The 288358-nt window shown below is 46.5% G+C and overlaps 8 protein-coding genes across 11 annotated transcripts in view; 5 read left to right on the top strand and 3 right to left on the bottom strand.

Annotated features, from left to right (window-relative positions):
- Positions 1–4319, top strand: part of LOC122946244 (kynurenine--oxoglutarate transaminase 1-like) — a 15117-nt gene extending 10798 nt beyond the window's left edge. For both annotated transcript variants that reach the window (XM_044305722.1, XM_044305721.1), the window contains exons 8-12: positions 24–113; positions 1497–1683; positions 1793–1869; positions 2576–2662; positions 4187–4319. In XM_044305722.1, the coding sequence (XP_044161657.1) occupies positions 24–113; positions 1497–1683; positions 1793–1869; positions 2576–2662; positions 4187–4258 (513 nt within the window). In that variant the 3' untranslated portion in view covers positions 4259–4319. The remainder of the gene's footprint in view (positions 1–23; positions 114–1496; positions 1684–1792; positions 1870–2575; positions 2663–4186) is intronic.
- A 17129-nt stretch (positions 4320–21448) lies between these two features.
- ITIH6 (inter-alpha-trypsin inhibitor heavy chain family member 6) lies at positions 21449–55314 on the top strand. The gene is given in 16 exon segments (XM_044268734.1): positions 21449–21478; positions 27650–27685; positions 35985–36139; positions 40343–40373; positions 40375–40454; positions 43363–43610; positions 43697–43866; positions 43954–44070; positions 45267–45438; positions 46424–46740; positions 46742–47981; positions 48967–49059; positions 50714–50758; positions 50882–50995; positions 51591–51971; positions 53990–55314. Coding segments are annotated over 16 exon segments (3453 nt in total). The 5' UTR covers positions 21449–21466; the 3' UTR covers positions 54232–55314.
- Positions 55315–62627: 7313 nt separating this feature from the next.
- On the top strand, positions 62628–67422 carry LOC122946010. Its single transcript, XM_044305287.1, has 7 exons — positions 62628–62820; positions 64144–64342; positions 64422–64518; positions 64601–64772; positions 65537–65689; positions 65897–66015; positions 67248–67422. The coding sequence occupies exons 1-7, from the start codon at positions 62649–62651 to the stop codon at positions 67299–67301; spliced, it is 966 nt and encodes a 321-aa protein (XP_044161222.1). The 5' UTR covers positions 62628–62648; the 3' UTR covers positions 67302–67422.
- Positions 67423–75355: 7933 nt separating this feature from the next.
- On the bottom strand, positions 75356–98223 carry GNL3L (G protein nucleolar 3 like). Its single transcript, XM_044306175.1, has 15 exons — positions 98151–98223; positions 98036–98073; positions 97194–97304; positions 94383–94499; positions 93461–93544; positions 92260–92395; positions 91510–91613; positions 90196–90340; positions 88683–88770; positions 86018–86195; positions 82597–82739; positions 81858–81994; positions 79908–80056; positions 78266–78437; positions 75356–75522 (listed from the first exon to the last, which is right to left on the bottom strand). Exons 1-15 carry the CDS (start codon positions 98161–98163, stop codon positions 75455–75457), a joined length of 1683 nt encoding a protein of 560 aa, XP_044162110.1. The 5' UTR covers positions 98164–98223; the 3' UTR covers positions 75356–75454.
- A 10943-nt stretch (positions 98224–109166) lies between these two features.
- Positions 109167–112359, top strand: LOC122919845 (guanine nucleotide-binding protein-like 3-like protein). Its single transcript, XM_044269034.1, has 5 exons — positions 109167–109229; positions 109798–109914; positions 110753–110836; positions 111901–112035; positions 112186–112359. The coding sequence occupies exons 1-5, from the start codon at positions 109167–109169 to the stop codon at positions 112357–112359; spliced, it is 573 nt and encodes a 190-aa protein (XP_044124969.1).
- A 33914-nt stretch (positions 112360–146273) lies between these two features.
- Positions 146274–248746, top strand: FGD1 (FYVE, RhoGEF and PH domain containing 1). Of its 3 annotated transcripts, XM_044305627.1 has the most exons (18): positions 146275–147041; positions 214490–214681; positions 216542–216719; positions 222105–222555; positions 230141–230230; positions 231582–231730; positions 231842–231998; positions 236148–236286; positions 237962–238020; positions 238352–238498; positions 238657–238749; positions 238831–238910; positions 239517–239547; positions 240471–240572; positions 240675–240800; positions 243442–243600; positions 245159–245302; positions 246056–248746. In XM_044305627.1, exons 1-18 carry the CDS (start codon positions 146774–146776, stop codon positions 246320–246322), a joined length of 2832 nt encoding a protein of 943 aa, XP_044161562.1. In that variant the 5' UTR covers positions 146275–146773; the 3' UTR covers positions 246323–248746. The 3 variants fall into 3 exon arrangements, with proteins under 3 accessions (XP_044161561.1, XP_044161562.1, XP_044161563.1); XM_044305626.1 differs by having other exon boundaries at positions 146274–147041; positions 240471–240800; XM_044305628.1 differs by lacking the exon at positions 146275–147041 and adding an exon at positions 179988–180780 and having other exon boundaries at positions 240471–240800.
- ITGAV (integrin subunit alpha V) lies at positions 194447–198562 on the bottom strand. The gene has a single exon (XM_044305625.1). It carries the CDS (start codon positions 198476–198478, stop codon positions 195356–195358), a length of 3123 nt encoding a protein of 1040 aa, XP_044161560.1. The 5' UTR covers positions 198479–198562; the 3' UTR covers positions 194447–195355.
- Positions 248747–254458: 5712 nt separating the features above from the next.
- On the bottom strand, positions 254459–275002 carry TSR2 (TSR2 ribosome maturation factor). Its single transcript, XM_044305974.1, has 5 exons — positions 274864–275002; positions 269321–269411; positions 268720–268811; positions 256861–257022; positions 254459–255264 (listed from the first exon to the last, which is right to left on the bottom strand). Exons 1-5 carry the CDS (start codon positions 274942–274944, stop codon positions 255127–255129), a joined length of 564 nt encoding a protein of 187 aa, XP_044161909.1. The 5' UTR covers positions 274945–275002; the 3' UTR covers positions 254459–255126.
- Between the last annotated feature and the right edge of the window lie 13356 nt (positions 275003–288358).

Below are 288358 nucleotides of genomic sequence, written 5' to 3'. Positions count from 1 at the left end.
TCAGAGCATATTCTCTGTTACAGGTTGGTTGGGCCTTTGGGCCGGATTCTCTTCTTAAACACCTGAGGACTGTGCATCAGAATTCTGTCTATCACTGTGCAACCGGCGCCCAGGTAAGAGGGAGAGCGGCTCTTCACAGGGGTTGTCCACTTTGGCTAGTCGAGGAAGGACAGGACCGACCTTCATACTTTCATACACACTAAAGCCTCATTCACACGTCAGTGATTTCCATCAGTCATTGTGAGGCAAAACCAGGACTGGAGCCTCCACAGACAGGAAGAGATCTGCGCCTGTTCTGTATTTAGAGACGCACCTGGTTTTGGCTCAAAATCACTGATGGAAATCACTGACCGAACACTGACGTGTGAATGAGCCATAGGCCACACGACCAAAACCATTCTGCGATTCACAGATCTGCAAAAACGGATACCAGCCGTGTGCGTTCCGCATGTCCCACCCTATGTTAAAAATGTCTATTTTTAGCTGCAAAACGGACAAGAACAGGAATTTATATTTTTTTTTTTATTTTTTTTTTTTGCGGGACAGTGGAACGGTCATACTGATGCGGACAGCACACAAATGTGCTGTCCCCATTTTTTGCAGCCCCATTGAAATGATGGGGTCCACATCCGATCTGCAAAAGATACTGATTGGATGCAGACCAAAAATACGGTCGTGTGCATGCGTCCTAAAGACGTTTATGGAAAGAAGTTTTTAAGTGAACAAGCCCTTTAAAGGGAACCTGTCATCATCTTTATGCTGCCCATACTAACGGCAGTGCCCATACTAACGGCAGTATAAACTAGACACAGGTGAGTTGATTTCAGCGGTCTGTCATTTATAAGTTAAAAGTTAGTGGTTGCCGAGAACCAACATCACAATCGTTGCAGACGGGGCCTGGAGAAGAGTCCCGGCCACCTGAGAAGAGTCCTGGTCATTCCTGCCCACCTGCTGATTACTGACCGGCTTCTACCTAATTTTCTCCCTTTCTCTGTAGGAGAGAACTGCGAGTCATCAGCAGATGGGCGAGAGAGCAGGAGATTATAATAACCAGGACTCTTCTCAGGTAGACTGGACTCTTTTCAAGGCCCATCCTGCAATGATTATGATTCTGGTTCTCAGCAACCACTTACTTTTAGCTGATGAGTGACACACCGCTGAAATCGGCATTTCTGTCACTAATTTATGCTGCCCACAGTGAGATCAGCATAAAGTTGATGACAGGTTCCCTTTAAGAAAAGTCAGGCAACGGCAGCACAGCTCTTGACTATGTCTGTGCAGAGGATATCTTCCTTTTCCTTATCGATAAAGGCTCCTATAACAGCTGGGGACACCCTTGGTTTTCATGGTATTAAGGGATAAAAAGCATATTTGCAATGGTTTTATATTTTTGCCCCATTTATCTTCTTACTGCTCAAAAGGGATGTCCGCCTTATGAGAGTGAAAGCTGAACAGTCCACGTCGAAACGATGCAGTAACCTGAATTCATCCCATAGGAAGCAGTGGCCCAAGGATTTCAGAAGGAACTGGAGAGGCTAGGAAAGCCTGAGTGTTACTTTGTACAGTTGCGGGATGACCTGCAGAAGAAGCGGGACCGGCTTTACCGCTGCCTTACAGAGGTGGGGATGAAACCCGTGATGTCCCAAGGCTCTTACTTTATGATCGCTGACATCTCTGTCTTCAGTAAGTTTGCCTGCATCAGTCTAATAGGTTTCTTGTCAAGGTATCCGTCCATTCCTGGGGTTTGGGGACCACAGGAAATATTTTGGTTTTCATTCTCTTTTTTTTGCAGAATCTGAGGTTCCCCCTCCCACAGATCCAAACGTACCTTACGATCACTACTTTACAAAATGGATGATGAAACATAAAGTAAGTCATATGCAGACTTGGATGGGGACTCTGTTTTAAAGAGTAAATCCTCAAAAAGTACCTAAAAAAAAAATATACCCCATGAAAACACAAGTTATAAGGTTTGGGGGTGGTGTGACACATTTGGGGCCCGTGCTTTTTTTTTACAAAAAATAAATAGATGGCCCTTCCTGTTGCGAAGCAGTGGGTGACCCTGGCTTCATTCAGCAAAGGCTATAAGGATAGAAATAATGAGGCATGAATATAGTAAAGAAGGCGACAAAAAATGTATTTACATCCCGAAAGCAAAAATATATTTTCATATTGAAGGCAGCCGGTGATCAGATGATCGCTGTGGGTCTGACCTCAGAAACCCGGAACTTCTGCTGGCCATGTAGTTTCACTACAGCGGCCACTGCAGGTGAAATTTAGTATTACATGCTGGTTGGCCATTCAGAGCAGTAGCTCCGGGTAGTAGAGTGGGGTCCTGAGCAGATCTGTTTGGATGAGACATCGCCTTTGCTTTTCTGACTTTTGCACAGAGAAGACTGCTCAGAAGTGTGTCATAGTGTTTTCTTTTACGCTCCTACAGTAGATCCTAAAATTAGGTGTTTTTATGTGGGATACAGACAAAATGCCCTAGCTGCTAATTAGCCTTATTACAGTCTGGAATTCTTGATGTTGGACCTGTTACAAGTGGCGTGTTTCTTGCTTTTCCTCATTGCAGCAATTGGCCGCTATCCCGATGTCTGCCTTTTACAGCGGCCCACATAAGAAGCAGTTTGAGAACTACCTGAGGTTTTGCTTCGTAAAGGTAAGGTTTTTGCAATTTAAAGTGTTCTTCATCAATAAGATTAGGTTATTGGGTCTGGATTCTGGAATGCACACACTCCCCAAGGTGGCCAAACTCTTTAAAGGGGTTGTCCGGGTTCATACCCTTATTTTCACCCAGACAGAACCCCTGAGGCTAGCATTGGAGCATCTCATGCTCCGATGCGCTCCCTTGCCCTGCGCTAAATCGCGCAGGGCAAGGGCTCTTTTGTTTATCATAACACACTGCCGGGCGGAAACCTCCGCCCAGCAGTGTGTTCAGTGACGTCACCGGCTCTGATGGGCAGGCTTTAGCGCTGCCCTAGCAGTTTTACTGGCTAGAGCAGCGCTAAATTCCGCCCATCAGTGCCAGTGACGTCACAGGGCTTCCTGGCAGCCCCATGGAGAGCCCCGGTACGTCACCAGATCTAAAAAAAAATGCCTTTGCCCTGCGCGATTTAGCGCATAGCAAAGGAGAGCATCGGAGCATGAACTGCCCCGATGCTCAAGTCAGGGGGGCTGCCAGGGGAAAAAAATGGAGGTATGTCCAACCCCTTTTAAAGGCGGTTGCTGAGATTTTGATATTGATGGCTAACCTCCGGCACTCCAGCTGTGGTGGAACTACGACTCCCAGGATGCTCCATTCATTTCTTTGGAGTTCTGAGAACAGCCAAGCAAGTGTGCATCTTGGGAGTTGTAGTTTTACCACAGCTTAGAGTGCCGGAGGTTATCCATCACAGGCCTAGCTGATCATTGGAGGGTCTGACTTCCGGCACCCTCGCCGATCAGCCGTTTCAGGAGGCCACAGTGCTCCAGTGAACACTTCGGCTTCTTCCTAGGCCAGTGACGTCATGTACATCGGTCACATGGCCTAGGCGCAGCTCAGTCCCATTCAAGCGAGTGGGTCTGCCCTGCAATACCAAGCACAGCCACTATGCAATGGAGGGCGCTGTGCTTCTTTAAACAGTCTATCAGCGGGAGTGTCGAGAGTTGGACCCAAACTGATCAGCTATTGATGACCTATCCTGAGGATAGGCCGTCAATATCAAAATCTCAGACAACCCCTTTAATATAGCATATATTTACTCTAGAGAAGGCGTGCCCAGCCATTCCCAAGGGCTAAAAAAAAAAATGCAGATTCCACTTCCAGGAGAATGGGGAGTGCCCACCTCCAAATCTGATCTACTCCTTCTTGGAGTGTCAGGAGACCACCATTTCTGTCTATCTATGGGGCTACCAGAGAGGACCTCACAGTGACCATTAGTACTTACCTGTCTACTCCCCAACAACGCCACTCGCCTCTGACATATAAAATGCATGGAAGCAGCCACTAGACAGACCAGATGGTTAGGGCCACACAGAATGGCATGTGGCCCCCAAGGTGCATGTTGTGCTTTCATGCTCTACAGCTGTCCTAAAGAATACTACCTAAAGTAGCACAAGCTCCTAGATACTTTGCTTGCAGAGTGCGTACACTAGGGGGCAGTGTACACAGAGTACTGATGGGCGCTGTGCGTTTTCTCCTCAGGAGGATGCTACACTGGAAGCTGCAGAAAAGATTCTACAGAAGTGGAGCCGCGAGTCTTCTGGACGCCACTGACGAGTCCTGTATGAAATGATAGTGACGCTGATGTGCACATAAATTACACTACTAGAATGTTTTTTAGCTGCAGTTTGGTTGTGATTTCTACAAAAACGTAATTTAATTTCACTTCAACTTCTTTAAAAAACATCAATTCGAAGAATCGTTTTTTAGATGAGCAGCGTACAGGTGCGGATGGGCCCAGGATCTCGTCAGGGACTGAAGGACTCCACAATCCAGCCAGGTTTAAGCCTCTTCTGGCCGTACAGGATAAGGGGCCGTTCACATGACCGTATCCGTTTTGAGGTCCGCAAAACACGGATAGCGACCGTGTGCTTCCCGCACTTTCTGTCCTGTGCTAGAAATGCCTAATCATTGTGGGACAAAAATGGGACATAATCTTTTTTTGCGGAACTGACGTACGGATGCGGACCAAAAATACGGTCATGTGAATGGACCCTTTAGAAAACGTGGCAGTTTTTTCTCCCAGAGAAAGCGCCACGGTCGCAGGTTGTGTTGGGTATTGCAGCTCAGCCGCAATAAAGTGAATGGAGTGGAGCTGCTATACCATACACAACCTGTTCACAGGAGGGGGCGCTGTTTTTGGAAGAAAGCAGCCATGATTTTCTTAATCCTGTATCCAGAGATATTAAAAAAAAATCCAAAATGCGTAAACTGTTGTGTTCAGACAGAACCAAACATAAATACCCCCTATAGGACTTCAAGATGGCGGTGGTCACGCAGTTTGAGCAGGCACTAAACCAAGGATCAGCAACCTTGGCTGTTCTTAGAACACCCATAGAAGTGACTGTAGCATACTGGGAGTTGTAGTTTCACAAAAGCTGGAGTGCTTGAGGTTGCTAAACAATAGCTGAACACATTCAGCATATGCACAGATGTTGAAGCTTATACTGCCTGCATCTCCGCATCTGTCCCCTGCTGTCTTGAGTCCAGTCCACAGGGACACTGCCGTCATCCACAGCCGATCCTTGCGCAGCAGGGAGCCTTTGAATGCAGCTCTGGGATAGGAAGCGGAGGTGTTTATGATTGGCGATGTCAGAACACAACAGCTTAGGGCATTTGGAAATTTGACTACAAAGTGGACATCCCCTTTAAGCTCTCAGGCCCCATTGCACGCGTCTCTGGGCTTACCACTAATGATCTGCTACAGGGGGTCAGCTGCAATTGCGAACTTTAAGGCCCCTTTCACACGGGCGAGAATTCCGCGCCAGTGCAATGTGTGGGGTGAACGCATTGCACCCGCACTGAATCCGGACCCATTCACTTCAATGGGGCTGTGTACATGAGCGGTGATTTTCACGCATCATTTGTGCGTTGCATGAAAATCGCAGCATGCTCTATATTGTGTGTTTTTCACATAACGCAGAAGTGAATGGGGCTGCGTGAAAATCTCAAGCATCCGCAAGCAAGTGCGGATGCGGTGTGATTTTCACGCGTAGTTGCTAGGTGACGATCAGGATGGGGAACGGATCTTTATTATTTTCCCTTATAACATGGGTATAAGGGAAAATAATAGCATTCTTAATACAGAATGCTAAGTAAATTAGGGATGGAGGGGTTAAAAAAACTAAATTAAACTCACCTCATCCACTTGTTCGCGCAGCCCGGCTTGTCTTCTTTCTTCTTCTTTGAGGGCCTGGGAGAAAAGGACCTTTGGTGACGTCACTGCGCTTATCACATGGTCCATCACCATGGTGATGGACCATGTGATGAGCGCAGTGACGTCACCAAAGGTCCTTTTCCATTGGAGTGAATGGGAGCGCACCGTGCATGCGCGGCCACCGCTCCCATTCATTTCTATGGGGCCGACAGAAATAGCCGAGTCAGCGCTCGGCTATTTTCGGCGGCTCCATAGAAATTAATGAATGGAGGGCGGTTGCGCATGCGCGGTGCGCCCTCCTCAACTTTCTCTGCTCCGTTCTCCTGCTCCACCTCTGGGACCCGCACCTATCAGACAATGGGGGCATATACTAGTGATGGGATAACCCCTTTAAGGTGTGTTCATACGTAGCAGTTGAGGGGCGTTCAAAACTGCATCAAAACCAGTCTGTCTGCTCTCCTGTCCTGTCTGTTTTAGTTGCCCCGAAATACCTATTCAGTAGCCTTTTTTTTTCTAAGAAATATGAATAGTGCCGTTCCTCTGTTATTCCTCTTGAAAATGTATAAACAGATTAACAACTAGGCATCACGAACTTGTGCGTCCCGTGGCCGTGCTGCGGCCCGCAATTCACGAACACCCACCGTGGGGCAGCGGATCGCGGACCTATTCACTTTAATGGGTCCGCGATCCAGCCGTTCTGCAAAAAGATAGGACATGTTCTATCTTTTTGCGGAACGGAAGTACGGGACGAAACCCCGCAGAAGCACTCCGTTCCGTGCTTCCATTCCGCATCTCTGGATTTGCGGACCCATTGAAGGGAATGGGTCCGCATCAGTGATGCGGAATGCACACGGAACGGTGCCCGTGTTTGCGGATCCGCAATATGGCAACGCAAAGCACACGTTCGTGTGCAAGAGGCCTTACTGTCTTGTACGTGACATGTCGTCGAATCCCTCGACATTTTATGGTGTCCAATCTCTAGGACCCCACCAGTCTCTAAAACTACAGGCCTGCTGGGCTCTTCCCGGTCGGCCGCCTTTTGCATTGCTGCGATTCCTTGAATTTTCTCGGTTCGACTAAAACCTTTCATGACTTGTCTGTAATTAAAATCACGTTCTAATAACAGAACCTTCCAATTATACAGAGAAGAGCAGCGCTAAATAGACGCTGATCATCTCATCCTGCCTAAGCAGTGTGTCGGAGAACACTTGTAGAAGGTTTCCTTTCCTGGACCACCTCTGATAGGCTGACATGTAATGCTGCCTTTGTCCTTTAAAGGGGTTCTCCCAGGACTGATGTAAAAAATGAAAACCAGACATCATATAGTACATGACAAACTCTTTCTAACAAAACTAGAACCAGCCCTGTACCTCACATGGACCCAGATATCTAATCATTCGTTGCTCCAATGGCTAAGCTAAATTTAAATCAAGCTAGCAGCTTAAGAGATGTGTCCTTTCTGCTGCAGCTCAGGACACATGTTCTTTCTGCTGCACCTCTCTCCCTATCACAGCTCAGGAGGCAGTTAAAGGATGAACCTGAGCATGTGCGGCCTTCTCAGTGAGTCGGACAAAGAAGTCAGAAAAAAAACAGACAGCAGGTGGCGCTATACAGACAGATTTTATTGAATAACTCAGTGACTGTGCAAAATTTTTAATGACATCTAATTACAAAAGTATTCAGATCCAGGTGTTGCTTTTCAAAACTGAAGAATATTTGTCGTGCGATAACCCCTTTAAGAGGTTCCTCAGCAGCTGCAGTAGTGATCGCCAGCTCGGAATTCCTCAGTGGCTGTGAATATTTAGATACTTTATAGTAGGTGATGCGTTATCTTATAAATTATATCATATAGATACTGTACATTATATATTCAACTGTCATTGCCTCTATTTTAATTGAAGCCCATGACACAATGCCCAACTTCAGAGACCATGTAAATGCATACTGGCTAAATCTCCCAAAAAGGGGAGACCTCCCAGACTCCCGTAGGTGTTGGCAGATCTCCCGGGGGGTGCGGACCTCTCCCAGGACATCTGAGATCGGCTCCTAACCATATGTGGTATTAGGGCTGCGTCATCGGGCACAGCCCCAGGGGCTGAATACACAATAAGGGGAGAAGGGGTCGTGGCTTGTCAAAATTTGGGGCAACACTGATTGCAGACCATTGCCTCCCAGGTGTTATGCCAAAATGTTGGCATGTATGTGTAAATGCAGTGGGGTATATACAGCGTAGCTCATTCCATGATTCTTTCTCGGCACAAGTCACGTGACCTCATCCCCTTGGTTCTAGTCACGTGATTTATTACCTCTCCATTCAGTCACATGTCTTCATCAGCTCAGATCCAATCACATCGCTTCATTCATTCGGTCTACTGCAGTCACATGATCTTTTCGCCATCACATGATCTCTAGTAGGCACCAGTCAAAACAGGGTCTGTGGAAAGATGGCGGCTGAAGTTCGGTTCTGCAGTCAGTAACCGTAGTTGACAACAGTTCCCAAATTTGCAGGGACTGTCCATAATTTTCATAGCTAGTCATGGCAAAGGTGGGCTGTCCTAGGCTGAAAATGAGTGGGGCTTATATAGGCCTCACCCATAAATGTGGGTTCCAACATATTTGGTGGGTAGGGCTTACATGCCCCTAATTTAGCAACTACAACATTGGTAAGTATGAGTAGCTGTCTTCTGTGTGTCCCTATCAAATATGCAGCAGTGTACTAACCGTGATAAGCCAGTGGTAGGTATATGTGTAAGAGCCCAGGTCCTGGCAACACAGGGGTGTAGAGCAGTGTTCCTGAAAGTACCCCAGTACCCCACTATGCTGCACCTATTATAAGCACAGCATGAGGACAATGTTAGTATCCCCTAGAGACACGGCAGAAAGTAGCCATTAGACGTACAAAGTGCGCGATCTGGGTGTTGGGGGTGGGTCAGCGGTGACAGATCCAGAGGCTCCAACAGGTTAAAAGTCCAAAACTGTTTATATTTCCTCCGACATCCAAGTGGCATCCAAGTTCAACAATCACTTGTATAGTTCCACAGCAAAATCTACACCAACAGCAACAAGAAATCCTTGCCCGGCTGGGCGCTAACTAAAAATTATTATTTTTTTTCTCACCTAGACACTTTCAGCAAACACAGTGAGATCCACTTTACACAGCCAACAGGTCAACCACTTTCCTGGCTCTGACCTTGAATGAGGCACTTAGCCCTGTATTTATTTCCCCAGTAATGATCCCAGCAGCTACACGTTGGTTTGCCTCGAGCTACGAGAAATTATTGTACTGGAGTGGGGAGGGAATGGCAAGTCCCACATACCATCTGCCATTCCATAAAAAATCCTGCCCATAATACACTTTAAAGAAAAGTGCCTGAGCAAACTACCCTTTACTAAAACAACCCAGCTTTTTGGGAATCTTTTTACTTCATCAATCTGAGGACTCTGGGTGAGATATACACCCCCCCCCCCCCCCTTGAGTACTTTACCAGCCACCATACAAAAGGTAGCAGTTGCACAAGTACCCTGTTGCCTAGAGGGGCCCAAAGGCCTCTAGGCCAGACACTAATATTATAAATTGCACTTAGTAGGTTGACATACTGTTACAGATTTCCCATTGGGGTCCAAGAGCTTCTACTTATACCTCTGCCCCACATGGTACACATACCACGGGCTGAGAACCTAGAATGTAGAGTCCTCCATCTAGTAAATGGTAACTTGAGTGTTTGGGCCCTGGTGGCCTAGAGTTGGTTGTCTATGTTGAAGCTGCTTTTAACCCAAGGGGTTAATATCCACACGTGGCAGAGACATGCGCTGACACAAAGAGACATACGGTGACACAAAGGCAGGTCAAAGACAGTCTCTCTGTTTATTACAATAAGTAAAGCAGTTTATACATCTTCAGGGGGGGGGGGGCCCTCTGAGGCTCATGCCATTATTTCATTGGCTAAGAAGGAAAAGGAGATAAGAAAAGAGATAATACTTGGCATCTACGCATTGTGCACTATCTTACAAACTTTGGTATGTGAACTTAATGTAAACATCTGTGTGCTAGCGCCATCTTGTAATGGCGTCTCACTAACATTAATACTGCATACGTCATATGTGACACCTTCAAGGAGGTGCTTTTTTATAGGCAATGAGTATACATGGGTATCCTCCAACTACATCTACTCAGGTGGCAGCTAATTCTAAATGATGAGACACGCCATAATATGCATATATCTAAATCAGGGTTTGGGTGGAAGTTATTGCCATCTTCAACCCAGTCTGTCGAAACACATGTCTACAGAACCTGCCCTCCTCCATGTAACCCAATCGCATGCATTATGGCCGCAGTACAGTAGCACAGGGCATCACTCCATGTGTTGCCGCAACCCACAATTATATGGAGTCCAATGACAATCCCCATATTTTCATGTCCAAGATCCTAATAAGTCCCTACTATGAGCTCACTTTACTCTCCTCGTTTGGGTTGTTTTCATTGTAGAAAGTATTTTGTCACCTTCGGCCTCGGCCAGAACATCTGGAAGGGTTTGCGTGATGAAGGATTTTTAAAAGAGATGAGGCAAGAACTGAAACCAATAAAGCGTGGGCAGGAGGCTTTTTATGTGGAACATCTGCAAAGATCTTGCTATTTCAGCTCCAAAACAACATGTGATACTGAACACGTTTTGATGAAAGCGAAGAGCACAAGGGAGACATTTAATTCATACCTGTTTCCAAAATATTAAGTAAATTCTATTGTAGGAATGAGTCTATACCTTGAAGACCAAGACTTTGGGGGGGGGGGGGGTTAAAATAAGGAAATGGGCAAAGAAAAGACAAAAATTGACCTCTCCCATTATCCTGCCATGTTTTGCCACTCAGGACAGAAGGTCCTTGGTCTCGATCTTCCTACCAGAACCTTTTGGGTCTGCCTGTTTCTCACCCCCTTATTTGCTAATAATTCAATTCTCCTGGAGAGGCGAGTCCTGCACAGGTTCTCACCACCCAATAGCAAAGTGGATGAGACCAACTGAGGATTAGGCACCTACCCTCAGGGGGTCAAATGCAATGACATTGGGAGCATTTTTGGTATGTAGACCTTGGGACTTTGCCATCTTCACCATACTAAATGCATCTTCATTGGACATAAATTGTAGAACAGCGGTCCCCAACCGCCAGGACCGGGCCGTGGCAATACAGAGGAGTGGAGAAGCCAGGCGCATGCGCGCCTGATACACACAGCGGGCAGCCGTACAACAGGAAGGAAGGAGAGCGTTCCAGAGGACCTTTCATGGGTCCGGACTTTACCAGAGGACCTTTCATGGGTCCGGACTTTATTAACTAAGTAGCAGGACATGAAGAGCGGCGTGCAGGGATCTCCCTGCACTTACTATTATTCCTGGACACTGCTCCGTTCGCCCGCTGTGTGGCCCCCGTTACCGTCTCCCGCGCTGTATGCTAATTACTACTATGGGAACACCAGGGAGGAGATATCAGCTTCTCTTCCTGGCCTGTAGCGCTGTCCGATCACTGCGCAGAGCGTCACAGCCAGGGAGAAAAAAAACCTCACCTTCTCCCTGTCTGTGACGCTCTGCGCTGCGATTGAACAGCGCTACAGCCAGGGAGAAGGAACGCCCAGGGAGAGAAGCTGCTGTCTCCTCCCTAGTGTTCCCATAGTAGGGAGATGGTAATGAAGGCCACAGCGGGCGAACGGAGCAGCTCCCAGATATAATAGTAAGTGCAGGCAGATCCCTGGGCGCCGCTCTGCATGTCCTGCTACTTAGTTAATAAAGTCCGGACCCATGAAAGGTCCTCTTACAGATACAGGAGGAGGGTGCGGCACCTGAGGGGTTAACTGCCGCTGATCGTAGCTCCCTGTCAGAGGTCGGGTGCCGGCTATGTGATTCTGCCGCGCCCAACTCCTGTATCTGTATTAAAGGTTAATTATCATTGGTGGCGCAGTTCCCCCAGTATTAAAAACATTGAAGGCGCAGTGTGCCCCCCCCCCCCCCCAGTATTAAAATCATTGGTGGCAGTGGCCACAGGGTCCCCTCTCCTCATTGGTGGCAGTGGCAGCTTCTAATCGGAACCCCAGCAGTGTAATCCCGGGGCTTTGATCGGTTACCATGGCAGCCAGGACACTACTGAAGCCCTGGCTGCCATGGTAACCTCCCTGCTGCTGTGTGCACAAGGGAGAGTGTGAGGTCCTATTAACCCTAATAGAGCTCTATCAGGGTGAATAGGACAAGGGATGAAAAGATCCCAGGTTCTAGCCTCTAAGGGGGGAAATAGTTATTAAGTAAAAAAAAAAAAACACCAAAATATTAAGTATAAATCACCCCCTTTCCCAATTTTACATATGACATATATAAATAATAAATAAACATATTACATATCACCACATCTGAAAAGTCCTAACTATTAAAATATTTAAAAAAAAATCCGATGTGGTGAGTGCCGTAACAAAAAATAAAACCCTAAACTCCCCCCCCCCCCCCCCCCCCCGCCGATCCCTAGGAAAATTGTCTTGCATGAAACTGGTCCTTAGTGCAAAAAAGGTTGGGGACCACTGTTGTAGAAGACTTACAGTAGTTCATTGAAGGGGATGTACAGGAAAAACATGGCTGCTTTCTTCCAAAAACAGTGCCATACCTAACCGCAGGTTGTATGTGGTATTGAAGCTCAGCAATATTGAAGGGCTAGTCACACCATAAGAACTTAGCAACTATCTGACTGCTGGGGCCACCACCAATCATGAGAAGAGGTTCCTCCGTAAGTGGAGCGGAGGTCGCACATGAACAGTTATTTCTGCCAGTCCCATAGAGACTAATGGAGTGGCAGGGCGCTTGCGCAAACATTGCTCCATTTACTCCGGGGAGTCCAGGATCCTGTTCTCATAATCGGTGGGAGTCCCAGTGGCCGGCCCTTTGGTTAGGGGATACACTCTTATGGTGGGACAACAACCCTTTGGACTTGAATAGTGCTGAGGCGCAATACCACATGCAACCCATGGTCAGGTGTGGTGCTCTTTTAGAAAGACTCCCTCTATCCTAGAGGACCCCTTTAAAGGGGTTATCTAGGTTGTGCCCCAATCCTCCCCCGCGGCCACCACCGGGAGCATGTGATGTACATTGGTCTTGTGATCCTAGCCTGGTGTTAGTATCCGCAGCGTATGTGTGAATCTCCAGCAAGCAGCGTTTTTTCTGTCCGCAATGTGGTGCGGAGCAAGACGGATCCATCCTGACACACAATGTAAGTCAATGGGGACGGATCAGTTTTCTCTGATACAATATAAAACGGATCCGTCCCCCATTGACTTTCAGTGGAGTTCATGACGGATCCGTCATGGCTGTAGAAGACATAATACAACCGGATCCATTCATGACGGATGCATGCGGTTGTATTATGGTAACGGAAGCAGTTTTGTAGATCCATGACGGAAAAACGCTAATGTGAAAGTAGCCTAAGTGCAAGACGACAGGACTTTGTTTTCAGTCTTGCAAAACGGGAACCAAACGGATCCGTTATGATTGCAAATAGACTTCTATTATGATGGATCAAAACGGAATGCCTCTTAAAGGCTTCCGTTTTGACTTCCGTCTTATGGATTCCGTTATTTTCCGTTATAACGGAAAACAATGACGGAATCCATAATGGGGATGTGAACCCGCCTTAACCCTATTTTCCTGAGATCAGTAATGAGATTGCCTTGGATTCTGACACTGCATAGCACTCTGATTTTTTTTTTTTTTTAAGACAAATGGGGAAAAAAATATAAAAGCATACAAATAATTGCAAAATAAAGTCATAAAAAATAATAGCAAACTAAAAGCATAACAAAATAATAGCAAAATAAAAGCATAAAAATAATAGCAAAATAAAAGCATAAAAATAATGGCAAAATAAAAGCATAAACAATAATAGCAAAATAAAAGCATAAAAATAATAGCAAAATAAAGTCATAAAAAATAATAGCAAACTAAAAGCATAACAAAATAATAGCAAAATAAAAGCATAAAAATAATAGCAAAATAAAGTCATAAAAAAATAGCAAACTAAAAGCATAAAAATAATAGCAAAATAAAGTCATAAAAAATAATAGCAAAATAAAAGCATAAAAATAATAGCAAACTAAAAGCATAAAAATAATAGCAAAATAAAAGCATAAAAAATAATAGCAAACTAAAAGCATTAAAAAAATGTATTATTTGACCGCACATCGCCCGCATTCTCATAGAAAATGCCTTGTGGACAAGGATAGGACATGTTCTATTTTTTCGGGATCAGAATTGCGGACCCGGAAGTGCAGATCCGCAATTCCGGATCCAGGCAGCACATCGTGCTGCCCCATAGAAATGAACGGGTCTGCAATTTTGCGGAACGAAATTGCGGATGTGTGAATGGACCCTAATGGTCACATCGCTGGGGGTGCAGGTGCTTAAAATTCAACCGGTTTCCAGAAAGAGCGAGTGTAGCTCTGATTGAGAGTCAACATACTAGTGTAATATGTTATCCATGTATATGAACTCAGTTTCTAATGAACGTATTTGCCAAATCAGTGGAAAGATGAAATTATAGTTTCCAACTTCTGCCGGTTTTATGGTCCCGAAACGCGCTGTAAAATTACTTTTTTTCATATAAAACCTCTACACAGATCTCCTCAACCACCACAACAATGGCGTGCGGAGGCCCCAGATTCTCCTTCCCGATGTCATGTAGAGCCCTAAAAATTAAAACTCCCGGAACATAACATAACTCAGGAAACTCAATCGTGGGTGTGGAGCCGGGAAGTTGCAAATTCACATTATCACTCGAAATGACTTCATTTTAAAGAATTTACCGTTCCTAAGAGGGTGATCTCACCCCCAGGCCAATTATATGAAATTAAATTTTCTACTTCTTTACGTATTTTTCCATGATAATCAAGGCAGGGGGGTATTGGAAAACACAACAGGCAAGGAACGTAAAGTTTCAAAAAAAAAATCTCTCCATCTATATGAATAAAAACGACCCTCATAGTAATTTTGTATGTATATATACATACAGGGGTGCACCTAGCCTTTCTGCTGCCTGAGGCGAAAACTTAAATGGCGCCCCCCCCATGCCAATTTCTTAACCTAATCCCTTTACCACAATGAAAGCGCTCATTGCCCATGGCCCTTCAGCTGCCCCCCTCTTGGACCTTCCTGGTGCTGCCTGAGGCGATCGCCTCACCTGGCCTCATTGGTGGTGCACCCCTGTATATATATTGCAATTTTGGTTGAGGTATAGGTATACGGAGATATACTATTTTACATGGCCAGTCTTATGTTAAATGGTGGCCCTATGGTGTCTGCTCCCCATATGGTGTACAGTCATACAGTACACAAATAACCATACCAAGAAATACCTAATTTTAAAGGGTTTTCCCAGAGTACGACCTATTCTCAGGATAGCTCATCAGTATCAGATCAGTGAGGGTCCAACACCCGGCACCGCTACCAATCACCAGTGAGCACCTCCTCACATCTTTCCAAGCACAGCGCCGTTCATTGTGTAGTGGCTGTGCTTGGTATTGCAGCCCAGGGCCATTCACTTGAATAGAACTGAGCGTCGCCTAGGCCACGTTGCCGACAAAAACGTGACATCACTGGCCTTTCAAGAGTCCGCAGCGCCCTGGCCTCTTCAAGTAGCTAATCAGATGGGGTGCTAGGAGTCAGACCCCACCAATTAGATATTGATGACCCATGCACAGAAAAAGACATCAGTGTTCTAGTCCCGCAAAACCTGCAAAATATAGAAAATATAGTGCTCAAATAACACTTCCATACAGTTGTTGCCACCATCCAGTACAGTAAAAACCACCAAATGGTACCAACATATGGTGACCAAATAACAGCTTCCTATATAATGTAATAACAAAAACTCTACTATACAGAGTGTCTAAATAATACTGCTATAATGGTGAATTAAAAGGGGTTATCCGATATCTAAAAAGATCCCCCCCCCCCTTCCTTCAATGCCCGGGCCCCTTGTATGGATTATACTTGCCTGCTCCCCGGCACCTGCGACGCTCTGGATACTTGCACGGCCGCCACTGCTTGAGGCTGGTCACCGCTGCAGCGATCAACGCAGGTGCCAGGAGCAGGTAAGTCTAATCCATACAAGGGGTCCAGGCATTTGGGGGGGGGGGGGTCTTTTAGATATCGGCCATCAGTGAAGTAGGAGACGGATGTATTAACAAATCAGATTTAAATCAGAGTTTGTGGAGGCACATATGCAGCGGGCGCCTCCCCCCACGGCCCTCTATATAACGCGTCCCAGGTGTAGGAAATGCCGAGTGGTATGTTGAGGCCTAAAATGTCTCTTTATTGTGTGTCACGCTGCTCCTACCTGTGTACGGCTAGACCCCAGGCTTTGGCTCTGAAGCAATAAATAGGGGAAATAATTGAGGGATAAAAGAATAACTTGAGTCCAGACCTTTGAGATGAAGTTCAATGGCAGCTTTACTTGAGTAAACGTTTTTCCAAAACAGATATCTTTGTTCCAGCAGGCTTTAGCCTTAACACTGGCAGGCAAACTCCACTCCGCTATATCTGTTTCTCTCTGAACCTGCTGTACTGACAGGCTGGCTGTATAACTCAGCTTCTTCTGTATGCTGCACTTCACTTTGTAGTCTGACTCTAGGTTATGCCAGGGAACTTTTCTCCTGGCTCCTGAGGGAGAGAAGTGCCCCTGCACATCCTTCCCCTAGCTGGGGGTAAGCTAGACTGACTCTAACTGGTCCCCACCCTTCCTGAAGGAAGTAGGACAAGCCCACTTCTCTCCAGAGAGGAGGGGGGGGGGGTTAGAATGGAATGGAAGGTTCCATTCTATCTAAGTATAGCTCTGCTAGGTTTGTTGCCATCTGCTGGTGAACCAGGCACATTACATGAACAGTTACATAATATTAGAAATGCACAGTGTGGAGGACCTGGAATAAATGCATAAGATGACATAAGGTTAGACCTGGGGTGTTGCACATAGGTCTGCCTAGGAGCTGTATACATTAAACGGTAAGCCTGGTTTACCTGTATATGATATCCACGTCTGTTTCTGTGCTTCTCTTCATGTTAAAAAGGGCATCTGTCAGCAGTTTTGTACTTATGACACTGGCTGACCTGTTACACGTGCACTTGGCAGCTAAAGACATCCGTGTTGGTGCCATGTTCATATGTGTCCGCATTGCTGAGAAAAATGCTGTTTTACTATATGCAAATGAGCCTCTAGGAGCAACGGGGGCGTTGTCATTACACCTAGAGGCTCTGCTCTCTCTGCAACTGAAAAAAAACAAATATGACCATGGGTATCCCTGCCGAAAAAGTACCAATAAGTATTGCGGCTACATATAGGGACCGTCCACACAAAAATAACTTGGTAAGGCTCACTGAATCTATGACTGAAAACTAAAAAAAACTAGAGCTCATAAACAACCAATTGAGAAAAATACTTTATTGTTACATAATAAATATAGTATATGTTGCCATTAAAAAAGAGCGAAGGGGACAGAAAAAAAACACCATCCCGGCATAGTCAGACCACTGGAATAAAGGTAGAATACATATAGTCAAAAATCCTTGAGTCAAGTGCATAGCATACTCCTAAATAATAAGGTGAGCCCACAGCATAAATAACATGGATAGGACAGAAATGGACCAGCAATTGGCGGAAAAAGCCAAAAATACAAAGGTCCTCACACAAAAAGCATTGTGGATGACATGTGCACAGTCCCCGGACAAAGGCACGCCGAAACGCGCTTCGGGGTAACGCCATCCCGTCAACATTTTTTTAGTTTTCAGTCTCTCTGCAACTGCCACGTCCTCTGTACTTTAATTGACAGGGCCAGACAGTGAAAGCGTCTTCATGCCTGGCCCTGTCAACCTAAGTACAGAGGGCAAGGGTCAGTAGACCATTATTAATGCGCTTTTGGCCCCAGACGGTATTGGCGCTGTCACTATGATTATTTTTTCCTAATTTTACAACATTTTCAATGTTTTGAAAAGACTTCCATTCACAGTTCATGGACAAATGACATCATTATTTTCCTAGCAGGGCCGCTATGTGACAGAGCTATAGCGGAGGATGAGCCAGAGGGGGAATGTCCATAACTCACAGGCAGCTGACCGTAAAATGTACGCAGTGGGTCCGTATAACATAGAGGGGGCTCACAAAGTGAACGCAACATTTAACTATAAAATGGACCATGAGAGTTAGTTTTGATAATCGGATTGTACATACACCGCCATTAAAGGGCTGGTCTGCATTGGGTAGTCCCTTTTTATTAGAATGGTCTCTGGACACTAGACTAATCACTGGGTGTTCTTTCAGTCCCTCTAGCGATCAGCTATAATCGATGTTCATTTACCCTGCAGCGAGTGTGTATTTTTCCTGCAGTGCCACCACTGGTGAAATGAAGTATTACTAAATTTTCTTTTAAATCAGTGGGCTGACCATTCAAAGCATGGACAAGCTGGGTCCTCCAAAGCAAGAGACACTCTTTGCAACCTCTCTTTGCTCTGGCTTATAGATAAGGGTCTTAAACAAGCCCCCCTATTAACTTAGAAGTACAAGTATAGTAGAACGGGTTTTTCTGGGACTTAGATATTGATCAATATCAGAATATCTGGCACCACCACCAGGGGCGTAGCTAAAGGCTCATGGGCCCTGGTGCAAGAGTTAGGCTTGGGCCCCCCTTCCCTCAGTGCTTTGTGTGTCTTCTTATGCAGTACAAGGGTCTTTGGGCCCCTCAGGCTCCTGGGCCCGGTAGCGACTGCTACCTCTGCACCCCCTATAGCTACGCCCCTGACCACCACAGATAAACTGTTTCCGGAAACTATACATTGGACGGACGATTGAGGGGGTTCTCCAGTTTAGAGATATTGATGACCTATTCTCCGGATAAGTCGTCAATATCAGATCGGTGAGGATTCGACACCTGGTACTCCCACCGATCTGTAGTTTCAGGCTTCCGCGGTGCCGGAGGCTTTACAGCGTGTGGAGCTGGAGGCAGACAGCGCCATACACTGTGTAGTGGCCGTGCCAGGGTACTGCAGCTCAGCTTACATTCAAGTGAACGGCAACTGAGCTTTAATTAAAGGGGTTTTCTCATCTCAGACAATGGGGGCATATCACATATGCCCCCATTGTCTTATAGGTGCGGATCCCACCATTGGGACCCGCACCTATATCGAGAACGGAGCCCCGAAAGTTAAGGAGAGCGCACTGTGCATCCATTCATTTCTATGGGGCCACCGAAAATAGCCGAGTGCTGGCTCGGCTATTGCCGTCTGCCCCATAGAAATGAATGGGATGCATGGGCCGCACATGCACGGCACGCTCCCATTCACTTCTATTGGAGAGGCGGGGATTAGCGCTTGGTGGTGGATGGACCCCGAGAAATCTGGGGTCCTCCAGCCACAGCGCTCCCCGCTCCGTTCTCGATATAGGTGCGGGTCCCAGCGGTGGGACCCGCCATATCAGAAAATGGGGGCATATCCTAGCGATATGCCCCTATTGTCTAAGATGGGAATACCCCTTTAAACAGTGTATGGAGTCTTCTCCTTCCGCTCTGCACCCTGGCAGCCCTCGGCGCGGCGGCAGCCCAAAAACAGCTGATCAATGCAATCCTTTTTTAATGAATACTCTACAATAACTTTATTCTGCACCGCTTCCCCTTGTGCCCATCAAGAAGAGACATATTCCCACTGATTCACTTAGAGCTGAGGGTACGGAGGGCTATTCATTGACATGACGGCTGAAGGGCTGAGGACAACATCTGAATGAATGAACCGCACTCATTAACCTCTTTACAATATATAGCATTATTGTCCCATCATCCCGGATGAGCTCCTCTAATTATAACATTTGGGCAATGAACAAAAGAGCTTTAAGTAAATGGAAGCTGAACTTCTACGGGTGATTAACGCCCATGGGCAGCGAGCAGCTCATAGGCCCACGCTGTCTGGCGAGTAGAGATGATGAGAGTGATTGGCAGGGAAGCAGAGGTGGAAAAATGTCTCATAAGATTCTTCTGTAGACGAGTCTACTGTAGACATGCACACTTGGCTCAGCTGAGGGTGCATGTTTCTTTTAAAGGCCTTTTCTGAGACTTTTATACTGATGACCTATGATCAGTATCTGATCGGAAGGGGTCCGACACCCATGACCCCCGCCGCTCATCTGTTTGTGAAGGCACCAGCGCCCTCGTAGCATGGCAGCCTTCTCTCAGCTTACTAACAGGGTTGCCATGAAATTTCTGGCCAGTCCGTAAAATAGTTTTTCTGTGTCCGTGAACCAAATTGGATGTGTTCGTGATTTTTTTTTTTTTTTTTTTTTTTTTTTTTTTTTTTTTTTTTTAGGCTGGAAGTACTGGACTAGATTATTTCGGTGGTAATTATCATCATTTTACAGCTCACAGTAAATGCAGGTAAGGAGTTCTTATAAGTATATGGATTGCTTATAAACTTGATCACTAATTATGGTTTTCCAGTTTGTCCATAAAAAATGTTGGCTGTCCGTGATTTTGTGATAAGTTGTCCAGAAAAAAAAAAAATTCTGGTTGGCAACACTACTCATCAAGCACGGCGCCATACCGTGTATAGTGGCCGTGCTTGGTATCGCAGCTCAGCCCCATTCACTCCGATGAACGTGGCATTTACATGGCCTAGGCTAAGCTGGAGAAGGCCGCAGTGCACAGGAGCGCCGTTGCCTTCTAAAGCATCTCCTCCACTTGTTCCCGCAGCCGGCATCGTCTTCTTTCTTCTTCTTTCAGGACCTGCAAAAGGACCTTTTTTTTTTTTTTTTAAATCAGATCATTTTTATTGTAGAAATGTACAACAATAAAGCATTGTTTGCAAAAGGACCTTTGATGACGTAAGCGCAGGTCCTGCTGTATAAAAATAGAAGATCCTTCTATCTTCATTTAGCAGGACCTGCGCTGACGTCACTACACTCACCAGGTGGTGAGCGCGATTACGTAATCAAAAGGTCCCTTTGCAGGTCCTGAAAGAAGAAGAAAGAAGACGATGCCGGCTGCGCGAACAAGAGGATGAGGTGAGTTAATAATTTTTTTATTTTTTAACCCCTCAAGCCACATTTTAGTAAGCATTCTGTATTAAGAATGCTATTATTTTCCCTTATAACCATGTTATATTATAAGTACACCTAACCCAAACCCGAACTTCAGTGAAGAGGTCCGGGTACCACATTCCGATTTTTCTCACGCGCGTGCAAAACGCATTGCACTTGCGTGGAAAAAACTGAACATCGGAACGCAATCGCAGTCAAAACTGACTGCAACTGCGTGCTTCCCCCCGCGGGTTTCCCGCAATGCGCGCGCAACGCATCCGGAGCAAATCCGGGACGCCCGTGTGAAAGAGGCCTAAGAGGGAATGCCAGGTCCTACTATAAAGTCCTGAAAATGTCCTAAAACCGACAGACCAAGCCTTTCCTCTTGGGTTTCTAAATGTGAAAAACGTCTTTATTAATAGCATTGGTCAACATCTGAGTCACTGAACTTCCTACTCTGGAGGCTACGCGGTAAACAGCCTTGTGCAATAAATGAAAGACCTTGTAATTTACAAAGAAGCCCGTTTCCAAGGATAATGATCCTGAAGGTACATTAACACTTATTATGGAGGATTTAAAGGGAACCTGTCACCATGAGCATCCAGTATGTTATAGAGAAGGAGGAGCTGAGCAGATTGATGTATGGATTTGTAGGAAAATGTTCAGTAGAACTTGTAATTTACCCATTGAAATCCCCTTCTTTTTATGCTTAGGAGTCCAGTGGGCGGTGCTAAAAGTGATTGAGTCATCTCTGTACATAGTCCTCACTAATAGGACCGCCCACTGGACTCCTAAACATGGAAAGAGCAGAGATGTCACTGCATAGATATAAGTTTTACTGAATCTTTTCACACAAAACTGTAACATACTGCCTGTAGATTGGGCTGCATGTTTATGATGACAGATTCTCCTTAAAGGGGTTTTCCAGTTTGGATCAACATCCTTTAAAGTAATCCTTTATGGAGGTCGCTGTCATTTTGTAATGTATTTCTTCTCATTCTGGGCCGTGGTCACATGACCATGTCCATGCAGCTCTTTCCTATTTCCTGTGATGTCCTGTCCACGTGGGTGTGTCAGTGATAGGGGAGTGCCTATGTAAATAGCTCAGTGGGAGGAGCTAGAAACTAGCTGGGCATGGTTAGGGGCTGTGACAGAGGAAGGAGAAGTGCATCATGGGTTTGGTTGGATACAGCAACAGGAAGTGCTACATACAGAAGGGAAACAAACCACCATGATTGGTTTACATGCTGAAAACAGGTCAGGAGAGTACATGAACATATCTGTTAAAAACCAGAGTCATCCTGGTAAGCCCCTTTAAATCAATAAAGCAAGTTTCTGGTTGTTAAAGAGACGGCACCACTTTTGTCCATACTTCATGTCTGGTTTATCCCGATTCTGGACTAAGCTGCAATACCAAACATAGACCATGTACAGTAGTGGCGCTGTTTCTGGAAGAAAGCAGCCCTGTTTTTCTCATCTCAACTTTTTTCAAACCTTTGCTTTTATTGCCTCTGCAGTAGCGTCGGATGCACGGCAAGGGGTCCCTTAAAGTACATGTTTGTCGTGATGCCAGTTGCAGCGAAGCAACAAGGGCACAGGGCCCCTTTTAGTGATGTAGTAGGTGGTACCCAGGTGTAGGAATGCCAGAGTGGTGTAGGGCAGCCTAAATGTCCCTTAATGTTTTGTGCACGTGTCACGGTGCTCCTACCTGGATATGCTGGTACCCCAGGCGTTGTCGTCTGAAGCAGAGCAAGGGGGTAGGGGATGAAGGGGATGAAGAAATAAATTGAGTCCAGACTTTGTGATGAAGTTGATAACAGCTTTACTTGAATAAACGTTTCTCCAAACAATGTGCAGACTTTATCTTGGTTCCAGCAGGCTTTGGCATTAACTGTGGCAGGTAAACTCCTCTCTGCTACATCTGTTGCTCTCTGGCTCTGCTGTGCTTGCAGGCTGGTTGTATAACTTAGCTTTAGCTGTGGGCTGCAACTCCTTTCTGTAATCTGTCTCTAAACTGGTCCAGGAAACTTCACTCCTGGCTTCAGAGGCTTCCATCTTCTGCCTCCATATCCAGCTGAGCTGAAGGCGCTCCAGCTGGCCTATACAGGGCTCGTCCAACAGGGACGTGCACCTGCTGCCTTCCCCTAGCAGGGGGTAAACGAGACCTTCCCCTAGCAGGGGGTAAGCTAGACCTTCCCCTAGCAGGGGGTAAGCTAGACCTTCCCCTAGCAAGGGGTATGCTAGAACTTTACCCTAGCAGGGGGTAAGATAGACCTTCCCCTAGCAGGGGGTAAGCTAGACTGACTAGGACTGGTCTCCACCCTTCCTGCAGGCAGTGGGACACGCCCACCACACCACAGAGGGGGGTGTTAGAATGGAAGAGAAGGCTCCATTCTATGTACCTGTAGCTCTGTCATATTTGCTGCCACCTGCTGTTGATCCAGGCACATTACATGTAAACAGTTACATAATAAGAAATATGAATACACATTTTTCAGGACCTAGAAATTAATACATAGGCTGACACGTGGTTAACCATAGGAGACAGTAGCAGGGTGCATAAGTGGTAATGCACCTCTGGGGTGTTACACCTCTGGTGAGTGGGTTGAAGCCACACCTCCAGAGGGCTCTTGCAAAGCACATCTATATTTGTAGTGTGTGGGATAACCCAATAAAACCTGTCAGAAGGGGTTTTGGTTTTTTTTGTTGTTTTTTATGGCTTAAACAGCCTTTTTCCACAGGAACAAACGTATCTAAAAATACTAAAGAAAGTTTTAGAAGATTTCCGGAGAGTATGGAGGTGGATGAGGGTGGTTTGGATAGGTCACCTTGTGAAGAGGTTGCGACCACTAATCTCCTGAATATTAGCTAGGGCAGTTGTCAGCTTTGACCCAGCAGTAAATGGGTAAATACATCTTTTAGCTGTCTACCTCCCCTCTGACTCTTTGATGTCCGGGGCTGCATTCGACTTTATTTAAAGAGCTATTGACACACTTCTGAAACTGGGCTAAACTTCAGAATATTTTGGTTTCATTTAGTGCAGGGGGGGGGGGAGGTTTTGGAAGAAGTTGGCCTGTCTCCAATTAAGCGTCCCAAGTCTAACTCATCTGGACAATCATGGCTTGTAAAGGAATGAATGCATCTTTTATAGACCTTAACACCCAAAAGAAAAAATGCTCTAGGTTTAAAAGTGCAAAGGAAAGTCCATCCGTACGGAGTGAAGTCAACGAGCAGAGTCTTCCTAGTGATGCTCCTTAGATGTTTCACCAGCAATTTTTCAATGTCTGCTATGGGAAACTTATCAAGAACTTATTTTCTACTGATGGTGCTCCTGTTCCTGATGGACCTGTCATTCACTGATCAGAGGAGCCCAACGAGTCCCTACGTGAAGGTAAGTCAACCTGGAACTCTCTGTCATGACCTTCTGCTGGGTACAACAGATATACTGAACTGCAATCATGTGGGGAATGGGGTTTTTTTTCACAATTTTTGGGGTTGTGTTGCAAAAATGCAATTTGGGATTATGGATTTTTTTTTTTAAGGTTTTATGATAGCAGTTGAGAGATGACAGCCATTGGTGTGTCTTCACCATAATTTTCTATAGCCATAATAGTATAAGATGAACTGTATACATATCCATGTCTCCTGGCAACTTCTCTGATATCCTACAGCAGTAATGCCAAACTCATGGCCCTCCAGCTGTTGCAAAACTACAACTCCCAGCATGCCCTTATAGCTGTAGGCTGTCTGGGCAGGGTGGAAGTTGTAATTTTGCAACAGCCGGAGAGCCACGCGTTTCACATCCCTGTCCTACAGTGTAGCTAGTGTCATAAACAGTAATGGTCTGGTCCATTTTGGATTAGTTTTTGGAATATTTCTTTGCTGGATACTGTTATTTTTGCAGTGGGTCAAAATGTTGCATTATTTATATCTAGTATTAAAGAGGGTTGTCTGTTTTTTCAGTTCCTTTTTATTCTATGGATGGAGGTCCCCTTGTGTCAGGACCCACATTAGAAGCTACAAGAGCCTACAAGAGTTATCTTGCCCTGTAGGACCTGTCATGTCTACATTACACAGTCAGCCCATTGGTTTTAAGGGAGATCTGTGTAATGTTTCATTTCTCCTAAGGTGGCGCTGCAGGGAACTTAAACACATTCTGCTTGGTTCACCCAAGGACTACAGTGGATAGCCGGGGGTTGCAGCAGTGGGGCCCTACAAACAAAAGGGGGTTGTCCAAAGCGAACCACCAACGATATGAAATGCCCACTATGCTTATGAGCACAAGGAGGCATAAGAGTTATGTAATACAGTAGGGGGCTTTTACTATATGACCTTTACATTGATGGGGGAGTAGTACATGGCATTATTAATAGATTTAGCAATCCAGCCAGTGAATCAGTGAACATGAAGCCTTGTGAATATCTGAACCCCTTAGGTGCCCTCTTAGATTACCATCAGTATTTACCTTGGACTCAGCTTTCAGGGCAAAGTGCCACGGTGTCCACTTCAATTATTAGAATTATAGTAATACCAATATAGTTGGTTATGAGCCTGACCCAAGTATGATTGTACCTGGCATCAACTGGCAATCACATTACTGTTATTATGTGCCAAATTTATTGGTGCACAGTAGGCTCTGCAGCTGCCATCAGTTCCAAGCCACATGAAGGTCACCCCTATGGCCACAGCTCTTACCTGTGCACATATTTTGGCCCATTCCCAGCTTTATGTGACATTCAGCTCTTGCAGAAAAATTTATAAAAGAGAAGATTCACATCAGTCACTATTGAGAAGAAACATTTAGACAGGAGCAGAATAGAAGGATAAAATTGGCAGAAGAAGGAGGACAGGAAAGGTGGAGGAGAAAAGAAGCAACTAGGAAGGAGCAGGTTGGTACAAGTAGAAGATAAAAGGCAGCAGGAAAGGTGAAGGAGCAACTAGGCAGGAGCACAAACGAAGGAGCAGTTCGGTAGAAGAAGCAGGAGATAAAAGGCAGCAGGAAAGGTGGAGATGAGAAGGAGCAACTAGGCATGAGGACAAGAGAAGGAGTAGGTTGGTACAAGTAGGAGATAAAGAGCAGCAGGAAAGGTGGACGAGAGAAGGAGCAACTAGGCAAGAGGTGGAGCAGGTTGGTAGAAGAAGTAGGAGATAAAAGGCAGCTGGAAAGGTGGAAAGGAGAAGGAGCAACTAGACAGGAGGGCAAGAGAAGAAAAAACTAGGCAGGAGGGCAAGAGAAGTAACTAGGCAAGAGAAGGAGCAACTAGTCAGAAGGGCAAGAGAAGGAGCAACTAGTCAGGAGGGCAAGAGAAGAAAAAACTAGGCAGGAGGGCAAGAGAAGAAGTAACTAGGCAAGAGGGCAAGAGAAGGAGCAACTAGTAAGGAGGGCAAGAGAAGGAGCAGGTTGGTAGAAGACAGAGATAAAAGCAGGAGGAAAGGTGGAGGAGGAGCAACCAGCCAGGAGGGCAAGAGAAGTAGCAACTAGGCAGGAGGCCAAGAGAAGGAGCAGGTTGGTAGAAGATGGAGATAAAAGGCAGGAGAAAAGGTGGAGAAGAGGAGGAGCAACTAGGTAGGAGACAAGAGAAGGAGCAGGTTGGTAGAAGGAAGAGTGGAGAAGTAGTAGCTATGCAGGAGGAGTAAACAAAGTAGCTGCCAGGAATTAGAGACAGATATTGTTTTAGGAAGCATTTATAAAGCACAGAGCCACCACCAGAGCAGTGCAGGAGAGACAGTCAGGGTCCTGCCTGCCAGTCTACCTCTAGGAAAGCAGCCCCAAAGCTGGAGTGAAAAAATAAAATTCTGCCTGACAGTAGACGCCACTAGAGGTTGCTCACTGCAAACAGATTTATAAAGCTCTCATTCAGTTTATTTTAGAAATTATTAAAGGGATGTGCCATGCAACCTCTTCTTTGGGCCTGTGACCTGTGATATTACATTTATTAATCACTTGGTCTTTCTGCAGCTGTTCCATTCAATTTAGTGCTGTGGTTGGTATACAGTGAAGTGGCCGCAGTGTCGGATCTTGAAGATAGGTCATCAATATTTAACTCCGGGAAAACCCCTTTAATAAGAGGTTGTAAAAGGCAAATTGCTTATCTGAGGTATCGCAGAGAGTCCATACCATTTAGCTTTGAGGGGCCCTGGGAATTCTAATGGTTGTCCTTTGGGGTTAGACATAGTCTACTCTTAGGTAATACAGTGTATTATCTACTAACACAACTAGCACAAGTTACATGATATATTCCTGTGGTTAGAAGATACGAAAAGTTTGAACATTTGGGTCGGTTTAAAATTTTTGAAAATATAAAACAAAATTCCACTTTCTCCTAGGTCTTTTAGGCAGCTTTGTCGGCAGAGGAGTTTGTAACTGGAGCTTTTACTTCTCTATCTCTTGAGTATTGCAAATTATTTTCTGGCAGATTCCCAAGCTTTGCAAAGTTGTGTTTACAAGTAACAACTTCTGAGCGGCCGCAAGGGGCTTTAAAAAAAAAAAAAAGAGAAAAAAAGGAAATAGATGAGATTTGGGCTCGCAGTTGATATTTATGGGTACGAACTATGGCACCAAAATTGGGACAAATAAGACAAACCAGCTGTCATGTGTGTCCACAAAAATACTGGCATAAAAGAATGTAATTCCCGTTAAAATGTTAATGTAATACTAATACTCATGATGAAAAATTTTACAAAAATTTTAAAAATGTTGCCTCTTTTTTTTCCAATAGAGATTCAAGCGTCAGATCCGAGCAACCAAGACTGAGGTAAGAGAGAAAAAAGAAGAAGAATCTTCTTCAGTAGACGTATGACTTCATACTGATCTCTTAAGATCCTGGGAGAAAGAACATATGTTGTCCCTATGTAAGAAGGTCAGAAATATGGGGGTAGCCCATGACCTCTACACGGTATCCCACTCAAGGATGGCGCAGTGACTCACACAGACTCGGCCCAGATCCAGATGGAGGCAACAAGGCAACAAGCTTATGGTTGTGAACTCTTCCAGAGGTCACAAACTTCATGGTTACACATAGTATTGTGGCACAGAGCTTGGCAGTTGCTAACAGTTTTGGGACAGTCTCTAAACTCCAAAGTCATTTTCTGCTGGGAACAGGACAGCTTCTAGAACCAGGCATCTTATTAACAGGGCTACCATTCAGGGGCGGACTGGGAACTTAAGGTGGCCCTGAAAAAAATACTAAAAGTCTTGTAGTAGGGTCCAAATTGATGGAAGGCAGGGCTAACACAAGTAGGCAGGGCCAGCAATACCATATTGTGGCACATTATACCACCCCAACAGAGCCATATACCACAGTCCATCACAAAATACCCCAGCAGTGCAAAAAAAATACATACCCAAAAACTTCCACTGGCCAGCTGTGAGGAGGACTCAGGGGGCCCCCTTGGCATCAGCCCACCGGGAATTTTCCCTGTAAGGTCTATGGCCAATCCGCCCCGCCACCATGCACAGTCCTGAATTTACTTACAGCGGGCGGTTGCAGGGCCTGGCAGGCTGGTTGGTCACAATATCTGGCTACCATTTACTCCAGAGTATCAGGTCTGGTGGAACCACTCTACCGTCTCCAGGCCAAAAGTAGCCTCAATCCACTTGCGTTATCTGCACCAGTCTCCTCTCCTGGAGCAGGTGCTTACTCCAGAGGCCCAATCAGAGGCATCGGTCCAGAGCAGGCCCACAACAAAGGCAGAGGTCTGCAACTCCATCTCTTCCTTTATCACTGGCCCAACTCCAACCCTCGATCCTCCTCACTGCTGGCTAACTAGTGACAGGTGCACTTAGGCTCAACAGCTGTACGCTGACCATGAGGATCTCTGAGCTCCTCTGATTGATAACCTGAGCTTGCCTAAGACTTAACTTGTGTAGAGCAATGTTACAGCATCCACACGTATGACCACCGCTATGGTCTTAAGGGCACAATACACCCAAAAACACAGTGCCCACAATAAAATGCACTTTCATCTTCACACATAAATCTCTGCCCAGCACAATAGGTGGCATATTTCAGCACACGTAACATAACATACTGGTGGTCACCAGTTACTCCACTGGCAGTTTGTTTGAAAGGAGTAGTTATGTGCTCCACAAGTCCTCACCGGGGCACCCCTTTACACTCTACACCCTTTCCAGAGGTGTAAATCTGTAACAGTCAACATTTATAATGTGGCAGGAGAGCTTTTGGACCCCCTTAGGTACCAGGGTCTGGTTGCAACTGCTATTTCTGCACTTCCTATAGCTGCGCCCCTGAGCATCCCTTATGTCATGGATGCAGTGTGGGTGGAAAACTCCACACCGAGCACAGGAGGGAAGGGGATAAGAACGAGTCCTGGAAACTAGGGTAAAGGAGAAGGTCACCTCCTAGAATAACCCTAATCAAAGTCCTGACTAACTATCAGTATGAACTGACCTTGATGGTAGGAAAGTTCATACACAGGAACCTAGAGCCCTAACACACCCTGTAGGGCCCTGGTATAGTGACAGGACTTAAGACACCCTATTCCTCCACCAGAAGGATGAACAGGCGTCTCCCACAGGCCTGGATACAACAGACAGGGGAATACAACAAACAAAATACAAATAGGAAAGACGACACTTAACTTCACGTGGAGCAAAGGCAGTGCCAAGAGCTCAACCGAGAACCAACAACCAGCTAGCCCAGAGTCCAGAAACTGATGCAATAAACCGCACCCCTTAAAGGGGTAAGCAGTAATAAATAGTGGAAGTTAAATGACCAAACCAACAACACCTGCCAGAGGTGTGGTCATTACCAAAACAACACAGACACAAATGATCCACAAGGAAGCATTCAGATTAACCCACTTGTTGCCAGTCTCTCTGATCTCCTTGTCCCTGTCACGGGAGTGTCCATGACACCTACAGTAGTTGTTTCCTCAAGCCTCCCAATAAGTTTAAAGTTAACCCTTAAGGCTTTCTTGGACTTATGTTCCTTGTCTCATCTTGACGTTTTATGATGTGTTCCTCCCGTGCTTCCTGTTGCCTGAAGCATTCCTCTGTATTATGTTGGCTTCTCAGGTCCGCCACAGACATGGGTGCTGTTCCACTCGCCCTTTGTCTGTTGCAATTCCAGCACTCCAGCAGTGACCTGGGCTTCGGTGTCCTATGGGAATATTAGAAACTTTCTTCATCGATTCTCCCCTCATGCTGCAGTACTGCAAGGGTTAATCCTCATTTTGCTCTGTTCAGCTGCTGTTCCAATTGCTAATCAGCTGCTGGTATACTGGTATATATGCCTAGCTGTTTGTCTCATTCCTTGCTTGAACAATAATGTTCCTAGTTTGCTAGTCCCTTGCTAAGGTGTTTGTACCTGTTGTCTGCCCATGTACTGACCCCTGCCTGTTTACTGGTTTCTGACCCTCCGCTGTCTGACCTGTGCCTCTTTACCGTAGTGACCCTCTGCTGCCAGCCGTGACCTCAGACTTGTTTCACATATACGCATGTACTCTAGTTCTGTCCCTGACTCTTGTGGGTCAGCTGTCAACCACACTGGGACTATTCCAGGAGGTAGAGGCCTGGTGGCACCCCTTTAGTGAAGTCCAGATCTCTGTACAGCGGTTGGTTGACACAGTGGTTACATACCCACTGCTGTAACATCTTGTAGTATGGAGAGGCAGACTTTTGTACATCAGACAGAACATATAGACAGAATTACTGTGACTATTTCTGCGCATGTACTCAAACTGTGGTCACCCAAACAGGGATTACGATGGCTACTAGGAAACATAAAATCCACCGAAAAAAGTGGAGCTGCGAGAATACCATAGACTCTCCTTATACTGGAACTTTTTGAGTTTAAAGGGGGTGCTGTCCATATTGAAATTTTATGACTTGTGTAATAGGTCTGACCTTTGGGACTCCTAACCATTACTGAGAACACTGAGCTCCCGAAAATAAAGGGCATGTTCCTTATTTGGGGATTCTGGTCTTTTTCCAGTGTGAATTTTTTTTTTCTACAATTTTTGACGTGCAAGAAGAGATGTTATCGGGAACATATTATAAGAACCCCTTGCAAATGGGATGTGGCCTTTGCAGAAGAGGGATGCAAGCTCAATTTCTAAGGAATGGAGATGGGATTAACTATCCACATGCACCAGAGATGACCTGACCATTTCGGCAATGCTCTAAGACCCAAGGTCCGTGGGGATCCTCAGACAAATATGGAACTTATTACCGGGTGAATGAGGGGGTATGGTGATGCAATTTAATTCAGGATAGGGTATGGGGTTGATGTTATGGTCTTCCTCTAGAATATGTATGTTCCTGATGAATGCAATCTTTACAAACCAGCAAAGAACTTATAATCAGCTTTGATTAAAGTGACATCAGCGCTGAAATATGTTTTTTCCCTAAGCATCTCAACATGTATCGGCGGACATATTATTACTGCTTTTACTCTTGCCATCTTGCATGCATATACGGTACTGACTCTCATACTGATTATATAGTACCTCTTGCAAAGATCTGTGCGCCCTTCAACTAAGAGAAACATTTCAAGAATGTGAGGTGGACAGGATGTTTACACGACAACCTTGCGGTCCTCGCCTGATGGAAGTATAAAAGTCCCAATCACTGAAGTCTCCCACTGTCCCAGTCCTCTATGAATAGACATGCAGAACGTGGTCAGCTAACCTTTGATAATTTTGAAGCCGCTTATCATCCAAGCATCCCATGGCTGTAAAATAATCAATCGATCCTTGCCATTTCGATACCTGGATGGTGAATATATTCAATAGCTTATGACTTTATAGCCAAAGGAACCTTGTATATATCCATTGAAGGCATTAGCAGACATGGTTCCATAGTTCAAGACTTGCTCGATTGGAGATTGGTTCCAAAGCGCATATCTTACTCTGGGAGACCCAGCACATCGGAACGTTACATGACCAGCCTATTAATTAATTGTGTGATACTTAATTTCCCCTGTGGGGGTGCTGCAGGAAAACAGTTTCTGTTGGTCTCCTCCCCAAGCTCGTTTCTCATGGTCCAAGCCGCAGGATTCCATGTGATCAATGTATCTCTTGACTATCTTTCTAAAAAGAAAGGATGGTCCAAAGTACAGTACTCCATAAGGTCATGTTGAACTTACCCATTGGTACCCATAAAATACTTACTGCCAGGGAGTCACATGAGTCCCGAGGGATCACTGATATAAAATAATTCCAAGCAACGGGTCAAATGGGCCCATTGTCCATCACTAACTGTGATCAGTAAGGTTTCTCCACCGATGAGAAATGTATGCTCTTTCCTTCAAGGGGTTTTCCAGCAATATACTTTGGTAGCCTATTCTGTTTGACTTGAATGAGGTTGTACCGCCACGTGGCACAGTCACAGTCTATGAATATGGTGATGTATCAGGAAAAACTTTGTTCAGGATTGTAAGGCTTCGAGCAAGCTTAGCATCCCTTTTGTCCTGCCGATCGTTTAGGACCTAGGCTGTTAGATGTCCATTGATCACACAGTGATGTTCTATCCTGTGGATAGGCCATCGATGTGTATCCCTGTGTCTCATCCATTAGTTTTGCCTGGTATGGAAGGACTAATGTCCAGAGTCCACACTTATGAAAGGCCTAGTAATATCCTAATGTGTCATATCAGGAAGGTAGAGAAGCACACAACATGATGGGGTCACATTTACAGTCAGCTGCTATACGTTTAGCTGAGTATATACTGTACATATTCCTGCATTCCCAGAATGTATATGTTGAAGAGTGACTAAGAAACATAGACATTCTTACCGATTCCTTGTTGCTACCATTTCGAAGTTGCCTATGTGGGTCCATGCTGCCCTTCATTTCCTGCTCCCGTTTCAGCAGACAGGAAATGCTCACTCAGCCAATCACCGACTGAGGTAGGCAGGGCAGTATTTAATATTGATTGGACCCTGGGCAAAAATTTACTTGGGCCCCCTGGATCCCGCCTTCCCACACCTTAGCAGGCAATCACGCCCTCCACCATAACACACACACACACACACACAAAAAAAATCCACACATCTGGTAGAGTACAGGGAATTACTGTAAATACTTCCAGTTCTGAAGACTCCAGCGGCTCAGGATCAGTGCTCTGGGCAGCTGGGCTCAGGCTGGAAGTGGGCACCGCTCTGCAGGAAGGAGACCAGGGCTCGGCTCACCCTAGTGTTACAGTGCACCCCAGCACCCCATAGTATGCAGTATAGAACCTTATAGTATACAGCAACCCACAGTATGCAGTATAGCACCCTATAGTATACAGCACCCCACAGTATGCAGTATAGCACCCCGCACTATACAGTACCCCACAGTATACAGCACCCCACAGTATACAACACCTCACAGTATACAGTAGAGCAGTATAGCTCCTCACCGTATACAGCACCCCAAACTATACACAATACAGCACCCCACACTATACAGCCCCCCACACTATACAGTACAGCAGTATAGCACTCCACAATATACAGCACCCACAGTATACAGCCCCCCACTATATACAGTCTAGCACTCCACAATATACAGCACCCACAGTATACAGTATACCACCCCACACAGTATACAGCCCCCCACACTATACAGTAGTTTACAGTATATTAGCATAACAGCGCCGTCACCTTTTTCTGATGTAATCTTCACAAAAAAAGCTCCACAGTTAAGGCAAACTTCTACAGCAACACTCCTGGTAGGACCTTTGATGACCTCATAGCCATGTGACCAGTAATATTGCTAGGTTACTGGTCACATGGTGATGATGTCATCTAAGGTCCTAGAGAATCAAAGCTCTCACAGTACGCTGCCTGGAGTGCCGGCAGGCATGGCTTGGCAGCACCCCCTGTGTAGCTGACAGCCTGACACCCGGGGCAGTGGCTAGCAGGGTTTAAGAGGCAGCTGCCTTGGGCCCCCCAGGAGCAACTGGGCCCAGGGCAGCTGCCCCTTTTGCCCCTTGTTAAAGACGGCCCTGGAGGTGGGTCACTGCTGTGACCAGTGATTGGCTGAGAGGGCATTTCCAAGCATTTCCTGTTTGTCGAGACGGGAGATCAGTGAAGTATTGGTTCCTTTATGTTCTTAAGCCACTCTGAGACCATTGCCACAAATTTTTTGCTGGAAAACTCCTTTAACCACCATCGTGGTCAAGTGCCAGGCCATATGTGCAACTGCACAGGTTGTACACCCCTATGGCCAGCGCTTGTCGTCAGCGAACAGTAACAGTCCCTCTGTTCTCAACATTTACAGATTATAGCCTGGTGCAGGATTCTAATAACAGTGTGCCAGTGAGGACTGGCAGTTACATAGGAGTAAGTGAAATCAAATATTCCCTTGTTCCCTGGAGAGCCTGAGGGAACAGCAGGTCAGAATCCTCAGTCTTTAGGACCTTGGACAAGCAGATGATTTTCCAGTGGCTGTGTGTAATGAAGTCACGGTGGAGGAAGCAGGTGTTTAATGCTTCCTCTGCCGCCGGAGAGTGGAGGCTGCAGGACTCTCATGCGTTTCTCCATAGACAGCTGTCTGACAGGTTAAACATATGGATACCGAAGAAAAGGCTGATTCTAGGAGGCAAAGGGGCAGCACTTTCTATGGCACTTTGTGCTAAGGAGGCTCGTAAGACATTATAGGACAAAAATAGGCAAAGATTCAGGGGAACAGTCACTGCAGAAAGTGGAAGGAATGAACATTTTCTCTAGCCATGCCCTCCAGAACGCCTACAACAGAGATGCCCCTTACAGTGCCAGATGTTTTGACTCAGCAGAGGGACCTAGCTTTCTTCTCTTGAGCTTTTTAGTTAGTATTGCATCAGCCACTTCAGTTTAGCTCTGCCTGTCATTCAGGGCAGATGCCAGTTCAGCTCCAGGAGAAACATCATTCCTGTTGAGAGAACAATCCATGAGGGAAAGCTGGAGAAGACGTTCATAGACTGTACATGATCACAAGGCTGTTCATGCTAGCAACGCATTCAGTGTTTACGGCTATAGACTTTGCAGCTTGTGGAAGGATTAACAGTTAACTTCACAGTTCACACTTATATAACAGGTTGGCTGACTGTTTGTAGGATTTGCACCCCGCCGTGGGAACTGCAATACCTATTTTTGAGAATTTTGCACACATGTGATCATCTTGGAAAGGTTGTAAAGTGTTTAGAAGGAACTCAGGGACTACTACTCCTATTATCATCATTGCAGTTTGCCTATATGCAGACATAGCACTGTGACTTGCCTTGGAACTGTGTTTTGATACCGTTGGATGTACTACACCTCCCATTGTGTACTGTATTAAAAAGAGACATTTATTTTTTACAACTACTCTGGTTACTAAATCCAGCATCTGCAGCAAGCACCTAAAGAGTCAGAACGGAGGATCGGAGTGGTAGTGGCCCCGATTAGAGGATGTGTCACAGTGGTCTCCCCCATGCCATCACTCCCTAGGTCCAGTGCAGTGAAAAGGAGGGTGCACCTTTTCTTCCCTCTCGGCACTCCTAATAGTTGGGGCTCCTGCCTGAAGGTGGTTTGGGGTGACCTTGATGTTGGTGGTTGTATGTGGGCCTGGCAGAAGGTGTGGTAGGCGCTATGCGACACAATGGCTAGCGAATGGTGTAGTAGGAATCAGTAACCAGGCCCAGTTCAACAAATAAAATCTCCTTCTTTACTTGAATGCAAATTAGGAGTTGTAGTACATCCAACAACAGTCTGTACACAGTGCAAATCCTTTTTCCTAGATGACTGTGCATGAGTTAGGCAGTGCTAGACGCAATGGCCTTCTGATTACACTCTCTTGCTAAACTCTCTCTCTCTCTCGAATCTCTGGCTGGCAACTGTAGTCTATCAATAATACCTGCAATTCGCACAGTGGCACGCAGGTTCAATGATACGACTGGCCAAGTCATTCCTGAGCTGTGTAGGGTGTCTTAACTTGTTACCTCTCCAAGCAGCAGGGTCTGAAAAGCTCCTTCCTGTTCCCTATTATAGTAAGAAGGTACAGCTCTGGAGAACACACTGCTGCTCTAAAAACTAAATTATGTATTAATATATGTGCATAATTATAACTAATATATTTGTTGTCTCCTAGTTGACGATCAGCAGTCTCCACATCCAATCTACCATAGTGTCCCGCTATGCTTTTACCAAGGTGCAGACTGTTATGGTCAACCCTCATGATGAATCTAAGGAGGCCATCTTTGATTTGGAGTTACCCAGCTCGGCATTCGTATCTAATTTCACGCTGTAAGTAGTGGGAATCTTCTTTGATATATTCTAGATTTCTGTAAATCGGGTCACCAAATTCTCCAAAAATTGCATGATTTTCCTCCCAGGCTGCAACCTCTACTGAAGTGAATGGAAACCTTAGGCCTCTTTCACACGGGCGTCGCGTGTGAGGGCCGGACAAGATGCGGGTGCGTTGCGGGAAAATAAATTCAGTAAATTAATTCATAAAATAATTAAACTCACCTCATCCACTTGTTCGCGCAGCCCGGCTTGTCTTTTTTCTTCTTCTTTGAGGACCTGGGAGGAAAAGGACCTTTGGTGACGTCACTGCGCTCATCACATGGTCCGTCACATGGTCCATAACCTACAGATCCTGTAGAAAATACATGTCGTATTTGCATTATGTGAACATACCCAAAGAAGTGGACCTTTCTACATACTTAGGCTCTTCTGACATATCTGTTTTAGTAAATGCCTGTATTCCTTTTCTTAGATCTCTGCATAGTGTGGTTCCTCTATTATTCCTCCTTGAAATCTATGACTACATTTGCCTCTGGGTGTTATATATTCTACTTTCCAACAGAGTGTGTCTTTACACAGTATGCAGGGACCAAACCCATTGGCTAGGAGAATGAGACCACCCAGCAGTTAATTTAGTCATACATTTCCAGGACGAATAACAGAGGAACAACACAATACGGAGTTCATAGAAAAGATATTGTTATTTCCTATTAATGCTACTAAAACAGACAGAAGAGCTGAAGAGCTTCTCTATCACCTAAAGCAGACTCAGAAGACACAAGGTAAGGGTTGGTAAAAATATGGATGACGAACAGAGAGAGGCGAAAAGGAGGGAGGAGGGAATACTTGTTTACTGGTTGATTGCAGAACCAGAAGATTCAGTTCCATTAGTTCAAAATGAAATTAGTTCAAGTAGGAAGATCAGCTCTGGAGCACATAGTGCTGCTCATAAAATGTGAACTTCTGTGCACTTAGGAGCATATGAGATTGATGCATTGTATACCTGAGGAATTTACTCATGCCTGGCATTAATAAAGTGTAAGTAGGCCTGTTGCTGTATAATCCTCACACGGAGAAGCTTGCTGTGGTTTTGGAAGAGCAGCTCTGAAGCACAAACTGCTGCTCTAACAAGTGACCTTCTGTTGATTTAGGAGCATATGAGATTGATACATTGCATCCCCTAAGGAATTCATCCTTGCATGGCAATAATAAACCTTCTAGATCTGCTGGTGAGAGTGTAAGCAGGCCTGTCGCTGTATAATCCTTATGTGGAGAGGGTTTCTGTTTTGTAGGAAGAGCAGCTCTTGAGCACAAACTAATGCCCTAATAAGTGAACTTCTGTGCATTTAGGAGCATATGAGACAGGTGCACTTTATCCCCCAGGAATTTATTCATGCCTGAAAGGCCTCATGCACACGGCCGTTGTTTTGGTCCGCATCCGAGCCGCAGTTTTGGCGGCTCGGATGCGGACCCATTCACTTCAATGGTGTGCTGTCCGCATCCGTTGCTCCTTTCCGTGGTCCGCAAAAAAAAATATAACCTGTCCTATTCTTGTCCGCGTTTTGCGGACAAGAATAGGCAGTTATATTAATGGCTGTCCGTGCCATTCCGCAAATTGCGCAACGCACACGGACGCCATCCGTGTTTTGCGGATTCGCGAACCGCAAAACACAGAATGGTCGCGTGCATGAGGCCAAAGTAATAAAACATTTAGATCTGCTGATTAGAGTGTAAGTAGGCCTGTCTCTGTATATCCTCACACGGAGAGGCTTGCTGCCATGTAGGAAGAGCAGCTCTGAAGCACAAACTGCTTCTCTAACAAGTGAACTTCTGTGCATTTAGGAGCATATGAGACAGGTGCACTTTATCCCCAAGAATGTATTCATGCCTGACAGTAATAAACCATTTAGATCTTCTGGTGAGAGTGTAAGCAGGCCTGTCGCTGTATATCCTCATCTGGAGAGGGTTGCTGCTGTGTAGGAAGAGCAGCTCTGGAGCACAAACTGCTGCTCTAACTAAGTGAATTTTTGTGTACATTTAGGAGCCTATGAGATTGATACATTGTGTCCCCTGAGAATTCACTCATGCCTGGCAATAATAAACCGTCTAGATCTGCTGGTGAGAGTGTAAGTAGGCCTGTCGCTGTAAGATCCTCACGCGGAGAGGGTTGCTGCCGTTTTCTTACCGCTTTGCTGATTTTGGCCGCAAAATAATAATTCAAAAAATAACCTTGTGCTTTGAAGCACAGCTTGGAAAGTGACCAAGAACAAACAGAAAAGAGGAAAGAAACGGTGCAAGCCACCCTCGCACACAGCCCCCCGTCACAAGGGAAGGTTTTGTCACTGCAGCCAAGTTAATCTTGGCCGGCCCCTGTCCTCCTTGGGTTTACGCTGGCCGGCCGTCTATGCATGTCTCTCGGAGACTTCAGCTTGCCTGGAGACCCAGATACAGAGGAGCCGCTGTCTTCAGCCTCCTGATTCTTCTCTACAGAAGAAGAAGGAATCAACAAGGACTGCAAGATCAGTGACAAGCGATGACCAATCTGTGTCCTAATGTCCATCTCTAATGAATCCTAGCGACGCCTGAGATCAGGACACAGTGTGCTGCATAGTAAATCACCGCTGGGAAGAAAGATCATTCCTTTTATTCAGATGGAGCTCGCCCAGCAACAAAAGTGCTCTCCGAGGTATAATAATGGACATCCTGAATGGTGCGGCTATTGCAGTCTGTCCTAATTTTGCTTGAAAGAAAGGTGGTCTGTTCACTTAAAGAGGAGCTGTCAACTCTCCTGACACGTCTGTCTCAGTAAATACTTGGATTCCCCATGAAAAAAACTATTCTGGAGCATCTTTTCTGGTGCAGTTCCTCTATTATTCCTCCATGAAATGCATGAATACATTAAAAACTAAGTATTACCATTCCTCCTTTGTTCGAGGGGTGTGTCAGCAGAGTCAGCACTCATTGGACAGTGTGCAGGGACCCCCCCCCCCCAAGCGGTTAATATTTTCATAAAAGTATTAATAAATTCCTAGGAGGAATAACAGAGGAACAGCGCAATACAGAGGGACATCAATCATTATTTCACGAGGAATGCAATCAGGGGAAGTGGCAGGACCTCTTTCAAGCATACGTAATGTTATAAAGCAACTTTCCATAAATGAATAGTACAGGTGACTATAAGAAACTTTGTAATATACCTTGTTAAAGAAGAATGCTTGTATCTGCTTTTATCAGGCTGCTTTTCTCTTTCCTAGTTTTAACACTGATGTCTATGGAGTGAGCAGGGTAAGGAGGAGGCTGCTGGATTAGAGACACACAAACTGCAGTTTCCAAACTCAGCTACACTTAGCACATTTGACTCTACTATATCTAGTAGTAGCAGCCTCCTTTCTCCATAGACTTGTATGTGAGTCTGCAGACTGAGAGCTACTAGAGATAAGAGTCTAAGAAACGTGAAAGAGGAGGGAAAGCACCCTAAAAAGCCTAGGGGAGCATAATTCTTTAATAAGATATATTACAAACTTTCTTATATTCTGTATTATTAATTTCTGAAAACGCGTTTATGACTGGAGGTACACTTTATAGGGATTATTAGGTTTGGTGGTTACATAGGTTAGACCCAGGGGTGGGATTCAAATTTTTAACAGGTTCCCTAATCAACGGTGGACATGCGGTGTTAGGACACATGTTCACATATACATACACCATATATATGCAACACACATACACATAAATACACCATATATACACACTACACACATACCACCCAACTTTTAAAAAACCTAAAGGAGCCAAACTATGGAATGGAAGCGCTCATCTCCAGCTGCCGCTGTAATTTTAACAACCGGATCTGGTGAACCTGATGGAACTGGCTGAATCCCATGGCTGGTTAGACCTCCAGTGATCATTGGTGGAATATCATATACCTAGACATGTGGAGTCCTCCAAAAGAAAATACACTCTTTATAGGCACTTTTCATTCAGGCAGTGTTTTGATGGAAATTCAAAAAATTGAGAATAAATAGGCTTAAACAGGCTAAGTGATAAAAATATTTAAAACGCAGGCAGATAGATGAATTTGGGGTGGAGGACCCACCTCTATTACCTCAGAATGCCTAAATATGGTGATGAGTGTTTGAGAATGGATTTAGTTAATCAGACAAGTTCTTTAAGTGTCATGTTTGAATCCTGTACTTACAGCACAGTTAATGGTAAGACCCATGTAGCGGAAGGTCAAGGAAAAGCACCAGGCCAAGAAGATGTACGATGAAGCGAGACGTCAGGGAAAGACTACAGCTCATGTTGGCACAAGGTAAGAACATCAGTAGTAAGATAATAATATGTCTCACAGACTCAACTTCTCTTTTCTGTATGTCTGAGGACATGATTGTATCTAGACATCTAGAGGAAGGAAGGTTCATAAGCCAGCATAGAAAAGGATTCTTGACTGTAAGAGCAGTGAGACTATGGAACTTTCTGATGGAGGAGGTTGTGATGGTGAACTCACTAAAAGAGCTCAAGAGGGGCCTGGTTACCTTTCTTAAAGGGGTTATCCCATAATTGATGTAAAAATGAAAATCCGACATCTGTTACTAACAAAGCTAGAACCAGCCCTGTACCTCACATGGATCCAGAGATCTCCCCATTCATTGCTCCAGTTGTTCTGCTAGATTTATTTCAGGCTAACAGCTTAAGGGGCATGTCCTTTCTCAGGGGGGTGTCCTTTCTGCTGTAGCCGTTTCCCTGTAAAAGACACATCTTCTAACAGAGGATATAGCTGGTGACAGTTGAAGTTTTAAACTGAGCACGTGCGACCACCTCAGTGAGGTGGACAAGAAATTACAAACCGGATTCCAAATAAGTTGGGACACTAAACAAATTGTGAATAAAAACTGAATGCAATGATGTGGAGATGGCAAATGGCAATATTTTATTTGTAATAGAACGTAGATGACGGATCAAACGTTTAATCCGAGTAAATGTATCATTTTAAAGGAAAAATACGTTGATTCAAATTTTCACGGTGTCAACAAATCCCCAAAAAGTTGGGACAAGTAGCAATAAGAGGCTGGAAAAAGTAAATTTGAGCATAACGAAGAGCTGGAAAACCAATTAACACTAATTAGGTCAATTGGCAACATGATTGGGTATAAAAAGAGCTTCTCAGAGCGGCAGTGTCTCTCAGAAGCCAAGATGGGTAGAGGATCACCAATTCCCACAATGTTGCGCAGAAAGATAGTGGAGCAATATCAGAAAGGTGTTACCCAGCGAAAAATTGCAAAGACTTTGGATCTATCATCATCAACTGTGCATAACATCATCCGAAGAGTCAGAGAATCTGGAACAATCTCTGTGCGTAAGGGTCAAGGCCGTAAAACCATACTGGATGCCCGTGATCTCCGGGCCCTTAAACGACACTGCACCACAAACAGGAATGCTACTGTAAAGGAAATAACAGAATGGGCTCAGGAATACTTCCAGAAACCATTGTCAGTGAACACAATCCACCGTGCCATCCGCCGTTGCCAGCTGAAACTCTACAGTGCAAAGAAGAAGCCATTTCTAAGCAAGATCCACAAGCTCAGGCATTTTCACTGGGCCTGGGATCATTTAAAATGGAGTGTGGCAAAATAGAAGACTGTTCTGTGGTCAGACGAGTCACGATTCAAAGTTCTTTTTGGAAATCTGGGACGCCATGTCATCCGGACCAAAGAGGACAAGGACAACCCAAGTTGTTATCAACGCCCAGTTCAGAAGCCTGCATCTCTGATGGTATGGGGTTGCATGAGTGCGTGTGGCATGGGCAGCTTGCATGTCTGGAAAGGCACAATCAATGAAGAAAAATATATTCAGGTTCTAGAACAACATCTGCTCCCATCCAGACGTCATCTCTTTCAGGAAAGACCCTGCATTTTTCAACAAGATAATGCCAGACCACATTCTGCATCAATCACAACATCATGGCTGCGTAGGAGAAGGATCCGGGTACTGAAATGGCCAGTCTGCAGTCCAGATCTTTCACCTATAGAGAACATTTGGCGCATCATAAAGAGGAAGGTGCAGCAAAGAAGGCCCAAGACGATTGAACAGTTAGAGGCCTGTATTAGACAAGAATGGGAGAGCATTTCTATTTCTAAACTTAAGAAACTGGTCTCCTCGGTCCCCAGACGTCTGTTGAGTGTTGTAAGAAGAAGGGGAGATGCCACACAGTGGTGAAAATGGCCTTGTCCCAACTTTTTGGGGATTTGTTGACACCATGAAATTCTGATTCAACATATTTTTCCCTTAAAATGGTACATTTTCTCAGTTTAAACTTTTGTTCCGTGATTTATGTTCTATTCTGAATAAAATATTAGAAGTTGGCACCTCCACATCATTGCATTCAGTTTTTATTCACGATTTGTATAGTGTCCCAACTTTTTTGGAATCCGGTTTGTAGAAAAATACCAAACAGCAGGTGACACTATTAGTATTCAGATCCAGGTGCTGATTTAAAAAATGTAGACTATTTTTCATGGTACAACCTCTTTAAGGTTAACAGTTTTACAAGTTATGGTTACTAGATTTCTGGAGAAGGGCGGTTGATGTCAGATTTAGAGTCAGGAAGAATTTTTTTTAGCCCAAGATGAGGAAAATTGGCTTCAACCTCATGGGGGTTTTTCCCTTCCTCTGGATCAACATGGCAGGATAATAGGTTGAACTGGGTGGATGGATGCCTTTTTTCCCATCTAAACATTCCCTTTCAATATGACTTATTAAGGCATATGGACATCATAAAAGGAGGTCCTACCCTGGTAGACCCAACACCACCATCTATTATATGGACACCCATTCATTTGATGCAGAAATGAGCAACCACACAGATGATCTTCAGGGGTTAGAGAATATGGACTTGCATCATTCAGTTAATCACTAGGAGGGACTGTTTCATTCTAAGTATAGGCTTTAAAGATGGGACAATCCCTTTAAGGATTCTGACCACCCAATGAATAATTTTCTGATCCCTCTAAGCAGCTGTCCAAAAACTTTCAGCAAGTGACATTTCCAAATGTATGACATATGTTTGTTTACACCACCAGTAGTTCCACACCAGACCCTAGGAGGCAAGATGGTCACTGCTCCCCAGTACTAGAGCAATAATAAGAGAGCACTAGGGGGCAGGACTTCATGTCCCTACACTGAAGTTCCATAGTAATGTGTTTAGCCCTCCATACTCACAGGGATCGAGAGACCGAGAAGTTCCGCGTTTCTGTGAACGTCGAGGCTGGTGGAGAAATTACCTTCACATTGACCTATGAAGAACTGCTGAAAAGGCAACTGGGGAAGTATGAGCACTCTGTTAGTGTGAGGCCTGGTCAGATAGTCCAGAACCTCACCGTGCAGGTGACAATCTCGGAAAGGACAGGGATAGAGTACGTTCGAGTTCTACCTCTACGGTCCAGTCGTCTGCTTACTAATAATGTACGAGGTGGGTATAAATAACTGAACGGAAAGCGAAGTTAACACCAAATCCACTGATTTTGGTTGCAAAATATCTATGATTCGTTCTTGCAGGTGAAGCAGCAGCACCCCCATCTACTGAGATAGAGAAGAGTCCACACTGTGCCCGAATCACCTTCCAGCCAACACCCGAGGAACAGGCTGCCCAGTCCAACACCGGGATCGCTGCCGATTTTGTGACCCAGTATGATGTGACCTTGAAAGACCTTGCAGGTGATGTTCAGGTAAGTAATGTGATATCGAGACTCCTAGACCTACAGTACATGACTTAACGTGAAGCCATTCAGCATATTTCATCTTGATCACCTTAGATCTACAATGGTTATTTCGTTCACTACTTCGCTCCACGTGGACTTCCTACAATCCAGAAGAACGTGATCTTTGTTATAGACGTCAGTGGGTCAATGTTTGGCACCAAAATGAAACAGGTGAATTTTTGGGTGAACTTGTTTAAAGTGCTATCAATGTCTGCTCCGTTGACCAGACCAAACAGTGCCAAATGGACCCCATTGACTATAATGGTGTTCATTCAGTTTCTGGACAAAAAAAGTCCACTTGTTGAATCAGCAGTGCCTTCAACACGGATGTGAAAGTATGGTTAATTTGGCTATTACTTCTCAATTTTTAGTGACATTTCCATCTTGAGTCAGGACTTGAGTAAACCAATATGAATCACTTTAACACTGTGCGTCACATTACTGTTTGCTATTTTTGCTAGTTATGTTGGAAATGGTACTATTTATGGTGGTGGTGGTGGTACTGTATATCCACATGACACTCTTATTTTGGAAACCATACTGCATGGAGCCTATAATTACGTCCCATAAATTAAACCCAGTCTTGGGGCTGTCAGACACACTGTCACGGATGTTGTAGGGGAGAACACCAAAAGACAACAAGACGGAAGGGAAAAGACACTAGGCCTCACCGCTAGGGAAGGAAAAGGGTCACCACCTATAAAACCCTGCTCCTGGCCCTAACTCCTATCCGTATGGGCACCTCTCGATGGTAGAGATGCCCATTACACAGGAACCTAGAAAACCCTGGTGGCCCTCGGATGCCCTAGACTTAATGACAGGGCAGAGACAACCTGTTCCTTCCCTAGTGAAGGAACCATCGTCTCACTGAGGCCTAGTAAACAACAGGGGGGGGGGGGAATACAAAACACAACAAGCGGAACACTTAACTTCTAAGGATGATGGATGATCAGGACTTCAACTAGAACCACACTCCAGCTCTTCCAACACCAAATTAAGCTATCCAGAGCAAGGAGTGATAAGTGAAGTCAAACTAAATAGGGGGAGGCAAAGGTCACATGATCCACACCTGAACAGGAGGTGTGGACATACAAGCAACACAGACAAAGTAAAACCAAAAGAGGCTGTCAGAACACTAATGAGCAGATAATCTTTCAGACCTTCTCAAACCTGTCACCGGTGTGACACAAACCCATTGAAAAGACTGAGGTTGCTAGGCAGTTTTCTGTAGCAACCACATGACTCAGCTACTCATCCCAATGTTGGCTTGGCACTGGCTTCTATTTGTAAAGCATGTACCACCTTTCTGTAGACCGCCATGTATACCAACACTGTTCTCATCATTTTTCTTATTTTTGCTCCCTCAGACAAAAAGTGCAATGCATGTCATCTTAAGTGACCTCCACCGAGATGACTCCTTCAATATTATCACCTTCTCAGATGTGGTAAAAGTTTGGAAACCTGCCACATCCCTCCAGGCAACACACCAGAACGTCAAGAGTGCTAAGGAGTATGTGAATAAAATTGAAGCTGATGGATGTAAGTAAGATGACTTCACCGAGCTTCGGAGACGCTAAGGTTAAGACTTAAAAATGTAATTAGTAAAAAAAAATCCCTGGAAAAAGTAGACAGGAGGATATTGGGGCTATTTATTCTGGAAGGGAGTAGAACAAACTCCACATGTTCCTGGAAGTTTCTGCTTTCATGTCTGTAACGAGAGGGCGAAGTAGCTTCTATGGTGAACTGGGAATCTTCAATGTTTGTAGGTGGAAGCAGCTGTGAAAGTTTACTGACTTCTACCTGGTGATCTTTAACCAGGTGCAGGGAGTTGTCACATGTACATAGCAACCAAAAATAGGCTCTTGGCCTAGTTCCCAGACAACCAAGATGGACAAGTGTACGGTTGCTTTGCCTTTCTAATTTCTAAGTTTGGGTTTGTCCCTCAAAAATATGATGAGACCTCCAGTGATCAGTTGCGATTTGCAGGAAACCTAGCAGCAAGGGATAATTTTCTCTGCAGTACCACCCAGGATAAATGAAGCATTACATGGTGTCCATGTAATCTGTGGATATGCTGGGTCCTCCAGATATGCTCTTAAAAGGCTTATCCCATGATTAATGTAAACAATAAAAATCTAACATTATATAGACCATGACAGTCTCTTTCTAACAAAGCTAGAACCAGCCCTGTACCTCACATGGATCCAGAGATCTCCCCATTCATTGCTCCAGTTGCTCTACTAGGTTTATAAATAGCCGGCTACACAGGGAGCGTATCCTCTCAGTTGCAGTTCAGGAGGAATGATCTTTCGCTGCAGCAGTTGTATGATGGAACTGAGCAGGTCCTATCAATTATGACTGGAGTTTTCCTTTAAATATGCGGGATAAGCAGCCACCATGTTGTACAATGATACAAGTACATGGTTCTAGCAAGGCCTTGTCTGGTCCAGTGGGTAGAAAAAAAGTTAATGATAAGTTTGTGATGAATCGTCAAAAATAAAACTAACATTGCATGTCTCTTCAGGGACTGATATCAATGGCGCAATCCTGGCTGCTGCTTCCATCCTCAACCAGACATCATCTAAACCGGAGAAAGGTGGAACAAAGCAGAAGATTCCTCTCATCATATTCCTGACTGATGGCGAGGCAACCTCCGGTGTTACAGCTTCCACCCGAATACTGGAAAATGCAAAAAAGGCCCTCAAGGGGACCATCTCACTGTTTTGTCTGGCATTTGGCGATGATGCTGACTACAACCTCATGCGTAGACTGTCTCTAGAGAACCGCGGTATAGCACGACGCATCTATGAGTACTCTGATGCCACACTGCAGCTGAAGGGACTTTTACGACGAGATTGCAAGTCCTCTCCTCTTCGATATCGAGTTGGCTTACCTTGGAGAAACAGCTCAAAACGTAACGCAGACCCTTTTCCCCAATTACTTTGAAGGCTCGGAGTTAATAGTCACCGGGAAGGTAAAATCTGGTTCCAAGAACCTTCAGGTTAGGATGACTGCTCATGACCAGAAAGAGAAGATCAGCTTAGAAAATGACATCACAGTGGAGGACAATGACACGCAATCCAGTTTTGGATGTTCAGGCAGTGTGGATGAAGTTCAGTGGTTTGTTCAAAGGCTTTGGGCCTATTTCACCATTCAGGACTTACTACAGGCAAAGTTCAAGACAAACGATACTATCGCTCGGAAGATCCTAACTGAAAAAGCCACCAATTTGTCCCTCAAATATAACTTTGTGACACCAGTCACTTCCCTGATTGTAGTAAAGCCTGATGATCCAGAGGAACCCAAAACAACTCCAGCGACCACTACTTCTACTACATCACTGCCTAGCACTACAGCTCAACCTATGCCAGTGACCTCCCCTACTACAGTATCTATCACTACTCCAACTATTCCTCCTGTAAAAGCCAAGACCACCACCATTTCCAGACTTATAAGGCCAGCCAATAAAACATCCAGAACATCAAATACGGCAAACATAAGCACAACAAGACCAACCACTTCAAGACCATCAACCATCTCTCAAGTTACAGGAACTAGAGGTCAAGCTACTGTAACTCCAGGAATTACCACGACTGGTATCCTAGGTAGGATGACTGCGATAGCTTCTGCTAATAGTCCATTTCCAACTACTCACACAAATTACCACCACAATACCCCTCTGCTTCCCACCAGAACACCTCAACCGAGCAGTTTTATACCCACAGTGACAGCTGTCTCCAAGACAGAAAAAACGTCTTCTACTTTCTTGAATTCTAACCTGCCAAAGATCTCAGTGGCTCCAAGCAGAGGGCCTATCATCTCAACGACAGAACCCACCCCAGAGACACCGACTGGGAATCTCTCGACCTCTTCTGTAGGTACAGTTATGCCGGAAGAACAGGATCAAGATGAAGTACAAGAGACCACAGTATTTCCGACTTCTGTCCCTGTGAACCCTACTTCCCTGAGGCTTCTTATTCTTCCTGATGATACTGAACTTCTACCTGGGACCTTCTCATATTCATCCTTTGTGGAGTCCTTGAATCCTCCCCCGGTTTACAGCTATTTTGAGGAGATTGCAGGTAAATTTTGTAGGAAAGGCATGAATTAACTTGTAGAAACTAAATGCTATAAGGTGTTATGGGTCGGAGTGGCCCGCCAGGGTGCCAGCGAATCCTCCAGTGGGCCTAGGTTTTAACGGGCTAACTGGCACCAAAGGTCTAGCAGAAGACAACTCAACTGTGAGCCAAACACCTTCCAATATTTCTTGGAGGAGGAGTAACAAATGACCTATTAGACCTCATCAATCATAGGGATTGTGGCGCTGCGGCCTCTTCATAGTATACCAAGCACAGCGCCATACACTGTATAGTGGCTGTGCTTGGTATTGCAGGTCAGTCCTATTTGCTCGAATGGGACTGAGCTGCAGAAATGCAATGTGATTGATGGACGCGATGTGGCCCATTCCAGCAGCTGATTGACAGGCTGCCGGTAGTCAGACCCCCACCAATCAGATTTGCTTAGGACAGGTCATCAATATTTAAGTTCTGGAAAAACCTGAAATAAAATAGCTGTTGTAACTGATAAATGGTCACGCAGAGTCGCTGTTCTGTCCATATCCTGTATAGTGGGTAGCATTAATCAGCGGCGCCCACAGGAGGATTCTGCCCAGTCCTGCCAGACTGCACATCATTGGCATTGGCATCCCACTGACAGATTGTGGGGCTGTGGACGATTACAGAAATAACAAGCAGCCGTCATAGCCCTGAGGTAGCAGATATTAAATGACCCTCCGAGATGTTTATTTGCAAGCCACAAATCGGCGCTGTGTGTTTGCACATGGCGCCCATTGCCAGCTAAACACATTCTGTAGGGCAGGCTCTCCCACCCTGCCTGCGGATTCTGCGGCTACTGGTGCTGACCCAGTAAACACACTACTTCAATCCAAAATCGGAGACTATAAAAAGCTGTTCTGGTTTTTTTTTCTCTTGCAAACAGCGCCACCCTTGACCTTAGGCTGTATCTGGTATTGCAGCCCATTTTTTACAGTGTATTTTGATTTTGCAGGTTCCATTTTCAACAGTGAAAATATAGGAGAAGATGAGGACATGGACTATAACATAGACTATTTAGTCGGGGAACCAGATACAGACCATGTCAGTGAGTATTGTAAAGGTCTGCCGATATAGGACGAATCTCAGCAGCTGAGTACAGAGACGGGATAATGAAGAGGACCCATCCCCTCTCCTGACATGCCTAATTTAGGAACTACTTGCAACCCTCTTGTAAAAATATTCTGAATCATTTCTGCTGTGCTATTCCTCTATTAATCCCAGGGACAGACTGGGAAATTTAAGTGGCCCTGAAATTAAAAGGGTCCAAATTGACGGAAGGTGAGGCAACACAATAGATGGGGCCAATACAAGGTGGCAGGGTCAGTAATACCATAGTGCAGCACAGAGTGCCATCCCAAGCTGTCCCTCTGTGGTGGCCATGTTCTGTTCTCCTCCATTGTTCGCTAATATGGATATAGAGCAGGGGCTTCGAAGATGAGATGTGGGCCAGAACACTAAGCCTCCAGCATGCTTCCTGGACTTCCTCTAATAATGACCCCCTATTGTTCCCCCAGTGGCAGGGGTGCACCACCAATGAGGCCAGGTGAGGCGATTGCCTCAGGCGGCAAGACCTAGAGACAAGTGAGGGCGGTGGCAGGGCTGTGGAAATATCTCTCTGTATCACAGAATGCTTAAACAGTAGGGCTGGAGGGGTTGGGCGCCGTTTCAATTTTCAGCCTCAGGACAGAAGAAAGACTAGGCGGACCCCTTGCCCACTAGTAGGTACCTGGTCAGCGTCAGTGAGGAGGGCTCGAGCGGCCCTATGGGCATAGGCCCACCTGGAAAATTCCCTGTAGGGTCTTTGACAATCCGCCCCTGATTAATCCTACTAGATCGGGGATGTCAAACTCGTGGCCCTCCAGCTGTTGCACAACTACAACTCCCACCATGCCCTGATAGCTGTAGGCTGTCTGAGCATGATGGAAGTTGTAGGCTTGCAACAAATGGAGGGCCACAAGCTTGACATATGTGTAATAGATGAATGAATTACTAGCAGTCTGCAATAAAGGTCCAGACGGGAGTTACCAATTGCCTTTTCATAACTACTTGCTTTCCCCACATAATACCAGTTCTGTAGCATCTATTCTTATGACTCTGTGTTGAGCAATTCCTCTATTATTTTTTACTCGAAGTTATGAAGAATTGCCAGCAGTCTGCAGTGGAGTTCCAGATGGGTGTTACCAGACAGGGGCGTGTCCCTGCACAGTCTTACACTATCCAATCAGTGCTGTCAGTGTCACACTGTGTGGGGACAACCCGTTCCCTCAAGTGGTAACACCCATCTGGAACTTCATTGCAGACTGCTGGCCATTAATTTATCATTTCTAGTGTGAATAATAGAGGAACGGCACAACATAGAGTCCTAAGAACAGATGCTGCAGAATTGTTATTACATGGGGAATGCAAGTAGTTACGAAAACAGACATGTCAGGAGGGATCTTTAAATTGGGGCCACCATGAGGCATTGCAGGTCCTCAAGGCCAGATCAAAGTGGGTGGAGACTGGTGGGAAAACAAATGGGGGCTGCTTTTTAGGAGCAAGCTAAGGGGCAGGGTGCTACTTGGGCAAACTTAAAGAGCCCACTCTTGTGCTCGGGCCATATCCGGTATTGCGGCTGAGCTCCAGTCACTCAGTGCTAGATGATGTTATAAACTTTGCTTTCCATTTCTGAACTAACATATTTTCCTTCTGCAAAACAGGCGCTTCTGGGGGTGTTCCTGGACTTCAGACCTTCATGTCTTCTGGTGAGAACTTCCTGCTAATGTATAGAATTACAAATGAATTGATTGAATTTTGTTAACAATTTTATCATCTGTGGATTTAAGATGTTACAGAAAATTTTCTTAAATGGCGTTCTGTTGTCACAGTTGATGGTGATCCTCACTTTGTGGTCAACCTGCCTCAAATCCGGGAGAAGTTGTGTTTCACTCTAGATGGACGTCCGGGAGATATTCTGAAGCTGCTCTCCGATCCAGTTACAGGTATCTCTCTTGAACCTCTACCTACTTTTGACCAGATACACTGTGTCCTCTGAGTTTGGACTAAGTTCCCGTAAGCCACTAAATGTAATGAAGGGACCTTAAACAAGGTGAAGAACATTGGGAATGGTCACCAGTAACTCAGAACCTATAGACGTGTCCTACTGGTGAGAGGCGTAGGGACCAGAAGTATGGACTGAAGGCTGTATGGACTGAAGAAGACATTGTCAGGGACAGGTGGGGTCAAGAACAAAAATGTAACCAAGAATCGGCACTGGTGAGCTACAACCACCCCTGAGAAACCACTCTAAATTCGTGTATCAGGCCATGATATTCTACAGATGAGAGCCCTGAGCTGAATTCATAATTCTGCTGGTTAGCTTGTCGTTAGACACTCCCATGACATCTCCTAGAATGCAGTTTGTTTTCCACACATTACTACATGGGTCCATACCTCTCAGAATACAAATCACCAGCATAACCTCCATATAAGCAAATCATTCAGGAAGATTTCAGCTCTGAAGCTTGCAGAATTGTAAATGCAGCTCTAAACTATGATACATGATACAGGGTGTAACTGTTGTATTTGTTTCTCTAGGAATCACCGTAAATGGACATTTAATGAAGGCTCCTGTGAGAATTGGCCATGAAAACCGCCTGCGGACTTACCTAGACGTCATTACGATCACCGTTAACCAGCCGCGGTTCGGCTACGTGATCAATGTCTCCCTGGACAGTTTGATGTTGAAGGGAGAAAAACTGATGGTTCTCCCCTTAAACCGAGCTGCTCTGCTGAGGAAGCCCAGACTGACCATCAAGATCGCTCCGTCCTCCAATATCACTGTGTGGATCGGTCGTCATGTGGAGCTGCTGATCCTGTTTCATCGCTACCAACATCCAACCTATCTGCAGATAAACCACCTGGGCTTTTACATTGTGAGAGGAGACGGGCTGTCTTCCAGCTCTGGAGGACTGCTAGGTAAGTGCACACAACAAGTGTCACTGGTGTAGCAGAATACTAGAGATTAGAGTGCTGTAGCAGTGTTGATACACTGTACCAGAGTGGAATAGCTGAGTGCTGTAGCAGAGTTGATGTGCTGTACTAGTGTGGTTTAGTTAGTGATGTAGCAGTGCTGATGCAGTGGAATAGTGTGGAATAGCTGAGTGATAAAGTAGGGTTGATGCAGCGTAAGGAGACTGGAATAGATAAATGATGTAGCAAAATTGATTGAACATAATGGAAACTGGAATAGCTGACTGATGTGGCAGAGTTGATGCAGAGTAATGGAGACTGGAATAACTTAGTGATGCAGCAGAGTAGATACAGCGTACTAGAGGTCAGAGTTGTAGTAGTGTATTAGAGAGTGGAACGGTTCAGTGATGTAGCAGAATTGATGTACTGTACTAGAGACCAAAATAGATGAGTGATGAAGCAGGGTTGATGCAGAGTACTAGAGATCGAAGTAGTTGAGTGATTTTGTAGAGTTGTAGTAGTGTACTAAAAACCAGATTAGCCGAGAGATATATCAGTGTTAATTGAACATAATGGAGACAGGAATATCTGAGTTATGTAGCAGACTTGATTGAACATACTGAAAATTTGAATAGTTGAGTGATTCAGCATATTAGAGACTGTAGAAGCTGAAAGAACTAGCAGAGTTGATGCAGACTAGCAAAGCAGAGTAACTGGAGATAAGAAAAAGATTGATGATTACCAGGTAATTTCTTCATATAAGTTGAGGAGAATAAGCCTTAGTAGGGGTATATATTGTAGCTAAACTGAGATCTGATGCGGCAGAGTGGAATAGAAGAGCCGTATAGTAGAGTTGATGCAGTGTACTAGGATACACTCAGAGTAACAAACTGATGTGGTAGAGTTCTAGAGACTGGAATAACTAAGTGCTGAATGGGAATAACTAAGTGATGTAGCAGGGGTGATGCAACATACTAGGGATCGCAGTAGCTGAGTGGTGTTGTAGAGTTATAGTAGTGTACTAGAGACTGGAATGCCTGAGTGATGTGGCAGGGTTGATGCAGTGTACTGGAGACCAGAATAGCAAAGTGATGTAGCAGTGTTGATGCAGCATACTGGAGACTGTAATAACTGAGTGATGTAGAAGGCTTGATGCAGCGTAATAGTCATGTTGTAGAGCTGTAGAAGTGTACTAAAGACTGGAATGGCTCAGTGATGTAGCATAGTTGATGTACTGTACTAGAGGCCGTAACAGCTGGGTAATGCAGCATACTAGAGATTGAAGTACTAGCTGTGTGATGTAGTAGAGTTGCAGTAGAGACCATAATAGCTGAGTGATGCAGCGTACTAGAGATTGGAGTAGCTGAGTGATGTTGTAGAGTTGTAGTAGTGTACTAGAGACTGGTGATGGCTTAGTGATGTAGCAGAGTTGATGCACTGTACTAGAGACCGGAATAGCTGGGGTGGTAGAGTTGGTGAAGCATAGAGATCAAAGTAGCTGAGTGATGTTGTAAAGTTGAAGTAGTGTACTAGAGACTGGAATAGCTGAGTGATGTGGCAGGGTTGATGCAGTGTACTGGAGACCAGAATAGCAAAGTGATGTAGCAGTGTTGATGCACTGTACTAGAGAACATAATAGCTGAGTGGAGTTGCTGAGTAATGTAGAGTTGTCTTCAATTGTGAGTAATGTAGAGTTGTAGTGTACTAGAGACTAGAATGGTTCAGTGATGTAGCAGAGTTTATGCACTGTACTAGAGCCCGGAATAGTTGATTTATGTAGCAGAGTTGATACAGCACACTAGATATCGAAGTAGCTGAGTGATGTAGAGTTGAAGTGGTGTAGTAGAGACCAGAATAGCGGACTGATGTAGCAGGGTTGATTGAACATACTTGAGACTGGAATACCTGAGTAATGTGGCAGAGTTGATGCAGCATACTGGAGACCAGAATAGCAGTAGCAGAGTTGATGAAGGCTAAATGGGGATGACAGAGTCTAACTCCAAAAAATGGTTCTTGTGTTTCAGGACAGTTCCAAAACGCCCGCATAGAAGTGACTGATCGAAAACAGGGCAATGATGTGACCTTCTCCGGAACTCTGACAAGAGGCAATCACACAGCCCCGGCGACTCTCGTGGTAAAATCCTTGAAGGACTCGTCCTCGCAGACGCACATGTCCAAATGTTGGCTGGTGAAACACACAGATGTGGAGGATATTCTCAGCGGAAACTACCTCTCCTATGTGGTATCAGACCTCCAAGACATGTAAAACCTCCTGCTGCTGGACACATACAGATGTAGCAGAGCTGAATTTATTACTGACCCGTCCGTTTTGTGCAACTAATTAATTGTCATGACCCTTGACCCTAGTGTCTTAAAGCTGTAGATTGTGATAAAACAACTTATCAGCTCTTCAATGACACACTCAGCACTGCTACATCTGTAGTCAAATGGTTTTAATCTGGCGTCCGATAACCCATAAAGTCCGATAATCCGGCACTTGTTTCAAGCACAGAACTGTAATAGGCTGTACGTACGTGAAAGGACTGGGACGTCGCGGGATTTGGTTTACGTCTTTGTATATTTATATGAGAGAAATGTTAATTAATATGTATAAAATGTAAAAAGGCAAAGTATAATGAAAATGAATAAGGTTCTGTATAATAGAGCGGTATTGTCCGATCTGTGGGTCTCCAGGGGCTGCAAAACTACAACTCCCAGCATGCGCCGACAGCCGAAGTCATGCTGGGAGTTGTAGTTTTGCCACCACTGGAGAGGCACGGGTTGGTTACCACTGCCATACATGAAATCATGTTCTTTTTTGCTGCCACCACTGGTTTGCTCCCTATAAAGCAGCAAGTCTTTTTTTATAATTTTTTTGGAAACAACGCCACCCTTGTCTGTTGGCGGTATTGCAGCCCATTAAATTCAATACTATCTTTATAAATTCATGTCATTAGCTCCCCCTAGTGGTGGCTACATGCAGCCCATTCAATTCAATACTATCTTTATAAATTCATATATCGTTAGCTCCCCCTAGTGGTGGCCACGTGCAGACATATATTTGAATGCATTCCCGGAGTAACCCTCATATCATAACCTGCTAAAAATTTAAGTCAAAGGATTTCAGGGGCCATGTCTGCAGAAGCGGACACTTATTATATATATATATATATATATATTTTTTTATTTATTTATTTATTTTTTTTTTACTAATTTCTGATTCATTAGGCCGCCCTAAAAGTGGAATATCCATAGGAAGAATTGTATCATAAATGTAGCAAGTATGTAACAGAGATTTTTTAGATTATTGTACAGAGAGAAATTCACCCGAAATATGTGATATATTTCAATAAACCGAGTGTTGTGACATAATGTGGGTCTATAGAGTGCTGCTTTCTATACAGGGCTGTAATGACAACAGCGACACCTGCTGGTCACAAGGAAGTATAACCCATTCCATGCCATATATGCAATAATTATTTACAAAAAAAAAACAACTAATCTCTAAATAATTTTAAAAATGTGAAAAAAATATTATACATTTTATATTCCTTTTTTTATCTTTTTAAGCATTAATGTGTAATTTATATATAATATATATATATATATATATATATATATAATATTTTTTTTTTAAGCAGGAACACGTCATAGAAACACACATTATCGGAAATTAAACTCCTGTTCACATTAGGATGTTAGGAAGTGACGGCACTGTCCATAGAAACCAATTACATTGCCCTTTTGGCACATTTTGTTAAATAAGATCATTTTCTTTCTTTTTATACATTTTACATTAAAACTGAGGCACACATTTATAATAAAGGTTAGTTCCATTTGCAAACATGCCAGTGACCTTGGGGCCCACGTTGTGAAAGGCATACCTACCTATAAGCAGGGAGCACAACTGCTATGGGGTTGGGAGATCAGCGCTGACTGAACTGCTTGCTTTGGAAATATCATAGCAGATGCATGCAGCCTCCACTAGAGGGAGCTCAATGCCTAGAGATGTATGCAGCTCCCATCTGTATATATTCATATGTCGTTAGCTCCCCCTAGTGGTGGCTGCGTGCAGACAGAATTATAACAAGCACTAATAAAACTAAAATACTTAGTGATGCATCCATGCCACCATAGTTATATGGAGTCTAGCATCATAGTACTGTTAAATAAGCCTCTGTTAAAGGGGCTTATAGTGATCACTGTGTTACTGCCAAAGGAAAAGTACTGGATGATCAGGGTGTAGCTATAGGCGGTGCAGAGGTAGCAGTTGCACCAGATCATGGTGCCTTAGAAGGCCCAGTGTCATGTGATGCTTAGGGGCCCAGAAGCGTCAAGTTACTCCTCTATGGTAAGTACGATAGTGTCAGGAGTAGTCCCAACTAATTCCGTACTAACTTTACTATGTTTAGGCCTTACAGGGGTTGTGCACCAGTGATGGCCAGTTCGCAGTGTTCGCCAGCGAACATATGCGGGCTGCCATCTTGACTCACCCGTCCGGCGATGCACAGGTAAGCCCTTACCTGTGCCGGGAGCCGGTCTGAAACAATGCGGTCACCGGGAGCAGGCAGTTCTGAGAACAGCCCGATGAAGGCCCCCGGCGGCTGTTCTCGGAACTGCCTGCTCCCGGTGACCGCATTTGATTTCAGACCGGCTCCCGGCACAGGTAAGGGTGAGTCAAGATGGCAGCCCGCATACGGTCGTGTGCATGAGCCCTAAGGCTGGGTTTACACCTTCAGGGTTTTTTATGCAGTTTTTCAAGCCAAAACCAAGAGTGGATAAAAAAAATTAAATAAAAGAAGATAAGTGTTCTAAGTTTATGATCCGTTTTTTTTGTTTTTTTCCTGCTTTATCATCAGATTAGCTCAATATACAAAGTTTTGCTGCAATTTGGTCAAAATCACTTCAAAAACCGCATGGTGTGAACACGCCCCAGCTTTTTCTTGTTGCCCCCTGCACATCTCTCACTTACACTGTGAACGCTTTAGCTTCCTGCGTTGTAACCTGAGGACCCGGGCGCTCAGCTGACACAGAGAAATCATTGAGGACTGTGCGGGTGTCAGGTACCGGGGGGGGGGGGGGGCACCAATAAATAAACATCCTACAATGGGGCCACTATGCTGAAAAATGCAGCTTCGTCACACTGTCGCGTTCTTCTCTGGGGTCGGCGGCCATTCTGGATGAGCCCCATAGAAAAGCTGTCTCCATGTTTTCTCGTATGAGGAGCTAGAGGGTTACAAAGGACAGTACCACAAGGGAAAGGTAGCACTGCTGATCCTGATCCATGAACGGAATCCAGAACTGCAGTAAAGACTGACACCAAAAGGCAATGGAGTGAAGTGACAAAAGACTATGAATAACCCCAGGCTGAAATTGTTCTGGATTGAAATTAGAATAAATGGTCTATGTGTCAGAAACAGCGCCACTCCCGTCTATAGGCTGGGGCTGGTATTGCAGCACAGCTCCATAGAAGTGAACGAGGGTAAGCTGCAATACCCGACACAGCCTACAGAGGAGCGTGGCGCTGTTGGAGACAATTTCACACCCATGATTTTTTTCTAAGCTCTGGTGACCTGTTTAACTATTTCCTTTCCGGCATTATTTGTGGATGAGGCAATCAGGCTGCTGGGTGGGGCTGGAGATGTATTAATTGATGAGATGGGAGCAGGTGCTGGTGTGGTGGGGACCTGGCGCCTGTGTGGAGCTGTACAGAGGAGGTAATACAGGGCCAGATGGGATTGAAATGCATTTTACACTTTTTTTTTCATATGTGTTTTATATTTTATTTTTTTTGCATTTCTTAGGTTTTGTGCTTGATGCCCCACAGTCCCGTACTTAGTATTAAGTAGAGTAGGTGTATTGGTTTAGGGGGTCTGGTCTGGATGGGAGGTCTCTGCTTTGGCTTAGGGGCTCTGGAGGGGAGGGGGGGGGGGGGTCTCTGCTTTGGCTTAGGGGCTCTGGACTGGAGAGAGGGGGACTGCCTTGGCTTAGGGGCTCTGGACTGGAGAGAGGGGGACTGCCTTGGCTTAGGGGCTCTGGTCTGGAGAGAGGGGGTCTGCCTTGGCTTAGGGGCTCTGGTCTGGAGAGAGGGGGTCTGCCTTGGCTTAGGGGCTCTGGTCTGGAGAGAGGGGGTCTGCCTTGGCTTAGGGGCTCTGGTCTGGAGAGAGGGGGTCTGCCTTGGCTTAGGGGCTCTGGTCTGGAGAGAGGGGGTCTGCCTTGGCTTAGGGGCTCTGGTCTGGAGAGAGGGGGTCTGCCTTGGCTTAGGGGCTCTGGTCTGGAGAGAGAGGGGGTCTGCCTTGGCTTAGGGGCTCTGGTCTGGAGGGGGGGGGGGGTCTGCCTTGGCTTAGGGGCTCTGGTCTGGAGAGAGAGGGGGACTGCCTTGGCTTAGGGGCTCTGGTCTGGAGAGAGGGGGTCTGCCTTGGCTTAGGGGCTCTGGTCTGGAGAGAGGGGGTCTGCCTTGGCTTAGGGGCTCTGGTCTGGAGAGAGGGGGTCTGCCTTGGCTTAGGGGCTCTGGTCTGGAGAGAGGGGGTCTGCCTTGGCTTAGGGGCTCTGGTCTGGAGAGAGGGGGTCTGCCTTGGCTTAGGGGCTCTGGTCTGGAGAGAGAGGGGGTCTGCCTTGGCTTAGGGGCTCTGGTCTGGAGGGGGGGGGGGGTCTGCCTTGGCTTAGGGGCTCTGGTCTGGAGGGGGGGGGGGGTCTGCCTTGGCTTAGGGGCTCTGGTCTGGAGGGGGGGGGGGGTCTGCCTTGGCTTAGGGGCTCTGGTCTGGAGGGGGGGGGGGTCTGCCTTGGCTTAGGGGCTCTGGTCTGGAGGGGGGGGGGGTCTGCCTTGGCTTAGGGGCTCTGGTCTGGAGGGGGGGGGGGTCTGCCTTGGCTTAGGGGCTCTGGTCTGGAGAGAGGGGGTCTGCCTTGGCTTAGGGGCTCTGGTCTGGAGGGGGGGGGGTCTGCCTTGGCTTAGGGGCTCTGGTCTGGAGAGAGGGGGTCTGCCTTGGCTTAGGGGCTCTGGTCTGGAGAGGGGGGGGTCTGCCTTGGCTTAGGGGCTCTGGTCTGGAGAGAGGGGGTCTGCCTTGGCTTAGGGGCTCTGGTCTGGAGAGAGGGGGTCTGCCTTGGCTTAGGGGCTCTGGTCTGGAGAGAGGGGGTCTGCCTTGGCTTAGGGGCTCTGGTCTGGAGAGAGGGGGTCTGCCTTGGCTTAGGGGCTCTGGTCTGGAGAGAGGGGGTCTGCCTTGGCTTAGGGGCTCTGGTCTGGAGAGAGGGGGTCTGCCTTGGCTTAGGGGCTCTGGTCTGGAGAGAGGGGGTCTGCCTTGGCTTAGGGGCTCTGGTCTGGAGAGAGGGGTCTGCCTTGGCTTAGGGGCTCTGGTCTGGAGAGAGGGGGTCTGCCTTGGCTTAGGGGCTCTGGTCTGGAGAGAGGGGGTCTGCCTTGGCTTAGGGGCTCTGGTCTGGAGAGAGGGGGTCTGCCTTGGCTTAGGGGCTCTGGTCTGGAGAGAGGGGGTCTGCCTTGGCTTAGGGGCTCTGGTCTGGAGAGAGGGGGTCTGCCTTGGCTTAGGGGCTCTGGTCTGGAGAGAGGGGGTCTGCCTTGGCTTAGGGGCTCTGGTCTGGAGAGAGGGGGTCTGCCTTGGCTTAGGGGCTCTGGTCTGGAGAGAGGGGGTCTGCCTTGGCTTAGGGGCTCTGGTCTGGAGAGAGGGGGTCTGCCTTGGCTTAGGGGCTCTGGTCTGGAGAGAGGGGGTCTGCCTTGGCTTAGGGGCTCTGGTCTGGAGAGAGGGGGTCTGCCTTGGCTTAGGGGCTCTGGTCTGGAGAGAGGGGGTCTGCCTTGGCTTAGGGGCTCTGGTCTGGAGAGAGGGGGTCTGCCTTGGCTTAGGGGCTCTGGTCTGGAGAGAGGGGGTCTGCCTTGGCTTAGGGGCTCTGGTCTGGAGAGAGGGGGTCTGCCTTGGCTTAGGGGCTCTGGTCTGGAGAGAGGGGGTCTGCCTTGGCTTAGGGGCTCTGGTCTGGAGAGAGGGGGTCTGCCTTGGCTTAGGGGCTCTGGTCTGGAGGGGGGGGGGTCTGCCTTGGCTTAGGGGCTCTGGTCTGGAGGGGGGGGGTCTGCCTTGGCTTAGGGGCTCTGGTCTGGAGGGGGGGGGGTCTGCCTTGGCTTAGGGGCTCTGGTCTGGAGGGGGAGGGGGGGTCTGCCTTGGCTTAGGGGCTCTGGTCTGGAGGGGGGGGGGGGGTCTGCCTTGGCTTAGGGGCTTCGGTCTGGAGGGGGTGATTCCAATGCCGCAGATTGAGGACCTACATAAACTGGTGTGTTTTACGTTGGAAGATCTAGGACCTTTTTAGGGAAACCGTAGACAAAACAGGAGTATGATGGCGGGATTTTTTTATTTTTGTTCCCTGTCTTTTTTGCGGTGACATGGCTGCAGGAATCAAAGTAGATTTATTGCAAAGGTTGAAAAAGCCGTGGGTATAAATCCGCAGCACAAATCCGTTTATGGTGCTGTTTTTTAAATGTCTTCTGCGGCACATGGCAGCGACTATACAACACTGCGCAGATTACAGCAAAATCGGCAGCACTCTTTGCTCCTTCTGCATTAGACGTGGACATGTCGACACCAGTCCTGTTTCCACGTAGAAAATTTACGCAGCATGTGAATGAGATTTGTTAAAATTTCATCCACTTACCTGACCAATGTGGATTTTCCATACGTGTGTGAACAGATCCTAAGCAGAACTTCTCGCAGAAGACGTTCCACCCACCAACCATTCTTGGCCTTGCATATGGCTCCTACAAGGTGCACCCCCGGGGGATAGTGCGCTGCCAGTCTCCGAAAACCTCGGCACTTGCTACCTCTATAGGAGGCGTTTATAGTGACCTCTCCCCCTCCTCCTATATTTTTTTCGATAGCCGCTGGGATCCTGAGAGCCAATGGCCCGCAGTGCTCCCATCTCGTTCCTGCTCCTGTTCACCCTCTGTCTGTGGAGAGCCAGATCTGATACAGACCCCAGTAAGGTAGAGAAGGGAAGGACGCAGTTACAGCTGCTGCAGAACTTCGCTAAACATCCTCGCTATGGAGACTGCTGGAGAAGAGCTCTGCAGAGAGTGGACGTGGGGTGCAAGCAGCTCAACGAGGAGGAGCAAAGCAGAATATCTCTGGCCTTCACCCACTGTCACTTGGAGAGGTTAGTTCATTTTCTTATCACACCAGTATGAAATAATCTGATGCCCTAAAGTAGTTGGAATATCTTTTTAAAAGAAAAGGTTAAAAAAAAAAGCCATCAATCGGAGTACTGACTGCTGTAATTGGAGCTGACCTGTTGTATGTATCCTCTACAGATCAGGGCGAGACTTCCCGGTCTGTACGGAGCAGAGCACGGTGCGGGAGTGCACACACAGCATGGACCCTGTGGCATTTAATGCGTACACCGAGTTCTTCACCCATGCACATAGTATCTGCTACTACCTGCAGAACGAGCTGTGGCAGGAGGAGGCCCAGGACATCATCCTCAGGTAAGTGGCACTGATGTGGTGACACCTACCTAAATGGGTCTGCATTGGCACGTTCAGACTATGGCCTTTTGCAGTTTTTGTGAATTCTCCTCTGCAGCCGTCGTCTGGCCTTTTCTCGTCAGGTGCATGTGTATTCATGGTTCGCCATGCCGGAGGGTGGCACCAATGATAGTCTGGCACCAAAAGCTTGTTGTGACCACAACATTATCAGATTACTTTATTACGGAGCTATTATTTGGTCACTGTATGTTGGTATTATTTAAAGTGATTTTTTTTTTTTTAGCATAGGTCATCAATCAGATCAGTGGGGCTCTGACCCTTCGTACGGCCTCCTCACAGCGCCATCCATTGTATAGTGGCTATGCTTGGTATTGAAGCTAATCCCATTCACATGTTACCGATGACATCACTGGCCTAGGAAGAGGCTTTTTGAAACCGCTAATCGGTGGGTGTGCCAAGAGTTGAGCTCCCACCGATTTTAGATATTGATAACCTATCTTGAAGATAGTCGGTATATGAATCCTGAAAACCCCTTTTACCACCTTGCTGTTTGAAACAGACACCGAGAGTTAATGTCTGCAATCGGCGATAACGACAATCGTAGACATTACACCCCTTCAGATGCCGTGGTCAATTGTAATAATGGCATCTGACATGAACGACTCCCTTGCCTGGCAATCGGGGGAAGCTTTTGGTTGTCTGTGAATGCCCTGGTCTCTCTGAAGGTTTAAAAATAAATAAATAAAAAAATATATAAATTATATATTAAAAAATTAATATAAATTCAAATCGTCAATTATCCTAAAAAATCAGGCATCCATGCACCCCAAAATGCCATATATATATCTATATATATATATATCTATATATATATATAATATATATATAATATATATATATATATATATATATATATATATATATTATAAAATTCTAATCGTCCACCATCCTAAAAAATCATAGGCATCCCTGCATCCCAAAATGCCCAAAACTATTAAATATAAAGGTATTTATCCCATACAGTGAATGCCATAATGGGGAAAAAAATATCTAAATGGCCACCATACAAAGTAAGACTGGGTCGGAGTGTTACAGAAAAATGAGGTGTCTCAGCAGCGCCTTCTAGTGGTCTACTACGGTATTGAATCAGGGACATTTACAAAACTTTCCTGGTAAGAACTTATCCAAAACTTTTTGGGCTCTGATTGTCCATGATTCCCTGTAGGCTGACCGTGAATTCTGACAGCGTCGCCAAACAACTGGAAGCGACAAACCTCATGGCGGGAGAAATGATGGAAGCTCAGAATGCCACACTCCAGTCGCAGGAGGAGATCCTACGCAACGGGCACCTGCTGAAGGAGACCCTCCAGGAGTCCACGATGGGTGCGTAGTTTACATTGGTCACAATAGTCGGTGACACTGACACCTAATCTGTCACAGGCCACCACACTGCCTCTATCTCTGAGTCATGCTATTCCTATGGCAATATATACATTGTGGGCGGCTGTAGCCACCACTAGGGTTGTTTATACCTAGCTGTATATGGAAGTGAGCTCCCCCTAGTGGTGGCTGTAGGCAAATACATTGGAGCTTTGTATCCTAAAAATGGAGCTATAACCATAATCCCTTGAGGACGATTTTTGCGAATTTTTTTTTTATTTTTTTTACTCCCTTCACCCAAACCATAACAACATTTTAATTTTTTCATAGCCTTATGAGGGCTTGTTTTTTTGCTTGTACCTTCTAATGGCACCATTTTAATGTTGCATATAATGTAGTGGGAAGCTGGAAAATACATTTTAAATGGGGTGGACTTGGAAACCACCCCCTATACAATTCTGCCATAGTTTTTATGGTTTTTGTTTTTATTAGGGGACTGGAACATGCAATTATTAGATCGCGTCTACCATAGACTGCAATGTATTACCATTGCAGTCTATGGGAGATGCAATACATTCCTATGGAGCCCTGTCACAGGCAGGGCTCCATAGTAATGTATTGCTGTGGTAGCCTCAAGCCTTCCTAAGGCTCGAGTCGTTCAGGTCCCTGGAGTGCAGTGCTTCCGGGGTAAATTCTCCTCCAGATGCCATGGTAATTTGTAACCCCTCATTTCTGAGGGGTTACATGTACCGAGTATGTCCTTAAGGGGTTAAGAGGGTTGTCCACCTTTTTAGATAACAGAACAGTGGGGGTCTGGCATCTAAAACTCCCACCATTCACACTTGTCTGCCAGGAACAGGGCCATCAGTGCTGGAATAGAGCTGCTTTCAAGACAACCCCTTTAAGGCTGTTTTATCACTGTAAATGGAAATCATGAAGCAGCTCCAGATCAAATGACCCAAAGACACCTGAAGGACCCCACTAACTTAAAATAGAGCCATGGTGTATGACGTTCTGATTGGAACGATGGACGCCATGACAGAAACCTGACAGACCCCATTATAGTCGGTGGGGTTTGTTGGAAGTTGTTGGTCTTCATACTAGGACAAATTTGTGGCTTTCGTTATTTCTGTCTTCTGATTCTTACACCACAGCAGATGTGAATCTAGTCTTAAAGGGTTTGAGAAGGGGCAAGTGATAACCATGGCTCACCTAAGATCTAACCTATTTGCCTACTTTCTGCCACCACTTCTGGTCAATGAGTCCTATGACCTTCATAGCCCTCCCCATGGTTTAGGATTTCTCCGGGAATTCTCTGTATTCTAGGAGTGAGACAAGCTTTCCATGAAATGCAGCAGTCGGCCAGCGAGCAGCGCCTGCTCTTCTCCGAAATCTTTAACAGAATCACCTACCTGCACCAGTTTGTGGTGGGAGAGTCGAATACCCTCTACTCCTTCCTGTACAACCTCATGGGCTGTGGTGCAGTGTTCCTGGTGACCTCCACTCAGCGCACAGCTGGCGCCAGGTAATCCAGACCTCCGAGATACTCTGACACCAGGTATGTATAGGTAGCGTGGTCATCTAGACCTGACGTCTCTCCACAGGCTGGTTCTGTTTGGTCTGGTGGCTGCCAACATCTATACAGAGAGGATGATCTGCTCCTATATCTTGGGAGGCTCTCGGCCCAGCTATGACCAGACGGTGAGGGAACTTATTGGATTATGTACAAATAAAAATTGGTGTTTGAGTATATCTGACCTGCCGCATTGTGATTTGTGCTCAGGAGAGCGTCGCCTTCTGGATTGGGATAGCAAGAAAGATCTCCATTTCCCTTGGGTTACTGGTTCTTCTTTATGTCTTCGTAACACATCGGGATATTCAGAAGCAGAGCTTGGAGGTGCTCCATGGACTTCAGGAGACTAAAGCTGAGCTGCAGAGCATTATACGGGAAGCCGGTAGTATACGCCTCGTCATCTTTCCTAATGTAATCTGTCTGTTCATCTTAAAGGGGTTGACCAAGATTAGGAAAAGTGTCTGCTTTCTTCCAGAAGCAGCTCCACCCTCTACATGGGTTGTTTCTTGTATTGTAACTCGGCTCTACTGAAACCAAAGAGGCTGAGTTGCAATACCACTTACAACCTGTGGACAGGTGTGGCACTGTGTTTGGATGAGGGCAGTCATGTCTTCTAATCTTAGAAAATGGCTCTGGATTTAAAAAAACAAAAACAAACCTGCTTATTTTCCAGAAACGGTTATCCTCTCCTTTCAAGTTAACTGGACGAGCTGCACTTGACACAGTGCTGGGAGTGGCACTATTTCAGGCAGAACTGTAAAAATACCAATGGCCTGCATGAAATATTTATGTACCAATGTGGCAGATGTCTATGGCCATAAAGTATCCCATAATCAAGGATCTGTGGCATCCAACTGAAATAGACAGTTGGGAGGTGGAGTCTCAGGTGACCAATCAGTGTTTAGAACAAATTTTGATTATACTGATTGGCTGAAATCATGCTCCTCCCCCAAATCCATTTCAGCTGGATTCCATGCAGAATACAACGCGCCCCAAAAATGGTAATTGGTGTCTACATCTGTTAACTAGTCTAATTTTAAGTTGTCCTCCATCTCATGACATAATCTGTGGCATAGTTTGAGTTGTAAAAACTACAAAATTCTCTCTGGCATGAGGCTAACTCTACCTATGATCCTTCGTCTATAGAAAAGCTGCTCAACAAACCCGAGAGTTCCCAAGAGAAGTTTCTACTGAAGGAAGACTTGATCTTTGGAGATTCTGGGATTCCCGATCCTTCCTTTATTCAGGAACTTCCCCAGGGTGACAGCCTGAGGGACTCCATGTATAGCGTACAACTGGGTGAGATGTAATATATCATATTTTCACATCTGATAAATCGAGCTGAATATGACTTGGGAGGGAGGGAAAGGCCGGAAAAATGAGGCATTGGGGTATGACCACCTGTGTGGTGGATAGGCTAAGTATTCTCCGCAGTGGAACTGTGTGCAGAAGACCTCCAGCAAAGTGGACGAAATGTACAAAAATATATATTTCTCTCTTCCGAAGCACAAATTACAAGCACGCCAAGAAGAAGAGTTCGCTCCCGTTCACGCAGCAGCAGCCGCAGAAGGAGCTCTAGACCGTCGGAGCCGGCGGTATACAATGTCCCGGTAACACAGCCAATGGTGAGCGTGAATCGTATTACATGATAACTCTAGTAAGCAATGTTGGATATAACAAAGTGCGAGGACTGATTTCCTATTATATCTCTATAGGGGAGAGATCAGAGTTTGCGTCTGATGCATAACTTCCCATTATACAGTCAGAATTAAAGGAGTGGTCCACAGAATACTTACCTGGTCACCGACGACTGTGTCCTCCCGGATCCCTCCACGGCTGTCACCGTATCTCCCAGATCACAGTATCACACAACGGGGAGGGGGACATGCAGACCACGATGGTGACCTGCCCCCTTGCCATCATGTGTGGTCACCGTCACGGCCTGCTATTGGCTGCGCCCCCTGTTGCCGGATGTTGTGATCTGCACGACTGGGAGATGTTGAGACGGACACAGGTGTCGGGTACCAGGTAAGTATTCTCTGTATGAGGGACCCAGACATTGTGTGGAGGGGGATTTACAGGTTTGGATAAGTCTCAGAAAATCCCTTTAGATGCTAAAATGTATCTGCTTGTAGGGGAAATTTACTGCAGACTGTTAGGGATGAGCAAATCGATTAGTTTCATGGGCTTTCTGCACCATTGAAGAATTGTCCACCTGCCTGTTGATAGGATGAAACTTCTAGCCTAGCCTTGTCCATCTGGGCCCTGCATAGAAACCCAAATTAGGTAGGTAGGTGGGTGCTTATTCTCCTGTGGGGACAGCCCCTCACAGATGACAAGCTTTTGCTAATGAGACAAATCGATACGCTCATTCCTAAACCGTATGAGGGCTCATGCACATGGCCGTTCCGTGCATTAGGGACTGCAATTTGCGGTCCCCAATGCACGGGCAACATCCAGGACGGATCGAGACCCTTTCAACTTGCATGGGTCCATGATCTGGCCGCACCCTAAAAAAATAAATAAAAAAATAGAACATGTTCTATTTTGTTGCGCTGCGGAGGCACGGACAAACGCCATGGAAGCACTCCGTAGTGCTTCTGTGGGCTTCCGTTCCACACTGCATCTCCCGGATTGTGGACCCATTCAAGTGAATGGGTCCACATCCGTGATGCAGGGTGCACACGGCTGGTGCCCGTGTATTGCAGACTGCAATACGGCCACGGCTGTGCCCTAACTCTGCATACAATGAGCTCCCCCTAGTGGTGGCAGCAGACGGCCAGAATTTCTGTGTGAAGCGGTGAGTTGGAGCCGAATTAGAGGAGTGCTTACTATAACTCCTTTCTTGCCTTTTTAGACTCCACGTTACAACCTGCGCAGCGGAGCTTCGATGAACCATTCTGAAATGTAAACTGCGTGGCCCCTGGCCTGTCTGATTCCCACCCAGCACTTAGTGTGACGATTTCCGCTTCCAATGTGCAAGACGTCTTGAACCATTTTAAACTTTCATATTAAATAAATTTATATTTATACTTCTATGAATTCTGTTTTCTCCAAAGCAATTCTTAAGTGACGGCACACTGCTGCTTTTTAGGCCCCATCTGATTATGTTCTTATGGGGGAAAGCTGAAGTTTTTGTTAAAGGGTGTCTCCCATTCGGATAACTTCTCCTAACCAGAGGATAAGGCGGGAAGTGGCTGATCTGTTTGAATGAAGCATATGTGTCCACCACTCCATTCATCTCTATAGGGACTACTGGAGATGGTGGTGTAACAAGTACTCTGCTATCTGCAGCAGCGCCATTCAAACAGGGGAGCACTGGGACAAACCCTTTAAATGTGACGTGTTGTGTTAAACCCATCATTCAGCAGGATAAAAAACATTAGGCCTCTTTCACACGAGCGAGTTTTCTGTCCCAGTGTGATGCATGTTGTGGATGGAGAGCATCCGCACCGAATCCTGACCCATTCATTTCAATGGGTCTGTGTTTACGCATCATCTCTGCGTTCAGAAAAAGTTGCAGCATGTTCTACAGGTCCTTCTCAAAAAATTAGCATATTGTGATAAAGTTCATTATTTTCTGTAATGTACTGATAAACATTAGACTTTCATATATTTTGGATTCATTACACACAACTGAAGTAGTTCAAGCCTTTTATTGTTTTAATATTGATGATTTTGGCATACAGCTCATGAAAACCCAAATTTCCTATCTCAAAAAATTAGCATATTTCATCCGACCAATAAAAGAAAAGTGTTTTTAATACAAAAAAAGTCAACCTTCAAATAATTATGTTCAGTTCTGCACTCAATACTTGGTCGGGAATCCTTTTGCAGAAATGACTGCTTCAATGCGGCGTGGCATGGAGGCAATCAGCCTGTGGCACTGCTGAGGTGTTATGGAGGCCCAGGAGGCTTCAATGCGGCGTGGCATGGAGGCAATCAGCCTGTGGCACTGCTGAGGTGTTATGGAGGCCCAGGATGCTTAGATAGCGGCCTTAAGCTCATCCAGAGTGTTGGGTCTTGCGTCTCTCAAGTTTCTCTTCCCAATATCCCACAGATTCTCTATGGGGTTCAGGTCAGGAGAGTTGGCAGGCCAATTGAGCCCAGTAATACCATGGTCAGTAAACCATTTACCAGTGGTGTTGGCACTGTGAGCAGGTGCCAGGTCGTGCTGAAAAATGAAATCTTCATCTCCATAAAGCTTTTCAGCAGATGGAAGCATGAAGTGCTCCACAATCTCCTGATAGCGGCTGCATTGACCCTGCCCTTGATAAAATACAGTGGACCAACACCAGCAGCTGACATGGCACCCCAGACCATCACTGACTGTGGGTACTTGACACTGGACTTCAGGCATTTTGGCATTTCCCTCTCCCCAGTCTTCCTCCAGACTCTGGCACCTTGATTTCCGAATGACATGCAACAGTCCAGTGCTGCTTCTCTGTAGCCCAGGTCAGGCGCTTCTGCCGCTGTTTCTGGGGAATGCGGCACCTGTAGCCCATTTCCTGCACACGGGGGCTCTGGATGTTTCTACTCCAGACTCAGTCCACTGCTTCCGCAGGTCCCCCAAGGTCTGGAATCGGTCCTTCTCCACAATCTTCCTCAGGGTCCGGTCACCTCTTCTCGTTGTGCAGCGTTTTCTGCCACACTTTTTCCTTCCCACAGACTTCCCACTGAGGTGCCTTGATACAGCACTCTGGGAACAGCCTATTCCTTCAGAAATTTCTTTCTGTGTCTTACCCTCTTGCTTGAGGGTGTCAATGATGGCCTTCTGGACAGCAGTCAGGTCGGCAGTCTTACCCATGATTGCCGTTTTGAGTAATGAACCAAGCTGGGAGTTTTTAAAAGCCTCAGGAATCTTTTGCAGGTGTTTAGAGTTAATTAGTTGATTCAGATGATTAGGTTAATAGCTCGTTTAGAGAACCTTTTCAGGATATGCTAATTTTTTTAGATAGGAAATTTGGGTTTTCATGGGTTTTCATGAGCTGTATGCCAAAATCATCAATATTAAAACAATAAAAGGCTTGAACTACTTCAGTTTGTGTGTAATGAATCTAAAATATATGAAAGTCTAATGTTTATCAGTACATTACAGAAAATAATGAACTTTATCACAATATGCTAATTTTTTGAGAAGGACCTGTATATTGTGCATTTTCCATGCAGCCCTGGCCCCACCGAAGTGAATGGGACTGTGTGAAAAACGGAAGGAATCTGGATGCAATGCATTTTTCACTGATGTTGCTATGCGACGTGATCTCTCCCACGGAAAGAGCACCATCTTGCTAGCGCCACCTTGTGGAAGTGTCTCCCTTTGAGTCAAAATATTACTTAAAGGGGTTGTCCAGGTTCAGAGCTGAACCTGGACATCCCTCCATTTTCACCCCGGCAGCCCCCCTGACATGAGCATCGGAGCAGTTCATGCTCCGATGCTCTCCTTTGCCCTGCGCTAAATCGCGCAGGGCAAAGGCATTTTTCTGAGTTCCGGTGACATACCGGGCTCTCTATGGGGCTGACAGGCAGCCCGGTGACGTCACCGGCACTGATGGGCGGGATTTGGCTCTGCCCTAGCCAGTAAAACGGCTAGGGCAGAGCTAAAGCCCGCCCCTCAGAGCCGGTGACGTCACCGAACACACTGCTGGGCGGAAGTTACCGCCCGGCAGTGTGTTATTGAAAACAAAAGAGCCCGTGCCCTGCGCGATCTAGCGCAGGGCACGGGAGCGCATCGGAGCATGAGATGCTCCGATGCCAGGCTCAGGAGGGCTGCCGGGGTGAAAATAAGGGTATGTCCGGGTTCAACTCTGAACCCGGACAACCCCTTTAACAAGCCTTGAAAAGGGAAGATGCCATATATCCATCCGTAGACAGCCGTTTTGGGGTGCTTGCTCTTCATCGGTATAGAGAAGGACCTTTGGCTGGGTGCAATGTATTGGACTCTTCTTAAGAAGGGCACACAAGGTGGCGCTAGCGAGATGGTTCTCTTTTCCTGGGAGACACCTCATAGAGCTCTTCCAGTAAGGCTCTGTACCAGGCTGGTCTCTAAGGACAGCTAGTACCCTGCTTCGGGGATGTTGAGTGTTAGGGCTCATGCACACGACAGTATGTATTTTGCGATCCGCAAAAAATACAGAATGCACACGGACGTCATCCGTATTTTTTGTGGAATGAAACAGCTGGCCGCTGATAGAACAGTCCTATCCTTGTCCGTAATGCGGACAATAATAGATATTTTTAATACACACAGTGTACGTGAAGCGTAGAAAATCTCCTCTACTTGGCTAGTCATTTATTACTTTAGATTTTCTATTTGAAAATCAACACTTAACCCCTTCTACCCTGGGCCAGTTTTCACCTTCCTGCCCAGGCCATTTTTTTGCATATCTGATGTTTCACTTTGTGGCAATAACTTTGGAACACTTTTACTTATCCAAGCCTTTCTGAGATTTTCTCGTGACAAATTGTATTGTTCATGACGGTCTTAAATTTGAGTCAATAGATTTCGCCTTTATTTATGGAAAAATCCCAAATGGACCAAAATGATTTTGTAAATATCATTTTATGTTTTGGGGATGTTAGAATTTTAGAAGCAATTCTAAATAAAGAATTTCCAAAACCCACTTTTTAAGGACCAGTTCAGGTCTGAAGTCACTTTGAGGGGCTTACATAGTGGAAACCACCCAAAAATGACCCCCATTGTAGAAACTACATCCCTCAAGGTATTCAAAACTGATTTTACAAACTTCGTTAACCCTTTGTGTTCCACAAGAATTCAAGGAAAATGGAGATGACATTTCTAAATGTCACTTTTGGCAGATTTTATTTTTTTTCTTAACACAGACTGTTAACAGCCAAACAATATTTATTACCCCAATTCTGAGGTTTACAGAAACACCCCACATGTGGTCGTAAACTGATATAAGGGCACAGGGCAGGGCGCATAAGAAAAGGACTGCTGCATGGTTTTTGGAAGGCATATTTTGCTGGACTGGTTTTTAGACACCATGTCCCATTTGAAGCCCCCCTGATGCACCATTACAGTAGAAACTCCCAAAAGTGACCCCATTTTGGAAACAAGGGGATAAAGGTGACAGTTTTATTGGTACTATTTTGGGGTACATATGATTTTGGATCGCTCTATATTAAAGTTTTTTGTGAGGCAAGGTAACAAAAAAAAATGGCTGTTTTGGCACGGTTTTTATTTTTTACAACGTTCATCTGACAGGTTAGATCATGCGCTATTTTTATAGAGCAGGTTGTTACGGACACTGATATCAAATGTCTACTTTATTTGTTTCAGTTTTAAATAAAGTATTTTTGAAAAAAAATTGTTTGTCCATTTTCTGAACGCTTTTTTTCTTTCTGCTGATTCGTCTTGTGCAGGGGCTAATTTTTTGCAGGAAGAGTTGATGGTTTTTATTGGTACCATTTTTGGGTACATATTTTTTTTTTTGATTAATTACATTTTGAGGCAAGGTGACCCCAAAAAATTGGTTGTTTTGGCACAGTTTTTATTTTATTTTTACAGCATTCACCTGAGGGGTTAGGTCACGTGATATTTTTATAGAGCAGGTCGTTACGGACATGGCAATACATAGTATGTATACTTAATGAAGTTTTACACAATAGCATTTTTTTTAAAAGCTCCATAGGTATTTTTAATTGGGTAGGGGCTCTTTTTTTGCGGGATGAGATGACTGCTTGGTTCTATTTTAGGGGGTATACACCTTTTTGATCACTTGGTGTTGCACTTTAAATGATGGCTTTTTTGGCACTTTATTATTTTTTTATGGTGTTCACCTGAGGGGTTTAGTCATGTGATATTTTTATAGAGCTGGTTGTTATGGACGCGGTGATACCTAATATGTATACTTTTTTTTATTTATTTCACTTTAGCACAATAATTGCATAAAAAATTTTTTTTTTTTGTGTATCCATGTTCTGAGAGCTATAGTTTATTTTTGGGCGATTGTCTTATGTAGGAGTTTGTGTTTTTTTTTTTTTTTGCGGGATGAGGTGACTTATTGGTACCATTTTGGGGGGCATACGCCTTTTTGATCGCTTGCTATTGCATTTTTGTGATGTGAGGTGACATGGCTTTTTTTACGGCGTTTATTGGACTGGGTGGATCACATGATATATTTATAGAGCCGGTCGTTACGGATGCGTCGATACCTAATATATATTTTTTTTATAATATAAAATAAGGGGAAAGGGACTTTTTTTAATAATAAAAAAAAAACTTTTTGACTTTATAAACTTTTTCTGTCCCACTCTGGGATTTAACTTTTGGGGGTCTGATCCCCTGTGCAATGCATTACAATACATCTGTATTGTAATGCATTGCCTGTTAGTGTATTACACTAACAGGTTACCTAGGAGACCAGGCTTGGATCTCCTAGGCACCGGTAGAAGGCCGGTCCCGAGGCCATGCAAGGCATCGGGCTGCCTTCTGTCACGAGTCTCCCGCCACAGCAGCATGGTGACTCAATGCGCTCCCTCACCCGACACAAACCCCTTCTATGTCGCGGACCACAGTATAGAAGGGGTTAATCCACCGGCATCAGCTTGTACAGCGATGCCGGCAGACACAGCAGGGGCCCGGCTACCAGGGACTGTGCGCCCGATCACCATAACGTACTATTACATATGTCGGAAAGGGGTTATCCATTACTATGAACTGCTCCCCCCATACTGCATAAGTAAAAGCATTTTAAAAAGTTATTACCACATAGTGACACATCAGATTTGCTAAAAATGTCTGGGTCCTTAAGGGGTTAATATGCCTATAACCTTAAAGGGGTTGTCCCATCTGGGACATCAATGGCATGTCTCCAGAACGGAGCCCCAGAAGTGGACAGGGCAGCCACCCTCCAAGTTCCGAAAGCAAAACTCCCACAGTGATTAATGGAGAGCATGTGTGGTGTGCCGTCCCTCAAGGCCCAGTTCTAGATATAGGAGTGGGTCCCAGAGGTAGGACCTGCACCTACCTGACATTAATGTCCCCGGTGGACCACCCCCTATAACCCGAAACGTTATACCCTTACTTTACACAAATTGCAGCATCAGTGAGAACATGTGAATTTTAAAGGGGATTTCTAGAAGTGAAATACTGACAACCCTTAGGACAGGCTGCGGCCTCTTCCTATGCCAGTGACATAACTTTCACTGGTCCCATAGCCTAGGCACAGCTCAATCCCATTCAAGTAAATGGGGCTGAGCTGCGATACCACACACAGCCACTATACGAGGGATGGCGCTGTGCTTGGTATACTGTGAGGAGGCCGGAGCCTCTTCACACAGCGCCATGGTTCGGGTGTCGGAAGTTGGATTCCAACCAATCAGATATTAATCACCTATCCTGAGGATAGCCCATCAATACTGAACTGGAAGACCCCTTTTTAAAGGGGTTTTCCAGGCTTTTAATATTGATTACGTCAATAGGTCATTAATATCAGATCGGAGGGGTCTGACACCCAATGAAAAGCCCTTTTAAGTGGAAGCTACTTTGGGGCCACAGTCACAGATTCCATCTTGCATACAGCTCAGTCCTAATTAGTGGGTCCAGACCAGTGATACCCAACCTGCGGCTCTCTGGCTGTTGATAGCTGTAGGCTGTCTGAGCATGATGGGAGTTGTAGTTTTGCAACAGCTGCAGGACCACAGGTTGGGCATCCCTGGCCCAGTCCATGTGACCGATGAACGAGACATCACTGGCCTAGGAAGAGGTTGTGACGCTTATGGAGGTCGGTGCAACGGTGGCGGTCTCGGGTGTCGGACCCCCCCCCCGCAGATCTGATATTGATGACCTACAATATTAATTACCAGGTAACCCCTTTGATGTGACTGGATTTTCAGAAGAGCAGCGTCCCGTAACCGATCCGTACATTGGGACAGTGACTATATTACATACTTTCTGCTCCAGGTGCGTTATTCCTTGCTGGATCCCTGAAAACACGTCTAAAAGGGACCTCTGCCTACATTTATACTGATTTTTTTTTAATTTTTATCTTGGTTACAACTTCCTTAAAAGGGGTCGTCTCACTTCAGCAGATGCCATTTATAACGAAGAGAAAGTTAATACAAGCCACTTACTAATGTATTATGATTGTCCATATTGCCTCCTTTGCTGGCTGGATTCATTTTTTCATCACATTATACACTGCTTGTTTCCATGGTTACGACCACACTGGATTGCAGCAGGTGGGGTCGTGCTTGCACACTATAGGAAAAAGCGCAGGTCTGTTGGATGGGACTGCAGGAGTGTCCACAGTCCAGCACTTTTTTCTTTAGTGTGAAAGCACGACCACCGCTGATGGATTACAGGGTGGTCGTAACTCCAGGATATGACAAGTGTATAATGGGATGGAAAAATGAATCCAGCCAGCAAAGGAGGCAATATGGACAATCACAATACATTGGTAAGAGCCTTGTATTAACTTTCTCTACATGATAAATGCTATTTGCCAAAATGACACAACCCCTTTAAAGGGAGTCACCGCCAATACACGTTTTTATGGTCAGGCAGGTGATCTTCCTGGAAGTTGTATCTATATGTTGTGCTGTTATTTCTGAATAAACCCTGCTGTTCCTCCTGCTGCGCCTGATTAATCCGCTGCCAACAAGGGGGCTGCAGAAATCCCTCCACCTGCAGCAGAAACAACCCCATTCACAGGAATACATTTACTGCTTTTTTTGTGGGAGGCCTCTGCCCTGAAGAACAGTTCCTGCTTTTCTATACAGTAAAGTACACTGACATTTACCGACCTGACTTAGGAATTGAGCTGTGTGAATATATTTGACATTCAGTGGGAATGTTACTGCCAAATTTAAGAGCTCCAACTCCTTGTTCTCAGGGTTTGGAGACTGGACTGTGACGCAAATCGCCCCTGTAGCTTTATAAAGCAGAATGGGAGACTTGTAGTTTCCATCTGAGCAGTCAGACACCATCACTCATACACCCTCTGCAGGAGAATCGGATTTTAATGGTCTTGGTGTCCTCATCACATGATCACATAGTGTTAATCTGCTGGGTGTCAGGGCGGCCAATTAACCCCTGGAGATTCAGTCATCGCCAAATCCGAAATTCATTGCTTGTGTTAATGTGTCCGACAACTTGATGGCGATTTTATCTGCAAGAAAACAGAGCAATGTTAGGTTTACCCCCAGTCATCCATCATGTCATAGCTACTGGTTACAGTGGGAATTACTATCCAGTAACGTCTTACCGCAGTGTGAGGGCTCATGCACATAGCGGCCGGGCCTTGTGCTGCAGACTACAAATTGCAGTCCGCAATGCACAGGCACTGATCGTGGGACCGCCAGTATACGGACGCAGGACCCATTCACTTGAATAGGGTTCGCAATCCGCATCAGACAGTCCACACAAAACAGTTATGTATGCACTAATTTTTTTGCGGTGTGGAGGAACAGACCGAAAACCCACCGCACCTTCTGGATTGCAGACCCATTCACGTGCACAATCGGCCGGTCCCCGTAAATTGCGGAACCGCTGTTTGCAGGCTGCAATACGGGCACTGGCCGACAACAGCCGTGTGTATAAGCCCTGTTAAAGATTTTTACGTTCCTTGACCCTGTGACCATAGAACTAAACTTAATGCTACATGAAGAGGTTTTCCAGGAATCGGCAGGTCCCACAAATCCACCTTGGGGCTTGTTCACATCTGCGTTGGAGGCTCAGTTACAGATTCCGTCTAAAACAGAGGACCGATCCGTACAACATCGGGACAGTAACTATATTACATACTTTATTCTACAGGTCAGTGATTTCTTTTTGGATCTCAGAAAATCCCTCTAAAGGAGACCTCTGCCTAAATTTATCCTGGGTGCATTTTCCTTAAAGGGAGTCACCACCGATGCACATTTTTAAAGGGGTTGTCCAAGTTATATTTATTGATCAGCTATCCTCAGGATAGGTCATCAATATCAGATAGACACCCGGCACCCCCGCCGATCAGCTGTTTTAAGAGAAGGCGCGCGGTGTCAGCGCTGCCTCCTCTTCACTGTTTACCTTGTCGCCGTAGCATCTGCAGCAGTGAGCAGGTGTAATTACACCCAAGCCGTCCCTTTCATTTAAATGGTACGGATCGCTCCTATACAAGTGTATGGGAACTATCAGTCCCATTGAAATTAATGGGACGGTTAGGTGTAATTACACCTGCTCACTGCTGCAGATGCAACGGCGACAAGGTAAACAGTGTAGAGGAGGAGGCGCTGGCACGGCGCACGCCTTCTCTTCAAACAGCTGATCGGCGGGGGTTCCGGGTGTCGGACCCCAGCCGATCTGATATTGATGACCTATCCTGAGGATAGGTCATCAATAAATATAACTTGGGCAACCCCTTTAAGCGTAGCTCACCGCTATGTTGGCGCCTGCGCCTTTCTGTGGGCAGTATCGTCATCACCTGCGCTGCACAGCCTTTCAGCTCATTGGAAGACACTGCCCATAGAAAGGCCCAGGACGGCACCACAGCGATGATGTGCGCCTGCGTGAGCTTTCCAGCAGCTGCATGGGGAATCTGGGGGAGGAGCGGGACTCCATTGGGAATAGGCCCTGCCTCTTGGACTCATATTGGTATGAAAATAAAGCATAAAAGGATGGTTTTCAAGGGCAATAAAGAACTTAAAAAAAGGAACATAAAAGTCTGTCTGTTATACGGTGTGTGAGCTGGAGGGCACCGGGAACAGTTTATAACGTGTATTGGTGATGACAGACTACGTTTAAAGAACATAAATTAAAGGGGTTGTTTCACCTGAGACATAGGTGGTATATTGCGATATATCAGATAAATGCAGGTCCCACCTCCAGGACCCTCACTTCTACAATGGCGTTCCCAAAGTGAAGGAGAGAGCACCGTGATATGACACTAACGTCTCAGCTGAGACAAATGAGACAACCCCTTTAATGTTACAGTATAATACTCTACATTTCCAGTTCTGGGGTCTGACTCCTCTCGGTGGTCTCACAGATGTAATGTAATGCAATGGATTCATGGAATAAATTAAACAAGGTGATGGTAACAACTGCGGTATTATGGAGGCGTTATCCTCGAGAGAACACAGTGTGCTGCCAGAGCACCTTAGGGTGGCACAACGAGCATAATGGGGAACCATAGGGAAGTAACATGGTGCTGTACAGGCTCCGGGCACAGGAGGCCTTGACGCCCCACACACATTGGGATGTTCTAGTCTAAACCCAGAAACACTATGTGAATAGGGAGCTCCCTACTCTCCACTGACTGATTTTGGGGGACAGCAGGATGGGGCTAAAAAAAAAAAAATACTGTTCGATCCTTTTGTTCTTCCAGGAGATAAGCCGCCCCCAAAGACGGGGGTGGGGGGGGGATGGGGGGTAGCTGTACGTATATGAGGTGGGGGGGTGGGTGTAGCTGTCGGCTGATTGATAGTTTGCCCAAGTTACTAAATGTATGGCCAGCTGTAGGTCCCATGTATACGACCGCATCCTGGCCATGTGCATGCCACCTCTTTTTAATTCTGTAGAAATCTCATATCCTGTAAAACGGGGAGCCGTGGAATAGACATACGGATACGGACAACGCACGGTGTGCTGTCTGCACACTGAAATGAATAGGTCCACATCTGATCCACAAAAAAATGTGCAAAAGTTGTGTGGATGAGGCCTTAGTCTGAGCGTCTATGGATAAGGACCATGTAGACCAGGGATCTCAAACTGCGGCCCTCCAGCTGTTGCAAAACTACAGCAGGGCATTGTGGGAGTTGTAGTCTTGCAACAGCTGGAGGGCCGCAGTTTGAGATGCCTGATGTAGACGGTCAGCCTCAGTTACCGCCGTACACATCACCATAGGCGCAGTCCTGCAGCGGCCGGCCACTCACTTGCTCTTTTCTGCAGCTTCTTCCTCCTCTTGCTCGCCGCCTGTAGCGCCTGTCCTTGTTGCAGTGGATCCACCGACTGGATTTCCATCAAGCTGGGGGCTTTGGGGACTCGCTCCGTTTTCTCCTGGGTCTTGCTTTTGGCGGCTTTAATCTCCACAGTCATAGGTCCAAACTATAAAATAAGTGAGAAGTGTGGGCTCATTGATACACGGCCGCGTGTCCTGCGATCGGGCAGTGAATGGAGCCGAGCTGCAACACCGAACACATCAGTTATACCATGTACAGCGCTGTGCTTGGTAAGCTCCAGCTGATTGTCAGAAGTGCCAGGACTCAGACCCCCACTGATGTAAGGGTGGGTCATCAATATTATTTCCCGGATAACCCCTTTAAAGTATAACTCCAAGCAAAATGGATCCTGTATGATGCCTTGTTCTAACACTCCGGCACGCACCGATAAGTCCTGATATTCATGAGCCCCAGCGTTCTCCGCCCCCTGCCAGCGTTTATTCCAACTGAATTTACAGAAGGGGGCGGAGAAAGCCAGAAGCTCATGAATATTTAGGACTCATCAGCATGCGCTGGAACTGTTCAATACAAGTTTTTAGCAAAACGGCTGAGCCAATTACAGAAAGTGACCCTGCATTCAGCCACCGAGATCTGTCAGTAGTTTATGGTGCCCTTAGTTAGGAGACCATAATACTGGAGACAGATTCCCTTTAAAGGGGGAGCACATGACCTCTCTGAATCCCTCTGTCATGGCCGCCTCCTGCCCCCCACTTGACATGACACTGTCTGCTCCGCCTGGAATGCTGCCATGTCCTTCTATGCTTTGCTAAGCCCACTCCTCCAGAGTGGGGAAAGGGGAGTCTACTGCCCCCCACATAACAAATGATCATTTAGCCCATCAGCAGGATCAACCCTATTATACCAGGCATCCTGCCTGCTATGCATCCTGCTGATTTAAATGATACCCGCCTTGTGAAAATAGTCTGTGGTGTTCCAGACAGGGGGGTGGGGGACCATTTATGCAGGTAAGGTCTCTGATGCACTGAAGGGGCACGCCCAGCACTGGACTGCTGAGGTGCACTGAAGGGCTAGGCCCCACCCCTCAGTGCACTTAAGCTCTCATTTGCATAAACAATAAAGTATTATTTCTTTGGACCATGGCCACTGATGTTCACAAGACATTGTGATAAATGTTATCATTTTAATTAGCAGAATCAACCCTACCTACCTGGTTTGATCCTGCTGACAGGTGCTCTTCCCAGTAATTATTTTTTTTTTTATCAAATGCCCGAAGCCTGCCTCTTGAAACCGAGATTCCTACTTACCTGCTCCACTCCGTCCTCTGTCCTGGCCCCGCTGTCTCCATCTTCCAGTCCCCACGCTGTTTACATCTGGCTGGGGGCGTGTCACATGCAGCACTCCAGCTGTAATGTGGCCACAAGCGGCACGCCCCCTTGAAGCCAGGTCATTGGCTAGAGCGATGCCCAGCCGTATGTAAATCCGCGCAGGGACTGGAAGATGGGGTCAGGACGGAGGAGCAGCACGGAGCAGGTAAGTAGGAATCTTCTGTTCCAGGGGGCGTACTGCAGGAAAAAACTATTATTGGAAAACCCCTTTAAGATTTTTTGGGACCTACCTCGTCATCGTTGTCCTCTTCCATTGCAACGGGCGCTGCCTCGATATTTTCTGCAGAATACCGCCATTCTGTGTCCTCTGCCTCCCGCCCGGCCCCGGATGTCAAATCTGAACTCTCCATCGCAATACCCTGAGGAGCAGACTGGACTTCTGCACGGGGAGAAGGAGCGGACATGAGATGTAGAATTGTACGACTATTAGGCTACTTTCAGACTAGTGTTTTTACTGGATCCGGCAGGGTTCAGCAAAAACGCTTCCGTTACTGATAATACAACCGTCTGCATCTATCCGGTTGCATTATCCTTAACATTGCCAAGACAGATCCGTCATGAACTCCGTTAAAAGTCAATGGGGGACTGTCGGGACTTAGGAACTGGGAGTCTAGGGAAGTCATGAGGATAGGTCAATTACTTGATGGCACGGTATTCAAATCTTTTCAGGGTCTGCAACAAGAGTTTGATGTCCCCAAGAATTGGTTCTATCAGTATCTGCAATTGCGGCATGCATATGAGGTCACGGTGAGAAAAGGGTGTCGTATAGCTACAATGGATGTGGTGCAGAAACTTATCCTTCCGAAGGGCGGGAAGAGAGGACTGATTTCTCAGGTGTATACGGTGTTATTGGATAGCTTTCTGGAGGGATTCCCCCGGTCAAGGATGATGAAGTGGGAAGGGGACTTAGGTGCAGTTTCGAAGGATCAGTGGGATGATATATTGGAGGCGGTTCCCAGAGTGTCTCTCAGCGAGCAGGCAAAATTATCACAACTTTTTATCATTCACAGAGTGTATAAGACACCAGTGTTTTTACGGAAAATTGGGGTCAGGACCGATGATAGGTGTCCGAAATGTATGGTGGAAGGAGCGGATCTGGTGCATATGTTGTGGTCGTGCTCGGTTATAAGTGGATATTGGGAAAGGGTGATGAATAGGATTAACCGGAACATGGGGCTGAGATTGCAAAGAGATCCTAAGATGTGTGTGCTGGGATATGTAGCTGAGATTGGAGAGAGTGAGTTGGTTAAGGTGGCGGTGGGAAGACTGCTTTATGTGGCTAGGAAACTGGTGGCGCAGAGGTGGATCCAGGGGAGTCCGCCAACTATAGAAGAGTTTGAAAGGAAGGTGAATGACATGTTGATCTTGGAAAAGAGTGTGTTTGTAAAGCGTGGCTGCCCTCAGAAGTTTGAAAAACTGTGGAATGAATGGTTGTCTCATACTCATCTCATGTTATAAAATGGGTTTGAAGGTTTAATACTCCTTTTTCTTTGTTGGGGGGGGGGACGAGGGGGGAGGGGGGGGGGGGGGGGGGGAGATGTCCTGTTGGTCAAGGGAACGTTGACCTGTTTAGGGATATGGTAGATTTTGGGGGATGTTTACTCTCTGCGATTTCATGTACTCAAGTGTGAGTATGCTGTGCTATGGTAATAATTATTATGCTTGTTGCTGTGAGCCATGATGGAATTTTATTCTGTTATTCATTTTGTCATATTGTGATTGTGAACCCTGAAAATGTCTTTTTTGGAAAAAAGAAAACAGAAATTTCAATTTCAATAAAAATGATTTGATTTAAAAAAAAAAGTCAATGGGGGACGGATCCGTTTTCTATTGTGGCAGAGAAAATGGATCCGTTCCCATTGACATGCATTGCGAATCATGCAGAATCCATCTTGCGCCGCATCCCAGGACGGAAAGCAAATTACAACAAGTTGCGGTTTGCTCTCCGGTCTGGGAACGCAACTAAACAGAACGGAATGCATTTTGGAGCACTCCCTTCTGTTCAGTTTTATCCCCATTGACAATGAATTAGGACAAAACTGAAGTTTTTTTTTCCCGGTATTGAGCCCCTATGACGGATCTCAATACCGGAAAACTAAAACACTAGTGTAAAGTAGCCTTACAGGAAGGATCTAATGATGGAGGACGCAGAGCGGCGGGGCCTCAGGCCTCGTACTTACGTGACAAAGACTCATTATTATCCATCTCCAAAGCTTCGAAATCAAACGCCTTCCCCATTTCTGTGACGATCTCCGCACTGATGTGAGTTGGTAACGTGTGCGTCTCAGGAGGGTGCGTGAAGTAGCTGATTCTACCACTGCGGGTGAGACGGGCATTCATCATACAAGATGGCCGAACACTCGAGATGCCAGTCTACCCCTGGGTCTAGAGGAATAAGCAGTCTCCTATGTAAAGGCCCTTCTGAATCGGCCGATAATGGACTGAACGAGTGTCATAAGAGGCCGTGCTCCTGGGAACCCCAACAATCGGTGGTTTAGGGTGGGTGCTGCGGCCCCTTCCTTGTCCTGTGACATCACATACATCGGTCAACGAGGCCTTTCTATGCTTTAGTCACATTCAAGTGAATAGGATTGGGCTGCAGTACCAAGCACGACCCCTATGCAATGTGTGACGCTGTGCTGGGTACACTATGTAGAGACCACATTGCTCGTTTGAACTCGACAGCCCCTTCAAATAGGTGATCAGCAGGGGTGCCGGAGTAATCAGATAATCCTAGAAAACTCCTTTTATGCCTTTCCTTCCCTTGTTGGCCACAAGTGTCAGGAGATAATGGGAGTTGTGGTTTTGCAGCAGCAGGAGAGCCACCGATTGGGGAAGACTGCTATAGGCCACGACCTGTAAACCGCTGCTCCCTGTTCTCCAGGACTGTGAATGGGATCTCAGGATTAAGGCGCTCACCTGACCCAATCCGTTAGAACAGACTTGGCGGCTTTCTCGTGGTCCGGCATCCCGCCCTTCTTCAGCTTCCCTTGCCTTTTTGCCAACATGGCCAAGAACTCGGAGGTGTCTCTGAAATCTGTCACCTTGTAGTGCTGCAGGATCTGCGAGACAGGAAAGTCCTACATTAGTCTATTCACCCCGCAGACCTATGGACCTTATAAGGGTATGACCACATGGCGCCATCGTTTGGCATTGGGGCGCGGCTGCACTGCGATCAAGAACCGCGCAGCAGCTCTTGCCTAATTAAGCCGATGAGACTGTAATGTTAAAGCCGCTCTGCATTGTTAACGGCCGTGCGGTATTACCAGTAACAATGCAGACCGGCTACATACCGCAGCCTCGTTAGTATAATTAGGCCCTGCGCGGCTGCGCGGTTCCCTAAGGGTACGACCACATGGAGCAGCTCTGCTGTGCTTGGGAAGCAGCAGAGATTTGTGCGGCCATACGAGCCGCATCTATTAACCAATTACGGCCGCAGCGTTTCCACGGTCTTCAGTAGTAATGGTGGTTTTGCGGATAGAAGAAACCATGTGGTTGTAACTGGTTAATAGGATGCAGCTAAGGGCTCCTATCTTTTGCGGTGCGGAGGAACGGACCCGAAAGCGTTTCAGAGCGTTTCCGTGTGCTTCCGATCCGTGACTCTGCTCCGCAAAAGATCTTTTGCTGTATCATGGATTCATTCAAGTCAATGGGTTCGCATCCGCAGTATGGAGGGCACACGGCTGGCTGCCAGTGTATTCCGGACCCGCTGTATATAGTCCGCAATACAGGCACGGAGGCCTTGTGTTCTGTGAATAAGACGGAGGAGGGCACAGAAGGACCCTGTGAGGATATACTGTGCCAGCGGTGAGGGTGCGGGGGGTAGTCCCGGAGGAGGACACTCATTTCCTGCTGCTCTGCCCCAAATACTCAGCAGTGAGGACGACTTCAGACACTTTCTAAACTCATCCCAGACTTCAGCCGCTGGGGAAGAAGAAACCAGTGCGGGGGCAGCCGCGGGATAGAGTCACTAAGACACGCGGCGCCCTTCATTGTGCCCTCCATCATGAACACTGTTTGACTCTTGTTCAGTTTTACCACAGCCAACTAAGGATGTGACACATGGGGCGGGGCTTATCTCCCAGGAGACTGGGGGAGGAGCTATGTGCACTGTATAAAAGTGATGTGTGTGTGTCAATAAAGTTCAGTTCATGGTTTACCCAGCAATAGGCCTCAGCTGATGTGTGGGAGGATTTCATGCCTGACAGGATTATTTACGATCCGGGCAGGAAAAGGGGGACCCGTGAAGGGTTAATAAGTCTGGCGTCTCTTCTGCCGACTTGTGTGCAAAAAACTGAAATTTACACCAGTTTTTCTAACAAATTATAGTAAATCTGTAGGGCCACGGGAAGCCCAGCCCCTCACTGTTTTATCTACACTTTTAAAATGTTAAGAAGATGAAAAACTTACAAATTATTATAGAAAAGTGTAATGGACAAAGCTGCCCCAATATACCTGACATCATGCCACCGAGTGAGAGGGACTGAGCCTCATGGGCTTCATCCCCCCATTACCGTGATGTTCCTCTAGACCAGTGATGGCTAACCTTGGCACTCCAGCTGTGGTAAAACTACAACTCCCAAGATGCCCCGCTTGCTTGGCTGCTCTCAGAACTCTATAGAAATAAATGGAGCATGCTGGGAGTCGTAGTTTCACCACAGCTGGAGTGTCAAGGTTAGCCATCACTGCTCTAGACTCATCCTCTATACTACCGTCCACCCCCCATCAATACCCTGTGTTCTGGTAATGCTGTAAGGTTTTGCTCCTGCCAATAAAGTTTATTCCAATGAATGCGCCTGTTTATCATGGACACATTGATGTCAGGCTATGATGTCATAATGGCTCCTAGGACAACGCACTTCTAGAACCTCGCTGGCTGGACGGCTCAGCGGCCATTGCTGGTCTGCTTTTCGCACGATCAGTGCTACTGCCATATTTTGGTGTAATTTGGATATTTTTCTTGGAATTACCAGGATTTCTCTCTAGTCTTTCCTCATCCGAGGACCAAGACTTATCGGGCCCTCCTCAATGGAGGTGCCGGAGCCCCTCAGGAGCTCCACTCCCTGCAGCAGAAACGGTCCGCGCTGCAGGAGAGCCTGTCTACTGGACATGGCAGAAAATAGCAAAAAAGATCTGCAAGAAAAAGTGAACGCCCACATGACGGTGATCGCCCACTACGGCCCAGAGAGCCTCGGCGCCCTCCTGCAAGATATAAGCAGAAGTCTCCAGAACCTGGAAGATTATATGGGCCCAAAGGAAAGTGAAATGGAAGCTACAATAAAGTGGCTGAAAGTGAGCGGCGATAAGATGATCAAGATGGGCAAAAACCTCAGAAACATGGACATCAGCGACTATGACATCGATATAGAGCAATACATCGCTGCTAAAGAGGAAGAGGAGGCTGAAAGGGCGATGGAGGCCAAACGTCTGATGGAGGAGGCCAAGGAGAAAGATCAGAACCTAAAGAGACACAGACGCAACATCATCTCCTCCATGCGGCAGAGGATTGGAGCCGCCGTGAGAGCCGTGACCCAAAGGTTTACAAGCCGCATGCAAAAAAGCGCCCACTAGAGGTGAAGATCGATCCCCCCGGTTGTGACTGGCGCCCCCGGCCTCCATCTAGAGACATCACTCATCTGACTACTAATGGTTAATAAATATACCATTTACATTTCTGTTTTGCTGCTTCTGCTCTGATCATTTTTTATAGATTTGGGTCTGCCGTTATTATGTAAATTAGGAGGAAGCATACCCCGCCTACAAGGGGTGTGGCTAAGCTGCAGGAATTTGGGGGGTGTGAATGACCTGTACTAGGTGTAAGGGTATAATAAAGGGGCACTCCGACTATGGACACTTATGGAACAGCCACAGGATCTGCTGTATATGGCTGATAGGTGGGAGCTCCATCTGTGCGGCTGTACTCGCTGCTCCCTGGTCTTCTCTAGGTGTTGCATAGTGCCGACTGTGTACATGTGCTGTGCAATGTCCGGTCACAATGCAGTGCGGCCCCAGAGAAGGACAGGGAGCGGTGAGTGGAGGGGGAGCGCCGTCCAAAGAGGCAAGCTCATTTAGTCATTATGGACTGGTCTGAGGTCAGACGTGGGAGGTCCGATGAAAAAAATAAATACCATTTTTTCAGATTTTCCTCCTCTGAACCCTAAGTGCGTCTTCTAAAGCGTAGAATAAGGTGCATGTTGGATTCTCCTAACATGTAAGTTCCCCTGTATCATCTATTAACTCTGAAATATGCTTCACTTGTTCAAAACAAAATCCATAAAATAAATGAAAAAAAATAAGAAATCTTCTATTCCTCTACCCGACACCCTCTCCCATCAACTACCTGATCTTTATTGCAGCGTCTCAGGATGGCCTCCACCGGTCCTACTGGGTCAATCAACTGCTCAATTTTCACACAGTTCCGCAAAATCATGGCGGCATCGGATGTAGACGTTGCCATGACGATACCCGGACAGTCCAGAAGTTTGATGTGCTTGTCCAGGTGAACCTCTTGCAGGCATCTGGTTGGAAAACAGGTTGGGGTTTAGAAAGAAATAATAATTTCAAATAAAATGCTAAAAAATAATATAAAATTAATCCCTTAAGTACAGCGCCCATTTTTGGTTTTGATTTTTCGTTTCTCTCCACGTTGTTATTTTCTTTTTAAGCCGTCCATTCATATTCAGTGATTCACCACGTTCCAATAGCCATAACTTTTTTTTTTTCCCCTGTTCATATAGCCAAATTAGGGCTTTTTTTTTTCTACAGGACAAACTGTAGTTTTATTGGTACAATGTTTGTGGTATGTACAACTTGATCACAGTTTTCTTGAGAAAAATGGCACAATCTGTAAGTTTTTCCTGCTCACACCAGGTCTAACAAAGTGGGCACGGTGTCGGCATGTCTCATTCATCATTTTCTACGCCTGTTTTAGGCGTAAAAAAAAATGATCTAAATTAAGACCACATGGAAACTGGCCTACATTTATACTGGAGGAGGATGCACTGAAGTTACAGATGCAAGAAAAAGTATGTGAACCCTTGGGAATGATATGGATTTCTGCACAAATTGGTCATAAAATGTGATCTGATCTTCATCTAAGTCACAACAATAGACAATCACCGTCTGCTTAACTAATAACACACAAAGAATTATATGTTACCATGTTTTTATTGAACACACCGTGTAAACATTCGCAGTGCAGGTGGAAATAACTGGTTGAACCTCCTTTGGCAGCAATAACTTCCACCAAACGTTTCCTGTAGTTGCAGATCAGACGGGCACAGCGGTCAGGAGTAATTCTTGACCATTCCTCTTTACAGAACTGTTTCAGTTCAGCAATATTCTTGGGATGTCTGGTGCGAATCGCTTTCTTGAGGTCAGGGCACAGCGTCTCCATCGGGTTGAGGTCAGGACTCTGACTGGGCCACTCCAGAAGGTGTATTTTCTTCTGTTTAAGCCATTCTGTTGTTGATTTACTTCTATGCTTTGGGTCGTTGTCCTGTTGCAACACCCATCTTCTGTTGAGCTTCAGCTGGTGGACAGATGGCCTTAAGTTCATCTGCAAAATGTCTTGATAAACTTGGGAATTCATTTTTCCTTCGATGATAGCAATCCGTCCAGGCCCTGACGCAGCAAAGCAGCCCCAAACCATGATGCCCCCACCACCATACTTCACAGTTGGGATGAGGTTTTGATGTTGGTGTGCTGTGCCTCTTTTTCTCCACACATAGTGTTGTGTGTTTCTTCCAAACAACTCAACTTTGGTTTCATCTGTCCACAGAATATTTTGCCAGTACTGCTGTGGAACATCTAGATGCTCTTGTGCAAACTGTAAACGTGCATCAATGGTTTTTTTTGGACAGCAGTGGCTTCCTCTGTGGTATCCTCCCTTGAAATCCATTCTTGTTTAGTGTTTTACGTATCGTAGATTCGCTAACAGGCATGTTAGCATATGCCAGAGACTTTTGTAAGTCTTTAGCTGACACTCTAGGATTCTTCTTCACCTCATTGAGCAGTCTGCGCTGTGCTCTTGCAGTCATCTTTACAGGACGGCCACTCCTAGGGAGAGTAGCAGCAGTGCTGAACTTTCTCCATTTATAGACCATTTGTCTTACCGTGGACTGATGAACAGCAAGGCTTTTGGAGATACTTTTATAACCCTTTCCAGCTTTATGCAAGTCAACAATTCTTAATCGTAGGTCTTCTGAGAGCTCTTTTGTGCGAGGCATCATTCACATCAGGCAATGCTTCTTGTGAAAAGCAAACCCAGAACTGGTGTGTGTTTTTTATAGGGCAGCTGTAACCAACACCTCCAATCTCATCTCATTGATTGGACTCCAGTTGGCTGACACCTCACTCCAATTAGCTCTTGGAGATGTCATTAGTCTAGGGGTTCACATACTTTTTTTCACCAGCACTGTGAATGTTTACATGGTGTGTTCAATAAAAACATGGTAACATTTAATTCTTTGTGTGTTATTAGGTTAAGCAGACTGTGATTGTCTATTGTTGTGACTTAGATGAAGATCAGATCACATTTTATGACCAATTTGTGCAGAAATCCATATAATTCCAAAGGGTTCACATACTTTTTCTTGCAACTGTAGATCTGCGGCAGATCCATCACCAGATATAGGGGTTCATTTATTAACTATTAGCCCCTTAGGAGGCCAGCACCTGGGATCTTTTGATCCCTTGTCATATTCAACCCATTAGAGATCTATTAGGGGGAATAGGATTTTTACACTGTCCCTGCTGATCTGTGCTTTGTGCACAGCGCAGCAGGGAGGTTACCATGGCAGCCATCACAAGCGTCCAGGCTGCCATGGTAATCGATCAGGGCCCCACGAGGTCACTGCTGGGGCTCTGATCGGAAGGCAGAGGGAGCCGCATTCCTCTGCCTAACTCCACACGTGCCGTGATCGGCATTGATCGCCGCACCTGAGGATTTAAAGGACGTGGTTCCCCATAATTGTGGCCAGGTACAGTACATTTGGTATCCTTACTTGGTGACTCCGGGCGTTGCTCCAACACTGCACGCTCGCGCCCTCTTCAGGCTGTTAATTAAACTGCTCTTTCCCACATTAGGAAAACCTGGAGAGAAGCGAATAGTTTGGGATTAAGAGACATTTTCTTTCAGAGACCCCTCCTTGCCCCCCAATGAAAAAGCAGGTACGTGCTCCTCATGAGACTCCTAAAGATTTTTTACTTAGGCAGGTCACCTTTCTTGGACCCACTAGTTATAGCAAGAGAGGTCCCATACAAGCAGCAGATGGCGGACGATCAGCGACACCATATTTACCTCTGCCATATGTCATAGGTCTGCACATTAGACTACTTTCACACTAGCGTTCGTCGGTCCGCTCGTGAGCTCCGTTTGAAGGGGCTCACGAGCGGACCCGAACGCAGCCGTCCAGCCCTGATGCAGTCTGAATGGAGCGGATCCGCTCAGACTGCATCAGTCTGGCGGCGTTCAGCCTCCGCTCCGCTCGCCTCCGCACGGACAGGCGGACAGCTGAACGCTGCTTGCAGCGTTCGGGTGTCCGCCTGGCCGTGCGGAGGCGTGCGGATCCGTCCAGACTTACAATGTAAGTCAATGGGGACGGATCCGTTTGAAGATGCCACAATATGGCTCAATCTTCAGGCGGATCCGTCCCCCATTGACTTTACATTGAAAGTCTGGACGGATCCGTACGAGGCTATTTTCACACTTAGCTGTTATATGCGAAAATAATGCAGACGGATCCGTTCTGAACGGAGCCTCCGTCTGCATTATTATGATCGGATCCGTTCGAACGCTAGTGTGAAAGTAGCCTTAGTCTAATGCATGAAGATAATGACGAGCGAACCGCCATAGACAGTCCACCACTCTTCTATACCTAGACATGTATGTTAAACGGGTTTTCCCCAATGATGGCGTGTCACTAGGATTAGGTCCGAGTAGGGGGGTGCAACCATTGTAACCCCTGCCGATCACTAGATCAATGGGCATTAAGAAAGTGTTGTGCCCCTTTGACTCTTCTAACTTGACCATAATGGGACAGCCGTGGGGTTCCTTCACAAGTGATTGGCAAGGGTCTCCTTGTTAATAGGTTCTAATGTTTTGGAGTCTGCCAGAAAGAAGCGGGCACCCCTTTAAGGGGTAGTTGCAAAAATATTGGGGATGGTCGGGCATGCTAAAAGAATAAAAATCCCCATTAACCTGCTGGTGCTGTCCAGGTTCCTGCAGGATGGCTCCAGGCCCCACCAGACTGGAAGTGTGATGTGTCAACCAGAGTTTATCCATAAGGAAAACTTTCCAAAACCTAACAAATAATTTCCCAGCTTTGCTGTCTGTAAGCGACTGCCCGGGGCACTGCTTAGCTAAAGATGTACCCCATGGAAGATAACACTGGATGTTAATGTGCCACCTTATGGCCCCAGAGGGCAGGGAAAGAAAGATGGCAGCCAGGACCCAGTGCCGATTTCTGCAGGGCTAAGGGTTTATGACATCAGATCACAGAAGATCACACCACGCACCTACAACCCCGACGGTTATGGACGTCTTGATGTCCTGATTTCTGCAGTAGTTTCCAAGAAGTTTCATAAGACAATCAGCTCCTATGCAGGCGCCTGAGCTGAGCAGGTCCTCCGAAGCTTGGGTGACCGGTACTCTGCTTTGTTGCTACAATGTACAGAGAGAAAATGACTAGAACACTGCAGTATCATATACTACACTTCATCTAAAACTATGCAGTAAATATAATCTGTACCTCTCATGATGTCATCGGCCGTATAAGTACAAGTATAAAAGTGGCGGCAGGTAACATGGCAGAGGGGGTGAGAGGTCCAGTTACTAAGGCAATGGTACAATGCCAGCTGCTCAGTCTCCGGGGTTGCGTTTCCTACCATCACTATATACAGGAGACAACGCAAGCAGTAGCACTGTACTCATAGGTACAAAACTGCTGACAGATGCCATTTAAAGAGGGGAGTCCTGTACAGGTACTTGTCACTCAATTGCAAATAGGATGGAAGCAAGCTGGGCCCCTCTCTTCAAGGGCCCCATAGCAACTGCATTCCTAAGAAAGCGAGAGAGTACAACCTGGCGCGGCCACTACACAATGATCGGAGCCTTCCGCTTCTAGCTCCGTCCGCTGTATAGTTTGCCGCACTGGTTGGTCAGTGGGGGTGTCAGGTCACTACTAATCTAATATTGATGACCTCTCCTGAGGATAGGTCATCAGTATCTAAAGTCACCCCCCAGAAAAGACTTTTAAATCAGTGGTACCCAAGAGCTGTGGACCCCTGTGAATGACCGACAAGGAGAAAGCTACCAATCAGTGGCAGGGGAGCCACAGCTCATGAATACGAGGAGTCCGGAGCGTGTGCATTACAGTGAGCAGAGTCCAGAGCGCCGGGTCCGCTGGAGCTGCTCACCAGTCATCTGAAGAAAAGGACTGGGCAAAAAATACTACGTGACCCGGCGTTGTAAACAGGGTCTCTGTCACTAGTTTATTCCGCTGTCAGATAGTATGGCTTAACACTGGTGACAGGTTCCCTTTAAAGGGGCGTCCACTGTAGCTTTGGCACCATAACTACACGGCTCCGTCTATTGTGCAGTGGATGGGAGGTGGTTTCTACAGCACGACTTGCATTTACTTCAGTGCAATAACCGCTACACAATGGACAGAGCCGTGTAGTTCTGGTGCCGGAGCTACCGCAGAAAAGACGACCGACGAGGGTGCGCAGCGTCAGAGCTCCTGCCGATCATGTCATGGCAAAGTACTTATAAAAGAGTGAACAGCCCCTTTAAGTATGGAGGAAAGCCTAACATTGCAGAAAGCCAAGTACCAGGTTCTTATTCTGCTGCTGTGTAGACGCCTTGAACGCCACCGTAGGAAACTCATTCCGCAGGTACTTCAGCCATTTCTCCACTATAGGTTTGGACACAAGATCTGGAAAGAAATTAATGTATTTTTATAAATTGTCGATTAAACCCAGGGAACACACAGAATGCCCCCTTGTCCATAATACTAACATCCATGATATATTAGAAGTTTATCTATATGTTGGGGTCCTGATGCCCGTCCCAGTGCAGTGTACATAAAATCGCGTTGGGCTGTGCACTCGTCTTACACCCATCAGCACATTGCAGGCAACGGTAGACAGCAGCCCGTCATCTGTTAAAGGGGTTTTCTAAGTGTTTTTTTTACTGACGACCTTCCCCCTGAATAAGGAATCAGTATCTGATCGGTGGGGGTCCGACACCCAGGACCCCTGCCGATGAGCTGTTTGAGAAGACACTGACCCTCGCAGTAGCGCCATAGCCTCCTCACAGCTTAGTCATGTGATGTCACGTTCATCGGTCACAAGGCCGAGGCGCAACTCAGTCCCTTTCACTATAATAAAGCTGAGCTGCGCCTAGGCCTTGTGACCGATGAACGTGACGTTGCGTGACTTAGACTAAGCTGTGTGGAGGCCATGGAGCTGCTGCGAGCTCAGCTTCATTGAAGTGAAAGGGGCTGAGCTGCGATACAAAGCACAACCACTAGAAAATAGATGGCGCTGTGCTTGGTGGGTACATTTTCATATGACACATACCTATTTTGTTAAGAACTAAGACCAGCTTTTTGTGTGTACCGCTCTGCACCACAGCCTGCTCCACCTGTGGGCAGCGACAACCCAGTGGATCCCGGGCATCCAGGACTTCAAGGATAACGTCAGCTGCTTCCACCACCTACATGACAAGAGGGTAGAGGACGTCAGGTAGAGCCTCAGGTGGTCACATCAGAATTTCTAGATGACTGGATGCTAGATTAAAAGCATGTCATTGTCTTAAAGGGGTATCCTGTGACGGCTATGGTATGCAATCACTTTATGATTGACACGGTTCTGACCACAAGTATCCCCATGGATCCTGTGAATGAAGGGGTATCCTGTGACGATATGGTATGTCATCACTTGGCATGGTTCTGACCTCTCGTATCCCCCGGATCTTGAGAATGAAGGGGTTGCAGCACTGATTCTGGGCTTTCCCTGTCCAGCTGCTGTGCTAGGAAACTGAGCTCAGCTCCATTCACATGAATGGGACCTGCTGTAATTCCCGCCACAGCCGGAGAGGCGCTGTGCTAGAAATTATCAGGATCAATGGGGAACCTCCGGTCGGACCTCCGCTTATCATAAAGGGATGCACCATCACTTTACAAGATGGGAATACCCATGAATGTGCCCCATCTTGACATTTATGGCATATTGTTCAGCTATGTCCGATAGCAGTGAATGAACAGCAAACATGCGCATGCTCGGCCACCTCTCCAAACACCGATGTTCAACTTCTGGAAATTGCAGAATCAGGAGCTCTGATATTATACACAGTCCCATAGTGGTGAATGGAGGGGGAGCTGCGTATGGGCAGCTTGCTCTCCATTCACTTTGGGGCCCCATTCTTCAGATAGAGAGGTAGGACCCGCACCCGTCAGACATTTATAGCACATCCTAGCAATGTCCAGATACAACAACTCCTTTAAAGACATACTATATACAGTCAGCTTCATGTATTTAAACACACAGGTCACTCTACACGGATACAAGCCAATCAGCCGTGCAAGCAGATGAGTTTTCGGCCACTAAAAGCGTGCTTTATAGTCACTGTCAGCAAGCAGTGATCTTGAAAACAGTGAAGAATTGAACCAAAAAGAACATAATAAAGTTGCAGACTATAAAACCAAGAGTCGGGCGGCTGGACGTGAGGCAGGGATGCATCCCTGTAGGTGCTGGCACATCCCGGCAGACGGGCACTGACCTTTTTGAATTCCCGATAATAGGCTTTCCTGGAGTTCTCATTCTCTAGCTGCTCGTGTTTCTCCAAGCTCCGCAGATCTGCCTCCTGCACACAGGAAAGGGTTAACGTCAACTTGTCAGTGGATCAGTCATACAGTGATATCTCCTGACAATACACTACTGCAGGGATGCTCAACCTGCGGCCCTCCAGATGTTGCAAAACTACAACTCCCAGCATGCCCTAAAAGCTGTAGGCTATCCAGGCATGCTGGGAGTTGTAGTTTTGCAACAGCTGGAAAGCCGCAGGTTGGGCATCCCTGCACTACTGCATACAGGTTGCAGCTTGTACTCCGCAGATCACCGCACTGCACTTTATTACAGGGGTAAGGAAAGAGTAAGGCTACTTTCACACTTGCGTTCTTGCCCGATCCGGCAGGGATAAGCAAAAACTCTTCCGTCATGATAATACAACCGGCTGCATCCGTTATATCATCTTTACATGAAGGATCCCTCAGCTGCGCGCTCCACTTCTTGGTCACTACGCGGCGTCTCGTCTCCAGTGGAGCGGTGGCATAGTGTAATTACAAGCACTCGCTCCGTTCATTTGTACGGATGGAGCACTTGTATTATACCGCGCTTCCGAAACTAAGTGCAGTGTAATGAAGAGGAAGCGGCTCTCGCATGTAGCACCGCCGTCTCTTCAAACAGCTGATCTGCGGGGGTCCTGACGATGGGTCATCAATATTAACGGCCGCACAACCCCTTTAAGTGCCTCTGTGTGGAGGACCAACATTCATGGACATCCCATTGATTTCAATGATGATGAATAGGTGGCATCTGCCATGGACTGCTGGGATGGATCCTAAGGATATCAGTACGGGACCAGCTGATGCCACAAGGGCTACGTTCTACTAAAATCTCCAAAATGTCGGCGCTCTACACACCTTCTGCTCAAACTCCCTCTGCCGCCTCAGTGCATCGTTCTGAAACGTGTCCAAGCTCCTTCTCTTCGCCAGTTCTTTCTGCCGGGCATCTTTTTGCTTTGCTTTCATCTCTTCTACCTGTGATGAAGAGAGAGAGTCTATCAGCGCAGAATCTGCACCCCGGGTGCTACACTTTCACCTTTGAAGGGGTTGTCTCATCTTGGACATCGGGGTCATATTGGTAGGATATGCCCCCAATGTCTGATAAGTGCTGGTCTCATACCTAAGCTTAAAACGGAGCCCGCAAAGTGACAGAGGGCGCACCATGTATGCGCGGGCGCCATCCATTGATTTCTGTGGGGGTGCTGAAAATAGCCCATATTCTCCACCACTCTATTGATTTCTATAGGGCTTATGGCCGGCTCTGCCATAAAAGAGAACGGAGAGCACCCTCCGTCACTTTGTGGGCTCCATTCTAAGGATAGGTGGGACCTGCACCTATCAGACACTGGGGGCATTTCCTAGCGATATGACCCCAATGTCCAAGACGGGACAACCCCTTTAAAATAGGCCAGTGAATGGAAAGCAAGCCTTGCCTGCACGGCCACCTCTCTGTTCTCCGCTATAAGACTGCCGGAAATAGCCGAGCCAGCGATCAGTTACTTTTGGAATTCACATAGCGGTGGATGGAGGGTGGGCGCTCTACCTTCACTTCAGAGGCCCCATTCTGGAGACAGGAGCGGGTCCCGCCATCTGATATTGATGGCATATTCTATTGCAGCGATGTCCAACCTGCAGCAGTCCAGCTGTTGTAAAGCTACAACTCTCACTATGTCCTGCTGTAGCCAGTCTGGGCATGCTGGGAGTTGTAGTTTTGCAACAGCTGGAGTGCCGCAGGTTGTGCATCCCTGTCCTAGCGAATTGCTGAGATAAGACGACCCCGGGTGATGAGATCCCCATCATCTGGCACATAATACATCCGCACGGTGCTCTGCTATAACTGCCCTTATAGAGTAACTGAGCTCCCATTATACGATGTCAGAATCTCCCCAGGAGCCAATGATAATAATAATACATTATTATTTATATAGCGCCAACGTATTCCGCAGCGCTTTACAATTCCGGGGTTCATATACAAACAGTCATAAATAACATAGCAACAGACAAGTCAATAATTAGAACAAGAGGAATGAGGGTCCTGCTCCCAAGAGCTTACAATCTATGAGGGAAAAGGGGAGACACAAAAGGTGAAAGTGCTTGTTTTGTGCAATGGATCTTTGGAAAACAGGGGAGTATATATAAAGCCGCACGAGCCGTCACCAGCCGATATCTGTAGTGCTTCTGGGTGCGGGGGAGAGTTTGGTGGAGGATCAGGTTTAGGAAATGGTTATAAATGGTCAATATATGGAGAGGAGTAAGATCAGGGGATGTGATAGGCCACCCTAAAAAGAGGTGTTTTTAGGGAGCGCCTTAAACTGTCTATATTGTGATTTAACCTAATTGCTTGGGGGTAGGGCATTCCAGAGAAATGAAGCAGCTCTGGAGAAGTCCTGGAGCCGGGAGTGAGAAGTTCGGATTAAGGTGGATGTCAGTCGTAAGTCGTTTGCAGAGTGTAGAGCGCGGGTAGGGTGGTAGACAGAAAAGGAGGAGGAGATGTAGGGGGGCAGCACTGTGGAGAGCTTTGTGGGTAAGGACTGTATGGGCAGCCAGTGCAATGACTGGCACAGGGCGGAGGCATCTGAGTAGTGGTTGGATACATAGGTGGCCCTGGCTGCTGCATTGAGGATAGATTGGAGAGGGGAAAGTCTGGTGACGGGGAGGCCAATTAATAGTGAGTTCCAGTAATCGAGGCGGGAATGGATCAGGGCAACAATGAGAGTTTTAGATGTTTCCATAGTGAGGAAGGGGCGGATTCTAGAGATGGTTTTAAGGAGCGGGTGACACAAACGGGCGAGAGATTGATATAGGTGATAAAGGAAATATCAGTGTCAAACGTCACCCCGAGACAGCAGGCGTGCTGCCCATGAGTGATGGTAGTGTCGCACGCTGAGATGGAGATAGCAGGTTTGGGTAGGTTAGTAGATGGAGAGAACAGAAGGAGTTCAGTTGCAGACAGAGAGAGGACATGAAGTTAGAGAAGGCGGACAGACAGTCACTGGTGTTCTGTAATACAGCAGGGGTGATGTCGGGGGAGGACATGTATAGTTGTGCGTCATCAGCATAGAGATAGTCCTGGAAATCAAATCTGCTGATGGTCTGTCCAATTAGGGCTATGTAGAGAGAGCAGAGGACCAAGGACTGAACCCTGAGGAACCCCAACTGCAAGAGGGCGAGGAGAAGAAGTGGAGCCAGCGAATGATACACTGAAAGAGCGGTCAGAGAGATATGAAGAAAACATGGAGAGGGCAGTGTCCTTTAGGCTGATAGATTGGAGCAGGTGAGTAGGAGATGGTGGCCCACAGTGTCAAAAGCTGCAGAGAGGTGAAGGAGAATGAGCAGAGAGTAGTCACCGTTGTATTTTGCTGTCAGGAGGTCGTCACTTTGGGGAGGGCAGTTTCTGTAGAATGTAGGATGTGAAAACCTTATTGTAATGGGTCAAGGAGAGAGTGAGCAGAGAGATAGCGGATGAGGCGAGAGTAGAGCAGACGCTCCGGGAGTTTTGAGATAAAGGGAAGATTGGAGACTGGTCTGTAGTTAGTTCTGCAGGACGGGTCAGTGGAGTAATGACAGAGTGTTTGACACCCCCCGGACCACCCCAAGTCCCTGTATACATGGTATGATAAGCGGCACACCGGACGGGAGTATCGCCCACATACAAAGCCTTAGACTCACCCTCTTCTTCTTCCGCTCGGCCTCCCTTTTGGCCTGCTCTTTGAAGTGGGAGAGGTTCGGGACGCCGGGATCTTTCTTGACATTTTTCCCAGCATTCAGTGGGTTCTTCCCCTGTCAAACCAAAACAACCAGTGAGAAGTTAAAGGGGGTTTCCAACCTATCATACTGATGGCCTACCCTCAGGACTGATGGGGGGGGGAGGGGTCCAACCCCTGGCACCACCACTGGACGTACTGGGCTGTCCATTTGGATGACAGGTCACATGACCAGAGACAAATCACTGCAGGGTACAACATCAGGGTGGACAGCGACTGCCCGCCGTGATCATGTGACAGGTGGTCCTGGCACACGTCTAATCATCATATATGCTTCTAAACATGGAGCGGTGGGTACAGGTAACAGTGGTAGGTCGCTAAGGTAAGTATCAAAAACTTGCCATTTTACACCCATAGGGCACTTTTAAATTATAGAAACCCCCTTTAAGGAATAGCCAGCTTTCATACATCTTAAATTGGTCGCACACGGTTTACGGTAGTCGTGTGATGTCACTTTACTGTATTTCTAGGGGGGCAATTTTACTGTAACTAACAGCAACCCAAATGTGACCTTAGACCCTAGCCTAAAGAGCTTCCCCTTTAAGACAGTAGGATGTTAGGAGTTGTAGTCTCAGAGCAGGCAGAGCTCTTCACACACAGCACACGTGCTTCCTTCCTCATGCCGGGATTTGTAGTTCCTGCTGCACTCTAAACACTTGAGCGAGCGGCTGGATAAACTACATCTCCCGTCGTGCCTCACTCCGCCACAGCGTCAGGTCCTAAAGCCGTCCGGTGCGGTCGTTATACCTGCTGTTTGCCGGCCCGTTTCTCCGGTCTTCGATGTTCTGCAGAGGGAAACACAGTGAGAGGTGTAAGTGACAGCCCGGACCGGGACACCGTGAGAAGTAACACAAGAACTTACTGCGCCGGGACATGGAGGACTGCGAGTGCCTGACCGCGGCCGTAAAGGGAAGTGTCGTAAAGCGAAGGGCCGCTCGTCCGGGAGGCGGGGCTAGTGGGAGAGCGGTCACGTGCCGGGCATGTTAGAAGCTGCACGTGCAGGGGATGTGTAGTGGTGGACGCTGTAGTGTACCGCACCGAATACAGTGTGAACGGCGGAGCAGGAGTATGCGATATTAGTGCAGCTGCGTCCGCCTCGGTGTGAACGGTCTCCATCAACGGTGTAAGAGTGCCCCTATATACAGTGCCCGACATGGTGCCCCCATATACAGTGTAAGAGTGCCTCTATATACAGTGCTAGACATGGTGCCCCTATATACAGTGTAAGAGTGCCCCTATATACAGTGCTAGACATGGTGCCCCTATATACAGTGTAAGAGTGCCCCTATATACAGTGCTAGACATGGTGCCCCTATATACAGTGTAAGAGTGCCCCTATATACAGTGCTAGACATGGTGCCCCCATATACAGTGTAAGAGTGCCCTCTATGTACAGTGCTAGACATAGTGCCCCCATATACAGTGAAAGAGTGCCCCTATATACAGTGTAAGAGTGCCCTCTATGTACAGTGCCAGCCATGGTGCCCCATATATAGTGTAAGAGTGCCCTCTTTGTACAGTGCCAGCAATGGTGCCCCCATATACAGTGTAAGAGTGCCCCTATACACAGTGCTTGACATGGTGCCCCTATATACAGTGTAAGAGTGCCCCTATACACAGTGCTAGACATGGTGCCCCTATATACAGTGTAAGAGTGCCCTCTATGTACAATGCCAGCAATGGTGCCCCCATATACAGTGTAAGAGTGCCCCTTTATGCAGTGCCCGACATGGTGCCCCTATATACAGTGTAAGAGTGCCCCTATACACAGTGCTAGACATGGTGCCCCTATATACAGTGTAAGAGTGCCCCTATATACAGTGCCATCCATGGTACCCCCATATACAGTGTAAGAGTGCCCCTATATACAGTGCCAGCCATAGTGCCTCCATATACAGTGTAAGAGTGCCCCTATATACAGTGCCAGCCATGGTGCCCCCATATACAGTGTAAGGCTCCATTCACACGTCCACAATTTGCGGAACGGAATTGCGGACCCATTCATTCCTATGGGACAGCCCGATGTGCTGCCCGGATCCTGAATTGTGGATCCGCACTTCCGGGTCCGCAATTCCGATCCCCAAAAATATAGAACATGTCCTATTCTTGTCCGCAATTTCGGACAAGATTAGGCATTTTCTATTAAGTGCCGGTGATGTGCGGTCCGCAAAATGCGGAACGCTTATCGCTGATGTCCGTGTTTTGTGGATCCGCAAAACACACACGGACGTGTGAATGGACCCTAAGAGTGCCCCTATATACAGTGTGAGTGCCCAATGTACAGTGCCAGCCATGGTGCTCCCATATACAATGTAAAAATGCCCCTAGATACAATGCCTGACATGGTGCCCCAATGGACAGTGTGAGAGTGCCCCTATATACAGTGCCAGCCATGTTGCTCCCATATACAGTGTAAGGCCTCGTTCACACTTCAGTGTTTGGTCAGTGATTTCCATCAGTGATTTGTGAGCCAAAACCAGGTGCAACTCTAAACACAGAACAGGAGCAGATCTTTCCCTTCTACCTCATGTCTGTGGAGGCTCCACTTCTGGTTTTGGCTCACAAATCACTGATGGAAATCACTGACCAAACACTGAAGTGTGAACGAGGCCTAAGAGTGCCCATATACAGTGCCAACCATGTTGCTCCCATATACAGTGTAAGAGTGCCCCTAGATAGTGCCAGACATGGTGCCCTTATATACAGTTGAGAGTGCCCCTATATACAGTGTCAGCCATGGTGCCCCTATATACAGTGTAAGAGTGCCCCTATATACAGTGCCCGAAATGGTGCCCCCATGGACAGTGTAAGAGTGCCCCTATATACAGTGTCAGCCATGGTGCCCCTATATACAGTGTAAGAGTGCCCCTAGATAGTGCCAGACATGGTGCCCCCATGGACAGTGTAAGAGTGCCCCTATATACAGTGTAAGAGTGCCCCTATATACAGTGCCAGCCACGGTTTGATTTAGCAGTATTGGATTCAGCCCAGTTCCAGTCGGAGAAGGCGTCGAGGCTTGCAGTAGAGCTGCGACCTTCACTCTGCATGCCAAGCACAGCACCATCCATTGGTGGTGCTCAGTATTGCACCTCAGCCCCATGCCTGCAAGAGGTTCACCCAGAGAAGCAACTTGTCGTCATGGCGACGTCTGCCTCCGATGTCGCCATGGCTTCGCTGACCTGCGTAAAAATTGAGCGGTTGATTGACCCAGTAGGACCAAGGAGGCCGCCCTGAGACTCTGCGGTAAAGATCAGGTGGTCGATGCGGAGGGTGCGTCCGGTAGAGGAATAGAAGATTTCTTCATTTTGTACTTATTTTATGGGTTGATGATGCGTCGTTTTCAGTGATACGACTTTTTGATCACTTTTTATTCAATTGCTTTTGGGGAAGGAGGACGGGACGGGACGGGGGGGGGGGGGTGAAGTGACGGAAAAAAAACTGTGAATCGAATATTTTTCTGTATTTTTTCCCCCATTACAGTGTTTACCGTACGGGATAAATACATTTATATTTTAATAGTTCAGGCATTTTCGGACATAGCGGTGCGAATCTTTACTTTTCTATTCAAATTTTTTATGGAGAAAGGAGGGCAATTTGGATTTTTTGAAAAACCCTTTTAACTTTTTTTTTTTTTTTTTTTACTTTGCCCTAGAGGACCCGAACATAGGATTTTCAGATTGCTTCTCGGATTTAATACAGTGGTGTATTGGAAATTTACTGTATCCCTATGAAGCACTGTGACCTGCAGGCATCCATAAGAATATACCCGTGATAGGCCTGGTAGCCTCCTCCAGCAGGCTCCAGACTAACACCTCCAAAAAGAGGCCTCCCCAATCTCAGCCATGGTATCTGAAGGGTTAAATGTCTGCGATCGGCGCTATCGCCAACCGCAGACATTAGCCACAGGTATCTGCGATGTGACGCAGCAGAATCTCTGCGGCTATGGCGTCTGCTCCGCTTTTACAGCGCAGAAATCCGCCGTACATGTAGGTGTAGAAGAAACAGACATGCACTTGCTGTGGAATCCGTGGCAGAAATCCTAAGCTGACCCTTGGATTTGCAGTTTGTCAGAGTCAGTGGGGCAGATCTGTATGTGACTACCTGGCCGTGGACGTTGTGGAAACAGCCGAACCATTGTCTCCATTCATCCGCCACCTGGCTATGGCGGCCGCACAGATGGAGCTCCCACCTCGGGGTCACACACCTATCAGCCATATACAGCAGATCCTGTGGCTGTTCCATAAGTGTCCATAGTCGGAGTGCCCCTTTATTATACCCTTACACCTAGTACATATCATTCACACACCCCTTGTAGGCGGGGTTTACATCCCCTCAATTTGCATATTAATGGCAGAAACAAATCTACAAATAATTATCAGAGCAGAAGCAGAAAATCAGAAAAGTAAATTATATATTTATTAATCATCACTAGATGGAGGCCGGGGGGCGCCGGTGACAACCAGGAGGACTAATCCTGACCACTAGTGGGCGCTACGATGGATGCTGATGATGGAAGCAGCTCGTAAACCTCTGGGTCACGGCTCTCGCCTCTGCCGCATGGAGGAGATGATGTTACGTTGGGGTTTCTCTGGGTTTAGATGTTTCACCTTGGCCTCCTCCATCAAACGTTCGACCTCCATTGCTCTTTCGGCCTCCTCCATCACACGTTCGACCTCCATTGCTCTTTCGGCCTCCTCCTTCAAACGTTTGGCCTCCATTGCTCTTTCGGCCTCCTCCTTCAAACGTTTGGTCTCCATTGCTCTTTCGTCCTCCTCCTTCAAACGTTTGGCCTCCATTGCTCTTTCGGCCTCCTCTTTCTCTTTGGCAGCGATGTATTGCTCTATGTCTAGTTCGTATTCTCCGATGTCCATGTGGCGGAGGTTTTCGGCCATCTTGAACATATTGTCTCCGCTCACTTTCAGCCAGTCGATCGTGGCCTCCACTTGAGTTTCCTTCCGGCCCATATAATTGTCCAGGTTCTGTAAACTGTTGTGTAGATCTAGAAGGAGGGCGCCGAGGCTCTCTGGGCCGTAGTGGGCGATCACCGTCTGGTGTTTATTCACCTTTTCTGTCAGGTCTTTTTTGCAGTTTTGCCCCATATCCAGTAGACTGGCTCTCCTGCAGCGTGGAGTGGAGTGGAGCTCCTAAGAGGCTCCGGCACCCCCATTGAGGAGGGCCCGATGGGTCTTGGACCTCAGTTGAGGCAAGACAAGAAAAGTCCAAAACTTCTTTCTATAAAAACTGGTAATACCAGGAAAAATATCCCCCAAAAACGCCAAAATGTGGCAGTAGCACTGATCGTGCAGAAGAGCAGACCAGCAATGGCCGCAGAGCCGTCCAGCCAGCGAGGGTCTAGAAGTGCGTTGTCCTAGGAGCCATTAAGACATCAATGTGACCGTGATAAACAGGCGCATTCATTGGAATAAACTTTATTGGCAGGAGCAAAACCTTACAGCATTAGCAGAACACAGGGTATTGATGGGGGGGTGGACGGTAGTATAGAGGATGAGTCTAGAGGAACATCAGGGTAATGGGGGGATGAAGCCCATGAGGCTCAGTCCCTCTCAGTCGGTGGCATGATGTCAAGTATACACATGGACAAAATTGTTGGTGCTCTTCTATTAACCCCTTCAAGACCAAACTACTTTTTACCTTCAGGACCAGGCTATTTTGAGCAAATCTGACACGTGTCACTTTATGTGGTAATAACTTTAAAAAGCTTTTACTCATCCAGGCCATTCTGAGATTGTTTTCTCGTCACATATTGTACTTCATGACAGTGGTAAAATTGAGTCAAAAAATTCATTTTTATTTATAAAAAAAAAATCAAATTTACCAAAAATATGGAAAAATTAGCAAATTTCCAAATTTCAATTTCTCTACTTTTATAATAGACATTAATACCTCCTAAAATAGTTATTACTTTACATTATCCATATGTCTACTTCATGTTTGTATCATTTTGTGAATGCCATTTTATTTGGGGACGTTAGAAGACTTAGAAGTTTAGAAGTAAATCGTGAAATTTTTCAGAAAATTTCTAAAACCCACTTTTTAAGGACCAGTTCAGGTCTGAAGTCACTTTGTGAGGCCTACATAATAGAAACCACCCAAAAATGACCCCATTTTAGAAACTACACCCCTCAAGGTATTCAAAACTGATTTTACAACATTTGTTAACCCTTTAGGTGTTCCACAAGAATTAAAAGGAAAATGGAGATAAGATTTCAGAATTTCAATTTTTTGGCAGATTTTTCATTTTGATCCATTTTTTCCAGTAACAAAGAAAGGGTAAACAGCCAAACAAAATTCAATATTTATTACCCTGATTCTGTAGATTACAGAAACACCCCATTTGTGATCGTAAACTGCTGTACGGGCACACAGCAGGGCGCAGAAGGAAAGGAACGCCATATGGTTTTTGGAGGGCCATGTCACGTTTGAAGACCCCCTGATGCACCCCTAGAGTATAAACTCCCAAAAATTACCGCATTTTGGAAACTACGGGATAAGGTGGCAGTTTTGTTGGTACTATTTTAGGGTACATATGATTTTTGGTTGCTCTATATTACACTTTTTGTAAAGCAAGGTAACAAAAATAGATGTTTTTGCACCATTTTTCTTTTTTTGTTATTTACAATGTTTATCTGACAGGTTAGCTCATAAGCTATTTTTATAGAGCAGGTTGTTACGGATGCGACAATACCAGATATGACAACCTTTTTTTGGTTTGTTTCAGTTTTACATAATAAAGCATTAAAAGAAAAAAAATGTTTTAGTGTCTCCATATTCTGAAAGCCATAGTTTTTTAAATCTTTGGGCGACTGTCTTATGTAGGGTCTCATTTTTTGCGGGTTGAGATGACGGTTTTATTGGTGCAATTTTGGAGTGTGTATGACTTCTTGATCGCTTGGTATTACACTTTTTGTGATGTAAGGTTTTTTTAAACCGTTTTTATTTTAGTTTTTTTACGGTGTTCACCTGAGGGGTTAGGTCATGTGATATACATTATTATATGTATACTTTTTTATTTATTTATTAAAGTTTTAACCTCCTTAAGGACCGGGCTCATTTTCACCTTAAGGACCAGGCCATTTTTTGCAAATCTGACCAGTGTCACTTTATGTGTGAATAACTTTAAAACACTTTTACTTATCCAGGCCATTCTGAGATGGTTTTTTCGTCACATATTGTACTTCATGACAGTGGTAAAATGGAGTAAAAAAATTTCATTTTTATTTATAAAAAAATACCAAATTTACAAAAAATTTGGAAAAATTAGCAAATTTCCAAGTTTTAATTACTCTACTTTTATAATACATAGTAATACCTCCAAAAATAGTTATTACTTTACATTCCCCATATGTCTACTTCATGTTAGGATCATTTTGGGAATGACAAATTTTATTTTTTGGGGATGTTACAAGGCTTAGAAATTTAGAAGCAAATCTTCATATTTTTTAGAAATTTTCAAAAACCCACCTTTTAAGGACCAGTTCAGGTCTGAAGTCATTTTGTGAGGCTTACACAATAGAAACCACCCAAAAATGACCCCATTCTAGAAACTACACCCCTCTTTAGGTGTTCCACAAGAGTTAATGGCATATGGAGAGAAAATTTAAGAATTAAAATTTTGGGGCAAATTTTGCATTTTAATCCATTTTTTTCCAGTAACAAAGAAAGGGTTAACAGCCAAACAAAACTCAATATTTATTGCCCTGATTCTGTAGTTGGCAGAAACACCCCATATGTGGTCGTAAACTACTGTACGGGCACACGGTAGGGCGTAGAGGTAAAGGAGCGCAGTGTTGGTTTTTGGAAGGCAGATTTTGCTGGACTGGTTTATTTACACCATGTCCCATTTGAAGCCCCCATGATGCACCCCATAGAGTAGAAACTCCATAAAAGTGACCCCATTTTGGAAACTACAGGATAAGGTGGCAGTTTTGTTGGGACTATTTTTGGGGTACATATGATTTTTGGTTGCTCTATATTACATTTTTGTGAGGCAAGGTTACCAAAAATAGAAATTCTGAAATTTTGTCTCCATTTGCCATAAACTGTTGAGGAACACCTAAAGGGTTAATAAAGTTTGTAAAATCAGTTTTGAATACCTTAAGGGGTGTAGTTTCTTAGATGGGGTAACTTTTATGCAGTTTCTACTCTAGGTGTGCATCAGGGGTTTTTCAAATGGGACATGGTGTCAAAAAAAAGGCCACCAAAATCTGCCTTCCAGAAACCTTATGGCGTTCCTTTCCTTCTGCGCCCTGTTTGGTCATACAGCAGTTTACGACCACATATGGGGTGTTTCTGTAAACTGCAGAATCAGGGTAATTAATATTAAGTTTTGTTTGGCTGTTAACCCTTGCTATGTTACTGGAAAAAACGGATTAAAATGGAATATTGTTTTGACAGTGTTCATCTGAGGGGTTAGGTCATGAGGTATTTTTATAGAGCAGATTCTTACAGACGCGGCGATACCTAATATGTCCACTTTTTCTTTTTATTATTTAGGTTTTACACTATATTTTCCTTTTTTAAACAAAAAAAAAAACATTTTAGTATCTCCATAGTCTAAGAGTCAGGTTTTTGTTAGTTTTTAGCCGATTAGCTTAGGTAGGGGCTAATTTTTTGTGGTATGAGAGGACGGTTTTATTGGCACTATTTTGGGGGGCATATGACTTTTTGATTGATTGCTATTACACTTTTTGTGATGTAAGGTTACAAAAAAAACACCTTTTTTTGCACCGTTTTAATTATTTTTTTTTGACCGTGTTCAGCTGAGGGGTTAGGTCATGGGGTATTTTTATAGAGCAGATTCTTATGGACGCGGCGATACCTTTTTTTAAATTTATTTTAGTTTTACAAAATAATATTTGTTTTAGTGTCTCAAGTCTGAGAACCATAGTTTTTTTTTCGATTGTCAGTGGCTAAATATAATTAAAATTGGGGAAGGGGATAAAAATGTAGTACTCCATGGAAGTGTGGTACTCCCTAAAGCAACAAATAATGCAGAGGCCCGGATGATCGGGGCACGTGTCACACTGAGTAGTGGTGTCCTTTCGTATCCCCCTCCTGTGACACACTCTGCACCATTTCCCTACCCTCGTCACTTCCGGTCGCCACTGACGGGCCAGTGCGCAGGCGCAGTGATCGGATGGATGTTCTCAGCTGGACACCGGCCGACACTGCGCATGCGCCGGGAGCCTCACCAGCGGTTAGGGAAGGGAAAAATTACGGGCCAGTGCTTTTTCCCTACCCCCCTAACCGCTAGTGAGGCTCCCAGCGCATGCGCAGTGTCGGCCGGTGTCCAGCTGAGAACATCCATCCGATTACCGCGCCTGCGTACTGGCCTGTAATTTTTCCCTACCCTAACCGCTGGCGAGGCTCCTGACGCATGTGCACTCTGCTGTTTAGAAGCATATATGATGATTAGACGTGTGCCAGGACCACCTGTCACATGATCACGGCGGGCAGTCGCTGTCCAACCTGATGATGTTGTACCCTGCAGTGATTGGTCTCAGTGGTCATGTGGCCTGTCATCCAAATGGACAGCCCAGTACGTCTAGTGGGGGTGCCGGGTGTTGGACCCCCCCTCCATCAGTCCTGAGGGTAGGCCATCAGTATCATGGGTTGGAAACCCTCTTTAACTTCTCACTGGTTGTTTTGGTTTGACAGGGGTAGAACCCACTGAATGCTGGGAAAAATGTCAAGAAAGATCCCGGCGTCCCGAACCTCTCCCACTTCAAAGAGCAGGCCAAAAGGGAGGCCGAGCAGAAGAAAAAGAGGGTGAGTCTAAGGCTTTGTATGTGGGCGATACTCCCGTCCGGTGTGCCGCTTATCATACCATGTATACAGGGACTTGGGGTGGTCCGGGGGGTGTCAAACACTCAATCATTACTCCACTGTTAAAAAAACCTTCTCTTGACCTGTCCTGCAGAACTAACTACAGACCAGTCTCCAATCTTCCCTTCATCTCAAAACTCCCGGAGCGTCTGCTCTACTCTCGCCTCATCCGCTATCTCTCTGCTCCCTCTCTCCTTGATCCATTACAATAAGGTTTTCAGACCCTACATTCTACAGAAACTGCCCTCACCAAAGTGACGACCTTCTGACAGCAAAATACAACGGTGACTACTCTCTGCTCATTCTCCTTGACCTCTCTGCAGCTTTTGACATTGTAGTCCACCATCTCCTACTCACCTGCTCCAATCTATCAGCCTAAAGGACACTGCCCTCTCCATGTTTTCTTCATATCTCTCTGACCGATCTTTCAGTGTACCATTTGCTGGCTCCACTTCTTCTCCTCGCCTCTTGCAGTTGGGGTTCCTCAGGGTTCAGTCCTTGGTCCTCTGCTCTTCTCTCTCTACATAGCCCCAATTTGGACAGACCATCAGCAGATTTGATTTCCAGGACTATCTCTATGCTGATGACGCACAACTATACATGTCCTCCCCCGACATCACCCCTGCTGTATTACAGAACACCAGTGACTGTCTGTCCGCCTTCTCTAACTTCATGTCCTCTCTCTGTCTGCAACTGAACTTCTTCTGTTCTCTCCATCTACTAACCTACCCAAACCTGCTATCTCCATCTCAGCATGCGACACTACCATCACTCATGGGCAGCACGCCTGCTGTCTCGGGGTGACGTTTGACACTGATCTTTCCTTCACCCACCTATATCAATCTCTCGCCCGTTTGTGTCGCCGGCTCCTTAAAAACATCTCTAGAATCCGCCCCTTCCTCACTATGGAAACATCTAAAACTCTCATTGTTGCCCTGATCCATTCCCGCCTCGATTACTGTAACTCACTATTAATTGGCCTCCCCGTCACCAGACTTTCCCCTCTCCAATCTATCCTCAATGCAGCAGCCAGGGCCACCTATCTGTCCAACCACTACTCCGATGCCTCCGCCCTGTGCCAGTCATTGCACTGGTTGCCCATACAGTCCTTACCCACAAAGCTCTCCATAGTGCTGCCCCCCTACATCTCCTCCTCCTTTTCTGTCTACCACCCTACCCGCGCTCTTCGCTCTGCAAACGACTTACGACTGACATCCACCTTAATCAGAACCTCTCACTCCCGGCTCCAGGACTTCTCCAGAGCTGCTCCATTTCTCTGGAATGCCCTACCCCCAAGCAATTAGGTTAAATAACAATATATACAGTTTAAGGCGCTCCCTAAAAACACCTCTTTTTAGGGTGGCCTATCACATCCCCTGATCTTACTCCTCTCCATGTATTGACCATTTATAACCATTTCCTAAACCTGATCCTCCAGCAAACTCTCCCCCGCACCCAGAAGCACTACAGATATCGGCGGGTGACGGCTCGTGCGGCTTTATATAGACTCCCCTGTTTTCCAAAGATCCATTGCACAAAACAAGCACTTTTACCTTTTGTGTCTCCCCCTTTCCCCTCATAGATTGTAAGCTCTTGCGAGCAGGACCCTCATTCCTCTTGTTCTAATTATTGACTTGTCTGTTGCTATGTTATTTATGACTGTTTGTACATGAACCCCGGAATTGTAAAGCGCTGCGGAATACGTTGGCGCTATATAAATAATAATGTATTATTATTATCATTGGCTCCTGGGGAGATTCTGACATCGTATAATGGGAGCTCAGTTGTTCTATAAGGGCAGTTATAGCAGAGCACCGTGCGGATGTATTATGTGCCAGATGATGGGGATCTCATCACCCGGGGTCGTCTTATCTCAGCAATTTGCTAGGACAGGGAAGCCCAACCTGCGGCACTCCGGCTGTTGCAAAACTACAACTCCCAGCATGCCCAGACTGGCTACAGCAGGACATGGTGAGAGTTGTAGCTTTACAACAGCTGGACTGCTGCAGGTTGGACATCCCTGCAATAGAATATGCCATCAATATCAGATGGCGGGACCCGCTCCTCTCTCCAGAATTGGGCCTCTGAAGTGAAGGTAGAGCGCCCACCCTCCATCCACCGCTATGTGAATTCCAAAAGTAACCGATCGCTGGCTCGGCTATTTCCGGCAGTCCCATAGCGGAGAACAGAGAGGTGGCCGTGCAGGCAAGGCTTGCTTTCCATTCACTGGCCTATTTTAAAGGGGTTGTCCCGTCTTGGACATTGGGGTCATATCGCTAGGAAATGCCTCCAGTGTCTGATAGGTGCGGGTCCCATCTATCCTTAGAATGGAGCCCACAAAGTGACGGAGGGCGCCCTCCATTCATTTTTATGGGAGAGCCGGCCATAAACCCTATAGAAATCAATAGAGTGGTGGAGAATATGGGCCATTTTCAGCACCCCCATAGAAATCAATGGATGGCGCCCGCGCATGCATGGTGCGCCCTCTGTCACTTTGCGGGCTGCGTTTTAAGCTTAGGTATGAGACCAGCACTTATCAGACATTGGGGGCATATCCTACCAATATGACCCCAATGTCCAAGATGAGACAACCCCTTCAAAGGTGATAGTGTAGCACCCGGGGTGCAGATTCTGCGCTGATAGACTTTCTTTCTTCATCACAGGTAGAAGAGATGAAAGCAAAGCAAAAAGATGCCCGGCAGAAAGAACTGGCGAAGAGAAGGAGCTTGGACACGTTTCAGAACGATGCACTGAGGCGGCAGAGGGAGTTTGAGCAGAAGGTGTGTAGAGCGCCGACATTTTGGAGATTTTAGTAGAACGTAGCCCTTGTGGCATCAGCTGGTCCCGTACTGATATCCTTAGGATCCATCCCAGCAGTCCATGGCAGATGCCACCTATTCATCATCATTGAAATCAATGGGATGTCCATGAATGTTGGTCCTCCACACAGAGGCACTTAAAGGGGTGGTGCGGCCGTTATTATTGATGACCCATCGTCAGGACCCCCGCAGATCAGCTGTTTGAAGAGACGGCGGTGCTACATGCGAGAGCCGCTTCCTCTTCATTACACTGCACTTCGTTTCGGAAGCGCGGTATAATACAAGTGCTCCATCCGTACAAATGAATGGAGCGAGTGCTTGTAATTACACTACGCCACCGCTCCACTGGAGACGAGACGCCGCGTAGTGACCAAGAAGTGGAGTGCGCAGCAGAGGGAGCCTTCATGTAAAGATGATATAACGGATGCAGCCGGTTGTATTATCATGACGGAAGCGTTTTTGCTTATCCCTGCCGGATCGGGCAAGAACGCAAGTGTGAAAGTAGCCTTACTCTTTCCTTACCCCTGTAATAAAGTGCAGTGCGGTGATCTGCGGAGTACAAGCTGCAACCTGTATGCAGTAGTGCAGGCATGCCCAACCTGCGGCTTTCCAGCTGTTGCAAAACTACAACTCCCAGCATGCCTGGATAGCCTACATCTATTAGGACATGCTGGGAGTTGTAGTTTTGCAACATCTGGAGGGCCGCAGGTTGAGCATCCCTGCAGTAGTGTATTGTCAGGAGATATCACTGTATGACTGATCCACTGACAAGTTGACGTTAACCCTTTCCTGTGTGCAGGAGGCAGATCTGCGGAGCTTGGAGAAACACGAGCAGCTAGAGAATGAGAACTCCAGGAAAGCCTATTATCGGGAATTCAAAAAGGTCAGTGCCCGTCTGCCGGGATGTGCCAGCACCTACAGGGATGCATCCCTGCCTCACGTCCAGCTGCCCGCCGCCCGACTCTTGGTTTCATAATCTGCAACTTTATTATGTTCTTTTTGGTTCAATTCTTCACTGTTTTCAAGATCACTGCTTGCTGACAGTGACTATAAAGCACGCATTTAGTGGCCGAAAACTCATTTGCTTGCACGGCTGATTGGCTTGTATCCGTGTAGAGTGACCTGTGTGTTTAGATACACGAAGCGGACTGTACATACTATGTCTTTAAAGGAGTTGTTGTATCTGGACATTGCTAGGATGTGCTATAAATGTCTGACTGGTGCGGGTCCTACACCTCTAGCTCAAGAATGGGGCCACAAAGTAAATGGAGAGCAAGCTGCCCATACGCAGCTCCCCCTCCATTCACCACTATGGGACTGTGTATAATATCAGAGCTCCTGATTCTGCAATTTTTAGAAGTCGAACATCGTGTTTGGAGGGGTGGCCGAGCATGCGCATGTTTGCTGTCCATTCACTGCTATCGGACATAGCTGAACAATATGCCATAAATGTCAAGATGGGGCACATTCATGGGTATTCCCATCTTGTAAAGTGATGGTGCATCCCTTTATGATAAGCGGAGGTCCGACCGGAGGTTCCCCATTGATCCTGATAATTTCTAGCACAGCGCCTCTCCGGCTGTGGCGGGACCTACAGCAGGTCCCATTCATGTGACTGGAGCTGAGCTCAGTTTCCTAGCACAGCAGCTGGACAGGGAAAGCCCAGAATCAGTGCTGCAACCCCTTCATTCTCAAGATCCGGGGGATACCAGAGGTCAGAACCGTGCCAAGTGATGACATACCATATCGTCACAGGATACCCCTTCAGTCACAGGATTCATGGGGATACCAGAGGTCAGAACCGTGCCGAGTGATGACATACCATGTCCATCACAGGATTCCCCTTTAAGACAATGACATGCTTTTAATCTAGCATCCAGTCATCTGGAAATTCTGAAGTGACGACCTGAGGCTCTACCTGACGTCCTCTACCCTCTTGTCATGTAGGTGGTGGAAGCATCTGACGTTATCCTTGAAGTCCTGGATGCCCGGGATCCACTGGGTTGTCGCTGCCCACAGGTGGAGCAGGCTGTGGTGCAGAGCGGTACACACAAAAAGCTGGTCTTAGTTCTTACCCACCAAGCACAGCGCCATCCATTTTCTAGTGGTTGTGCTTGGTATCACAGCTCAGCCCCTTTCACTTCAATGAAGCTGAGCTCGCAGCAGCGCCATGGCCTCCGCACAGCTTAGTCTAAGTCACGCAACGTAACGTTCATTGGTCACAAGGCCTAGGCGCAGCTCAGCTTTATTAAAGGGTCTACGTCTACATCCGATGCCGCCATGATTTTGCGGAACTGTGTGAAAATTGAGCAGTTGATTGACCCAGTAGGACCGGTGGAGGCCATCCTGAGACGCTGCAATAAAGATCAGGTAGTTGATGGGAGAGGGTGTCGGGTAGAGGAATAGAAGAGTTAATAGATGATACAGGGGAACTTACATGTTAGGAGAATCCAACATGCACCTTATTCTACGCTTTAGAAGACGCACTTAGGGTTTAGAGGAGAAAAATCTCAAAAAATATATTATTTTATTCATCGGACCTCCCACGTCTGACCTCAGACCAGTCCAAAAATAACTAAATGAGCTTGCCCCTTTGGACGGCGCTGGCCCTTAGCATATCCAGGCGCTCCCCCTCCACTCACCGCTCCCTGTCCTTCTCTGGGCCCGCACTGCATTGTGACCGGACATTGCACAGCACATGTACACAGTCAGCACTATGCAACACCTAGAGAAGACCAGGGAGCAGCGAGTACAGCCGCACAGATGGAGCTCCCACCTATCAGCCCTATACAGCAGATCCTGTGGCTGTTCCATAAGTGTCCATAGTCGGAGTGCCCCTTTATTATACCCTTACACCTAGTACAGGTCATTCACACCCCCCAAATTCCTGCAGCTTAGCCACACCCCTTGTAGGCGGGATTTGCATCCCCCTAATTTACATATTAACGGCAGACACAAATCTATAAAAAATGATCAGAGCAGAAGCAGCAAAACAGAAATGTAAATGGTATATTTATTAACCATTAGTAGTCAATTGGTGATGTCTCTAGATGGAGGCCGGGGGGCGCCAGTCACAACCGGGGGATCGATCTTCACCTCTAGTGGGCGCTTTTTTGGATGCAGCTTGTAAACCTTTGGGTCACGGCTCTCACGGCGGCTCCAATCCTCTGCCGCATGGAGGAGATGATGTTGCGTCGGTGTCTCTTTAGGTTCTGATCTTTCTCCTTGGCCTCCTCCATCAGACGTTTGGCCTCCATCGCCCTTTCAGCCTCCTCTTCCTCTTTGGCAGCGATGTATTGCTCTATATCGATGTCATAGTCGCTGATGTCCATGTTTCTGAGGTTTTTGCCCATCTTGATCATCTTATCGCCGCTCACTTTCATCCACTTTATTGTAGCTTCCATTTCACTTTCCTTTGGGCCCATATAATCTTCCAGGTTCTGGAGACTTTTACTTATATCTTGCAGGAGGGCGCCGAGGCTCTCTGGGCCGTAGTGGGCGATCACCGTCATGTGGGCGTTCACCTTTTCTTGCAGATCTTTTTTGCTATTTTCTGCCATGTCCAGTAGACAGGCTCTCCTGCAGCGCGGATGGTTTCTGCTGCAGGGAGTGGAGCTCCTGAGGGGCTCCGGCACCTCCATTGAGGAGGGCCCGATAAGTCTTGGTCCTCGGATGAGGAAAGACTAAAGAGAAATCCTGGAAATACCAAGAAAAATATCCAAAACACACCAAATTGTGGCAGTAGCACTGATCGTGCGAAAAGCAGACCAGCAATGGCCGCAGAGCCGTCCAGCCAGCGAGGTTCTAGAAGTGCGTTGTCCTAGGAGCCATTATGACATCATAGCCTGACATCAATGTGACCATGATAAACAGGCGCATTCATTGGAATAAACTTTATTGGCAGGAGCAAAACCTTACAGCATTACCAGAACACAGGGTATTGATGGGGGGTGGACGGTAGTATAGAGGATGAGTCTAGAGGAACATCAGGGTAATGGGGGAATCAAGCCCATGATTCTCAGGAGGACGGCTGCACATCTTCGGGACTACCGGCTCTGTTTACGAGATAAGTTTGGATCCCAGCGATATGCCCCCATTGTCTGAGATGGAAATACCCCTTTAACTTATTATTTTGTTGCACAACCTTTTGAGGCAATCACTTCAATCAAGTGATTTCTGTAAGGCCTCATGGAGTCCATGTGTCCATGGAGAACCGTCTGTTAGTCCCTGATGTGAATGAGGCCTAAGGCTACATGAAGACGACAGTGAAAAGAAAAATAAATGCTGTTAAAAACGGACAGTTAGTTTTTCGTGGGCATTCTGCATCCGTGTGTGTATCCATTTTCTGGCAATTTGTCAATTTTTAATGGCCATGTGACATCCGTTTTTCATGGTCGTGTTAAAACATGTTTGATTGGTTTATTTTATTTTTGCATTCAAACCCCCGCTGTCCCCTCAGTATTTATAATATTTCTGATAAGTAATATATGTTTTTGCTTATTTATTTTAACCACTGAAAGGCATTTTAACAGCCGGTAGACGGGTGCACTGCTGTCCACATGGCCATTAAAAACAGGGCGTTTTACCTGCTCCATTGGTCTTAATAAACATTTGAATAAGAAAAAAGCAACAACAAAAAAAAAAAACCTGAGCGATTGATTTCAATGGGGTCCGTCTGGCCTTCAAAACAGCCAAAAATAGGACATTTGATAGCCGGTATTCATTGGCCGTTAAAAAAAACAGCCATGTGAATAGCGCCCTAAACGGCAAGGCTTCTAAAAACGGTTGTTGAGTCACTGTTGTGTAGATGGAGCCTCTCAGTGAGACTTCTGCACCTGTCCACAAGTGTTTTGACCCAGTCCCCATGAGCACACTGCTCCAGCTGTCTCAGGTTGTGAAGGTGCCTTCTCCAGGCTGCACGTTTCAGCTCCTTGCTTTAGCTGTGTTTTGCGTCATTATCTTGTTGGAGAAGCCGTGACCTGCGACTGAGACCAAGCTTTCTGACACTGGGCAGAACATTTGGCTCCAGAATGCCTTATGGTCTTGAGATTTCATTGTACCCTGCACAGATTGAAGACACCCTGTGCCAGATGCAGCAAAGCAGCCCCAAAACATAACCGAGCCTCCTCCATGTTTCACAGTGGGTAACATGGGGGTCATTTATTATACTGAAATACGCCTAAAATTGGGCGTATTTCAGGTGCAGATGGCGGTGCATCAGTTAGTAGCGCCGCTTTCTGCGACTTCTCCCCACACACGCGAGGTCGATAATTGTCCGCGTGGCATGGGCGGGGACGGGCCCGTCTCATTTACCATTTTCTATGCTAAGAAACTGCCTTACATTTAGAACTGAAGTTATGGATTTAAATATATATATATATATTTATTTTTTAAGCTGCCCTAGGGGACTAAACACGAGATCTTTAGATTCCTTCTCCCACACACTGTTGTGATTTATTACAATAATGTATCAGAAATTTAGTATATCCATATGGTGCGCTGTCATCTGCAGGCGTCCATGAAATGACCTGGCAGCCTCCAGCATGCTCAAATCTATTGGCCACCAATGAACAGCTTCCCCGATCTCAGCACAGGGAAGCTGTTCAGGCTCTAGGAGTACAGTGGTCCTGGGGGATGCCTTCTCAGTTGCTGTGGCTACAATTGACCATGGCAGCTGAAGAGTTAAATGTCTGCAATCGCCATTTTTGCCAATCACAGACATTAGCCCCAGGTGTCTGCCATGTGAAACAGCAAAGAGCCGGTGGCTATGGTGCCTGCTCCGCTTTTTAAGTACGGACACCCACCGTTCATGTAGGTATGCTGTGATTTCCGTGGCAGAAATCCTAAGCTGACCCTTGGATTTGCAGTTTGTCACGCTGCGGATTCCACCATGGAGTCAGTGGGGCTGATCTGTATGTGACTACCTGGCCGTGGACGTTGTGGAAACAGCCGAACCATTGTCTCCATTCATCCTCCACCTGGCTATGGCGGCCGCACAGATGGAGCTCCCACCTCGGGGTCACACACCTATCAGCCATATACAGCAGATCCTGTGGCTGTTTCATAAGTGTCCATAGTCGGAGTGCCCCTTTATTATACCCTTACACCTAGTACATGTCATTCACACACCCCAAATTCCTGCAGCTTAGCCACACCCATTGTAGGCGGGGTTTATATCACCTTAATTTACATATTAACTGCATATACAAATCTACAAAAAAAATATCAAAAGCAGCAAATTAGAAATGTAAATGATATATTTATTAATCATCAATACAGAGATAAAATCAGAGGAGTGATGTCACTAGATGGAGGCCGGGGGGTGCCGGTGACAACCAGGAGGACTAATCCTCACCACTAGTGGGCGCTATAATGGATGCTGATGATGGAAGCAGCTTGTAAACCTCCGGGGTCACGGCTTTCTACCGTGTATAGTGTAGGAGTTTGTCTACCCTGCTTACGGCTATCCTTTTAAGTTGGGCTCGGGTATCCACAATACTTTTAAGGATTTGACGGGAAGGATGGGCAGCCATCAGCTGTTCTAGTATTTTCAGGTGTTTACCCAGGTCCCTTGTGGTGGCTTCTGAGTCTTTCTTAAGTCTGGTGTCCATATCAATTCAATGTCCCCTCATCATTGCTTTGTGCGCCTCCCATAAACACCTCACATCAGAAACCGACCCCCTATTGAATTAAAGATCGGCCTGTAGGCGGGAGCGCCGTTCTTCTCCGCGCACAGGCCTTTTGAGAAGAGTATCATTAGAACGCCAATGACGTTAACAAGTGTGACTAACATTGAGGTCTAGAAGGACTTCAATTGGGCATGGTCAGACCACGTGATGGGTCCCAGAGTGTCGCCGCTCACTTTCATCCAGTTGATTGTAGCCTCCATTTGACTTTCCTTTTGGCCCATATAATTGTCCAGGTTCTGGAGACTTTTGCTTAGATCTAGAAGGAGGGCGCCGAGGCTCTCTGGGCCCTAGTGGGCGACCACAGTCATGTGTTTATTCACCTTTTCTGTCAGGTCTTTCTTGTAATTTTCCGCCATATCCAGTAGACTGGCACTACTGCAGTGTGGATGGTGTGCACTGCACGGAGTGGAGCTCCTAAGAGGCTCCAGCGCCTCCATTGAGGAGGACCTGATAGGTCTTGGACCTCAGATGAGGCAAGACTAGAGAAGTCTAAAAACTTTCTAGAAAAACGGGTAATCCCAGAAAAAATGCCAAAAAAAAAATAATGCCAAAATGCGGTAGTAGCACTGATCGAGCAGACCAGCAATGGCCGCAGAGGCAAGGCAAGTAGCTCTGCAAAATCATGGCTGCATCGGAGGTGGACTATACCCGGGCAGTCCAGCTGTTTGATGTGCTTGTAGGCATCTGGTTGGAAAACAGTTTGAGGTTTAGCAATAAATAATGTCAAATAATAGGCAAAAAAAAACCCTGAGTGCTGGATATTGGGCGATTTATGTCTGGTAAATTGCCATAAGTATCAGAAGATCCTTTTGGTCAAAATTATGTTTTTAGCCAGACTCTTAACTACTCGAGTCTGGATCTCTCATATCACTCCAAAGTCAAATGAGTGGATATACTAGGTAAACAAGGTTAAGAGATATGAGAAAGTTTTATATAACCAAGAGAAAAATGGTCTAGGATATGGGGAGATTGGAAGTGGTAGATTCCTTTCAGTGGTTCCCCCCCATTTTATAGTTTTTTTTTTTTTTTTCGTTTTTTTTCTTTCTTCTTCCATTTTTGTAGGGATTAGAGACGCATCGCTAGTGGAGAAGGGTAAGAATTTATGATGTTATTGATTAATTATGTATTTGTTCTATTGACTTTTTGAATAAAAAAAAAAAATATAAAAATAAATAAATAAAATATATTACATAGTACATTTGTATCCAACACTGCACGCTCGCGCCCTCTTCAGGCTGTGGATTAAACTTCTCTTCCCGACATTAGTAAAAGGGTCCTCTGCACTTTGCTTGACAGGACCAGGCAATGTAAAACATCACACCAGGCCCTGTCAATAAAAGTGCAGAGAGTGCAGCAGTTGCAGAGAGAGCAGAGCCTCTAGGTGTAATGGCAACGCCCCCGTTGCTCCTAGAGGCTCATTTGCATATATTAAAACATAATTTTTCTCAGCAATGTGGACACATGAACATGGGACCAACACAGATGCCTTCAGCTGCCAAGCGCACATGCAACAGGAACAAAACTGCTGACAGATGCCCTTTAAAGAGGGGAGTCCTGCACAAGGTACTTGCCGCTCTATTGCAAGTAGGATGGAAGCAGGCTGGGTCCTTTTTTTTTTTAAGGGCCCCATAGCAGCTGCATTCCCTTAGTTTGATGATATTGAGGCAAACACAAAAAAAAACTGGAAGGCGAGAGTGTACAACCCGGCACGGACACTACACAATGATTGGAGCCTTCCGCTGTGTAGTTTGCCTGAAACAGTTGGTCAGTGGGGTGTCAGGTCACTACTAATCTGATATTGATGACCTCTCCTGGAGACAGGCCATCAGTATCTAAGCCTAAAAAGAGAATACCGTTAATTGGATTTTCTATATAGCCTCCACCGCGGCATTCAGCAGGAGGTTATCCGGCCTCCCAGGGACAGGGAACAACATGGAGATCGTTCACTTAAAGGGTTTCTGTCATGAGAAATAACGTTCTGTAGCTGACTGACGTTAGCGATGTGCTAATAGTACATAACAGTATGATTTATAACTCCCTGCCTGCCGCCGCTCCCTCAAAATAAAGACTTTTATAATAAGCTAATGAGCCTCTAGGTGCTAGTGGGGCGTAGCTGCAGCATCTAGAGGCCCCGTCTTCTCACCCTTTGGCACACCCATGTACAGCTGATTGACGTCCGAGTTCTCCTCAGTGTCCCGTAAATCCCGCGCCTGCGTCGTCCAGTTTAGTATTTGGCGCAGGCAGGAAGCCGGCATCAGAAGCGCGTCCTTCACTCACTGCGCCGAATACTTAACGGGACGACGCTGGCTGCGGGATTTACAAGACACTGAGGAGAACTCGGAGGACGTCAATCTCGATTTTTCTCACAACAGAAACCCTTTAAAAGCCTCCTCCCCTTTTACCTTCTCCAGTAAGTATCCGAGAAACTCAGGATGATGCTGAACAGGCAAATTTATTTATTCTTCCTTTAACAAGAGAAGAAAAGGCAAAAAGAACATAGCAACAAAAAAAAAAAAACGGGATTATTAATAATTCAACTTAAGGGCGGGAAATGCCAGTGCCGTTGTGGAGGCTAAATGGAAAATCCAATTACCGGTAAGTGTAATTATTATCTTTTCCATACGCCTCCCCAACGGCACTAAGCAGGAGGACTAACAGAGTAATCAAAATATATTAGGGAGGGACCAAGGCAGACAAAACTTTACGACCAAAGGAAAGGTCCCTATTGGAGAGAACATCCAGTCTAATGTTTGAAGAAGGTACTTCGACTGGACCAGGTGGCAGCCTGACATATCTGGGCCAGAGAGACAGAGGAACCTTCCGCCCAGGAGGTAGAAATAGCCCTGGTCAACTGGGCCTTCAACTACAAGGGAAGAGTAACACCCCTCTCCCTATATGCTTTGGCAACGGTCATCTTAATCCAGCGGGCAATAGTTTTTTCCTGCATACTGGACTAGTAGGCGATTCGATTTTATGTCCTTGGTGGCTTCTAGGTAAGCCAAGACGCATCTTCGGACATCAAGATTATGGTATTTTATTTCCCTGTTGGACCTGGTCTGTGGACAGAAGGTAGGTAATGACATTTCTTATTCACAATGGAATTTAGTAAATACCTTTAGGCAGGAAGGTTTATGTCTCAAAACTATACTGTCACCCAGAATCGTTAAATATGGCGGACGGCAAGACAAGGCTTGGATCTCTCCCACTCTCCTCGCTGAGGTGATCACAATTAAGAAGGCTGTTTTCAGGGAGAGTAAACTAAGAGGGATCTCAAAAGGAGGATCCATCAGTACCGAAAGAACTAGATTAAGGACCCAGGGAGGCACAGTAGATCTAACTGCTGGGTTTAATCTATGGGCACCCTTAAAGAAACGTCTGACTTTCACACTTGCGGCAGAGCGATCCGGCAAAACGTATGCCAACTGATGTCATATGTAAGACTGATCAGGATCGTAATCAGTCTGAAAAATGCCTGATCAGTTAGAAAAATGCATTGAAATGCCAGATCCATCGTTCCGGTGTCATCCGGAAAAACTGGATGTGTGAATGGAGCCTTATCCCCCGACCAGGACCTCATTCAAACGGACCTCCTGGCCGAGTTTGACAGGGCCGCCGATCTGGCGGAAAGCTTGACTAGGTCAGCCGAGGCATAGCTTGCTTTAATACTGGAAGGGAGGCCAGGATATCTTCACTAGGAGTACCTGCAAGTAGATGCTCCTCTAACTGAGATAGCCATAGCAACAGGGTTCTGGATTGAAGGTGGAAGTCTTAACATGGAAAAGTGCATGTTTCCCAAGATTTTTTTCAGAATAGACTCGCATTTTTTATCCATTGGGTCCCGTAAGAGGCCTACATCCTCAAAGGGGAGGGAGGACTTCTTAGAAATTCTGGCTACTAGGCGGTCCACCCTTGGGGTCTTATCCCAATGGGTCGAATCCATCTCGCTAAACGGGTATTTACGTTTGAACACCCTAGAGACTCCTGATCTTTTCTCAGGGTCCTTCCATTTATCTGCAATTAATTTTTTTTTATGCTTTCATGGACCGGGAAAACATCAGCCAGGCCCCTGAATATCTGAGCTAGAATTGACTGCGGTTCTTTGGACTGCTCAATGTTCATAGTAGCCCTGATAGTTCTGAGAAGCAAAATCAGTGTCCTCAATTGAATAAAGGGGTCTACCCGATTCATCGTCTGAGGAAACAGAGTCGGAGTCAGGGGAGACCTCTCCTTCATAAAAGTCAAACTCAAAATCCCCAGGAGCGTCATGAATAGACCTGGAGGTAGAGGGTGCCTGAAGAAGTGCCGCCATTTTGGCCTCAATGGTGGAGCCGACTTCTTCTTTAATGATAGATTTTAGGCTGTCCACTAAAGATGGGGTCTCTTCAGCCATAATCTTATCAGTACCTCTCTGGCAAAGAGGTTTCGTTATGCGGCCGGCCGGCTGTTTCTTACATATGGCACATTTTTTCTTTATTGAAGGTGCCCCAATTTTGCTGGGTCTGCCCTGCAATAAAAAAAAGATTCCTTCAGGGGAAGCACTGAAGTAATTAATATTTGAGGGAACCTTCACCAAGAAGACAGACCCCAGGGTGTACAATAGGCAAAATTTCAGACAGGGAACAATAACCCAAAAGGAGGAGGCTTACTGGGCTAAGGGCCTTCGGAGGGTCTGCGGACATATCAGCAGGCAGGGACATGGCTGCACCACGCACTGATGCTACCCAAACCGATAAGGAACGCCATTGATTTGTCCATCCGGCATTTTAAGCAGTACTTCCGGGTCACGTGGTACAGCACGTACGCCTCCCGCGTCCACGTGACCAAATCTTGCGAGACTCTGGCCCCACGAGTCTCGCAATGCCAGCTTCCTCTATAGCTGCCCCACATGGAGGTGCCATATCGCCCGGGGTTGCCTACGACTCGTTGGACTTCTACCTAGACGCCGGCGTCCTGCTGCAGCCCTCCTGACCCATTAGTCAGGGGAACGGATAGACCCAGAGAAAAAAGGCTGCGTGATGTGTCCGAGCAGGAGAGGACCCCCGGTCCGTTCTCCACTTCATCCCGAGGGACAGGAAACAACTGGAGAAGGAAAAGGGGAGAAGGGGAGAAGGCTTTTAAATGAATGTTCTCCACGTTGTTTCCTGTCCCTGGGAGGCGAGTAACCTGCTTAGTGCCGTTGGGCAGGCGTATGAAAAAAAACCTCTTTTAAATCAGTGGTACCCGAGTACTGCAGTCCCCATGTGGAAGAGCAGACTGCAGGATACTGTTTACAGCAGCCTGTATTCTGTTAAATGTGCTTCAATGGACTTTGCAGGAAATAAAAAAATCTATGTGAACCCAGTATGTAATTATGGGAACATATCCTAGCGATATTCCATCAATGTCTGAGGTGAGAGTGCCCCTTTAAGGTGCCAATACACACAAGATGTAAAGAGGCCATACACATGAGAAAACTGTCAGCTGACCGCTGTCTCGTACACATACACGGCTGAGCATGCAGGTGCTGTGAATGGGAGACGTCTGACAGTGACTCGGGCTACTTTCACATCTGCGTTGTGCTGTCCTGCACAGGATCTCAAACCCACAGCACAACGCATCAGTTTTGTCCCCATTCATTGTCAATGGGGACAAACGGTAACGGCGTGCACCAGAATGCCTTCCGCTGCGATTTGTGTGCGGCATGGGAAACTGAACATGCTGGATCCGGCACCAAAAATCACGCAAGTCAATGGTGTCAAATCAGTTTTTTCCGGACACAAAAAAAATTAAAAAAATTGATTTGGCGCCTAATCACTTACAATGGTTTCTTCATTTTCCATATAATACAACCGGATCCATTCTGAACACATGCAGACGGTTGGATTATTAGGACGGAGGCGTTTTGCTGTGGTTTTGAGATCCCCTTCCGGACCTCAAAACCGTATAGCAATAACGTCAATGTGGAAGTAGCCTTATCTCCACAGGAACAAAAGGATCCGAACATGCCGATCCTCTTCTTCCCTGACAACTGCCGTCGGGGGGGGGCCCTCCTCCCGTACACATTATTTGGCTGGCCGATGCGGTAAACTTGATTTCTGCAGGATGTGGTGACTATCCTAAAACGTATAGGGTGTTCCAGACCCTCTCCTGATGGCAGATATTGAATACTTCTACATGCCCAGTGTCTGGCAGTGGCTCATCCGCCGCTCCCTATTGAAAACACATGCAGGCTTGGCTGAGCCGAGTGTGCATGTGTACAGGAAAGGTCAGAAGGAAGAGCTTCTGCTGAAAGAGTTATCACCTAAGGCAGTGGTGGAGAACCTATGGCATGCGTGCCAGTGGGGGCACTCAGAGCCCTCTCTGTGGGCATGCACGCCCTAAGGCGTACCAATACACCATAGACTTTTCCTGCCATTCATCAGCGCAGCGCTGCTGACAATGCTCCGGCTGCTGGAGAATTCGGCGCACCGCTTTCAAGATGTGGAGGGGGAAGCTTCTGCAGAGGCGCCCAACAGGGTAAGCGGCCTTGCTGGGCAGTGGGGTTTAGAGGGGGTCCCAGCTGTGAGACCCCCGCTAATCCCTGTAACGAGCAGTCTGAAGTGCGCTGCTTCTCCACACTGCTGAGCAGGATGGTGAAGACAGTCTCAATATAAGGTCTACGCCACGTCTTCACCATCCTGCTCAGCAGTGAGGAGAAGCAGCGCTCTCGTTACAGAGGTCAGCAGGGGTCTCACCTTAGACCCTAGCCTAAAGGACTTCCCCTTTAAGACAGTAGGATGTTAGGAGTTGTAGTCTCAGAGCAGGCAGAGCTCTCCACACACAGCACACGTGCTTTTGTAGTTCCTGCTGCACTCTAAACACTTGAGCGAGCGGCTGGAGAAACTACATCTCCCGTGATCTACTAGTTGAGGAAATAGCTAAAATGAGATTGAAGGGGGAAGTTATCATTATGGGAGACTTCAATCTTCCAGATGTAAACTGGAAAACCAAAATAGCTAGTTCTGCCAGGAGTACAGATATTCTAAATTCCCTACTGGGATTATCTCTACAGCAAGTAGTGGAGGAGCCAACCCGGAGGGAGGCCATTTCAGATTTAGTATTCACAAATGGGAATTTGGTATCTGATATTACTGTAGGGGAAAGCTTGGGATCTAGTGATCACCAGTCAGTGTGGTTTACTATAAGTACAGTGACTGAGTCACACCACACAAAAACAAAAGTTTTAGATTTTAGAAAAACTGACTTTTCTAAAATTAGATTAGTGGTACACGAGTCCCTATCAGACTGGAACAGTTTCATTGGAGTCCAGGAGAAATGGGACTACTTAAAAGTGGCACTATTGAAGGGAACAGAAAATTTGCATTAGGCTTGTCAGTAAAAGCAAAAAAAGGAAGAGACCACTGTGGTACTCAGCAGAAGTGGCCAAAATCATTAAAAACTAAAAGATAGCATTTAGGAATTATAAAAAAAATAAAAACGAGGATGACAGGCTAATTTACAAGATTAGGCAGAGAGAGGCCAAACAAGTTATAAGAGCTTCTAAAGCACAGGCAGAAGAGAAATTAGCTCAGTCAGGGGAAAAAGGCGATAAGGCATTCTTCAGATACATAAATGAAAAAAGGAAACTGAAACAAGGAATTACCAAATTAAAAACTAAAGAAGGAAGGTATATAGAAGAAGATAAAGAACTAGCTGACTGCCTCAATGAATACTTCTGTTCAGTTTTTACAAAGGAAAATGAAGGAGAAGGACCTCAGTTAGGAAGGAAGACTAATGAATCTTTTGATTCATGTGTCTTTACAGAGGAAGAGGTTCTAAGTCACCCAAAGCTATTAAAAGAGCTCAGCGGTGAACTAGCAAAACCATTAACAGATTTATTTAACCAATCACTGGCAACAGTCGTCCCAGAAGATTGGAAATTAGCAAATGTTGTGCCCATTCACAAGAAAGGTAGTAGGGAGGAATCGGGCAACTATAGGCCAGTAAGCCTGACATCAATAGTGGGGAAATTAATGGAAACCATACTTAAGGAGAGGATTGTGGAACATCTAAAATCCCATGGATTGAAAGATGAAAAACAGCATGGGTTTACTTCAGGGAGATCATGTCAAACTAATCTTATTGATTTTTTTTAATTGGGTGACTAAAATAATAGATGGCGGAGTTGCAGTAGACATCGCTTATCTGGACTTTAGTAAGGCTTTTGATACTGTCCCACATAGAAGGCTTATCAATAAAGTGCAGTCTTTGGGCTTGGACTCCCATATTGTTGAATGGCATAGGCAGTGGCTGAGGGAGAGACAACAGAGGGTTGTAGTCAATGGAGTATATTCAGACCAAGGTCTTGTTACCAGTGGGGTACCTCAGGGATCTGTTCTGGGACCCATATTGTTTAATATCTTTATCAGCGAAATTGCAGAAGGCCTCGATGGTAAGGTGTGTCTTTTTGCTGATGACACAAAGATTTGTAACAGGGTTGATGTTCCTGGAGGGATACACCAAATGGAAAAGGACTTAGGAAAACTAGAGGAATGGTCAAAAATCTGGCAACTAAAATTCAATGTTGATAAGTGCAAGATAATGCACCTGGGACGTAAAAACCCAAGAGCAGAATATAAAATCAGTGATACAGTCCTAACCCCAGTATCTGAGGAAAGGGATTTAGGGGTCATTATTTCAGAAGACTTAAAGGTAGGCAGACCATGTCATAGAGCAGCAGGAGATGCTAGCAGAATGCTGGGGTGTATAGGGAGAGGCATTACCAGTAGAAAGAGGGAGGCGCTCATGCTGCTCTACAGAGCACTAGTGAGACCTCATGTGGAGTATTGTGCGCAGTACTGGAGACCATATCTCCAGAAGGATATTGATACTTTGGAGAGAGTTCAGAGAAGAGCTACTAAACTGGTACATGGATTGCAGGATAAAACTTACCAGGAAAGATTAAAGGACCTTAATATGTATAGCTTGGAAGAAAGACGAGACAGAGGGGATATGATAGAAACTGCTAAATACATAAAGGGAATCAACTCGGTAAAAGAGGAGAGAATATTTAAAAGAAGAAAAACTGCTACAAGAGGACATAGTTTTAAATTAGAGGGGCAAAGGTTTAAAAGTAATATCAGGAAGTATTACTTTACTGAGAGAGTAGTGGATGCATGGAATAGCCTTCCTGCAGAAGTGGTAGCTGCAAATACAGTAGCATGCATGGGATAGGCATAAGGCCATCCTTCATATAAGATAGGGCCAGGGGCTATCCATAGTATCAGTATATTGGGCAGACTAGATGGGCCAAACGGTTCTTATCTGCCGACACATTCTATGTTTCTATGCCTCACTCCGCCACAGCGTCAGGTCCTAAAGCCGTCCGGTGCGGTCGTTATACCTGCTGTTTGCCGGCCCGTTTCTCCGGTCTTCGATGTTCTGCAGAGGGAAACACAGCGAGAGGTGTAAGTGACAGCCCGGACCGGGACACCGTGAGAAGTAACACAAGGACTTACTGCGCCGGGACATGGAGGACTGCGAGTGCCTGACCGCGGCCCTAAAGGGAACTGTAGTAATCGTAAAGCGGAGAAGGGCCGCTCCTCCGGGAGGCGGGGCTAGTGGGAGAGCGGTCACGTGCCGGACATGTTAGAAGCTGGACGTGCAGGGGATGTGTAGTGGTGGAAGCTGTAGTGTACCGCACGTCATACAGTGTGAACGGCGGAGCAGGAGTATGCGATATTAGTGCAGCTGCGTCAGCCGCGGTGTGAACGGTCTCCATCAACGGTATAAGGGTCAGTTCACACTGAGTTTTTTGGCGCTGATTTTGGAGCGTTTCTGCCTCCAAATCTGCTCCATAAACGCCTCAAAAACTCCCATTCGTTTCAATGAGAAACATCATGTCCTCTTTTGGGGCAGAATCAGCGCTGATTTTCCCATGGGAAGCAGAAAAAAACGCAACATTTTAATGACACCCCCCCCACCCAGACATGGTGGTCCCATATACAGTGTAAGAGTGCCCCTATATACCGTGCCAGTCATGGTGCCCCCATAAACAGTGTAAGAGTGCCCATATTTCCTCAGCTCACATTTCCGTACACCCCCCCCCCCGCCCCTTCTTCCACGGCTCCTCCAGTAGATCAAGTCTAGCGGTGATCCCCAAGGCTCCGGATTGGCCATGGACCTCCCTTTTACCAAAATTTACCTTCACTGCGTTTTAATGGCACGGCTGTTGAAGCCGCAGTTCTCGGGTTTTTTGGAATCTGTCATTCAGACCTTCATCCTCCTACAGGTGACAAAAGTAGATTTTTGTACTTACCGTAAAATCTTTTTCTCTTCCGCCCCCACCCAGTTACTTTTCTGTCCCAGTTTGAGGATTGCTTGGTTCTGGTTTCTTGCATGGTCCTTGAGGTTTTTGCTTCTCCTACTTAGGGCTCATTCACACGACCGTATGTATTTTGCGGTCCGCCAAAAATACGGATGATGTCCTTTACCTGTAACATATGGTTGAGATGTAAAATCTTCTATGATCTCCTTTCTGTATAATCCACTATTTCCGTTGGGAATGCACACAGCCTTTCTTAAAACATGGTTTCCTAAGAAACTGTTTAGATTTGCGGATGTTGTAAACTATAGGTCTCTGGGTCTTTTATCGTTTGATGAGGTACGATCCTTGCATCAAATGCCGGAGTCCTCTAGGTTTCAATATGTGCAGATATGCCATTTTTCTTCGGACCGCTTTCGCTCAATGAAGGTGTCAACCCCTTCACCATTTGAGAAACTATGTAAGATGCAGGTTACAACGCGGGGTCTCATCTCAGATATTTATCTTCTCCTATCATCCTCCTCTGTTACTCACTCCTATATGACTAAATGGGAAGCAATTCTAGGCCATCCTATAACATATGCAGAATGGAAACAGATATGGGAGCGAGCAGCGAAGTCGTCTTCGTGTGTTACATATAGGGAAAACACATATAAAGTGCTTATGTTTTGGTATCATACACCACAGCTATTAAAACACTTTGGCCGAGATACCCCTGATAGATGTTGGAGGTGTATGATAGGTGAGGGGACTCACCTTCACATTTTTTGGGAATGCCCTGTGATTGTGCCCTTTTGGAGGATGGTGGAATCGGTTCTCTTTCAACTCCTCGCAATTCATTTTCCTTTTACACCTCTTTTTTACTTATTGAATATGCCAAAAATGACATTAAAGAGACAGTTCCTGCTTTTAGTCCTTCAGGTGTTAACGGCGGCTAGGCGCCTAATTGCGGGGTTTTGGTTGAGGACAGATGCACCTACCCGACTGGACCTCATACGCAGTGTGGGGGAAGTTAGGAAAATGGAATATTTAACTGCGTGCATTACTAACTCAGTTGATAGATTTACAAAGATCTGGCAGACATGGGATGACGCTTTTGACCACTTACAATGAGAGGTCTCTGAACATCAGTTTATCTTTTTTCCCCTTTTTTATTTACCCTTATGTGTCGTGTCGTTGTAATTGTCTTATGGCCTTTCGTGATATCGGCTTTCAAAGTGCCTATTGGCTTCTGATGCAAAGTATATGTTTGGTATACCAATGTATATTTTTGATATTGATGTTCTGCGATATGACATTGTACTTGTATTGCTTCTCACAGATATGCAATGTGACAGTGTATCTGTATTACTGTTTCATTGACAAAAATTAATAAAAATAAACAATTAAAAAAAAAATAATACGCCTGACGTCCGTGTGCATTCCGTATTTTGCGGAACGGAACAGCTGGCCCCTAATAGAACAGTCCTATCCCTGTCCGTAATGTGGACAATATAGGACATGTTCTATTTTTTGCTGAAACGGAACGCACACGGAGTAACTTCCGTTTTTTTTTTGCGGACCCCTTGAAGTGAATGGTTACGCATACAGTCCGCAAAAAAAAAAAAAACAGAACGGACACGGAAAGAAAATACGTTTGTTTGCATGAGCCCTTAGGGTCCATTCACATAACCGCAGATCCGCAAGACACGGACATTGGCCATGTGCACCCTGCATCACGGTGCGGCCTCATTGACTTCAGTGGGTCCGTGATCCACAAGATGCGGCAAAGAATAGGACATGTCTTATCTTTTGTGGCTAGGAGGCACGTGGACGGGCTTCTGTGTGCTTCCAGATCCGCAAAAGATAAGATAGGTCCTATTCTATGCCGCATCTGCGATCCGGGGTGCGCACGGGCAGTGTCCATGTTTTGCGGATATGCGGTTTGCGGTCTGCAAAACGGACACTGTTGCGTGAATGGACCCTAATCTTCTACAAACTGCCTTAGCTTAGGGTACTTTCACACTAGCGGCAGGACGGATCCGACAGGCTGTTCACCCTGTCGGATCCGCCCTGCCGCTATTTCGCCGGACTGCCACTCCGTCCCCATTGACTATAATGGGGGCGGAGCTCCGGCGCAGCACGGCGAAAGGCCGCTGGACTAAAAGTACTGCATGTCCGACTTTTTAGTCCAGCGGCCTAAAAATGGCGCGGCGAAATAGCGGCAGGACGGATCCGACAGGTTGAACAGCCTGTCGGATCCGTCCTGCCGCTAGTGTGAAAGTAGCCTTAGTCCCTGTAGGAAAGGTATAGCTGCTGGAAGGAGTTCTTACTTTTTGCGTAGTGTCTTCCTCCTTGTAGCAACAGCGAAACCCCGTGGTCTTGTCCGTGTCTCCCCTCCTCCCCAATCAACGGAAGAGAAAATGATTTTACAGTAAGTGAAAAAATCTACTTTTTGCAACTTTTTTTTTTTTTACCCCCAAAGCCTTTGTAAATGATCCCCAATCTATCTAGACAAGCAAAGCTTCACCTATACCTGCAGATGCTTATTATGGCCACAAGATGGCAGCACTCATTTACACAAAAACTGCTTCGAGGGGTTCTGCGGTGACAGCCCGTCGCACTTGGCAGCCGTTCAGTGGCAGTTGGCAAATCAAAACAAATAAAAATCTGGATTTTACGTCGGTTTGTTTTTACCGTTTGCGCTCACACCGAGGGGAGAAAGGTGAAGCATTTTTCTCATTTTTATTTTTTTATTTTACCATTCATTTGAATAGGGAAGGGTCTACCTTAAAGGGGTGGGAGTACTGTAACAAAAAGATAAGTATCTGATCGGTGGTGGTTTAACCCACTGGACACCCCCCCCCAGTGAATGGAGCAGCGGTAGCGCCCATAGGACTGCCGGAGATAGGTGAGTGCGGCGCTCAGCTGTGTCTGGCAGCACAATTAGGGACTACCACTCTCATGATTGGTGGAGGTCTCAGCAGTCGGACCCCGCTGATCAGATCCTTATTACCTCTCCTGTGTATTGGATGAGTTATTATGTCGGACAACCCCTTTAAAGGGTTTTCCAAGACCAGGACAAATCTTGAAACACTGCGGCGAATGGATGGTTGCTGTCATACGGCGTCACGTCTGTGGTGGTGGACAGGGGGCTTAGTTACTATGCCCATACAGGAGGAGACCCCTCTGCTTTTTTCCATAGGCTACTATGTACCTGGAGTATATGGAGTTGCCTTAGGCCTCATGCAGACGCACATATTTGTTTTTGCGGACCGCAGATTGCCCAATTTGGCTGTGACACCCAACATGGTGCATGACCAATCAGGCCAGGGGCAGCATGCACAGGACCCACCGTCTTTGACCCCCTTGGCTGAATAGATAGTGAAGCCACGCAGAGAGAGTTCCGTTTTCCAGGCAAGGCATCCGCTAAACTGATATTGCACCCTTGATCCAAATCCTAATTCCTTCCCCCATAACCGCACCATTTGCCAATAGTCGCCATGCGCCCTGTACGTGAATTTGTTTTCTTGGTCAGAGCAAATTCCAGCCAGACCTATTATAACGCAACCGCATCCGATGTGTTTGGACGGGTTTGGTTCACGCTGCCATTTAATCTTCTTCACAGCTGGATAGGAGCGGTGCAGACACACAGTCTGCCCCGGCCTCCGCCGTCAGCTCATCTGGAGGACAGAAGTGTCGGAGAGAAGCTGCAGGGTCTCATCACTACTGCTCCCATCATTGCTGAGCAGAAGGATTAGCTTCTCTTTATTTACCCGTTTTGGGTTCAGTCTTGTTCTCGTCCTTTCAATTTGGAGCAGCAGAATAATTATCAGGTCGCTGCGACACTGTAACAGAGAGGCCTCTGGTAGTAGTCAGGGGTAAGGGTGGACGAGCAGGGATCTACCACTGGGATCTGTTATCTGCAAGGAACCTTTGGGATTCCTGTATATACCAGGCCTTGAGTCGGCTTTATTGCCCTGGTCATGGGAACATGGCAGTGAAGACCATGAAGTGGAGACCACGAGGTAGAGACCATGAAGTGGAGACTACAGGGTAGAGACCATGAAGTGGAGACCACAAGGTGGAGACCATGAAGTGAAGTCCACAAGGCAGAGACCATGAAGTGAAGACCACGAGGCAGAGACAATGAAGTGGAGACCACGAGGTAGAGACAATGAAGTGGAGACCACAGGGTAGAGACCATGAAGTGGAGACCACGAGGTAGAGACAATGAAGTGGAGACCACGAGGTAGAGACAATGAAGTAGAGACCACGAGGTAGAGACAATGAAGTGGAGACTACAGGGTAGAGACCGTGAAGTGAAGTCCACAAGGCAGAGACCATGAAGTGGTGACCACGAGGTAGAGAGAGTGAAGTAGAGACCACGAGGTAGAGACAATGAAGTGGAGACTACAGGGTAGAGACCATGAAGTGAAGTCCACAAGGCAGAGACCATGAAGTGGTGACCACGAGGTAGAGACAATGAAGTGGAGACTACAGGGTAGAGACCATGAAGTGAAGTCCACAAGGCAGAGACTATGAAGTGGTGACCACGAGGTAGAGACAATGAAGTGGAGACTACAGGGTAGAGACCATGAAGTGGAGACCACAAGGTAGAGACCATGAAGTGAAGTCCACAAGGCAGAGACCATGAAGTGGACACCACGAGGTAGAGACAATGAAGTGGAGACCACGAGGTAGAGACAATGAAGTGGAGACCACGAGGTAGAGACAATGAAGTGGAGACCACGAGGTAGAGACAATGAAGTGGAGACCTCGAGGTAGAGACTATGAAGTGGAGTCCACAAGGTAGAGACCATGAAATGGAGACCACGAGGTAAAGACCATGAAGTGGAGACCACGAGGTAGAGGCCATGAAGTGGAGACCACGAGGTAGAGATCATGAAGTGGAGACCATTAAGTGGCTAAGGCTTCTTTTGTGTGACTCCAGTCTCAACCAGTGCACATGGGATTTGGGAGGAATAGCAAACAAGCTTTTGGCCGACGGCTATCTAAAGTGTATGGGCACCTTTATACAAGGGGTGGTTGGCACAGTGATGGAAAGATAATCCAGTCTTCTTAAAGGGGGTTCTCATGGAGACATTGATGACCTATCCTCAGGATCAGTATCAAATAGGCGGGGGTCCGACTACTGACACCCCCACAATCAGCTGTATGAAGAGGCTGAGCTCTGCGGATGAGCGCCCCGGCCTCTCTATAGTATTCCAAGCACAGCGCCGTTCATTGTATAGTGGCTGTGCTTGGTATTGCAGCTCAAGCCCATTCACTTGAATGGCCCATGTGACCAATGGAGGTGACGTCAGAGGCCGCAGGGCATGCTAGAGCATGCTAGTCCCTTCCACCAGCTGATCGACAGGGGTGCCGGAAATGAGATCCCCACTGATCAGATGCTGATGACCTATCCTGGGGGCAGGACATCAACTTGTAAAGGGGTTTTCCTATGAGCAACGTAAAAAATGAAAATCAGACGTCATATAGTACATTACAATCTCACATGGGTACAGAGATCTCCCCATTCATTTTGCTAGATTTATTTCAAATCTGGTAGCTCAGGGGGCATGTCCTTTCTCAGGGGGTGTGTCCTTACTCAGGGGGGGTGCACCTTTTCTCAGGGGGGGTGTCCTTTATCAGGGGGTGTGTCCTTTCTCAGGGGGTGTGTCCTTTCTGCTGGTGGCAGATGAAGGCTGGAACTGAGCATGTAGCTCTACCTCTGAGCTGGAGAGAAAATTTAGAAAAAAGACAAACAGCAGGTGGCGCTATACAGATAGATTTTACTGAATAGCTCAGTCGCTATACAACATTTTTAACAACATGCAATTACAAAGGTGCTGGTTTGCAAAAACCTAGAATTTTTTCCTCGTGGGACAGCCCCTTTAACTTCTGGAAAAGCCCTTTAAGCAATGGCTGTAGTAATTTGTAGGTTGGTAATGACTAATATTATGGTTAATATGCGGTAAAAAAAATGATGGCAAATATTCTCACTTTTCTAATTGGCAGGAATGGACCCAGCTTCCAACGGGTAAACCAGTGCGAGGTGCGGCTGGCAGAGCACGGTCTGTAATTTGTACCAGCGCGGCCGCCCTTCTCCATGCTGGGAGAAAATTATTATGTTAAGTAAAATAAATGGCAGGGAAAAAAAAAGCGAGCGGCAAAGCATGAAACGCGGAAGGGGCAGCGGGCATCACCGCAGATATTTCGAGGGGCATCTTTTTAGTTGCGGATATATTCTGGATTGTGGTTGGGTGGGGGGGGGGGGGGTTATCACTAGATAACCATATACCTCTCTGTTAAAGGGTTTGTACAAGATTTCTGTTTCCGATTGGTGGGGGTTCAGCACCCAGCACCCTCGCCGATCAGCTGGGCGCTCACATGGCCTAGGGGGGCGCATCTCAGGCCCTGGGCTGCAATACCAAGCACGGCCACTATACCACGTATGGCGCTGTGCTTGGTACGCTGTGAGGAGGCTGATCGTGCCGATCAGATATTGATGACCCATCCTGAGGACAGGCCATCAATAACGAAAGACTCAGACAACGCCTTTAAGGGAGTTTTCCAAGAGCTTTTTACTGATGACCTGTCCTCGGGATAGGTCTCTGATCGACACCCGGGACCCCCGCCAATTAGTTGTTTGACAAGGCAGCGGCGCTCGTCATAGGTCACATGACCTAGGTGCAGCTCAGCCTCATTGAAGTGAATGGGGCTGAGCTGCAATACCAAGCACCGCCACTATACAATGTACGGCACCGTGGTGCTACTGCGAGCAACGGGCGCGGGTCCTGGGTGTCGGAAACAAACAAAAAGTCTTGGAAAACCCCTTTAAGCTGGCCATACCTATAAGGCCTTATTCACACAAGTGTGTCCGATTTTCCATGTACAAAAAAACTGATCCGTGGGAAAAAGGATACTTTAGTATTAAGAGTACTGACATGGCAGACCTGGAGCCCTTCACTGGGCCCCAGCCGCCATGCCAACCCCTTGACACACTGCAGTTGCATCATTGTTGGGGTTGTTAGGGGTGGCATAGGGAGCCCCCTTCCTCTGTCCAGCTACTTAGATGCCGCAGTCGCGTCATGGTGGCGGAGGGGTACAGCAACTTACTGGTATGGGGAGCTCCCTCTGTTTAACTACTCAGATGCAGTCACGTCATGGTGGGGGAGGGGTAGAGCAATTGGGTGGCATGGGGAGCTCCCTCTATCTAAGCACTCAGATGCCGCAGTCGCTTGATGGTAGGGGAAGGGGTAGAGCAGCTGGGTGGCATGGGGAGCTCCCTCTATCTAACCACTTAGATGCTGCAGTCGCTATTGGCGGCCCGCTCCATACCCTTCTGTCTTCTGCCAAACCTATCCGTCGGATGTCCTAGCAAAACTCACCCACAGTTATCTGACATTTATGACATATCCTAGCGATATGATAAATGTCCCAGATGGGAATACCCCATTAAAGAACACCTTAAGGCGGGATCAAGCCTATTAAACCAGGCATACTGTCTGATAGGGTTGTTCCTGCTGATTAAGAGGATACCTCTCTTGTGAAAATCGGTTGCTGCATTCCCAAGAAAAAAAGAGTTTAATTCTTCATGCAATTGAGGGCTTCAGTGCACGAGGGGTGTGGCCAGCACTAGAGTGGCTAGGCCCCGCCCCTCTACACCGAAGCCCTCCTTTGCATAAATAATAAAAGTATTTTTTTCTCGGGAACGCCGTAACCGATTTTCACAAGACAGGTATCATATTAATCAGCAGAGTCAACCCTACAGGGCAGTATGCCTGGTTTCATAGGGTTGATCCTGCTAACAGGTGCCCTTTAAGATCACAGCACCTAATTCCAGTGGGTTTGGATTTTTACTGTTGTATCACAGTAACAGCAACTTGCAGGTCGCATGCTGGGGGTTGTAGTCCTGCAGTTATTGCAAGTTTTTTGGAATGTCCTCCTCTGTTTGTAGCTTGCGGTGTGTGAAGCCAGGTCTGCGTGATGTGCAACCAGGAAATACACGGAATTCACAATGTCACAACACGGAGCGGTCATGGGACCCGGGGACTCGTGCCTGGAAGATGAGTTTTATTTAGAGATTCCAGGGATTCTCTTCTTGTTCTTCTCTGAGGGGGAACGTGTTTGGGGAGAAAACAGGAAACGACCGTCATCCTATTTATGTCTTGTGGGAAACTTTAATAGCGTTCTAATTCTCGGCATTCCCAAGTGTTTCCAGCATAATGACAAACAGCATCCAAGATGGCTGCCTCTTTACATGGCTCAATTGTCTTATAGATGCAGCAGAGCTCAGTTGGTCACTTGGCACAATGCATCTTTCCGGAGCCTTGACATGTCCTACTAGAGTGCCAGGACTAGGTGCAATAACAAAAATCTCAGACAACCCCTTTAAAGGGGCTTTCCAAGAGTTTTTTTTTTTTTTTTTTTTTACTGATGACCTGTCCTCTGGATGCAGTGGCGTTGAGTTTGTCACTTGGCTGAATGCATCTTTCCAGAGCAACCTACTGTAAAAGCCCTGACGTGTCCTACTGAAGCAGCAGGACTAGCGCTGCTCATAGATACAGCAGAGTTGAGTTTGTCACTTGGCACCATGTATCTTTCTAGGAAACCTGACGTATCCTTCCAGAGCAGCAGGACTAGCACTGCTTATAGACGCAGCAGTGTTGTGTTGGTCACTTGGCACAATGCATCTTTCTGGAAACCTGACGTATCCTTCCAGAGCAGCAGGACTAGCACTGCTTATAGATGCAGCAGTGTTGTGTTGGTCACTTGGCACAAGGCATCTTTCTGGAAACCTGACGTATCCTTCCAGAGCAGCAGGACTAGCACTGCTTATAGATGCAGCGGAGCTGAGTTTGTCACTTGGGACAATGCATTTTTCTGGAGAAATTCACTGCAAAAGCCCTGATGTATGATACCAGAAAACCAGGACTAGCACTGGGTTACAGATGCAGTGGTGTTGAGTTTGTCATTTGGCACAATGGAACTTTCAGAAGCAACATACTGCAAAAGCCCTGACTTATCCTACCAGAGCACCAGGACTAGCGCTGTTTATAGATGCAGCAGTGTTGAGTTTGTCACTTGACACAATGCATCTTTCCAGAGCCCTGACACATCCTACCAGAGCACCAGGACTAGCGCTGTTTATAGATGCAGCAGTGTTGAGTTTGTTACTTGGCACAATGCATCTTTCCGGAGCCCTGACACATCCTACCAGAGCACCAGGACTAGCGCTGTTTATAGATGCAGTGGCGTGGACTTTGTCACTTGGCTCAGTAAATGTTTCTGGAGCAACCTACCGCAAAAGGTCTGACGTATCCTAATGAGCACCAGTATTAGTGCTGCTTATAGATGCAGCAGTGTTGAGTTTGTCACTTGGCACAATGCATCTTTCCAGAGCAACCTACTGTAAAAGCCCTAATCAATCCTACCAGACCACCAGGACTAGCGCCGCTTATACATGCAGTGACATTGAATTTGTCACTTGGCACAATGCATCTTTTCAGAGCCTCAGGACTAGTGTTGCTTATGGATGAAGCGTAGTTGAGTTTGTCACCTGGCACAACGTATCTTTCCAGAGTCCTGACTTATCTTACCAGAACCCCAGGGCTAGCATTGCTTATAGATGAAGTGGAGTTGAGTTTGTCACCTGGCACAATGCATCTTTCCAGAGTCCTGACATATCCTACCAGAACCCTAGGGCTAGCATTGCTTATAGATGCAGCAGTGTTAAGTTTGTCACTTGGCACAATGCATCTTTCCAGAGCACTGATATAACCTACCAGAGCAGCAGGACTAGCTCTGCTTATGGATGAAGCAGAGTTAAGTTTGTCACTTGGCACAATACATCCTACCAGAGCAGCAGGACTAGCACTGCTTATGGATGAAGTGGAGTTGAGTTTGTCACCTGGCACAATGCATCTTTCCAGAGCCCTGACATATCCTACCAGAGCAGCAGGACTAGCGCTGCTTATGGATGAAGTAGAGTTGGGTTTGTCACTTGGCACAATGCATCTTTCCGAAGCAATGTACTTCCAAAGCCCTGACGTATCCCTATGATCATGGGGGTGGTAGTACTTTGTATTACTGTAAATGCTTAGTAGTTCCTGTAAGATGACCGGTCCTGGGAGGACTTTCCCTGTGTTCACAATAGGGGGGCAGCGTAGCAGTAGTAGTCCCCCTGACGCCGGCCAGATGATGATGTGACGAGGAGACGGAACAGGGCACATTGCGTAAGACGCCGCCACAGTGTCGCAATAATACATCCAGGTTTTGTAATTTCCGGATTTCAAGGAGCACAATCCCATCTCTATCAGCCACCAGTCCCCGCTGTCACTTGGCGTAGAGGTCACCCTGGCAGCGCTAAGGATCGCCTGCCACGTGCAGAGGACTACGAAAATAATTATCTGCGGACCTCTTTTATTATCTTTGGCAAAGGACCCACAAAATACAGCGAGATCTCGGGTCTTAGAAAAACGTGGCTGGTGTCTTCTACCAGAAACAGCGCCACACCTGCCTTGAGGTTACATATGGAATTGTAGCCCAGCTGCATTGAAGTGAATAGGGATGAGCTGCAATACCACATGCAACCTGTGGATAGGGGTGGCGCTGTTTTGGCAAGAAAGCGGCCATGTTATTCTAACACCTAATGATTGATGTACAAAATGAAAATCAGACATCGTATAGTACAATCTAACAAAGCTAGAACCAGCCCTGCACCTCACACGGATCCACTCGCTCTGCTAGATTATCTTCAGCCTGGCATCTCAGGGGGGGTGTCGTAGGGGCACTCTCGTAGCCAGGGTGGGCCGCCCCCCATCATGTCCACAAATTGACACCTATAAAAGTTGTCGGAGCAATGGGAGGGCTCGGCTGTACGAATTACAATTTAGGGGTGCATGGCCCTTTAAATATGACTCGCCATGGCCTGGATATGTCTGAGCAATGGGATAGATATCTGAGCAGAACACGACCGCACACAGGGTCCGACAGGAGCTGTCAGGACACTTCCCTTCCGCCCCATTTACCATCATCTCTATCAGGAGAGTATCATCTGGAAGGCGGGGGTGATTTTAACCCCATAGATGCCTCCATAGTAGGCCAAACGCCTGATTTGGAAAGAATATAGATATCCAAATTGGAGCACCCCCCCCCCCCCCCCCTGGGGCCACGTCCCCTCTCTAAGGGCTCATGCACACAAACGTATTTTCTTTCTGTGTCTGTTCCGTTTTTTTTTGTGGACCGTATGCGGAACCATTCATTTCAATGGGTCCGCAAAAAACGGAAGTTACTCTGTGTGCATTCCGTTTCCGTATGTCCGTATTTGTGTTCCGCAAAAAAATAGAACATGTCCAATTATTGTCCGCATTACGGACAAGGATAGTACTGTTCTATCAGGCGCCAGCTGTTCCGTTCCTCAAAATACGGAATGCACGCGGATGTCATCCGTATTTTTTGCGGACCGCAAAATACATACGGTCGTGTGCATGAGCCCATATGCAGTATTTTTTTAAAGGGTTTTCCAGGATAAGAAAAACATGCCCCTCGCCCATGAGTTGCATTTACTGCACACAACCTGTGGACAGGGGGGGAGCTGTTTTTGGAAGGAAGCAGCCATCCTGGACAACCCCTTTAAAGGTCATCTGTCAGTAGTTTTGTACCTATGAAACTGACTGACCTGTTGCATGTGCACTTGGCAGATTGACAGGGCCAGACGTGCTGATGTTTTCGCTGTCTGGCCCTGTCAATCAAAGTGCAGAGGGCAGGCAGTTGCAGAGAGAACAGAGCCTCTAAGTGTAATGGTAACGCCCCCGTTGCTCCTAGAGGCTCATTTGCATATATTAAAACATAATTTTTCTCAGCAATGCGGGCACATATGAACATGGGACCAACACAGATGCCTTCAGCTGCCAAGCGCACATGTAACAGGTCAGCCAGTGTCATAGGTACAAAACTGCTGACAGATGCCCTTTAAAGAGGGGGGTCCTGCACAGGTACAGGCCACTCAATTGCAAATAGGATGGAAGCAGGCTGGGCCCCCCTCTTCAAGGGCCCCATAGCACTTGGTTTGATGAAATTGAGACAACTACACAAAACTCTGGTGAGCGAGGGCATACAACCTCCATGCAGACAGTACTATGGCCGGGCAACAGTGCCAACCCCTACTCACTGTGCTGCCAGATCCTCTTAAAGGGAGAGGGCCCTATAATATATATCAGGAAGGGGTTCTGCTCTTTAATATGACATTTTTGTGGCATGCATTCAAGTCTTTCTTCTCTTGTGTTTCAGCTCTGCACGCTGCCTTGAAAGGTGTGCCTGTAGAAGTGCGAGTCGCGCCATTTCCATGGTGATACGCTTGTGGCACCCGCATATCGGGCCCCGGTGATCTACAGCTGTCATGTCTTCGGGTTCTGTATCTGCTGGTAAGCGCTGTCTCATCTACTTTTTGGTCCTGCCTCCCACTCTGATAATCTGTCGGCTCTGGAGGACTGCAGGGTCAGGTCTTTAGATTTTTTTAATGGATTCTTTGCTATGCTTTAGTTCTCCTCTGGAGGCGCTGCAGGTAGTAATCATAGTGAATTATTGTGAATATGCCCTTCTACAATCAGCCAGATCTCAAGGTCTCATTCTGTGAAGAGACCTTTAGGGTAGGACCACACAGCATGCGGCACTGGTTGCGCATTTGTGTTGTGTTTGTAACGCGCCCGTGCGGCGGTCAAACCGCAAAGGGCTCTAATTAAACTGATGAGGACCACACCGCTTAGTCGTTCTGCATTGGTAATGGTCACACGGTGCTATCTTGGTTAAATTTGAGCACGCTGTGGATTGTACCACCACGCGGTACTCAACCGCCGTAGCGTCACAACCGTGCCATGTGGTCATACGCTTCAGATACCTGCACACGTTGCAGATTATGCTAGTTTTTTCTGCGTAGCGTAATACAGGTACAGCAAAGTAGACAAATCTCATGCACAATGGGGGTCATTTACTAACACGGCTTTTTACGCTGGTTTTACTTGTCCCCCTGCGTTGCCGTAGTACACGGCTAAAGTATGACAAGGTGTGTAACTCGTCGTAAATTAGGCGCATGCATAGCAGTACTTACGTCTGTGTGAAAAGCTACGCCAACCGCTGGCTGGTGTCCTTTTTATTCTACTTTTACCCCAGGAAAAGTAGAAAATTTGTTGTGTACAGCCCCTGACACGCCCCCACTCCACCCCCAACTCGCCCATATGTCGTAATTGGCGTAAAAACACCCGTGCAACAAAATGCTGTCAAACAAGCATTAAAATAGTTGAAAAATGCCCTTTGTCATTTTAGAAAAAAAATTTTTTTTACACCAGATGAGCTTTAATAACTGACCCCCAATTTGCTTTTTTTCTTCCGTGCAGAAATTGCGGATTTTGAAATCCTTAGGCCTCTTTCACACGGGCGTCACAGATTTGGGCCGGATAAAAATCGGCATGTTTGGTACCCAAACCCGAACCCGGACTTCTTCACAGAAGTTCGGGTTTGGGTTAGGTGTTGTGTAGATTTTATTATTTTCCCTTATAACATGGTCATAAGGGAAAATAATAGCATTCTTAATACAGAATGCATAGTATAATAGTGATGGAGGGGTTAAAAAAAAATTAAACTCACCTTAATCCACTTGTTCGCGCAGCCCGGCTTCTCTTCTGTCTTCTTCTTTGAGGAAAAGGACCTGTGGTGACGTCACTGCGCTCATCACATGGTCCGTCACATGATCCATCACCAAGGGGCCTTACACGTCAATTGTTTGTAGATTTCAACTTTTTCAAAGGAAGAGTGAGATCTGCATCAAAACCGCTTCAATTCACCAGCAAAAACGGCAAGTAACACATGCAGATTTGATGCCGAAACGCAGATTTTCTGCAAGTGTACCCGCGCCCTGGGTGCAGCTTAGCCTTCGGGTCCATGCTCATTAGCAATTAATGTGTTAGGCTGAATTCACACGCAGCAGATTTCTTACAGAATTTCCTGCAACAGATCTGCCATGTGTGAATATAGACCACAGCACCTTTGCGGTTTTATATAGCGGCACGAAAAATAATCTTGGCATTGAGGTAAGAAGAATACAGCGCCTCCTGGAGGCACCACACGGTGGCACACGTTGTAGTACACAGCCATAGGTGCTACTGTAAAGACTCTGGCATGGGTCCTTAGTCTGATGGAGGGTGGTCCATGCCAGACCACCCCATAAGAGTTTGACGCTGAATTGACCAGTGTTGTACCCATGACGGACAGCGTATAATGGCCCCTGTGGGACAGGACTGAGCGCTCCCCCTTAGTGGTGTTTTTCTAGCTGGAAAAGTGCTGCCGACACATGGCACCAACACAGTTCACAGCGGAGTCACCCACATACCTGCATATGGTATATACATTTACTTACAGGTCTATACACGTGCCAGTCTGTGGCCATCGGTGAAGTCGAGTGGGAGAGTCATTGGCACTGGTCGGAAGATCAGGAGCCAGCAAGGACTGCTGCCACCATATTAGATTATGTGCCACCTCTCATCCAGATTGGCGCACGTGTAGTCGCAGCCATGTCTTACAGGGTTTGTGCGTCATGTGATTCTAAGGGAAATCATGTGCCAGTCATACAGGCTAGGAGCAAGACCATTCATTGGGTGCACATGGCATCTACTCCTGCAAGATGCCTTAAAGGGGTATTCCTCTGGTTGTAACAAGTTTTCCCTTATCCACAGGATACACGGTTGGGGGCCCCCTCCCACGGATCACAAGAACAGGGACCCCTTACCCCTCGGAGGCAGGTCGAGCATGGGCACTACCGCTCTGTCTCTATGGGAGTTCCAGAGACAGCCAAGTACAGAACTCCCATAGAGATGAATGGAGCCGCAGTTCACCTGCCCAACCATCCGCACCTTTCATTTCGGGGACCCTGAGGTGTACAGGGTCCGCATTCTTGTAATTGGTGAGGGTACCCACAGATCTAATAGTTATCCCCTATCCTCAGTATCTGTAGCCCAGAGACCCCTTTTCAGTAAAGCTGGATTGCAATACCAGACACCGCCAGTGGACTTGTGTGGCGCTGTTTCTGGCAGAAAGTAGCCACTTTTGTATTTTTTAATCCAAGGGGTTGGCACATCTAAGACATTGACAGCCTATCGCTAGGATAGGCCACCAATGTCAGATTACTTCTGGGACCTGCACCCATCTCCAGAACGCGCACACTCTCCATCCACCTCTACGGGACTGCCGGAAATAGCCGAGCCGGCGCTTGCCTATTTTCAGAACTACCATAACAGTGAATGGATGGTGGCTGCGCTTGCGCAGTGCGCCTTTCTTCACTTAGGCCTCTTTCACACGGGCGTCATATTTTTGGCCCGGATAAGAGGCGGGTGCGTTGCGGGAACACGCGCGATTTTTCCGTGCGAGTGCAAACCATTGTAATGCGTTTTGCACGCGCGTGAGAAAAATCGCGCATGTTTGGTACCCAACCCCGAACTTCTTCACAGAAGTTCAGGCTTGGGATCGGTGTTCTGTAGATTGTATTACAGACGTGGACAAAATTGTTGGTACCCTTTGGTCAATGAAAGAAAAAGTCACAATGGTCACAGAAATAACTTTAATCTGACAAAAGTAATAATAAATTAAAATTCTATAAATGTTAACCAATGAAAGTCAGACATTGTTTTTCAACCATGCTTCAACAGAATTATGTAAAAAAATAAACTCATGAAACAGGCATGGACAAAAATGATGGTACCCCTAACTTAATATTTTGTTGCGCAACCTTTTGAGGCAATCACTGCAATCAAACGCTTCCTGTAACTGTCAATGAGACATCTGCACCTCTCAGCAGGTATTTTGGCCCACTCCTCATGAGCAAACTGCTCCAGTTGTGTCCGGTTTGAAGGGTGCCTTTTCCAGACTGCATGTTTCAGCTCCTTCCAAAGATGCTCAATAGGATTGAGGTCAGGGCTCATAGAAGGCCACTTTAGAATAGTCCAATTTTTTCCTCTTAGCCATTCTTGGGTGTTTTTAGCGGTGTGTTTTGGGTCATTGTCCTGTTGCAAGACCCATGACCTGCGACTGAGACCAAGCTTTCTGACACTGGCTAGTACATTTCTCTCTAGAATTCCTTGATAGTCTTGAGATTTCATTGTACCCTGCACAGATTCAAGACACCCTGTGCCAGACGCAGCAAAGCAGCCCCAGAACATAACAGAGCCTCCTCCATGTTTCACAGTAGGGACAGTGTTCTTTTCTTGATATGCTTAATTTTTTCGTCTGTGAACATACAGCTGATGTGCCTTGGCAAAAACTTCGATTTTTGTCTCATCTGTCCACAGGACATTCTCCCAGAAGCTTTGTGGCTTGTCAACATGTAGTTTGGCATATTCCAGTCTTGCTTTTTTATGATTCGTTTTCAACAATGGTGTCCTCCTTGGTCGTCTCCCATGTAGTCCACTTTGGCTCAAACAACGACGGATGGTGCGATCTGACACTGATGTTCCTTGAGCATGAAGTTCACCTTGAATCTCTTTAGAAGTCTTTCTAGGCTCTTTTGTTACCATTCGGATTATCCGTCTCTTAGATTTGTCATCAATTTTCCTCCTGCGGCCACGTCCAGGGAGGTTGGCTACAGTCCCATGGATCTTAAACTTATGAATAATATGTGCAACTGTACTCACAGGAACATCTAGTTGCTTGGAGATGGTCTTATAGCCTTTACCTTTAACATGCTTGTCTATAATTTTCTTTCTGATCTCTTGAGACAGCTCTTTCCTTTGCTTCCTCTGGTCCATGTCGAGTGTGGTACACACCATATCACCAAACAACACAGTGATTACCTGGAGCCATATATATAGGCCCAATGGCTGATTACAAGGTTGTAGACACCTGTGATGCTAATTAGTGGACACACCTTGAATTAACATGTCCCTTTGGTCACATTATGTTCTGTGTTTTCTAGGGGTACCATCATTTTTGTCCATGCCTGTTTCATGAGTTTATTTTTTTACATAATTCTGTTGAAGCATGGTTGAAAAACAATGTCTGACTTTCATTGGTTAACATTTATAGAATTTTAATTTATTATTACTTTTGTCAGATTAAAGTTATTTCTGTGACCATTGTGACTTTTTCTTTCATTGACCAAAGGGTACCAACAATTTTGTCCACGTCTGTATTTTCCCTTATAACATGGTTATAAGGGAAAATAATAGCATTCTGAATACAGAATGCATAGTAAAATAGCGCCGGAGGGGTTAAAAAACAATAAAAAAAATTTAACTCACCTTAATCCACTTGCTCGCGTAGCCGGCATCTCTCCTGTCTCTTTCTTTGCTGATTGCAGTCAAAGGACCTGTGGTGACGTCACTCCAGTCATCGCATGGTCCGTCACATGATCTTTTACCATGGTGATGTGACGGACCATGTTATGAACGTAGTGACGTCATCAAAGGTCCTATTCCTCACAGATGAAGACAGAAGAGATGCCGGCTGCGCGAGAAAGTGGATTAAGGTGAGTTAAATTTATTATTATTTTTTTTAACCCCTCCAGCGCTATTGTACTATGCATTCTGTATTCAGAATGCTATTATTTTTCCCTTATAACCATGTTATAAGGGAAAATAATAAAGATCGGGTCTCCATCCCGATCGTCTCCTAGCAACCGTGTGTGAAAATCGCACTTGCTTGCGGATGCTTGCGATTTTTACGCAACCCCATTCACTCCTATGGGGCCTGCATTGCGTGGATTATCGCACCGCAACGCACTATATAGAGCTTGCTGCGATTTTCACGCAACGCATAAGTGATGCGTGAAAATCACTGCTCGTGTGCACAGCCCCATAGAAATGAATGGGTCCAGATTCAGTGCGGCTCCAGTTCACATCACGCATTGCACCCACGCGGAATACTCGCCCGTGTGAAAGGGGCCTTATGGAGATAGGAGCGGGTCCCAGAGGTGGGACCTGCACCTATCGGATATTGGTGTCAGATACTAGCGATACAGCCAGTCATTGGTCTCAGTGGTCACAGACAGTATTTTGGGATGTAATCTGCAGAAAGACTGCTGCAGGTGAGTTCGGTTTCTTTTTTTTTATGTTTATTATTTTCTTTAATTTTTTTATAGCATTTCTAACCTTCCCTCACCATTTTTGGGGTCCTGATCCCCTTTAGGGTCCATTCACACATCCGCAAAATGGGTCCGCATCCGTTCCACAATTTTGTGGAACAGGTGCGGACCCATTTATTTTCAGTGGGGCTGGAATGTGCTGTCCGCATCCGCACTTCCGTTCCTGAAAAAATTGCGGACAACTAAAGGCATTTTCTATGAGAGTGTCGGCGATGTGCGATCTGCAAAATGCGGATCCGCAAAACACAATCGGACGTGTGAATGGACCCTTAGGCCTCTTGCACACTAACGTATTTTCATTCCCTTTCCGTTCCGTTTTTCTTTTTTGCGGACCATTCATTTTAATGGGTCCGTAAAAAAAACAGAAGGTAATCCGTGTGTGCATTCTGTTTCCGTATTTCCGTTCCGCAGAAAAATAGAACATGTCCTATTATTGTCCGCATCACAGACAAGGATAGGACTGTTCTATTAGGGGCCAGATGTTTTGTTCCGCAAAATGTGGAATGCACACGGATGTCGGTTTTTTTGCGGCCCGCAAAATACATACGGTCATGTTCAAGGGGCCTCAAGTGGATACTGATGGACCAGACCAGTTCACCTCTACAGTGTCACCTGCTACAGCACGGATGCTCAACCTGCGGCCCTCCAGCTGTTGTAAAACTACAACTCCCATCGTGCCCTGCTGTAGCCTGTCCGCGCATGCTGGGAGTTGCAGTTTTGCAGGTTGAGCATCCCTGTGCTACGGCAAAGGCGACGGGGACCACTAAGACAGTCCAGTGCACCAGCTGGAAAATATCAATTAACCCCCTGTGGTTGTCAGCTGATCAATGAATTGAAAGCAGATGTTAACCCCTTATATCACCATGTTGCGAATGGATGACTCTGTCCGTTACCCTCCGTCCGCTTTCTGTGGTCGTCTGCACCCCTGCACCCGATCCTACCGCACCTGGACGGGGACCCAGGAGCGCCGTCGCTAAGGGGTTAATACGCCTATAAGACAGGATGCTGTATAAGTCATGAAAAGCGGAAAAAAAAAATGCAAAAGGACGGTATTCCAATGAGAGGGGGGGCGGGTAAACTATGTGGGGGAAAATCCAGACCAGATTTTAAAGACATCTGACGTGAAATCCAACGGCAAGGAAAGAGAGTCAGATTTCACGAACACAGAGGGGGGGGGGGGGGGTGCGGAAAAAAGGAAGAAAAAACTGAAGGCAGGAGGTAGAAGCCAAAACTATCACTAGCAGCAGAGGCAGCTACAGGGAGAACAAAAGAAAGACACCGTGAGGTGTGCAGGGGGAGGCAAGGCAAGGAGGAAGCACCCAAGGGTGCCTAGAGGTAGAGGAGACGCACGTCCTTTAGGCTCTGCTGCTGTGTTGTTGGGGTTTTTGTTGTTTTTTGGGGGATTTCAGGCATGAATTGGAGCAGGAGCTGACCTTCCTTCAGGCAAGGAACAGCAGGAGGGATGGATTAGGAAGGAGAAGGATCCAGAGGGAGGATGGACAGAGCACCGTCCTGCAATCTCGGATTATAGGCGACTGCAGGCGTACCGCAGTGCCCTGCTGATACAGCACCTTGGATTATAAAAAAAAAAAAACACCCCTGCGGGAGGGAGGCGGAAAGCTTAAACCTATGGATATTTAGACCCAGATTTCATCATCTGGCAGGGCTTGGATCTTGTGCAATAAGGGTGCTACTACCCCTCGTCCATGTTCTCCCACCAATGCCTGGAGCCTCCTTATGTCTGTGCGGCCAGACACCTCTCCTGGCTTCCCATATGGTCCGAGGGGAGAGGGTGAGCTGGCAATTCAAGGGACGCAGGCCTGTCCCCTCTACCCTGCTGCAGACATGCAGGTGAACAGACCCAGGAGCACGGCATACACCTACCCACCCTCCAGCACCAGAGAGGAACCGGGCTCCTACGCCAAGCAGTTCCAAACGAGGCGCTTCTCCTATCACATTGGGGGGGCTGCACCTGGCGCTGGTACCCATGCCCCTCAGCAGGATGGTGAGTGAACCACGTATACTGCATCCTCTCTGCCTATGTCATAGCAGGACGTCTGTCGGTTGTGTTTTCAGTCGTAGCTGAAACCAATAGAAGGTGTCAAATATTTGCATTTTTATTTCCCTTGCTCACAACACCGCATACTGGTCATTGGTGGTACTGCATCCAGATAAAAAAAAAATGCTAATTACAGGTGCACTTTTTAGGATTGGGTTATTAATTATGTTATGGGTTGTAATGTATGACTATGGTGACTAAGCAGTAAACCCCGGTTGTCAGAGCTTTTAGTATATGGAAGATCCAGACACAGATGCGGTATGGGTGGCATCCCTTCCCCCTCTAGCTCCGGTACCTCTATGTTGCATACAAATTAGGTAGGATTGATCCATCCTATTACTTTAATTCCTGTTGCGAGGGGTACATATATACGAGTAAGTGACTTGAGATGATTTGCCCACGGGCTTTTCCGAATAGAGACACTTCCGTCGAATTGCCTCACTCATTTCATTGCCGCACTTCATTCTATGGGGTTATGCCTATATTACACGGCTATTAAAGCATTTGGGAACTCTCCTATTTTACATGATAGGTGCCCTCGATGCCAGTAGGGTAACTGGTGTTTCCCAGAGACCGTCTAATGCTATTGGTGCATGACCTCGGATATGTGGACGTAACAGGCGGCGAGTTGTCTGCCGACATTTCCGGACACGGTCGCATTCCAGATTGCACATGCCATCGGGGCGATTATACCACAGCCACCCCCAGTCCAGGATCATATCCTAATAATAGTGGCCACCCACGGAGTGGTCTGTGTGGACCACCCCGCAGAATTTCCCAGTCTGTAGGCTGCATCCTATAGGTTCCACTCAATAGTGTCTTCTCTGCGGGGTCAGACGTTACAGGGCATGGGATCACGCCGCGATTTTGGGTGCAGAACACCCTGCATTGCCCGCCTGGGCCAAGTACCTTCTGCCCGTTCCAATGTAAATAGTGGCGACCATCTGCAGAGGAAATGTTTCCAGCAAGTCCGTTATATTTTCCAGCACCAGGGACCCCGAATTTGCTTGGGGCTGGAAAAGATTGTTTTATTAGGGAATTGGCGATAGGACATGAGCTCGCCTGGAAAAGCAAGATAAAAAGCCGAAAAGAAAATATTATCTGCACCTGGGAAAGCCGGGAGATATCCAATATGGCCGCTGTAGCAGCTCTTACATGGGTTGTCACCGAACTTTCCTAGACTCCTTGTAGGATAACTAGACCAATGAAGCTGGATGACAACTCATGTGGGAGCCAAAAGGGTGACCATGCTGGGGTTGTCACTCAGCTTTCCTGGAAGCAGATATTGCAAGGCCGAATGACAACCCATGTTGGAGTCGTAATGGTGGTCATATTGGTTGTCACCCAGTCAATCAGCGGTTTAAAGACGACGCGGCACAAGGGGTGACCGTAAGCAGGCCACAAAGTGTCCCCCTGTAGTCTATGGAGAAATCTAAGTGTTCAGTTTCCCTGCAGCGCCACCACAGGGGGAATTAAGCATTACACGGCGTCCATACACATCAATGGTCTGTCTGTGTAATGCAGGACAGGACGGGTCCTCCAGAGCCAGAGACGCTCTTTGTATCCGCTCTCCACTTTGGCCAAGAGATGAGGATCCTGAACAGAGGGACCCCCCTCTCGATTAACCCTGGATTCACCAATAGGATGTATCGAGATGGGTTTTCTAAACCGGAAGCCCCCTGTGAATGACCTTCAAAATGTTAAATTGAACCATGGATCTCTCTTTCAGTTTGTCCCTGGACCTCAGCCCTTTCCTAGTAGTTGCCAGAAGGATGGTGCACCTAGCGTATGCACTTAAAGGGCTATTCCAGTTCCGTGAACTATTAGATCGGTGGAGGTCCTGGGACCTCCACTGTTCACAAAAATGGGGACCTCGGACAGAGCGGCGGGTCATTCATTTTTATGGGAGTTCCAGGGACAGCGCTCGGCTAGCTTCGGCAATGAATGTAGCTGCGGCTGCATGCCCGACCTGCCACTCCGTTCATTATGGGAAGGTTCTACGGGGTACGGAGTTCCTGTGCTGGTGATCAGTGGAGTTCCCAGCGGTAGGACCCCCACCGATCTAATAGTAATCCCCTAAGCTCAGGTAACCGGAGTACCCCTTTAAGTCTCCAATAGATCCATGAAATCACTACACAAGGGGTTTGTATGGAGCTGGATTCGCGACGTAAGCCACGTGATCCAAAACTTTGCTTGGTCATGATCTGGGTAGCATGAGTCCTCTCATTGCTGCAGAAGGGCCATCGGCCCCCTCAGGCGCAAGGGCCACAAGAACTGAATGGCTGGCGGTTGACCCCATTCAGTCCTACTCTACTGCTGGTGTCATATTAGGACTTGGTGTCTTGTATTTTTGATAGTTGGGTGACATCACGCCCCCCACATGACATCTCACGATTCCGTTATCTCAGGGATTTTCGCACGAGACCGATCCAGCGACTGATCAATTCCGCACGTCTCATCAGCTATGCTCTACATTGCCTTCTTGGTGGGGGGGTATTCCTACTGCCCTCTCGTCCATCTGTGTGCATGCTGGTAATGATATCTATGGAGCGTTGTAGCTTCTGCTGGAAATTTGGAGCAGAGATTCGCCGAGGCGACGCTCCGCGTTCAGAGCTGCATTGTTCAGGCCGCCCTGTGTTTATATAGCGTGGGCTGGAAACATCTGGACAAGGAGTCAGCAAACCCGCTGGAGTAAGGATTTCTGGGCTCTTGTGGTCTGCGCCAGGCCCAGAAGATGTGGCAGCTCTCCACTCAGCCGGCCTGTGGGTGAGACGCCTCCTTCAGCAACTTTTAGGATTTGATGCCAGGAAATAAGGCCATTTCTGTACACGTCTCATAAGACAAGCCATCAACTGATTTCCGGGTCCCGCTTCTTTAAAGGGGTCGTCCGACTTCAGCAAATAGCATTTATCATGTAGAGAAAGCGAAATCCAAGTCACTTACTAATGTATTGTGATCACATTGTTCCCATGGTTACGACCACTCTGCAATCCAGCAGCGGTGGTCGTGCTTGCACACTATAGGGAAAAGCACTAGCCATACGTGAGCTCCCAGCCCCCAGAGAGGCCGATGTTTTTTTTCTATAGCGTGCAAGCACGACCACCACTGTAGTGGTGGTCGTAACCATGGAAACGAGCGGTGTATAATGTGATGGAAAAATGAATCCAGCCAGCAAAGGAAGCAATATAGAGAATCACAATACATTAGTAAGTGCCTTGTATTCACTTTCTCTACATGAGAGAGAACCCCTTTAACCCTCCCCCCCCCCCGGCGATCAGCTGCTATCACCAGCCAAATGAATGGGCGTCCATGTAACATATGTTTTTTCGGGAGCAGGAGCTCTACCGTTCTTCATTCTGGCAGCGAATGTATGATCACTGGGCGTCTGACCACAGGGACACCCATTGATCACGAGGTCCCCTCATGCACTGGCGTCGCCACTGCTCCTATTCACTTCTATGGGATTGAAGGAGATAGTTAGGCACTGTCCTCGGCTGTCATATAGCGCGAATGGAGCACCACCCTGGTCCAAACGCCTAGACCCCAGCGATCATATTTGTTAGAAGGGTCCCCAGGCAATACGCTGATCATCGATCCAGCGATCATCTTTCTGAAACCTGGTAAAAAGTGTCCAGTTTCCCTGCAGCGCCACCACAGGACAAATGAAGCATTACAATGCCCATTCACATCAATAGGTTTTCTGTGTAATGTAGGACTTGACAGGTCCTCCAGAATAAGAGATTCTCTTTGTAACTGCTCTGTACTCCGGCCAAGACATGAAGATCCTGAAGAGAGGACTCCCCTCCTTCCATATTAACCCAGAATTTCCTAATAGGGTGTAGGAAAATTGGGGTTTCTAAACTGCACATCCTTTAAAAGGGAATGTGTCACCACATAGCTCGCTGTGAAATTATATTACATAAGATGTCCACTTCTCGATACCTTCTTATGGTGTTTGTCCTTTTTCCATCTGAGGCCCCATTGTGGAGGAATTGGCCTTTTTATTTTATGCTGATTAGCTCCCGGGTGCAAATAGGGCACCCGTGCACCCGAGGCTCCTCTCCTTTTCCTTCCTGGCTGCACCCCATGATGATTTTCACTGACACGGCCAGGCAGTGAAGATGTACTACTACGTATGAACGTTGGTTCACTACACTGTTTGGCGCATGCGCAGTACAGTACCGAATTTCACCGGCCCAGTGGTATGTCCGTCCCCGGACAGGACAGGGACTTGGCTGGATTGTGTAGACTGGGTACAACTGTAGCATATCTTCAGCTGTGAGAAGTATTAGGAGATTTTCAGCCTCTGGGTGTAATGAAGAATGTTCCTATTCACTGACGGCAATCTCCGACTGCTCATCACAAGCATGGGGGTCGCCGAGTCCCGCAAGCGAATGGAGCAATGGTCAGGCATGCGCGGCGATGCTCTATTCATCTCTATGCAGGGGTCAAGTCCTGGGAAAAAAAGTGTGGGAACTCACCCAAGATCCACTGCAACCCCCCCCCCCCCCCCCATCCCCTCCAAAAAATAAAAAAGCACAGAAAATCTAGCATGCTGTAATTTGTGTCGCTGCGGACAAAAAAAAACAAAAAAAACACTTTTAGAAAAGTCCTGGGATTCGATCTCATGACCTCTACACATCAGGGGCAAGGCATATGCCCTCACAGCTATGAAAGCTATCTAGCTAGTTACTTAAAAAAAAAATATATAAGACTTCTACTGTAGGTAACTTTGCCCACTGTGTATGGATGTAGCAGAGCTGGGTGTGTTGGCGCAGCTGTCATGTGTATGGTTGTACACTAGGTATCAGTAAACTAGGTATCAGTAGAAGTCATAAAAAAAAGCAAAAAAAACACTTTTAGAAAAGTTTGTCCTGGGATTCGAACTCATGACCTCTACACATCAGAGGCAAGGCATTTACCCTCACAGCCATAAAAACTGTCTAGCTAGTTGCTTAAAAAAAAAAAAATAAGACTTCTACTTATACCTAGTGTACTGATACCTAGTGTACAGCCATACACATGACAGCTGCCCCAACACACCCAGCTCTGCTACATCCATACACAGTGGGCAGCTGTCATGTGTATGGTTGTACACTAGGTATAAGTACACTAGGTATAAGTAGAAGTCTTATATATTTTTTTTTAAGCAATTACCTAGACAGCTTTCATGGCTGTGAGGGTAAATGCCTTCCTCTGATGTGTAGAGTTCGAATCCCAGGACAAACTTTTCTGAAAGTTTCAGCTGCAAACGCTCATGCCCGAAGTGACTGTGGGGCGCCATGAGAGGAGTCACAGTGAGGCAGTCGCAGGCAGCAGCACCGCACAGACAGCTTCCTCTCAACTGAAGCCGCTCCTCCTCCCTTAGCCTGCCCTGCACAGTGCGCTCCGTCTCCCCCTGTGAATCTGATTCTGATTCAGCCGCGTTCTCCTGGCTTGAGGCTGAAAGGGAACGGCGTTCCTGCCATGAAAAAAGTGCAGGAACGCCGTTCCCCCTCCACTCGACCCCTGTCTCTATGGGATTACTGCTCTTGTCCTCAGCGGTCCCTTAGTTGAGGTCTAGTAGGGCCCTATAGGAGGCTATATCATGGTGGGAGGCTGTACGGAGCTGTAATACGGTAGCGTGCACGAGGCCTTATGTCTGCTCAGACCTCATTTCACCATAATTAGATAACGTGACTCCACGCGTTTCAGTCTCGCACCTCTCCTCGGCTTATTATGCAGCGTAGATAGCCCACCGCCACGGTAAACCCTCCATTGAAAGCAGCACGCGCTGGCACAGGCAGAGAGGGGCGGGCAGTTGTGTGTAGTGCGCCCGCTGACGCTAACATGAGCTGCCCTGTAATTTTCGCCTACTATTTCGGGAACGAATGCTTCCCTCCAGGGAGACGACTTTGCTTTTATTTATTTGCTTTGATTTTAAAGCCTCGGCAGCGGTTCTATCAAAGCAGAAGTCTTTGTTTTAGATAAACTCCACCTTAACTGTACAACTTGCATGATGAAGCAGTGCTGACTTCGCGCAAACACTAGCTGTGCGATTTTATTTTTAAAGGGGGTCTGTCACCGCCAAAATCAGTATACCGTCATATAGGGTAGGTGCCCCGAAACATAACCATAACCTTTCTTGTGAAAATCTAGTGCCCTAATCCCGAGAAATGCCAAGTAAGGTGCCCTGTGGGCAGGGTAGCTCCGTCGGGTGCACCAGGGTCACTCTGCGTCATCGTTCTTGGTTCTGAGATTTCAGAGACTGTCAGTCAAACAAGAGGGAGGTGCCTGAGTGGTGTTGTGGCTCCGCCCATGAGGCACCGAAAACCTTATTTGCATAAAAAGGGTATCTTCCTGTTTTCTTCATGAATTATGGTCTTGGTACATTATCCTATTAAAGTGGCAACAGTTGCTCAACCGGGAGCATAACTAGTGCCATGAGGAGTACCGATAAGCCATTTTGACTTGGCCGGGGTGTTTAGATACAGGGGTGGAGGCAGCATGCTGATTGTTTCCTCTGGGTAAGGGTAGCTATGGCTCTGAACTTACCACAGAGGCGGCTCTGAACTTACCACAGAGGCGGCTCTGAACTTACCACAGAGGCAGCCCATGCATTTGCCTTGGAAAGAGGGATCCAATTGCGATTGGTCTGATCTGTGTGTGAAGCCCCGCCCATGAGGAACTGCAGTGCTTGCAAACAAGATGATGGGGAATTGGCCCAAGGGTCATGGGAAGGGGTTTGGAGAGAAAAACAAAACCCAGAAACAAAATTGCGGAACGGATGCGGACTCCTTCATACGGTCGTGTGAATGTAGCCTAAGACAAGAGGAGCATATGTGGAACGCTATATCCACCTCTATTTAAAGGAGTCTCCCCTACCTGTATGGGGAGATGCTAAAAGAAAAGTGACCGCCATTCCTGGTAACCATCTGTGCCACCCATAACCATTCTTTTACATTTTTCTTAAAAATCCGCCATATAAAGCTTCTGATTGCAGCTGTATTTGGTCAGTCTAGGGCATTTACACAGTGTATCCACGTAGCAGGTAAGCGTTGAAGGATGCTCATTAGATTTCTAGAAGACGAGTGTAAACCCAGCAAGCGTTCGCACTATCATTTACTTGCGATGGTTTCCATGGTAACTGAGGAGCGAGCGCGACTAAAGGCTGCGATTCCAAGTATCTGCCTTTAGGATTTATTGGACGTCATGGAGAATGTCACCGGTGAGCGGGAATACAGTCCCTATGAGAAGGACATTGCTCTAGGTCAGAAATGGAGCCAGCACACGATTGTGTATAGTACCGCCATACAGACTAGGAAATGTGCCTGAAAGCGCAGTATTATGCAGGAACTATATGACAGTACGATGTGGACTCTTTATGGGATTTTTGTTTGGATACTTCATAATATTGATGGGCTTTAGGACGGTATTATGTGGGTATATATATGCAGTATTGTTGTGAAACAATATAGGAATGTTATTTAGTCACTGTATGGCGGTATCATATGGACAATGAATGTCACTTTTATTTGGGCTGTATTGATGTGAGCCATGGCAAATACTATGTGAGCGATATATGGTAATATTATATAGTAGGTACTACATGGTAATAATGGGAACCATAAGGTGATAATGGGCACTGTATATGGTAATGTTACATTGTCAGTACTATATGGTAATCGTAGATAGCAGATACTGTATAGAAGATATGGGCACTATATGGCAATATTATATGGTAGGTACTATATGGAAGACATGGGCACTATATATGGTAATGTTACATAGTCAGTACTATTTGGTAATATTACATAGCAGGTACTGTATGGAAGATATGGGCGTTATATGGCAATATTATATGATAGGTACTATATGGAAGATATGGGCATTATATGATAATATATTTTTGGTACTATATGATGAAAATGGGAACGATATGGTAATGAATAGTCAGTACTATATGGTAAACATGGGCACTATATGGTAATGTCTAGTCGGTATATGGAAAAAAATGGGCACTAAATGGTAAAATTAGATAGTTAGTACTATATGGAAGACATGGGCACTTTATTGTAATATCATATAGCGAGTACTATATAGTAAAAATGGGCACTATATGGTAATATTATATAGTAGGTACTGTATGGAAGACATGGGCACTATATAGTAATATATAGTCAGTACTATATAGTAAAAATGGGCACTATATGGTAATATTATATAGTAGGTACTGTATGGAATACATGGGCACTATATGGGAATATATAGTCAGTACTATATAGTAAAAATGGGCACTATATGGTAATATTATATAGTAGATACTGTATGGAATACATGGGCACTATATGGCAATATATAGTCAGTACTATATGGTAAACATGGGCACTATATGGTAATATTATATAGTAGGTACTGTATGGAATACATGGCCACTATATGGCAATATATAGTCAGTACTATATAGTAAAAATGGGCACTATATGGTAATATTATATAGTAGGTACTTTATGGAATACATGGGCACTATATGGCAATATATAGTCAGTACTATATGGTAAACATGGGCACTATATGGTAATACTTGGATACTGTGGAGGTACTAATTATGCACTATTTAGCAGTATTGTCTTCTCTATATCTATATACATGTAAATCTGGGGAGCGGACGCCCCTCGCTGCTTGTTGGCCACAGTCCCATCCCATTTTCTATAAAAGTGACGCAAACAAGGTGACACTTAGGACCCCTCCTATCTAATGGTAATGCAGCGCAGGGAGAGAAGGTACTCCATGGCGGTGCACACAGGTATTTGGCGGTCTGTATGTAGGCGTTATTATATTGCAGACTTCACTTTCCCACAGTTTAACAAAACAGTGAAATCTGGCGGTGTATCTGATGATCAGATAAGGCTGAGCTTGTAGAGCCATGTATGGGCCGTATAGAAATCCCATCCCGCCAGATACTGCTCACTACAGTATTTTACAGTTTGCTTTATCTCCAGATAAAAGACAATGCAGCAGTTGCCTCTGACAGATTAAAGCAAGCAGAGCTCAGCCGAGCAGATGTACTGGGATTTAACTACTTCTGTGCTGGAAACCACAGCAGAAACTTCTGCAAAGATTGGAGGTGATGAAGCAAGTTTAGCTCAGAATAGAACCTGTGAACAGCTGTATATGGCAGATAGGAGAGGGGGTACTACCGCATCAGGGACTGGGAAAGCTGGGTGATCCCTTCTGGAGCTGCAGTAGCAACCATATTGCTAGTTTTCCCACAGGTGTGACCCCCATAACTGTCTCATCCAGAACTGTAAACATCATTAGTGCCTCAGTCACAGGTGAGCCCCCATATCTGCCTCATCAGTACATGTGCCTCTTCAGTAGATGTGCCCCCCATAGGTGCCCCAGTCACAGGTAAGCCCCCATACCTGCCTCATCAGTAGATGTGCCCCCCATAGGTGCCCCAGTCACAGGTAAGCCCCCATACCTGCCTCATTAGTAGATGTGCCTAAGTCACAGGTGAGCCCCATAACTGCCTCATCCAGAACTGTAAACATCATTAGTGCCTCAGTCACAGGTGAGCCCCCATATCTGCCTCATCAGTAGATGTGCCCCCATAGGTGCCTCAGTCACAGGTGAGCCCCCATATCTGTCTCATCAGTAGATGTTCCGACTTAGGTGCCTCAGTCACAGGTGAGCCCCCATATCTGTCTCATCAGTAGATGTTCCGACTTAGGTGCCTCAGTCACAGGTGAACCCCCATATCTGCCTCATCAGTAGATGTGCCTCATCGGTAGATGTGCCCCCATAGGTGCCTCAGTCATAGGTTTGACCCCAAGTGTCTCACTTCTGTCACAGGTGAGCCCCCATATCTGCCTCATCAGTAGATGTGTCCCCATACGTGCCTCAGTCAACAGGTGAGCCTCATAACTGCCACATCCATAGGTGTGACCCTATAAGAACTTCAACCGTATATAAGCCCCTGTCTTGTCCAAAGATGTGACCCCATAACTGCTTCACTCACAGGTGAGCCCCCATATCTGCCTCATTAGTAGATGTTCCCCCATAGGTGCCTCAGTCACAGGTGAGCCCCCATATCTGTCTCATCAGTAGATGTGCCGACTTAGGTGCCTCAGTCACAGGTGAGCCCCCATACCTGCCTCATCAGTAGATGTGCCCCCATAGGTGCCTCAGTCACAGGTAAGCCCCATAGCTGCCTCATCCATAGGTGTGACTCTATTAGCACTTCGACCACAGATATGCCTCTGCCTCATCCATAAATGTGACCCCAAGTGTCTCACCTCAGTCACAGGTGAGCCCCCATATCTGCCTCATCAGTAGATGTGTCCCCATACGTGCCTCAGTCAACAGGTGAGCCTCATAACTGCCACATCCATAGGTGTGAACCTATAAGAACTTCAACTGTATATAAGCCCCTGTCTTGTCCAAAGATGTGACCCCATAACTGCTTCACCCACAGGTGAGCCCCCATATCTGCCTCATCAATAGATGTGCCTAAGTCACAGGTGAGCCCCATAACTGCTTCATCCATAGGTGTGATCCTATAAGCACTTAAGCCACAGATAAACCGCTACCTCATTCATAGGTGTGACCCAATAAGTGCCTCAGCTACAGGATACCTGCCATATCTGCCTCATCAGTAGCTGTGCCTCATAAGTGCTTCAGCCACTGATAAGCCCCCATATCTATTTCATCAATAAGTGTGATCCTATAAGCACTTCAAACGCAGATAGGCCACTGCCCCATGCATAGGTGTGATCCCTTTAAGTGCCTTAGCTACAACTGAGCCCCCATATTTGTCTTATCACTAGATGTGCCCCAATAAATGCTTCAGGCACAGATGAGCCCCCATATCTGCTTAATCAGTAGATGTGCCCCCATAAGTACTTCAGGCACAGGTGAGCCCCCATAACTACCTCATTAATAGGTGTGCTCCTAGAAGCGCCTCAGCCACAGGTGAGCGCCCACAATTGCCTTCTCCACAGGTGTGCCTCTATAAGTATTTCAGGTGTGCCTCCATTCTTACCTTATCCATAAGTTTGCTTTACCAAGTGCCTCAGCCACAGGTGTGTTCCCACATAAGTGCCTCAGCCACAGGTGTTCTACTATAGGTTCCTCTCTCTAGTCCCTGCCACAGGTATGTCCCCCCAATAGTAATAGTCCCAGACAAATGCTTTCCTCAGGATGCTGCTTGGTCGGACGTCCCAACTTTCCTATGGTGCCTCCACTATGTAGATTTAGTTGGAAAAACCTCATACCAGAGGATTCTGATGGTAAAGACTGAAGAAATGTATTAGCTTAGAGGATATGTGAGTGAGTTAATATTGGTGACTACTTTGGTGGTAAGTCTATATATAACAGTTTATATGGTTTTACACTAGTCAGTTGTCACTAATCTTGGAAGCCGTCAGAGATATTGCCATGGATTATAGACATTTGACTTCAGATGCGTTCAGTGTGGTTCATGTTACAGGGTTGTCTAGATTTCCCATGATCTCTTCCAAAGACCCTCATCTGACTTTCCACATCACTGACATTGTCCTAGTGACCCCACAGCTAAGAGATGACTCATAGCATCATGTCTCCAGGTGCAATGACCCCTGAAAGAGCTGGAGTAGGAGTTTGTTTTACAGGAATGAACATGCACAATGGAAGATGCAGCTTCTTGGATCCTCCTTAAAGGAGGAAGGAGATCTTTACCCCCAGCTCTTCCACCAAAAGGCAACCAAGGAACAAACATCTTGTTGCTTCAAGGTTAGTAGTGGAGACTCCTTTTGCAACAGGTTCTACCAAAGCTACTTTTGGAACCAAAAATGAGCCGTCTCTACCTTGTTTTAGTGAAGATCAGCTGGATTCAGGAATGGGGATGGGAATAAGGATTATCATGGGGCACCCATCAAGACTGTTACGACAGGAAATCTCTGTGTTGATGGCACCTTAAGGAGATGAGCTTAGAGGGATCATCCATGTTAAGCAATCCCTTACAGTTCCATGGGGGTAAAAAAAAAAAAATCACAATGAGAGGTCCACCTACCAGTTGGACATTGACCTATAGGGTAGCTACAGCCACAGGTGCCCCTAAAAAGGCACATTTCTTCTTCCTGGATGAGAGGTGATTTACATAGCATTGCATGGCCTACAAGACTCCAACTGGCTGCTTCCAAAAGGAAAAAAGCACCCCCTAGGCTGCTCCATGGTCATCCATGGCAGCCCAGGTGGAATCCAAGACTGATGTAACCTCGGCTGAGGGTTAGCCACCAGCGTATCCTCGGATTCAGCTGAGGGTTAACCATATGTACTCAACCCTTGCAGGAGCCTTCTGGACCAGAGGGACCGGGAAAGGTTTATAGAGGGTCCTTCTCTTACGGAGAAGGTCTGCTATAGACCACAACCTAGTGCACGTTTTTTGTGTGGCACACTGCATGATTTTGTTGCACAGGTGTGGAAAGCACGTACCTCGGGCTTTAAAAAATTACCAAGCATTCATTGACTTCAGTGTGGTCCATAGCAACTTTTTGGACCTCAGACACTGCTTTACGATTCCCAATTGGGCCTTTCCTTATATAGGACTGCTGTAATCCAGTATTGAGTACAGTCAACATTGCTCCTTATCTCGTTTTCATAGCTACAGGAGTAAAACAAGGTCAGAAATGCATGTCACCCAATATGATCTCTTTTGCTTTCATGGAGGCCAGAAGATACAGGAAACATTTGGTGGGCCGCCAGTTGGACAGCCGTTGAAGCAAAGGAATCTTTGCAGTGTAGTCTGTCCATTTTTACTTTTTTAATATTTATTCTTAATACGAGCGGGTGTTTATCACAAACTACATCTGCCTGGAGTTTGTTTCGGCCTCTTTTACGACCAACATCTACCATCACCTCATTTACCCCCTTGAATACAACCTTGGTTCAAATGTACATATTGCAACAACTTCTTGAAATAGTTAGTCTGTTTGTAAATCTTGTAATGTTTTCCATGTAAGTTGTGCAACTTTATGGTATTACAGTCTCTAGGGTAGTTTATAGTAGTAGTAGAGAGGGAACAGGACTTTCCATGGTTTGAACATACCCCATCTCTTTTCAAGGACATTTCACATGTATCAGTAAACTTTGATGGTCAGTCTTGAACCATGAGTCTGATGATTCTATTAATGGCATCCTCTGTAGCGTGCTACGATTGGTGGTCCAAACCTACAGATCCCCCGATTCTGTCTAACTTTTGGAAGGAAAAGCTTGATTATAAATCTACAAGCTGTGGTCATTGGGCTGGTGATGGCAACTCCAGATGGTGGACATTCTCATCTGTATTTATTGCTCTTGTTCACAGGGTAAAGCTCGGTTCACATCTGTGTTGTTGCTTCAGATTATAACGGAAGTCATGGCACTTTTTCAGATCTGTCATACGATGGATCTGGTGTGTGATGGACCCCATTAATTTACAGTGAGGTCTATCTGGCTTCTGTTGTGGTGTCTGTCGTTTTGACTTGAAGAATAACACTGAATCAGTGCTAATTCTTCTGCCAAATCTGATGGAGCCTCCAATGTAAATGTGAATATAGCCTAAGATACCACTGAGATATACTGTATCTCTAAGCAAAAGCCATTTTATTCTTTTTAGCATGGTCACCCAGGGTTCCAAAGCTATTAAAGGTCACAGATGTCTTCAAGGTCATGCCACTTTTCTTTCCTACAAGGAATGAGGGCAAAGGAGACAACAAAAGCTAGACCATAATGTGACGGGATGTTGGGTATTGCTTGAATGAACTGGCACTAATTATGAAAGGACCCATTAAAACTTTTATTATGGACACCCCTCACATCACTGTAAATCCCTGCTCAAAGCCATGACCATCATGGAAAACTTTAATGGATTAAGGTCTACTTAGTAACGGGGCATAAATTGGAATATCTATGAAGCAAAGGCTTCCAAAGAACCCTTGGAGAGAACCAGTCCTAGTTGACGCCTTTTCTTTGCCGCTGTAGAACTCTAAACAAGGGTTGAGAAGTTGTCTCAAGAGCCAAGGAATGGACATGGAGGTGAAAAGTACCACTAGGGCCTTCCTCTGGGCGGCAAAACCCAGCACCGTAATGGTGGGCTTTTTGATCTCTACTGTACGGCTTCCTATCTTCTATGCATTTTACTGATGAAGAGGTAGATTTGTCTAAAGAACAGGGATTGAAGATGGCCTGCTCACAAGGTGCACTTTGCTGAGCTCCTGCCAGTGACTTACACATCTGTCAGTAATCACATACCTTTTACATGTGTATGCCATGTGTTCGCGTGACTTCTACATTCAACCAGCACATAACCTGATGGGCAGCAAGTGATGGAAATAGTTAAAGCCCTTTGGTCAACGCATAATCCTAAACCATGTCTTTTGTTACTGTCCTGAGCACTTCACAAATGAAAGGAACCTAAAGAGGATCATGAATGTGAAGGTGTTCTCCTGCCTGTAACTGAAAAACTGCTTCCCTCAGCTTTTTAACACAAGAATCTAAATGTGCTCACAAGTAGCTCTTCTTTCTTCTTGCGGCCGCTCCGGTAATACTTTCCATATGTCACACTGGGAAATGAAGGGAAATAAGAAATGATTGGATAGAGCAATGCAGAGCTGGCAGCAAAGGTCGCTCTCCTTGTCCTGGTACTGAGGCCACAGATACCTATATGAGTGTGTAATGGCATTTGCAGACACATTAACCATAGAGGCAGCGCACATTTATGTCCTACAGGCTCCTATTAAAATCTTTATACTTATTACTGAGGTTTATTACTACTTTCATGACCACTGACAAATGCACATGAGATGGTCGATGGAGGCACAACAGCGTATGTTACTAGTGACTGAAGACTACTCCACTGGCTAATATAGGTCCTTCATTCAGATTGACCAAAAATTTTGCTGGGTGACCACCAAAATAGCCATCATTACAGATCCCACAAAGGCTTATGAGGCTCTAGGATGGAATGTCTGTCTAGGTAAGCAAAGATGGGTGACCATCAGCTTTGGACTGGTATCTCCCGAGGAAAGAGAACCATCTTGCTAAGTGAGACCTTGTGGAAGTAGCTCCCTGTAAGTCAAAAGCCAACTTTTTAATAAGCCTTGGGATAGGACAAGGGAATATAGCCAAGACAGAGATCCATCCGTAAACTACTGTTTTAGGTGGCTTGTCCTGTCCAAAGGCTTGCAACAACAAAAAAAAGGATTTCCACAAGGTGACGATAGCGAGATGGTTCTCCTTCCCTAGAAAATACCTCTTTGCATAATATTTTCCCATGGAGCATTGCCTATAAGTCTCCATACACAGCTGGTCTCTTTAAGGAGAGCCAGTACCCCTGCCTAAGATCAGTCCATGTTGAGAACGATGAAACAGACGCTAAATGAAGCTTTTTTAGATATGCCCCCTGCTTCTTCAGGTCACGTCACAGTATTTTATCAGGGCCTATTTATATAAGGTTACTGCTAGGCCCGTCTACCAGCTCTTCTCATGACTTCCATGATTAGACGGTATCCTAGCAACAGCAGAGATAAGGCCGGGCTCTAAGCAGATAGCAGAGAGAAGCCAAGCACATAGGCACCACTGACCTGCGGCATTATCTCCGGCACCAAGGTCGCCATTAGTTTTCTTTCTGCAAGGTAACCTCTACGGGCAGGATTTGATCATGGAAGCAATTTTTTCCAGGTCACTAAAATGTTGACTGGAAAAGCATGAAATGCTACAGCTAGTAGCGTGCATTCATCCAGGATGTCAAAGACTGTCGTACCCAAAGACATAATCTGAAGCTCCGAGGCCCCAATGCAAAAAAGTTAAAAATAATGATAAAAAGGAACACTTACCAAGTTGTGCCATAATACTGCCATCTTCTTAAGTGGCAGAAGGGCCCCCCATTCACCATGGCCAGATTTGACTGTTACTTCTGCACCCCCTAAACGTACCATGAGATATCTTGATACTCCTTGTACGTTATCAAAGTATGACCACAAGTAGCGCTTGAGGTGCGGTAAAAACCACATCTGTTGTTTTGTTTTTGCAGTGTTTTTCGATGTGGTTGCAGGTTTTACATTTCACATGTTTCACCTAGAAAAACCACAGCCTCAACCAATTAAAAAAAAAAAAAAGCGTTTTTAACCACACCTTATGGTATATTCGCACTTAGCGTTTCAGTTGCGGTAATGATGACATCAAAACCTGCTCAGCCAATCACTGGAAGAGGCGGGCTACTGCTGCTATTAGTGATTGGCTGGGCAGGAATCTCTAGGCATTTCCTGTGTGTTGAGTTGGGACCAGGAAGTAGACACCAGTGGAGGACCCGGTAAGGGTTGGAACGGGTCATCTTTTATTTTTTATTTTCCCCCACCGGACAACCTCTGTAAGCAACCTAAGTATTAACCTTAACCATCCTAGACCACCATGGAGAGTGGCTCCATATTAACCCCTTCATCACCCAGGACCACCACTGATATTAGGTAATAACTGCTTAATCACTATAGACACTAAGCTCTCCTCCCCATTCCCCATAAAAATGTGTAATGTAGTCCATGGAGAAACTTAGCAAACAGGGATAGTGGAGGAAAGAGGCAAATTTTGCTGCCTCTCTCACGGGCACCGTGGCACTCGAGAACCCCCTTCCAATGCAATCCTGCTTTTGCCCCTGTTATGGAAGTAGCTCTTTGAGGCATCTAGGCTTTTGCTGCCATCAGCAGAAAGGATACCTATCATTTTAAACACACCTTTAATCGGTTGGGGTCCAGGTGTCAAGAGCCCCCCCATGACTGGAGAATGGAGTGAGTGGTGTTAGGGGGTCATGAACGGTCTATACACCACTTGCTCTGCTGTACGAGGATAGCCATGCAGAGAGAATCAGAAATGAAGGACCTCAACGCTCATGTGAGAACTTCCACCCCTTTGTTTTAGCAACTATGGGGGTTTTAGCACCCGAACCCCCACCATTTAAATCTTACATGTCACTAAAGGTTTTTAATAATGATAGGTACCCTTCAAGCTCTCTTTGCCTACAACTACATGCAGTCGATGAGGCCTGGTGACCCTTTAGCTGACTGTGGAGCAGCCATTTGGTTTAATATGGCCATGTCAGTGAAGTCTTCGTTAGCAAAAGGAGTCAGCTATATTCTCAAGCTGCTATTTTTACTTGGGTCAGAGACACCAGGGACTGAATTAGAAGACTAGGAACATAAAAGATGATGGAGGTCATTTTTCTCGCCCTACAATGCATTGCTGATTTTAGTGAAGGACATGTCCATATTTCACTAAAACAGCTTGGAATTAGGTTCTGTACACAAATTGCATGGTTGGTAGATGCATACAGTAGCATTTTTGGGAATATAGAACTGTTAGTATAGAGTAGGAGAAGAGCAGGGGATAATCCCCAATTTTTGTTCTGGCCTGCCAAATTCTAGGCCACCTTTTTGGAATTTATGACGATGCCTGTCTGTAGCTTCAATTATGGCATATGGATGTTACTGAGGGAGGTCCCCTATGCCAAACACCTCTCTACGAGCTAGAACAGAGCACTGTGATAAAGCTGGCCCACCTGAATGACTGCCATGTAATATGTTGTCTGGCGAGATGCAGCTTACCCTGGTGATGGCAGCTGATCACATAGGGTTGGAGAAGCCAGCATCCAGTTATATAGGGGCTGTCTTCATGAGATTAGTGTTTTTCAGTTAGGGGCCCATAGGCCCTCTGTGTTGCGTGGATCTGGGTCAAGGGTTCAGTTTAAGACTGCAATGGCAAGAGCTGTTACAAGGTGCCGAAAAAAGTTGAGGATCATTATTGATCAGAAATGCGAAGATCTAGAACTTCAATGGAAAACCTATAACAGAGGCCCAAACCAGCCATGTGCAATTGGTGTTGCGTGAATATGGGTCAAACGTTCAGTTTAAGACCCCAATGGCAAGAGCTGTCACAAGGTGTCAAAAAGTTGAGGATCATTATTGATCAGAAATGCGAAGCTCTAACGCTCCAATGGGAAACCTACAACAGAGGCCCAAACCAACCATGTTCTATTTAGCATGGTGGGGTCTTCTTATACCCCACCCCTATAGTTACACCACTGTTAACTTATGACTATGCACATCTTCTATCACAGTGACCCCTCACTGCTTCTAGTCATGGACCATGACAAAATTACACAAAGTTGACTTCAATTTCCTGCATCCTCCATCATAACATCTACTCTGTTAATTAGGACCTTATATAACTTGATAGTATCATTAGTGATGGCAGATGACTGTAGACCTTAGGGGGCAGTTAGGCCACTTCGGGAGCCAACTGAGCTTTTAGTAGCCCAGCAAAGCGTTGGGTGTCAGCTTCAAATCGCATTAGCCACCTGGCTCCAGGGATTTCTCCGAGACGGCTTTATTATTTAATGTGTTGAGTCCCGTAGCTGCAAAATCTGGTCCTGGGTGGAATGAGGTCCTGATACAGGCAGTTGTGACTGTAGCAGCATAGGCAACTCCAGTTAATTATAGAAACAGGCTGCAGAGGAGGTCCCAGTATAAGAATGTGAGGAGGGACCTGACAGGAAATGGGGTAGGGGGAGCAGACACTTGGAGCGAGTGTAATACACACAAAGCTTCTCTCCTAGGTCTCCTCAGACGCATTTATTTTGCTTTTGAGAAGACGTTTGCAATGCTTCACCATGAACCAGCGTGACCCGTCTGCCCCTCTGGCAGTCCTTTTCTGCAGGCCTTGCCGGTGCTGATGTTGTTTGGCAGATTAATGCAGTCACCCAGGCAGAATTCAGAGCTTTATCTATCACGCTGACAATTTCACATTTGCTTTCATTTACGGGCGGGCGTGCAAAAAAAATATTTTCTCTGCATATTCGCAGTGATAAATGTGAATGTCGGCAGCACCACAGGCCTTAATGCATCCAGTAATCACGATGCCACGGCTGTCCATCAAAATTATGAAGCGTCCATGTGCTTGTGGAGATGAGCAGCCATCCAATGTTCCCAGGGGTAAACCACAAGATCAGACTGATTGAAATCCATCTGCCTAATCCCTGTTGTCCTCTGGACAGCCTGATGGCCACCACAGATGTGTGATAGTTCACAGATCTCGATGAAATCTGCAGCAGAAATTCCATGGCCAGGATGAGTCTTTGCATGTCCCATAAAACTGCTTCTGTTTGGTGGTTTTCATGTCTGCATTGAAGGCGGTACTTTTAATTTTTTTGTTAAAATGATGGACAGTCACCGTTATAGTCAGTGGAGTCCATCTGTGACAGATCCATCACTGCCTGCATTTTATTTTTAGTTCCTATGATGGAAGATGTGAACATAGCCTTACTGTACTGCATACAGCTAGCTACAACCATTGTCAGCCATTTTGGTGACTACAGAGGGTAGTCTTTGGTCATCTGGTCACAGAAGACACATACTTGTATAGAAAAATGCTCTATGCTTTCACCACTCCTTTATCCTTGCCATCTGTCCGTATGCCTCATGTATGTTATGGTGGTCATACACATTAAGTGGATGTCAGGCGAATCCGCCAATTTGTGCATGAGGTCCACCCAACTCTCCTCCGATGGCAGATGTCGAGAGAAAGAAGGATTGGGCAAGACGATCTAGCTAATTAGTATGGCTGGCTTTCACAAGGACACTTCCCTATGCCCTCATCAACCTCAAAATTAGTACACAAGGGGTAGGTACCGTCTACATTCACCATGGCTGGTAGGGATGCAAACTCCATCTCTTAAGGCCCCTTTCACACGGGCGAGAATTCCGCACTGGTGCAATGCGTGAGGTGAACACATTGCACCAACACTGAATCCGGATCCATTCACTTCAATGGGGCTGTGCAGATGAGCGGTGATTTTCACGCATGACTTGTGCGTCGCGTGAAAATCGCAGCAAGCTCTATACTCTGCGTTTTTTCACTAAACACAGGCTGCATAGAAGTAATTGGGGCTGCGTGAAAATCGCAAGCAAGTGCGGATGTGGTGCAATTTTCACGCATGGTTGCTAGGAGATGATCGGGATGGGGACCCAATCTTAATTATTTTCCCTTATAACATGGTTATAAGGGAAAATAATAGCATTCTTAATACAGAATGCTAAGTAAATTAGGGATTGAGAGGTTAAAAAATAATTAAACTCACCTCATCCACTTGTTCGCGCTACCCGGCTCGTCTTCTTTCTTCTTCTTTGAGGACCTTGAAGAAAAGGACCTTTGGTGACGTCACTGCGCTCATCACATGGTCCATCACATGGTGAGCGCAGTGACGTCACCAAAGGTCCTTTTCCTTCCAGGTCCTCAAAGAAGAAGAAAGAAAACTAGCCGGGCAGCGCGAACAAGTGGATGAGGTGAGTTTAATTTTTTAAATTTTTTTTTTTTAACCCCTCCATCCCTAATTTACTTAGCATTCTGTATTAAGAATGCTATTATTTTCCCTTATAACCATGTTATAAGGGAAAATATAAAAATTTACAGAATACCTAACCCAAACCCGAACTTCAGTGAAGAAGTCCGGGTTAGGGTCTGGGTACCACATCAATTTTTTTCTCACGCGCGTGCAAAATGCATTGCACTTGCACGGAAAAAACTGAAGAACGCAACGCAATCGCATATAAAGCTCACCCCACTCGCAGGTAAAAATCGCACGATTTTTCCTCGACGCACCCGCATCCTATCCGGCCATCACACACCCGTGTGAAAGAGGTCTTAGAGTTTTCATAGGAGGCTTCGGTGGATGGAGAGGTCAGGTAGACTAGTTTTCATAGAGACATAGTTATGGATTGCTACTGGGGCACCAAACACCCTTGTATCACGTCCGATCTTTCGGCAAATTATATGGAGGAAAAACAAAACCTATATAAGGACCTATTAGGGCCACACGGAATTATATAATACCTACATAGACATAGTACAGTCGGGGCCAAAAGTTTTGAGAATGACACAAATATTAGTTTTCACAAAGTTTGCTGCTAAACTGCTTTTAGATCTTTGGTTCAGTTGTTTCTGTGATGTAGTGAAATATAATTACTCGCACTTCATACGTTTCAAAGGCTTTTATCGACAATTACATGACATTTATGCAAAGAGACAGTATTTGCAGTGTTGGCCCTTCTTTTTCAGGACCTCTGCAATTCGACTGGGCATGCTCTCAATCAACTTCTCTGCAAATTCCTGACTGATAGCAACCCATTCTTTCATAATCACTTCTTAGAGTTTGTCAGAATTAGTGGGTTTTTGTTTGTCCACCCGCCTCTTGAGGATTGACCACAAGTTCTCAATGGGATTAAGATCTGGGGAGTTTGCAGGCCATGGACCCAAAATGTCAACGTTTTGGTCCCCGAGCCACTTAGTTATCACTTTTGCCTTATGGCACGGGGCTCCATCGTGCTGGAAAATGCATTGTTCTTCACCAAACTGTTGGATTGTTGGAAGACGTTGTTGTTGGAGGGTGTTTTGGTACCAGTCTTTATTCATGGCCGTGTTTTTGGGCAAAATTGTGAGTGAGCCCACTCCCTTGGATGAGAAGCAACCCCACACATGAATGGTCTCAGGATGCTTTACTGTTGGCATGACACAGGACTGATGGTAGCGCTTACCTTTTCTTCTCCGGACAAGCCTTTTTCCTGATGCCCCAAACAATCGGAAAGAGGCTTCATCGGAGAATATGACTTTGCCCCAGTCCTCAGCAGTCCATTCACCATATTTTCTGCAGAAGATCAATCTGTCCCTGATGTTTTTTTTGGAGAGAAGTGGCTTCTTTGCTGCCCTTCTTGACACCAGGCCATCTTCCAAAAGTCTTTGCCTCACTGTGCATGCAGATGCGCTTACACCTGCCTGCTGCCATTCCTGAGCAAGCTCTGCACTGGTGGCACTCCGATCCTGCAGCTGAATCCTCTTTAGGAGACGATCCTGGCGCTTGCTGGACTTTCTTGGACGCCCTGAAGCCTTCTTAACAAGAATTGAACCTCTTTCCTTGTAGTTCTTGATGATCCTATAAATTGTTGATTGAGGTTCCATCTTAGTAGCCACAATATCCTTGCCTGTGAAGCCATTTTTATGCAACGCAATGATGGCTGCACGCGTTTCTTTGCAGGTCACCATGGTTAACAATGGAAGAACAATGATTTCAAGCATCACCCTCCTTTTAACAGGTCAAGTCTGCCATTTTAGCCCAATCAGCCTGACATAATGATCTCCAGCCTTGTGCTCGTCAACATTCTCACCTGAGTTAACAAGACGATTACTGATCTCAGCAGGTCCTTTAATGACAGCAATGAAATGCAGTGGAAAGGTTTTTTTGGGATTAAGTTAATTTTCATGGCAGAGAAGGACTATGCAATTCATCTGATCACTCTTCATAACATTCTGGAGTATATGCAAATTGCTATTATAAAAACTTAAAGGGAGTCTTTCACCTAATCTGAGCGTTTTAGACCGCTCAGATCAGGTTATAGACTCTTTAACCCTCATTACGATAATACCTTTGTCTTATGTGTCCCTCGCCCAGATAATGAAAATACTACTTTTTAAACTTATGCAAATTACCTTCTGAAGGTGCCCAGGGGCGGCGTTACTGGGCGATGTGCCCAGAAAAACACACCTCCAGCCGGCGGACGTCACGAGCGGCACCAGAGGACGGCGGGCTGGGAACTTGCCCGCACCTGCGCACTGCTCTGCCCATTATGGGCAGATGAACAGCTTTTCATATTGCGCATGCGCCGGCCGGCTGTCTTTAGTTGGCCGGCGCATGCGCAATATGAAAAGCTGTTCATCTGCCCATAATGGGCAGAGCAGTGCGCATGTGCGGGCCAGTTCCCAGCCCGCCGTCCTCTGGTGCCGCTCGTGACGTCCGCCGGCTGGAGGTGTGTTTTTCTGGGCACATCGCCCAGTAACGCCGCCCCTGGGCACCTTCAGAAGGTAATTTGCATAAGTTTAAAAAGTAGTATTTTCATTATCTGGGCGAGGGACACATAAGACAAAGGTATTATCGTAATGAGGGTTAAAGAGTCTATAACCTGATCTGAGCGGTCTAAAACGCTCAGATTAGGTGAAAGACTCCCTTTAAGCAGCAACTTTTCCAATTTCCAATATTTATGTAATTCTCAAAACTTTTGGCCACGACTGTATATAGCCAGATTATTAGACTACAAATAACCATCGTATAAGCAAAAAAAAGTCTTTATTTAATACACATAGATAAAAACATATACAATGGAGTCCTCACCATTCACTGGGACAGAAATACATAAAAGAGGGACAACTGGGAAGAGGCTGAATAATTCTATGTATAAAAGGGTAAGAATAGCAAAAGTTTCTTCCTTCTAGTCACATGCAAATTACATAATTAAAGTGCTTAATCCAAAAGAAAGGAGGAAGTAAAAGGCACAAGGGGTGGCGGGTCTCCATTACAGGCTGCACATGAAGTGGAATCCAGTCTATTGTTGTGAAATCACGAATGGTCATGTAATAATAAAAATGTTATATATCCAGTCTTTTGTTGTGAAATCACAAGTAGTATTGTAGAGGAGAGCCAAAAAATTACAGAGGAACCTGATGTAACCAAATCTCCCATACCAGTGTCACCTCACTTACCCAACGCGTTTCACCAGACGGCTTCGTCAGGGGAAGTGAGGGATAGTGGAATGGTTGTTCTATATATACCAAAAGTAATTAAAATCATCTCTATGGCATCTGCGTCATATTCCTTTCTTAGATGGCATATCCACATCCCCAAGTGTCTTCCCACCTACCCCTCCTTAAATTATATGGAGGTTTAATGGACCGTGAAGAGGACATTGTGTTTTTTCCTCTTCACTTGATTTGTGGTGTCATTTTGGATCGTTGCGAACAAAGTGATCTTCCTTCTTCATCAGACGTTATTATGATAAGTCGTCTCTACCAGATTTGCTGACCGTTCCCTTTTTCCATTGCTTCCTATGACCTAGAATGTCTGGTAATTGTAGTCTGAGAAGCCAAAATGTGAACACTTCTTCTCTGCACCGCTGCTACTAAGTAGATAGCATACAGGTGGACATCAACAAGGAAGAAGCTGCAGCGCCCACAGTTTACGTGCCCCTTCAAGCAGCCCATCGTCAGGGGTCCAACCAGTCTTGTATTGATGGCCTATCCTGAGGGTAAGCCATCAATATGCTGAAACTGGAAAACTGCTTTAAAGGGGTTGTCTCACCTGGAACATTGGCATGTCGCTAGGGTATACCACCAATGTGAGATAGATGAGGGTCCCACCTCTGGGTGCACCTATCTCTAAAACGGAGTGCCGAAAGTTGAGAAGAACGCATTGCACATGCGCAGACGCCCTCTATTCATTTCTATGGGAGTGTTGAAAATAGCTGAGCAGCACACTCGGCTATTTTTGGAAGCCCTATAGAAAGTAATGGACAGGGCACCGCGAAAGCGCGACCACCGCTCTATTCACTTCTATAGAACTGCCAGAAAAAGCCGAGCCAGGGCTTTCTAGCCAGGCACTCTCATAGATATTTTTAGAGGGCGGCTGCACATGCGCAGTGTGCTCTTGTTATCTTTGGAAGCTTTGTTCTAGAGATAGGTGCGGGTCCCAGAGGTGGGACCCGCACCTATTAGATATTGGTGGCATATCCTAATGTTCCAGGTCTTTTAAGTGGCCATACGCCTGACTATTCCAGCAGGATGGGCTGACCAGCTAATGTATATGGCGGGGTCTCCCAACAGCAGATGTCAGGGAAAAGATGGATCACGCTATTGGATTTCAACATGCCCTATCTTTGTACCTATGACCTGTTACATGTGCACTTGGCAGCTGAAGACATCTGTGTTGGTCCCATGTTCATATGTGCCCGCATCGCTGAGAAAAATTATGTTTCAATATATGCAGATGAGCCTCTAGGAGCAACGGGGGCGTTACCGTTACACCTAGGGGCTCTGTTCTCTCTGCAACTGCCGTGCAATTTGATTGACAGGACCAGGTGTGATGACATTTTCAATGTCAATCAAAGTGTAGAGGGCGCAGGTGTAACGGCAACTCTCCCGTTGCTCCTAGAGGCTCATTTGGATATATTAAAACATAATAGGAACATGGGACCAACACAGATGTCTTCAGCTGCCAAGTGCACATGTAACGGGTCAGCCGGTGTCATAGGTAAAAAACTGCTGACAGATGCCCTTTAAGGGGCGATATCGCTGGTTTAGTTAGTGGCTCCTTCGCCAGGCGCCATCTGTTATGCCAGGATCCGCAGCACCATAGCCCCTTCTTTCACAAAATAGGGGGTCTCAGGGATCTTAAACTGATGGCATATCCCTTCCAGGATGTCAAACCCTTTTAGACTGTCTGCATTACCTCCTGAAACTTTTGACTGACCTGAAAGAAGTTGGTCAGAAGATCCCCGCCATCCTCTTCTAGACTGGACACGGTTGCTTAGTTGTATCCCAGGTTGATAGAATCTTGGCCTCAGCATGTGTGCCCGTCATTTCCCATGACAAGTGGACTATTCTCCTGTATTGTGCAGGTAGGTGTGGCGGTGGTGGTCACGGTGGTTGTTTTGGACCATCAGGACTCCAATAAAAGTTCAACAAAAATAAAGCCTAGTTTCCCTTCAGCTACAAAAATAAAGAAACCTCCTTTGTGGTGGGCCCAGTCCATCCCCTGCCTCGGCCACATCTAGGCCTTGATGATCAGGCCGATAAGGAACAATGCTTTGAAATGACAGGCCTGAGGCGAGGGAGAGGAACCGGGCTTTGTTTATGGGGGGAAGGAAGTCCTATGGGGGGCATTGGCAACACCTTTTCCCAGACTCTTATCAGCACAATCAGTGTGACCTTTTTGTACATTCGCTCAGCAAATTAGCCCTGGAGTTGTGAGTCCCATGACGGCGGCGTTTACTTTTCGTGGGCTGATTCAATTAAAGGTAATGGCGCATTAAACATCTGATGGTTCTGTTGTTCTAACCGCAGATCCGCAGAGTGAGCTCATAGACGTCTGGAGGACGCCGGGTGCTAGCGCATTTAGTCGGAATCATTAACAAGTCCGCTCAATAATGAAGCACGAGCTTTGGGAATGAGCGCCGCCGATTGTTGTGTTTACTGGATTGGGCCCGGTGGTAATGACGGGCCCGGTGGTAATGCCTCATAGATTTGGGTCATGAAGAGTTAAAGTGGTTCTCTGAGATTTAAATATAGATAACTTATCCTCAGGATAGGTCATCAATATCAAATCAGCGGGGGTCCAACTTCTGGCACCCCTGACGATCAGCTGTTTAAAGAGGCTGCAGGCCTGTGATGTCACATCCATTGACCATATGGCCTTTGTGAATTGGATTGAGCTGCAATACCAAGCACAGCCACTACACAATGTACGGCGCTGTGCCTGATCGCTGGCGTTGCCAGGAGTCGGACCCCCCACCAGTCAGATATTGCTGACCTATCCTGAGGATAGGCCATCGGTATTAAATTCCCAGGAAACCCCTTTAAGCTGACCATACATGAATGTCGGCTGAACTTGCTGATTTTGGTGGGATCGGCTGACCATCTAGCCTGCATAGGTGTCCTTACTTTCCCCTGATGGCAGATGTTGGGGAAAAGAAGGATTGGGCAGATGTATTTCAACAGTCCCAATCCTCTTGTTTTACGAGGAGATAAGCCGCCATAGGGCACATGTATGGGAGGGATAGCTGTCTAAAGCGTATGGCCAGCCTTGATAAGGTAACAGTGCTGGTTCATAGTCAGTTATTACCTGGACTACTGGTTGGGACCTTAGGATAAGTGTCTAATCGGTGGAGGTCTGACTGCTGGGACCCCAACTGATCATGAGAATAGGGGCCCGTGTTCTCCACACCCCTATAGAGTACATGCATGTGTGCCACCCTATTCAAACAGGGGAAACATGGGCCCCCATTCCATGATAAGTTGGGGGCCCCAGCTGATGGACCACTACCAATCAGAAATGTATCACCATCCTTTGATTATGAGTTGTAAGGGGACAACCCATTTAAGGATAACCTCCAGCAGCAAGTGAAGAAGTGTGGTTGTCCACGTGGTGACATTATTAGTTCAAACCCTGGTCCCACTGGTGTCCTCTATCCTCTGGTGGTTCAATTTAGCCTTACTGATACACTCACCTAAAGAATTTTTAGGAACACCATACTAATACGGTTTTGGACCCCCTTTTGCCTTCAGAACTGCCTTAATTCTACGTGGCATTGATTCAACAAGGTGCTGATAGCATTCTTTAGAAATGTTGGCCCGTATTGATAGGATAGCATCTTGCAGTTGATGGAGATTTGAGGGATGCACATCCAGGGCACGAAGCTCCCGTTCCACCACATCCCAAAGATTGGGTTGAGATCTGGTGACTGTGGGGGCCATTTTAGTACAGTGAACTCATTGTCATATTCAAGAAACCAATTTGAAATGATTCGAGCTTTGTGACATGGTGCATTATCCTGCTGGAAGTAGCCATCAGAGGATGGGTACATGGTGGTCATGAAGGGATGGACATGGTCAGAAACCATGCTCAGGTAGCCTGTGGCATTTAAACGATGGCCAATTGGCACTAAGGGGCCTAAAGTGTGCCCAGAAAACATCCCCCACACCATTACACCACCACCACCAGCCTGCACAGTGGTAACAAGGCATGATGACTACATGTTCTCATTCTGTTTACGCCAAATTCGGACTCTACCATTTGACTGTCTCAACAGAAATCGAGACTCATCAGACCAGGCAACATTTTTCCAGTCTTCAACAGTCCAATTTTGGTGAGCTCGTGCAAATTGTAGCCTCTTTTTCCTATTTGTAGTGGAGATGAGTGGTACCCGGTGGGGTCTTCTGCTGTTGTAGCCCATCCGCCTCAAGGTTGTGCGTGTTGTGGCTTCACAAATGCTTTGCTGCATACCTCGGTTGTAACGAGTGGTTATTTCAGTCAACGTTGCTCTTCTATCAGCTTGAATCAGTCGGCCCATTCTCCTCGGACCTCTAGCATCAACAAGGCATTTTCGCCCACAGGACTGCCGCATACTGGATGTTTTTCCCTTTTCACACCATTCTTTGTAAACCCTAGAAATGGTTGTGCGTGAAAATCCCAGTAACTGAGCAGATTGTGAAATACTCAGACCGGCCCGTCTGGCACCAACAACCATGCCACGCTCAAAATTGCTTAAATCACCTTTCTTTCCCATTCTGACATTCAGTTTGGAGTTCAGGAGATTGTCTTGACCAGGACCACAACCCTACATGCATTGGAGCAACTGCCATGTGATTGGTTGACTAGATAATCGCATTAATGAGAAATAGAACAGGTGTTCCTAATAATTCTTTAGGTGAGTGTATATCTGGTGTTTAAAGGGGTTGTCGCTTTTCCAGTCCTCATTAGAAGTGTCCTCAAAACATCTGCTGATCAGATTGTGTCCTGCTGCTGGGACCTTCAACGCTGAGCTTCAATCTTTGGTGGAGCCCAGCTGCAAGTGTTTAGTTTCCCTGCAGCACCCCCAGAGGAGAGATTAAGCATTACCCAGAATTGCGCCTTTTTATAATGGATCCTCATGCTTCCGTCCTGTCTACTCAGAGGAAGAAGTAGATAAAAAGTGGTCCCTAGTTCAGTCACTTTTTGGTGGTTATTCTTACCTGCTGTAAGTGGACTTGGGGTAAAATTTAAAAATACTTCTCTGGCTGTGTAGACCCCCTGTTTGGCTCTACAGGGATGACGTCCTAACTCAGTTCATATTAGATCAGACTCCTCCGATCCCAGGCAGGACTGTGGCATATGGCCGTCCGAATACATTAACTGTGCCCTGACTATAAATGAACAGCTTGGTGTCCTGGGTGTGGACCTAATTGTTATGGGTCTCGGATGTCACATCACTTCATGCACACGACCCTATCGGTTTTGCAGGCCACAAATGGCGGATCTGCAAAATACGGATGCTGTCTGCCTTTTATTTGTGGACCCATTGTTTTCAAGGGGTCCATGGTCCGTATTTTAGATGATCCGCGTGCTTTCCGCATCCGCGTGTCCGTTCTACAAATGGATAAAACACGTGCTATACTTATCCACAAAAAATGCGGATGCAGCAGGATGCCTCTTTATTTTGCGGATCCGCGATTTGCACAGCGCATAACGGATACGGTCATGCGCATGAGGCCTTATATAGATTCTCTTTTTCTTCCTATTTAATGTATATAAACTTTCTAATACTTCAGTAGTGTCAAATTTCCCGGTCCATGAATAGAATACCAGAGCTACGGTAAACACTGACAGTTGAGAGAGCAGCAGTAGAAAGAGCAAGGAAATGTAAAATGCCATTGGCATCCATTATGACGACTGGGGGCGCTGACATTAGTCATTGTCTCGCGCACAGCTGCCCGGTAGCAGATGGCTGCTGTCTCACTGTAGGCCATTATCTAATGTGACATGGGCAGACCTCTGAGCGTTTCCAATCTGTCCTCACTATACCGAGCTGCATCATTGGACTATGGCTGATAACAGGAGACAATAGCTCAACGGGCAAGACTTGCAGCAATATGGCCGCTGGGGATAGGCAGGAGGGTGGAGGAGCTTGGTGACAACCCCTGTGGCAGCTATACAGGTTGTCGAGAGTAGGTCGATATGATAAATTGATGGCCTTAGTAAATTGCGGACTTTGTCCCCTTTCATGAGGCCCTGTTGATCCTAGAGGGAGTAGTCAGCAGGATGACTATTAACTCCCGCGGTCTCAGAGCGCTCGAGGGCGTACAGATTAGGGTTCAAACGTAAAATACAGAGGTCATTTGTTGAACGATAAGACAAAGCCACATTACACCCCGAGTTTATAATCAAGCACCCGGCTATTAGCCCTGGAGCATCATGGGCCCCCAGGCGCAGATAGGAATTAATGAACAATAGAAATTCTACAACTGAATTCCCGTCAGTGTTCACCCCTTAGCAGAAGGGGTATTACTAGGAAATGGGAGAGAAGGTGCCATTAGGGTGCGTTCAGACAGGGCGTATACGGAACTGCAGGCGGAAAATCTGCAGCATTTATAGTAGCAGCAAATCTCATCCATGTGCTGTTTAAAAAAAATATATATTGTGCTGTACGCATTTTAAATCCACAGCTGAAGGGCTGCTTTATTAATCAGATTTTCTAAAATTTTACATTTCATCCAGAGGCTGTCAAAAAATCTGCAGCAGAAAATTGACCTGCTGTGTAGATATGAAATCCTCAGTATGAAAATGTATGCTGAAGGTAGGTCTACCTTATTAATCAGATTTTCAAAAATTTTACAAAATCTCATCCACACAACAAGCCAAAAAAAATCTGCAGTGGAAGATTGACCTGATGTGAAGATATGAAATCCGCAGCATGAACATTTTTATGCTGAAGGTCTACCTTATTTTAATCCGATTTTCTAAAATTTGACATCTCATACGCACACAAGCCAAAAAATATGCAGTGGAAAATTGACCTGCTGTGCAGATATGAAGTCCGCAGCATGTCAGTTTATGCAGAAGGTATGCTTTATTAATCAGATTTCTTGAAATTTTCCAAAATATCATCCACAAAATTGACCTGTCGAGCAAATATAAAATCCTCGGCACGACGATTTATGCCGCAGATTTCACTCTTTGAAATGCATCAGGTGAACTCTGCATAATAATTATTTAATAATTTGAAACAGCCACCTCGGTAGGGAAACTCTGTTTCATGAATATAATGCCAGGACCACAGTAAAGACTGATACCGGAAAGTAATGGTGGATATAACCAATGGAAACCCTTTAAGATCTATCAGATTTCGAGGCTGGATATGGACAATTTGGGATTTGCCCCAATAATGCCACGTAATCTGAAAATTGAAGGGGTGTTCCAGCTATTTCACGACAATTTTATTTTAAACTTTTCTGACTTATTCCAAGATCTATTGTCCCACTGCTGAGACGACCTCTGATCACAAGAATGGGGGTCCTGTATCCCCCATTTCAATGGAACAGCGACCAAGATTGTGCGCTGCTGTTCCATTCAAACTTTATGGGACTGTCGGAGATAGCTGACGGCTGTCCTTGACTTCTCTTTGGCAGTCCTATAGCTTTTGAACGGATTGCGGCACGCATGCTCGACCATGACTCCATTCAAACAAGGGATGCCAGACCCCTTTTCGCTTGATCGGAGGGGGTCCTATCAGTGGGACCCCCAGCAATCCGACACATTATAGGCACTAAGTTTTAGTCCCAGGACGATGGCGTCTCCTGACATAACTACTTGCATCCCCCATGTAATGGCAATTACGACTCCTCTGTTATTCCTACTAGAAGTTATGAATGAATTGCTAGAAGTTTGCATTGGAGGTCTAGAGTAGTAGAGTATTATGGGACTGAAGTGCGTGCTTGGCCACCGCTCCATATAACTTTTCCCCGCAGATATTCTGGTAAGGTCTCATGCACACGACCGTTGTTCTGGTCCACATCCGAACCGCAGTTTCTGTGGCTCGGGTGCGGACCCATTCACTTCAAAAGATGCTGTACGCATCCGTTGCTCCGTTCCGTAGCCCCGCAAAAAAAAATATAACCTGTCCTATTCTTGTCCGTTTTGCGGACAAGAATAGGCATTTCTACAATGGGCCGCCCGTTCCGTTCCGCAAATTGCGGAAGGCACACGGGGAGGCTTCCGTTTTTTGCAGATCTGCAGTTTGCAGACCGCAAAAAACGGAACGGTCGTGTGCATGAGGCCTAAGGAGGGACCCATATTTTAGAGATCATTGGGGGTAAACTACCCCTTTAAATAAATGTACTACCTGCTCTAGTGGTGTACAGGAGGAGTTACTCCCCTCAAATACTACTAATGGCCGCCAGCCAGGTCCACCGACATGCTCCACGTCCTTACATAATTATTGCAATCCTTAGGCTACATGCACACGAACGTTCTTTGCTTCCGTGTCCGTTCCGTTTTATTTTTTTTGGCGGATAGGATGTGGACCCATTCATTTCAATGGGTCCGCAAAAAATGCGGAGAGCACACCGTGTGCTGTCCGCATCAGTATGACCGTTCCGTTGCCCCGCAAAAAAAATTAGAACATGTCCTATTCTTGTCTGTTTTAGGCATTGTTACAATGGATCCGCAACGGATGGCATACGGATGTCATCCGTTTTTAGTTTTTTTTGCGGATCCGCAATTTGCAGACCGCAAAACACATACGGTCGTGTGCATGTAGCCTTATTATGTATTTTTTGCTGATTCAGCGCCAGGTCACTCACCTTATCCAGGTAAGTGACCTCGTTAAGTGAGTGACATCCGCTGCACTCAGCACTACATCAGCAATGTGCACATACTGATAATTGCAGACGGCTGGTAACATAATCTCCAATTTGCACATGGTTTGTTAGTGTACATACAAGATCTGATTTACATGTAGATTGCAAACCCCGCGCCGGCTGCACCAGGGGACGAACAGGTCTGACAAGTCGCCTGCACGAGGCCGGTTGTAGTCATTTGCAATTTTCTGAGTCACATTTGCTTACTTGTCACCCCCCACCCCCTTCCTCGTTCATTCAGGTTGCTTTTATTTTTCCTAGAACTCATTACCATCTCTAAAAGAGTTAAACACGACGCTCAAGGGTTAAAAATCTGATAGTTTTTTGTTTTTTTTCCTCTTTTGCCTTTTTGTTTTTTTCTGGCTCCCTTCTTTTGTATTTTCATGTGTGTTTTCCGTTCCACTCCCCTGTCTCCTCCTCCAGCCCTCCTCTTTGCCTCTGTCTTCTCCTCTCTTCGCCCCCTCCTCATATAGATGTGATTCCGCCTTTCAGACTTGCAGCTCCCTCATTCGTTAACACCAGCCCTATAGGCCTCAATTAGTAGCCATGGCAATGCTTTTTGAATGGGGAGGGGTGGAGCCCGGGGAGGGTTAAAGACAGCTAAAATTACAGTGGGTTAAAAAAAAAAAAAAATGAGCAAAAAATCTGTAAGAGGGGCTGAGCTCTGCCAGAAGAGGAGGAGAAGGAAGCTCTCTGACTGAGTTCCTGGCTTCCCAGCACTACCGAGGATTCTTGGGAAGATTTTGGGACACATGCCAGTGTCCCCATATCCCGTCCCTGTCAGATTCCTAACAACCGACCAGCTAGACGGAAAGCCTGCAGAGCTGTCAAGGAACCTGCTGTACGGTCGCTGACTTTTTTTGGATGGAAGATTGTCCTGGATCACATGCTTGAATCCTACCCAGATCCTTTTTGAGGGTATCTCAACCTCCTTAGTTCCAGGATTAAATGAAAGGAACTAAGAAGATTTATGCCAGAAGACGCGAGGGAAGTATATTTTTTGAAGGATCTAAGCTAAAGCTCTGAAGACATCAGCTTTGGAGAACCTTGACCATGGAGATCTTTGATGGAACCATGCAGCTGTCAAGAACATGGTACTTGGGTGATTTTTATCAATTGAGTTAAATCCTGGAGGAGAAACCCTGAAGTGGTGGTCTGTCCATGGTCACTCTTTGGAGGAATGTGGTTTGCTTTTTGCTCATGGGAGAAATTAGCTTTTCCGCCGTCATTGGGTGTCTTTGACACAAGGAAGAAGAACCTAGGGGTGTTGGAGTTCAATGGCTAAATCTATATGTGTCCTCAAGCATCCACCTACAAAGATGGTTGGAAACCTCTAGGGGTAGCTTGGAGCTTAGAGATTGTACCTGTTGCATTGACTCGTGTTGCACATAACTGGGCATGTATATGGACAAGAGCAACCTGAAAGGTAAGCAAATTCGGGGAATGTTGGGTTCAGGTGGGTAGATCTTTACCAGTCAAGGTCCTAACAAAAAAAGGTATCAAACCCAAAGCACGCACCGCACGTCCTGTATCCTTGAAGGATTTCCTGCATAGTGTCTACATGTGTTTAAAATGTATTCTTCTCTAGTCTGGACTCTGAAGTCAAGGAAAATCCTAAGTATGTAGCTACAATTGGATTTCCCTGAATGCCACTAGTTGAGGAAACCTAATTTTGGGACTATCCATTTAGACACCACGTACAATCGGTGAGAATTCCCCATATGGTACTGTGCCAATATTTAGTCTTACTGGTTTTACAGATGACAAGATGGTAGGTCATAGTAAGGCACTGGTGTATGTATGTGCAAGGATAAAGTCATTGTGTCTATCGTCAGACTCAAAGGGTTCCCCAGCTGATGTATGAATAGATGACATTATTTGGACCCCCGTTGATGTCAAGTCCATTCACTCTGACCTATCTTTGACTTGTGTATCTCCATTGGTTTCCAACACTCCCATTCATTTCAATGACATCGTGGCTGTGCTCTGATCTTCTGTAGGGCCCCATTATCATGTCAGAGTCTAAGGTTCTCCAGTTGGACCCAGGCAGCCGTACAGGAGCCCCCAGACCTGACATGTCCACCTCTCTCATTACAACGGTCTTGTTTTTGGAGTAAGCTCTTTTATTTCAATTACAGAGAAGTATTCCGACTAATTTGCGCCATATACCCCGGTATCCTTACCTAGACCATCAATTACCGCGAAGCACATGGCGCGGAGGTGAAGCAGGTTTAAATAAGCTGCAGACGTCTCGCTCGGCTGCCTGATCTCTGAAAATTACTCGTCACTTGATTAATAATTAAGATAGCAGTAAATAATTAATTGGCGCCACAGCTGCTGAATCCTAAGCCTGGAGGATGATCAGCAGCTAGTGGTGTGCAACCAAAATATTAAAACCGCCACTCCTCACCTCCTGTGAGTCCTCACTGGTCCTCCCCAAACAATGTCCCCCGGGTGCAGTAGATACGTCTATTAGTTATGTCTGCAGGGCTTTATTAGCAAATCTCAGAAGGTCCTGGATCTACAGTGACATGATTTAGATATTTAGGGTTTTCATATTTTATGTCTACCTGACCACACATGATGCTCATGAACATGGCAACACGCATGTCTATAGGCTCATACTTCTGTATGTCTTCAGTTAGAAGCATAGCTTCTAGGTGCTGTATGGTGGTGTTAGATGACGTATAGAAGTACTGTACTGCACCACATGGCTCTCTAAGGTTGGCCATCAGTCAGTTGGCCTTCCGACCCCCCCCATACACATGATCGTGTTCTGAACGAGAAGAATGGATTCAGCCCATCAGACACCTTTGGTGGGGGTTTATCTCCCAAAGAACTTTAGACTCTGGCATAATAATGGGGCCCTACAGAAGATCAGAGCACAGCCACGATGCCATTGAAATGGGGCATGTTGGGAGGTGGGGCATGTTGATATACCTGTATGGCCAACTTAAGACTGAACGATAGGGACTCTGTGTCCTACAGCATGGGCCACGCTTTGTTACACTCATGAGGCCTTGTGGTTCATGCACATTGCCGTATTATGGCTCCATATATATAGTGGCCGTCTGGCCGATCACAGCTCAGTGCTGGAACCATACATGGTGCCAAGGATGGGATTAAATTCTGATATCAGGATGAGATCTCGCCCGTAGCACTACCATATGGCTTCTGCACTGAGCCGTACTATGGCTGATTCATCCATGGAACATACATGGAGCTGCAATACGTCTATGAGCATGATGGGGGGACTATTTAGTGTCCATACAAAGCTTTATACAGGCCATTTTTCTTTCAACTTTTTAGAGGTTCCTCTTGTAGGACCCCTATCCTGCCGGTGTTGCCAGCCTGAGCAGGAGATGCCCCACCAATCACAGGGGTCAGTGCGGCATTCAGTACGTCTCGTTTCAAGGGGGATTCCACCCTCTGGAACCACGGCTGTTGCTAAAAGCTGATCGGCGAGGGTGCCGGGTGTCGGACCCCCCACCAATCTGATATGGGTGACCTATGCTATGGATAGGTCATCAATATGTTGGTCTCAGACACCCCACATGGAGACACGTCAATGGCACCAGTTACGGGAATCTTCTACTAGCACCAATAGGGTTTCAGCTGCTTTACAAGTGGGAATCCCGCCAATGCCACCTGTGGGCTGCCCCCTGGCGTTGTCTTCCTGATGTTTTGTCGGTGCCAGCCCCGTTGCAACGTTTGTCGATTGCTTTCATCCGCTCTGCCCGTAGAAAATACATGACGCTGTCAGGTTTGTGCAGCTGCAGCATCTTCCAGAGAGGAAGCAGACATGAGGGCACAGCGCTGGAGATAAAGGACGTCTCGTGTCAGGGAGCAGACACTGCAGGCTTCCTTACATGGCGGGATGGGTATGTGAGCACGGAAACAATGGATGACATTTTTATTTTTAAATGCCATATTTTTTTCAGCCCGTGTCATTTTTACTTCCTTTCACCTGCACAGCATTTTAAGTTTTTGCCCTGTGCGTCCTTTTTGCATAACCAGTGACCTGCAGAGCTGAATGCGTCATTTCTCACAGGATCCCCCGCCATGATCCCTCAGCTTCCCCCACAGTCGCCACTGATGCCTATGACACCAGCGGACCCTGCCACCTCCTGTTGGTGGATCCTGAGAATCTAACGCGGGAGTCAGCAAACTCCAGCCATAGTGAAACTACAGCTCCCAGCATGCTCCACTCACTCCTATGGAAGTTTTGAGAAGAGCCAAGCAAGTGTGCATGCTGGGAAATGTAGTTTCTCAACGGCTGGCGTGACGGAGGTTGCTGACCCCTGATCTAACATCTAAGGCCTGATGCACACGACCGTATGGATTTTGCGGTCTGCAAATTTTCCGATCTCAAAAAACGGTTACCATCTGTGTTGCGTCCGCATTTTTGGCTGTGACCCATTAACTTTGCTGGGTCCGTGGTCCGCATTTTGGGGACACGCAATCACACGACCGTATAAATGGATTAAGACCCATTCATTTCAATGGGGCCGCAAAAGATGCGGACAGCACACGGTGTGCTGTCCGCATCCGTTGTTCCATTCCGCGGCCCTGCATAAATTATGGAGCATGTCCTATTCTTGTCCCCTCTTGCGGACAAGAGTGGGCATTCTCTGTATAGCGCCGGCCATGTGCGGTCTGCAAAATGCGGAACGCACCTGGCCGGTATCCGTGTTTTGCGGATCTACAATTTGCGGACCGCAAAACACTTACGGTAGTGTGAATGCACCCTAAGACATGTGCTATCTTTTTGTGGAACTGACATATGGATGCAGAAGGCACAGGGATCATCCGTAGGGTAGAACATGTCCGCAAAAGGCAGACCCCGTACCCATTGGAGTCAACGGGCCAGCAAAAAAAATGCAGACGACACATGGACCGTATGCGTATTTGGCGGAACCGCAAAATGGATAAAGTCGTGTGCATGAGGCCTAAGTGTCTGGCAGTGGCAGCCTGTCACCCATTCTCTATGGCAGTAAACTTGCATGCTCAGCCAATCCAAGTGTGCATGTTTATGGAAGGTGGGTCCTGGGAGAAAGGAAACAGCATCTAAATTTTATTCCCCAAAAACAGATCCACTTTTGTCCAGGGTTTACACAATCCCTTTAATAGCCCCTTTAAAGGGACACTCATACAATGCTACCGTATTCTTTAGACAAGCTATACACATTGTTTCACAGGATAGGTAAGTATCTGATTGGTGGGGATGCTACCATTTGGGGCTAGGACCTCCGCTGATAATGAGAATGGGGGGGGTTCCATGCCCTGGTATGAATGGAGCGGCAGGTCGTGCATATCTGCTGCTGCTCCATTCATTCTCTACGGGACTGACCGTCAGGGATCGCATTCTAACATGGCACAACCCCTTTAAAGGGTAGATTCCAACCAGGAGCATTTGTTACCTGTCCGAAGGGTAGGTAACAAATGCTGGATCGGCGCCTGGCTGTTTCTGTCAGTGCCATAGACTTTGGGTGGAGCGGCAGCAGGCCCCACCTAGTCTTGCGCCAGGGGGTCCCAGCAGTTGACCCCCCAACAATCTAGAATGTATAACCTATCTAATGAAGATGTGATAAATGCTTATTAAAAACATGCTTCTGGGCGGAATACCCCTTTAATACGCCATATGGATTTGAACTGTGTTGTGGTCAGCCTTTTTTGTTTTTCCTGTTGACATCCTCTGCTACCCTCTATTAACAATTTGTTTTTTAAAGGGAACCCAGATAACAGAATTATATCACATATAAATCCATTGAGAAGCGACTTTGCGTTCCTGCTACGCGGGTGCAAGATGATGACAGGGCTTCACGTGGCACACTATTGACTCTGTATTGAATTACAGTTTAATATAATACAGGGAGGACATAGAGCTCTATTGTGTATCCCAAGCACATGGCTCGGGGAGGGGGGCTTCGATCAGCTGGTCTGTAGGGGGGGGAGGGGGGGTTCAGATCACAGTAAAGAGGCCCCCTGCCAATAACCGCTTTTCACAAAGATCACTGATCCGTGTCGCAGCTGCTCCACCCCGTCCATATTGACCACAGATATAGACTACCTTGGGCCAGAAATAGTGCTTGCATTGTGCTGACTACTGCTGACGTCTTTGCGAAGAGGTCATCGTGGTTGTCACCAAGATCAGTGATGTCAGCAGCATTGTGGAGGTAGCATAATGACAAGATTTATTTAAAGGGGTTCTCCGCGGAGGGGAAATAACACAACACGTCATGTGCTCAGGCCTACAAGCCAAAGGGTATTTGCTTCTTTATTTTTTCCAGGAACAGCACCCCCCCTTGTCCTTGGTTTGTGTCTGGTATTGCAACTAATTTCCATGGAAGTCATCTTTGAGTGTCCACAGGATAGGGGGTAAATGTTTGATCGATGAGGTCCGACCACTGGCGACCCTAGTGATCGTGTGACCAGGGATACCTAGTAACCCCATAGATCTGAATGGGGCCACGCACCACCGCTCCATTCTTATGGGGCAGTTCGGTGGCACTTGAAGACCCTTGCTCTCGTGATCACTGGGGGTCCCACCAATTGGACCCCTAGCAATCACTTGCCCCCTATCCTATGGATTGGGGGAGAGAGAATGAGCTTTGGTAAAGAATATGGTTTTACGTCCTTGGGCAAGACGTAGGTAAGCATGTCTGACATCTTGGTCATCGGCATATTCCACCGCCCTCGCATATCCCCGGCCCCCTGAGATCAATACTCAGAAGCTGAAGATTATACAGAGATGAGCGGCGCTGCTTATCTCTTCCTGTCCTAGTCACTTATTATCGACATATCATGCTCCCTCTCTAAGAAGAGGTTCTTCAGCAGCTGCAGTGCGGATTATACAGCACTATTTAGGATTTATGGTCAGTTTTTGACTGGGGAGGGGATTTAACATTGACAGTTCTATGCTCCAGCTGCTGCAGAACATCGTTATACCCACTTCAGATGCTGTAGACCAGGGATGGCCAAGCTGCGGCTCCACGATTCCCACCATGCCCTGCTGTAGGCTGATAACTGTAGACAGTCTGGGCATGCTGGGAGTTGTAGTTTTGCAACAGCTGGAGAGAGGCAGGTTGGCCATCCCTGCTGCAGACTCTGTTTATAAAAGAACGAGGATGTTCAAGGTCAATGTGGACAGCAAGCTCTTTATTAAAAAAAAGAGGCGCTGCAGCAGCTCAGGTGATGAATATGGAGACAAAACTCTTAATTTTCTAGGTCTCCAGCAAAATCTCCCCCTACAGAAATATGCAAGTCAAGCGGTTTACCTGCGGTCTATATGTCCTGCCTATAAAACAGCGCCACCTGGTGGAATGAGGGCATATATATATATATATATATATATATATATATATATATATATATACGTATATACGTGCAGCAGATGGGGATTTTAACAAATCTCATCCACACGCTGCAAAAAGTTTCTGCGCCCCAATTGACCTGCAGGTGTGAATTTTAAAGTTCCATTCTATTTGGTGATGGATTTGCACCGTAGATTTCACCCTTTGCAACGTGGATCAGCAAATCCATTCCAAAATCCATACGTCACATATGTAGGTTTTGCAAAAAAAAAAAATTATCCAACAATTTTTTCAGGCCTCATTCAGATTACCTAAGCCCCACCCATTCCCAAATTTGCCGGGGCTGTCTCTGAAAATTAAGGAAAGTCCCTGCAAATTCAGGACTGCTGGCAACAATGCTGTCGGACCGAACACTGACCCAGTATAGGGACGCCTACAGACGCCATTTTTACCGTTGCTAGGAAACGCTGGGTGGGCATTTTTTTTTATAACCCTTGGAGGTTAACTACAGAACCCAAACTCAGTCCATATACATGCGGCTGTATCTGGTGCTGCAGTTCCACCCTTTCAAGAAAATGAGCTGAGGTGCAGTACCGGGTTCAGCCACGTGGAGTGCAATGCTGTGGTGGTGCTGCTGTGAAGGCGACCTCCCCGATCACACATTTATAATCTTATAAAATCCATAACTAGCAATTGTCTGTTTTTTTTTCCCACTTCTATTGAGAGGATTAGCGTGGAGTGAGGATGATCCTTTGTAGACATCTGGCCCGGAGCAATTCATCCCTGGAAATTGCTTCCAATGATTGTACTGCTAAATACGGCAATTTCTAGTGAGTCATAATGGGAAGACGGTCATTAGCACACACTGTAACGACCCTGCTGCCTGCTAATAGCCATAGTGTCACCGGATGATGCCTAAGGGCAAGCACAGAGGACCCCTGCCAGAGAAGGCTCCTCTATAGTGCTGTTTATTCATTGCATTGTATACTCATGTCCCTAGGGGGCAGTATTGTGGTGTAGTGCAGGTTCTCAGCTTCACTTATCCAGAACCATAGGGGGCAGTATAATGGTGTAGTGCAGGTCCTCAGCTTCACTTATTTAGCACCGTAGGGGGCAGTATTGTGGTGCAGTCCAGGTCCTCAGCTTCACTTATCCTGCTCTCAAGGGGACAGTATTGTGGTGTAGTGCAGGTCCTCAGCAGTATTGGTGCATTGCGGGTCCTCAGCTTCACTTATCCAGGACCGTAGGGGGGCAGTATTGTAGTGTAGTCCAGGTTCTCAGCTTCACTTATCCTGGTCTCTAGGGGGCAGTATTGTGGTGTAGTGCAGATCCTCAGCAGTATTAGTGCATTGCAGGTCCTCAGCTTCACTTATCGAGGACCATAGGGGGCAGTATTGTAGTGTAGTCCAGGTTCTCAGCTTCACTTATCCTGGTGCCTAGGGGGCAGTATTGTGGTGCAGTCCAGGTTCTCAGCTTCACTTATCCTGGACCGTAGGGGGCAGTATTGTGGTGTAGTGCAGGTCCTCAGCTTCACTTATCCAGGACTGTAGGGGGGCAGTATTGTGGTGTAGTGCAGGTCCTCAGCTTCACTTATCCAGGACTGTAGGGGGCAGTATTGTGGTACAGTCCAGGTCCACAGCTTCACTTATCCTGGTCCCTAGGGGGCAGTATTGTGGTGCAGTGCAGGTCCTCAGCTTTACTTACCCAGGTCCCTAGGGGGCAGTATTGTGGTGTAGTGCAGGTCCTCGGCTTCACTTATCCAGGTCCCTAGGGGGCAGTATTGTGGTGCAGTGCAGGTCCTCAGCTTCACTTATCGAGGTCCCTAGGGGGCAGAATTGTGGTGCAGTGCAGGTCCTCAGCTTCACTTATCCCGATGAATGGACTCGAGAAGTGAGGGCCGTTGTGAGGTCATATGAAGCTCTGCCCCCCCATGTGTCCTTTATAATAGTGAGGTCTTGGAGCACCAGAGTCCAGGCACAACTGCTACTCCTAATATCCACGCCCCTGGCAGATGTCATGTCTGTTCCTCATGTCCACTTGGCGGGTCTTGAATAAGTTTTAAAAAAATGCTATATTTATTCCCCTTTCACACATCAAGCTATGTTCAAGGTTCTACTAGTCTCCCATTACAAGAGAGCAGAGGATTGTGGGAACCCAGATGAGAGACACAGTTGAGCGTCGGGCCCCACAGCCATTCCTTGCGACCTCCGCCCCCCCCATACACATGCATGCTCAACTTGGCTGAGCATGTCTGTGTTTTACATCGCTACTGCCAGGCTCCGCTTGTGGCAGCATGTCTGAACTAAAGGGTCAGGCAGGTAGAAATACAACATGCCCGACCCTTCTGTTGACAGGGGAAAGTTGGGACACCCCCATAGCCATAATATAGTCGGCCAGTCCAAAATTACTATGTATGGCCAGGTATGGGTAAGCAGTTAGGTCACATGACTGACGACAGAGAGGATATCTCCTGTCTGTTTCCAAGGGCAACCAGTCATTATAGTGCAGGAGTCCTGTATACAATCCCCTAATATCTCTAGAGAAACTTCCACATTAATATGTAAAACAAAATGGAGGCCAAAGACACATCACAACTTTTTTTTTTTGTGTAAGTTTTATTGAAATGTTTTCTTTTTACAAACAGTCAAGCATCACAGGGAATGTAACTATCATCCAAAGCTGCTAAAAAACATGTTGATCAAGAGAAAATATAAAAATCAGTGCAAAATCCAGAGAAATAAGTGAAAAACAGAAAGTCTAGAAAACGAGGCCTATAAAAGTAGTAACTGCACAGTACAGTGAAAAAAAAAAAGTGGAGTGGTTGCCCATAGCAACCAATCAGGTAACTTCTTTCATCCTCCAACCTGCATTAGAAAAATGAGAGCCGGATTCTGATTGGTTGTCAGGGGTCAGTACTGAGCGGCTGAATGTTGTAGAAACGTATAATAGCATGTAGGAGGCTTATAGCGACAAAACTGAGCATTTCTAGTCAGTGCGCACACGGCGGCCATTTTGTAAGCAAAACCAACCTTTGTGAAAAATGAAGACGCCAGGGCATGATGCTATACTGGCTCCTGAATAACAGTCTTGCAACACTGATTTGCATGCGATTGATGCTAAGGGTATGTTCACAATGAGTATTTTCTGCGCTGAAAAAAACCTGAGGCAGAATCCGCAGGTTTTTTCGAAGTCTATTTTTTTTCGACACTGTTTCATTCCTGCCCATTTTCTATGGCACACAAAATCTGCATCAAGAATGGACAGGACACGTCTTCGGTTTTTAAAACCGCAAGCGGAAAAAGGAGGCAATGTTTGAATTAACATGCAAATTCCCCATTGAATTTAATTGGGAAGATCCGCATGCCTTTTTGGCGTGCGAACACACCGTAAAGGAACACACACAAAAAACTGATGCACAGTCCATGGCCTGTGGGGGGTGGAGCATGAGAAAAACTTTCACTTTGGTGTTCCTTGAAATTCTGTGTCATGCTCCGCCCCTTCAGGCCCACTGCTGTTTTTCAGTATTCCCATAGAGTCACATATCAGTAGTGGTTCTGCCCCCAAAATGGCCGCCTCCTAGTGTTGTACCATAATTAAAATATTGCTTCATATAAAAAAGTGATCAATTATAAATTAGGCAGAGGATACGTTTTAGGACATTGTTCTTGGCACAATTTGTATGACATTTACAATGGAATCTCCACCATTTTTTGGGGACATTTTATCATATTCCGTCACATCTAGACATACCTAACTTATCTAAATAATCTCACCTACTGAGTAGAAAAATAAGTCCTATCCCATTAGTAACTTCCCCACTAGTGCTTCTACTTGTTATTATATGTCCTTCAAGATCTGTTTTTGGCCCTTAAAGGGGTTGTCCACTTTTTGTTTCAAGGGTCTCACGGTAAGGGCAGAGGTCTCCTAGGTAACTTATCTCCGAGTAATAGTAGGCACTTATGGAAGCCTTCGATTTATTTTACTAAAATTCATCCCATGCATGAAAAGCTTTACACTTAAATTTTTCCTGTCACTTTGGCAACTTTTTGTATTCTTTGATTTTATTTTTGTCGCCCTGCAGTGGTTTTCTCTGTTGCCAACAGTCCCTAATTTTCAGAGACAGTCCCTGTAAATTTAGCCAAAATTGGGTGGCCTTGCCCATAAATGGATGGTTCTGCTCTGGGGTATGGTCTATTTGTCCCAAATTTACCATCTGCAATGTTGGTAGTGGTAGGTATTCTGGACAGGGAGTGAAAAGGTTAGTATCCCAGGGAGACACAGCCGACACCTGTGCTTATAGAGAATCCCTCGAAGGATGGCTATGGTTCTCAGGGCCCATGATGGATGGATGGGGGTAACCATATAAAAATCCCACACGTGATGTAGTTACTGGCATCTCAAGATACTCCACCCAAAACTTCCCGACTATCATGCCACCAAAAAGAAGAGTCATGGCATATGCCTACAGTCCAAAACCAACAACCGCTGAAGGGTCTATTGTCTTTTTGCTGTCCGCTAAGACAGAGTCCTTGTCAATAGTCTCTTCAGACAGACTTGGTTCTAAGATACTCCTTTAAGCAAGAATCGGCCATTGTTAAATATCGCCTAAGGGATCTGGAAGGAATTAGCTGTGAGATCTCGTAAAAAAACAAGCTGAAAATACTTCTTTGTTTTTTAACAGCAATGCTCCGAAAAAAGTGGTCACCCAGGTTTTTTTTAAGGTAGGGTTCATGAAGTTGTATTTACTTTGGGCCCAGCGGGGGGGTAGTGCAGAGGTAAAATTCCCAGTAGCTCTAAGGACGTGACCCTATGGGCCATCAGAGCCACTGACTAAATATGGCTGTGCTTAACTGCTACGCGACCCTAATTTTCAGAGGCAGTCCCGTCAAATTCAGACTATACCAGAGCAAAAATGGACGGGACTTATGTAAGATTCACCCGTAAGCAGGTGGTCCTAGGAGTGAAGGGGGCCTTCCCAGGGTAGGGCTCACATGCCCTGAATTTACCAACTACAATGTTGGCAAGCATGGACTTTGGACTTTGTGTGAATTTTTGGGAGTCCCACCAATTTCAACCATCTTTCTATGGAGGCCGGACCACTGTCAGATGAATCAAGGATTGGATGGTTCCTGTCAGACTTTTTGTTTTAGTGGGAGATAAGCAGTGCCTGACCAACACTTATCATTCACAATTCAATGGCCAGGTCGGATAATAATAGTCGGCCAACCGTTATATCTCCAATAATGGCCACATCTATGACCAGTACTGCTGTCTGCCGCTCAATACTGCAATCAGCCGTGATGGATTGGAGAATTTTTTGTTTTTAGAGAAAAAGTACCGTCATATAGAAAAGACCTACAAAAAAAATTATTAAAATACAAGATTTTTGTGAAGGTTACGCCTTCGGCTTCTATACATAGCACATTCTTCTATGGTGTAGCACAGAACAACTAAACATTGCAAAACCAAGACACACTGATGACATTTGCAGTTTCCTTCAGACTTTTTCAAGGCAGACATGTTGCGGTAATCGAGGTCAAGCTGTAAAACAACTTAGTGCGGTTTTAGACGGCCACCATGTGGCTCCAATACCCCTGGGATCTACTGACTCCAACGTAGACCTCTGTAAGGTAGTCTAAGATGGGTTCTGCAGAACCACAGGCCTAATTACCCCTGTGTAAAACCGGGCCTAACAGCAAATGGAGCAGTTGCCCCTAGCAACCAATCAGAAGACTTGTTTCATTCTGTAAACTTCACTGGAAAAATTAGAGCAGGGATCTGATTGGTCGCTATGGGCAGCTCCACCAGTTTGTGAGTGTAGTAGTTTTTATACACAAGGCCCAAACCACATGAAAATGGAGGACCTACATGACCATTGATGTTTATTTCCATACTCTGTACTGAAAAAATTTACCTCAGAAACACACCACAAAGTCTTAAAAGGAAACTCCACTCATCACTAAAATACAGATTAAAGTACATTTGTGTAGGGCTTAGGTTTCTCAGAGCATGTCATAGTACACACAGGGGATACTTTTTCTGTCCTGGGTCTTTGTTGTTAAAGGAGTCGTACTGGGAAAAGATGGTGGCTTTTTTTTAAGAAACTGTTTCACTCTTGCCCACAGACTGTGGTTTTGCATCTCAGCCCCATATGGGTATATGCACATGTTGCGTATTACGTATGGAGAATCCGCAGGTGTAGTGCGGTACCAGTCCTTGCGGAAAACCCACATAAACTACGCTGCCATGTGGCCTTTAAAGGGGTTTTCTCAGAATTTGATATTGATGGTCTATACTCCAGGATAAGTCATCTGATCGTTGGGGGTCTGACCCCCAGCACCCCCACCAATTAGCTATTTGAGGAGGCTGCAGTACTACGGTGAGCGCTGTAACCTCTCCCTAGGGCAGTGATGTCACGTTCATTAGTCACATGACCTAGTAAATGGGCCTGAGCTGCAATACCAAACACAGCCACTATACAGTGCACGGCGCTGTGCTCGGTAAGCTGCGAGGAGGCCGCAGCGCTGCTCTTCAAACAGCTGATCGGCTGGTGATACCGAAGTTGGACCCTCACTGATCAGATAGGACCTATAATGGGGATAGGCCACCAATATCAAGATCCCAGATGACCCCTTTAAGAGAAAAAGGCTGAGCTGTAATACCACATATAGCCCATGGACAAGAGTGGCGCTACAGGACCCTATAAAAGAAAACACCCACTAACCCTCTTCACTACAAATTTCTGCTTACATTCTGACATGCTGTATAGTAGCCATATGTTAAAAATGTTATTACAAAAACACTATAAAAACATGATTTTTATTTTATTAGCGGATACCTCTCCCCTTTTTAATGGCTTTTGGCAGTGAGAAGCCAGTAACACAAATGCTCAATAAAGTCATCAGAAAAATATCCACTAGTTAAAAAAAAAAAATTATAATAAGGAAATAAAAAAAAAGTGCACTTACATATTGCTATTTTCAGGTGTTCTCCCAGTACTCATGTGTTGTTGTTTTTTTTACATATATATATATATATTTTTTTGTAGAATGTTAAAACTGTTGGCATTGTCAAGCAATATAAAAAATCCTATTACTAAGTAGGGTATAACTAATGACTGTGTCGGTATTTAAAGGGGAAGGATCTGCAAATGTATATCAATGGCGGTTCTAGAACACATGGACTCCGACGTACTTTAACATTTAGGCCGCGTGCACATGGTCAGCTGTGCTCGCGGAGCATGTACCGCAGCACACTGAGGTCACTACTACTGAGCTGTAGGCCTCCATGTGCTACCCAAGATGGAGATATCTCCACCTTTTGAAACAGTGCGTTCATGTGCCTCCATATGAAACTGGAGGCCGATGAAGGTACAGTAGGGGCTAACATGGGTGCTGTATTACGCCATGTGCAGGAGCCTCAGAGCTACAGTTTTTGAAACAGTGGAGTGTAATTTTGTTCCTAAAAACTCAAAGGGGTACCCCGCAGATCAGCTGTTTCAGGGTAGCTCCCCATGAAGTTCTCATGAAAGGGGGGGTGGGGGGGGTTGATACTTCCCTTTTCTACAAGAAAAAGGAAGAAATGCTAATATTTAGGCCTTTATGCTTTTGCCATTTTGCGGATTACGGATTTGGAAGGTACTCCGTGTGCATTCCGTTTCCATGTGTCCATATTTCCGTTCAGAAAAAAAAATAGAACATGTCCTATTATTGTCCGCATTACGGACAAGGATAGGACTTTTCTATTAGGAGACAGCTGTTCCATTCCGCAAAATACGGAATGCACACAGATATCATCCGTATTTTTTGCAGATCCGTTTTTGGCGGACCGCAAAATACATACGGTCGTGTGCATGAGGCCTAATTCTACAAACATATGCAAATAAGAAATTTTTATAATTTTTGCTACTAAAACTGATTAAGAAATTACTTTTGAGGTCAATGGTTTGGGTTAGATCACACCCACGAATAGAAACTATTCAGAGTATTTCAAAAATGCATCCCAATGTTGCTGGCGCCTGGGAAAGTTAACTTAAAGATCCCAGTTTCCATAATAGTTCTCCAAGAAAGATGTTCACCTCTGTCCACTTACACCCACATGCCTGAAGTTAAGCTACCTGGTCTTCTATACGTTCAACAAATAAAAAAGAAAAACATAACCACATCCCTACATTCCCAAGGTAGACCAGGTTACCTTGGTCAAATTAGGGTCCACATGGACCAAGGTAGGAACATCTACAATAAATGTTCAGCCATGAAGGTAGAAGTGGACAAAGGTAGGAGCATCTGCAATATACGTTCAGCCATGCAGGTAGAAATGGACCAAGGTAGGAGCATCCACAACATTTGAAGCTAAAAAGTTCCTACTCATATCAGAATTTACAAAAGTTTCCATCACCTGAAAACTTTTTGGTTAGACACCTGGATTCACTGAGAAATGTAGGATTTCCTGCCAAGTAATGGGGATGTATCTACCTATAGATGCTCTTGTGTCAATGGACCACCTGTACTTCACCGTGTCCTACATGTAGCAGTGTCAGCCATGATGAGACAATATTCATCAGAATGGAGCCTATTGATCCACCGCCATAACATGAGTACCCTACCACTCAATGTTCTCAATGAAATGCTACGTTGGTCTGTCCAAAAAAAATAAAAAATATGATTTGTCATTCCTGGAAAAAAGGACTCAAGCATCAGTGGCTACCTCACCATTTTCTTGAGGCTGAAGCTGCTCCCTCTCGGCTTCCTCCTGGGGAGGACGTACACGTTTGAAGAACCCAAGCTTATACATTATGAAGACCATCAGAGCCAAAAGAAGCAAACCTGATAATACTGCAAGTACTATGACCCAGACGGGCACCGGGGCCCCGGATGACTGGTTAACCCATAGAATATTAGTGGTAACCTCTGTAGAATTGTTTATATCAGGAAGTTTCATGGTTTTATACGGGAATTCCAAGACATGGAATGTGGCAGAGGACTTCAGAGAGTAGGAATGATTCTGGTTCTCGCTATTCATGAAGGTTGGTGTCCACAGTCTTGATCGAATATATAAAATTGCACTTTTTCCTTTTTCCACACGTTCCACGTGACACTCAATCTTGAGACATTGCGCAGTTCCACATCTAAGGGTCTGCACGTCTCCTTCCACCTCCGAAAGATCACGACGATTGCGTTCATTACGAGTGACATTCTTTATATCATCTCCCTGGGAACTGGAGGGCGTAAGGTTGAGGTTGTTGATTACAACATCGGAAGTACAGTTCATGGGGCCATCAATTTCATATTTCATAATGTACAATAAGGTTTTGCTTTGGTACTTGTAAGGCCACTGGACATTGAGGATTGCTTTGCTGAACGTGCTGGGTCCGTTGTTTCGAAGCTCAAAGATATGTTGGATAAGTGGGCCAACTTCATCTTCTGTGGTTGGATGTTCTTTGGGTTCCCAGTTGGCAATTGGCAGGAAAACCTCGGTTGGAGTAGAAACTCCTCTAATTTCAACTGCTGCCATCACGGCCAGTGCTATCTGCAGCGATCTTTTGGGGCTGGTATTGTCATATTGGTTCGAGCTTTGTATCTGCAGGTCAAAGTTGACTGTGTCATCCATCTCGTTGAGCTGATGGACACTAAAGAGCAGGGCTGCCAACAACCTTGTTCTGGCCTTCATGGGGTTTCCGAGATCACAGACGACGAGTCTTGTCTGATTCTCCGTCTTTAACGCACAGGATAACCTCGACAGAGTTTCATTTTTTCGGACCACCCCGATGAAGTCAGCTTGGGGTGGGATGTGGACAATGAGTTCAGCCTCATAGGCCCCTTCGCCTTGGTTCTGGGCATCCACCAGCAGCGTCAGAGGGCTGTCATCTCCGATATACAGCTGTTTCGGCTCACTTTCTACTGACAGAATCAAGTTTGGCTTGCAGATATTGTCTTCACCGCAGTCCAGCAATATGTGGGCCTGTTTGGTTAGGTTGGCGGGGGTGAACTGATTTAAAATGGGCATTAGTCCGGATGAGTCAGTGGCCGCCTTGTAGTCCATTTGGTAATCCATGAAGACGGTGATAGGTGTAAGTTTGTCTCGAAACTCACTCTCATCCCGCAAATACGCCTGTAATTCTTCGCAACGTAAGGTGCCACCATTTCTCACTGTCATGTCCTTGGAATAGGTGGGCTGCTTGTTGTGGAGAAACAGCGCCCGCCTCACTGCGCCCTTCTGCTTCAGCTTATCAAGTACGAGTTCTACCTTAAATGATAGGTTTTCGGGTACTTTGCCTTTGCTACTGGCTTTCAGGCAGAATTTTACATCAAAGCAGGAGACTTTCACTGTATCGGTAAGGTTACAAGTCTTATTATCGGGATTTAGGAGCGACGGGTTGACTTCCAGTACCGCACTGACAGTTATAACGGGTCTAGAACGGTACAATATGGCCTTATCAGCCCCAAAGGCTCCAACCACAAGGTCTGGGTAACCGTTCTCATCCACATCGGTGGCTCCTTTCAGCGAGTAGCCAAAGCTTGCCGGCATGGTTTTAGATGCCCACTGACCTTCAAGAACCTGAGATGGTGTGGTGCTGATTCCAGAGCTCCTGCCATTGTAAATATAGACCAGGCCCCTTTTGTTTTCTCCTGCGTAAGGCGCCCCAATGGCGATGTCATTGAAGCCATCTTGATCCAAGTCACCCAGGGGGGCAATAGAGCTGCCGAATCTCGAAAACAGATCAAACCCGTTCAATTTGGTCAACACCTGTAGGCCCGATTTGCTCTGCTGAGCGAAAACAGTCACCTGGCCGACTTCTTGAAGCTTCCCATCCGAACCACGGTCCATAAAAAGTGGGGCGCCAACAAACAAGTCCATCAGGCCATCTCCATTGACATCCGTGGCGGCCACGCAATAGCCAAAGTAGGCCGCCATCTGCTCGCCGGAGAAATTGTAGAGCGACGCCATGTTCTGGCCATCGTAAATGGACACCATGCCTAGTGTCTGGGCAGCTCTGGGCACGCCGGAAACAAAGTCCTCAATGGCATCTCCGTTAAAGTCCCCGACCGCCACAGAGTAACCCAAATAGCTATCGTCATACTGGGGGCTGGCGGCACGTGTTGCCAACTGTTTGGCGTAGTTAATGCTGTAGCTGTTGGGGTTGTAGCTGCTCACGATATCGTCCACAGTGTCGGAAATAATTTGCCCTTGCCAGTAGAAGCTTCCAGGACCTCCTAGCAGTACCCGGTTGGCATTGGTGAAGTCCACACTGAATCCGCCCTGGCAGAAGCCTTGCTCCTGGGCATCGTGTCTGGCGTTGGACCTGCAGGGCGCATACTCTACGATCTTTTCTCCGGATTTTAAATAACAAGTCCCAACCGGTTCCCTCTCCTGCTTCCTCTGCTGGGTCCGCCAGTGGTACAGGGGGGCACAGGCCAGGATTTTGTCATCTTTGGCCCTCAGGGAAGCCCCGAACCACTGGTTGGACTTGAATTCAATGGGGTCATCAGCACTGTACAGGCGGTTACCGGTGGAGTCGAAGACAATGGACTGGCACTTGGCATTCCTCCAGTCGCACTTCTGCACGTCGCCCCCCTGGCTGATGTCTGGCTGGGAGGTGTTGGCTTTGGGGGCGCCAATGAGCAGGAACGAAGAGCCGGGGTCTGGCAGGAAGAAGTCCACAGCAAAGCCGAAGTAGCTGCCCTCCGGGCCGGAGTGCACCCGGGGGTGCTCGGCGTCCAGGTTAAAGCAGGAGGACGGGGGCAGCAGTAGCGCCCACAGCAGGAGGCAGGCGGCGCCCATGGCGCGTGCAGGGGGAGACTCTCTTCCCATCAGGACCGCTGATGAACAGTGGAGAAACTTCCGCCGATCCCGGGGACTTTCCTTGTTTTCCGAGCAGACGGGGCTGGAGGGGCAGGCACGGAGGCCGGGCCTGGAGACGAGTCATCCCGGAGGGCGTGGAATGGTGACGGTCTGCGGTCCTCCTGGTGGCTCGTGTGCAGCGCGGGCGGGAGAGGGTTAAAAGGGAACTCTGCGCCCGGCAGTGCAAGGGTCTAGGGTTAAAAAAAAAATCGGACGTTCGGCAGGAACAGGGTTAACACCGCGGGGGGGGGGGGGGGGGGGGGGGTGTAGGGCAAGGGTTAAATCAGGCATTGCCAAGGGGTGTGTGAGCAGGGGCTGTGAAGGGTTAAATCAGGGAATGTGTGACTGCAGGGGTTAAATGGGGCGGTGAAAGGGATATAAACAGGGAGAGGGGGCTGTGAAGGGTTAAATCAGGGAATGTGTGACTGCAGGGGTTAAATGGGGTGGTGAAAGGGATATGAATAGGGAGAGGGGGCTGCAAGGGGTTAAATCATGCAATTACAGGGGTATGAGTATGTAGGGGGGTGTTGCAAAGGGTTAAATCAGGCAGTGCCAGGGCTTATGAGCAAGGAATGGTGACTGAAGGGGTTAAAAACCAAGCAGTGCCAGGGGTATGAACCTAGTGCGGCAGGGGTATAGGCATGTAAAAGGGTCTGAAGGGGTTAAATCAGGCAGGGGGGGTTAAATGGGGGCAGTACCAGGGCATATGAGCAGGGAAAGGGGACTGCAGGGGTTAAATGGGGGCAGTGCAAGGTTTATTAAGAGGGGTCTGCAAAGTGTAAAATTGGGGCAGTGCCAGGGCGATGGGGTTAAATAGGGCAGTGCCAGGGATATGAGCTGGAGGAGAGGGCTGAAGGGGTTAAATGGGGGCAGTGCCAGGAGGTGAGCAGGAAGAGGGGCTGAAGGGGGTTAAGTGGGGGCAGTGCCAGGAGGTGAGCAGGAAGAGGGGCTGAAGGGGGTTAAGTGGGGGCAGTGCCAGGCATATGAGGAGGGAGAAGGGGCTGCAGGGGGGTAAATCAGGCAGTGCCAGGGTATGAGCAGGGGGTTAAGTGGGGGCAGTGCCAGTGTCCATCCTATTAGCACATGACCGTGTTGTGCCATTTAGCCTAATTCCATTGATCCTGATTAAATTCTGAGCCTGGAGATGGGGGGTGGGGGTCTCCTCCTCTCCCTCCCCCCACCGCTGACATCACCCCCATGACACTGCTATTACACACATGTCTCTAATTAGGAAGCCATGTCCTGAGAATTTCCCGCGTGCCGCAGCACGGGAGGGGTTAAGGAGCCGCTGCCTGTCTGCACTGGTTCCCTGGCCTGCATTCTCTGCAGTAAACATTGGCTCCTCCAGTCTCCTTATAAGGAGCCTCCCTGATCATGGAGATGGCCTGCGGTCCAGTCACTTCCAGCTCCTGGCCTGCAGAGCTGACACTTCAAAAAACATGTATTAGTCATATCCTAGGAAAGCTGGGTGACAGCCCCCACCGACTTTCAGCCGCCTGCATGGCATCTGTCTGGTTTTGCAGGGACACATCTACTTCTCCCATACGGCTGTGGATATGTTACCGTCACTCAGCTTTCCAAGAAGCAGACAAATGGAGATAAAGGGAAATATAGATACTGCTGGAATGGCACTTTAATAATTTGACCAATTTGAGTATAGCAGATGTCGGGGGAGAAGAAAGGATTGGGCATGCTGACTCTCAGCATGTCCAATCCTATTGTTCTCAGAGAAACCTTGTACTCAGCCAGTCTCTAGCCGGGGGCTATACATACAATAGCGCAGGTGAATCTAATTACTGCCACGAATACTTTTACTTGTGACAGCTTGCACAAGAAAATAGCGTGCTTTTTTTCTATTTTTTATTTTTTTATAAAATTTGAAAAAAAAGTGGCTTTTTTAGTTCAGAAACAGTGCCACTCCTGTCCATAGGATGTGCTTGGTATTGCAGTTCTGACTCATTCACTTCAATGGAGCGAATGGATTCTAACATATCGATTTTGCATTGAGCAGCGCAGATACTGACTGCGCATGCGCCGCTGACGACACCCAGAAGTGGAGGCGGCAGTGGCTTCTGCATCTCTGATTCCAGATGTACAGAGAGATCAGCGGCGCAAGCGCAGCCAGAATCTCTGCTGCTCAGGTAGTAGCAGCAGATCCTCTGCGCTGGTGCCGATGCCTAGAGAAACGGCGCAGGCGCCAGATTGACAGGAATAGACAGGCCCTGTCAATCAAGGGAGTTTCTTGACCAACCAAATGAATTTGGCTTGTTGGAATCGATTCGCTCAATTCTAGTTGTAATACCAGGCACAGCCTGTGGACAAGAGTGGCGCTGCTGTAAGAAGAAACCGTGTTTTCCTGATCTCGCACAAGGACACTGCTTTGTGATATCAGTACAGGCATCTGGCTGTAAGGTAAAGGTTAATGCAGCCAGGTGTGGAGGAGGGAGGGATAGTCGCAACGTCTCAGGTGTCCGGGGTGAGGAAACATGCGTCACAGGCAGCCGTCTAGATCTCAGTGACAGGTAATGGGCCAGGAATGCACAGCCGTCCCTCCCTTTCCCGCTTCTCCCGTCTTCTCTGTTATTTTGCATGCGTATTAGCAGACAGCTGACTCTTCTGTGCCTTTTTTTTTTTTACACGGCCCCCACCATTTTATAGCTGCGACCCCCTCGCTCGCCGTTCACCACTATAGTTTTGTTCACATCCCCTATCATTTTGTCGAAACAAGTCCACATAAAAAAGACTCCAGCCAGACGGATGGCCTAAAAATTTTCAGCCATTTACTCACAGCGGTGTCAGAGAAAAATCTGAAAATTTTAATTTTAAGGTAAAAAAAAAAAAAAAATTATATATTTTTTTGGTATTTAAATATTTTAGATGCCTATTTTCTAGTGTTTTTCCCCCTATATTCTAAGAAGTCTAATGAAATCCACCTTAAAAAATGCAGATCACCTTAAATAAATGCAAAAAAAAAAAAAAAAAAACCCACACTAGTGTTTTTCAAATTTTCCCTATTGAGTTACAGCTACCTGGCTGTGGCATTTGACATAGCTGAAAAAAAAGGCACCGCTAAAACGGATGCGATTTTGCAAAAAGAAAAAAAATCCACTTTTAGAGCCCCCGGAATTTGCTGGCGGAACTTTGGCGCCAAACGGGAGGCAGCAATGCAGTTTGAGGGCCATTTGTATAAAGCCGCGTCCGCGCACGGACACCGCTTAAAGTTGTGGCGGGTGTCTGGCATCATTCAATGGAGCTAAGGCTACTTTCACACCCGCGTTAGGTGCGGATCCGTCTTGTATCTGCACAGACGGATCCGCACCGATAATGCTTGTATCCGTTAATAACTGATCCGTTTGCATTATTCATTTAAAAAAAGTCTAAGTCAAAACGGATCCGTCTTGTCTTAGATTGAAAGTCGATAGGGGACGGATCCGTTTTCAATTGCACCATATTGTGTCAGTGAAAAACGGATCCGTCCCCATTGACTTACATTGTAAGTCAGGACGGATCCGTTTGGCTCCGCATCGTCAGGCGGACACCAAAACGCTGCAAGCTGCAATTTAGTGACCGCCTCAAAAACGCAACGGAGACCAAACGCAGCCAAATTGATGCATTCTGAAAGGATCCTTATCCATTCTGAATACATTGGGGCTGAACTGATCCGTTTTGGGCCACTTGTGAGGGCCCTGAAACGGATCTCACAAGCGGACCCAGAAACGCCAGTGTGAAAGTAGCCTAATCCGCGAGCAGGTCCGCGGCATCTAACAACTGCGGCAGAAACAGCATAAAAATCTGCCCAGTGAACGGGCCCTTATAGAAGGGAATTGCCCATTGAGCAGTTGTAGCTTTATTTTTTTCCGTTTACAGCATTTTTACGGTACAAAAAACGAATATTCATAGATTAGGTTTTTTTGGGGTGATTTCCCCCCCCCCCCCCCATATATCAGAATGTACACATGCGATTTAGTGCGCGCCCCCCCCCCATAGGTTACCACTAAAAGTGATGATGCACCATATGGACAGTGCAATAACCACCATTTGGTTATTGCGCACATCGTTTTTTGCTGTTGTTTTTCTGCGCTTTTTTCATTTTTCTCCTGGAGTTTTTTTAGGTGTTTTTTTTTCTTTTTTGTCTTACTGGCATCATTTCAAGAATGCAGCGTTTGGTGTTTTTTTCTGGCGTTCACATCACCGTCTCTATGGGGGGGAAATGTTCCATGAAGAAAACGGTAGTGTGCGAACATACTGGGGGAGATTTATCAAAACTGGTGCGAAGGGAAAGTGGCCTAGTTGCCCATAGCAACCAATCAGATTCCACCTTTTATTTTTCAGAGCTCCTTTGGAAAATGGAAGGTGGAATCTGGTTGCTAGGGGGCAACTAAGCCAGTTTTGCGAATCCCCCCTCTCCTCTGTTTGCAAAAAGTGCAGGTTGCCAGAAATAAAAAATAAAATACCCACATGCTATGGAAAAGTGGCAAGTTTTTTCCGAACTCGTCACTTTTGCTGGCATAAGAAACCCCAGTCTTGATAAATCCTAACCCATGGCTTTCTAGCTGTTGCCAAACTACAACTCTCCTCCTGTCAGGGCATGCTTGGAGTTGTAGTCTTAAAACAGCTAGAGAGTCACTGGTCTGCGACCACTGCCTTCAAACTTGGATGGCTAAGAATCATGTGTAATGTAATGGCCGCCAACACTATGGCAGAATGCAGCAGCCAATCAGATCCCTTCTTTTATCTTCTAACCTGTATTGGAAAAATGAAACCTGGAATGTGATTGGTTGCTCTGGGCAATGTCTCTTTCTGCTCTAGTCACGAGGCCTAGTGTTTTTTCTCATCACTCCCAGCCTTTCCTTACTCCTATGTGACACATTCATGACAGATACAACACACACCTCCCCCGATAAAACTCACAGTCGTGTCATAGACACCCAGTCTGTACAGCAGAAGTTGCTGGGATTTTGTATGAAGTAAGGGGTTGTATGAGATTAGAAAAATATGGCTTCTTTGTGACAGAAACAGCGCCACTCTTGTCAATTGGGTTATGCAGCTCAGCCCCAGTCACTTGAGGGTCAACCAAAAAGATGTAGGTTGGGCTCTGTTCACACTGGGGTTTGCCGCATACGTAGGATGGTATACTGTAGGTCGCGTATACAGTGCCATTCATTGCCCCTGGACTACCATGAGGAAAAAGTATGTGAAAGCCTGTGGGCGACATATTCCACTTAAAGGGTTATCTGGGAACTTGATATTGATGGCTTATCCTCAGGGTAGGTCATCGATATCAGATTGGCATGGGTCTGACTCCCGGGACTCCGACAATCAGCTTTTCGAAGAGGCCACAGCGCTTCATGAGGCCACTGACCTCACCGTACATCGGTCACGTGGCCAAGGTGCAGCTCAGTCCCATTCAAGTGAATGGGCCTGGTCTGCAATACCAAACACAGCCACTGTGCAATGGATGGCGCTGTGCTTGGTAAGCTGTGAGGAGACTACAGCGCTCACCAGGGCTTTTCTTCATACAACTCCTATCTCCTATAGTTTTTTCTGCAAAATCTGGATTATTATTTTTTTAAACACACACGAAAAACCAGAAAATGCCAGAAATAAACTGACTGTGACACCAACCTAAGGTGGTCCCAGCCGAGTGCATGCTTCCATTTTTCCCCCCCACTCCTCTAGAAATGTCCTATTCTTGTCCGCACGGACAGGAATAGGATATGTTCTATTTGTTTGCGGGTCCGCTGAACGGACATGTGAGTGCGGACTGCACGCGGGGAGCTGTCCGCATGTTTGCAGCTCCATAGAAACTAATGAGTCCACAACCGATCTGCAAAAAAAAGCACCAAAACCACGGTCGTGTGAATGAGCCCTAATACACTACCAGCTAAGCAGATGAGAGTTAGAAAATTTCATGTTCCGCATGGAAATTAACCCATTGTGTGGATTTTGAAATTTTTTGGGATTTTCAGTGCAGATTTCACCCTTTGCAATGCAAATCCGCGTCAGTATCTGTGAAAAAGTCAGCGAGTAATACAAGTAGTGATGAGCGAACTTCTGTTTTCAAGTTCGTCGTACATGGGTCGGGTTATCTAAGAATTCTGGTATGGATTCCGCTTCATGGTAGCGGAATCCATAACGGAATTGTTAGATAACCCGAAACTTGTACGCCCAACTTGAAGACAGAAGTCCGCTCAACACTAAATACAAACACAGCGAAATGCAGCAAAACATTTTTAAAATCTACAAGGAAATCCGCAACTACAAAACTACACTACCATGCGCACGTAACCTAAGGGTATGTTCACACCGAAGATTATGACGGTGTCCGCCACGTATTCCCCAGCAGAAACCGCTGCGGTTATTCATTTTAGATGCCGCAGTTTAGCTCCACTTAATGTCCGCAGGTCCGTGCGACAATGCGGAGATCTAGACCGGGTTTGTCGCACGCTATAATCTAGTCCATCTACAGGCGTAGCTTTTAATACATGTGATGTACCGCTGCTTATTCCGGCCACTTTGAAAAACAGTGAGCGGTGAGTAAAACCCCCAAAAAGTGAAAATATGTTGCGGAACAGCAGCTTCTGCCAAAGTTTCTGTTTTTTTGGGCACAGTGGAGATGATAAATGTCCCTCGCCTGTCTGGTGGAGGGAGGGAGTGCACATATCAATCAGTGAAGGCCAGGCAGGTACGTAGCACAGGGGTGGCTCCGCTTCCTCGTGTCACCGCTTGTGTGCTTCTCTGTCATCTCCTAACCACTCAGCTCATACATGATATGGACTACAACCCCCACCTCCCGCACTGTCACTCACAATCTCCTGCCTTCCCGCCACTCCCTCTTCTAGTGCTTGCCAGAAACAGCTGCTGAGGAAAGCGCTGCTTGGAGACTCCAGGTGTATGGCAAGGAGACAGGTATGAGCGGCGGCGGGGGATTGGGTTAGACCGAAATTCAGTAGTTTGTGTCTCATTTCACCTTACAAGCCCTAAACTTGTAAGGCGAGTAACTGCTGGGCCCTACTGGTTCGCCGCAGGCTTATAGAATTTTTTTGGGGGCCAATGTATGGGAACGGGTTACGCACCTCAAATTAGATTATGGGTGAATATCAGGAAATTGACGAAATGGCAGTTGCCCGTTATGTATCTGATCGGAAGAGCTTTACGGTATGGTTCAGGTGTGCCTGGGCGGTAAGTCTATCGACTAGGATATAGGTCGCTGATAACAGCAGCCTGCATTCTGCCTCAGGCCGCCATAAAATTGCAAAAAGACTGAATTGGAAATAATTCTCATTGTAAGAATCAGGAACAAATTTATCATAGGAAAAATCTAATAATGGAATAATAATAGGAAGACGTGATTCCCCCATATACCAGGATCACATGATCATGAAAATCACCCTGTGTAAACCAATTATCTATGCATGCCGTATAGGCAATTATGTGGGATTAACCTATTTGTCGTCCCTGACTCTAATTTTCAGACCCTAAAATCAGTCTTCTCTCGTAGCTCTATGTAATTGACGGTCTTCTGTTATTCCTGTTATCAGCCCGGATGACCTACGTGTTCTAGGACCGATTGACAGGAAGTGTTGCCTGTCCCTGACCCCCATGATCACTACTTTATCCCACTGGTATTGTGTACCTACAATGCCGACTTTAAGGTTCGCATCCCTTTAAACACGTATGCCGCTTCTATCGTGTGGTTGGTTTTGAGCTAGGTCGTACAGCGACAGCATTGCAGGTCGAAGGGTTAATTTTTGCCTTTATGTGACTTGCACTTACACGTTATAGGTGGAGTTCGTGGTACGTAAAGAAGAAAATGCAGTAGCAAACATGCCGGACATACCAGGAAATTCTTCTAAAAATATCAGGAGGATTAAAGGGGTTGTCCAGGGCTAGAAAAAAAGATGGCTGATTTCTTCCAAAAACAGTACCCCCCCTGTCCACAGGTTGTGTGTGGTAGTACAGCTCAGCTCCATTGACTTCACAACCTGTGGACAAGTGTGGGGCTGTTTTTTTGGAATAAAGCAGCCATTTTCTTCTAGTCCTGAAAAAAAAAAACTTTTGGATGGCGAAAAATGTGCTTTGCGCATGACGGTAGCAGGATGGCTGACGACCAAAATGATGTGACCCTTGAAACCGATTGCAAATCTCATTAAGCCTGTCTGAGCACAAGCAATAAGAGCCCCGTCCTGTATTTAAAGGGGCAGTTCACCATTATTATTAACATTAGTGGAAAAAAACATGACTGCATTTTCCAAAAACAGCCTGAGCAGAAGTAATAAGAGCACCGTCCTGTATTTAAAGGGGCAGTTCACTACTGTTATTAACCACTTCACATCTGGGCCATTTACCCCCTTCCTGACCAGGCTTAATTTTATAAATCTGACATGACATTTTATTTTTTTGGGTAATAACTTTGGAACACTTTTACTTATCCAAGCCATTCTGAGATTGTTTTCTCATGACACATTGTACTACATGACGGTGTTAAATTTGAGTCAATATATTTCATCTTTATTTATAAAATAATCCCAAATTTACAAAGAAAATGGAAAAATTAGCTATTTTCAAAATTTCTATTTTTCTACTTTTAAAACAGAAAGTGATACCTCATAAAATATGTATTACTTAACATTCCCCATATGTCTATTTTTTGTTGGCATCATTTTGTAAATGTCATTTTATATTTTTGGGACATTAGAAGGCTTAGAATTTTAGAAGCAATTCTTAAAATTTGTAATAAAATTTCCAAAACCCACTTTTTAAGGAACCAGTTCAGGTCTGAAGTCACTTTGTGGGGCTTACATAGTGGAAGCCCCCCCATAAATGACCACATTGTACAAACTACACCCCCTCAAAACTGATTTTACCAGCTTTGTTAACCCTTTAGGTGTTCTACTAGAAATTTCACTTTTTTGGCAGATTTTCCACTTTAATCCATTTTTTTCTTTAACACATCGAGGGTTAACAGTCAAACAAAACTCAATATTTATTACCCTGATCCTGCGGTTTACATAAACACCCCACATGTGGTCGTAAACTGATGTAAGGGCACAGAAGGAAAAGAACGCCATATGGTTTTTGGAAGGCGAATTTTGCTGGACTGGTTTTTAGACACCATGTCCCATTTTAAGCCCCCCTGATGCACCCTTACAGTAGAAACTCCCCAAAAGTGACCCCATTTTGGAAACTAGGATAAAAGGGGCAAGTTTTATTGGTACTATTTTGGGGTACATATGATTTTTAATTGCTTTATATTATGTTTTTGAGAGGCAAGGTAACAAAAAAATTGCTGTTTTGGCACTTTTTATTTTTTACAGCATTCATCAGGGTAGATCATCTGCTATTTTTATAGAGCAGGGTGTTACGGACGCAATTATATCAAATATGTCTACTTTGTTTATTTCAGTTTTCCATAATAAAGCATTTTTGAAAAAATATATATGTTTTTGTGTCTCAATTTTCTGAACGCCATATTTTTTTTACTTTTCTGCCGATCGTCTTGTGCAGGGGCTTGTTTTTTGCAGGAAGAGTTGACGTTTTTATTGGTACCATTTTTGGGTACATATGATTTTTTGATCATTCATTATTACACTTTATTGGGCAAGGTGACCAAAAAATTGGTTGTTTTAGCACAGTTTTTATTTATTTTTACAGCGTTCACCTGAGGGGTAAGGTCATGTGAAACTTTTATAGAGCAGATTGTTACGGAAGTGGCATTACCTAATATGTATACTTTTTCTTATTTATTTAAGTTTTACACAATAATAGCATTTTTTGAACCAAGAAAATGATGTTTTAGTGTCTCCATAGTCTGAGAGCCATAGCTTTTTTATTTTTTGGCTGATTGTCTTAGTGAGGATCTCATTTTTTTGCAGGATGAGGTGACGGTTTGATTGGTACTATTTTGGGTGGCATACGCCTTTTTGATCACTTGGTGTTGCACTTTGTGTGATGTTAGGTGACAAAAAATTGCTTTTTCTGGCACTGTTGTTATTTTTTATGGTGTCTATCAGACGGGGTGGATCATGTGATATATTTATAGAGCCAGTCGTTACGGATGCGGCAATACCAAATATGTCTATTTTATTTTATTCTTTCTATTTATTTTTTTTTTTTTTTAATTACTTAATTGGGGAAACCTATTTTTTATTTTACACTTTGCGTCCCCCATAAGGTCATACAAGACCTGTGGGGGACATTTAACTTCATTTTTTTTTTTACTCTTGATTTCTCCTGTAACTGGGGCCGACATAGTAGCCCCAGTTACAGTGGAAATACAGCCCCCAAAGAGGCTGTACAGCAGAATACAGCGCTGTACAGCCTCAGTGCAGGGCTGATCGTGGTCTGTGGAAGACCCGACAGCTCCTGCACTCTCCTGGCCCCGGCGGTCACATGACCACCGTGCCGGGACTGGAAGCGCATAGCGCTTCCTGATATGTATACACAGCCATCGCTGAGCGCTGTGTATACAGCTATCTAGTAGGCAGGGACACCTGGGAACTGTCCTTGCCCTCTCTCTGGGGTGGCCTGCTGTCACCTGACAGCGGGCAACCCACTCGGCAGCTGCACGATTAGCAAGCAGCTGCCATCTCTGAATGGACGTTCCAGAACGTCCATTTCAGAGATAAACATCCACCCATAGGATGTTTATATCCTATGGGCGGATATGAAGTGGTTAATATTATTAGAAAAAAACATGGCTGTCATTTTTTAAAAACAGCCTGAGCACAAGCAATAAGATCCCCTTTCTGTATTTAAAGGGACAGTTCACTATCATTATTGTAAAAAACATGGCTGCCTTTTTTCTTTTTTCCGCCAAATTTATTTATTAACAAAGAAAAATACTTAATAATTTTTCATACAACTTGATTTTTAACATCATAAAATTTCGAATTTTTACCCCAAAACCTCCCCCCCACCCTCCCCCTTCCTTGCAATGTGTCTCCTATCCCTTCCGATTTCCAAGATGTAGAAGGGATGACGGTGGGGTGAAAGCAGGAAGACTCTAGACTTCCAAATCCCCCATATCTTATTCCATTTCTCCTCAATATTTCTAAGATTTTTTCATATCTCTTAGGGCTCATTCACACGAACGTCCTCAATGCACGGGCACTGACCGTGGGGCAGCCGCATGCGGATCGCAGACCCATTCCCTTGAATGGGGTCCGCGATCCGTCCGTTCCGCAAAAATATAGAGCAATGGAACGGAAGTACGAAACGGAACACCACAGAAGCACTCCGTAGTGCTTCTGTAGTGTTCCGTTCCGTGCTTCCGTTCTGCATCTCTGGATTTGCGGACCCATTCAAGTCAATGGGTCCGCATCCGTGATGCGCAATGCACACGGAATGGTGCCCGTGTATTGCGGATCCGCATATGTGGTCCGCAATACGGCAACGGGACACCTACATTCGTGTGAATGAGCCGTTAATCTTAATAACCATATATAAACACTAGTAATATTTTGTGAAAACCAATCTCGCGTAATTAAAAGTCTCGCCCAAAAAAGTATTTTAATCAAAAGAATTATTTTATAGTCATTAGTCAATTAGTCATTATTTTCCCCCAATCATCAAAAGCAGATCCCCAAACCTTTTGTCCGGGGGAACGTAAATGATTAAATAGTGCTTCAAGAAGCACTTTATAAAGTTGAGAAATTTTAAACTCCTGCCCCAAATTTCCCATCAAATCATTCAAAGGTGTAAAAGAATCTATCTGTAACAAAACTTTCCCCTTTACACTAAAAAGTGCCGAACGTATCTGTAAATATCTAAACCAATATACATTAACTATGCTATCTTTGTGAGAACTCCAAAAAAGGAAGTATGTCTCCATTACTCACCACTTGTGCAACATATAGAGTATTGTTTTTTGCCAGTATTTTCAGCTAGATCGTCCAGCTCCTGTACATAGTAATTGTGTCAAAGAGGCGTACAGCGGAGAGATCCCCTTATTCCCAACCAACCTCTAAGGCCCCTTTCACACGGGCGAGTATTCCGCGCGGTTGCGATGCGTGAGTTGAACGCATTGCACCCGCACTGAATACTGACCCATTCATTTCTATGGGGCTGTTCACATGAGCGGTGATTTTCAAGCATCACTTATGCGTTGCGTGAAAATCGCAGCATGCTCTATTTTGTGCGTTTTTCACGTAACGCAGGCCCCATAGAAATTAATGGGGTTGCGTGAAAATCGCAGGCATCCGCAAGCAAGTGCGGATGCGGTGCGATTTTCACGCACGGTTGCTAGGAGACGATCGGGATGGAGACCCGACCATTATTATTTTCCCTTATAACATGGTTATAATAAAAGGGAAAATAATAGCATTCTGAATATAGAATGCATAGTACAATAGCGCTGGAGGGGTTAAAAAAAATAAAAAATTATTTAACTTACCTTAGTCCACTTGATCGTGCTGCCCGGCATCTCGTCTGTCTCCTTTGCTGAACAGGACCTGTGGTGACGTCACTCCGGTCATCACATGGTCAGTCACATGATCTGTTACCATGGTGATGGATCATGTGATGACCGGAGTGACGTCACCACAGGTCCTGTTCAGCAAAGGAGACAGAAGAGATGCCGGGCTATGCGATCAAGTGGACTAAGGTGAGTTAAATTTTTTTTTATTTTTTTTAACCCCTCCAGTGCTATTTCACTATGCATTCTGTATTCAGAATGCTATTATTTTCCCTTATAACCATGTTATAAGGGAAAATAATATAATCTACAGAACACCGATCCCAAGCCCGAACTTCTGTGAAGAAGTTCGGGTTTGGGTACCAAACATGCGTGATTTTTCTCACGCGAGTGCAAATCGCATTACAATGTTTTGCACTCGTGCGGAAAAATCGTGGGTGTTCCCCTAACGCACCCGCACATTTTCCCGCAACGCCCGTCTGAAAGAGGCCTAATAGTGATCCACGTCTTAATAAATAACTTTCTAGATTCCCTATAATCCTGATGAACTCTAGATAATAACCTGGATTCTAATAATGTAAACATATTACGGTATTATATGTAGATCTACTCAACAAATTCCTACAAAGTGGACTTTCCTCCCAGTGGTTACAAAGCCATAGCTGTGAGGCTATAAAAGAGCCCTTAAAATGGGGAAGGTTCAGCTCTCCTGTTCCGTCTGCTTATAAAGATACTCCAATTTGAGTCTCACCCGCTTTCTTCCCCACAGCAGATCATTAATAATTCTCTCTATTAAAGCCTCTTTCACACTGGCGTGTTCGCCCCGTTACCGTATTGCGGACAGCATTTGCGGATCCGCAATACACGGGTGCCGTTCCGTGGGCATTCACTTGAATGGGTCCGCAAATTCGCTGTTCTTCAGATGCTTGAAATCGCCCAAAAAGTCGTATTTATCAAATGCTAATGAGCCGTCGCAAGTGCCCAGGGGTGGAGAGTTTTCTGAAAGTGCCCAAGTTCCCCCGGGCATGCGCAGTGTTCTGCCCACTGTGGGCAGAGGGACAGGGATATGGACTGCGCATGCACCAGTTACTGGCGTGAAATTGGCGCATGCTCACTGCATATCTCTGTGCCTCTGCCCACAGTGGGCAGAACACTGCGCGTGCCCGGGCCCGGCAGTGATGCGCAAACAGCCTATAGGGAAATATGATGTCACAGGGCTGGCCTGAGCTTATTGAGGGGCGGAGTTAGGCGCGAGTGAGGCGGGGGGACTTGGGCACTTTCAGAAAACTCTCCGCCCCTGGGCACTTGCGACGGCTCATTAACACATGATAAAAACGACTTTTTGGGCGATTTGAAGCATCTGAAGAACTAAACACGGGTAACATCTGTGTCATGTCTTTGTGCCCCACTGAACAATGTCACCTGTTTGAAACCGGTCAGGTAGGTGACAGACTCCCTTTAACCAGGGATATTCTGTCAGCTCTAGATAAGGGAAGTCGAAGCCATACCGTCACTGTTGACCTCATCTTACTTATCAAAGGAATAGCCAGAAATCCTAAGTGAACTCAAGGGCCCCTCAATAGAATACTCAGGTCTATCCACCGGCATAAGCGTTGTCTTTGGTCAATTGATATCAAAGCCCGAGACTGCACCAAAAGCGTTAAAGGGGTTGTCCGGATCCAGAGCTGAACCCGCCCTGGACATACCCCCATTTTCACCCCGGCAGCGCCCCTGACTTGAGCATCGGAGCAGTTCATGCTCTGATACTCTCCATTGCCCTCGCGCAGGAAAAGGCATTTTCAGGAGTTCCAGTGACGAACCGGGCTCTCCATGGGGCTGCCAGGCAGAGGCTTCTGCCCAGCAGTGAGCCCGGTGACGTCACCGGCACTGATGGGTGGGCTTTAGCGCTGCCCTAGCCTGTAAAACGGCTAGGGCAGCACTAAAGCCGGCCCATCAGAACCGGTGACGTCACCGAACACACTGTCAGAGGGGCTGCCTGGGTGAAACTATGGGTATGTCTGGGTTCAGCTGTGAACCCGGACAAACCTTTTAACGATTTGAATAATTTCGGGAAGTGAAACCCTTGTTAGGATTAAAGCCATTTTGATCCGGGTGTATAATTGATGTAATAACCTTGGATAGGCTTGTAGCCAAAATTCTGGAGAGAAGCTTAATATCTGTATTCAGTAAAGGAATCGGCCTATATGACCCCATATCAAGGGGATCTTTCCCCCTTTTTCAATATTAATATTATTACAGCCTTTGTCATTGATTCTGGAAGGCTACCCTCCTCAAATGATCCTGAAAACACCTTCAATAAACGAGGGAGGATAGTCTCTCAGTATTTACGATAGAATTCATATGGGAGTCAAAAACAGCCTTAGCACCAGCGATAAGTGCCCTGTCTTGTATTTAAAGGGGCAGTTCACTATTATGAATATTATTATTAGAAAAAACATGGCTGCCTTTTTCCAAAAACAGCCTGAGCTCGAGTGATTAGAGCCCCATCCTGTACTTAAAGGGGCAGTTCACTGCTATTAGTAATATTATTAGAAAAAAACATGGCTGCCATTTTCCAAAAACAGCCTGAGCACAAGTGACAACAGCCCTGTCCTGTATTTAAAGGGGCAGTTCAGTACTATAATTAATATTATAAAATTTTCCAAAAACAGCCTAAGAACAACAGTCTGTATTTAAAGGGGCAGTTCACTATTATTATTTTTATTGGAAACAACATGGCTGTCATTTTTTAAAAACAGCCTCAGCACAAGCAATAGGAGCCCTGTTCTGTATTTAAAGGGGCAGTTCACTATTATTATTAGGAAAAACATGGTTGCCATCTTCCAAAAACAGCACCACACCTGTCTGTAGGTTTTGTCTGGTATAGCATCCATTGAAGTTAATGGGGCTTATCTGCAATACCACACACAACTAATAGGCAAGCGTGGCGCTGCTTTTCTAATCCTGGACAGCCCCTTTAACAAATGTGAACCACCACAGAGGGCGCCGGTCTGTCTGCATAGGTGCGTCCGTCAGGCAGCCCGCGTACAGTGATCACATACTCGGTATGGGAGTTAGGGATGATCAGGAGCCTAGGAAAGATGGGTGACAACTTCTATGTGACCTGCGATGATGGACTTCTTGGTTGTCACCCAGCTTTCCCATATACACATATAATATTTAGGCCCTTGACCAAAGAGAACAAGCCAATGGCCTGTTTTAATTATAAAAGGTGGAAGCCAAACTGGGGTGATAAAGAAGGGCTGCTTTAAAGCAGATAGTATACATGAACTCTCTTCTATAGGTTTTCATGCTAAGTGTCAGTCTTCACTGTACTTCTAGCATTCTATTCATGAATCGGGAAGACTGGGATGAGCATAGCCAGAAAGAAGAGTGTTTGCAAACAATCCCTTCCATTCGAACGCCCACCCCGATCCGTATACAGTATACCATGTCTCGAAGTGCACATTTGTCTGCAACTTTCTGCTCCCCCGTCTGTGAATCACCCGTCCGTCTCATGCCATAGATTTCTTACCACTTCCCTTTTTTATTTTTCTGTTTTTCAGGGCTCCAGCCCAAGAACCCGGTGCTTGTCAAGAGCCTCTCCTTGGAGCCAGCTCATATCTCGGTGCCCCCAGAAAAACCCCAGCGTCTCCGATCTGACCCCGGAAACTCAGCTGACTGCAATGGGATCCCCCAAGATCAACCCAGTCCCAAACCAGCAGCTCCCCGGCGCCCGCCGCAGACCAAACCCGAAGGTGAGCTCCCTATGAATATAGAAGGGAAGTGAAAACAGCAAGAGTCACCACAGTCCAAGCGTATGAGACAGAAATAGAGCGCGTGTTATGATGTTCTGCAGCAGCTGGGACACAGCGCAGTGCAATCAATGCCGCAGCTGCTCAAAAGAGGGAGGAGAACGTCATGTCAGAAGATGAGTAGTCGGCACAGGTGGAGCCGCAGCAGCTGTTGAATGAAGAGATGAGCGGTGCCCACGTGGCGCCACTCATCTCTGTATGATTATTGGGTTCTGACATCATTATTTCCAGACAAGTCAAAGGGGAAATTTCGCAAATTAATCCGAAACCTAGTTTTAAGATGATTTCCTGCTGCTGATCTTGACCCCTTTTGATGCCTTTAGGGAAGGCTCCAGAGATTTGAGACTGGGATTATTTTTCTTGGATGTAGACCTATAGGGAGAAAGAATAAGCGTCTGTCAGGCACTTCCGGCGCCGCTTATCTAAAATCAAGCATATCTGTCTCTTGTTTCACACAGCAGCAAATGTCAGGGACCTCATGCATGCAACCATATGGCCTCTTTCACACGAGCGTGTCCAGATTATGTCCGGATGCGTCCCGGTGCATTGCAGCAAAACCGCGCGATTAGGTACGCAATTGCAGTCCGTTTTGACTGCGATTGCGTTCCGTTTTTATCGCGCGGGTGCTATGCGTTTTGCACGCGCGTGATAAAAAACCGACTGTGGTACCCGAACTTCTTCACAGACGTTAAGGATTGGGTTCAAGGTTGTGTAGATTGTATTATTTCCCCTTATAACATGGTTATAAGGGAAAATAATAGCATTCTGAATACAGAATGCATAGTACAATAGCGCTGGAGGGGTTAAAAAAAAATAATATTTTAACTCGCCTTAATCCACTTGTTCGCGCAGCCGGCATCTCTTCTGTCTTGTTCTGTGATGAAAAGGACCTTTGATGACGTCACTACGCTCATCACATGGTCCGTCACATGATCCATCACCATGGTAAAAGATCGTGTGACGGACCATGTGATGAACATAGTGAAGTCATCAAAGGTCCTTTTCATCACAGAACAAGACAGAAGAGAAGCCGGGCTGCGCAAACAAGTGGATTAAGGTGAGTTAAAATATATATATTTTTTTTTAACCCCTCCAGCGCTATTTTACTATGCAGTCTGTATTCAGAATGCTTTTATTTTCCCTTATAACCATGTTATAAGGGAAAATAATAAAGATCGGGTCCCCATTCTGATCATCTCCTAGCAACCGTGCGTGAAAATTGCACCGCATCCGCACTTGCTTGCGGATGCTTGCGATTTTCACGCAGCCCCATTCACTTCTATGAGGCCTGCGTTACGTGGAAAACGCACAATATAGAGCATGCTGCGATTTTCACGCAACGCATAAGTGATGCGTGAAAATCACCGCTCATGTGCACAGCCCCATAGAAATGAATGGGTCCGGATTCAGTGCGGGTGCAATGCGTTCACCTCACGCATTGCACCCGCGTGGAAATTTCGCCCGTGTGAAAGAGGCCTATGTGTTTTGTGCTTCCACAAAATGTCCGTGTTGCATCTGTTTTATTTTATTTTACTTTCTTTTTTTGCGAACCCATTGACTTCAATGGGTCTGTGATCCGCATTTTGCGGCCAAGTATAGGATATGATCTATCTTTTTGCAGACATACGGATGCGACGCAGTTGTGTGCATGAGGCCTAATACCATTTATTGGGAATGGGGTAGAGCTGTGGCTCCGGGGCGTAAGGCAGCCCCATGTGGTGGCCTCCTCTGTGTAGTGTCCATCACTCATTACTTTCTGTATGTCTACTGCTACTTACCTCCATCTCTCCGTTTCCTGCGCAGTTCCTCCAAAGCCCCCGCACCTCCAGAGCGTGAGAAGACCCCGGCCTCCTGGTCACATCCCTCCACCCCCTTCGCGTCCACTGCCTGCAGATCCTCGCCTTGCAAGGGTGTCCCTGCGCCACGAGAACAAGGATGGGACACCCTCTGCAGTTACCTCCCTGATTGAGAAATTTGAAAGGTGAGTGATAACGATATTAATGTGATAGTTAATTAGCGACTGCAGTTGTGCTATGATGCAATCTGTGAACGGCTGAATATTAAAGCCAGCCAGGCACATAAGAGATCCCTACCGATCCCCCTGATACACATGCACGTGCTGTGTGTGGAAGATAGAAGATAGCCGCTGCCAGACTTCCACTAGCTTACATAGTTACATAGTTGATACGGTTGAAAAAACACATACGTCCATCAAGTTCAACCAAGGGATAGGTGGGGATGCGAATCCCAAAAGGAATTGAGACTCAGATTTCTTAACGTTTTCATAGGCATTCATGTTTTTTATTTTTAAGAATTCGTCTAAACCCTTTTTGAAACTGCCCACTGTTGCTGCTGTGACCACGTCCTGAGGAAGTCTATTCCACAGCTTCACAGTTCTTACTGAAAAGAAGCTTTGACGCTTCCGGAGACTGAACTTTTTTCTCTCTGATCAGTTGTCTTTTGAGCGCATTTTACACGGAACAGCTTTTCACCGTAATTTTTGTATGGCCCATTTATATATTTGTATAGGTTAATAATGTCCCCCCTTAGATGTCTCTTCTGAAGACTAAATAAATTCCATTATTTTAATCTTTCTTCATAACTCAGACCCTACAGGCCCCTTATCAGTTTAGTCGCTCTCCTCTGTACTTTTTACAGCTGCAGTGCATCCTTTCTATGTACTGGTGCCCAGAACTGAACTGCATATTCCAGATGAGGCCGCACCAACGCTTAGTAAAGTGGTAATATTACATCCCTGCCCCGCGAGTCCATGCCTCGTTTATTGCATGACAATATCCTGGTGGCCTTAGAAGCAGCTGATGGACATTGTATGCTGTTATTTAATCTACCATCCACAAGGACACTCAGATCCTTCTCTATAAGTGACTCTCCCAGTGCTACATCACCTAGGACATATGAAGCACAGAGATTATTACTACCAAGATGCAGAACTTTACATTTGTCCACGTTGAACCTCATTTGCCAAGTTGATGCCCAATCACTCAGAGTGTTGCTTGTAGTATATGGACATCTTCCATAGACCGTACAGTTCTGCACAGCTTAGTGTCATCTGCAAAAATAGATATGGTGCTAGTAATCCCATCCTCAATATCAATAAATAAATTAAATAATAGAGAACCCAGCACTGAACCTTTGGGTCACCACTTATAACCTGGGACCATTCTTAATAGGAATCATTGACCACAACTCTCTGGACACGGTCCTTCAGACAGTTTTCAATCCAATTATAAACTTTACTTTCCAAGCCAATAAACCTTACTTTACCTATTAAGCGTCTATGAGGGACAGTATCAAAAGCCTTAGCAAAACACTACACTACATCCACAGCCGCCCCTCTGTCCAGGCTTCTACTCACCTAACTACATCCACAGCCGCCCCTCTGTCCAGGCTTCTACTCACCTCACTACATCCACAGCCGCCCCTCTGACCAGGCTGCTACTCACCTCACTACATCCACAGCCGCCCCTCTGTCCAGGCTTCTACTCACCTCACTACATCCACAGCCGCCCCTCTGTCCAGGCTACTACTCACCTCACTACATCCACAGCCGCCCCTCTGTCCAGGCTACTACTCACCTCACTACATCCACAGCCGCCCCTCTGTCCAGGCTTCCACTCACCTCACTTCATCCACAGCCGCCCCTCTGTCCAAGCTTCTACTCACCTCACTACATCCACAGCCGCCCCTCTGTCCAGGCTACTACTCACCTCACTAGATCCACAGCCGCCCCTCTGTCCAGGCTACTTCTCACCTCACTACATCCACAGCCGCCCCTCTGTCCAGGCTTCTACTCACCTCACTACAGCCACAGCCGCCCCTCTGTCCAGGCTTCTACTCACCTCACTACATCCACAGCCGCCCCTCTGTCCAGGCTACTACTCACTTCACTACATCCACAGCCTCCCCTCTGTCCAGGCTTCTACTCACCTCACTACATCCACAGCCGCCCCTCTGTCCAGGCTTCTACTCACCTCACTACATCCACAGCCGCCCCTCTGTCCAGGCTACTACTCACTTCACTACATCCACAGCCGCCCCTCTGTCCAGGCTACTACTCACCTCACTACATCCACAGCCGGCCCTCTGTCCAGGCTACTACTCACCTCACTACATCCACAGCCGCCCCTCTGTCCAGGCTTCTACTCACCTCACTACATCCACAGCCGGCCCTCTGTCCAGGCTACTACTCACCTCACTACATCCACAGCCGCCCCTCTGTCCAGGCTACTACTCAGCTCACTACATCCACTGCTGCCCCTCTGTCCAGGCTTCTACTCACCTCACTACATCCACAGCCGCCCCTCTGTCCAGGCTACTACTCACCTCACTACATCCACAGCCACCCCTCTGTCCAGGCTACTACTCACCTCACTACATCCACTGCTGCCCCTCTGTCCAGGCTACTACTCACCTCACTACATCCACAGCCGCCCCTCTGTCCAAGCTTCTACTCACCTCACTACATCCACAGCCGCCCCTCTGTCCAGGCTACTACTCACCTCACTAGATCCACAGCCGCCCCTCTGTCCAGGCTACTTCTCACCTCACTACATCCACAGCCGCCCCTCTGTCCAGGCTTCTACTCACCTCACTACAGCCACAGCCGCCCCTCTGTCCAGGCTTCTACTCACCTCACTACATCCACAGCCGCCCCTCTGTCCAGGCTACTACTCACTTCACTACATCCACAGCCTCCCCTCTGTCCAGGCTTCTACTCACCTCACTACATCCACAGCCGCCCCTCTGTCCAGGCTTCTACTCACCTCACTACATCCACAGCCGCCCCTCTGTCCAGGCTACTACTCACTTCACTACATCCACAGCCGCCCCTCTGTCCAGGCTACTACTCACCTCACTACATCCACAGCCGGCCCTCTGTCCAGGCTACTACTCACCTCACTACATCCACAGCCGCCCCTCTGTCCAGGCTTCTACTCACCTCACTACATCCACAGCCGGCCCTCTGTCCAGGCTACTACTCACCTCACTACATCCACAGCCGCCCCTCTGTCCAGGCTACTACTCAGCTCACTACATCCACTGCTGCCCCTCTGTCCAGGCTTCTACTCACCTCACTACATCCACAGCCGCCCCTCTGTCCAGGCTACTACTCACCTCACTACATCCACAGCCACCCCTCTGTCCAGGCTACTACTCACCTCACTACATCCACTGCTGCCCCTCTGTCCAGGCTACTACTCACCTCACTACATCCACAGCCGCCCCTCTGTCCAGGCTACTACTCACCTCCTCATAAAAACAAATCAGGTTAGTCTGACAACTTCTGTCCTTGGTAAGCCCATGCTGGTTATCACTTATAATATTATTTACAGTCACATACTCCTGTATTTAGTCCCTTAAGATTCCTTCAAACATTTTTCCCACAACAGAAGTTAAACTAACTGGTCTATATTTACCTGTGGAGGACCTTGATCCTTTTTTAAATATGGGCACCACATTTGCCTTGCGCCAATCACTTGGCACTGTACCAGTACCTAGAGAATCTTTAAAAAATTATAAACAGGGGCACAGAAATGACTGAACTGAGCTCTTTAAGCACTCTTGGGTGTAATCCATCTGGACCCGGAGCATTGTTCACATTTACCTTATTTACCTTCTCTTGGACCATATCTACAGTTAGCCAATTCAGTATATTACTGGATGTACTAACAGCCCCGGCACCACAGATATCAGTTCCTTTCTCTTCATTTGTATATACAGAGCTAAAAAACCTATTTAGGAACTCTGCCTTTTCCTTATCTTCAGTGACTACCCCCCTTTACCATTATTTAGGGGACCTACCTGCTCAGACCTAGGTTTATATATATAAAAATACTTTTTGGGATTTTTTTTTCTTTCTTTTGCTACCTGCTGTTCATTTTGTATCTTTGCTAATTTAATCTCCTTTTTGCAGATTTTATTAAGCCCTTTCTAATCTTCAAACGCTACAGCTGACCCCTCAGATTTGTATTTTTTAAATGCCCTCTTTTTGTCTTTTATTGCCCTTTTTACAGTAGCTGTAAGCCATGGGGGGTTTCTACAGACTGGCCCATAAAGTGGTCCTGCCGCAAGTTGAAGGATTTTCTCCCCTTAGCGGTTAAGACAGAACCATGACCCCAGTCAATGTGCAATCCTACAGCAGATTCGCTGTCTCTGAATATTGAATCCTACCTAGATTTCAATATTCAGAGACAGCGAATCTGCAGTAGGATTACAGTATTAGCCAGGGCACCAATTTAAGTTAGAATCAGCCAGTTAGTCTATTCAGCAGTTACACATAGGAGTGTGTGCAGTGTGATTTAAATTCGAGGGATTGCAGGTCTGACAGCTATTGTTAAACAGTGATGGCCAGTTCCCCGAGCAGCTGTGTGTACGAACACAATGACACACAAGTCCGGCGATGCACAGGTAAGCCCTTACCTGTGCCTGCGCCGCAAGCCGGTCTGAAACAAATGCGGTCATCGGGAGCAGGCAGTTCCAAGAACAGCCCGATGAAGGCCCCCAGCGGCTGTTCTCGGAACTGCCTGCTCCCGGTGACCGCATTTGTTTCAGACCGGCTCGCGGCGTAGGCACAGGTAAGGGCTTACCTGTGCATCGCCAGACTTGTGAGTTAAGATGGCAGCCCGCATGTGATCGTTGGCGAGCACTGCGAACTGGCCATCACTGTTGATAAAGTGTCATACAAGTCTGCACTGCTGTAAAACATATGTATATTAGTGAAGCAACTGATTCATGACTTCAAAATTGGCAGCCCTCAGTACAGAGTCAGCCATGTTCTATCAAGTATCTACGGCAGGCATCCTCAAACTGCGGCCCTCCAGCTGTTGTAAAACTACTACTCCCACAATGCCCTGCTGTAGGCTGTTCGGGCATGCTGGGAATTGTAGTTTTGCAACAGCTATGAATCAGTTGGTGGACAGCGAATAAACTGGCTCACGGGCAATGCTGTATAGATTGCTGAGGAGCGAGAGGACATTGTGCACATCTCCACCGCCCTCATAGCAGATAATTCAAGAGCACATTGGGTTTTTTAACTGAAGTGTGACGTTTTAAATTCACTATGAACCTGGGTCAAGTTAGGTTAAGAGCCTTTTTGGCTTTATTAAAAATTTTACAGATGCGACAGCATACAGTGTACTGTCCGCCTCTTTTATGACCCCATTGAAATGAATGGGTCCACACCCGTTCCACAAAATTGTGTAACGGATGCGGACTCATTCATACGGTCGTGTGAATGTGCCCTAAAGATGTAGGAACCAGAGAGCCGCTAGTTCCGGGCAGACGCGATAGTCAGTCCTATCTATTCGCCACGCAGACGATTAATGCTGTGTCTCCACTTTTCCAGGGAGCCAATCATCCTGCCTGCCGAACGCATCAGTCCGACCTACGACACCGACCCCGAAATCAGCACCACCCCTTCCTTGCACCCTGGCTACACCATGGGAGATCTGGGAAACAAACTCCTCGATTTACTGGAGCCGGAGACGTCCCAGTCAAGCCTGGAGAGAAGACGTAGACTTGTCGTAGGAGGGGGAGATGCGGAGGAAAGGGGGGAGCAGGACTCTTTGGGGAAACTGGCAAACAGGGACAGCGGCATTGACAGTATCAGTTCTCCATCCACCAGCGAGGAGATGTGCTTCCTCGGAGAGGTGGAGGAGGGTGGGAGAGAAGAGATGGAGCCCCCTCATATCACAGTACAGCACAGCTCACCTCGAGACTCGGAAGGTGACAGCGACATGGAGGACGGTAGCGGTGGAGAAGAAGAACTGACTCCTACAAGACTGGATCCATGTGAGGTAAGACGGGGTCATTGTGTTCGTACACACAGCTGCTCGGCATGTGTCTGAGGAACACCAGATCTGTCCAATCCAACCGGAACTGGAACGCATTCGTCTTATCACACTTATCATTCCAAGCTATGAAGCCACTTTGGAAACATTTTTGAAGTCTCTTTTCATTATTATTATTATTATTATTTTTAAAATCCGACAGCTGACAGAACTGCCCATGGACCATAAGGGATCACTCCGGTCATAGTGGTCGTCTCGTTAGGAAAAATAGACATCCACTCTCTATGAGCCAGAGTGGCGAGCGATTCCTGGAGGACCTGAGCTGTCCATGTGGCTATGCATCGGAATGGCTTCCACGTAATACTATGTTTCTTACAGTGCAAATAGTTTTCCCAGGGAGCAATCCTCCATATCATCAGAAACATCTTTGTTGGTCACATAAAATCATAATGCTCTTCAGATCGTTGGAAATCATTATCTTAAAGGGGATGGCGCATCTTATACATTGGGGGCATATCGCTAGGATATGCCACCTATGACTGATAGCTGCAGGTCCCAGAGATGGGACCCGCACCTATCTTTAGAATGGAGCTCGCAAAGTGAAGGTGAACAGACTGCGCATGCACGGCCGCGCTTCATTTATTTCTATCGGACTGCTGAAAATAGCCGAGCACTGGCTCTGTCACCTCTATAGAAGTGCATGGAGCGGTGGGTGTCCTTCCCATTAGTTTCTATAAGACTTCCGAAAATAGCTGAGCGCACCGCTTAGCTATTTTCAGCGTTCCCATAGAAATAAATGGTGGACGGCTGCACATGCGCGTTGCACTCTCCTTCACTTTGCAGACTCCTTTCTAGAGATAGGTGCTGGTCCCAAGGGTGGAACCCCCACCTATATGAGATAGGCCAACTTATGGTCACCTTAAAGGGATTGTCCACTCCTTTAATTAGGGATGAGCGAAGCAAGCTTCGGGTCCTAGAGTCGAAGTCGCTTCACTCAAGATTTCAGCTTAATGCCATACGGAGATCCGTCTCCGTACAGCATTAAAATGTATGGCCTCCGACGAGGCAAAGCCAGTTATTCCCGAAGTCTCGCGAGACTTTGGTGAATAACTTCAGTATTTGATTTATTAAACTGAAAAAAAAACTTGGATCCGAACTCGGCTTCAAAGTGTTCAAATGGTTTTTCAGTTTGAAAATCAAATACCGAAGACTTCGGGAATAACTAACTTCGCCTTATCGGAGGCCGTACATTTTAATGCTGTACGGCGACGGATCTCTGTACAGCAGTAAACTGGAAGATTTGAGCGAAACGACTTCGGATATAGGATCCAGAGCTCGCTTCGCTCATCACTAATATTAATGGACTGTCCTGAGGACAACCCCTTTAAAGAGGACCCGTCATCTCTCCTGGCATACCATTTGTTTTAGACAATATTTGTATTCCCCATGCAATAACAATTTTTTAGCACCTTTTCTTAAAATTCTGCGTTGTCAGTCCCATGTTACTCCTCCTGGAAATTCATGGATAAATTGACATCGGGGTATTACTAATTAGTGGGGTGTCACTACACACTCTGACATTGTCCAGTAAGTGCTGAAGACGTCAGACTGTGTAGGGACACATCGAGAAGGGGAAAAGTCCATTAATCACAGCCTTTCCAGGAGGAATAACAGAGGAACAGCACAATGCCACATGCTAATAAAAGATTAGTTATTTTATGGTGAATACATCTATTTCATGAGGCAGACATTAGGAGAGCCGACGGGTAATATTTACCTTCTATGTGGAAGTTCCCGGCACTACAGGCAGTCAGCTCCTCCGAGATGCTGATTAATTGCAGGCATGCTAGCAGTACTTAAAGGAGTCGTCCAATGAACATTGTATGATCACTGGGGGGTCTGATGATGGGGACCCCCACCAGTCACCAAGCAGGGGTCCCCAAGTCCTCTGTGAATGGAGCGGTAATATGTACATGTGACTCCATGCTGTAATGCTGGACAGTAAATTGGGCGGGGGTCACACAGGCGCTCACACAAAAGAGTCAGGGACCCCCTGTTCTCAAGATCAGTGTAGATCCCGGTGATTGGACCCTAAAAAATCATATATTTATATACAGCCCCTTTAATGCCAGCTGCAGACACATCATACCAGCTTCCGGCTGAGCATGCTGACGGAAAGCACCAGGCAGAATACCAGGGCACCACAAGGGTCATGGCCATTCATGCCTGTTACCTCCTACTGCAGCTCTCCTAGCGGCCATATAAATATGTGACTAATCCGTACATAAAACAATAGCAGAGGTGGAGGAGAAATGACTAACGTAATTGTGGGTGAGGCGTCCACATTGCACGGCTACAGAACCATACATAACAGCCTAGTCACGGGGGGGGAAGGAAATAGATCTGGTTTATACACTCCTATGTATTGCGTTGATCCATTTATCATTTCCAAATTATGACTCCTTTAATTGGCCCGGGGACTGTTTGAGCTCAGGATCTATGATGCCGGGGGGCTGTTTGAGCTCAGGATCTATGATGCCGGGGGGCTGTTTGCGCTCAGGATCTATGATGCCGGGGGTCTCTTTGAGCTCAGGATCTATGATGCCGGGCGTCTCTTTGAGCTCAGGATCTAGGATGCCGGGGGACTATTTGAGCTCAGGATCTATGATGCCGGGGGTCTCTTTGAGCTCAGGATCTATGATGCCGGGGGTCTCTTTGAGCTCAGGATCTATGATGCCAGGGGGCTGTTTGAGCTCAGAATCTATGATGCCGGGGGGCTGTTTGAGCTCAGGATCTATGATGCCGGGGGTCTCTTTGAGCTCAGGATCTAGGATGCCGGGGGACTATTTGAGCTCAGGATCTATGATGCCGGGGGTCTCTTTGAGCTCAGGATCTATGATGCCGGGGGGCTGTTTGAGCTCAGGATCTATGATGCCGGGGAGCTGTTTAAGCTCAGGATCTATGATGCCGGGGAACTATTTGAGCTCAGGATCTATGATGCCGGGGAGCTGTTTAAGCTCAGGATCTATGATGCCGGGGGGCTGTTTGAGCTCAGGATCTATGATGCCGGGGGGCTGTTTAAGCTCAGGATCTATGATGCTGGGGGGCTATTTGAGCTCAGGATCTAGGATGCCGGGGGACTATTTGAGCTCAGGATCTATGATGCCGGGGAGCTGTTTAAGCTCAGGATCTATGATGCCGGGGGGCTGTTTAAGCTCAGGATCTATGATGCCGGGGGGCTGTTTAAGCTCAGGATCTATGATGCCGGGGGGCTGTTTGAGCTCAGGATCTATGATGCCGGGGGACTATTTGAGCTCAGGATCTAGGATGCCGGGGGACTTTTTGAGCTCAGGATCTATGATGCCGGGGAGCTGTTTAAGCTCAGGAGCTAGGATGCAGAGGGGATGTTTAAGCTCAGGAGCTAGGATGCCTGGGGGCTATTTGAGCTCAGGATCTAGGATGCCGTGGGCTATTTGAGCTCAGGAGCTAGGATGCTGGGGGTGGGTGTTGAGCTCAGGATCTATGATGCCGGGGGGCTGTTTGAGCTCAGGATCTAAGACGTTGTGGGGTTGTTTCAGCTCAAGATCTAGGATGCCAAGGGGCTCTTTGAGCTCAGGATCTCTGATGTCGGTGGGCTATTTAAGCTTAGGATCTGTGATGCCGGGGGCTGTTGGACGTCAGGATCTCTGATGCCAGGGGGATGTTTGAGCTCGGGATCTCTGATGCTGGGGGGCTGTTTGAGCTCAGGATCTGTGATGCTGGGGGGTGTTTAAGATCAGGATCTCTGAAGGTGGGGGGCTGTTTCAGCTCAGGATCTCTAATGTCGGGGGCTGTTGGACATCAGGATCTCTGATGCCGGGGGGCTGTTTAAGCTCAGGATCTATGATGCAGGGGGGCTGTTTAAGCTCAGGATCTATGATGCCGGGGGGCTGTTTGAGCTCAGGATCTATGATGCCGGGGGGCTGTTTGAGCTCAGGATCTATGATGCCGGGGGACTATTTGAGCTCAGGATCTAGGATGCCGGGGGACTTTTTGAGCTCAGGATCTATGACGCCGGGGGACTATTTGAGCTCAGGATCTATGATGCAGAGGGGATGTTTAAGCTCAGGAGCTAGGATGCCTGGGGGCTATTTGAGCTCAGGATCTAGGATGCCGTGGGCTATTTGAGCTCAGGAGCTAGGATGCTGGGGGTGGGTGTTGAGCTCAGGATCTATGATGCCGGGGGGCTGTTTGAGCTCAGGATCTAAGATGTTGTGGGGTTGTTTCAGCTCAAGATCTAGGATGCCAAGGGGCTCTTTGAGCTCAGGATCTCTGATGTCGGTGGGCTATTTAAGCTTAGGATCTGTGATGCCGGGGGCTGTTGGACGTCAGGATCTCTGATGCCAGGGGGATGTTTGAGCTCGGGATCTCTGATGCTGGGGGGCTGTTTGAGCTCAGGATCTGTGATGCCGGGGGGTGTTTAAGATCAGGATCTCTGAAGGTGGGGGGCTGTTTCAGCTCAGGATCTCTAATGTCGGGGGCTGTTGGACATCAGGATCTCTGATGCCGGGGGGCTGTTTAAGCTCAGGATCTATGATGCAGGGGGGCTGTTTAAGCTCAGGATCTATGATGCCGGGGGGCTGTTTGAGCTCAGGATCTATGATGCCGGGGGACTATTTGAGCTCAGGATCTAGGATGCCGGGGGACTTTTTGAGCTCAGGATCTATGACGCCGGGGGACTATTTGAGCTCAGGATCTATGATGCAGAGGGGATGTTTAAGCTCAGGAGCTAGGATGCCTGGGGGCTATTTGAGCTCAGGATCTAGGATGCCGTGGGCTATTTGAGCTCAGGAGCTAGGATGCTGGGGGTGGGTGTTGAGCTCAGGATCTATGATGCCGGGGGGCTGTTTGAGCTCAGGATCTAAGACGTTGTGGGGTTGTTTCAGCTCAAGATCTAGGATGCCAAGGGGCTCTTTGAGCTCAGGATCTCTGATGTCGGTGGGCTATTTAAGCTTAGGATCTGTGATGCCGGGGGCTGTTGGACGTCAGGATCTCTGATGCCGGGGGGATGTTTGAGCTCGGGATCTCTGATGCTGGGGGGCTGTTTGAGCTCAGGATCTGTGATGCCGGGGGGTGTTTATGATCAGGATCTCTGAAGGTGGGGGGCTGTTTCAGCTCAGGATCTCTAATGTCGGGGGCTGTTGGACATCAGGATCTCTGATGCAGGGGGGCTGTTTCAGCTCAGGATCTCTGATTCCGGGGGGGCTGTTTCAGCTCAAGATCTATGATGCCAATCTGTCTTGGGTGAAGGCCTGAACTCGACTTCTATCAGATACTCTGACGCCAACGCTGTAGCTTGTTAACTGAGCAGATTGAGCCGGCGGTGTTATCTCTGCCTGTTGTGTCTAGAGGTCAAGTCATACACTGAGAATGGAGAATTACTCATAGGAAATTACCAAAAGATGCGACTGCTTGTTCGAAAATCATGTGCCCAGACGTTGCAGGAACGATTGATTACTTTCATACATTCCTACTTATCTCAGTCTTATGTCCTTTACAATACCTTTAGGCCAGATTCAGCCCGCTGTTCCAATTTCCATACCCAAACAATGGACAGATTGGGGGCGTCCGTACAGCGCCTCGGTGCAACCATTCATTTGAATGAATTAGTCTCAGAAGGAGAACAATGCATAATGCAGTTTGGTCCATGACGAAAAACTGAATTGCACCATATACTTTAATGGGTCAGTGTGCTATGTGGGTGCAGTCCGAATAGCGCACAGACGGAGGAGACTAGCTTACTGTTGGTCTCTGTGAAGATGCAAAATCGTTGATGGATTATAATACTAGTTTATTTTTATGTGGCAGAGGCGTCTTTGGACCCCCTGATACACCAGGTGAGGGTGGACGGCTATATTTGCACCACCTATGACAAGGGTCAGCAACCTTCAGCACTCCAGCTGTTGTGAAACTACAACTCCCAGCATGCACACTTGCTTGGCTCTTTCTGGAACTCCCATGAAAGTGAATAGAGCATGCTGGGAGTGGTAGTTTCCACAACGGCTCGAGATACCTGATCCCTGCCCTATAGCTTCTGCAGTTAGTTATTCCCATTCCTTTCAGCAGCCGCTACCCTACTACAGTATGTACCTAGGGGTGCACCACCATCTTAACAGCTCCCCACTGATGTTATTTGTAAGTCTCAAATCACTATCTTTAGGAACATTGCACTGCACCTTATGCATCCCTTAAAGGGAACCTGTCACCGGGATTTTGGGTATAGAGCTGAGGACATGGGTTGCTAGATGGCCGCTAGCACATCCGCAATATCCAGTCCCCATAGCTCTGTGTGCTTTTATTGTGTAAAAAAACCGATTTGATACATATGCAAATTAACCTGAGATGAGTCCTGTCCCTGACTCATCTCACATACAGGACTCATCTCAGGTTAATTTGCATATGTATCAAATCGTTTTTTTTACACAATAAAAGCACACAGAGCTATGGGGACTGGGTATTGCTGATGTGCTAGCGGCCATCTAGCAACCCATGTCCTCAGCTCTATACACAAAATCCCGGTGACAGGTTCCCTTTAACATTTGGTTTGGAAACCCTTGATTTAGTATATTAGGGAATGAGCAATTCCTTAAAGGGGAAAGGGGGTTGTGCCATCTTGGACTTTGATAGCATATCGTTAGGATATGTCACCAACGTCAGATAGGTGTGGGTCCCACCTCTGAGACCCACATCTATCTCTAAAACGGGCCCCCGAAAGTAAAGGAGAACTTTACTGATTACTGATAACGGCTGCTCTATATTCATTTCTATGGGAGTACCGAAAAAAGCTAAACGCAAGCTATTTTCGGAAGTCCCATAGAAATGACGCAGCCGCCGCTCCATTCACTTAAATGGAACTGCCCGAAATAGCCAAGTCTGCTATTTTTGTAACTCCCGTAGAAATTAAAGGGGTTCTCCGGGCTCTCCTATATTGATGACCTATCCTCAGGATAGGTCATCAAAAATCAGATCAGCAGGGGCCCGTCACCCTGCCGATCAACTGTATGAGGAGACGCAGTGCGCACGTGCCATCTTCCTGCTCAGCGGTGAGAAAGGAGACGGTACGTGCGTACTGTGCGTGACGTCTCCTCTTACAGCTGATCTGATATTGATCACCTAGCCTGAGGATAGGTCATCAATATTAAAAGCCCGAAGAATCCCTTTGATGAAGGGCGGCCGTGCATGCCCATTCTGGAGATGGGTGCATGTCCGGAGGTGGGACCCACAACTATCTGACTTTGTCGGCATATCCTAGCGATATCCCACCAATGTCCCAGATGAGACAACCTCTTAAACCAAAGTGACTAAATAGCTTGTCTTCAATAAGTTAAAGGCCAAAATCCCGTTATGTCCCTGCATTGTCATCATCAGAATGCAAGGGGCTGTTTATGGCAGCCTGTATACGGTCCATGGGCCACCGTGGGTGACGGCTGTGTTTGGCTGATCACGTGTTTCCTAAAAAATTGGAGATCTGTTTCAGGTGGGGCTGACGTGAGTATGATGGCAGGATATACGTACTTATGTCTCTTATTAAATCCCATCTCCCTTCTTACAGTTCACCGCCCGCCAGAAAGTTTATAACATCGCGAATGAGCTGCTTCAGACGGAGAAGGCTTATGTGTCCCGCTTACATCTCTTGGACCAGGTAAGGAAAACCTTCTGAATCATGATATCTTTCCATAAAGGAGAGGGGGGGGGGGGGTCTTAAAATAAAAATAAGACCCCCTCTGGGTACAGACTGATCCATGCCACAATGTTCAACACCTTAAATGATTATAGGGAATATCCGCTGATCCCAACTTTGTCATGATGGCAGATAACCGGGGCAAAGAGACCAGACCTGATCCTTTGTTCTCTGGTGTCTGGCAGCAGCTTATTCCTCTCTCCCTATTGGGAACACAGTAATGCTTGGCAAAGCCGAGGATGCATGTTTGGAGAGACAAGTCAAGATGAAGAGCTTACAGTCACAAGAACATTTGGCCATCAGTTCTTTAAGGTGTAGGGAACAGGGATAGGGATGACCTGATCTGCTCTACCCCCACCAAGCCCCCTTACCATCTCCTAAAGTTGTCAACTTTTTTTTCAATCAGATATTTTATTAAAGGGATATTTTTATCTTAATTGGACTGTTGCTTTCTTGGCTCCTTCCTTAGCTCCCATAGACCCTAAGGCCTCCTGCACATGAACATGTGCTTCCCGTTGCCGTATTGCGGACCGCACTTGCGGATCCGCAATACATGGGCACCGTACCGTGGCCATTCCGCATCTCAGATGCGGACCCATTCACTTCAATGGGTCCGCAAATCCGGAGATGCGGAATGGTGCGGAAATGAACCCTACGGGAGCACTACGGAGTGCTTCGGTGGGGTTTCGTCCCGTACTTACGTTCCGCAAAAAGATAGAACATGTCCTATTAGCGGAACGGCCGGATCGCGGACCCATTAAAGTGAATGGGTCCGCGATCCACTGCGGCTGCGCCGCGGACGGCGTTCGTGCATTGCGGCCTCCATTTTGCGGGTCGCAGCACGACCACGGGGCGTACACGTTCGTGTGCAGGAGGCCTAATAGAGAGATTGCTGCTTGCAAGCAACAGCCGCCTCTCCACTGACTTCTTTGGGGAAAGCTGCCAATGTCAGGGGTCATAGACATCAGATTTGTGTTGGCGGAAGCCACCAATTTTGGCAGGATCCACAGACATCTCTTTTCGATGCTGCTTGTCTAATGGTTAGAGGAAGGAAAGACTTGAGCTGGTTGGGTTGTAACCTGTGCGATCCATTGTAGCTCTTTGGGATAAATGGTGCCCAGTGCTTTTGAAAGCCACTTATCTCCAGTCCATTCTGAAAAAATATATGACCGGCCTTCTGTGTTGTCACACATATAATAGGAAAATGAGCCACCTTTTAAAGGAGAACCCCTCTCCCTTCACAATCGACTTGGCTCAGTAGCAATGGGAAGCTCAGATTTGCTCATTTTTGACTTGTTCCCTTTGATTGCAGATGTTCTGCGCTCGGCTCATGGAGGAGGCTACCACAAAGGGCTCATTCCCTGGTGAAGTAGTTATGGGCATTTTCTCCAATATCTGCTCCATCTACTGCTTTCATCAACAGTTTCTGCTGCCCGAACTGGAGAAACGCATGCAGGAGTGGTGAGTTATCAGGAGGGGACGGACTGTAAGCTCTTGTGCTAGTCACACAGGGGCAATTTTTGCATATTTTGCATCTATCTGACGGATTTTCCCATGTTTTTCCCCATTTAGGGACAGCAACCCTCGGATTGGGGACATTCTACAGAAATTGGCTCCGTTCCTTAAAATGTATGGCGAGTACGTTAAGAACTTTGACAGAGCCATGGAATTGTTGAACACTTGGACAGAGCGCTCATCCCAGTTCAAAAGCATCATCCATGAAGTGCAGGTTAGTGCTCAGGCATTCTCCAGAGAAATGGACTCTGCATTAAAGTGCATCTGTCAGCAGTTTTGTACCTGTGAGCTTGGCAGCTGAAGGCATCTGTGTTGGTCCCGTGTTCATATGTGCACACATTGCTGAGAAAAATGAAATTATAATATATGCAAATGAGCCTCTAGGAGCAACAGGGGCGTCGCCATTACACCTAGAGGCTCTGGTACCATGGTACTACACCTACCCATGATCCCCCCCACTTCCATTCTAGAATAAGAATAACCAATATTATAAAAGCGGGAGCCCAGTTACTGTATGGATTTTGCACTGTGACCCAAATATACTTCAAGTGCAAATAAACTGAGGGCCCTATTAGACTGCGTAATTTCCGGGCTAATTATTTCTAGCAAATGTTCATACGATTGCATTTTCCCAAAAATTGACATGTATAATCAATCGGCCGATGAATGAGCAAGTTCTCAAAACAACTGCACATATCTCAGCAACAGCCATATGGTGTGAGGACCCAATCAAACAACTCTCCATATCTCAGCAGCTGCCCTATGGTTTGAAAACCCCATCAAACAACTGCACATATCTCAGCAGAAGCCCTAAGGCATGAGGACCCAATCAAACAACTCCACATATCTCAGCAGTAGCCCTATTGTGTGAGAACCTCATCAAACAACTCCACTATCTCAGCAGCAGCCCTATTGTGTGAGAACCCCATCAAACAACTCCACATATCTCAGCAGCAGCCCTACGGTGTGAGGACCCCATCAAACAACTGCACATATCTCAGCAGCAGCCCTATTGTGTGAGAACCTCATCAAACAACTCCACATATCTCAGCAGCAGCCCTATTGTGTGAGAACCCCATCAAACAACTCCACATATCTCAGCAGCAGCCCTATTGTGTGAGAACCCCATCAAACAACTCCACATATCTCAGCAGCAGCCCTACGGTGTGAGGACCCCATCAAACAACTGCACATATCTCAGCAGCAGCCCTACGGTGTGAGGACCCCATCAAACAACTGCACATATCTCAGCAGCAGCCCTACGGTGTGAGGACCCCATCAAACAACTGCACATATCTCAGCAGCTGCCCTACGGTGTGAGGACCCCATCAAACAACTCCACATATCTCAGCAGCAGCCCTACGGTGTGAGGACCCCATCAAACAACTGCACATATCTCAGCAGCAGCCCTACGGTGTGAGGACCCCATCAAACAACTGCACATATCTCAGCAGCCCTACGGTGTGAGAACCTCATCAAACAACTCCACATATCTCAGCAGCCCTACGGTGTGAGGACCCCATCAAACAACTGCACATATCTCAGCAACAGCGCTATGGTGTGAGGACCCTATCAAACAACTGCACATATCTCAGCAGCAGCCCTACGGTGTGAGGACCCCATCAAACAACTGCACATATCTCAGCAGCAGCCCTACGGTGTGTGGACCCCATCAAACAACTCCACATATCTCAGCAGCAGCCCTGCGGTGTGAGAACCTCATTAAACAACTGCACATATCTCAGCAGCAGCCCTACGGTGTGAGGACCCCATCAAACAACTGCACATATCTCAGCAGCAGCCCTACGGTGTGAGAACCTCATCAAACAACTGCACATATCTCAGCAGCCCTACGGTGTGAGGACCCCATCAAACAACTGCACATATCTCAGCAGCAGCCCTACGGTGTGAGGACCCCATCAAACAACTGCACATATCTCAGCAGCCCTACGGTGTGAGGACCTCATCAAACAACTGCACATATCTCAGCAGCAGCCCTACGGTGTGAGGACCCCATCAAACAACTCCACATATCTCAGCAGCAGCCCTACGGTGTGAGGACCCATCAAACAACTCCACATATCTCAGCAGCAGCCCTACGGTGTGAGGACCCCATCAAACAACTGCACATATCTCAGCAGCACTACGGTGTGAGGACCCTATCAAACAACTGCACATATCTCAGCAGCAGCCCTACGGTGTGAGGACCCCATCAAACAACTGCACATATCTCAGCAGCACTACGGTGTGAGGACCCTATCAAACAACTGCACATATCTCAGCAGCAGCCCTACGGTGTGAGGACCCCATCAAACAACTGCACATATCTCAGCAGCAGCCCTACGGTGTGAGGACCCCATCAAACAACTGCACATATCTCAGCAGCAGCCCTACGGTGTGAGGACCCCATCAAACAACTGCACATATCTCAGCAGCAGCCCTACGGTGTGAGGACCCCATCAAACAACTGCACATATCTCAGCAGCAGCCCTACGGTGTGAGGACCCCATCAAACAACTGCACATATCTCAGCAGCAGCCCTACGGTGTGTGGACCCCATCAAACAACTGCACATATCTCAGCAGCCCTACGGTGTGAGAACCTCATCAAACAACTCCACATATCTCAGCAGCCCTATGGTCTGAGGACCCCATTAAAATCTCAGCAGCAGCCGCATCAAACAACTTTACATATCTCAGCTTCCTGAGGGTGAAATAGATTTACAGGATTTTCGAGGTCTCCATGGAGGTAGACTTCAGGATGGAGCCGCGTTCACTGATCGCTGGGTTTCCTGTGGCCGCTGCCTGTAATTATGATGCATTTTTCCATACAATTGAAAAAATTCCTAATTTTTTTATTGTCTGTACTGAAGCCCATACGTGGCCTCTGCAGCCAAGCCGCCCTGATGATCTATCATCCTCCATATCGAACAATGAGATGCCAGGCGCATTAATGACCCTGGCTGAGGTCTGGGGATTGTTCTCCCCACTTTATGACCAGTAATTACCAGATGCAGAGATTGGAGGGGGGAGAAGGAATTTTTGGCTCCCTTGTGAAGACTCGGAGCCTGTGAACCTCCGCTTAACCTGTAGCTGGATGTCCCGGGGACAGATAATTCGGCAGGCTCTGTAATCAGTCGGCCTCATGTTGTGTGACTCTTCCCTGTCACTTTTATGAGTTAAATGTCACCTGTGTTTTTACGTAATTAAAGGGAGGAATTTTGAAGTCGGTCTGCGGTGCGTAAGGAGGGCGAGGCCGAATTCCTCAGGCCCTGTCTTACCCACAATAACGCGCGGACTATAATTTCTTGCTGAAATATAAAAAGCAATGTATTCGAGGGCTCGTTAACTGGTTTTCCACACAAAGTTCATGTGGATCGATCTCAAGACCCTCCCGAAAAAACGTGAATTTACATGTGCAATCATTCGCCAAGAAGTCCTTCGGCCTCCCATATAAACCTATGAGTATGTTTGGGCTGTTGCCTAGCAACAGCTGCCAAAGGACATGGGTGACCACCTTGGATCACTCCCAGATGAGCAATGACATCTGCCACTTGATGACCTATCCTGAGGACAGGTGATCAATATTAGAAACCCGGAGATCCCCTTTAGAAGCCCGGAGGTCATCAAAATAAGCCCTCTCGGTAGCCAAGAAAAACGTGAATTTACATGTGCAATCATTCGCCAAGAAGTCCTTCGGCCTCCCATATAAACCTATGAGTATGTTTGGGCTGTTGCCTAGCAACAGCTGCCAAAGGACATGGGTGACCACCTTGGATCACTCCCAGATGAGCAATGACATCTGCCACTTGATGACCTATCCTGAGGACAGGTGATCAATATTAGAAACCCGGAGATCCCCTTTAGAAGCCCGGAGGTCATCAAAATAAGCCCTCTCGGTAGCCAAGAAAAGGGGGTTTTAGGATGGGGCCCCCCTCGTGTGTTTGTATGAATAGTGTTCTGCACAGGCAAAGAATTGGTTGTAGATAGAAATGGCAGCCATGTTTTCCCCCCCTGTAATCTATAGATTGTGCCCCTCCCTTTTATGGCGCCCTAAACAGCTGCCTACTCCACACGCCCCCTTGGAACGACATTTTTTTCCCTTTATTAAATTATTTTACGAGCCTTAAAAAATGGAATTCCCCACAGTTGCCCTTGAATCCTGTCGACAAAGCTAAACGGCAATCTATAAGTTACCTATAGGGCCAGGACTATTGTAAGGCAGGCTGCAGCCTGTCGGCCTCCTCCCCGCCCCGGCCTCCTGCGCAGGTGATGGCTCTACACATAGAGAGCGCAGCGCTGTGATTATTGCTTCCAGCCCTTGTAGACATTGTATTCAGTCTGCCATTTGCTCTGTGTTTCAGAAGGAGGAGGCCTGTGGCAACCTGACATTGCAGCACCACATGCTGGGGCCTGTCCAGAGGATTCCACGTTATGAGCTTCTCCTCAAGAATTATCTCCAGAAACTGTCGGAGGATTCCAGAGACCGGAGGGATGCGGAAAGTACGTGACGGGAGCGGGGCTTCCTAGGAAATAAGGGTCTTCGCTAAAGTCCAAATGAAACCTTAAGACTATGTTCCCACGCAGATTTCATGTACCAAATCCATGTGCAGTCCTCTTAAAATTCGCTGCTAGGATATCCACACCATAGTTTATAGGCAGCAGCCTATTACTCCCTGCTGTGGGTTCTGCGGCTGGAAGTCACATGAAGATTAAAGGGGTTCTCCGGATAGGTCATCAATATCAGATCGGCGGGGGTGTCAGTTGTGGAACCCCCGCTGATCTGATATTAATGACCTATCTGGAGAACCCCTTTAATCTTCATGTGACTTCCAGCCACAGAACCCACAGCTGTATGAAGGGAAGGCGCTCGCTGTGCGCGCTTGCTGTCTCCCTCCTCTCTTCCTGCTCGCCATAGACATAGCAGGAAGGGAAACGGCACGTGCACGCCTTCCCTTTATACCGCTGATCCCCCACCGATCTGATATTGATGACCTATCCTGAGGATAGGTCACCAATATCACCCACAGCTGTATGAAGGGAAGGCGCTCGCTGTGCGCGCTTGCCGTCTCCCTCCTCTCTTCCTGCTCGCCATACACATAGCAGGAAGGGAGACGGCACGTGCACGTCTTCCCTTTATACCGCTGATCCCCCACGATCTGATATTGATGACCTATCCTGAGGATAGGTCACCAATATTAAAAGTTCGGAGAACCCCTTTAAAGGGGTTGTCCTCAGGTTAGGTCATCAATATCAGATTGGCGGGAGTCTGACTCTCAGCACCCTCGCCAATCAGCTGGTACGAGCGCTGCTTTCCCTTAACTGTTTACCCACTCGCTGTCGACATTGGAGCAGTGAGCGTATGTAATTAGGGAGAGTATGCAATTCAATGGGAAGGAGCAGTTATTAGTCAAGTCAATGGGACGGAGGAGCCCCACTGATCAGACACTTGTCCCACATCCTGTGGCTATTAAATGCTAGACTAGACATTTTGGAGGCCATTTTTTAAAGCATTTTTTTTTTGCCACAGATTGACGCCTTTTCTTGACATAAACGAGCTCGACAACCAGTGAGGGATATCTGTCAAAAAGTTGATCAGCCATGTTGGATTAAATTTTTTCGATCCTTGTCGGACACTTTAGTCGAAAAGTTCATGGTGAACAACTGATTTGCGTTCCTCCCATGGAGGCCCGGGCTAGAGTACTGATCACGAAGGAGATTAAAGGGGACGTTTATCAAGACGGACTTGCGCTGTGTTGGTCCTGAGCTGCCAGCGTGAATCTTTCAATAGCGAAGGCAGACCGCGGGCTGCACCGGTCCTGAGCAACCAGCGTGAATCTTTCAATAGCAGAGGCAGACTGCGGGCATCACTTAAAAGTTAGTTATTCCCGGAAGACCCCTTTAAGCATTCGGAGGCATATAGAGTTATCTCCTAGCTCTTAACCTGTCTGCTCCTTAACATGGATGCATTTAAATGGCGCAATACTGCCCTCATGTGGTTGCACACTGTATGTGTATGTTAATAAAATGTTAAAGGGAAACTCAAACCTCTGATGTAATAACTTTCTGCTTCCAAAATATGTCTCAGCTGGGGGCTGACACCTCTGTCTTCACGCACTACCATTTAACGAGGAGCAACATTGAATTTTCACTGCTAAATCCGTTTTTCTCCTTGCAGAATCCTTGGATCTTATTGCAACAGCAGCTGAGCATTCGAATGCAGCTATAAGGAAAATGGTGAGTGATTCGTATTATTTTAAGATGCCAGCTACATGGAAAATTCAGTTGTTTTTTTTTTTCGTTCCTCGCCCCAGATGAGTTACCTAGGCTACAGTGATGCGAGGCTCTTAAAGTCTTCTCCTTCTGGGTTATCACAAGTGAGGGTCCTTCGCAGAACGGTGTCATGATCTCATGGTATCTAGGTTTTTAGGACAGGGCAGATCATGACACGGCTCCGTGCAGGCCTCTTGGTTATCATGACCCAAAGCAGGAAGGCCAGGAGGACCTCAGATATCCCTCCATCTCCAAAATCTAAGACTGTGTCATGTCTTCTCGCTCCACCACACAGGAAAGGATGCACAAGCTCTTGAAAGTGTATGAACTCTTAGGCGGGGAGGAAGATATCGTGAGTCCCACCAATGAGCTGATCAAGGAAGGGCATATACTTAAACTGTCCGCAAAGAATGGGACCACCCAGGACCGATACCTCATACTGGTGAGTGCGCACTATACGCCTGGTCCATGGAGGACCATCGTTGCCTTAGAGAAAGAAGTGCACTAGCTAACATATCTGTGGCAGAACTGCAGCTCTCAGCAGGGGCAGATATAACTAAAACCCGGATCCTAATTCTGTCCTGTTAAATCTGTCCACAGTTCAATGACCGCTTGCTGTACTGCGTTCCAAAGTTGCGTCTCATTGGTCAGAAATACAGCGTGAGAGCGAGGATCGACGTGGAGGGGATGGAGGTACGTGTATGATTCGTACATGGTGGTGCATTGCTCTGACGCCTACAGCACCCTTCACGTGTCTTCTTGTCTCCTCCTTAGTTGAAGCACAGCAGCAGCCCCAACCTCACCAGGACGTTCTTAGTGTCCGGAAAACAGCGTTCCCTGGAGCTACAGGCCAGGTATGACAGATTATAATGCAATAATACATTGAAATAGACTTTGTGCATTAGGGCCCAGAGGGCTCTTTACGGGCACAGTGATAGCCAAAAATTAAAGGGGGTCAGCTACTCTGGGTTAGAATCTAGACTGGGGCAAAGACTCACTGCCATAGCTCTTCATCTATTAAATACCCTGGTCAAGGCTGAGTTGCTCTTTGCCCCCATCCCATACTTGCCACACAGCTATGCCCATGGGATAGCCCCCAAAAATTCACTGGATGCCCTCCAGCAATCACCTCGACCTAGGTGCAAAAAAAATGGGTGCCCATTGCGTCAGTGGGGCCCGATGACTTGTAATGGGTAAGTTGTTTTGGCAGGAAGAATAGCATGCTTGACGGAGGCGCTTAAATAAAATGTGAACAGGGACTAAAATCACCTGGGGGTACAGTTTAGGCCCATATGCAGGTAGGGGTGCCGTAATATAGATCTGTACGAAAGGATCACTAATACGGACACGTAGCCAAGGTGTAACTCGCTGCTCAGTCCTGCGCCTGCCTGGCACTGTACAGTATGGTCAGCCATTTCATTAAAAAATTGTAATTTTTTATTTTTTTTCCCTTTTCATAGAACCGAAGAAGAGAAAAAAGATTGGATCCAGGTAATAATATCTTCTTTACCACAGCCCTGGATTAAGGGGCATTCCCACGACCTATGTATTTTGAGGTCTGCACAACGCAGATCCGCTAAATATGAATACCGACAGTTTTTGCAGACCCATTGACTTCAATGGGTCCGTGGTCTGCACAGACATACGGAGACAGAAGGCAAAGGGAAGATATCCGTGTGCTTTCCGCATAAGATAGAACATGTCCCATTCTTGGCCGCGAAATACATACAGTCATATGAATGCCCCCTTAAGGGTAGATTCACACACAGGGGATTTTGTGGCAAAGCTTTAAAGGGGTTTTCTGAGATATTTTAACTGATGACCTATTCTCTGGAATCTGATTGTGGGGGTCTGACCCTGGGGGCGCTTCTTGGGAAGGGACCGGCGCTCGTCGCAGCGCAGCGCTGCAGCCTTCTCTCAGCTCACAAAGCACAGCGCCGTACATTGTATAGTGTCTGTACTTGGTATCACAGCTCAGCAAGTTCACTTCAATGGGGCTGAGCTGCGCCGATGACGTCACTGGCCTAGGGAAAGCTTTGAGAAGGCCAAGGCTCTACTGTGGTGCCTTCTCAAACCACTGATCGGCAGGGGTCTCGGGGGTCGGACCCCCACCAATCAGATACTAAAGACCTATCCAAAGGATAGGCCATCAGTTAAAATATCTCTGGAAACTGCTCTGCATGTGTAACATGGGGATTTTACCTCTGCGGCATCGAAAGGGGTTGTATTCCAATACGGATTTTACCTGAGGTGATCCGCGGGTAAAATCGGCAGCAATTCCATCTTTTGCGTACTGACGGTTTTGTGTTTCGTGGGCCACATATCACCTTCAACCAGGGGTAGGACACCCTGGGCCATGCAGTAATCTCATTTGTACGGGTTGAAGATTTTGAAATGTTCCTGACATCTCGTAGGCAATCGAAGCTACCATGAGTCGCCACGAGCAGACAATGGAGACTTACAAACTGCTGAACTCTACCCATCGGGAAGATGACGAGACGCCTCCGAACTCACCGGTAACTATCGACATGGTGGCTGCAGGTTACAACCTGGCACTTAGCTACAGGCCAGTGATATACAGGTGGCTATCATATAATCCAATCTCATTTGTTGTACAGAACACAGACTTGGGCAAGCGAGCCCCAACCCCAATACGGGAGAAGGAGGTAACAATGTGCATGAAATGCCAAGAAGCTTTCAATTCCATAACCAAAAGGAGGCATCACTGCAAAGCATGCGGACATGTGAGTTATCTTCTATGTAGCCCACCATTTCCATTTTGTCACTCCTTAGTCTTTAAGACACTTATACAGTGTTTCTGCCAGCAGCTGCCACTAGGGGGAGATGAACACATATGCAGTTATATAGCTCTCATTGACAACAATGGGAGCCTTAAAAATCCATGTGCAGGGAGCTCCCTCTAGTGGCAGCTGTAGGCAGGAATAAAAAAAATTGAAATGCCTATAAGGGGGCAACCTGATGGCACTGCTATGTACAGGGGGTCACTGCTGGCTATTAAAGGGAACCTGTCACCGGGATTTTGTGTATAGAGCTGAGGACATGGGTTGCTAGATAGCCTCTAACACATCCGCAATACCCAGTCCCCATAGCTCTGTGTGCTTTTATTGTGTAAAAAAAAAAACGATTTGATACATATGCAAATTAACCTGAGATGAGTCCTGTATGTGAGATGAGTCAGGGACAGGACTCATCTCAGGTTAATTTGCATATGCTTTTTTACACAATAAAAGCACACAGAGCTATGGGGACTGGGTATTGCGGATGTGTTAGAGGCCATCTAGCAACCCATGTCCTCAGCTCTATACACAAAATCCCGGTGACAGGTTCCCTTTAATGAGGATATTCTGACAGCACTGTATATAGGACCATTATTTAAGTGTACAGTATGGCATCATTGTTTTTGTGCATTGTCTGGTGATAGCACAGTGTGGATGTGTGCCCATGGTATATAATCATACCCATGACCCCAGCTTTAACAAAATCCTGCGTACACCCTTAAATAGCTCCTCATTAAAGTGCACCCAGAACATCTTCCCAGAGAGTAAGGCTGGTTTCACACGGGCATTGCTGGAAAAGATGCAGGTGCGTTGCGGGAACATGCGCAATTTTTCCGCGCGAGTGCAAAGCGTTTTAATGCGCTTTGCACGCGCGTGAGAAAAATCGGCATGTTTGGTACCCAGACCCGAACTTCGGGGATCGGTGTTGAGTAGATTTTATTATTTTCCCTTATAACATGGTTATAAGGGAAAATAATAGCATTCCTAATACAGAATGCTAAGTAAATTAGGGATGGAGGGGTTAAAAAAATTAATAAAAAATTAAACTCACCTCATCCACTTGTTCGCGCAGCCCGGCTCGTCTTCTTTCTTCTTCTTTGAGGACCTGGGAGGAAAAGGACTTTTGCTGACGTCACTGCGCTCATCACATGGTCCATCTCCATATGTGGCGGCTTGTATTACCAAGCAATGTCCTAGATACACAGTCGAGTCCCATTATTATGACCACTTCCTACTTTCAACGGTGACACTAAGTCGCTCATGAAAGAAGTTACGTGTGCTGAGCTGGCTCGGTGGGTATATAGGGTGTGTGATAGGCTGTCTGCACATATCCCTCATTGCTGTCATGGGTAAAAGGGGCGATTTATCAGAGTTGTAAAAAGGGATGATTATTGGCTTTTGGCCCGAGGTTGGCAGTATTTCTGACACTGCCCAGTTTGTGAACTGTTCTCGTGAAAGTGTACGGTGAGTGGAGAATGGCACCATTGTGAATTAGTGACATGGAAAGCACCACGTGCCATTGATGTAAGAGGTGAACGCCGATAGTGGACCATCATACTACAGGGGAGCAGCTCACTGCCAACATGAACCAGGGGGCCACCAGACGTGTCTAACAACAGTTGAGCGAACCCTACTGTTTTCGGGGCTCCGGAGCAGACAGACGGTCTCTGCACCTTTGCTAATGAAGTTGCATCGGCAGAAAAGGCTTCAATTTTCACGCTGGTATCGGAATTGTATCTCCGGTGATTGGTAGAGGGTTGTCTTCTCCGATGAGTTCACATTTTCTGCTTCATGGAACGGATGGACATTGGCCTGTCAGGAGAGCAAACCCCCTGCTGCCATTGCTGGAAGAACACAAGCTGGCGGGGGCAGCGTTATGGTCTGGAGAAGGTGGCATCTCTGTGGATAACACTCCCAACCGATTTTGGTATGAATCCATCCTTGCAGATCACTTACACCCCTACATGCTGATTGTCTTCCCTGGAGCGGATGGGATCTTCCAGCAAAACAATGTCCGACGGCTAGAAATGTCCGACATTAGTTGGAAGAGCAAAACCAAGACTTCCTAGTACTACCCTGGCCCCCTGATTCCTTAGACCTAAACCCAATTGAGAATCTGTGGGACCACCTCGATGGTCATGTTCTCTCTATAGGTCCGTCCGTCCCCCCGCTCCCACTCCAGCAGCTGTGGGATGCCCTGCAGTCAACATGGCTCCAGATACCTGTGACAACCTACCAGGAGTCACCGCCAGCCCGTCTAGCTGCTGTCCGTGCTGCACACGGCGGTGACTCTGGATATTAGCTGCTGGTCAGAATAATGGGACTCCACTGTGTACATTTGGACCACTGAGCAGCAAACAGTAGATTATATATGAGGGGCTCTGCAATAAATAATTACTATGGGGACCTTTCCTTCTTTGTCACTTTCCAGTTCCAGTGCCTTTATTACCTACATCCCCCCCCTCCTTCCTACACCATAGCTCTTTGTGTCTATCCTCTTCTAGTTGCCATTCTGCCTTGTGTATTCCTGCTTTACACTGCAGTTCATTATTTTCCACGGCCTCATCCAACACTGCTTATTTTACAGGTCGTCTGTGGGAAGTGTTCAGAGTTTCGTGCCAGACTCGTCTATGACAATAACCGAACAAATCGTGTCTGTGTCGACTGTTACAGCACCCTGCATGGTTCTGGGTCCAGCCCAGGGTACAACTCCCATACACCGCAGCGGAGGAAGTCCATCCTAGAGGTAGGCATGGTCTATAAACGCTGGGGGATGCTGAGTTGCCACTTTCGGCAGTGTTAGAATATTCAAAAAACCACATTCTTTATTTGAGAATGTCGTCATATCGACACGCCGAGGGTCTGGTCTGTCAGACGAAACCCCCCAGAGATCAGTTATTATAGGGAAGCCACGTACACATTTTTATTGCAATGGAAACTGCAGTATTATATGGTGCCCATTCACATGACTAGAGAACCATGGAATAATTGGTAGCGCCCTCTAGAGCAGTGTTTCCCAACCAGTGTGCCTCCAGCTGTTGCAAAACTACAACTCCCAGCATGCCCAGACAGCCTTTGGCTGGGAGTTGTAGTTTTGCAACAGCTGGAGGCACACTGGTTGGGAAACACTGCTCTAGAGCGTTAGTCGCTATTTGCGGCAGCATTCTGTGCTTACTAATACGGCCCACCGCTCAGGATTTCCTCTCTCTAGGATAATAGGTTATATGGACAAATCCTTGAAAAGGGTTGGCCCATCTCATACATTGGGGGCATATCCTAGCGATATGTCTGATAGGTTCAGGTCCTGCAAAGAGAAGGAGAGCAGACCACACCTGTGTGGCAGCCCTCCATTCATGTCTATGGGAGTGAATAGCTGAGTGACGTGCTCAGCTATTTTCGGAGGTCCCATGGAAATGAATGGGAAGCGCACCGCGCAAGCACGGCCACCGCTCCATTCACTTCTATGGGTCTCTCTTTGACTTTGCGGCTTCATTTTAGAGATAGGTGGGACCCACACCTAGTAGACATTGGGGGCATATCCTAGCGATATGCCCCCAATGTATGAGATGAGTTAGGGCTCTGTCACACAGGCCGGTTGTTGGGAATGAAGCTGTAAATGCTCCACTGATCACACGACAAAACAGCAAGATGTCCTGTGTACAGTACAAAAAATTATCATTAGGCTAGGGCTACAGAAAAGTCGCACAATATTTTTTATAACGATAGTCAATGGTGTTGCACTGCGACACGTAAGTCGCACAAAAAACCATCCAAGTTGTATTTTTGTGCGACTGTCACAGCGCAGTTGCAGCATGTCGTAGTGCGACACCCTTGACTATCGTTACAAAACATGTCGCACAACACGTGTCGCGGTGTAGTTTTGTCACAAAATATGTCACCGTGTAGCACCAGCCTTAGTCGGCAACACATTGTCCTGTATAAATGTGGGATCCGGACATATGATCGTAGTAAATTATCAGTCTAGGGATGTAAATGCAGCAGAATAGCTGGTGATGTTCAGGAAGGAACCCGAGTAGTAGCCAAGTAAATGCTTCTTGAGGCTCTGTTCACACACGTGTCATGGTTTCCCTCATAATCGGAAACCACAATGCAGTGACAGGTCACCATCAGAGGCCGGGAGACTCCAATGAGTTATAATGGGGTCTGTCAGGTTGAAGAATATGCCAGGTGCGGCACTAATCTTCTGTGATGGAGGCTCCTCAAGTAGTCTACAACTCAAGTGTGAGCATAGGCCAAGTATTATAAAACATTGACCATCCACGGTCATTTTTTTTCCCCCACAGAAACAGGCATCGGTGGTGGCAGAGCACAGTGTAATGTGCAGTTATATGCATTACATGGAGAAGGGAGCCAAGAGCTGGCACAAGGGCTGGTTTGTCGTCCCGCAGAATGAGCCCCTGGTCCTCTACATCTATGGTGCACCCCAGGTGAGTATCTTGTGGGCACCAGGATATTGCAGAACACAATCTCTGTGGATATTTAGGGTTAAAGGGGCTGTCTCATCTCAGACTTTGGAGGCATATTGCATATTTTAGAGGTCCCGTTCTTGAGAAAGATGCGGGTCCCAGATGTGGAACTTGCATCTATCTCAAGAACGGGGCCTCTAAAATAAGCATGGCCACCCTCCATTAATTTCCTTGGGAGCTCTGAAAATAGCCAAGCGCTGGCTCAGCTTTTTCCGGTAGTCCCATAGAAGTGAATGGAGTGGTGGCCGCGCTTGCGCAGTGCACTCTCCATTCACTTCTATGGGACTTCTGAAAATAGCTGGGCGTGCTTGTTCGGCTTTTTTGGGAACTCCCATAGAAATGAATGGAGAGCATGCCCCACATGCGCGGTGTATAGTGTTGAGCGAACTTCTGTTTTAAGTTCGGCGTCCGGTTAGCGGAGAATCCCGATATGGATTCCGAATTCCGTTGTGGTCCGTGGTAGCGGAATCAATAATGGCCGATTATTGATTCCGCTACGACGGACCACAACGGAATTCGGAATCCATATCGGGATTCTCCTCTAACCGGAAGCCGAACTTTAGACGCCGAACTTAAAACAGAAGTTCGCTCAACACTAGCGGTGTACTTTACATTCAGGACCTGCATTAGCAATAGGTGCAAGTCTCAGAGGTAGGATAGGATATCCTATCGTAACCCCTTTAAGTTACTGACAGTCTATTATCTGTCTACCAGGACGTCAAGGCTCAGCGAAGCATCCCTTTGATCGGCTTTGAAGTGACCCCCACAGAACAGTGCGAGCGCTCTGACCGCAAGCACGTGTTCAAGATCAGTCAGAGCCAGCTCAGCTTCTACTTCAGCCCAGAAACCGAGGAGCTGCAACGTCGCTGGGTGAACGCATTGTCCCGAGCCGGCCGAGGGGAAGATTGCAGCAGCAAAGAGCTACTTCTTGAGGCTGAAGAAGAGAATGATGGGACTGGGGACCCTTTTGGGGACACTTGAGGATCGGATCCACGCCGCCTCCCCCCCTCTTGTAGATTCATAAGGTTGGAAATAAGACTTATCCGTTCATCGTCAACAGGGGAATATTATGAGCGTGGGGCTAGATTCGTTTTGTCTTGGCTTCACATGGGGAGGGCTGGACTCACCCATAGTACTTCCATGTTCTGCAAAGGACCCCTTAGGAGGAGTAAATGCTGTCCCAGAGGATCACTGACAAACTGAACCTCTTCTGGGCCAGCTGAGAAGGATGGGGCTGGATCAACCCATCATCACCTGCATAGGAAGGAGTCGGAGGGCTGGATCGACCCTTTAACACTTCCTTCCTAGGTCACCAGATGCTTCCGCACTTCTGAACTCATTTTTACTTAAACCCATCACCGGCACTTTCTCATTTTTTTTTTTTTTTTTTTTAAATATGTTCTTATAATTATTTTAATAATATTTAGCAACACTTTTTTTTACATTGTTCTTTTGCTTGTTCTGGGACCTTGGGTTCCTTCCTGTTTTAAAGTTTCTATCATTGTCATTCCAAACTCCACGCCCCCGCAAGCCTGTGTCAGGAATAGGGGCAGAGTCACGAAGCCAGTAGAGTCCCGTCGGTGGGATTTCTAATAAAGTGCCATAAAACGGAGAAAGTGCTCATTAGCAGAGATGTGTGTACAGTGTCATATAACCCACCCTTCCTGTCCCAAGTGCTTCCACAGCATGCCCCTATTCAAATTCAGCCTGTACAGATCACATCATAGGGAGCGTCGCTCAGTTCCTGTAAATATGTCCAGCAGTACGAGGAGAAGAAATGTTCTTCCCGATTCTACAAACTGAGTCCCAATTTTAGCATCCCGCACCCTGCTGAACCCAATTTAGATCACCATGGAAATCTAAATATGGTTCAGTAGAACCACAGGAGGTCCAGGTACTGCACCAGTATACGGCCCTATCAATGCCAGCAACCATGAGGGACTCTGTCATTCCAAATAATTTATTTCCCCATGTGGATTTTACCAGCCAATTTTTTATTTTTTTTTGTAGGAGGGGTTCTTAAATGTGCGAGGGGCATCAATCCAATTCAGGCTTTACAAAATGGTGGAAATTGCTTTCATTTCAATCATGTGGCTGGGTCTCCTCGCACATGGAGCCATAAAACACAGCATCTTAAAAGGAACCCTCCAGGGAAAACGTATCCTGTGTTCTATATAGATTAAGATCTGAAGGGGGAGGAGCGCGACACAAGCATGCTCACTTTGGTGTTCTTTAAATTTCTGTCATGCGCCGCCTCCTCAAATCCTGAAGGGGTTGTCTCACCTGAGATGCTAGGATATGCCACCAATGTCAAATAGGTGCAGGTCCCAACTATCTCCAGAACAGAACCTCCAAAGTGATCAGAGAGCAGTCACGCATGTGCAGACACCCCCCATTCTTTTCTATGGGACTGCCAAAAATAGCAGAGCGTTGGCTCGGCTACCTCCGAATGGAGTGGGGGCAATGCTTGCGCAGCCGGTCCCCGTTCCTTTCTATTGGACTTCCATAAACAGCCAAGCACGCTTGCTTGGCTATTCTCGAAAATCCCATAGAAATTAATGGAAATCACGCCACACATGCGCAGTGTGCTCTCCTTCACTTTAAGGGGGCCCATTCTGGAGACAGGTGCAGGTCCCAGAGGTGGGACCCGTACCTATCTGACATTGGTGGCCTATCATAGAGATATTTCATCATTGTCCCAAATGAGACAACCCCTTTAACAGTATTGATTGTTTTCCCAGAGCGTTCCTGTAACCACCCGCTAAGGGCATGTTCACATGCGGTGCATACGCTGTGGATTTGTGAGCGGAGAATCTGCAGCGTATTCCAGTGGCCGCCAAGCGGATACCATTTGTTTAAATTTCATCCACTCTGTTGTTCAATTTACGGTGCAGATTTCCAGCCTTTGCGATGCTTAAGTTACTGCGGCAATTCTGCAGAGAATGCCCCCCTTATACCCTGAGGCAAGATCCCTTTCCCCCTTGCCACTGCCAAGGCACCAGTAGACATCCCAATGTCTTTACCCATCCAAGAATATCCTCAAATATTGAACAAAACTATCTTAGCGCCCTTTACAGAAAAGCAGAGGAAAACGTGAATTGTCACCGCTGCATGAAGAAGGGACACGTAACCTAAAATGAAGCCTCGGGGATTCCCAGCACATTGCACTGTGTAGTATTACTGCCATAAGCCCATAGTATCGTTTGCACCCTTTGCTGAACAAGCCGCTCCTTTTCATGCTATGATAGGAACCATTTTCACATTGAAACCGGTTTCTGTTGTCAAGATCTTGCTGTGTGGGTTATAGGGAACAAAAAAATATCATGGGCCCCACCAATAATCCTATACAGTCCTGATTAAAAGTTTAAGACCACTTGAAAAATGGCAAAAAAATCCTATTTAGCATGGCTGGATCTTAACAAGGTTCCAAGTAGAGCTTCAACATGCAACAAGAAGAAATGGGAGTGAGACAAAACATTTTTTGAGCATCCAATTTAATGAAAACAACGAATAAACTGAAAATCCAACCTCCAAACATGAACTCGGTAATGAGTAGCTCCGCCGCTATTGTTTCGGCATGCTTGATGCAAGCGTTTCCATGGGGTGAGTTGGAACATTTCTCCAAGTGGTGAAGACGGCCGCACGAAGGCCGTCTACTGTCTGGAACTGTTGTCCATTTTTGTTAACTTCCCTTGCCATCCATCCCCAAAGGTTCTCAATTGGATTTAGATCAGGGGAACACGCAGGATGGGCCAAAAGAGTGATGTTATTCTCCTGGAAGAAGTCCCTTGTCCTGCGGGCATTGTGTACTGTAGCGTTGTCCAGTTGAAAAACCCAGTCGTTACCACACAGACGAGGGCCCTCAGTCATGAGGAATGCTCTCTGCAACATCTGGACATAGCCAGCGGCCGTTTGACGCCCTTGCACTTCCTTCAGCTCCATTGTTCCACTGAAGGAAAAAGCACCCCAGACCATTATGGCGCCCCCTCCACTGTGGCGCGTAGAAAACATCTCAGGTGGGATCTGCTTGTCATGCCAGTAACGTTGGAAACCATCAAGGTTACATTTTTTCTCATCCGAGAAAAAAACTTTCTTCCACCTTTGAATGCCCCATGTTTGGTGCTCTCTTGCAAAGTCCAAACGAGCAGTTCTGTGGCGTTCAAGGAGACGAGGTCTTTGAAGACGTTTTTTGTTTTTGAAGCCCTTCAGTCTCAGATGCCGTCTGATGGTTATGGGGCTGCAGTCAGCACCAGTAAGGGCCTTAATTTGGGTCGAGGATCGTCCAGTGTCTTGACGGACAGCCAATTGGATCCTCCGGCTCAGTGCTGAGGACATTTTATTGGGTCTTCCACTTGACTTTTTTGTTCCATAACCCTCAGGATCATTTATGAAATTCCAGATGACTGTCTTACTGCGTCCCACCTCAGCAGCGATGGCGCGCTGTGAGAGACCCTGCTTATGCAGTTCAACAACCCGACCACGTTCAAAAAGGGAGAGTTTTTTTGCCTTTGCCATCACAACGTGTGACTACCTGACAGAAGATGACAATGAATCCACATCTTTGCACAGATTTGGCCTTTTAAAGGCACGTGGTCCTAAACTTTGGATCAGCTGAAAAACAGCCTGTTTCAGTTTATTCGTTATTTTCAATTAATTGAATGCTCAAAAAATGTTTTGTCTCACTCCCATCTCTTCTTGTTGCATGTTGAAGCTCTACTTGGAACCTTGTTAAGATTCAACAATGTAAAATGTGATTTTTTGCCATTTTTCAAGTGGCCTTAAACTTTTGATCAGGACTGTATAAGGGAAGGATGGAGAAAAGCGGCTACTGGTCACCACTAGGGCCACTTCCCCCCCCCCCCCCCCCAATGGAAAGAAAAAGATGTCTGTGGCACTAGAAGAATAAACCTTCAATGTACATGCTGTGTCTGAACCGCAACCTCTTAGTGTTAACATGGCCACATTTTAGGTTTTGCCCCCCCCCCCCCAAAAGCTCTGCTGGAATTGTAGGGGGGATGCTGCAGGGAACATGAAGATGGTAGCCATAGAACAGCAAAATATTCCTCTCCATGTCCGTGCATGCTCCTAAAACAGCATAAATTGTAGTTTTTTTGTTCCTCTCAATGAACCCAAAGCCACGACCACCGAGCAGCTCCTCCGCTGAGACCCTAAACCAGCTGTGACCGCGTGCACGCAACCCTCGGGATGATATGTGCCAAAAAAAACAACAACATTTACGCCTGTGAATTGTGCCAAATGCCACCTGAATACACATGGACGTCACATGATCAGGGCAGATTTCAGCTTAAGGGTGACATTTCGGGGGCGAAAAAAAGCAGATATGTAGCAAACCTATCTGTTTCTGGTGTTCATACTGACATGTCTATACAATACCGTTCTGTACATGTGTATTTTATACCGTAGTGAATGCCCCTCCGTACTGTGATGTCTGCAGTATTGACGTCTCTCTGCCCCCCTCTGCTCCCAATCTATGTCAGCTGTTGGGTGCAGATGTGACATTTGGTGGCAGGCCACTGGGGATGTTTGTATGAAACGTGTCCCCCCCGTGCTGGAAATACGTTCTATCTGTTCAATACAGTCTGTTTACTGCAACCGGTCTCTGCTTGTGTTATTTCTGTCCATATTATTTAAGTATCCTCAATAAAGTTGGCCGAGCGTCAAGGAGGCGTTTTCCGCGGTGTTCAATGAGCAGAATTTCTTGCGAGCTGCAGCACAAGAGGAGATGTTACCTGCACATTCAGATTACCGGTAGTTCTTTACGTAAAAAATGAGTGATCATTTCATCATCTGTCTCTATAAGGTTCCATACACGCGACAGTATATTTTTTTTCGGACCCGTTCATTTCAAAGATGCTGTCCGCATCTGTATGTCCGTTCCACAAAAGACAGGACATGTCCTATTCCTGAAATTCCCAAAAAAAAGGAGAAAAAATACGGATTGCACATCCATAAGCTCTGCATTCAACTGAGGCTTCTCAATAGGCTTGAGTGAATCAACCTTCGGATCATAGATCTGAAATAGATTTGTTCAAATACTTTGATTTTTAAATCAGTGATGCTGATTAGTTTTGTAATATGCTTTAATTACTAAAATTGTACATTTCTATTAGAAAAATAGCTCTAAAGTGGCCCATTTTGAGCCTTGACAACGCTCCTCTGTCTTCTGTTTACACAACGCAGTCGGTGTTGAGCGCGTATCCACAGTTCTGTAAACAGAAGACAGAGGAGCGTTGTCAAGGCTCAAAATGGGCCACTTTAGAGCTATTTTTCTAATAGAAATGTACAATTTTAGTAATTAAAGCATATTGCAAAAATAATCAGCATCACTGCCCCTACACATTACAAAAATAAAAAAAAGAATGGCAGTTACACTTTAATGCCGTTTCCCTAGAGCATTAAAATGTATTGGCTAAAATAAACTAAAAAAAAAATGGCAATCTGAACTGGGCTTTGGTACTGAGGTACCAGCCAGTACCAAAGCCCACTTCGGATTCCCATCTTAAATAGTTTTTCCATACACAGTAGGAACTAACCGAAGTCTCGCTTGACTTCGGGCAAAAAGAACTTTGGCTTCACGGAGCCAATACATTTTAAAGTTTTTTTTCCAAACTCAGACAAGGGGGGTATGTCACTAGGCTATGCCCCCAGTATATCACTAGGCTATACCCCCATTGTGTGATAGGTGCGGGTCCCGTTCAGGCTCGGGTTATCTAAGAATTCCGTTATGGATTCTGCTCCCACGGACCAGAACTTATGCTGAACTTTTGAAAACACAAGTTCACTCATCCCTATGTATGACTCCTATTTCCCGATATGAAACTTCTCTCACACAGTCTTCAGTTTAGAGGATTAAATTGTAAGGTCTGCGGCCGCCACTAGCTTTGCAATGGGCTCCCCCCTACGTGCAGACAAAACTTTTAGCACTGAATGGTCTTTGCAAAGCGGTGCAGTCTTCATGCAGATTGGGCTTTACCGCTGTCTGGCAGTGTAAGGCATTGTTCACACTCGTTTCCAGGGGTTACGACCACCGTGCAATCCAGCAGTGGTGGTCGTGCTTGTACACTATAGAAAAAGCGATTTCCTCTCTGGCGGCCGGGACCGTGGGAGCACACATGCGCAGCAGTTCTCGTCCCATCCACCTTGTATCTGCACCGCATGGAAACGAGCAGTATATAATGTGATGGAAAAATGAATCCAGCCAGCAAAGGAAGCAACATGGACATTAACAATACATTAGTAAGAGCCTTGTATTAATTTTCTCTACATGATAAATGCTATTTGCTGAAGTGACAAAATCCCAATTCTGGAGTTAATTCTTTCCCCAATGAATAAATCCAGAACGAGATGCCAACGTTACCCTACAGCAGCTATATCTTTGTATAGTGCCTCTATTCAATGCCATATCACGACTGTGTTCTCCAGATAGAAATCAATGGAGCCTGCAAAAACAGGGATCATAATTTTACATGGATTATATGTATGAAAGATGCTGCAACATGCAGCTATCAATAAAACAAGAGTCTGAACGCCCCATGTCTAAGGTGATTGCATATAGGGATGATTGTACAGGTGGCCGTGCATCTGAGCAGCGATCTTCACTGAAGTCTATAGGGACTTGAATGGAAAACGGTCTGAAGCGGGAGTACCCCCCCTTAAAAGATCAAAACATTGCTTCACCCAATGACATTTTGGGGGTTTAAAGGGGATGTCGTTCAAGTTTATTTGGACAGATTAATGCCTTCCAGTGCACAGGGGATGCATTCTTCATGCACATGCAGACTGTCACAGGGCATATCCCTCAGTGCAGCTCCAGACGGCGGATACATCCATTATTGATGACTGCCCGCCATTCAATTACACACAGTCTGCTGGAGGCGCTGGGCGAGTGCACTGAAGCCAATCTAATTGTCGCCCAAGACCTGCGTCAGCATCTGTAGTATGGGGAGGCAGGGTCCATGGCCTCCTGTAGCACTAAGGGTACTTTCACACTTGCGTTGTTTGATTCCGGCAGGCAGTTACGTTGCCTGAACTGCTTGCCTGATCGGGCAAACTGTATGCAAACGCATGTCATTTTTTCTGACTGATCAGGCATTTTTCAGACTGATCAGGATCCTAATCAGTCTGAAAAATGCCTGATCAGTCAGAAAAATGCATTGCAATACCGGATCAGTTTTTCCGGTGTCATCAGGCAAAACGGATCCGGTATTTATTTTTTTCTCATTTTTAAAGGTCTGCGCATGCGCTGACCGGAAGGACGGATCCGGCATTTTGAATGCCGGATCTGGCACTAATACATTCCTATGGATCCGGCATTCAGGCAAGTCTTTAGTTTTTTCCGCCGGAGATAAAATCGTAGCATGCTACGGTTTTCTCTTTTGCCTGATCAGTCAAAATGACTGAACTGAAGACATCCTGATGCATCCTGAACGGATTGCTCTCCATTCAGAATGCATGGAGATAAAACTGATCAGTTCTTTTCCGGTTTAGAGCCCCTGTGACGGAACTCTATGCTGGAAAAGTAAAACGCTAATGTAAAAGTAGCCTAAGGCCATCCACGTGTAATCATACCACCGATCAGGCGACAAATGAGCGAATGCAGCAAAATGCATCAACCATAATGTGCATTACCAATAGACCAGTAACAGACAGTCATTTCCTCTGTGTAACGAGCGCCGATCAACACCCTATATCGCCAATCATTACCAGCCATAAATCTGCCAATGTAAATGAGCCCTTAGCCCCGACTGAATGGAGCGGTAGGTTGTGCATGACCACGGCCGCTCCATTCATCTCTATAGGAGATCCAGAGATATCAGGCCTGTACGAAGCAATCGTCATAGGGACTGAATGGAGTGGCAGCGGCAGGTGACCTGACCGTTCCATTCATTCAGGGGAACCAGACCTCGGTTCTCGCGATCGGTGGGGGTCAAAGCTTTCAGGATGGACAGGAGATAACACAACCCCTTTAAGCTTCCTGCTCTAGTAAATCACAGCAAAGCACTGGTACCAGTGACGCATTCCAATGTACTGAAAATACAACCTGTATAGCACAGACATACATTAGAAACCTGAAATCCAAAGCAAGCAGATCAATACAACACTTAAGGGAGTTCTGTATTTAAAGGTGTTGTCCAGTATTAGGTAAAAACAGTCTCATCTCCATCCTGAGACAGCGCCACCTCAGTCCACAGGCTATGTTTGGTATTGCATCTTCACTCCAGTCACCAGAATTGGGGATGAGCTGCAGTATCAGACACAGCCCATAGATAAGAATGCTGCTGGGAGGTAAAATTAGCAAAAATACATCAACATTATCCCAAGACTTTTTTGGGGAGGGGGGGGGGAATTCATTAATTTGAAGAATTTCCAGCACAAAATGTATAAATGTGTCTCAAATCGAGTAGACTGGAATAAAGTGAAGCAGAGCCTTGCCACCCGCTGAGATCGGTCATACACGCGCTCCATCTTTATAGGACAGATGCATGGTACGGCTGTGACTAACTAGCCATTTCCAGGTAACTGGCGCCCCCTTCTGGGTTTGGGAGGTACACGAATATTAGTGGGTAACAATTTATATATGGGAAATGGCCCATCTAGAATAAAAAAAACGGATCGGCTGTGCCCCCGGGCAACTCATAATCTGCTGGATTATGCCCAGATGGTTCATCGTGTCCTGAGTCTGAGCAGAGCTCATGTCCGATGTGCTTGGTAACATGGCGCCACCTAGCTGTGCCATTATGGAAGCTCTAATGAAACCGTGCAAATCATTTCTTCTTCCTGCGCACCACTGTCCAGCCGTCGGCCTCTGGTTCCCCCTCCTCGGATTTCTGACCGTGCCCCCCAGACGCTGATGTACCAGGTGCTGTAGAAGCAGTAGTTGTACTCGTCTCACAGTCCATTGCCTGTAACAGAATAAGAAATAAGAGGTAGTCCGCTGGGACCCACACCTATCTGTGCAAAGTGAAGCGCATGCGCAGCCACCCTCCATTCACCTCTGTGGGACTGCTGAAAACAGCCAGCGCACTCGGCTATTTTCGGAAGCCCCATAGAAATCAACTGGAAGTGCTCGGCTATTTCCGCAGTCCCATGGAAATGAATGGAGGGTGGCCACCCATGTGCGGTCCCGCTCTCCTTCACTTTGCGGATTCCATTTTAGAGATGGGTGCGGGTCCCAGAGGTGGCATCCACACCTATCAGGCATTGGTGGCATGTCCTAGCGATTATATGACACCAAAGGTTTGCCTGGGTTAGAAAAAAAAACGTATTCTCCCACTTCAGAATTCAGATTTAATAAAAGGGGACCCTCGTTCGGTGTCCCCATCTATTAGGGGACCCAGCACAATCAGGCATTACACAGACCACCCATTGATTTCAACACGAAATGTGTAAAGCTTCATTTGTCCTGTGGTGGCGCCGCAGCGTAACTGACAACTTGTTACCGGGTGATCATTGGAGACCCCCAGGGGCCGGACATTCTGTAATTAGCTTCAGGTGACCCTTCTAACAAAATGACTAAAGTAGAGACCCCTTTTGACCCCACTTCCCACCATACTAGTATGATAGGGGGTCCATCCTGCAAAATGAGGTAACAGTACATAATAGTGACTGCGGTATCTCAGCACTTAGAGGAAGGGGGTTCACTTTGTCACCCCACTACTATCCCTGTAAGACAATCGTGGGATGCCAATGGGTTAACTATGACAGGTAAATGCCCCTTAGGTCTGCCATCTGAACACCTTAGGCCCTGCCAAAGATTTAAGGGGCATTCTGGTTGTAGCAACTTATGCCCTATCCACCTATGAACCCCAACGATTATAAGAATGGGGACCACCGTACCCTGTGGGGGCCTTCCGAAAATTAATGGAGCGGCAGGTTGAGTAAGTGCACTGCTCTGGAAACAGCCAAGCGCTGTACACCAGAACGCTCATAGAGATGAATGGGGTGGCAGTGCGCATGCTCTATCTGCCACTCCGTTCATTTTGGGTGGGGCCCAGAAGAGTACAGTGAACTGTGGCCCCCAACGAACGAACAGTGTGGATAGGGGAAACTTGTTACAACCGGAATACTACTTTAATTGAACACCTGTCAGCATAATACACTGCAATACAGAAATACTGCAGTGTATTATAGAAGTTTAAGCCCCCAGGTGGGACTAGAAAAAGTTAACAATTAAAATGTTTAAAATATGAAAAAAAATTAAAAAGGGAAAAATGCCATTTATTTCTATTAAAATTGCTTTGCGTTATAAAAAAAAAGGCATCTTAGAAAGTAGACATATTTAGTATGGCTGCATCCGTAGTGACCAGACGTATAACAGAATTACATTTTTATCCACTTGGTGGACGCTGTAAAATAGAACCAAAAAAAATAAAATATATAATATATAAAAATATATATATATATAATGCTAGACTTGCTGTTTTTGGCTCATCCTGCCTCGCCCACCCCACCCCCCCCAAAATAGAGAGATCATTACTGTGCAGGAGCCCCATTCCTACCTCATCGCCCTCCTCATCACTGCCCTCCTCCTCCTCTTCCTCCTCCGCTCTCACTTCCTTAACGTTATACTTCTTCTGGGACAGCTGAGCGATCTTCTCCTTCACGCTGGTGAGGTCTCCACGCTGACACTGGGAGTAGAACGTGCAGAGCTGCTGGGCAATCTGGGAAGGGCAGAGACGTCACATCACAAGAGTCCTACAATAATACCACCTCATAATCCGGCATCGCCCGACAGTCTGGAATCATTAGTATAGAAGGCAGTAGGAGAGACTCTCTGCTCGGGTAGACGGCCTATTACAGCCATTGGTCCAGTCCATTCCCGGCTTTCTACTGTTTCGTACATGAACCCTATGAATTTGTAAAGCGCTGCGGAATATGGTGGCGCTATATAAATACATTTTATTATTATTATTATCCTACTAGATACTAGAGCCGTTTTGCAGGCTTTTTTTTTTGTTTTTACATGGCAGCCAGAATATACTTGGATCACAGCAGATGTCGCATCTCTATACACGGTCATTCCTCATAATTTAGCTATGGTTTCTTTGAAATGGTTTTAGGCTACTTTCACACTAGCGTTGTTTAAATCCGGCGTTCAATTCCGACACCGGAACTGCCCGCCGGATCCAGAAAAAACGTGGGAAAACGGATTACATTTGAATCCTGATCAGGATTTTGATCACAATGGAAAATAGCATTGGAAAAAACAGATCCGCCATTTATGGACTTTAACTTTGTTTTCAGATTTTCCGGGTTTAACATGCAAAAGCCGGATCCGGTTTGACTGAACACACGGCGTTAATGCAAGTCAATGGGAAAAAGACCAGATCCGGCGTTCAGTCAAAGTGTTCAGGATTTTTGGCTGGAGGTAAAAGACTGAACTGAAGACGTCCTGATGCATCATCGGATTAGGCTACTTTCACACTTGCGGCAGGACAGATCCGACAGGCTGTTCACCCTGTCGGATCCGTCCTTCTGCTATTTCACTCAGCCGCCGGACCGCCGCCCTGTCCCCATTGACTATAATGGGGACAGGGGCAGAGCTCCGGCACAGCACGGTAGTGCACGGCGAAAGGCCGCCGGACTAAAAGTCCTGCATGTCCGACTTTTTAGTCTGGCGGCCTCTCACCGCGAACTGTGCTGGAGCTCTGCCCCCATCCCCATTATAGTCAATGGGGACAGAGCGGCAGTACGGCGAAATAGCGGAAGGACGGATCCGACAGGGTGAACAGCCTGTCGGATCCGTTCTGCCGCAAGTGTGAAAGTAGCCTTACTCTCCATTCAGAATGCATTAGGATAAAACTGATCAGTTCTTTTCCGGATTTGAGCCCCTAGGACGGAACTCAGCGCCGGAAAAGAAAAACGCTAGTGTGAAAGTGCCCTTATGCAGACTTTTCTCTTGCCAAGTCGTGTCGTTTCTAGTAAAACATAACGTGTTCACGTTCAACCAAGGCTTTTTTTCTGCAACTTACGGGGATGTCCATGGGGGCATAATATCTATATGGCATGGTGGGAGCATCGCTATTTATTTTCACAGAGCAATCCATGGGGGACCACGTCTGGTGTGGTACGGTCGTTATATCGACGACCTCCTTTTTTATGGTCGGGCGGCCGTGCCCGTCTTTGCGGAATTCCTCAATGGACATAATTGTTGTCTCAAATTTTCTGTTGACTATGATGCCTCCACCGTTTCATTTTTGGATCTTTCTCTTGTGGGTGACACCAGCGTTTTTGCAGTTGTCGCCCCCACACTGCTGGCAACACCACCCTTTTGGCTACTTCATGCCACCCCTCTCATATGGTTTATAATATACCTAAGGGTGAGCTCATCCGAGCCGGGCCTTCCTGAGGGAAATGGATGTTGTTGCCAGCTGGACTTTCTTAGCGAAAATATCCCCGTTGGTCTTTAGAACAAGCCAAGAGGCGCGTGCTCAAGAAATCTCGGGCCGATCTGGTCTTTCCTAAAACCAATTTATTCCAAAATAAAGGTACATGCGGGAGAAGAGACAAGTCCGTTTCCGATTTTCGTTACTAATTACAGTTTGGAATATTTGCTATGATGAGCAGTGGACGGACATTGCTCGCTCCGGGGTGAACTGCGTTGCCCGCCGTGCGCCTACTCTCGGACAAAAAAAATATAAAAAATCAGTCCGGGTATGTTTTCGGATAGTAATCGCGGTCAGTCCACATGGCTGAGACACAATGGCAGTTACAAATGTGGACATCGGACAGGTTTTTACAGATGGGTGGTCGCATTTTTTCCACTTCGAACCAACAATCTTATGAATTAAAACAATAGATCAACTGTAACACCAGCTTTGTGGTGCATTGTATGACCTGCTCCTTGCGTCATCTCCAGTATGTTGGATGCACCACGAATAGCTTGAAGGTCAGAATCCGGAGACATCTCTATGATATTCCGCATGTTAAAACCAGAAATGTTTCTGCGGTGAGTTCACATTATGCGGCTGTTCATGGAGGAGACACTTTGGGGTTTTTTTTAGGTTCAGGGTCTGGAAAGGGTTAATCCCCCCCCCCCAGTCGGGGTGGAGACCCCAGGAGAAAACTTCTAAACAGGGAATCCTTTTGGATTTTTCGTATGGGCTCTTGTTTTCCAAAGGGCTCAAATCGCAAGCACGATCTCATATTACACTACTGATTCTTACCTTATTCTCTCTGTTTTTAGGATATATTTTTGTCATTGTTTTATTTTAAATCAATGTTTTATCTTAAAAACATGTATGGAGGTGTGGCTCGGGTTGATTGTGGCCACCTGATACCGCAGGTTTTAATTATCTAAATTCAGGTTAGTGTGTCCATTCTTTGTCACGAGTAAGGATCGATACTATGTGATCCGAAACGCGTCAGCTTTTACTGCACTTCTTTAAATAAAGGCTGATTTTTTTGGGGGGGAAGCTGGATTTTTGTCTCCATTTTTGGTATTTGTCTAGCGCTAGGTTCCCAGCGCCTTCCGTGCTTCCTTCTACTACTATCAGCCAGGTGAGCGCCACAATCTGCCTTTTTTTGTCTTATTTAAAGGGGTTATCCCATAAAAAATGAAAATCAGACATCATATAGCACATGACAACCTCTTTCTAATAAAGCTAGAACCAGCCGTGTACCTCACATGGATCCAGAGATCTCCCCATTCATTGCTCCAATTGTTCTGGTAGAGTTATTTCAAGCTGACAGCACAGGGGGCGTGTCCTTTCAGTTGCAACGGGTGGCAGTTCAAGGATAAAAGTGAGCATGTGCTTCCATCTCCGTGAGCAGGGCAGAGAAATTTGAAAAAACAAACAAACAGCAGGAGGCGCTATACAGAGAGTTCAGTGAATAACTCACTGGCTGTACTAAATTTTTAATTACATGAAATTGCAAAAGTATTCAGATCCAGGTGCTGGTTTTAAAAATGTAGAATATTTTATATGGGACAACCCCTTCAAAGGAATACTCCAGGCAAAACTCATGCTCGGTGGTAGGTCTAGTAGCACCAGAGGTGGTGGTGCACGACACAAGATTCTATGTTCTTTAAATCCTTGGAGCATGACACATGGGAACAAACAACAAATGTGTCATGCTCCGCCCCCTTGGGTTCTGTACTTTTACCAAAACCATTCCTTTAAAGGGGTTGTGCCACAAAAAATATTCTACATTTTTCAAGCCAGCACCTGGATCTGAATACTTTTGTAATTGCAGGTAATTAAAAAGTTAGGGTACTTTCACATTAGCGGCAGGCTGTTCCGGCGGGTGAACAGCCTGTCGTATCCGTCCTGCTGCTAGTTCACATTCATCCGGACTGCTGCTCCGTCCCCATTGACTATAATGGGGGCAGGGGCGGAATTCCAGCAGCAGCGCACGGCGAGAGGCAGCCGGACTAAAAGCAATGCATGTCGTACTTTTAGTCCGGCTGCCTCTTGCTGTGAGCTGCCGTGTTGCCGCCGGAACTCCGCCCCCACCCCCATTATAGTCAATGGGGACGGAGTGGCAGTCTGGGGGCACACGTGAACTAGCGGCAGGACGGATCCAACAGGCAGTTCACCGGCCGGAACAGCCTGCCGGACTCCCCTGCCGCTAGTGTGAGACTAGCCTTAGTATAACTGCTGAGTTATTCAATATAATGTATCTGTCTAGCGCCACCTGCTGTTTGTTCTTTTCCTTATCTCTTTTCAAAGTTCTTTTTATTATCGTTTTTAAACAATATGAAAAACCACAACTTGAGTAGATACAGGTTACCAAAAATGAGATATGCAGGTACAGAGGACAAATTAGCCATATACAGTTAGGCCAAGGAAACAGTGAACTTCACCGAAGGAGAACAATCCATTGTTGTATAACATAGCAAGCGGGACCAGTTAGGTGGAGGAGGCATAGGTCCAGTAAGAACAATAGGATGACAATAGCCTACTTAATTATTATTAGCTTGTAACGGTAACCATAACCCAGTAATAGGAGAAAGGGATAGGGTAAGTTAGGAAAGAAGGTGAGGGTGGGGGTGGGGTGTCAGTATATTTATGCTAATACTAGATTTGTAGTCTAATAACGGACGAGGAGTTAAGAGGCAAGCGTGAGAGGGCCAAAACATTAAAATAAAACGAGAAGACGGGACCCCATATATATGCCTGTAAGTGTATACTATGGAAGCTTCTAGGATTCAAAATGTCTATATTTTGCCCAGGGGGACCAAGTAATCTGAAAGAGGGTATGGGATCGCGATTCCCAACCTGCCAGTTCTTCTAGACGATATAAGGAGCCAACTTTCTCTGTCCACTGCGGAAGTGTAGGTGGAGAGTCCGACTTCCAGAATGTGGGTTCAAACTGCGTTACTGGTCTGTTTAGGTCTTTTGTTGAAAGCGTAGAGTAGAAGACTTTGGGTATATGTACGGGGAGAGCTTGTAAGATATGTTATTTTAGGGTTAGGCATTTAGCTATGTTTTTACGTCCGAACCACGAAATATACGGGGTAGGCCACGAGGATAGGATTTTGGCGATTTCCTGTAAGAGTGAAGGGAAGTTATTTTTATATAGATGGGCAGGGTACGAGGAGATTTTAATCCCTAAGAATTTTATTGTGGGTTGGGACCAGTCAAAGGGGGAATTAGAGGAAAGAGTAGTGCTAATATGTTTGGGTACGGACATGTTAAGAACTTGCGATTTACTCATATTCACTTTGAAGTTTGAGATCTGGACGATTTCTTGAAAAAGTTTTCCTATGATGGGGAGAGAGACAGAAGGGTTGGTCAACATCAACAGAAGGTTGTCTGCATATGCCGCAGCCTTGTGTTCCTTTCCGCCACAGTGAAAACCCTGTATACGTTTATCTAGTCAAATTTTTTGTAACAATGTTTCCATTGTGAGCACGAGAAGTAGAGGGGATAGCGGACATCCTTGGCGGGTACCATCTGAGATGGGGAACAGCGTATCATTGACCATTACTCTAGTGGTGGGGTCTGTGTACATTTTGAAGATAGCGTCTATGAATATGTGCGGGACTCCGAAGGCCACTAGTGAGGCTTTAAGATAACGCCAGTTCACTCGGTCAAATGCCTTTTCGGCGTCTGTGCTTAATATTAAAGGTTTAGCCGCAGATTTTGCATAGGTGGTAAGCTGTATGACTCTATATATATTATCTTTCCCTTCCCTACCAGGCACAAATCCCACTTGGTCTGGAGAGATAAGGAAAGGAAGAATGTTTTGTAGTCTTTGGGCTAAAATCTTTGCAAAAAACTTGAGGTCTACATTTAATAAAGAGATGGGCCTGTAGTTACCGCAGTACATTGGGTCTTTGCCTTCTTTATGAATAATGGAGATCTGTGCCGCAAGTGTTTGTCTATGGAATGGGGTTCCAGATAAAGCTGAATTATAAAGTTTGCCAAGGGATGTGTCACGGACGGTGTACAGGAAACAAGACAAAGCAACATGCATATATGACTGAGTGGATCCAAAGCTAAGGAACCAAAAGGGAGACCCCTGCACAAGACCAGAGACTTTCCCTGGTTGCTCAGCCTATGCAAAGATCCCAGAGGTGGAAGGTTGCATATCCAAGTACCTCGACTATATAACCCCTGAACACCCTACAATAGTGAGGGGACACGACCACCGGCTCCCTACACCAGACACGGAGGGAGTCAGGGTCACCTGGGATCCAGCAAACAGAAAATAACAGATAAATGTTCAGCACTTAACTTTGTAGCAGACTGGAAAACAAGATCAGCATGCACACACACTCCAGGAAGTAGTATAAGCCGCCCAGTAATGCATTATGGGGAGGAATTTAAAGGGATGTAATCAGTCCAACTCCATGACAGCTGAGAGAGGCTAACGAGATGAGGAACTGAACAGCACAACAAAGAGAACTCAAGGAGGAGGTTCTGAAAGGCCTCTGTCAGAGCTTCTCAGCTGTCTGGTTGTGACAGGATGGGAGTAAGGTTTCCAAGCAAGTGGAAAGAGGACAGGCCATCAGGACCTGGACATTTATTTTTGGGAGAAGATTTTATTGCCTCTTTAATTTCCTGATCTGAGATAGGTGAGCAGAGCTTCTGAGATTGGGTAGGGGTTAGTTGTGGGAGGGAGAGGGAAGAAAGGAAGTCTAATGTTAGGTTTGTGTGTCCCTGAGGATCTGAATCTGCCTGGGGTGATTGTAGGTTATATAGTCGAGTGTAAAAGGTGCTAAGGTTGTGTATAAGGTTACCTAGCGTAAACATGGAGTTGCCTATTTTTTCCTTTTATAAAGAGGTAGCGACCCTCCACACATTTCTCCATCTCGGAGAAGGCAACATTTTTTCTAATCCCGATACTAATGCACCGCTGTCTGAACCCGAAATGGTACCAAGTGGAAAAATACTGTCTATTCATGGAAGGGATGTTTGTTTTCTTAAAATGTGTTTCTTGTAATAAGCATATGTCCACCTTATTATTTTTTTAAGGAAGTAAATCACCTGACCTCTCTTGGATGGGGAGTTGAGGCCTCTCCCATTATAAGAGACAATATTAAGGGGGAGGGGGGTCATTCTTGGATCTGTGTGGATACATAAATAGGTATGTTAAAGCATGACAGCCATAGTATGGGGAAGGTGAGTAAAGGGAAGGTAGGGCAAGGGAAGTCAGAGGGAAAGAGAGGAGAGGGCTCAGAACACAACAAGTATTACAAATTGTAACATGTAGTATAACATATAATAACATAAAATAGGGTAATCCAGTATACCCCGTCTAAAACGGTTGATGGTGAAGGATAATAGCAGAAGCCATTAGAAAGCCTCTTAGACGGGAAGGTGTCACATATAGTATGTGGCATCATTATGTGGGAGACCCAACTAGTGTATAGTCATGGTATATGAGTTTAAAAGGAGGAAAAGGAAGGGAGTATGTAAGAGGATAGTGAAGCATGAAATAAAGCACTACAAGAGAGTAGAGAAATATAGAGATAGTTAAGGATTAGAGATATCATGGCGGTAGGGAACAGTGCCTACCTAATAGAATAAAGAAAGCAATAGTTAAAGACGACTGACTGGAGGAACCTAGTGGATGAAGGATACCTCCATCAGGTAAATTGATGATAGGATGGAGATGGAAGGAAAAGGTGAGAAGGGGATAGAAGGATAGTGAAAAGAGAATAAAAAGTACTACAAGAGAATAGCGGAAAAATAGGAAAGTCTAGGGGAAGAAGGAGGAGTAGAAGAACTATAAACACTCAGGATTGTGACAGAACATCATGTTCAACATATTCTGAGAAAGGACATCAGAGAGTAAGAGGAGGTTTAGACCTCCTCAAGGTTGGCTGAACATAACACTCAGTCTCTTTGTTACCAAGTGGATGAATTCAGGTATTGTCTGAGATAACATTCCTAGGAGTCAGTCGTCCTGCCTTTTTCTTTTGCTTTGCACTGCGGTTGGAGTGGACCTCTTCCTAGGGAGTTGGTGCATGGATACGCAGTAGAATTATCCAAGTCTTTCACTACTGCCCAATCCGGAATCTGGAGGTCAGGTAGATCTAGCGCCATGTAGACTTCAGGGAGATCTGTTACTGAACGGATCAGAAGTCACTTCCCTCCTGATGAGAACATTAAGCCAAATGGGAACCTCCAGCTATACTGAATGTCCTTGGCTCTGAGAGTGTCTGTTAGCGGTTTAAGGGTTCTTCTCTTCTGGAGTGTTTGGGGTGAGAGATCTTGGAAGATATGTAATTGAGCGTCTTCATATTCTATGTGGGTTGAAGACCTGGTGAGACGTAGGATTTCCTCCTTAACTTTATAGTTTAGGAGGTGGTATATTACATCTCATGGTGGTTTATTGTCTCCTGGTTTCCTCCTCAAGGCCCTATGAACACGTTTAATAATGACATCTTCTAAAATAGAGTCTAGAAGGATGGATTGAAAAATTTGCTGGATGGTAGAGTGTGAAGACGCGGGTAAAACAGATTCAGGAAGACCTTTTATTCTCAGGTTATTTCTGTGGCCTCTGTTTTCTTGGTCTTCGATTGCGTCAAAGGCAGCATTAAGGTATTTCTGTGACTGCTGTGCTATATTCACAAATGGCTGCATTTTCCAGTTGCTCCACACGTGACCCTATTTGTTTCACATCTTGTTTTATGTCATGTAGATCTCTGGAAAGGGGGCTTAAGCTTTGGCAAGAGCTTTATCTAAGGATTTTGGCAAAAAGGAGCGGGAGATTGGGAGAGATTCGGACTGAATAGAGGTATCAGCGTCACTGTCCGTCTCTTCTCCAGTGTCCTCTTGTGCCATGGGGTGAGATTCTTTGGATGGCGATTTCATCTTGGAGATGACGGGGTTGGAGTTCTTTTTTGTCATATATTTATCCATTTCTCCTCGGGCAGAATTGGATTTTTGAGTGACGCAGGGATCTTTGGAGTTGGAATTTCCTATTATGACCATGACGGTAATTTTTCCGATTAAGTAGTTGGGTCTCTTATGCGTCGTATGCTGATTACATTAGAGACTGTAGCTTGGAGTGTGTTGAAGACTGAAGGTAGCGGATGAAGTTAGTGGTTAAAGGGGTGCAACCACCTAAAAATTAGGACAAGGTACTTACACTATAAAAATTGTATTGCAGACAGGGGTATAGCAAGTACACCCAGCAACAGTCCTGAAAAATTGGGGTATTATTTCCCTGGGAAGTAGCCGAGCAGAAGAGAAGTGCTTGGTAGCACTAGAGAGCAGGGATATGAGGCGCCCGACAGTTTATGATGGTGTGACGTTTGGGCCTGTAAGCCTCTGCAGGTCCTGGAATTTACTGGTTCGCAGTGTTAAGGTCTAGATGAGTGTGTGGACTGCTGGCCCATAACCCTGATGGTTTACATATGGGCTCCCTTTAGGCCTATGTTCCGGGGATTCAGAGAGACGGACGGGCCTTGGCGCTCAACCCCACGAGGTCGCCGCTAGGGCTCGCACGGGAGGTTTGTTCTTACCGGGTCTCCCGGCACTATTCTCCGTCCTGGTCGGTTCTGAAGAACACGCGGAACTTCTGCAGCTTCTTAGAGAGCCCAGGTGGTAAGATGGCGGAATGGCGGCACGAGCTCCGCGTCTCTGTAGGCCTCGGCTGCAGTCACGTGGTTTCAGTCCGGGAGAGGCCGCAAATAAAGGCCCAGGGGTGGAATACACTGTGGCTGGGTCAGAATCCACCAAGTTTGGGTCAGATCCGAGCTAAATCTGCGCTAATGGCCAAGGATAAAGCAGGTTTTATCAGAGAGCACTCTGAGGCGCGTCTTGGCTGCTCAGCGGTAGGCCACGCCCCCTTTTCCTTATTTCTATGTCCGCCTCACTCAGGTGGTCGCACACGCTCAGTTTAAATCTTCAACTGCCACCAGCAATATCTTCTGTAAGAATCTACAGGGAGACATCTCAGCAGAAAGGACACACACACACCCCTGCCCTGGAAAAAGGACACGCCCGCTGAGCTCTGATAGGGAGTGAGCTGCTGCAGAAATGACACACCCCTGAGATTCCAGCCTGAAATACATCTAGCCAAGCAATAACTGGGTCGATCTCTGGATCCATGTGAGGTCCGGGGCTGGTTCTAGATTTTTTAGAAAGAGATAGTCATGTACTATATGATGTCTGATTTTAATTTTTTTACATTGATCAAGGGAGAACCCCTTTAAGGTAGAGGTCTTTAACCTGTCTCTTTCTAGCCGTTGCATAACTACAACACCCAGCATGTCCTGATAGCGACAAGCAGCTGCTGTTCTCTTCTCTCCAACAAATGAGAACTCATCTGTCTCTTTCTTGCGTCTTTTCCTAGGACAGCGGACGTGGCCTACGCTGCAGCTCCCACAGCGGTTCTCACCCCACCAGACTATGTATCCTCCTCTACGCACGCGTCCATTCACACAGGGGTAAATCTGAGTATCCTCCCAGCAGATGGTCGTAAACAATAAGTGACAGCAAATATGGGGCGTGTCCCCTGCCGAATATAGAAACAGAAAGACTCCGGCTGTATGACACTGCAGATCCTCCCAAACCGGTCTGACCAGAGCCTGAAGTAACCTTTCTGTGCCCCAGAGAACTTTGGAAAAATTCTGATACATAAAAAAAAACTTTCTAGTTGTGTAATGAACCACTTGTGGTGCGCAGTCTCACTTTTTCAAGAACTCTGCTTGCTGTCAATGACTAGCTCTATCAGTGTTCTGTCTTGTAATGAGCAACCTGTTTCAGCTGGTTATAATCAGAGTGGAAGTTCAGCCCCTAGGGGACAGCAGGGATGCTGCCATTCACTGATGGCAAACAAAATGATTACACTTATTAAAGGGGCTGTTCGCCCCTGGGGATCTTTTCTACAGACCCCTCTCCCCCCAGAGTGGCCGGCCATTGGTAATAATACTTACCTAATCCTCGCTGCAGGGTTCCTGGTCTATCACTGCCCTGCCGACTCTGCAGGTCTCAGGTCTCCCTGCGGCAACATGCAGAGAGACCCAGGATCTGCACAGCCGGCGGAGATCAGGTAAGTATGATTATCACTGCCGCCGGTCAGGCACAGGGTCTGCAGAAAACGTCCCTAGGGTGAACAATCCCTTTAAAGGGGTATTCTCATCTTAATGATCACTGTTAAATCTGTTAATGATTTAACAGTTATAATTTTTCTAAATATATCTAATTAACAAATTCCCACCCCTTAGAAGAAAATAAACCTATACTTACCTGACTGTTGTCTTCTGTCTCCCCTGGTTACGGCCACCGGTCTTCTCAGGAATCGCGGTGGCCGCGCGTGCGCAGACGACTTCTTCTCTTCTCCCGGCCGGCCGCGCGCTGTACTGAATGCGCACGCCGAGGCCGCGCATGCGCTATGGTGATTTCTTCCTGGCCAGTATAGTATACTTGCCAGGAAGAAGTCACCAGGGTGCATGCGCGGCCTCTGCGTACGCGTTCAGTACAGCGCGCGGCCCGGCCGGGAGAAGACATCAATCAAGATGGAGCCCGCCACCTGCCGAAACCAGGTAGTGAACGGCGCGGCGGGAGTAGGTAAGTATCAACTAGCGTGTTGAGAATACCCCATACACTAGATCAGAAAGTTGGAGACCTTAATATAAAAAAATTAAGCTTTACTTACTGCACATAAAACCTGAACCCCCCTTAAAGCTTCACTTTGCCTTTAGTCCCTTAAAGGGGTTGTCAGAGACCTAAAAAAGCTGTGACTGGGCTGAAAAAAAAACTAAAAAACACTATTCACCTTGCCTGAGCCTTCTGGTCCTCTAGTCTCCTCCGCTACATGTCCCCACCAAGAGCCACGTGCACGTCACTGCCAGCAATCAATGGCCATAGCAGTGATGTGTCAGTAATGGCCTGTGCCTATGGGACTGTAAGTGAATGAGAAGACGATGAGCGCCTTGGAAAGAAAAATGTCCTTACCGCAGGTAAACTTCCATCCTCCACCATCGTATCAAACTCGTCATTCATCATGCCTTGCAGGGTCTCCTCCACCTCGTACTGCTCCAGGTCCGCTGCAAATAAGACGGTGCAATTATGCAATAGATGTTCCGCAAAGAGATACTCCAACCTAATAAACTAGCAAATGTGGGGAAATTTACTTACAAAAAAATAAATAAAAAAGACTCCTCAATGTCCTTAAAAGGGTTCTCCGTTCCCATAAGGAATTTTATTTTTTTCTGCCCAGAGTACCCCAAACCCAGCATAATGTTGCCCCAGATACCCGTTTTCCATGGCAGCACTTTCCTTCCCCCTGTTCACAGTCAGATAAAACTTTTTGGACCTTCCACGGGGAAAAAAATAAAATTGCTCACAAAAAATTATTGGCTGTATCCATAGGAGCGTGTTCTTGCTTTTACCCCCCTTTTGCAAGAAATAAGAGACCCCATCCTCTGGATCAGTGGGAGTCCCAGTGGTGCCAGAGGGTGTGCCCCTTTAAAAAAGCAACATTATGCAAATATATATATATATATATATATATATATCACACATACACTTACTTTGTACATACAAGTAGACTTACCATTAGTGAGAAAATACTCGTGCACCACGCCCACCATCCACTGTGCCTTCTCCTGCACATGGGGCCCTCCGAATCCATTCTCTACAGCAATCTGTCAACATAAAAGCACAAGTCTCCGTCATATTTAGCCGCCCACCTACGGATACCATCCCAGCAGCTGTACAAGTGCTGAGTGACCACTATCCCCCTCCATGTGGTTACAACCACGGAGGTGGCCACAGGAAGTTCTAATTGCTATACAGTACAGTGCCGCTCCATACTACTTCGTAAGATTCAAAGGTCTCTAGGACCTAAGCGTAGCTTCTTTACACCTCTCTGACTGATATTATATAAAACATAATTCTTTATTAGATGCTCTTAAAACCAACTTTTCAAACTCTCTACAAAATAGTTAAAATTCCTCAGAATTAGGCAGGTGTGGATGTATGTTTTTTACATTGTAGCTGTATGCTTTATTCAGATACACTGTATTCTGGTGGGGTACCTGATCACTTCTCAGGTCTTTCCCCCTTTCCTTCCTTCCTTAATTCTATCTATAACCAACTGTATATTTGCATTCCCGCGACAGGTGGCAGGAGATCGGCGAGACTGGCGTCACGTGGTTTGATCTGACAGGTTTTCTGTTTGGATCAAATGACGTCCGTGTTGTTTCTGGTGCTCGCCACGTCTTCTTTCCCCAGGTGTGACTATTAGGGTCATTTAACCTTCTCTATTTATTGTTGTTTCTCCCACAATGCTGTGCGGTTTATAGCTTCAGTTTGAGTTGTGGATCTCGGCTGAGTTCCTGGTGCTGCCATAGCCACTTGAAGTTAAGTGTATTCTTTCCCTTTTGTATTTTGTTTGGGTTATTTTGTGGGTTGCATTTCCCTGTCATTTGTATTAAGGCCTGAGGGAGACTCCTGTTCGTCCTTCCTTTTGGAGGAACAGGTTGTCTCTGTCCTGACATTAGTACCAGGGTCCTATAGGGTGAGTTAGGACTCTAGGTATTCCTGTGTAGGAACTCACCTACCTCTGGGGTCTGTTCATACTGGTAGTTAGTCAGGACTTTAATTAGGGTTTTACTAGGAGGTGTCCCTCTCCTTTCCCTATTTTCTAGGCCTTATTCCCTCACCCCTTTCCCTCCTATGTTCGGTGTGGTGTTTCCCTCCAACACCCGAACGTGACAACTATGGTGCTGTGCCCCCTGCAGACCACAGGAAGCAAGAACATACTGCACAAAAAGTCAGCTGGTTTCAGGATAAAAAAAAAAACACGTTAGAGAATAAGCTTTTTTTTATTATTAGTTTCAGCAGTTTTCTGTGCATCAGCAGCAGACAGTAGAAAATTATAGGCCGTAACCTTACAAGAGATAATTGTTCTGACTCACCCGGAACCTCGCGTCCTGGTCTCCAGCACCACTGCCGACTGTAAAGGGCATATGGCTAAAAATATTCCCGGGACTGCGCACCCGCCCATTACCAGGGGACTGAAGATACATCAACCAGTCATTCTGAACAGTAATGAACACTGTACAGGGTGACTAGACAAAACACGTCAATTTACCCCGAAAATAGTCGATCACCTGCAAAGTGTGCTCCCCTTCATTGGACGGCAGTGGGTCCTAGAGGTGAGACCGGCAGCTATCTGACATTGCAGCATACCCTAGCGCAGTGATGGCTAACCTTGGCACTCCAGCTGTGGTGAAACTACGACTCCCAGCATGCTCCATTTTTTCCTATAGAGTTCTGAGAGCAGCCAAGCAAGCGGGGCATCTTGGGAGTTGTCGTTTTACCACAGCTGGAGTGCCAAGGTTAGCCATCACTGCGCCTAGCGAGATGCTATCAATGTCCCAGATGGGCCAACAAGGGGTTGTCCAGGCTTTTTCTATTGATGACCTATCCTCAGGATAGGTCATCAATATCAGATCGGCACCCACGCCGATCAGCTGTCTGAGGAGACTCAGTGCGCATGTGCCGTCTCCCTTCTCTCTTCCTGCTCTCCGCTGTATGTCTATGGGACAGTGGACAGGATCAGAGAAGGGAGATGGCACGTGCGCAGTCTCCTCAAACAGCTCCTCAGCGGGGGTGCCGGGTGTCGGACCCCTGCTGATCAGATACTGATGACCTATCCTGAGGTGAGGTCATCAACAAAAAAAGCCCGGAGAAGTTTAAAGAGGCATTCCAGTTGTGACAAATGATCGCCTATCCATAGGAGAGGGAATATCTATTAGATCACTGCCGAGTCTCCCACCAATCATGAAACCCTTCAGGACCCCCTGAAATTAAAGAGCAGTAGGTCAGGCATGCGCACTGCCACTCCTATCATCTTCAGAGACAGCCGAGTACAGCGCTCAGATAGAGATAAATGGAGCGGCCGGCAGTGCACGTGCCCAACCTGCCGCAGGCAACGGTGGTCGCCATCCTTGTGATCGGTGGGGGTCCCAGCAGTAGGATCCCCACAGATCTAAGTTATCCCCTAGCCTTTAAAGGGGCATACATATGGCAAGTGGTCCACAGAGGCTGGGTGGTATACAGTAATGCACAGTATTTTGACATTTGTATTTTTGGCTTCTACCTCCTGCTGACTACAATAAAGCTTAGTGAGAGCAGAAGATGCACCAGGCCTCGGGTAGTCCACCCATTCTGCTGGTTCATGCGCAATAGGATCTGAGTTTCCTACTGACCACCCCCAGATGAGGTTTGGGGCTCACATTATAACCTGCTTTACCTGAACTACTTTAGAACATCAGGGCAGTATATACGCTAGAATACAGGCACTGCTGCACCAATCTATGGCAAATCCTAAGCATCATAACTCTTCGACACTAGCATATGGTGTGAACCTTTCATTTACTCCTAAGGCCTCTTTCACACACCACAGTAAATGGTCAGTGGTTCATCAGTGAGGGATCTGTATCCGTGTTTGGCCCGTGTCTCTTCCATAATCAAATATATTGCACGCTTCATGACCGAAAACCACCAATGTTTGAATGCACACATTAAAGTCAATGGATACGTGTGCAGTCTGTGGAGACCATGGACAGAACACATCTCTGATTCACTGACATGTTAAAGAGGCCTAAGGACTCAGGCACGCGACAACATCAGGATCCCGGCCGAGTGTCTTCTGCCATTTATGCGGTTCACCCTGTCGGATCCGTCCATCCGCTATTTCGCCGTGCCACCACTCCGTCCCCATTGACTATAACGGGGACGGGGGCGGAGCTCCTGCGCAGTACGGCAGTTCGCAGTGAGAGGCCGTCGGACTATAAAATCGGACATGCAGGACTTTCAGTCAATGGGGACGGAGCGGCGGCACGGCGAAATAGCGGAAGGACGGATCTGACAGGGTAAACAGCCTGTCGGATCCGTCCTGCCGCAAGTGTAAAAGTAGCCTAAGGCTGCACTCCGTCTGTGTACTGGCTACATTTCCAGGTCCTATTGCAACTCCGGTGAGTAGGGGTCTAATATCCTGTACTCACCGCTTCATTTGAATACTGGACAATGGACCCACACGGGCCCTGGTGCAAGAGTTCAGCTTGGGCCCCCATTCCCTTAGTGCTTGTTGGCAAGGGGCAGGGGAGCACATAGCCTTCCTGCTGCCTGAGGCAAACATTGAAAGGGCGCCCCCTCATGCCATATTCTTGACCTAACCCCTTCCCTCCAGCCAGAGGTGTAAATTGACCAGCATGCACTTTCTATAATGCCAGTGTCTTATGTGGCACAAGGGTTTTTGGGCCCCCTCAGGCTCCTGGGCCCGGTAGCGACTGCTACCTCTGCACCCCCTATAGCTACACCCCTGGACCCACAGTCGGGCTAGATCACTATGATGCATTGAGTTTGGCTCAAAGGAGCCGCAGTCGATCCTGAAAATGTGGCCATCACACAGACTGCATTTCACGGACCGCGTGCGAATGCAGCCGAACAGGCTTGAAAAACATTAAATAGGCTGTGTCACTTCAGCTATTGCCATTTATGATGTAGACAAAGTTAATACAAGCCACTTACTAATGTATCGCGATTGTCCATATTGCTTCCTTTGCTGGCTAGATTCGTTTTCCCATCATATAATTCACTGCTCGTTTCCTAGGGTTATGATCACCGTTGCAGCACAGATACGAGGTCCCGGCACCTTTTCCTATAGTATACAAGTGCGACCACCACTGATAGATTGCAGGGTGGTCTGTAACCATGGAAACGAGCAATGTATAATGTGATGGAAAAATGAATCCAGCCAGCAAAGGAGGCAATATGGATAATAACAATACATTTGTAAGTGTTTTGCATTAAAGGGGTTTTCCATGATTTAAATATTGATGATTTGTCCTCAGGATAGGTCATCAATATCAGATCGGCGGGGGTCCGACACCCTGCACCCCACTGATCAACTGGTTGAAGAGAAGGCCGTGCTTCATGTCATCGACATTGCAGCAGTGTAATTACAAGCCGTCCCATTCACTTCTATGGGACAGCTCTGTAGTAAACACTTGAATAGGAAGTATGGGGACGAGCCTTCCTAGCATCGCGGGTGACACTAGGGAGGCTCGCCCCTGTCGCAGCCCGGTATTGGCTGCTCCCCCCGTCGCCGGATGTTTTGATCCGTGCGCCGGGAAAATGCAGCGGCAGCTGAGCGCAGCTCATGAATGCAGGTACCGGGGAGTGGGGTAAGTATAATCTATATGAGAGGTCCGGGCATTGTGGGGCATATTTTTGGGGATAACCCATTTAATGTTTTTCACATTCACATGGGGTCCGTGAAAAGCAGCCTGTGTTATGGCCACATTTCCAAGACCCAACATGATAAATGCCATTTGCTGAAGTGAGACAAACCCTTTAATGCAGGCATCCTCAAACTGCGGCCCTCCAACTGTTGTAAAACTACAACTCTCACAATGCCCTGCTGTAGGCTGATACCTGTAGGCTGTTCAGGCATGCTGGGAGTTGTAGTTTTGCAGTTTGAGGATGCCTGCTTTAATGCATGACTGATCTCCATGGAGATGTTCAAGAGTCCCAGTAAAATTACAGGATTATTATGATTGCACCTTCAATGTTTCTGTATCGGAGACATCAAGACCTGCAATGAGCACAAAACACTGATGTCACCATGCTGTCATCCCATCAGATGGTCGCAACTGGAAACTCATTACGATACATTCATCCGGTCCAGTCTAACAGCCTCTACTGCAGGGATCAGCATCCTTCAGCACTCCAGATGTTGGGAAACTACAATTCCCAGCATGCTCCATTCATTTCTATGAGAGTTCTGGTTAGAGCAGAACAAGTATGCATGCTGGGAGTTGTAGTTTCACAACAACTGGAGTGCTGGAGGTTGCCTACCCCTGCTGGACCCCAAATAATAACAGTCATGGGTACCTTTAGCAACAACATAGACCAGGCTAATCATAAAAAACAGCCCAATGCTTCAGTGTATCCAGGTGTGGCCACACATTTAGGGGTGGTCTCCACTAGTACAAAGTATTTAATGGACCCTGATTGACAGGACTGTGTCGGGGCACTTAAAGGGTTAAACATTCACCACTGAGTCACTTTCTCTCGAGTTGTCACCTGTAGAACCGGCCAGCTCCCCAGCACCGCCTGGATCGCTTCGTAAAATGCACCACGTGAATCCAGGCTGCGCGCCGCCATGACACCTTCTGCCGCAGTGACCGAGGGAGATCGCCGAGCGCAGGCTGAGGCTGCACAGGACGCGCAGTGGAAAGCCGGACCCATCGATTGGCTGAGTGGCCGGTAGACTGCGCTGTTTCCATGGAGACACGGCCACCAATAGTCAAATCCGTCTCCTCGTCCCCAGTAAACAACGTGACTGCTTTTTTTTTTTATAGTTACTCATTTGGTTTGCAAAATAAGGAGCTGTTCCTAAATTAAAAGGCTCCTTCCACAGCTTGGTACATGAGGACTGGAATCATGGCCGCTCGCTGACACAGATTCATTTCTGCAGCACTAAACCGCCCCTAACAGTGTGTGCCAGCCACAGATGCCCCCTAGGTGCCTCTGCCAGGTGTGCCCTGCTTAGTGTCTCTGCTGCTGGTGCCAGACTGGGACTAGAAAGTCACCCTGGCACATATAGTGCTGCACACTGTGCCACCTATTAGTGTCCCACACTGTGCCCCCTTATAGTGCCGCATACTGTGTCCCCTTATAGTGCCGCACACTGTGCCCCCTTATAGTGTCACACACTGCACCCCCTTATAGTGCCACACACTGTGCCCCCTTATACTGCCACACACTGTGCCCCCTTATAGTGCCACACACTGTGCCCCCTTATAGTGTCACACACTGCGCCCCCTTATACTGCCACACACTGTGCCCCCTTATAGTACCGCACACTGTTCTCCTTATAGTGCCACACGCTATGTCTCTTTATAGTACCACACACTGTGCTCCCATATAGTACCGCACGCTGTGCTTCCTTATAGTGCCGCACACTGTGCCCCCTTATAGTACCGCACACTTTGCCCCCTCAAGTGCTGCACACTGTGCCCCCTTATAGTACCGCACACTTTGCCCCTTCAAGTGCTGCACACTGTGCTCCCTTGCTCTGTAATTCTCAAATCCCATTGAGGTAACTGAGGGGACCTGGGGACCCCCATTCTCATGATGGCCTGGGTCCTAGTGGTCAGACCAAGCGATCATATATGTACCACCTAAACCTCCGCCACTCCAGCTGTGGTGAAACTTCGACTTCCAGCATGCTTCATTCCTTTCTATGGAGTTCTGAGAACAGCCAAGCAAGTGTACATCTTGGGAGTCGTAGTTTTACCAGAGCTAGAGTGCTGGAGGTTAGCCATCGCAGGCCTATCCTATGGAAACATGATTATGCGGTTCTTTTGATATGTCACAGAGACATACTGTAACAAAAAGTTTTGACTGGTGGGGGTCTGAGTGCTGAGACCCCCACCGATGGCTAGAATGAGGAGAGATAAGTGCACACCTAGTGTGCTCTCTCTCCTCGCTGCAGGAGATGGAATCAAGACATCCCATAGTCTTCTCCTGCCCGTAGTCTTCGCCTGCCCATAGTCTTCTCCTGCCCGTAGTCTTCTCTTGCCAATAGTCTTCTTCAATATACATTAGATGGTTGGTCTGTCCTGCTGAAATTGTCAGGTTCGGCTGACATCTTATGTGCAGTGGCCAGATATAGGGTGGCCCCAGAGCTACACTGCGTCCCCCAGACAATGTCGAGGAGCACCACGCATTTCTGATCTCTGGAAAAGATGGTAAGGCATGGTGCACCACAATAGAAAATAAGTCCGGAGAGTCAGGGTCTGTAGTTGACCGGTGTACTTCTTTACTAGGGGAACTGAAGTGCAAAACAATACAGACAGTGCACTAAGCTTCTCCAGTCTCCTCCCTGGCAGTAGAAGGGTCTATGCTTAGGAAAGGCCCGAGCTAGCTGTCCCTCTCAGAAGGCTGGCATCCTGGCCAAAGGTTGCAGGCCCAGAGTCTGTTGCTCAGTAGTCTGGCTAGCTCCTTGGTCAAAATACTGGTGACCCTGGCTCAGGGTCCCCAACGCAACGACTTCTTGTAAAAAAGTGGAACTCTATGGTGAACGGATACCACTGTAGGGCATCAGTATGAGGCATCCATTTAAGGAATATGTAATTTTTTTTAAACAATGGGAAAAATATGACGTGAACCCAGCCTAATATACAGTTTCTGGCTGAACTAGAACTTTCTAGTGAGAGGGGTGGAGTGGAGAAACACAACCCAAACAAATACAATGTTACACTTTCCGTCTCTCATAGACTTACATTAGAGCTTTTGCTCAATGGAAATGACAGCAGTTTCTCCAGACACACACAGGTTTTCAGACATAGCAGCAGAGCTAAACCAGACATTTAAAAGGTCAGTCTGTCTGGTTTTGGTGGTAAACAAGTCTGGCTTTTTCCCTCTAAAACATTCTCTTCTTTAACACTCATGGTAACTGTTGAAAATTACTAGCTTCTCATTATTAGCTTGAAAGTCCCAAAAGTTTCTCAGTATGCGTTAACCCTATCTACAAGCCTGTGCAAATGAGCAGAATATATATCACAGCAAACATATGAAATGCACTTACACAGTATTAAACAGTATAAGTCAGTGCAAGTTAAAAGTGAAAAGGGGAGGGGAGGGGGGGGGGGGTCAGACTGTGTAGGGACACCCCCCCAACTGGTAACACTCATATGGACCTTCACTGCAAACTACTAGTAATTCGATCAGAAATTCTAGCAGGAATAATGAAAGAATGGCACAACATAGAGCCAGAGGAATAGATGCTCCAGAATGGGTATTACATGTAGAACAGACTATTGGGGTTCACCTTATGCAGCATAGCTGTACACCGCTGGATCCACATTGATTATAATGAGATCCGACAGGGATCCGGTGCCTAGAAATGGCGTGGGAGGAGATAAGCGGCTGCAGACATGTCTGTAACTGCTTATCTAGTAGAACAGAATAGGAAAATGCCAACCTGTGGCATCTATCTCCTCCCTGATATCAGGCGCTGGGGTAGAGGTTGGCATCATTTTAACCTAAGTGGATTTCAAAAATTTTCCACGGCGTCACAGGACGGCTTCTGCTGACATCTGCAATGTTGGACTAGTTTTAGTCCGATACAATCACTTCTTGTCTGCAAGGAGAAGAGAAACCAGTTTTAACCTTACGTCAGGGAAAATCTCGCACCTACGGAAAGTTCCACATACAGAAAGCAGTAAGGGACTGACCTTCCCCGGGTTATAGCTGGTGGCAGAATGTCAGCTCCTCAGGGTATTCCCCCCCACTAAGGTGTCCTTCTAGGCTGTCATCACAATGCCCAGGATGTCTTAAGCAAACATAAACATTTTTGACTTAACAGCTGTCATTACAAAGGGTTTGCCATTTAGAGGGCCCCTGAGGTCTCCTTCTACACAAAGGCATAGCAATATCACAAGGAAGAGTAAAAGGAAGACAGGCAAAGCTAACCCTTTACATGCTCTGTATACAGACTGGACAGAGAAGCCATTTATGTGCAGGACGTATAGAGGGCGCGTTCACGTGAGGCGGATATGCTGCAGATTTCCCGCGGCGTCGTACAGTAGCAGCAAAGTGGAAACTGTATATAAAATAATTTTAAAGGGGGTTGTCCGGTTTCAGGAGGAAATAACTCAGAGAAGAGAAACCAAAAAGGTGCAAAACTAAAATAAAAATAAAAAGTGCTCAGTGCAAGTGAAGATAAAAAAATATGTGTGAATAAAAAAATCTATAAATATATGTATTAAAAATAATATATAAAATTCATAAAAATATACAAAGGTTCAATTAAATAGTGAACCGCCACATAAGGCGTAAACAACGCTAAATTCGATTTAAAAAAAGCCTCTGCCGGTGTCAGTAGTAATATACAGTACAGTGCGTAACAACCGCCGTGGGCAACTAAAACAAGAAACACACAAGACAAACAAGGAGTTGAAACCAATAATTAAAACCATAGGTTAACAGAGCAAGGGAACAAACTTACTTATAGGTAGAGTGAGAAAAATATCTCTTCATTCAACCCCCTCGGTACCACACAATCCAGTTCATAAATCCATCTTACCTCCTTTTGGGCCAAAAGTTTCTTCCAGTTTCCCCCTCTCAAGTAGATAAATACCCGATCAATACCCTGAAAACGAAATCCAGAGCTGTCACAATTGTGGAATTCTTTAAAATGTCGAGTAATGGCTTTCAATCGCTTTACATCACTCTCCTCCTTCACCCCCTCAATACCTAAGACATGTTCACGGACCCGTCTCTGTAGTTCCCTTGTAGTCATGCCGTCATAAATGCGTTGACACGGGCATGATGCCAAGTAAATCACTCCTGGTGTCCCACGTGTAATATTGTAGGTGATCTTATATTGTTTCTTGGATCTGATAGGGTTGGAAAAATGAGAAGCCCTATCAACGTTTCCCACATGGGGCACACCCCCATTTTGGACCCCTGGATCCAAAGATCCCAGATGGATGCTCACCTGAATGATGACTTCTCACTAGGATATCCTTTAACTTATTAGTTCTCCTATACGTAATAGATGAACTTGTAGGGAGAACTTTTTCTAAAATGAGATCCAACCATAATATGTCCCAATACTTCATCAGGGCAGATTTCATTTTCCTCCACTGTGGACTGTATGTGGATATAAACCGCACCTCTTTGTTTTGATCTTTTTGTGGGGGGTTTTTTGTTTGAAGGAGGTCATCTCTTTTGAACACGTTTGTTCTTTCATATCCTTGTCTTATACAAGCTCTCGGATACCCTCTTTCCTAGAACCTACTTGAAGGATCACGAGCTTGTTGTTCAAAATATCCATCTGTGGAACAGATATGTTTCAGTCGTAGAAATGGACTGTATGGTATGTTGTAGATAAGATTCCATTGATGGCAGGAATTTTCATGTAGTAGTGCATTAGTGGATGTCTCTTTTCTAAAAAGGTCGGTGGTCAATCTCCCCTCATCATCAACCAAAACCTTGACGTCAAGGAAATCCAAACATGTTTTTGCGATCCTGTAAGACAATTTGATGTTCAAATTATTCCTGTTTAGTGACTCCATCAGCAGGCCAAACCCAGCCTGTGGGCCCTGCCACACGATGAAAATATCATCTATGTAGCGGGCCCACACCTGAATCCCGCCAACCTGAGGGACCATATCCGTAAGGAAGACCTCCCTCTCCCACAGCCCCAGGAACAGCTTAGCGAAGGCCGGCGCACAGGCCGCCCCCATAGCCGTTCCCTGGAGCTGCAGGTAGAAGGCGTCCCCAAACAGAAAATAATTGTGGGTGAGAACAAAATCCATTTGTTCCTCAATGTCAGACATCATCAGAAAGAATCTTACTGCTTCAATGCCATTCTTATGTCGAATGCTAGTCTATAACGATTCCACATCGCACGTAGCTATCCACATATCTGGTTCCAGATGTTAGTCATTCAATCGACGTAGAAGATCTGTCGTATCCTTCAAAAAAGAGGGCAGTTGTTCCACCAATGGCTTTAATATGGTGTCAATCCGTTTGCACGCTGGTTCACATACAGTACAGACCAAAAGTTTGGACACACCTTCTCATTCAAAGAGTTTTCTTTATTTTCATGACTATGAAAATTGTAGATTCACACTGAAGGCATCAAAACTATGAATTAACACATGTGGAATTATATACATAACAAAAAAGTGTGAAACAACTGAACATATGTCATATTCTAGGTTCTTCAAAGTAGCCACCTTTTGCTTTGATTACTGCTTTGCACACTCTTGGCATTCTCTTGATGAGCTTCAAGAGGTAGTCACCTGAAATGGTTTTCACTTCACAGGTGTGCCCTGTCAGGTTTAATAAGTGGGATTTCTTGCCTTATAAATGGGGTTGGGACCATCAGTTGCGTTGTGGAGAAGTCAGGTGGATACACAGCTGATAGTCCTACTGAATAGACTGTTAGAATTTGTATTATGGCAAGAAAAAAGCAGCTAAGTAAAGAAAAACGAGTGGCCATCATTACTTTAAGAAATGAAGGTCAGTCAGTCCGAAAAATTGGGAAAACTTTGAAAGTAAGGGCTATTTGACCATGAAGGAGAGTGATGGGGTGCTGCGCCAGATGACCTGGCCTCCACAGTCACCGGACCTGAACCCAATCGAGATGGTTTGGGGTGAGCTGGACCGCAGAGTGAAGGCAAAAGGGCCAACAAGTGCTAAGCATCTCTGGGAACTCCTTCAAGACTGTTGGAAGACCATTTCAGGTGACTACCTCTTGAAGCTCATCAAGAGAATGCCAAGAGTGTGCAAAGCAGTAATCAAAGCAAAAGCTGGCTACTTTGAAGAACCTAGAATATGACATATTTTCAGTTGTTTCACACTTTTTTGTTATGTATATAATTCCACATGTGTTAATTCATAGTTTTGATGCCTTCAGTGTGAATCTACAATTTTCATAGTCATGAAAATAAAGAAAACTCTTTGAATGAGAAGGTGTGTCCAAACTTTTGGTCTGTACTGTATATATATATCCCTTGATATGGACTCTTCATTACTAACCCATTCATTATTTAATAACACTTGATTTTTGTCACTTTAATGAGCTGCTACTGTTAGTTGCGGTGTGATTCGGGAGATTTGGATGTTTTGGGTCTGTATATGGCCCTTCACGCTGGAACGCACCTACATGACCGCTGTTTGCTGGTGGTGCGCTTCAGCGTGGAACGCATGACCGGTTCCGGTTAGAGAGGATCCGGTTCTCTGCTGGCGCATTGACATTGCGTCTACTTTCCTTTACGCCATTAGCAAGGTATGATCATTATCAACAGCCGTATGTCTACATGTGAAGGTTTTTAATTAATTTATATGACTATAAAAGAAGGAGGTGCGTCACTTACCCTATATCCCCAGAAGAAGCCTGTGTGGCGAAACGGCGTCGGGTGAGGGAGGCTGCGGAGTCAGCGTGCGATCGTCGGTATGGCTGATTTTTTTTATTTGTGCCCATTGTTTCTTTTTTGGTTATTATTTTCTAAATGGCAATTCTTGCCTTTTGTCATTTAGAATGTTTTTCTTTGGGCTACATTGATTTATGGTTTCTTGTACCTTAGAAGGCTGTCTGACTCTGCAGCTTCCCTCTTAGTGTCACTTGGGGTTTCTCTGCTGCTATTTTATGTATTTGCTGTTATGCTGTATAACTAAAAGATGTCATTTTTTGGTGGGGTCAAAGAAACGGTATGTAGAAGAAAATTCAGTACAAAACATAGACCTTTCCAGACAATAGGATAATTGGCCATCAATAGTAAAGACACCATTTCCTTGAACTTTTCTTAATCTCAAATACATAGAAATGAACTAAACATTATGCAATTGGGCTTCAAAGTAACAGGATTAGTAGAAGGCTGCTTGCGTGTGATCTAGATCAACAAACAGCCCAATGGCCACCGACAATAGCCCAATAGCCTTCAACAGCAAAAACAAACCAACAGAAAAGCAGAGACGGGGAGGGAGCGCGACCCCCTACGAGAAGTAAAAGCTATGGAGCCAAAGGTCCCAAACCAATGGGAGGAATCCTTAACCAAGGTCCCCAGATCTTGTCAAAATTCTCAGGACAACCTTGGGATAAATAGGTAAGCTTATAAAGTGGGAATACCATATACACCTCAGAGTAAGGCCCCTTTAACACGGGCGAGTATTCCGCGCAGGTGCGATGCGTGAGGTGAACGGATTGCACCCGCACTGAATCCGGACCCATTCATTTCTATGGGGCTGTGCACATGGGCGGTGATTTTCACACATCACTTGTGCGTTGCGTGAAAATTGCAGCAAGCTCCTCTTTGTGCGTTTTTCACATAACGCAGTCCCATAGAAATGAATGGGGCTGCGTGAAAATCGCAAGCATCCGCAAGCAAGTGCGGATGCGGTCTGATTTTCACGCACGGTTGCTAGGTGACAATCGGGATGGGGACCCGATCATTATTATTTCCCCTTATAACATGGTTATAAGGGAAAATAATAGCATTCTGAATACATAATGCATAGTACAATAGGGCTGGAGGGGTTAAAAAAATAAAAATTTAACTCGCCTTAATCCACTTGTTCGCGCAGCCGGCATCTCTTCTGTCTTCATCTGTGAGCAATAGGACCTTTGATGACGTCACTACGCTCATCACATGATCCATCACCATGGTTATGGATCATGTGATGGACCATGTGATGGACCATGTGATGTCATCAAAGGTCCTATTCCTCACAGATGAAGACAGAAGAGATGCCGGCTGCGCGAACAAGTGGATTAAGGCGAGTTAAATTATTTTTTCTATTTTTTAACCCCTCCAGCGCTATTGTACTATGCATTCTGTATTCAGAATGCTATTATTTTCCCTTTTAACCAAAGGGAAAATAATACAATCTACAAAACCTTGAACCCAAACCTGAACTTCTGTGAAGAAGTTCGGGTCTGGGTACCACAGTCGTTTTTTTATCACACGCGTGCAAAACAAATTGCACCTACGTGATAAAAACTGAACATCGGAACGCAATCGCAGTCAAAACTGACTGCAATTGCATTCCTACTCGCGCGGGTTTGCCGCAGTGCATCGGGACGCATCCAGACCTAATCCGGACACGCCCGTGTGAAAGAGGCCTAAATGTTTAAGGCTACTTTCACACTCGTGTTTGGTGCGGATCAGTCATGGATCTGCACAGACGAATCCGTTCAGATAATACAACTGACTGCATCCGTTCAGAACGGATCTGTTTGCATAATCTTTAACATAGCCAAGGCCTCTTTCACACTTGCGTTGTCCGGATCCGGCGTGTACTCCATTTGCCGTAATTACACACCGGATCCGTAACACCGCAAGTGAACTGAAAGCATTTGAAGACGGATCCGTCTTCAAAATGCGTTCAGTGTTGCTATGGCAGCCAGGATGCTATTAAAGTCCTGGTTGCCATAGTAGGAGCGGGGAGCGGGGGAGCGGTATACTTACAGTCCGTGTGGCTCCCGGGGCGCTCCAGAATGACGTCAGAGCGCCCCATGCGCATGGATGACGTGCCATGCGATCACGTGATCCATGCGCTTGGGGCGCCCTGACGTCACTCTGGAGCGCCCCGGGAGCCGCACGGATGGTAAGTATGCTGCTCCCCCGCTCCCCGCTACACTTTACCATGGCAAACAGGACTTGGCAGCCATGGTAACCATTCAGAAAAAGCTAAACGTCGGATCCGGCAATGCGCCAAAACGACGTTTAGCTTAAGGCCGGATCCGGATTAATGCCTTTCAATGGGCATTAATTCCGGATCCGGCCTTGCAGCAAGTGTTCAGGATTTTTGGCCGCAGCAAAAAGCGCAGCATGCTGCGGTATTTTCTCCGGCCAAAACACGTTCCGGCCCAGAACTGAAGACATTCTGATGAATCCTGAACGGATTTCACTCCATTCAGAATGCATTAGGATAAAACTGATCAGGATTCTTCCGGCATAGAGCCCCGACGACGGAACTCTATGCCGGAAGAAAAGAACGCAAGTGTGAAAGAGCCCTAAGACGGATCTGTCATGAACACCATTGAAAGTCAATGGAGGACGGATCAGTTTTCTATTGTGCCAGATTGTGTCAACGGATCCGTCCCCATTGACTTACATTGTGTGTCAGAACGGATCTGTTTGGCTCAGTTTCGTCAGACGGAGCAGCGTTTTGGTGTCTACCTCCTAAGCGGAATGGAGACTGATCGGGGGCAAACTGATGCATTCTGAGCGGATCTCACTAAGGCTAGGTCTACACGACGACATTTGTCGCGCGACATTTTGTTGCACCAATGTCGCGCGACAATTTTTATAATGGCAGTCTATGGTGTCTCACTGCAACGTGCGACATGCTGCGACTACGACGCGACAGTCGCAGAAAATCCATTCAAGATGGATTTTTCTGCGACTGTCGCGTCGCAGTCGCAACATGTCGCATGTTGCAGTGCGACACCATAGACTGCCATTATAAAAATTGTTGCGCGACATTAGTGCAACAAAATGTTGCGCGACAACTGTTGCGCCCTATCTGTCGCGCGACTTTTTGTCGCGCAACAAATGTCGTCGTGTAGACCTAGCCTAAGGGAAAGCCAAAACACCAATGTGAAAGTAGCCTAAAATGAGTTCTCTATTTTGTGTCGCTTGTTTGGCTAAGTAATATGCCCTGTAGAGGGTGAAATCCAGGTGATTGCCAGGACACCGCCCTTAGGCCCCATGCACACGACCGTGTTTCACAGCCGTGTGCGGGCCGTGGAACCGCGGCCTGGATCCCTCCTGAGAGCAGGAGCGCACGGCGTCACTGGTTGCTATGACGCCGTGCGCTCCCTGCTGCCGGCACAATACAGTAATACACTGGTACGATTTATACCAGTGTATTACTGTACTGTGCCGGCAGCAGGGGGCGCACGGCGTCATAGCAACCAGTGACGCCGTGCGCTCCTGCTCTCAGGAGGGATCCAGGCCGCGGTTCCACGGCCCGCACACGGCTGTGAACAACGGCCGTGTGCATGGGGCCTTAGGACAAGCCCTAAATCAAACTGGTTGGTTGGGGCAGTGGTTCTACACCCACTGTCTGTACCATAGATTTTGGTTTTGGTAGGCATGGGCATTTTTTTTATGTAAAAAATATATATATATGTACTATAAATAGTGTAAAATCTTCAGAATCACAGGTGCATATTCATGAAGCAAACATAATTACAAAAAAAAAAATGGCTGCACACCATTATATATACAAACAATAGAGCTAAGAAATGGGGGTCATTCTAGATAAAAGTGGTACAATACCGACCATAAATGAGTATACATGAATAATAGAAGCTCTTAGCGCACATACGTGTCGGGCTCATCTACCAGGCGTCAAGATGGCTTCCATCATATATTAAATCACCATGGTAAAAGATCATGTGACGTACCATGTGATGATCGGAGTGACGTCATCAAAGGTCCTTTACCTGTATATAATGCTCACCACAGGTCCTATTCAACAAAGGAGACAGAAGGAGATGCCGGCTTCGCGATCAAGTGGACTAAGGTGAGTTACATTTTTATTTTATTTTTTTAACCCCTCCAGCACTGTTTTACTATGCATTCTGTATTCAGAATGCTATTATTTTCCCTTATAACCATGTTATAAGGGAAAATAATAATGATCGGGTCTCCATCCTGATCGTCTCCTAGCAACCGTGCGTGAAAATCACACCGCATCCGCACTTGCTTGCGGATGCATTCGATTTTCACGCAACCCCATTCATTTCTATGGGGCCTGCGTTACGTGAAAAACGCACAAAATAGAGCATGCTGCGATTTTCACGCAACGCATAAGTGATGCGTGAAAATCACCGCTCATGTGAACAGCACCATAGAAATGAATGGGTCGGGATTCAGTGTGGGTGCAATGCGTTCAACTCACGCATCGCATCCGCGTGGAATACTCGCCCGTGTGAAAGCGGCCTAAGAGTTTTTTTGGGCAAACTGCAGAGATGAGAAATGTCTGAAAAATGGAGGTCTGGTCTGAAGGTCTGAAAGGAGAAGATGAGTAAAGAGATCATCTACATCTAAGGCGACGTCACTGGATGTAAGAGGTATGGGGCGCTGTATTACCCTGTATGTTCTGTAGTGATGGTGGATATAGAATTTGGCCCACCATGCCGCAGCCTGGCCCCAGACTTCAGGTCACACTGTGCGTGTTCTGAATTCTGGGGGCTCACATCCATCTACTACATTATCACTGTGTTATCTGTGGTGTTACATAGGACTGCAGGTGATATCTACTACGTTATCTATAAAAAGGGGTGTGTTGACAGGTTGGGGGGGGGGGGGCAATACTTTTCTTGCCCCGGGTGCTGGCTGTAAGGCCAGCAGCAGGTAAGTGCACGTGTGTGTAGGTACAGCACATATACATTATGTGTACACTATACATGAGTGTATATATACAGGGTATATCAGTATGTATATGTACAGTGTATATGTGCAGTGTATATGAGTGTGTGTATGAACAGTATACATGAAGGTATATTTACAGTGTATATATGTATAGTACAGCCCAGATCTCAATCCAATAGAAAATCTGTGGTCAGACTAAGGCTCCTTTCACACTAGCGTTCGGCTGTCCGCTCGTGAGCTCCGTTTGAAGGAGCTCACGAGCGGACCCGAACGCAGCCGTCCAGCCCTGATGCAGTCTCAATGGAGCGGATCCGCTCAGACTGCATCAGTCTGGCGGCGTTCAGCCTCCGCTCCGCTCGCCTCCGCACGGCCAGGCGGACAGCCGAACGCTGCTTGCAGCGTTCGGGTGTCCGCCTGGCCGTGCGGATCCGTGCTGGATCCGTCCAGACTTACAATGTAAGTCAATGGGGACGGATCCGTTTGAAGATGCCACAATATGGCTCAATCTTCAAGCGGATCCGTCCCCCATTGACTTTACATTGAAAGTCTGGACGGATCCGTCCCAGGCTATTTTCACACTTAGCTTTTTTTAGCTAATATAATGCAGACGGATCCGTTCTGAACGGAGCCTCCGTCTGCATTATTACGATCGGATCCGTTCAGAACGGATCCGATCGAAACGCTAGTGTGAAAGTAGCCTTAAAGATCGCTGTTCACAAGCGCAAACATCCAACCTGAAGGAGCCGGAGCAGTTCTGCAAGGAGGAATGGGCAACAATCCCAGTGGTGAGATGGGGCGAGCTCATAGAGACTTATCCAAAGCGACGTGGAGCTGTGATTGCCGCAAAAGGGGCTCTACAGAGTATTGACTTTAGGGGGTGAATAGTTCTGCACATTGACCTTTTCTGTTATTTTGTCCTATTTGTTGTTTGCGTCACAATAAAAAAATAAAATCAAACATCTTCTAAGTTGTCGGCATGTTCTGTAAATTACATGATGCAAATCCTCAAACAATCCATGTTCATTCCAGGTTGTGAGGCACCAAAATACTAAAAAAGTCAAGGGGGGTGAATACTTTTGCAAGGCACTGTATATAATAATATCCTCAGCTCCTCCTGCTCTATAACATGCTGCCTGCAGATGGAACTGCCCATCAGGGTCCCTTTAAAGGCTATAGACACCTTCAGGGCAATTTGTTTATGATTTAATTTTACTCATTTTGGGCTAAAAGTTGTTTTTTCAGTTGGTCTCTATAAAAAAACTTCTGCAGATTTTGTGATACAGAGGTTAAAAATCAGTCTATTTGCAGACTGTTTCTCATAAGTTCAGTCAGATGATTTCCTGACCTAATAAACACTTATTACAGCTAAACTCTTATCAAACTGATAAGATGGCTTAAATGAGTGTCTCTATAAGGTCAGGAGATCAGAGAAAAGGCTTCACATGAGCCGTCAGCTGATGGAACTCAGGAGAAACAGTCTGCAAATAGACTGATTTATAACCCCTGTATCACAAAAACTGCTGAAAATTTTTAATAAAGACCAACCGAAAAAAAAAAAAAGAAAAAGATTTTTAGGCCAAATTGAGTAAAGTGCAATCATTGAAAAAAAAATTGCCCCGAAGTTGTCCATAGCTGAAAGGTGAAGAAGGGCTTCCCAAACTCAGCGGCAATGTCTG

Source organism: Bufo gargarizans, chromosome 9 (genome assembly GCF_014858855.1).
Source record: "Bufo gargarizans isolate SCDJY-AF-19 chromosome 9, ASM1485885v1, whole genome shotgun sequence".
In the NCBI taxonomy this organism is placed as follows: domain Eukaryota; kingdom Metazoa; phylum Chordata; class Amphibia; order Anura; family Bufonidae; genus Bufo; species Bufo gargarizans.
Note: the sequence above shows the minus strand (reverse complement) of the source record. Positions and strands in the feature narration are given on the sequence as shown.

Excerpts from the sequence above, each read along its gene's own strand:
- LOC122946010 (XM_044305287.1), top strand. The coding sequence starts at position 62,649 with ATGATTCCCTGTAGGCTGACCGTGAATTCTGACAGCGTCGCCAAACAA. Across the intron at positions 64,343-64,421 it reads CAGCGCACAGCTGGCGCCAG|GCTGGTTCTGTTTGGTCTGG; the intron begins GTAATCCAGACC and ends GTCTCTCCACAG. Across the intron at positions 66,016-67,247 it reads TCCCGGTAACACAGCCAATG|ACTCCACGTTACAACCTGCG; the intron begins GTGAGCGTGAAT and ends TTGCCTTTTTAG.
- GNL3L (XM_044306175.1), bottom strand. Across the intron at positions 93,545-94,382 it reads AGAGGGAGTTTGAGCAGAAG|GAGGCAGATCTGCGGAGCTT; the intron begins GTGTGTAGAGCG and ends TCCTGTGTGCAG. Across the intron at positions 91,614-92,259 it reads CTTAGTTCTTAACAAAATAG|ATCTTGTGTCCAAACCTATA; the intron begins GTATGTGTCATA and ends ATTTCTTTCCAG.
- LOC122919845 (XM_044269034.1), top strand. The coding sequence starts at position 109,167 with ATGCCATCAATATCAGATGGCGGGACCCGCTCCTCTCTCCAGAATTGG. Across the intron at positions 109,230-109,797 it reads ATTGGGCCTCTGAAGTGAAG|GTAGAAGAGATGAAAGCAAA; the intron begins GTAGAGCGCCCA and ends TCTTCATCACAG. Across the intron at positions 110,837-111,900 it reads ATTATCGGGAATTCAAAAAG|GTGGTGGAAGCATCTGACGT; the intron begins GTCAGTGCCCGT and ends CTTGTCATGTAG.
- FGD1 (XM_044305626.1), top strand. The coding sequence starts at position 146,774 with ATGTCTGTGCGGCCAGACACCTCTCCTGGCTTCCCATATGGTCCGAGG. Across the intron at positions 147,042-214,489 it reads CCATGCCCCTCAGCAGGATG|GGCTCCAGCCCAAGAACCCG; the intron begins GTGAGTGAACCA and ends TCTGTTTTTCAG. Across the intron at positions 214,682-216,541 it reads GCCGCAGACCAAACCCGAAG|TTCCTCCAAAGCCCCCGCAC; the intron begins GTGAGCTCCCTA and ends TTTCCTGCGCAG.
- ITGAV (XM_044305625.1), bottom strand. The coding sequence starts at position 198,478 with ATGGGAAGAGAGTCTCCCCCTGCACGCGCCATGGGCGCCGCCTGCCTC.
- TSR2 (XM_044305974.1), bottom strand. The coding sequence starts at position 274,944 with ATGGCGGCGCGCAGCCTGGATTCACGTGGTGCATTTTACGAAGCGATC. Across the intron at positions 269,412-274,863 it reads GGAGCTGGCCGGTTCTACAG|ATTGCTGTAGAGAATGGATT; the intron begins GTGACAACTCGA and ends TTATGTTGACAG. Across the intron at positions 255,265-256,860 it reads GTGATGAGGAGGGCGATGAG|GCAATGGACTGTGAGACGAG; the intron begins GTAGGAATGGGG and ends ATTCTGTTACAG.